Source organism: Bufo bufo, chromosome 3, assembly GCF_905171765.1.
Source record: "Bufo bufo chromosome 3, aBufBuf1.1, whole genome shotgun sequence".
Classification (NCBI taxonomy): Eukaryota; Metazoa; Chordata; class Amphibia; order Anura; family Bufonidae; genus Bufo; species Bufo bufo.
In genome coordinates, this window is record NC_053391.1 from 534,614,474 (window position 1) to 534,902,831 (window position 288,358).

Consider the following 288,358-nt stretch of genomic DNA (forward strand, 5'->3'; position numbering starts at 1 on the left):
CAAAAGGGGGTCGTATTAGTATGGTGTTCCTAATAATTCTTTAGGTGAGTGTATATATATATATATATATATATTATATAGGAAAAGGATTGCGTGGCAGCCTGGTCTGGTATAGATTGTGACTAGCCAAAGGATTAGGGTTTACACAAGAGGAGGGAGTTGCGAAGCGCGGGGGGGGGGGGGGGGGGGGGCATACAAAAATTTCTAGCTATGCCCCTGATCACAGGGCTGGCTGGATGCATAGCATTGTGGGTGATCTGTCGTTCTCAGAGTTCTTTGCTCCATGTCCTAACATGTGAAGCAGCCATTTTAGGGAAAAATGTGATTCGTTACCACAAAGTGTCAGGAAATTCGGATTCGGTGCAAATCAAATTTTTCCTCAAATTCAGATTGAATTCCACTTTGTCAACTTCAATTGGCTCATCTCTAGTCAGTGGTCTTTTATTGTCTATATAAAATTGTGGAAAGGAGGCAATTTAAATGTATTAAATTATTAAAAAAATATGAAAAATATGGCATAAAACATTGTTCTATTCTATAAATTATGGAGTTATAGGGCATACAGTATTGCAATAAAGTGCAGTAATAAGATTTAAAAGTATTAATGAAATCTTCTATAAATTATTATACAGTTGCAAGAAAAATTATGTTTACCCTTTTGAATGATATGGATTTCTGCACAAATTGGTCATAAAATGTGATTTGATCTTCATCTAAGTCACAAAAATAGACAATCACAGTCTGCTTAAACTAATAACACACAAATAATTAAATGTTACCATGTTTTTATTGAATACACCATGTAAACATTCACAGTGCATGTGGAAAAAGTATGTGAACTAATGACATCTCCAAGAGCTAATCGAAGTGAAGTGTCAGCCAACTGGAGTCCAATCAATGAGATGAGATTGGAGGTGTTGGTTACAGCTGTCCTTCCCTATAAAAAACACACACCAGTTCTGGGTTTGCTTTTCACAAGAAGCATTGCCTGATGTGAATGATGCCTCGCACAAAAGAGCTCTCAGAAGATCTACGATTAAGAATTGTTGACTTGCATAATGCTGTAAAGGGTTATAAAAGTATCTCCAAAAGCCTTGCTGTTCATCAGTCCACGGTAAGACAAATTGTCTATAAATGGAGAAAGTTCAAAACTGCTGCTACTCTCCCTAGGATTGGCCATCCTGTAAAGAAGAATGCAAGAGCACAGCGCAGACTGCTCAATGAGGTAAAGAAGAATTCTAGAGTGTCAGCTAAAGACTTACAAAAGTCTCTGGAATATGCTAACATCCCTGTTAGAAAATCCACGATACGTAAAACACTAAACAAGAATGGATTTCATGGGAGGATAGCACAGAGGAAGCCACTGCTGTCCAAAAAAAACATTGCTGCACGTTTACAGTTTGCACAAGAGCACCTGGATGTTCCACAGCAGTACTGGCAAAATATTCTGTGGACAGATGAAACCAAAGTTAAATTGTTTGGAAGAAACACACAACACTGTGTGGAGAAAAAAAGACATAGCACACCAACATCAAAACCTCATCCCAACTGTGAAGTATGGTGGTGGGGGCATCATGATTTGTGGCTGCTTTGCTGCGTCAGGGCCTGGACGGATTGCTATCATCGAAGGAAAAATGAATTCCCAAGTTTATCAAGACATTTGTCCACCAGCTGAAGCTCAACAGAAGATGGGTGTTGCAACAGGACAACGACCCAGTAAGAGTCCTGACCTCAACCCGATTGAGATGCTGTGGCATGACCTCAAGAAAGCGATTCACACCAGACATCCCAAGAATATTGCTGAACTGAAACAGTTATGTAAAGAGGAATGGTCAAGAATTACTCCTGACCATTGTGCACGTCTGCTCTGCAACTACAGGAAACGTTTGGTTGAAGTTATTGCTGCCAAAGGAGGTTCAACCAGTTATTAAATCCAAGGGTTCACATACTTTTTCCACCTGCACTGTGAATGTTTACATGGTGTGTTCAATAAAAAACATGGTAACATTTAATTATTTGTGTGTTATTAGTTTAAGCAGACTGTGGTTGTCTATTGTTGTGACAATTTGTGCAGAAATCAATATCATTCCAAAGGGTTCACATACTTTTTCTTGCAACTGTAGGTATGTGAGCATACTATCCAAGCAAAATTATGCTACTTTCCTATCTGTTAGTAAATGAAGAAACAAGATGTTACATATTACAATTCATATTAGCCTTGAGATGTGCGTCAGGTCTGACTAGTGTGAATTGTTGACTGACTTTTTTTATGTAAGTATGATGAGAACATTATCTATGGAAAAGCTATCGGATACATGATCATCCACAGACCATTTCCCAGTGCAGGTTCCTGAAGGCCTATTTACAAGAACCAACTAAACAGGCAATTACCGAGTACAAACCATTTGTTCTCAATAATTGAGAGCAATTGTTACTGTGATCACTCGTTCCCATGAAATTCATTGTTTCAGGGCAGCAAATTCCTGTTTATACAAAACAATATGCTGCCCAAAAACAATGATTTAGAAGGTGTCTGCATCAGTGATAATTTCACCCAATGAACAAGCATTTGCCCGATCTTAAGGTGACTGGCGGTACCTTTACATGGGCCAATTATCGAAAATAAGCATTCCTACAAACGTTTATTCCCGATTATCATCCCGTATAAAGGGACCTATTTATGCATAGGATAAAGGAAATTAGCATATGCCACCAATGTCAGATACCTCTGAGACCTGCACCTATCTTTAGAATGGGGTCCCCAAAGTGAACGAGGACAAATCGCGGGAGCACAGCTACCCTCCATGCACTTCTATGGGAGTGCTGAAAAGAGCCGAGAGCCGGTTTGGCTATTTCCAGAACTCCCATAGAGGTGAACGGAGAGGTGAATGTGCTTGCGCAGTGTGTTCTCCGCTTCTATGGGAGTTCCAGAGTGCACTCAATCAGCATGGTGCACTCTCCTTCTTTTTTGGGGATCCGTTCTAGATACAGGTGCGGGTCCCAGAGGTGAGACCCGTACCTATCGTACACTGGTGGCAAAATGTTTGAGATTAAATGTTCCTCTTATATCTATCCAATATGAGATTATACACTTGACCTACAGGACTATAATAAAACCAGTGGATTTTAACAAAAAGTGACTATGCTTTCTTTTAAACTTTGCTTTTAATAGATGTTTTATGTAAGCCTCTGTCATTAGAATGATTGGCTCCATTTTACTATGGTCATTTATAAGGTATACCCATCTGAAGCAAACCACAATTTCCAAAATACCAGTAAACTTAAGTATCCAGTCAGATAAAATAGAAACATAAAGTGTTAAAAAAAATAAAGGGATGAGCCGTAAAAATGGCACGGCTGTTCTAGCGGATGTCTAACGTCTCAGTGTGATTTGGTTGAAACGTTGGACAACTTATGCTTTTTACAACCCAGAAGGAAACATGCTTTTGTATAGGAAATCCATTGACTTGTATATTTTGTCAAATCAGCATATTAAGCATTAAAACATACTGTGACTTATTCCATTAACTATCATTGCCTACTGAAATAAGTATGTAGAGGCAAGAAGTGAATTTGATTTTACTGTGGAATTTCAGCTACGGTATTAAGCAAAGCTTCACCCTCCTGCCGAAAAGGAACACTGCGGAACACATAGACAACACATTTAGGTACATAAATTGTCCAAAATATGTAGAGCAATGCAGCATTTGTGCGCAGTAGGTTGTTTGCAGTACCCTTCGTACCATGAAAATGAGATACAATTAACAATGCAATGCAGCCAGTAGACAACTGACAATGAACCGCTGTCACAAGACATTTCCTGGACGAATGAAAAGACATGAGATTCTCAACCACAGACCCACAAGTACATGTTCTGACTTTTAATTAGTACAAAGAAATGGTTTGACATAGAATTATGATAATGCCAGTATTAAACCTGTCGGCGGGTTTATATGGTCATTATAACACCAGCTTGTTCAATTTAACTCCAAATTCGCATTCATATTTCCCAGCTTTGGAGGGAGATCTCTTATACATGGTACATAATCTACACAGGGGATAGTAATGTTTGATCCGCTCAGCATGTGTCTGTGCATATCATATGTATAAAAATCTTGTATTTTTATTTTTATTTTATAAAGATGTATTAAAAAGACAAAGGAACGTGCACTTATTAAAATTATATCTTTTAGAAATGTCTCTGGACACAAGAATATGATTTCACATATATTTTCATAGATAAATCCTAGTATTAGTCTACTGCGTCTTTATGGCACACATTTGCTAAGTGTGGCTTTTCCATACGACTGCTCATAATGCGCAATGGAGCCTAACAGCATATGCATTTCTGAGTCGCCTGATGGAAGCTGCGCTGCTTAGTAAACATGACATCGGGGCTTATTTAACTGGGGCGTTGGTGGAGATCTTGAATGAAACAGCAATGCAATAATTTTTAGAGTAATTTAATGTTTGCCCTTTTAAATAGCGATGTGTCAAGTCTCCATCAAAGACACCTCAAATGGGTTGTTCCAGATTAGAAACAAAGATTCTATGTTTTTTTTTTTCCCAAGGAGCAGGACCACTTGTGTCTAGTATTGCATTGCAGCATTCACTTCAGTTGGGCTGAGATGCAATACCTGTTGCAGCCTGTGGACAAAGGCGGCACTGTTGCTCTGGATCATAAGCAAAGGATCAGTTTTTTTTCCCCCTAGAAACAGCACCACTTCTGTGAAATGGTTGTGTCTAATATTGCAGTCAAGCTTTTATCAATGGAGCTGATCTGCAAGACTATGGACAAAGGTGATGCGGTTTCTTTAAAAAAAAAAAAAAAACTAAAAACCTTTTTTACTAATCTAATACAACTCATTTAGTAAACAAGTCATTAGATGTTTTCAGTTGTGTGTGAACGTGTTTTAATGAAGATCTATATTTATCCGTTGCTTTTAAAATTCTAAAATGGTGCTATTGATACGATCCAAAATCGGTGCCAGTATGGGAAGAAAAAAAGTTTCTAAGGCTTTATATGTTTTGTGTTTTTAGTTTTTTTTGTTTGTTTTTTGGTTTCCTCATATGGGAAATGTAAACTTTTGCAATGGCATGGTTGAAGAACATGTTTGCTTCTTGCTCACCTTGCTCTGACCGTCCACTTGAACACATTTTGAACAGATTATGTACTACTGCAGTTTTAAGACCATACATGTAACAAGAGACTTAGCTCTGAGGCGCTGCTTCCCATACTCCACGGGGGGAAGAGGAAACAGGAAAACAAAAACTCATAGAGTTCGACAGCTACCGAGGCAACACTTGCCATTTACAATATAAGCCCAAATATTTTTTTCTTTCCTTTTTTTTTTTTTTTTGCAACACAACTATATATTAATTTAATAAAATACACAATATAGCTCTTATACACTCAACGATTTGGCTCATATGCACTAAAATTGCAAATAAATCATAAAAATATGCCATTTTGATGTAAACACATTTAAATCTTCTTACAGTTGCACATTTAATGGTGATGTGATATTTGCTTTAATGGATAGGACGTTTACTTTCCTGAGCAAATTTTAGTGTCCACAAATTAATTTAAAAAAAATAAAAAAATTTAAGGATGTCGCTATTTGGACATTTTACCTTTCAATGGTCTTTTGTAAGAACCACATTATTCGAGGTCGAAAAACATAATTCTCTCTCTCTATCAATATTCAGGTGTGAATATACTGTAGGTTTTTGTTGGACACTAAAATTCTTATTTTCAACACTTTCATTTGACATAAAGTGAATTAGCTTATGCTAGTGCAGGACACAAGAAATCGACTATATAATGTTTATATATTACTATGTGTGGCATGGAAATGAACTACATGACACGGACTTGTTGTACTGAAATGTTTTGGAATGTCGCTCATTTATATAGAAATGTTTACCACAAATGGGTGTCGATGTTTGGTGCCGCTAGGACTACAGCAAAATTAGTTAGGACTTTAATTAGAAGCTAGTGATGCTTGTCAAAATCCACACAGAAATTAGTCAACCCTGTTAATCAATGGGTTTTTTTTTTCCTCAGCAAATGAAAAGTCACATCAACTACATTAGGAAGTTGCTCAACTTCACAAGTAGTTCCGAGTTCTGTTCCCTTATACAACAGATTGTCAATATTCACTACAACACATTTTCCTTGATTGCGCCCAATAGAATTTTTTGTCAAAATAAAGCCAGTGTAATCTTAATAACAAAAAAACAGTACAAGAGTTTGGGGGCACTTTTAAAATGTTCACTTAGAGCCACAGAGCAGCATCCATCTCCCATCTCCCCTGCAAATGTGCTGTTCCAAGGGAAAACTGTATTTACTCGACAAAGGCAACCATGATAGCCTCTCCGTCTTTCTCATTTTCTTACAGCCACTGGTTCACTTCCTCGACAGTCTTGCAAAAGCTTATCAATTTCCCTCACAACTTCCTCAGCATCTACAGATTCTCGGCCCAAATCACGATTTGAATGCTCCAGATGATCTAAGACAGCGTCCATTTCACTTGAGTCTCGGCTCACTCTGGAGTGTACATCGGCAAACACATGGGCCATGGGGTCTGATGCAATATACTGAGGGTCCTTTGTCTGTTTATTAGGTGATATGTACTGACTATCAGAAGACAGGTACTGATTGGTTGTTTCTGCCAAGACTCCTGATTTTATTTCACAGCCATTCAATGGTCCCTTAGTTGAGGCACAAGGCTCAATGCATGTCTTGGTAGGGCTGCTAGATGCAGAAGGAACCTCTTGCAGAAGAGGACTCAGGGCACGCTTGGCTTTTAAATATGGTTTTACATTGGCAATGAGAATGGTGTGCTCTCTTTTGTCTTTTCCAAATGTACAAAAGGTCTTTTTCCCAGTGGGGTTTACAGTTTCATAAGTCTCAGTCTCAACGTGAGCTTCAACAGTTGGAACAAAGAGATTTGTGCGATAATCTGCATTTTCCACCTGGTTTGCTGTGGGAAATTGTGGCATCCAACACCTGTCAGAATGACCGAGTACTCTGCATTCATCTGTACAATTAACACACTCCTCTTGCTCTGAAAAAGAGAAAAGAAAAAGGTGACTTTAACAGACCAAACAACATTCAAACATTGGGGCAAGAATAAGGCACAGTGCACAGCGTATCTTTTTTCTCCTAATCACTTCCAATGACTATTTGAACCATACTAGAATATAGGCTCCTAATCGCACACTTTTTCTGAGTTTTTATAAAACCGTCACAATTTCTTTTTTTTATTACCACAAATAAAACAATTTTGGACCATTATATGACTTTTATGCTGCATATGTTAGTAATTGTCTCTCTCTAATTCTCAGTTGTCCCTGGGCTAGTGGGAGATAACTAGTTTCTATGATGCCTTCTGTAGTCCGCACATGGGGAAAACTCCATCTTACTCACGCAAAACTCTCACTCAGAAGCAGCACCACCACCTTATAAGAAAGCATAAAGAAGTACTGGAGTATTGATGTGAGAGAGAAATCTCACCATTAGTGCGTATTCACAGGGCTTTATTTAAAATCATCCACATTGTGCCTGCCACAAACGATGATTTTAACACAGCAGTGAGGTCTGTATATTTTTGTGGAAGTCCGACCTGCAAATCGTCTGAGACAATTGCCTTCAATAGTTGCCAGGTCCACGTTCTGTGAGACATGGAGCAATATAGGACAAGTTCTGAGTTTCATGGCAGAGACCCTTGAGCTGTGAATAGCACAAATTACTTCTCTGAGCCTGTGTGATCTCCATGTAAGCCAGTTGTACACATGGACAACACACAGACGCAATTTGTGTAAATACGCTGTTATCTGCAGCAGTCTCTCTTGGTGTTTCTCCCTGCTTCTCTTTCACTTGGTACCTCTTCATCATCCCTCTAGCTTCTCTATATAGTGTTCTATGAACAGCATGTCTATGAGCAGAGTCTCTCTGCAGCATTTCCCTCGCCCCCCTTTGTCTCCATAGACTTCTATGGGCAGCATGTAATCTGATCCATCAGTGAGCTTAGGGTCTGTCTTGGAAGACCAAGACAGATTTAGTCGATTATTTGAGTGAGTGGTCATTTTAGATGGGGGGGGGGGGGGGGGGGGGGCATTTTTCTCTAGTAAGTTTTGTTACAAAGCTTGTACAGGAGTTTGTCCTGGCTTTCTTGATGAATGGATGAAAAATTGCAAAAAAGCCATACAAAGAGAATGCTGCATTTTCAACAAACCATAAACAAACCATAAAGGCCCCAAAATGCTACAAAAGGCCAAAAACTTAAAACACGGACGTTACTACAGATTTTAAAATACTTTCTGGAACCAGTATTTTTGAACAAAAGGAATTTACAAAAATGCCACCAAAAGTTCATGAAATCTTTTGCAATTCTTGCTTCCTATTCTAGTCTTGAAGAGAATACTCTATATATGGTATATCGTTGCTAATATGCCTACGAATGACACAAGGCTAAATCTATCAGGTCTGTGAGGTTGTAATTAGCTCAGCATCATACTGCAGCAGATACAAAAATTGTCACCTGAAACCAACCTGAGGTTTCCACATACCACCTCCTCACCAGAAGTGATGACAATCTGAGGGGTGAAGATAGTGTTAGAGGGCTGAAGGTGCATACTGTAGGTAGAATAATATGTACTGTTCAAGGAGGCTATCCCCATGTTAGTTTTGCTGAGGAGCCGCAATGCATTCCCTTGTTCAGTACATTTGTGTTACATACACTGTAGTTTGAAGAATAAAAGCTTTGATTCCAGACTAAACCTGATGAGCAAAGGTGATCATTAGTGTTGAGCAAATAGAAGTCCACAAATTCCACGAGTTTCAGGGAAAATTCAATTTGCAGCAAAGCAGAATTTCCTCATGATTCGTGGTAGCGAATCATACTTACCTCATCCATTTGCTCGCAACGGGCCAACTGCCATCTTGAATGAAAGTCTCGCATGAAATCCCATGCGCGGTGACGTATAACATACCATGCCATGACGTCATCACGGGCCGCTCGAGATTTTGCTCTAGATCTTCAATCAAGATGGCGGCAGCCGACTCTTCACGAATAAATGGATAAGGCAAGTATGATTTAATTTTTATTTATTTTGTGCTATTACTGTCAGATGATGCGATCAGCTTTGAATGCAGCATCTGAGGGGTTCAATGATGGGAAGCAGCGCTATCACCGCTCCCTGTCATTGCACCCATTACTTACAAAGAAGTGATGAAACAGCCAAATCGAATTTTTGAATACGGTACTTTGCTCATCTCTAGTGATGATTTTATAATCCATGCTGCTATATTATGATCTCCTCTATGTGCTGCATACATTATAAAAAGCGGTCACTATGATATGTTTTTCATTATCTGCTGTTTGGGTAGACTTAGTTTTATATTATGTTCTGTATATAATGAATTAATATAAACAAAGATATTTTTTATGTAGAACTGAACTGAATGATGAATAGCTCATGGCTTCGGCTTTATTCTCTGTAAGAATGGTGCTGAATGCTATCCTCTAATGCATTAAAGTAAAAATAAATGAACAGTATGCTATGGTCTGTGTTCTTCAGCTAGAAGTGAATAATTGATACGCTTTGCTGTACTACAGTCCTCCTTGTTAACATTTTTTACATTTGAAATTACATTGAACACAATATGCCATCACCATTTATGTTCCACAGTGAAATAAACAGCTGCAGTTAGCTTTTGTTAATGTACTTAGGGAACATCTTAAATTCACTTCATTATATATAAGAAGCAATCATTCTAACCCAAGCGTGACAATATCCCCACTTTCACTTCCACTCATTTTATAACACGCGAGATTAGTGAAAGGGTCCAAAAAAAAAAACACCCACTGTCATATTATAAATGACAACCACAAATGTTTTGAAAAAGTCTTTAAAGATACCAGTGAAAAATTCAAAGTGGAAAGTAAAGTGGTTTCCTATGGCAACTAATGAGTCCTAAGGAAAAATGAGAGCTGGTATCTCACTGACGGCTATGAGCAATTGCTTCACCTCCTGTATTATTCCATATTCAGATTACCATAATGAAGCTGCATATTAGTTTTCATAATAAAGGGGTTTCTGAGGTTTTGATATTGATGGCCTATCCTCAGGAAAGGTCATCAACAATTGATTGGTGGAGGCCCAATTTCTGGCACCCCACCGATCAAGTGTTTGAAGAGACTGCAACACTGCAGCCTCCTCACAGCTTACCAAGTACAGCACTGTACATTGTATAGTGGCTGTATTTGGTACTGCAGCTCAGGCCCATTCATTTGAAAGGAACCGAGATGCCTTGGCCATGTGACTGATAAATGTAATGTCACTGGCCTTGGATGGGGCAGCAGCACTTACTGGAATGCTTTGGCCTCTTCAAACAGTTAATCGGTGGGGGTGCGGGGAATAAAAAATGATCAGATATTGATGACCTACCTAAGGACAACTCCTTTAAGGTCACAGGACTCCAACTCCTCACGGGTCAAGTAACCATAGATTACCACAGAACAGGAGTCCAGTATTAAGACCCATTATGTATATCCGAATGTTGCTTACATTTTGATAAATCTCCTCAATTAATATGTATTTCACAGGTATTTAAAGATCTGCCAGAAATAGTGATGTATTAGAAATACTCATTGGTTCTCATGTCCTTGGGCCTTGTTGGACACAGTACCCAACTGGATTTCAGCTTTATTTTCTAAACTTAATAGGAAAAGAAGTTAACTAGGATTATTTGCCATGGGCAGCCACATTTTCTGTAAGACAGTTTAGATACATGAGACCTATTATATCCTCATTTAAAACATGTGTCCAGATCTATGTACTGAAAGGCAGAACACCTAAATCATTACAATAGTCTCTTACCTTACACAGAGCTATTATCTAATTTGGCCAGTGGAGTTTACATTTTCTAGCAAGGCAATATTTCTTATAAACATGCCTTATGCTAGGTTCACACAGACTATCTTTTATGGCTTTTTTTAAGCATTAACATAGAGGCTGGAAAATAGCCCAGCTAATAAGCTTTACAGCATCATAATACCATGAAAAGCTGATGCAACTCTAGCAGGCAATGATGATAACCTTATACTTATCAACAGGGGCAGATTGGCCATAGACCTTGCAGGGAAATTTCCTGGTGGGCCGATGCCTAGGGGTCATCTGGGCCCTCCTCAGGACCAGCCGGTGGAAGTTTCCGGGGATATATTTTGTGCTGCTGGCAGCAGTATTTTGTGATGGATTGTGGTATTTAGCTCTGTTTGGGTGGTATAATGTGCTACAATATGGTATTGCTGGCCCTGCCTTCCATCAATTTGGACCCGACTACAAAACAGGGCCACTTTTAGTATTTTTTCCAAGACCACTTTATGTTCTCAGTCCGCCCCTGCTTATCAATACAATAGTGGTACCAACATGCAGATCACACCCTCATGCATTTTTATAGAGAATTTTTCAATAGGACATACATCAGAAGGTACAATTGAAAGAATGGCACTCTGAACTTAAAAGTAGGGCTCTATGCTAACTTTGGGGCACATTTATTAAAACTGGCGTTTTAGATACCGGTCTTAATAAAGCCCCTTAGCAGGCAGAGGATCCACCAAAGTTATGTAGAGGCACAGGCCTCTCTATAACTGTGGCGCATCCAGCGCCAGTTCTAATTGTAAGACAGATTCCGAGATGTCTTACATTTAGAACATTTTCTACGCCTTAAACAGGAGTAGAAAATGGTAAATGACACAGGCCTCCCAGCCTGTCCCCTTCCCCGCACATGCTACGCCCACAAATTTAGACCTGGGATGAGCATGGAAAAGTTGCAGATAAATTGCACCTCCATCTGCGAGAGAGAATCTCTGTGTAATGCACCTGTTTAACCTGCACTAGACATTATATATCGTACTGTAGGTCTGATCTGCCCTTTATTATTAAAGGGCATTTAAAATATTCCTTCAATGATTTTCAGTGACTATGAGCTTGTACTTACTAATGCTAATATGTTTAAATGGCTGAGCTGTACTATAATACCTATCTTACTGTAAGTAAATAGAAAACTAGTGTGCATTTTTGTGCTTAATGCTTTGGTAATTATGTGGGACATTGTGGAATCCTACTTTGGACTCCTGTTTTTATTGGGGATAGGATACAAGGGCGGTACATATGTACCCTACGTACCCACATAGTGTCAGATATGGAGAGTGGTGGCAATTGGTGGGTCGATTGTCTCATTTTAGATATTGGATAACCAGCGCCACCCCCAGAGACATTAAGGTCACATTAGAAGTGTGACTTGATGTCAAATGACTCCATTGACATAGTGGTTCTTTGGACAGACTGATCTCTTTGCCCTGAGAGATACATATATATGGGATAGTATATTGACAGATAGTGGTGGGCCCCATGCTTTTTATACTTAGGGGCTACCACTGTTGTCATTACCAGCTTTTCTTCCACACTCACTATGTGGTATAGCAAGGTTGGTTCTATTCCCATCTATATGTAAATTAATCACATAATATATTCTTTAATTTGCGATTCCACGCTCCACATTTTTTGCCCTAGTTGTAACTTTAGCTTTTTATTGTTGGTATGGTCCAATAGGATGGGGCATCTACATGAGATAGGAATACATAGGGACTTGCAATTACATTTTCTGACAGATCCGATCATGTGACTAGATTGGATCCTGGGTTATTTACCAGGTACTCACCAGGATTTGTATTACACGAGTTCTGGTCACGTGATTTGAAACATGTCGATCCATGTATGCGACCTAACTCCCTGGGACGCTTCTATTGATGACGTCCCGAGGAGGAAGTGACGTGTGTGTTCCAACGATGCATTCCAAATGGGCGGAAGTTGGAAACACGCGTCGCACATGCGCAGTCGTGCATAGTCCACGCCGAGATCCTCATGTCTGCTGAGGTAATCACTACTGCCTTATGTTGTAATATGTTTTTAATAATCACGTGTTTTTTCATCTGAGCACAAATTATGAATTATCTCCACCTGTGTATTAATTATATTTTTATGCATTTTATGTATTTATTACACATGTATTTTGAATATCAGATGAATTTTTATAAATGATGTTAACATTGATATACACTTATGGACACTATGCTATATTTGAAAGTTATACTATTTATGTTTTTATTTAATTACACTAATTATGCTGTAAATTGTTCACCTTATATATATGCTGCTATACCCACTATGTTTGTCACTGCTTGAGGAAGGTTCCAGCGTGTGGACCGAAATGTTGCGCTGGTGAATTAAAGTCACATTTATTTTTACTTTTTCTGGAGTGCCGTGGATTACTTATTTATATATATATATATATATATATATATATACACACACACAGTATATATATCATAAAATAATAGACATATTTTACTGCAATTCATAATAAGAATATTTATGTGAATGTTCTCTGTTCATTTATTGTTGGATTTGGTTGAGATTTTTAATTTAGATTGAGGAGAAAAAAAAATCCATGTACAGTGATGAGTTACATGAAATGTATTCTATTTTAATGCTCATTTGTCTGTTACTTGATATGGAACATCACTGTAGTATAGTAACTCCACGGGAACGCTAAACTATGAAAAAGTATAATGGGATTTATGCATAACAAACATGCAGGTTATCACTAGGTCACAGATGGCAGCAAAACGTGAAAATGAAAATGACACGTTAAGCATTACTGAATCATATTATAGCCTCTCCCTACTTTGTTATTCTATCACAAATAACAGAACACACTCTAAATTTATAGAGGGCATATTTCATTAGTATGGAGCCGTACAGCGTCACTGGGGAATGCCTCACGCCTGACCTTATCATGCATATGCTGTCACCTTTTAACCACTAATTCACACATCCTCTGATATAAGTAAAAGAAGCAGAAAAAGACCCTGAAATTTCTATAAAAAAATGTAAGCATATCTGTCATTTTAGATAACTTTTCACAATAAGCTGTCATGAGTGTATATTGGGGGAAAAGCAACATGTCTGGCCATTATATGACTGAATATTCAACCTTTATCACCAGTTTCCCCTCTGCATGCTCTATGTCTATTTGTCAGTTATCCTTGAGCTCAGCTCCAGAGTGAGTGGAGACTAGCTGCTATGATGTCTCCTATAAATTGAACTTGGAGAGAAGAGGAGATCCTGCTCCCCCATATCCCTCACAGACACAGAAACAATAGCAGCATGGTGGTCATTATACAACAGTAATGTCAGCAGTGTTGCCGTGAATTCAACAGTGGAGTGAGGAAGTAAAACACCTACTGAAACCAGCAGCATCTGTGTGTATGTATCTCTCTCTCTCACTGCAGCTCTTTCCTCCTCGTTCTCCTTCCATCCTTCCCCCTTACCACTATTGATTTTACTATGGATTTAAGAAAACTTTGTGTCAATTGAAATAAGATAATGCTAATTAACCCCTTAACGCAAAATGCCGTGGGAGAAGCTGTGCCAGAAAGCATTCCGCCATACATGCACGGCGGGGTGATCGGGCAGGTGAAGGAGCTGAGCCTGCCCGATCACTGCAGGGGTCCGGCAGTTCCTGGTAGCCGGGCCCCTGCTGTATCCGCCGACATCGCTGTTTACATCTATGCCGCGGTCAGCGCTGAACGCAAAATAGAAGTGGTTTGCGGTGAAGGAGCGCATTGGATCCCTGCGCAGCTGTGGCGGGGACCTGTTGAATGACAAGGCAGCCTGATGCCGTGCAGAGGCTGCCCAATGCCTTGCACGGCATTGGGACCTGCCTTCTTCGGGTGCCTAGAAGATCCAGCCTCAGGCTGCGTCTCCTAGGCAACCTGCTAGTGTATTTCACTGTGTAATCCACTAACAGGCAATGTATTACAATACAGATGTATTGGAATGCATTGCAGAGGGGATCAGACCACCAAAAGTTGAATTCCCAGAGTGGGAGAGCAATAAAGTAAAAAAAAATAAAAGTGTTTAAAAAAATAAATATATAATCAATTTAGAAAAAGAAAGAAATGCCCCTTTTCCCCTGATTTTATAATAAAAAATAGAAAAAACACACATATTAGGTATCGCCGCCTCCGAAACTACTAGGTTTACAAATATATCACATGATCCACCCCGTCTGATAGATACCATAAAAAATAAAAATAAACTGTGTAAAAAAAAGGCATTTTATCACCTTACATCACTAAAAGTGCAACACCAAGCGATCAAAAAGGCGTATGGCCCTGAAAATAGTACCAATCTAACCGTCACCTCATCCTGCAAAAAATGAGCCCCTACATAGGACAATCGCCCCAAAAAAAAAAAAAAAAACTATGTCTCTCAGACTATGGAGACACTAAAACATGATTTTTGTTGTTGTTTTAAAAATGCTTTTATTGTGTTAAATGCACAAAAATGTAATAAAAAAAAGTACACATATTAGGTATGCCTGCATCCGTAACAACCTGCTCTCTAAAAATACCACATAACCTAATCCCTTAGGTGAATACCGTAAAAAAAAAAAGTGTCAAAAAAGCCATTTTTTTGTCACCTTACATCACAAAAAGTGTAATAGCAAGCGATCAAAAAGTCATGTCCCCCAAAATTGTACCAATAAAACCATCATCTCATCCCGCAAAAATGATACCCTACCTAAGACAATCGCCCAAAAAAATAAAAAAAACTCTCATACTGGCTCTCATACTTTAGAGACACTAAAACATTATTTGTTTTTAGGTCAGGTCCCACTTCTGGGACCTGCTCCTATCTAGCGAAAAGGTCCCCCGAACTGAAGAAGTGCACTCCTCACATGCACGGTTTGTGCTCCATTCAGTGCACTTGGCTATGGCAAGCATGGCCCCCTTGCTTTTCACCACTATGGAACTCTCATTGCGTTGCACACACGCAGCTGCTCTATGTTCACTATGGAGGGGTCCCATTCTGGAGATAGGAGCAGGTCCCTATCTGACACTGAGGATTTATACTAGCAATATGCCATCAATGTCCCAGAATGAATGGATACCCTTTTTGCATAACTTTAGCCTTTAAAATCTATGGGCACATCAATGTATACATATGTCTGGCTATGGTATGGCTATGTGGAATTGCTAAAATACGCATTCACGCCAGCAATTTCCTCCTGCTATCGGACGGTACAGTTCTGTGACAAACACTGTATTTATTATCTATCGTATTCAAGTACTGGCTAAAATTCTCATTTACTTGTAATGTATAGGGTTTTTTGTCAGACAAATACATAGGCAAACAAACATTTGAATAAAAGATAGTCGTCAGTAAAAGCCAGACAAGAGCTTTATGGCCCCGAATCATTTTGCACAAATGGAAATTAAGTTTTAAAAGCTGCTGCAGAAAATAGAGTAAAAAAAGCAACATAACAATCTAGACACAACACGCCTGTCTTCTAGACATCTCGTATATGCATTGCCACTGGATGCATATTTCCATGTACTTTTATTACATCTTTGTTTTCAGTTATGATATCTTATACACTGGTGGAACATTCAGATGTCCTCAAACTCATCCCTACTAGGTTTTACATGTTTTCATTAGATTTCATGCAAATAGTGGTATATGTATTACAAATCTGTAGCAATTCTATGTGCCACTTTATTAGGCGTCCCATACAGTTTTAGGTGAGACTGCATGTATTGCAAGATGCCAATTTTTTTTCGGAAGCACAAAGAGGTACAGTACTTGTATTGGTAATACTGATCTATTATACAGTCTTATGCATGAGCCTATTTCAGCGAAAATTCGATGCGCTGCAAAATTAATTTTCTTAAGCTTCCTGGTAGCAAATCAATTTTCCCTGAATGGCGGTAAAAAATGTTTTAAAAAAAATTATACTTACCTTATCCATTTGATCGCGACAATCTGGCCACCGCCATCTTGATTGAAGATCTCACATGAAATCCCGTGCGCAGTGACATATGATGTCACCACAGGCCGCGTGAAATTTCACGCTAGATCTTCAATCAAGATGGCGGCAGTCGGCTCGTGCCAATCAAATGGATTAGATAAGAATGATTTCTTCTTTTTTACACTGTGTTATTACTGTCAGAATCAGATGCCACAATCAGCTATGAACGCAACATCTGAGAGGTTCAATGACGGTGGGCACCGTTCCCTGTCTTTGCTCCCACTACTTACAAAGAGATGCACTTTGTGACGAAGTAAGGCCTCTTTCACACTTGCGTTGTTGGGATCCGGCATGCACTTCCGTTGCCGGAGGTGCCTGCCGGATCCGTAACAACGCAAGTGTACTGAAAGCATTTGAAGACGGAACCGTCTTCCAAATGCGTTCAGTGTTACTATGGCACCCAGGACGCTATTAAAGTCCTGGTTGCCATAGTAGGAGCGGGGAGCGGTATACTTACAGTCCGTGCGGCTCCCGGGGCGCTCCAGAATGACGTCAGAGCGCCCCATGCGCATGGATGACGTGATCCATGTGATCACGTGATCCATGCGCTTGGGGCGCCCTGACGTCACTCTGGAGCGCCCGGGGAGCCGCACGGACGGTAAGTACACTGCTCCCCTGCTCCCCGCTACACTTACCATGGCTGTCAGGACTTTAACGTCCCGGCAGCCATGGTAACCATTCAGAAAAAGCTAAACGTCGGGTCCGGCAATGCGCCGAAACGACGTTTAGCTTAAGGCCGGATCCGGATCAATGCCTTTCAATGGGCATTGATCCCGGATCCGGCCTTGCGGCAAGTCTTCAGGATTTTTGGCCGGAGCAAAAAGCGCAGCATGCTGCGGTATTTTCTCCGGCCAAAAAACGTTCCGTACCGGAACTGAAGACATCCTGATGCATCCTGAACGGATTACTCTCCATTCAGAATGCATTAGGATAATCCTGATCAGTATTCTTCCGGCATAGAGTCCCGACGACGGAACTCTATGCCGGAAGACAATAACGCAAGTGTGAAAGAGCCCTAATTCGTCGAAGCAGCCAGATCGAATTTTACAATACTTTGCTCATCACTACATGAGCCCATCTTCCTAAACATGTTAAAAGATCTTTTTGATATCAGAAAACCTAGAAATATAAAGTCGGAGACTTGTTCAGGTATATTTTTTATATTTTATCTAGTCATTTATGAGTAACTGACAAGAGTAGCAGACACCAGTCACACAGCTTTTCAGAGACTCTAAAACTACCCTGCTAAACAATTACATTCACGCACCACCATTTCTTTTTCTACTTTGTGTGTTCTGACATTGTAAGAATTTAAAAGGGTTTTCCAGAACTTTTATATTGATGGCCTATCCTCCGGACAGGCCAGCAATATCTGATCTGACACAGCAGATACATTGTTCCCTACATTGTGTAGTGGACGGGGCTAGTTTCTGCAATCCTGCTCCCATTGAAGTAAATGTGAGAAGCTCTGCAGTAACCAGTTTGGTTCACTGCACAATGGACAGATCTGTGTAGTTCTGGTACCGACTGGAGCTACAGCAGAACAGCTGATCGGCGGGTGTCAATCAGATATTGATGGCTTATCCTTAGGATAGGCCATCAATGTAAAAATACTGGAAAACCTGTTTAAGGTATCTAAGGGTGAACAGCATATTAGACCCTTTCCAGCGCAATTGTGTCAGCACATTGAAAAAGAAGTCAATTTAATGATAAATGCAACATTTGTTTGAAGCAACACGTAATTACTAAAACAAAGCAATATATTATTATTATTATTTACTAGACATTAAGCCTGTTACAATAATGGGCGCTAAAACAGTGGTGCATAAACATTAGTAGTAATAGTCTATATTAACTGGCAAGGGAACTTGACCACACTGACTGCTGGCACTGACTGGTGGCTGTGGCTGAGACTGCTGGCACTGACTGGTGGCTGTGGCTGGTGGCCGAGACTGCTGGTTGTGGCTGAGACTGCTGGCTGTGGCTTGTGGCTGAGACTGCTGGCACTGAGTGCTGGCTGTGGCTGAGACTGAAGCTGGTGGCTGAGACTGCTGGCCCTGACTGGTGGCGGTGGCTGAGACTGCTGGCTGCGGCTAAGACTGCTGGCACTGACTGGTGGCTGTGGTTGAGACTGCTGGCTGCGGCTTGTGGCTGAGACTGCTGGCACTGAATGCTGGCTGTGGCTGAGACTGCCGGCACTGACTGGTGGCTGACACTGGTGGCTGTGGCTGGTGGCACTGACTGATGGTTGATATGGCTGGCACTGACTGGTGGCTGACACTGCTGGCTGTACGACTGGCATTGACTGCTGGTGCTGAGACTGCTGGTAGTGACTGGTGGGTCAGACTGCTGACAGGGGCTCCTCTCTATATGGCTGATAGCGCTGTGACTGATGAACAGAAATGGCGGCTGGGACTGACCAGTGATGAGCGGCAGGGGCAATATTCGAATTTGCGATATTTCATGAATATTTGGGTGAATATTCCTCATATATTCGAGAATTCGTGATATCCAGTCATTATTTTCTTGACTGCAAAAATCGGCAATCATAAAATTTGTGATAAAAAATAATTTGTGATACGAAAATTTGTGATCAACACTACTCCTAAAATTAAAGATATTGCAGCCTTCTCATTGGCCCACAAGCAAAAAGCAGTAAGGGATCATGGGCACTGATGAAAAAAAAATCTAGAATATTTGCAATTACGAAGATATATCACTATATTCTACACTATTTCCAGCAAGTGTGAACAGCACAGCAGTATACTCTGGTGGCGGGTGCCAGCGGCTGATGAAGCGATCAAAGACTTCAAAATAACAATAATCCAAGAGAATCCACGGCACTTCCTTGCGTAAAACGTGTAATTTATTCACCAAACAGCACTATATTCTAGATATTCGTAAATTCTCGAAGTGGCAATATTCGCAATAAAAATTTGCATCAGCACTAGGACTGACGAACGGAAATGGCGGCTGGGACTGACTAACAGAAATGGTGGCTCTCCGACCTGCTTGCCGGCGCGCAGGTAGCATGTGGAGCGCCATGTCCTGATTGTTCGGCTCGCTGGTGTGAGCGGTGCGGGGAGCGTGTTATTATTAGGGTTATTCCTGCAGTATAGAAATCTTTTGCTAGAGGTAGTTGTGCATTGTGTGTGTGTGTAAATATATATATATATATATATATATATTACTCTTTTAATGAGGCAAGGTAACAAAAAAAATGGCTGTTCTGGCACAGTTTTTATTATTTGTTTTTTTACATACAGCCCCTCCATACAGCGGTCCCTACGGACCACAGCACCGATGTCGGACGTTTCAAGCAGAGTGTTAGCTGGACATTACAGCTAACACTCTACCCCGCTGCCGCTCTGCCATCTTGAAAGGGGGGGGGGGATGCTCCGCACTCTGTATCTCCTTCATGGCCGCTGTGGTAGGAGCAGGGAAACTTGTGTGTAGCGCTGTGTCCGTATGGAGCGATGTGTCCTGATTGGACTCCGCGCATGCCCAGAGCAAAACTGGTGACACACACACGGACACCGTGCACTCACACAGGGATTTTATTATTACAGACTCCACGGTGCTGTACATCAAGAGGGGGTCGCAAATATACTTTAAAAAAAAAATACAAAAAACTAGAAACTATTAACAAACTGGTACTGAGGGAGAGAGGACCTGCAAGAGCTTACAATATACAGTACATGGCTGTAATAGATAGTTCCTATTAGAATGAATATATATGTACATGGTCTCTCAGCTGATGGAAGATACAACCCTCTGCATGCTGAGTGGTATTTTTGACAGTCGGAGATCCGCGTCTTTGTTTTGCTAACCTCTTAGGGCACGTTCAAATGTCGGTGTGTACCCAGTGGATGTGCAGCAGATCCACAGCAGACTGGCACAGAGTTTAACCCCAATGTCATTCAATGGGGCGAACCCTTGGCTAAAATAAGTGGGATGCCTTTAGCAGCATGGATTCATTTTTCTGCTATGAGCTGGATTACGTATTTGTCTGCATGGGATGTGGATTATCAGATTTGTTGTTAATATTGGAGCAGGATCTTCACCTAAAATCTGAACATGTGGGAAAGCCTCCTTATAGGTTTTATCATGGGAAAAATATTAAATAAACGACTATAGGATACGATAAACTATTGTAACCTGAGCATATGTCTTCTCCATCTATGTGTAAATGTCTTTTCACAAGTGTCTGCCTAGCATAAAAATAACCTGCAAGAGATGAGAGTCTCCGGCTTAATACAGAGATATAAGCGATTGTACAAAGCGCCCATCGTCACTGTAGAGTATATTAACAGCCCATAATGTAAAGCCACAGATGGTATTTATAGTGAAAGTAGAAAGTTTGAAAATAATATCTTTTATGTATTCTAGCATCGTACAGAAGCTTAATTGGGTTTTGATGACAGGATGTGTAGCTTTCTCGCTAAACAGTTTTTTTCTCCATTTTGCCCTAGATCTCCTTACAGATTGTAAGCAACATAGTGATTTCACTTAAAATACAGTAGGATGCAATTCTCAGAAGCTAAAATTGCAGCAACAATTGGTTTAGCCAGATGGCATCACTGATAGAACCATTATATTATTCCGCAGCTCACAGACTGGAGAAGTCACAATTTTCTAAACAAATTACTGTACTGTACATGTACAGAATCTCCTTCCACTTACAAGTTAAGTAAGTTTATTTGTACTTTGAACGCATGCATCTCTGTCACGGCAGATGTGGAGGATTTACGACTTTCACAAATAATACTCATCGTCTGCTTTATGTCAGCTATCCTAAAATCAATGGGAGGAAAATAAAGCATGGATGCATAAAGATACAAATGAGTAAAACGGTAACAAAATGAGACATGCAGGATGGCAAATTGTAACTTATTTACTCACCTTACTTTCCTTATGGCAGCTCATGGCTAATGTACAATTACAATTATGGGCCAGATTTATTATTGTATGAGCTCCATTTTTGTGTAAATGCATTGAATAATATGTGGTCCCGAGTCCACTAGTTAGCAAAGTGTCTGAAAATAATGTCAAGATGAATCGGATGTACAATACACTGGGGGAAGAGGCTGCCAAAGCATTCTTGTGATGTGTCAGTATAAGGAGTCACACAAACGTATGTATTTTGTGGTCCGCAAAACACAGATCCATCAAAAAATACGGATGACGTTTGTGTGATGTCCGTGTTCCACCCGTTGCGGACCTACTGGAACAATGCCTATTCTTTTCCACAAAATGTACAAGAATAGGACATGTTCTATATTTTTTGCGGGGTTGCGGAACGGACGGGCAGATGCAGAAGAAAATGAATGGGTCCGCATTCGATATATATCTATAGATAGACAGGGAAGTAGATAGATAGATACACAATGTCACAGCTTATCTAATCATTGGTTGTGAAATAACCTCTGCACGCCTAGAAAACGTTCCAATAGAATGAGACCCCTCCAGTCTATTGTGGCCCATAGTGTCTGATGTAAAGCATATCTGTGAATGTTGTTAAGAGCAGCTCAGGCAAGATGGCAGCCCCCATAACTAGGCATAGGAAACAAAATACAAAGTCTGCAATCAGAAATAGAGGAGAAGGATATGTGTTGCTATCTGGTTTCATCTGGCAGAAAAAAAATATAGGTGAATCAGTCCCTTCCAAAAACGTCCCCGAATTTATGCTAACAATTATCACACTACTTTACTAAATTTGGAGCATTAGTCATTTCTTTCTCTAGACACTATTTGAAGACTACTGAAGCAGTGGTAAAGAGTGTGTAGAATACATCATGAATTTAAATGCATGCCTTGTATAATAATTTACAGCATAATTTTTTACACATTTTCCTTTGTAAATCTCCTCCTTTAGGTAAAAATAAATAAATAAATAAAAAGAATAGATAACTACAATATTGAATCTATGTAATAGTATCAGTTAGGGCAAAGGTTGGCAACCTTCGGCACTCCAGTTGCATTCACTTCTATGAGAGTTTCTAGGACAGTTGAGCAAGGGTGCATGCTGGGAGTTGTAGTTTTACAACAGCTGCCGTGCTGGAGGTTGCTGACCCAAGTTAGGTTATGTTCAAGTGTGTTGTATTGCACACGTAATTGGGCGCAGATGAAGTGCCTGAATTAAATCTGCATCCCATGGATTTTCCGCAACCAGATGAAATCTTCTACAGAAATAACTGGTTTATCACTTATTTTAGGAAGAAAACACAGATTAACCCCTCTGAATGACAAAAGGGTTACATTCTTGTACAAATCTGCAGCACATCCACAGCATATCTCCAACACAAACCTGAGGATACAACCTCTAATTCCTGTTGCCGAATTATATGTCAGATTTTAATCCATCACCTGAACGTACCCTTAAAGGGAACCTGTCACCGTGAAAAAGGAATGTAAGCTACCGGCACCTTGTGATAGGGTAGGAATTGCTGAGCAGATTGATATGTAGTTTTAAGGGAATAGATTCAGTAAAATTAGTATTTTATTCATTTAAATTCCTGCTCATTCTGGGCTTTGAAGTCAAGGAGGCGGTCCTATCAGTGATTGACAACCTTCCCATTATGACTGTGTATAAGGAGAGAGCTGTCAATCACTGATAGGACCGTCTCCTATCTGCCTGCACCATGTTCAACGTCACATCCCCTTTAAGACCTCATGCACATGGCTGTATCTGATTTTTGGTTAGCACAAAAAAACAGGACATTGAAAAACCTCTTCTGTGTGCATTCGTCTTTTTCTCACCCCCATAGGACCTGTGCTGAGATCTGTTGAACAGGCACACAGATCTCTCCAATAAGAATAAATGGATCAGAGATCGATTTGTTAAAAAAATTAAAATGAAAAATAACCCACCGAACAATAATACGGTTTGTGCATGAGCCCTAAGGGGGTCGCATGACATTAAAAGGGTTTAATACTGTCACTCTTGTCTATGAATTGTGTCCAGTACTACATTTCTCTCCTATCTACTTCATTAGGGCTGAGCAGCTATACCAGATACAGGCCACAGACAAGAGTGGGGCGATTTCTGGTGGGGAAAAAAAAAATGGAAAGTCAGAATAATCACCCATGTAAGAATAGTTAGTGCAGGAAAAAAGACAGAACAGGCTTTCTGAAAGCACAAAAAGAATCTACAGTGAACCGGCACACATTCGTACATAGATACATTATTGGATCATCATCGACTGGTGGTTTTCAGGAGTACAGCTATCCAGTTGGAGAAATCGAAGACGCACAGTTTGGCTAAGAGCAGAAACAACAAATATAAAATCGCCTTTTAACAGTACAAGAAAGGGAAGGGGTTATGAGAAACGTGAATCAATGGAGACATGTCTCCACTCTGGGTGCAGGCAGAGATAAGGTAATAGCAGGATGCACACTATTAGATTTTATGACATCTGCAAAGTACAATCTATTGGCAACAAACGCATACAGTAGATTTATAATGACAAAGAAGTTTGTAATTTACAGTTTCCCATTAGCTATTGGTAGACAGAGCTTCTAATTGCTTTGTGCCATTTCATGCAACATGAAAAACTACTTTAATTCGGTGTTAATAAAACTGACATACAATTGAAGACGTAGTTATTTTATCAAATTAAACATCTCATAAAACCAGAATATAAATAGCAAATAAAAGAAAAGCAGCAATATGGCTTATTGTTAGGAAATGATAATGTCATTGTTGCACTTAAAATACTGTTTTATTGCACGAAGCTAGAAGTCAGCCCTTTACTCATTATAATCACAGAAATTACAAATATGGTACAGGAGTGTGGAGTCTAAATGTTTATCGCTGCACTCAATCTGCTCGGATGATGAGTTTTATGGACTTACAACTTCTGAATGAACTTCAGACTAACATGCTTCATGAGTTGAAGGGGACCACATTCATTCGAATGGAAGATTCACATTCCCACATTTTCAGCTACAGTTCGTGCAAAAACACGGTGTCCAGGACCGGAAATAGGTGGGGCTTGAGTAAGCTCTGCCCCTCCAGTTTGGGGTGTTCCCAGGACTCTAATTTACCTAATGCTGTGTTGGCAAGTAAGAATTCAGCACATCTCAATCCTTAGACCAGGAATCTGAAACCTTTGGCACTCCAGCTGTTGGGAAACTACAACTCCCAACATGCTCCTTTAACTTCTTTGGGAGTTCATAGAACAGCGAAGCAAGTGTGCATGATGGCAGATGTAGTTTCACAACACCTGGAGTGCCGGAGGTTGCTGACCCCTGCCTTAGACTCAATCATGAGCCTGGGCCCACCTAACGATTCACTGACCCCCTGGCGGGTGGTGAGCTGAACTCTAGGTGGGAGGTGGAAAATGGAAAATCACCGCAGAGAAAATATGATCATTAAAAACCAGTGAATTGCTCCAGAAATGCAAAAAAAAATGCTTTCCGGGAGATTTACACAGATTATAGCCACAGCATAGCAACCAATCATAGCACAGCTTTCATTTCTTACAGTGCTTTTGAAAAATGAAAGCTGCGCTGTGATTGGTTGCTATGAGAAACAAAGGCGGATTCTCCTTTAGACAGTTGTATAAATCTGTCACATACTTCTCGACAAACATTACTCCCCTTATCACTTAAAGGAATATTCTAGGCAAAATTGATAAGCATGGTTATGGATGGTATGCATGAGGACACTTTTTATTAGGGTACAGCCAAATAGGGCAGGCATGGCCGCAATGCAGGTTAAATCCATACGGTCTTGCAGGCTGCGGCTGTTTGTCAGTAATTGTTAAAAATTGGCAGTAGCTTACGTATGGTTAATGGCCACACGGTTTTGCCCATGAACAGTAAGCAAGCAACTGCCAGTCAATTTTCAACAATTAATATCACTGAGTTGCGGTCTGCTTGGCAGCATAATTCTGCTCCATCTCCTACGTATGGCAGCAACCCTGCCTAGCCACACCCTTTGCTATACCCCGCCCCTGAGGACCTGCACTCCCAGGTTTATATGGATTATTAAATGCTTTTTTAAGGCTAAATGAAGGGACACGGTACATGCCATGTGGAATTATTTCCACCCTTTGACTTTGAATATGCATTAGAATTTTGCAGAACTGTTTTACATTCTAATGCAGGTCAAAGCACTAGAAACATGTTGGTTAGTCACCACTGGCAAGAGGAAAAGCAAGCTATTTCTTTCGAGGCCAAATCAATATGCTAACCTTCACATTAATGTATAATTTTGAATTGCAACAAATAAATTTGCCAAAATGATAGACAGCCATCTGAAGTCAAGGTTATTATGTACAACCTTTTTCACAGCAGCATGAATTCAAGCAGCCGGTAACACTACACTGAAAAATTATTTGGCAGATGGGGCTGGATAATGGACAAGGCTTTCTGTCATAATGAGCACACTTATGGCTAAATGCATTACAAATAAAATTAGACGGATATATCTAATTTATCAACCGAACATGACAAAATTTAAATCAAACATTTATGGTGGAGCAGATGTCTATTACAAAAGACCTCTGTGTAATTATTTTAGAACGTAAGACCTACAATGATATACATTTTATAACAATATGCTATTATGTTATGTGTATGTATATACCTATTATATGACATATTGTACATTGTACTTATAAAGAATGTAAAATTATACAATAGTCCTTGAGATTCTACTTCTAGTCATTAATGCATGTCATGTTTTTATTCTGTATTTCTTTTGATTACTATGTGGCTAATCTATATTTCATGTTAAGTTGTCTATACTTTAAAGGAGTAAGAAAATAATTGAATCAAAAACATTTAATTATAAACTACAAAGCAGCAAATAATTATATAAAAATAATGATGTGAAAACATTTAAATAATTGAAAATAATTGCATAAAAATCAATTTGGTGGAGCATATTTATTTTACATTTCATATCTGTTGTGAGCTCGTAATTATCCACACAATAATCTTTATTATTCTAAATCAAAATTTTCCATTGGCTTTTCCCTAAATAATATTTGTATAACATTCTGATATTAAATCTTGATGATTAGACAGAAATGATTGATGATACATAGACACTGCTTATCTCTTGCTGTGGAACCATCTTTAGCGGACAGCCTTCACAGAATGTCTCTTTCCTTGTTTCGACTGACTGAAATAAAGGCCCAGATTTACAAATCCTAAAGGTGGCCAAGCATAGAAGGGTGTCTAGACCTGCACCAGATTTATCACAGAGGCTCAGGCAGGATGGAGTATCTTATGCACGTTTTCTCTGACTCTATACCAAGTACTAGTTGGCTTACTTTGAGACAGATTTTTACGTCATAATGCACTCTTTTCCAGTGAAATCTCACCCCTTCTTGCTAAACCCCACCACTTATTCAGCATGTCGTAAAAAAAATGTAGGAACCCTAGATTACCAAAATGTGCCAATTTGCCACCAATTTGCCAAAGTGTTCCCTTTATTTTAAACATAGAGGCTCTTCAGCAGCAACCATGTGAATAAGGCCTCCGGTACATGACCATATCCTTTTTGCGGTTTGCAAATGTCCGCAAAATACAGGTGCAGTCCGTGTGTATTCATCAATTTTTGTGGGACCCACTGTAAAAAAAATGTTGTCCTATGTTCTATTATTTGTGGCCTGGCTGCACAGTTGTGGATAGCACATGGATGACATCTGTGTGTTGTCCATTTTTTTATATATTTTTTTGCAGACCCATTGAAATAAATGGGTCCATGTGTGATCCACCAAAAATACTGAACTGTGTATACCAGGGATCAGCAACCTTCGGCACGCCAGCTGTTCTGAAACTACAACTCCCAGAATCCTCCTTTCACTTCTATGGGAGTTACAAGTGCAGCTGAACAAGTGTGCATGCTGGGAGATGTAGTTTCAAAGCAGCTGGAGTGCAGAAGGTTGCTGATCTCTGGTGTATACCATAGCACAGAAGTGCAGCTGTTGGAGATCGTCATTTAGTAATACTCCTATATAACAAAAAAAAAAGACATTTCATCTTAATCAATGAATGATAAGACAGGCATCCCCCTTACGCTTCAAGCACCTGATGAATTGCATTTATGTCAGTCAGAGAACTCCAAATTGACTTCTAATATTTTTGATAAAGCAGTACTACAGGTACATTCTCTTTTATATGCTCTGCTCCTGTGTACCTGCACTGCCTTGTTGGCGGATTATTCTTGTTTGCATGATTTTAAACTATACAGTGATCTGGTCATATTAAGCATTCCAGGATGATACTGGGATTACAGGGATAGTAAGACTGAAATTAGAGAAGGCATACATAAAACCCATTCCAAATAAAAAATAAAGGGTCAGTTAAATACATTGATAATTCATTGTCATAAACTATAATAGTGATAATAGAAAACAAATCTAATCTGGGTTCTGGAAGTCTAGTTGAACCATTGTGCTGGTATCTCTTTAGTTCACACACTGTATGGTAGAGTATGGTTACACTTATAATTACTATATATAATTACTATTTTCAGAATATACAAGGTAATTACTATTTATAGTTTGAGCACCTAATGACTATTTATAATTATACAGTATATGTGGAACTACAGTGCAAACTAGAGGAAGCAAACACCATGTAATACAGCTACAACCACATGTAAACACGAGGCAACAGCCACTCACTAAACCTGCAAGTTAGCAAGACTTGGCAACATTCAGTATAACTCCCAATATGTGGCCTTACAGAAACACAGAATACATATCCGATTTCAGTTCTCTTCTAGCTGTGTTGTTTTCTGGCTCTTTGTTCATCAGATTAATAATTTTTAGATACAGCAGATTGAAGTCTGTCGTCTCTAATGTCAATAGGACCTGTCACCAATTCAAAAAAGTGAGCTATGTATATATTCTAGATTGCACACTTTTACTTATAAATATGCTCCTGTCCATCTAAATGACTTCTCTTTGCTAGGGGGTGTTTCTCCACACTGTGACGACCTCCATCACACAGCCTCCTGAAGCAGTGTGATCTCATGAAAAGTGGGATTTCTTGTGACACCGCTCTGTACCATAGCTTTCGACGGGGCAGCCTCTCAATCAGAATGGAGTGAGATGCCGCAGCGGAGAAGAGCCCAACCACTGCAGAGAAGACTCTTCTCTGTGACGGTGTCTCACTATAGTCTGAGTACTATGCTGTCCTGGCAGAAGCTATGGTATAGAGTGATCTCGCGAGAAGTCATGAGATCATGCTGCATCGGAAGGCTGTGTGATGGAAAATGTCACAGTGGAAAGAAGCCTCCGCTAGCAAACAAGAAAAGTAACCAACTAAACCTCTGTGACTAGTCAACTCAGAGTTACATGTATAGTGTCAAACATCTCAAGGGACATTACTGCAAAATGAAGGGGGGGGGACATATTCATGAGTATGCCATTCTCAGAGAAGCATCTAGAATATTTAAATATCTCCCTTTTTTGAATAGGTGACAAGTCCTCTTTAAAACAATGGCTAATCAAAACTGCCAAAATCAGCTTTTTCAGATGACTTATCTCAGGTGTACTGTTTAGGCAGAAAAACAAGCAAGCACATAATTCTGTAATGTGCTCTTCAGAGGCAACAACTTCAACTGGAGGTACAGATGAGAAACATCCATCGCATGAAATGGACATATTTCATCCATGGAGTGATATAGTGTTGTAAATCCATAATGCTTATTGCAGCCAAGATTGGGGCGCAATTTTCACTCTAAGGGCAACCAGCCAATACTAGTAACAAGGGATGAATGACCAGACCATCCAAAATTGAGCAGATGGCTAACCGGAGACAAAATGATTTGGAGCTTTACACACCATAAAAGATGTTCTGTCAAACACCACCTTGCTCACATTGCAACACAACTAAACATGACTGTACAGAAAACAAGCAGAATTCAAATGTGAATGCAGCACTGGGTGTGAACGGGGGAGAAGACTTGAATTAACATGGACCTGTCACATTGAAAATGCAGTGCAATCTGCAGGCTGCACGTTATAGAGCAGGAGAAGCTGAGCAGATTGGCATATCATTTTAAGGAAAGAAAAAAAAAGATTAAATTTAACTTTTATTCATTTAAATGTACTCTCATTTTGATCTTAGGGGTCATGAGGGTGGTCTTTCCGGTGATGACGGTGCATACAAAGACAGCTGTCTATCACTGTGTAGTACCATCCACATGACTCCTAAGCCTAGAATGGACTGAGGTTTAAAGAGGACCTTTCACCGATTATTACACTATGAACTAACTATACAGACATGTAGAGCGGCGCCCGGGGATCTCACTGCACTTACTATTATCCCGGGGCGCCGCTCCGTTCTCCCGCTATGCCCTCCGGTATCTCCGTTCCCTAAGTTATGGTAGGCGGAGTCTGCCCTTGTTCTGCTCTAGCGCTGGCCAATCGCATTGCAGAGCTCACAGCCTGGGAGAAAATAACCTCCCAGGCTGTGAGCTCTGCGCTGCGATTGGCCAGCGCTAGAGCAGAACAAGGGCAGACTCCGCCTACCATAACTTAGGGACTGGAATCTCCGCCTACTATAACTTAGTGAGCGGAGATACCGAAAGGCATAACGGGAGAACGGAGCGGCGCCCGGGGATAATAGTAAGTGCAGTGAGATCCCCGGGCGCCGCTCTCCATGTCTGTATAGTTAGTTCAAAGGGTAATAATCGGTGAAAGGTCCTCTTTAAATGAATAAATGACAATTTATACTGAATCTTTTCCCATAGAATTGGATCCCCTGCGCTGACGGGGATGATGAGGCAAATCCTCCGGCAGTCATTTGCGCCAAAAAACTGGCGAACATGAAGATAAATTTGCAGCTAGCCAAACACCTACCACCTCGCCCCCTTTTTGGAAAAGTGGTGAGGGTGGCGTAAAAACACCACTTGCAAAAATATTTTGTCGCAATGGCGTCTAAAAAGTTGTTACACCAGAAACCAGGCGCGGGGAGATGATGACTATCCTCCCCTTACGTCAATCTGCCCGGCTCTCTCATCGCCACAACAGGCCGCCTGCAGATTGGACTGCATTTTCATGGTGACATGTTTCCTTGATAAGTATTAGCAATGATACTTGGCATTAATTGTAGGTCAGACTATTCAATACCTAGAAGTGAAAGTCTGTTCTGGGATGTCTAGCGCCTGGAAAGGGAGAACGTAATGTTCCACGGCAATATAACTTCTCAGTGGAAATAAGTAAAATTGTTGAGACACTTGAAATGATATTGGCTCCTCTGCTCTGACATTTACCGCAAGACAAGTGAGGTGTCATTTGTGATTCTTAGCATCAGCATATTGGGACTGCGCAATCTGCCCTTTGACTCCAATCAATATGCATCAATGGCGAGTTCACCTGACATCAGTTCCTTACCTTCCCGAGTCGCTATGTGTATACCCCTCCATGATAAAGAGACTGTAGAAATGTATATAGCAAGGCGCTGGGTTTCTGCTCCCAACATGAAAGTGCGTCTCTAATATAAATGAGACTGATGGCTTTTCTGCCTGGTTGTAAACATGAGGGTTTATGTGACATTCTGATGGGAACAGTAAACTAAAGCAGCGCTCCTGATTGCAGGTACGGTACCTATTTAATTACTATTGATCTGAGATAAATAATCGGGAGTCAGTAAATACTTCTCTGCACTTGTGTGCAGTTATTACATGGAGACAACTGGAATCCGCACAGTATTGGATTGTCTATTTATTGCCTTTAATTCCGTTTGTCAACACTTTAAATTGCTTGCATTAGCATACTGATTGGCAATAAAACAAAATGAACCTCTGCATGTTAAGACCTTATATATAGGACGCACTTCATGTTTACTTGCCTTTGTCATAAACAACACACCTATAAAACCTTTTCCTGCACAAAAATCACTGTAAATCAATTTCTGCTCCAAAAGTCTATACTGAGCCTAGTCAGACAAAGTTCCTCATTACACTGACCTGGCAGCAGTACAGGTTCAAGGTTAGACTAAGTGATTTTTTACTTATTTTACTGCTATGTCATCTTTTTTAATGTAATAAAATCTCGAGGGTATAAAAGGGCAGTAGCATCACTTTATCTTGGTTAGTTTATATTCCATACTCCCACAAAGTGGGGTGGGGTGGGGTGGTATCAATGACTGACATTAGAACCTTAGGCATATAATGAATACATAAAAACTGAAAAAGTTGCTGCATATATTGAGAGCTAGAATTTCAATAAATGATTCATTTCAAATGTCTGGTTCTATCTGCACAGTACTTTACTTTACCGAGCAGCAGTTTAAGTCTCAGAGCTGTTATTCCCTCCGTAAGAGACGGTTGTCGGCTACAGAGAGTTTTTTGAAATCACTGAAAATGTATACAGGTAGAGACAGACACTTCACTGTATGGTAATCCTGCATACATTACAACCATTGCCTCCCCTTCCCATTCCGTTTGTAGCTACAAGAATTGAATGCAAGGAAAGATATATAGACCCTAGGACAGGGGCAACACAAAATTATCAATGTCATTGGAAGACTACAGCGAAGATGACAGGATACAGTAGTTCCACATTTTATATATAAAAAATATATAGGGGCAGATTTACTAATGCAGTAGACAAGAGAAGTGCCACATTTATCACAATGGGAGATGCTGGATGATAAATCTGGCACACATTTAAGTTAGTCTAGGTTTAGAGCACCTATTAGTTCACTTACTATACACCAGAATTGTGCACCAAAATTTTGATGCATTTTTTATGCGCATTTTCAACCACACCTATTTATGGTGGGCCACACCTCCTTTCCAATAAGCCACGCCTTTTGGCATATGCTTTGAAAAAAAGACTCTAAAAGTCCCCAAACCACTTAAAGGAAATGTGTTACAAAAAATGTTATCTAGCAGTTAAAATCAGAGAGTAACACATCTCCTGTTTTTATTTTCTGATTGTAGATTTTTTAAATTCTATTGTTGAACATGATTATGGGGGCGGCCATCTTGCCTGACATGTTCTTAACAGCATTTAGAAAGCATGGGCCATAGAGGAGGAGACCCCACTGACTTCTATGGAAGAGTTTTCTGAGGTCATTGTACAAGGAAAGAACAGATAAGTTTTGACCATCACCTACTGTGAATGGTGAATCCTGTCTTATCTATACACAGAGATTATATCATTACAGGCAGGATTAGAATGAGTTAACTGCAGAAATGCAACCTGAACAAACCAAGTAGTGGCGCCAATTATTAGACACAGTGGCCATGCAAAAACGGCAGAATTGTTGGATTTAGTTTAAATATAAAAAATGACATGGAAAATGTAAAATGTCATAAAAAAATGATAAAAAAATATGTTAAACATAAAAAAGTGATTTAAAGAGCAGGTCATTTTCTGATACATTCCCTTTAATAAATGTTGTGGAAAGCCTGCATGGCTGTTTTCGGTTCAGATTGAGCTAGAATTCGGGAGTGTTTTGATGCTCCAGAATAGAAGAAATCACTGGAAATTTAGCTTTAGGGCTGATCCTTGTCTTTAGAGGGTTGCTGCTGTAATCTTTTATTTTGCAATTATTTCCTAAATCACTTCTTAACTGTGATACTTGATTCCCTCTATTCAAAGTACTGTATCCAATTTGAACAAAGGGATGAGAAGGAGCAGTCTTCATTCGCAGAATGATTTTGCTTTTCTTTGCCGCTCGGCAGGAAGATAGATCCAAGACAGTTAATTTGTTGTTTCAGAGGGAAAATGTGAAACATAAAAAGATTCACTCCCCAAAGCTTTACATTTTCTAACACCAAGGGAACCAGATGTATTTGTAAAACTAATGCCTTGGGTATGTTTCCAGAGTTACTACTGAATAAATATCTGCCTCTGTTAAACACCCGTAATTGTTCTGGTGCGGAGTCAATTCTCAGTGGTTTGTATATTAACAACATATGATAAAACGAATGTCAGAAAATTTGATGAAATTTTACTTATGCATAAACATAATATTATTATGTAACTTCTTTTATTGTTACAGCATTTCAAAACCATCAAAGCATCGGCACAAAGAAGTGACATAAACAATGGGGGTCATTTACTATACTGAAAAACGACTAAATTAGGTGTATTTCATGTGCACCGCTGCGCTACTATCTTCGCCCCGCTCACACCAGGTCTAAAACTGTTGGTGTGATGTGGGCCGGGAAGGAGGAAAATATTGATTCCTTAGGCCTTCCATACATAGGTGTGAATGTCTAAAGTTCATACACACTCATTTTATCTATCTAATATCTATGTATCTATCTATTAAGTATCTATCTATTATCTATACAGTTTATATCTATTTATCTATCTAGTACAGGGGTCAGGAACCTTCGGCACTCCAGCTGTTGTGAAACTACAATTCCCAGCATGCTCCATTCATTTCTGTGAGAGTTCTGAGAAGAGCAGAGGAAGTATGCATGCTGGGAGTTGTAGTTTCACAACAGCTGGAGTGCCGGAGGTTGCCTACCCCTGATCTAGTACCTATCTATTAAGGTTAAACTTCACTTCTTGATTTAATCTGGTGCTGCTGTGATTTTGTATGGAGGCTATCTATCTATCTACACAAAGTCATCTTGAATTTCCCAAATTTTGATTTGGATAAATCTCTCATAATCTCTCATAACTTTCACCATTTAAAAAAAGTCAGAAGACAGAGAAGAAGGCATCTGCCACCAAAAAGGTATAATCTGTGGACGATTTAATTTAAACCTAAAAACAGTGCCGAGTGTTTTTAAACAGGCAGTTTGTTACCAGCAGCTGCCATGCATTTACTCGTAGCCATATATGTCACGTTGCCATTACTAAAGCTGTCTTGAAGTTGAAGAGCTTGAAAAGGGCCGATACAGTCCTAGGAGACCACACAACGTCATACACAACTTTTAAAGGGCAATTAAAGCCCTTTTGATTTGGGTTGAATTTATTGAATTAATCTGCAAACTGATTTATTAGAATTGGACCAGAAAAAAAATCATATCTATCCTCTCAGGCTACCAGCCTTTGTCATCTCTAGAAGCATGTCACAAATACTATTTAGTAGGTGTGGAACATTATGGGGGAGATTTATCAAACTGGCGTAGAGGAAAACTGGCTTAGTTGCCCATAGCTCTAAAAAACGAGCTCTGAAAAATTCAAAGTGGAATCTGGTTGCTATGGGCAATTAAGCCTATTTTCATTCACATCAATTTGACAAATGACCCCCTATATGTTTCTATGATCCTTTTTGACCACTGAGCAGTTCCCAGGAAGATGATGCTATAAGACTCTTTATAAGGCCTCTTTCACACGACCGTTTGTCCAGGGTGGCCGTATCGCGGCCCATATATGGCGGGTCATCAATACACAGGGCACCGGCCGTGTGCACTCCGCATCACGGATGCGGACCAATTCACTTGGGGTCCCCAAATCTGGAAATGCGGTGCGGAACGGAACCACTACAAAGTGCTTCTGTGGGGTTTCGTTCCGCAAAAAAGATAGAACTTGTTCTATCTTTTTGCGGAACGGAGGGATCGCAGAACCCATTCAAGTGAATGGGGTCGCGATCCGCATGCAGATGGCCCATGGTCGGTGCCAGTGCATTGCGGACTGCAATTTGCGGTTCACAGCACGGCCGCGTGGGACACACATTTGTGCGAAAGAGGCCTAAGAAGACAATATTCTACAGGGGTCAAGGAGGAGAGATATGAAGTACCCAACTGGCACTTCTGTAAGATGGAAATCAGTTTCCATGCACTGACTTTCAGCCGAATTAAAGATAAGTCTGTCTTTCTATCTGGTAGCCAATCTGAATAACTAGTATAAGCTGCACTATAAAGCATAAGTTAGGGACATGACAGACTCAGTTAGCAGTCATTGATAATAACCGTTTGCTTTTTAGCTCTTTTCTAGCACTGTTGAAAATACATAGCAGGTAACAGTTATGTTGCTATGAGCACAACTGATCTCTACATATGCATCCTTGACTAGTTTCCCCATTTAGCAATAACAGATGTGTTATGTGCCATATACTATGCAGAACATTGTATATGATGTGTAATATATATATATATATATATATATATATATATATATATATACACACACACACACACACACACACACAATAGAAAAAGTAAGGCAGCACCAACCTATAAACAATACTGCGGGTGCAAGCTCAAAAGGGCAAACTTACCCAAAAATCCAGTCCAAAAAATAAAGTAGCACTCCAGGATAATGTGGAAAATAGTGGTTTATTCACCCATTGGTGACGCAACGTTTCGGCTCCAACATGAAGCCTTTCTCAAGCTTGAGAAAGGCTTCATGTTGGAGCCGAAACGTTGCGTCACCAATGGGTGAATAAACCACTATTTTCCACATTATCCTGGAGTGCTGCTCTATTTTTTGGACTATATATATATATATTCATATTTTTATATTTGTTCATTAATAGTCCTCTTAAAATTGTTGGCTATAGCAAATATCCCACATACTTAGTGATTCCCACAAGGTTAAGATTTTGGAGCCTGAAGGCTCCTTAGTTGGACTCAGTCAAAATATAAGCAGAATATTAGCAGCTGTAAGTTCAGTATTTGAGATGATACACTTTCAGAAAGAAATACTGTATGGGCATGTGTGTATTTTAAGTGTGTATGTATGTTGTCTTCTATAGACACCCTGCATGATTATTACTTTATAGTAATATATTCAGTTGAAGAAGGGATGGGTGTCTGTTAGATAGCTGCTTTAGTCATTTACAACATGACCGTTTTTTTATGTTATGTTAACTCCTAGCAGCCTCATCCTCATGCTCTTGGGAGAAAATCGATATCAAGGGATCCCAGGTAACACTGTCATTAACTCCATGTTATACCGCTCTACACATACAAATCAATACTGCTACATAGCAGCACTACCAAGTATTGATTACTGAAAATGTATGCAAAATGTGGAGTATTTTTCCAGCAATGCAGGCAGTAACTGCATAGTATGAGGAGATACATTATCTTTACGACTTTATGTCTACTTTACATCTTGTTTATGGAAAGTATGGCGTATGATATACAACAATGTTTATGACAAAAGCAGTATTAAAGTGGAACATAACGGAGCCTACTGATACCGCAAAATGACTTAGTTTATGACCTTTAAATGCCAACACACAGTCATGTTTATGTTCATTTATGTTGATACAATTTCTTTTTTAAGCTTTTGGCACTTAACGGCGGCATTTTCTATTTTCATGTGTTTAGTCATAACGGAACATTGATATATGTGAAAGAACAGAAAGAGCGGCGGTACATGAAATGTTCAGGCTTTACGACCTAGTTTAGACAAGTTGAAATTAAAAGTGAAAAAGAGGGTAAACATCCTGATGTAATATCACTGCACATTAACACATGATGGACCCATACACATGTGGATTATTATATGGCAATAGCTGGTTGCAATGACATATTACAGTCGTTAGGTGCTGTATTTTGTTCATGGAGCAGTTAGGATGATCATCCCAATGAAATGGAAATTAAAATGATTAGTATTAATCTACAAAACGAAAACACATGCTGCTAAAGAAATATGCATAATTCCCCATCAACAGATGAGGGGCCCATTATCAATGAACCCTACTGTGATGCAAAACATGCTTTATGTATTCCAAGTAACGGTACTTTCTAATTATAACACTGATCCTTATTGTTTTCAATGTTTTTTCCTGTGCAAGATGATCAAGGCCAAGTGCATGACATTTCATACTATTAGGAGACTCACACAATAGAGTTCCCTTATTTATTCATGTCACTAGTCATCTCAAGTGTGTAGCCTGTATTTCATTATTACCTACTGCCAATGCACTTTCATTTACTGTATGACAAACAGTGAAAAATTAAGGCTCGTGGTTTGCAATAAAAGCCAACAAAAAAGCAGCCAGCTGCCTACTAGATTCGCTATGTTCATGCACACGCAATGGAACCATAATTTGTACTTACATCAGTTTCACCAAGGTCTCGTGCATAGGAGAATTCCATGTGCTCAGAAGCGTACGGTGGTAAATGGAGTACATTAGAATCAGAATTCAGTAAGCAATGCTTTCATAATACAGCATACAATGGTATCCAGGATCCAAGAGCCAAAAGAATTCTATGCATGTCTACGTGTAAAACCAGGGACTCGTAGAGGTAGAGTATGAGACCATACCAGAGTATGCATGTATTGAGTAGCAGAATAAGAGCATGTGCATAATGGCCTAACGGCCTGGATTTTGATACTGTATACTGCAGCAGAAAATGTGGCAGTTTCTGCTGCTGTTGTTCACTTCAGATTCTGTGTCTGTGTCAGCACAGTAGGCAGGAACACACAGACAGTGAGCTCTAACTGGAACCCAGACTGCTTTTCCTGCCTAATTGCAGTGCAAGCCCGCAACTGGTCAACGTTACATACTCTGCTAGGTGCAGGACTGACACACATCCAGAAGTAACGACACAAAGACAAAGTCGTACAGGAATGTGTTGTAACTGGGTGGAAAATGCAGTATCAAAACAGATGGCAAGAGTGTAGTCAGAATAGCGAAGCCAGAACCAGATGGGAAACACAGTACCAAATCACGAGACAGAGAGTGGTCAAGGGCAAGCCAAGGTCAATCCGATAGGCAATCCAAATGTACACAGAACAGAACTGGGAGCACAGCTAGGGAGTGAAAACCTATCACTGGCAATGTTATCTGGCCAGGAAGGGGTTTAAATAGAGCACCGAGTCCCAGGATCAGAACCTGAGAGGTCATGACTTGGCACTCCATTTGTCAGAACACTAGAATACAGGAATAGAGCAGCTGAGCAATCAGCCCACTGCTAGTCTCCTCCAGCACGAGCGCGCTGTGGGGAGTAACAGAGCATTGCATCCTGTTGCGAAGGATACTTTTGCGTCACCAGGGGGCGTGGCTTCACAGCCCGTCTTTCAGTCTGGTTATGTAATTTTTATCTCCAAATTTATCTCTACCAAACTAGCATTGAGAGGACTCCTAAGCTCACACACATAATGGAGAGGAGTCCTCTCAATGCATTTTACTGCTGGCTTGTTGGAGCACAGCGTCAGAATTAAAAAAAGGAAGAAGATAAATATTCCATAACTGGACTCAGCGTCACTTACATTATACACCACATACTGAAGCTGACAGATTCGCTTTAAGTGGTGGCTGTCTACACAGACAGAAGGGAAACGTCCATTTTTGGTGCAGTCCCAGGATTTAATGGTAGAGCCGCAAACTTCTGCGCTGTCTCCCATTGGAAACAATGGGAGGCAGAACACACACGGCCGCAGGCAGAATTTTGGTGTGGTGCCCACACCAAAATTCTGGGGGCAAAATCTGCCATATGCATTATTGTTATTTCATCAAGATAGGATAAACATATAAAGATGTTTTCTGGCTAAAAGCCAAGAGAAACTACTGTTCTATGGCTATATACAGAATTGTCCACCCTTACCTTTCCACAATTTTCTTAAAAGATTCTAATATCTCATGATATAAATCTCAAGCAGACACCAGCAGCATAAAATACACCTAACAGAGTAACACATTTATTTTCTCAAAGCTATTCATCTTGTGCCACTCATGTCAGGATATCTGAAGCCAGGAGGAAAAGTAAAGAAGGAAACACCTTAATGTAACCAACTGGAAACACATACTGTAACAATGTCCTCTCTGTTCTCTGTAGTATATAGATGTCATTTCATAATTATTATCTAAATTCCGCACACATATTTAGCAGTTTTGTACAGAGTAAATATTCACAACTGTTCTAGGGGCCTCACAGTTCAAGTTTCCCACGTACACACTTTCCACCTTTTAGATATCGAAGACTGATCCTTTGAATAGGTCATCAATAGCAGATTGGTGGAGGCCCCAACACCATCACCGATTAGCCATGTCTGGCAGCTGTTGGCACTGGAAACATAAAAGCGTATGGAGCCATCAGCAGACGGCTCCAACCACTGTGCCGGCTTACAACATCTCAGCTTGGGATGAGATCTGAGCTGCCGCACACCACCTACACAGTAGACATAGCCTTCTGCTTTCATCTCCCCCCAGTTATGTTTTCTTTGCAGACAGTTGCTGAAAACAGCTGAACGGTGGGTGTGCTACAGTGTTGGACCCCGCTGCTCTGATATTGATGACCCAGGTCATCAATATCTAAAAAGCGGAGAAGCCCTTTGAGGGTATTGTTGGATTGACTAGATGTCAGATGCATTTCAAAGACTGTGTTGCTAAGAAACATGAATAAATAAAATCAGGTAAAACATGACAGAGGATAAAAGGAAAAGTGACTAAGGCAGTAAATTTTGTGAGCACTAAGTGCATCTTGTCAATATGATAAGAAATTATGCAAAGCAAACACATGAATTCTCTCATTGAAAATCAGATAAAGTGGAGATTGCCAGTAATATATTATGCATTCAAATTGATTTGAATGTGTACATATAAGTGGCTGGGGGTGTAGCGTCTAACATGTTATCAGGAACATCAAACTGTTACTCTGCTGTACCATTACTGTAACACACTCCTGCCCAAAGAGGCCAAGATACTGGGGACTTGTGAACATAATTTTTCTGTCAAACAAAGTAACAGGAGGGAAGGGATGCAAATGAGCTAATAACAAGCTCGGCCTCTAATGCCACCAGATGTAAGGCAGCTATCCTATAAGTCAATGTTCAGTTCTTAAAATAAGCCTTCAGACATGACTTGGATATTAAATAAGCCAGTACCTCATCTGCAGACAGCTGTTTCGGGGTGATTGCCCCTCAGTGCAGAGCAGAGAGTACTGGCTTAACTGGGTGAGAGGCCTGTGTCCGGGTCAAGGGGGAACTAACTCTTCTTAAGGAGAGAGCACCTTAATCAGTGGAGACTTATAGGCCAAAAATGCTCCTCTGGAATTCTGGGAGGGAAGGGATGCAAATGAGCTCTTAACAAGCTCTGCCTCTAATGCCACCAGATGTAAGGCAGCTATCCTATAAGTCAATGTTCAGCTCTTAAAATAAGCCTTGAGACATGACTTGTATATTAAATAAGCCAGCACCTCATCTGCAGACAGCTGTTTCAGGGTGATTGCCCCTTATCAGTGCAGAGCAGAGAGTACTGGCTTAACTGGGTGAGAGACTTGTGTCCAGGTACAGAGGAGAGAGTACACTGATGAGGGGCAATCACCCCAAAACAGTTGTCTGACAGATGAGGTGCTGGCTTTTTTAATATCCAAGTCATGTCTCAAGGCTTATTTTAAGAGCTGAACATTGACTTATAGGATAGCTGCCTTACATCTGGTGGCATTAGAGGCAGAGCTTGTTAAGAGCTCATTTGCATCCCTTCCCTCCCAGAATTCCAGAGGAGCATGTATGGCCTAGAAGTCTCCTCACACTGATTAAGGTGCTCTCTCCCTAAGGAGAGTTAGTTCCCCCCTGACTCAAACAAAGTAACGTAATTATATCCACATATTACAGCACGGTAGATTTATTTTTATCTTATTTATCTGTTAATTTATTATTTTATTAGGGTAGAAACATCAGAAATCAAATGTTTAAGAATAAAAACAACAGCTGTGCATTGTTTTTTGTTTTGCCTATTTGATATATTGACACCAGATTTTTCTAACCATGATGTTATAATATATATATATATATATATATATATATATATATATATATACAAAGGAAAAATGGCGGCACTGGCTAAAAATAAGTGAAAAATAGGGTGCACGATCCTAGGGAATAGACTTCTCACCTCACAAATAGAATCCAGAAAAAGGATGGCACTCCAGTAAGATGAAAAAAAAAATGATGATACCAGCACCGGATGGTTGAATAAAGGTATCATCATTTTTTTTCATCTTACTGGAGTGCCGTCCTTTTTCTGGATTATATATATATATATATATATATATATACACTGTTACTATTTAGAGAAGTACCATACCATTCTTGAGATATTCACAAAACAAAATCACCTATGACGCCATCACATGACCGTATTAGCCAATAGACGCTCACAGGTCTTCATTCATTTCCTGACATACACACAGTCACATGACCCTTAGGTCTCTTTCACACGGGCGTTGCGGGAAAATGTGCGGGTGCGTCACGGGAACACCCGAGATTTTTCCGCGCGAGTGCAAAACATTGTAATGCGTTTGCATGTTTGGTACCCAAACCCAAACTTCTTCACAGAAGTTCAGGCTTGGGATCGGTGTTCTGTAGATTGTATTATTTTCCCTTATAACATGGTTATAAGGGAAAATAATAGCATTCTGAATGCAGAATGCATAGTACAATAGCGCTGGAGGGGTTTAAAAAAAATAAATAAATAATAATTTAACTCATCTTAATCCACTTGACCGCGGAGCCCGGCTTCTCCTTCTGTCTCCTTTCTTCAGGACCTGGGTAAAGGACCTGTGGTGACGTCACTCCTGTCATCACATGATACATCACAGGATCCATTACATGATCCATCACCATGGTAAAAGATCATGTGATGGATCATGTGATGACCGGAGTGACGTCACCACAGGTCCTTTACCCAGGTCCTGAAGAAAGGAGACAGAAGGAGAAGCCGGGCTCCGTGGTCAAGTGGATTAAGGTGAGTTAAATTATTATTATTTTTTTTTTAACCCCTCCAGCCCTATTGTACTATGCATTCTGTATTCAGAATGCTATTATTTTCCTTTAGAACAATGTTATAAGGGGAAATAATAATGATCGGGTCTCCATCCCGATCGTCTCCTAGCAACTGTGCGTGAAAATCGCACCGCATCCGCACTTGCTTGCGGATGCTTGCGATTTTCACGCAACCCCATTCACTTCTATGAAAAACGCAGAATATAGAGCATGCTGCGATTTTCACGCAACGCACAAGTGATGCGTGAAAATCACCGCTCATGTGCACAGCCCCATAGAAATGAATGGGTCGGTATTTAGTGCGGGTGCAATGCGTTCAACTCACGCATCGCATCCGCGCGGAATACTCTCCCGTGGGAAAGGGGCCTTATTGGCCAAAAGAAGCTTGCAGGTTCTTCAGTTTTCGCCTCACTGACATTCTCACACAGTTTAACACCAGGTTTCCAGAACAACTCATTTTCCTTATTGTAAAGCCTCATTCCCACGTCAGTGTTCAACGGACAGCACACATCCCCATTCATTTTAATGTGTATTCACACATCAGTGTTTTAGCACTGTCCGTGGGCCCGTGTTTTTAGCACGGATGCATGCTCTATTTTGTCCGTGTTCACAGATCCATCACGCCCATTATAGTCTATGGGTCCGTGAAAACCATGGATGCTATTCGTGTTGCATCTGTGTTTCACGGATCATTAGGAAGAGATGCTTTGAAAATTATTTTTCAGAAGTGCAGTTTCAGTGAAACACGGATGGCACATGGACAGCAAAAAACTGACCCAGCACTGATCCTTCACAGACAGCTTCATGGATGCATTACTGACCACCTTCTCACAGATTTGAGCACGGACGTGTTAATAAGGCTTTATAGGGACACTGTGAATGTCACTTTTAAGCGGAAGCTTGGAGCCACTGTGGATGTCACTGTTACAGGGGCTCTGTTGATGTTGATGTTATGGGGCTGCTGTGGCTGTCACGAATATGGGTGGAAGTAACTGTAAAGGAAGGCACTGTAGATGTCACTGTTATGGAGCCACTGTGGATGTCACTGTTACAGGGGCTCTGTTGATGTTGATGTTATGGGGCTGCTGTGGCTGTCACGAATATGGGTGGAAGTAACTGTAAAGGAAGGCACTGTAGATGTCACTGTTATGGAGCAGCTGTGGTTGTCACTGTTATGGGGGCTCTGTTGATGTTGATGTTATGGGGCCGCTGTGGCTGTCACTAATATGGGGCCGTTGTGGAAGTAACTGTAAAGGGAGGCACTGTAGATGTCACTGTTATGGAGCAGCTGTGGTTGTCACTGTTATGGGGGCTCTGTTGATGTTGATGTTATGGGGCCGCTGTGGCTGTCACTAATATGGGGCCGTTGTGGAAGTAACTGTAAAGGGAGGCACTGTAGATGTCACTGTTATCAGGGGCACTATGGATATCTATTAACCACACACAAACATGGATAACTCTTTTCTGTGCTTCTAGGGTGAAATTTGGTGGTACACATTGTGGTTCCTTATTGCTCACTGCTCCCATAGCTAACATCTTGATTGGACGCCGGTTTAGAGCTGGTTTATACTACCTCTTACACCCTGTGTGAAGCATGGATGCTCATTCTATGGTAACATTGCAGAGTGCCAAGGTCAGATGGAGCCATACTTTCCTTCTTATCACCCAATGGGAACTAGGATGTTGCTAACCTGAGTTGAGGCCCCCTCTTCTCTGTAGAAGCAAAATCAGCACAAGGTGGACCACAGCAGTACTCCTTTAATGATAGGTGCATGCCCCCTTAGGCCCTTCTGCTACAGGTTCTCAATAACAAATCTGGAATAGACAGCAATCATAGGACATTCCATGCTTATGAATTCTTTATTATATCCACCCAGAATGCTGCTTTAGGCCTCGTTCACATTTCCGTTTTTCACTGACGTGTGCTGTCCGCATTTTCTGCAGACAGCACACGTACCCATTGATTGTTGACCATGTTCACATTTCAGTATTTTTTTACTGACTGTGGGTCAGTTAAACAATTACGGGGACATGCGCTACTTTGATCTGTGATGCGGACCAAGCACACCCATTGAAGTCTATGGGTATTTGAAAATCACTGACACACATCCGTGTTGTGTCCGTGTTGCATCCGTTTTTCACTGAAGACTAATAGGAGATTCTTTAAAAATTCAATTTCAGCTGAGTAACATCAGTGAATTACGGATGACACACGGATGGTAAAAACAGACACACAGACGAACCACAGATCCTTCACAGACATCTTCACGGATGAAATACACACTCTTTTTTTGAAGAAGTGACACTTACACAGAAATGTGAATGAGGCCTTACTTGTTGGCAGTGGAGATAATAAACAATTCCTCTCTCCTTTTAGACTTATCCTCCTCTCCATACACGAGATCCTATGGTAGGCACATAGTATGCCTCTTTGAGATGTATGCCCTTATGTATATAGTTGTGTAGGTACGTAAGTATTGCCACTAGTAGAATCTAGCTGTACCACAAAAATGTTATGAATATAGCATATTAAGAACTGTATTATTATATAATTTTCTAAATGGACTCTGCCTTTTATATGCTTTTTTATGTTTTATAGATGATTTAAAAAACATGGTAAATAACAAAAGCAAATGATAATGATAGTTCATATTATTTAAAGTTTTTCTTAAGATGTGCTGCCCATAATTATTCATACCCCTGGCAATTGTTTACTTAAAGTTACTTTTATTCAACCAGCAAGTAATTTTTTGACGGGAAATTACATAGGTGTCTCCCAAAAGATAATAAGACAATGCACAAGAGGCATTATTGTGGGAAAAAAAAAAACATTTCTCAGCTTTTATTTACATTTGAGCAAAAAATGTTCCGCACTGTGGAAAATCTCAGAGGACGTGGTCGGAAGCTAAAAGTGACACCTGTGCTGGCCAGGAGGATAGTTAGAGAGGTGAAAAAGAATCCAAGGATCACTACCAAGGCCATCCAGGTGAATCTGGGCTCTGCTGGTGGCAATGTCTCAAGGCAGACAATCCAACGGACACTGCACACTGCTGGGTTCCACGGATGTAGACCAAGGAGGATGCCACTTCTCCGGATAAGGCACACAAAAGCTCGCTTGGCCTTTGCAAAAGCTCATCTGGACAAAGAAGAAGACTTCTGGTCTTCTGTGTTATGGTCAGATGAAACAAAAATTGAATTGTTTGGTCACAATGATGTTTCCTTCATTTGGCGTAAAAAAGGAGAAGCCTTCAACCCAAAGAACACCATCCCCACAGTCAAACATGGTGGTGGAAACCTAATGCTTTAGGGGTGTTTTTCAGCCAATGGACCAGGGAACCTAATCACAGTAAACAGCACAATGAAAAAAGAGCAATACATGAGGATTCTCAGCTACAACATCAGGCAGTCTGCAGAGAAACTTGGCCTTGGGCACCAGTGGACATTTCAGCATGACAATGACCCAAAACACACAGCAAAAGTGGTGAAGAAATGGTTAGCAGATAACAACAACATTAAAGTTTTGGAGTGGCCCAGTCAGAGTCCAGTCTTGAATCCAATTGAGAATCTGTGGAGGGAGCTAAAGATCAGGGTGATGGCAAGAAGACCCTCCAACCTGAAAGATTTGGAGCTCATTGCTAAAGATGAATGGGCAAAAATACCGGTGGAGACATGCAAAAAGCTGGTCTGCAATTATAGGAAGCGTTTGATTGCTGTAATAGCCAATAAAGGCTTTTCTATTGATTATTGAGAAGGGTATGAATAATTTTGGACTGGACACTTTTTGCTCAAATGCAAATAAAAGCTGAGAAATGTTTTTTTTCCACAATAATGCCTCTTGTACATCGTCTTATTATCTTTTGGGAGACACCTATGTCATTTCCCGTCAAAAAATTACTTGCTGGTTGAATAAAAGTAACCTTGTCAAAATATGCCAGGGGTATGAATAATTATGGGCAGCACTGTAGCATTTTGATTTGAGCAAAAAGGAATGTCCGATACAAAATCCTAATAATTATGTCAGACTGCAGTACACAAACTGTGATTACAGCATTAGCAAAATTATGAATGTTAATTTTTGAAACCAACTTCATATTAATCAGATGGTTGACAGCAAAACTCCTTTGACATCTAATGCATTTGGACTGTATATCGTACAGCTGTATTCAGGCAACGGAGCAGACTGGTTTACATTGAATTCAAATAAATTCAGAGGCAGCTGGGTGCTTACATCTTCTTCCAGCGATTCCAGCTATTTAATGCACCTGCGCACCTTCAGGGAATGTTTCAGTACCCAGCTGACTCACTGGATAGAATACTAAGACTAATATTAACAGCATGGTGCGAGGAAAGTATTGGCAGCCAGTAGAATACCCCGTGGGTGAAAAAGAAACCAAAGGGAAATTGGACAGAAAACTATAAAAAGAGAATTCACTGAAGCAGAATAACAAAGGCACAATGGAATTATGTTTGGAAAAGTCATTAAAATGCCCTGTAAAACAGTGGCTTATTAAACCATTAGGAGTCTTTTCAGGGAGAATAACCTTTAATTTATTTTAAAACAAACCATGAAAAAGTAAGCACGAGCAATGTTCATTCAGTACATTGTGAAATATTTTACTATGGCTCCATAAATGCTCCTAACTTTACAAAACCTTAAAGGGATTTTCCATGAATAATTTGCAAGCCTGCCTCCATAAACAGAAGATTCATACTTACCTGCTCCCTGTCCATGTTCAGGTCCCTGCGTGGTGTTTACATCCACGGCAGCACGGGCATGATCACTTGCCCCACTGCAGCCAATATCTGGCTTCAGCCAAGAGTTCTAAGCTGGACTGTAAAGTCAAGAGTACACAGGCAAGATCGGTACATGGCAGGAACCCAAATGGGAATACAGACTGGATAACGTAGGTACTCCAATCACCTTTGCTTGTCACAGGGAAACCTAAGCTCAGGCACCCTCTGAGCCCTCAGTCATTGGCTGGGGAAGGATTTTCAGATGTGCACACTGGTCCTTTAAGAGACCACCAGAGGCCACGCATGTGCCCTAAGGGAATAGAGATTAGAGCAATGGAGGCAGCTGCTTACAGAGGATGCCGGGGAACATGGTGAGTACCAGGGCAGCAGCAGCCACAGACTGCTGACCTAATATCATGCCTCTAGATCAATGGAGAGTTGGAGACTAAAATATAAGAGATCCAGTGTTTTTAATTATATATCTATACTCTATCGGGGTCATTTAGCAAACTGGTGTATAGTAGAACTGACTTAGTTGCTCATAGCAACCAATCTGATTCAACCTTTGGAAAATGAAAGGAAGATTCTGATTGGTTGCTACGGGTAATTAAGCCGGTTCTACTTTACAACAGTTTGATAAATGACCCCATATGTGTCTGCCCCCCCCCCCCTACCCAGGCTAATATATGTTTGTATCAAATTATCTACCTATACTTGCTTTACAGCAGTGTTCCTCAACTCCAGTCCTCAGGGCCCACCTGCCGCTCATGTTTTCAGGATTTCCTTAGTATTCAGAAGGTGATATAATACGTGTCAATGCATCAGGACTTAGCATTCTGTGGGATATTCTCAAATCATGACAGGTAGGTGGGCCCTGAGGAATGGAGTTTAGACTACACTGCTTTAGACTACAGAATGCATTAAGCAGGGCTACAGAATGCAGGAGTATTGCTCAAAATGTGGGCATCCCAGTTCACTTTCTATTACAAGGTAAGAAAGATTTGAAACCAAAGCAAAACACGCAGGGACATGTATCACTCAATGAATACCACACACCAGTAGGAAGAAAAAGTTGCAAAGTTAGGTGCAGGCCTCTCACACACAATTTTGAGACTTTTTGGTGGTGCTCATCCCTGTCTGCCAGTATTCCACAAAATGGGCAGAGCGGGGTGTGGCTGTGGGCATTGCAGGCCCAGAACATTTATTATAATCTAGGCCAGGAAACTGTCATAGTTTACACCCAAAACCTACACCAGCTCCTTTGGTGATGTACATTTCAGTCCTGGCAAAGGGATCTGAACAGATGTGGCAAATCTGATGCCAATTGGGAACAGATTAAGAGTGGTGTATAAAATGCCAGTTTTAACACATGTCCCTCATGGATTTTTGGAGGAAAGGAGGGTACTGGACTTTAAAATGCCCTAAACACAAGTAAGTACAAAACAGATAAATCAACTAACAAATGAGCAAAGCAGTAAAGCAATGCATTCAATTAATTTGTTCTTAACATTTCCCTTCCACTATTCAACATGGAACATGTGTTTTTTGCAACAATTTATAAATGAGGAGTCTGTAGGTAAAGTATTATTCAAGTTAAAAGTTGTTTTTAATAATAGTTCATCAGGTATAAAGTAACAAATTACAGTAATATCAGAATTATGTATTTCAAGCTGTTTACATTTACCATAAAAAAAAAAGAAGTAATAAACAGAAATGAGTCCAAAATATTTTAAATCATTTAAACAATTACAGGAGAAGAAAACCGGGAGTATAAATGGATATGAATATTCACGTAGGTATTAACAGCAAATAGATCGTCAAAATTAAATATGAAGCAAACCAAAAATCCCTTAGTGTAATGTGTTCCTTTACTTTTATCTAAATCTAAACTGAAGAACGGGTGCCAGAAGTAAATTAAACAAATGAGATTTAGATTATTCCTAGATTGTCTACTGAATGGTAAGAGATGGTAGCTTATAAATATACTGTAGCACTACTGGATGAAAAATGCATATGGAGGACGCTCAGAAGTCATGGAATCAAGGGCAGCTGCTTCATTTCATTCTACATTACAGACTAGATAGTTGTTGGAAATAAAAGAATCATAAGCACAAAAAAAAAAGTGACCCATCTCTATTTGCAATAGCATTAAACTAGCAGAAAAGATACAGTAAAATATTCATGAGTTAATCTTATTCATGAAATTGACTCTCACATCCTTCTTTACTTAGTCTCCCCACAATGATAAAGAGTGTTTGACCTTATAGCATCTGCAGGAGACCATATGTAAGATCCTGGAGTTACGGAATTTAAGACTAGTTTTTAATGCATTGTAAATGTGAACATATTTTAAATTGGAACAAAAAATAAATAAATATATATATATTTATTCGACTAAATAGAATGAAGTGAGTGACATAAAAAATTACATAAACCAGCAAACCTCAAAGCCATTATTACTGTACTGATCTTGACCAGTAATGGTACCTTACACGATGGATGTTATATGAAAGTAGATATCAATGGACATTTAATCAACCAGTTAAAAAAAAAATCAGCCTATAGTGGGTTTTGGGCTCCATATCACAGATCTGTACAACAACTCTTGTACAATGTATGGCAAACAACTCTGTAGAGTATCAGCGTGCAATCTTCATGTAGCTGCCTCTTCCAATAGATTTTACAGCCCCAAGTATATCACTATTAGGAGCCAGCTAATGAAGTCACAAGGCCACTGTACAGAGGGCATAACCATGTACCGTAAGCTGTGGATAACACTGCCAGGTGGTAGGGTCTGAAATAATAAAGTTATTCCTATCGTAGACATAAGCCTCATTCACACGTCAGTAATTTCCATCAGTGATTGTGAGCCAAAACCGGGATTGGAGCCTCCACAGACATATGGTATAAGAGAGAGATCTGCAGCTGTTCTGTGTTTAGAGCCGCACGTGGTTTTGGCTCAAAATCACTGATGGAAATCACTGACCAAACACTGACGTGTGAATGAGGCTATCGGAGGATATTCTATAAATGTCTGATAGATGTGGGTCCCAACACTGGCACTGTGCATGTGAGCGCCTTTCTCCATTCCCTGCTCGGCTATTTTCAGGTAAATGGAGAATGTCACATGTGCTGCCATCTCTTCATTTACTCTTTGCCTGGATGCGGTGGCGATCAGCTGCTTCTCCACTTACTCTTTGCCTGCATGTGGTAGCGAGAGGCTGCTCCATTCACTTTACAGCTGCATGCAGTGACCAGCAGCTGCCTCACCAGGCAGGATGAAGGTTGGAGGACCCCATGTTTTTGAGTCAGGTGAGGCCTAGAGGTTGGACCCACATCTATTAGTCATTCATGGTTTGAGATGAGTATATGCCTTTTAACCAATTCCCGACACAGTATGTACTATTATGTCATGGAAGCCACTGCGTTCCCGCAATTTGACATAATAGTACGTCATGGTGATCGGGCGGGCACGGGAGCGGTGAGCCCTAGCCGGGCCCCTGCTGTATCCACCGGCATCGCTGTAAAAGCCGATGCCGGCATATTAACCCCTTCTATGCCGCAGTCGGTGCTGACCGTGACAAAGAAGGGGTTTGTGTCGGGTGAGGGAGTGCATAGAGTCACCGCGCTGCTGTGGCAGGGACTCAATGCGTCAGAAGGCAGCCCGATGCCATGCAGAAGCTTCCCAATGCCTTTCACGGCATCGGGACCTGCCTTCTACGGGTGCCAAGGAGATCCAGCCTCAGGCCGAGTCTCCTAGGAAACCTGTGGGTGTATGACTCAGTGTCATACACTAACAGGCAATGCATTACAATACAGATGTATTGTAATGCATTGCAGAGGGGATCAGACCCCCAAAAGATAACATCAGAAATAAAGTAAAGAAAAAAAAAAGTAAAAAAATGTGTTTTTAATAAAATTAATAACGTTTTCAAGTAAAAAAATAAAACAAAATAATAAATACCACACATATTAGGTATTGTAATGACCGGCTCTATAAATATATATCACATGATCCACCCTGTCCGATAAACATCCTTAAAAAAAATAGAAAAACGGTGTAAAAAAAAATACATTTTTGTCACCTTACATCACAAAAATTGCAACAGCAAGCAATCAAAAAGGTGTATGCCCCCAAAAATAGTACCAATCAAACCGTCACCTCATTCCGCAAAAAATTATACCCTACCTAAGACAATCGGTAAAAATATAAAAGCTATCACTCTCAGACAATAGAGACACTAAAATATGATTATTTTTTTGCTTCAAAACTGTGAAATAAAGATGCTAAAGTGAAATAAATAAAAAAAGTATACATATTAGGTAACGCCACATCCGTAACAACCAGCTCTATAAAAATATCACATGACCTAACCCCTCAGGTTAACACCGGAAAAAAATAAAAATAAAAACTGTGTAAAAAAATAAAGCAATTTTTGTCACCTTACATCACAAAAATTGCAATACCAAGCGATCAAAAAGGCATATACTCCCCAAAATATTACCAATCAAACCGTCACCTCATCCCGCAAAAATCTGAGACCTTACATAAGAAACGGTCAAAAAATAAAAAAAATTTAAACGGCTCTCGGACTATGGATACACTAAAATAAAATTAATTCGGTTTCAAAAAATCTATTATTGTGTAAAACTTAAATAAATAAGAAAAAGTAGACATATTAGGTATTTCCACATCCATAACGATCTGCTCTATAAAAAAGTTACATGACCTAATCCCTCAGGTAAACACTGTAAAAATAAATAAATAAATAAAAGCTGCGCCAAAACAACCAATTTTTTGGTCACCTTGCCCCATATAGTGTAATAATGAATGATCAAAAAATCATGGGTACCCAAAAATGGTACCAATAAAAACGTCAACTCTTCCTGCAAAAAACGAGCCCCTGCACAAGACTAAAAATAAAAAAAATACGGCGTTCAGAACATGGAGATACAAAAAAACAAATTTTTGTTTTCAAAAATGCTCTATTATGTAAAACTGAAACAAACATCATATAAAGTAGACATATTTGATATAATTGCGTCCGTAACAACCTGCTCTATAAAAATAGTGCATGAACTAACCTGTCAGATGAAAGTTGTTAAAAATAAAAAATTTAAACGGTGCCAAAACATCCATATTTTGGTTACCTTGCCCCACAAAAATTTTTTACGTTATATAGAGCAATTCAAAATCATATATACCCCAAAATAGTACCAATAAAACTGGCATCTTATCATGTAGTCTCCAAAATGTGTTCACTTTTTTGAGTTTCTACTGTAGGGGTGCATCAGGGGGGCTTCAAATGGGACATGGCATCTAAAATCCAGTTCAGCTAAATCTGCCTTCCAAAAACCATATGGCGTTCCTTTCCTACTGCGCCCTGCCGTGTGGCCATACAGTAGTTTATGACCACATGTGGGGCGTTTCTGTAAACCGTAGAATAAATATTGAGTTTTGTTTTGCTGTTAAACCTTGCTTTGCTACTGGAAAGAAAATTAAAATTTAAAATCTGCCAAAAAAGTGAAATTCTGAAATTTTATCTCCATCTTCCATAAATTCTTGTGGAACACCTAAATGGTTAACAAAGTTAGTAAAATCAGTTTTGAATACCTTGAGGGGTGTAGTTTCTAAAATGGGGTAATTTTTGGGTGGTTTCTATTATGTAAGCCCCACAAAGTGACTTCAGTCCTGAACTGGTCCTTAAAAAGTGGGTTTTGCTTCCAAACTTCTAAGCCTTCTAACGTCCCCAAAATATAAAATGTCCTTTTCAAAATGATCCAAACATGAAGTAGACTAATGGGAAATGTAAAGTAATAACTATTATATGAGGTATCACTATCTATTATAAAAGTAGAGAAATTGAAATTTGAAAATTTGGGAATTTTTTTAAGTTTTTGGTAAATTTGGGATATTTTCACAAATAAAGGTGAAATATATTGACTCAAATTTATGACTATTATGAAGTACAATGTGTCATGAGAAAACAATCTCAGAATGGCTTGGATAAGTAAAAGTGTTCCAAAGCTATTATCACATAAAGTGAAAAAATGGCCTGGACAGAAGGACGAAAAATGGCCCGGGGTAGAAGGGGTTAACAAACATATATTTTATCCCTTATTATTTGCCCCCTTAAAATAAATAAAAAAATCCAGACATCTCCTTTAACCCCTAAAGGACCCATGACGTACCGGTACGGCATGGTTCCCGAGTCCTTAAGGACCCATGACGTACCGTTACGTCATGTGTATTTCCGATCACCGCCGCCCAGCGGTGATCGGAACCCGATGCCTGCTCAAATCATTGAGCAGGCATCTTGGCTAAATGCGCAGGGGGGTCCCGTGACCCCCCCGTGTCGGCAATCGCCGCAAACCGCAGGTCAATTCAGACCTGCGGTTTGCGGCTTTACCTGCGGTTTGCGGCGGCGATCGGCGGTGCCATCGGGTCCCCATGCTGCTCTAGGGGGGACCCGATGGCATGGAAGGCAGAGCGATGCCTAAGGAAGGCATTGCGCTGCCTTCCGGTGGCGAGCCTGTGATCTCACAGGCCGGAAGCTGTATGAGTAATACACACAGTATTATTTATACAGCCAATGCATTCCAATACAAAAGTATTGGAATGCATTGTAAAGGACTAGACCTCCAAAAGTTCAAGTCCCAAAGTGGGACAAAAAATAAAGTGAAAAAAAAAGTTAAAAAAATAAAGTTTTCCCCCCCAAAAATTAAAAGTTTCAAGTAAAAATAAACAAAAATGTAATTTTCCCCAAATAAAGTAAAAAGAAATTGGTAAAAAATAGGGAGAAAAAAAAAGTATACATATTAGGTATCGCCGCGTCCGTATCGACCGGCTCTATAAATATATCACATGACCTAACACCTCAGATGAACACCATAAAAAATAAAAACTGTGCTAAATAAACCATTTTTTTGTCACCTTACATCACAAAAAGTACAACAGCAAGCGATCAAAAAGGCGTTTGCCCACCAAAATAGTACCAATCTAACCGTCACCTCATCCCGCAAAAAATAAGCCCCTACCTGAGACAATCGCCACCAAAATAAAAAAAACTATGGCTCAGAAAATGGAGACACTAAAACATAATTTTTTTTTGTTTTAAAAAAGCTGTTATTGTGTAAAACTTTAAAAAAAAGCATACAAATTTGGTATCGCCGCGTTTGTATCGACCGGCTCTATAATAATATCACATGATCTAACCACTCAGATGAACACCGTAAAAAAAAAAAAAAAACTGTGCTAAATAAACAATTTTTTGTCACCTTACATCACAAAAAGTGTAATAGCAAGCGATCAAAAAGTCACACGCACCCCAAAATAGTGCCAATAAAACCGTCATCTCATCCCACAAAAATCATACCCTACCCAAGGTAATCGCCCAAAAACTGAAAAAAAATATGGCTCTCAGACTATGGAAACACTAAAACATGATTTTCTTTGCTTCAAAAAAGAAATCATTGTGTAAAACTTACATAAATAAAAAAATTTTTATACATATTAGGTATCGCCGCATCCGTGACAACCTGGTCTATAAAAATATCACATGATCTAACCTGTCAGATGAATGTTGTAAATAACAAAAAATAAAAACTGTGCCAAAACAGCTATTTCTTGTTATCTTGCCTCACAAAAAATGTAATATAGAGCAACCAAAAATCATATGTACCCTAAACTAGTACCAACAATACTGCCACCCTATCCCGTAGTTTCTAAAATGGGGTCACTTTTTTGGAGTTTGTACTCTAGGGGTGCATCAAGGGGGCTTCAAATGGGACATGGTGTAAAAAAAAACTGTCCAGCAAAATCAGCCTTCCAAAAACCGTATGGCATTCCTTTCCTTCTGCGTACAGCTTTTTACGACCACATATGGAGTGTTTCTGTAAACTACAGAATCAGGGCCATAAATATTGAGTTTTGTTTGGCTGTTAACCCTTGCTTTGTTACTGGGAAAAATGGATTAAGATGGAAAATCTGACAAAAAAGTGCAATTTTGAAATTGTATCTCTATTTTCCATTAATTCTTGTGGAACACCTAAAGGGTTAACAACGTTTTTAAAATCAGTTTTGAATACCTTGAGGGGTGTAGTTTCTTAGATGGGGTCACTTTTGTGGAGTTTCTACTCTAGGGGTGCATCAAGGGGGGATTCAAATGGGACATGGTGTAAAAAAAAAACAGTCCAGCAAAACCTGCCTTCCAAAAACCGTATGGCATTCCTTTCCTTCTGCGCCCTGCCGTGTGCCCATACAGCGGTTTACGACCACATATGGGGTGTTTCTGTAAACTACAGAATCAGGGCTATAAATATTGAGTTTGGTTTGGCTGTTAACCCTTGCTTTGTAACTGGAAAAAAAATATTTAAATGGGAAATCTGCCAAAAAAGTGAAATTTTGAAATTGTATCTCTATTTTCCATTAATTCTTGTGGAATACCTAAAGGGTTAACAAAGTTTGTAAAATCAGTTTTGAATACCTTGAGGGGTGTCGTTTATAGAATGGGGTAATTTTTGGGTGGTTTCTATTCTGTAAGCCTCGCAAAGTGACTTCAGACATGAACTGGTCCCTAAAAATTGGGTTTTTGAAAATTTCTGAAAAATGTCAGGATTTCCTTCTAAACTTCTAAGCCTTGTAACATTCCCAAAAACTAAAATATCATTCCCAAAATGATCCAAATATGAAGTAGACATATGGGGAATGTAAAGTAATAACTATTTTTGGAGGTATTACTATGTATTATAGAAGTAGAGAAATTGAAACTTTGGTATTTTTTTTATAAATAAAATAGATTTTTTTACTTCATTTTACCAGTGTCATGAAGTACAATATGTGACGAAAAAACAATCTCAGAATGGCCTGGATAAGTCAAAGCGTTTTAAAGTTATCAGCACTTAAAGTGACACTGGTCAAATTTGCAAAAAATGGCCAAGTCCTTAAGGTGAAATAGGGCTGAGTCCTTAAGGGGTTAAAGCTACAGTATACATCACATACCAGATGCTCTACAGGAATTAAATCAATACCAGCAGCAGAGTAAAAGCAGCTGTAGATATGAAAAGGTTATAACGATTTAAATTAAAGCCAACATAGTGAAGAAAAGTAATTGCTAATTCACAAAAATAATAATATTCACATGTCAAATTTTTGTTAAAATTAGGACTTTTGCTTTCAGTGCAGTCATTGGTGTAATCTATTGGAGGACATAACCGACAGACATATGCTACTTTATGGCATAAGGACAACCATATTTTATTTTCTCATAGCGGGTACAACTATCCACTCAAACATAGGTGGAGATGAGCAGATTGATGTATGGTATAGTGTTGTGGGAAAAGATTCAATATAACTAGTATTTCATTCATTTAAATTCCTGCTCAGTCACTGATAGGACCGCCTCCTTGACTTCAAAGCCCAGAATGAGCAGGAATTAAAATGAATAAATTAAACCTTTAACTGAATCTTTTCACATAAAACTATATAGCAATCTTCTCAGCTCCTTCTGCTCCATAACAGAACGCCTTCAGCTCTAACATCATTTTCAACATAACAGGTTTCCTTTAAAGGGGTTGTCTCACTTCAGTAAATGGCATTTATCATGTAGAGAAAGTTAATATACCGCACTTACTAATGTATTGGGATAGTCCATATTGCCTCCTTTGCTGGCTGGATTCATTTTTCCATCACATTTTACACTACTTGTATCCACGGGTTATGACCACCCTGCAATCCAGCAATGGTGGCTGTGTTTGCACACTATAGAAAAAAGGCCACCTTGTATCTGCACTGCAGCAGAGGCCGTAACCCCTAGAAATGAGCAATGTAGATGGAAAGGTGAATCAAGCCAGCAAAGGAAGCAATATGGACAATCACAATATATTAGCAAGTGCCTTGTTTTAACTATGTCTACATGATAAATGCCATTTGCTAAGTGAGACAACCCCTTTAAGTCAACTGACAATCATGAATATTGTATGCAAGCCAATAAATATTGTCTACCTTTAGTAATTTCTAGCTAGCATATAAATTTCAGTGAAAACATGAATTGCAACCAAAATAAAGTAGTTTGCCTTTTAAAAGCCTGGTAATACAATAGGTTTGACAGTATTATTTATTATTTTCTACCAAGAAAGAAGCACTTCTGCATTATTTTTTTTTTTTTAAGTAATGATAACCTTCCAAGTAATTGTGTCTCTGTGCTTTCTCTTTTCTACAAAGGAACTGTATGAAAGAGTAGCTTATCAGCTGAAAGTATATCACCTACTCACAGAATGCAAACAAGCATTGTCAGTTTAATATAGACCATTTTTCTGCTACAAGAGTTGAAACTGCTGAATAACTTTTATAAAAAAAAATGGAGATAAGTCACAGGGAACTTTTGAATATTGTGCAGAAAAGTATTAGTGCAATAAATCCTGAACTATAAGAAAGTTTAAAGGCTATGTACACCTTTGGGGGCAATTTTTTTTTAATGATTGCATTGTACTTCTTTTGAGCTACAAAAATCATTTCTTCAATTGGTCTTTATTAAAAATCTGAAATCCTTTTTTGTGTACAGAACTGAGATGCTCTACTAGCTGCCTGTGGATTTTCTGTCTTTTCCGTCTTCTGGGGAGCATACAGACTCTTTATCTCTGACATTATAAACACCCATTAAAGCTCAATCCTTATTTTTAACGAAAAATGAGTAGAATGAAAGCATAAACAAATATTGCCTCCAAAGGTGTACATAGCCTTTAAGGGGTGAGCTCACCATGCCACTCTTTAATTACCCATGTGACCCATGCACACATTTATATCACGACTCTGTATCCCATTGTATAATCTATGTACAGAAGTGTTTTTCTCCAGAGAGATGTAGCATTTGTACATTGCCATATAGATGTGCGCTGGGCTGTGTGAATAAACCCTAACTGCCCTAACATACTGCATATATTGTAGCAAAGTTATCAGGTGACTTATGCAGACCTACTGTATTTTAAAACAAGATATCATGGATTTTGTGTATAACTTTATAGTTATATTCGTCAATGGAGTTAAGAGCTGCAATTACATGCAGTGATCACCTCCACTGTATGAGGCCAAGGGATGGCTACTGCCATCACTCATCCTCATACACATTCATTGTTTCTGGGCAACAGATCACTGTTCAAACAGCATAAACTGATGCCCAGTTTAACACACCACATAAACGACTATTTCACCTGATGAATGTTTTTTTTGTACATGGACCAGTTATTGGGAACAGAGCGTTCGTAGTGTTGTTCCTGATAATCAGCCTGACAATTGTGCAGTGTGAATCCAGCATTAGTTTCTATGGCTTGAGTAAGTAGATATGTTCATAAGTAAAGAACAGTGCTCCATCTCCATAATCTCCGCCCTCATTTCCATCTACCACCCTACTTGTGCTCTCTGTTCTGTTAGTGACTTAAGACTAAAAATCTCAATAATTTCTACCTCTAACTCCAGTCTTCAAGAGTTTTCTTGAGCAGCACCTACTCTCTGGAATGCTCTTCTCCGGAATATCAGGTCAATTCCCAACTTCTCAACCTTCGAAGGTGCCTTAAAACACATATTTTCAGGTAGGCTTGTCAAGCTTCCTAAACTGACTGTTCCCCTAGTGAACCCTGTCCCTCTTCCCCAACTCCTCAGGCCTGAACTCCATCTTCCAACAGTCCAGCACCCAAAGCAGATCGTCCTACACCACTGCTTTCAGTACAATAATGGCTTGACTATATATCACAATAAACTACCTTTTGTGTCACCCCCATGGGCCCTCACTCCTAGTGTTTCAGTTGTATATTAGCCAGTTACATTGTGATGTTTTTTTTTTTGTACATGAACCCTCTGAATTTGCAAAGTGCTGTGGAATATGGTGGTGCTATATAAATAAAGACTATTATTATTATTATTAAGAAGAAGAAGAAGAAGAAGAATGGAAGTAGTGATTTCATACTAAAGGGGTTTTCCAGGAGTAAAATAAACATGGTCTATCCTCAAGATGTCAATATCTGATTGGTGGTGGTTGGACACCCAGCACCTTAACCAATCAGCTGTTTGAAGAGGCTGTGATGCTCCCAGGGGCAGACTGGGAACTTAAAGTGGCCAGATTTGGTAGGCAGGGCCAGCCAGATTGTACTGTAGCACACAATACTACCTCAACAAAACCAAATATCACAGTCCAGAATAAAATACTGCCACCCTAGCTGCAGTATTCAACTGTATCACCATCCTGAGGAGGCAATACAGTTGAATACAGAAGCGCACTTTTAGCTGCTGGCCTGTTGCATAAGTATCAGATGCACCTAGAATTAATGAATGATGACTGCATCAGATTGCTATGTATTGGGAGGAGGGCTTGGCAGCCCCCTAGGAATTGACCCACGGGGAAATAGGGTCTATGGCCAGTCCACCCCTGAACACACCAGTGAGCACTTCAGCCTACTCGCGGCATACCAAACCCAGCACCATACATTGTATAGTAGCTGTGTTTGGTATGGCATCCCAGGCCCATTTAATTGAGCTGCACATAGGCCATGTGACTGCTAAGATTATTTCACTTAGGGCTCATGCACACAAATGTATTTTCTTTCCGCAAAAACAACAGAAGGTACTCCGTGTGTATTCCGTTTCAGTATTTCCGTTCTGCAAAAAAGTAGTTTATGTCCTATTATTGTCCGCAAATCACGGTTCGAGGCCACATTCAAGTCTGCAAAAAAATACGGAACGCACAAGGAACACATTCGTATGTCATCCGTATTTCGCGGATCCATACTTTAGAAATGATCTGCCCAGCCCATATTGCTGGTGATTAATAAGTTACCGTTTCCGTTTCCAATCCGCAAAAAACGGATCGCATAAGGAAACTATACGGATATGTTTTGTGGGATAACAGAACAGAAGAGGACTTGAATCAGAGAAAAAAAAAACTCTCAGATACGGAACAATGGATCCGTGGAAAACGGACCGCAAAACAACAACGGTCATGTGCATGAGCCCTTATAGTCTCTTATTTCTACATGTTGCCATTTAAGTCCATCATCAGATAGTCAATGGTATGACCACTGGTACCTAGCAGGACAGGTCATCATCATAAAGCAATTCATATCTATTGAATCATTTATGGGGAAGATGCTAATTATTAAAATTATTAAACAGTTAATGTGATTCTATAGAGTCAAAATTTGACTAGAATTTTGCAAAGAGAGGGAGAGAGAAAAAGATACTATCATGCACAGCTTTTCAGGGAGATTAAAGCACTTTTGATTCAGGTCAAATTGATCCAAGTCCGCATCAAATCGGATGTCTGATTCAGTGGAATAAGACTTGAATTAGATTTCCAGAAATTTGATCATGAGTCTCATGACCAGTTCAGGATTTAAGGTGTGCTACTTGAAGACTATACTATCAGTCTTTGAAGCAAAAGACTAGGCTTGGATTTTGCTTCCCCTATGTTGACAGACATGCATGCACCTCTAAGCGTACTTGCAATGCTCTGTTAAATTACATGTTGATTACCATGGCAGCAACATTTGTAATGGGCTTAATCACAATCTAAATGGATTGCTCATGTGAGATAGAACATAAAATGCTATTTAATTTGTTACTCTATATCTCAAGGTAACAACGCTTTGAAACACATTGCCTTTCTTTTCTCTGTCTAGGGGCATTATAAAGACATCAAGAAAACAATCTACTGACCTATATTTAAACACACATTAAGGCTATTTTCACATTAGCGGTGTTTGAATCCGACGTTCAATTCCGTCACCGGAACTGCCGGCCGGATCCGGAAAAACGCGTGAAAACGGATTACATTTGAATCCTGATCAGGATTTTGATCACAATGAAAAAATGCATTAGAAAAAACGGATCTGCCAATTATGGACTTTAACTTTTTTTTCACATTTTTCGGGTTTAACATGCAAAACCCGGATCCGGTTTGACGGAACACACGGCGCCGAATCCGGCGCTAATGCAAGTCAATGGGAAAAAGGCCGGATCCGGCGTTCAGTCAAAGTGTTCCGGATTTTTGGTCGAAAAATACATGCTACGGTTTTCTGAAAAGCCTGATCAGTCAAAAAGACTGAACTGAACACATCCTGATGCATCCTGAACGAATTACTCTCCATTCAGAATGCATGGGGATAAAACTGATCAGTTCTTTTCCGGATTTGAGCCCCTAGGACGGAACTCAGCGCCGGAAAAGAAAAACGCTAGTGTGAAAGTAGCCTAAGACAGTAGAAATATTTCTAGTTTCAGAATATTTTCACAATGTTGGTAGTCACTTGCAAAATTAGTTCTAAGTCTTAAGTGAAACTTCTGTCTTCAAAGCTTTTATAATAAAATTTCTAAAGCAGCCAGACAAATGTACCTAAAGCTGCAGCTACAAATAAAAAGCTATAAATACATATTATTTTATACTGTAGGTTTAGAACGGAAGGTCTTTGGAACTAATGTTAGAAAACCTATAGAAAAACAGCAATTTATATGCTCAGCTTTTATGTAGTAATTGCAGGTAATATGGCTTACAGAATGTCAGTTTGTGTTTTTGAACAAGTGACTGTTCACTTTGAATAATCCGTTTAGCAATCGCTGAAATCTGTGGGAAAGTATCAATTCCCGTACAGCACCACCAAAGGAGAAATAAAGCATCAGGATATATTCACATTCTGTTGGGGAGATTTATCAAGACTGGCATTCCCATACACCAGTCTTGGTACCCCTCCACTGGAGTAGGATGTGCCTATTAAGAGGAATGCCTCTTAATAAATTAGTTGCATCTCTGGTATTCAGTGTGCTAGAAACTGAAACATATGCCAAGCAGGGGCTGGCGTAGACTTGAGCTATAACTTATACCAGTTTCTCGCATAAGTTACAGCAATCCGGTGGGCTGTGATAATTCTTGCCCCTCAGCTATGCTCTACCTTTTGCTTGCCAATTCAGAAAAAGTGTTGAGAAGATTAAAAAGTTGGAAATGTGGAGTACACAAATTTTTTTGACTTTTTTAATGCTGCAACAGTGGCATAAAAGCTTTTTATAAATATTACCCTGTGATTTCTGGCAATTTAGTTGGTGTTTTACCAGTGTTTTATTTTTCTTTCAAAAACACTGTGGCCGGAAGCTACTTTAAAGTCTATATAAATTAGGAAGTTTACATAAATAGTGTTTTTGTTTTTGGCCTTTTTGTGACATTTAGGGATGATCAAATCGAATTTGGATGAAACATAAAACTTCGTTCTATCACTGTACGGTGCAGGAGCTCCGTACAGTATTAGAATGTATTGACTCAGATGAGCCGAAGTTATTGCTTTGCGAAGTCTGGTGAGACTTCGCGTAATAACTTCCTAAATTCATTTGTACTGTAAAAAAACATTTCCTGAACTCGGGCTCGGTTCCAAGTGGTACCTTGGAACCAAACCCGAGTTTGTGAAATGTTTTTTTACAGTAGAAATTAATTTATGAAGTTATTATGTGAAGTCTCGCAAGACTTCGTGAAGCAATAACTTTGGCTCATCTGAGTCAAATGAATACATTTTTATGCAAATCGACTTTGGATGTTTCATCTGAAGTCGATTCGCTCATCCCTGGTGACATTTTCAAAGTTTGGGCTTTTTTCAAAAAGCAGCATGCTCTGGATATGGTGCATTTTCTGGCCTTTTCTTCCAGTTGGCTTCTCCACACAAGATTTGAAAAATAAGAAATTTTGGAGGAAGGGGAGGGGGGCTGGAGGATAATAAACAATGCAAACAAAGTCGGAAATAAGAAAAAATATGACTCCTACAGTGTCATAAACAAATTTTCAGTCCAACTGAAGCACTTTTGATTATGGTAGAATCAATTCAGACCTGAATTTAACCCACATTTGATTCTGAGCAATTTGTTCTTCTTTGCGGCCTCTTTCATACAGTCAATGTTTGGTCAGTGATTTGCATCAGTTATTGTGAGCCAAAATCAGGTGTGGGTCAAAAACATAGAACAGGTACAATTCTTTCCATTATACCTTATCTCTGTGTAGCCTCCACTCCTGGTTTTGGCTCACAGTCAGTGATGGAAATCGTTGATCAAACACTGACTATTGTGAGACAGTGACAGGTCTCACTCAGGTTAGAGGCAAGGAAGGGGTGGATAGTGTGGTCCACACCCCTGTTCCACCACAGGTGAGAGAAGCTGGAGGTAATCAGCCTGGCATAAGGCACCTCCCAGAGTGTCAGAAAGGGGGTAGTGTGTTACCTGTGGACAGAGGCCTGGAGGCTCGGTCTGTGTGGTCTCAGCTGGGCAAGGCTGAGGGACCACAAGGCTGGGAGATAGCCTGGAGTTGGGGGACGCAGCGACGCCTGGGAGGGTCGCAGGGCCATAGTCAGGCAGACTACTGAGCCCCAATCCCCCACAAGAAATACTGAACTGGAGACAGTGGGCGTACTGTGCTCTGTACAGCCAGGAGGCTGTGGGACATTGGCTGACAAAGCCGCATGAGTTCACAGGGTGTGAACTGGGACCTAGGTGAGTCAGGATATCATATGTTTAGTTAGAGCCCAGCCGGGCAGGTGTTTATTTTGTACCATTTATGTTTGGATTGCTGAGGAGCCAAATAAAGTGATGTTTGGACCAGAAACTTGGTGTCTGGCAACGATATTTGTGTGAATCACCCCCGGAGAAGAGCTAAACCCCTACACTATGTAAAGTCAGTCTAACAGGGAATGATTTATATCTATTAACCATTATCTTAGAATTTACTGATATGGTACTTAACATTAGTTTTGCAAACCAAAGTTACATATTTTATGACTGTATATAGAAATAAAATAATTGCCTAATAAAATTATAAAGAAAGAAAGAAAGAAAAACATCGCTGCAAGCAGCGTTTTGGTGTCCACCTCCAGAGCGGAATGGAGGCGGATCGGAGGCAAACTGATGCATTCTGAGCAGATCCTATTCCATTCAGAATGCATTAGGGCAAAACTGATCCGTTTTGGACCGCTTTTGAGAGCCCTGAACGAATCTCACAAACGGAAACCAAAACGCCAGTGTGAAAGTAGCCTAACTCCTTTTGTTTTCTATAAATTTCTCATGAGGTATGATCTATATAGCTTAGCAGAGGCTTATTTACTACTCTTTTTTTAAATGCCTCTTTTCAATGTTTTCTTAGGCTGTGTTCATATCTCGTTTTTGTCTCACGTTTAACATATACACATGACATATACATTAAACTGATGCCTCAGGCGGATGTCATACATAGAGATGGCCTTGCGGTTCGTACGGCGGTCGTTTCGCAGCGAACTTTGCGTGTTCGCGATTCACCGAACCTGCGAACATATGGAGAAATTTGCGCCCGCCATATTCTTTTACATTATGAAGAACTTTGACCCATGACACATCCATCAGGTGGTACAGGACAGCCAATTGAGACATTTCAGCACATGGACATACCCCCTACCTTATAAATAAACCTGATCTGGCCGCCATTTTACATTCAGTGTTTTGCCAGTGTAGGGAGAGATTGCTGTGTGGAGCAGGGACAGACTGTTAGGGACACCAAACCCTAGCTAATAGGGCCACAAAAGTCATTTTAAGGACTAGTATAGGTGTGCTATCGATAGGTGTGATACACAGAGGGGTGTGATATACTTATACTTTTATAATCAGTCAAAAACACATAGATCTATATAGTGATCACCTGGAAGTCAGGGGCCTAGGGGCTTACTAGGGCCATTTTTATATAGGGTAAGGTTCCAGACGGGGTCGCTCTCATCAGGCCGGGTGGTCTGTGGTTAGGCTATCAGGGCCAGAATAGCACCCCCCTGTACGGCAATATCAGGGACAGTTATTTGCCCACCCTGTCCTTCAATACCACATCATCATCTATCCCAGGGATAGATGGTTTTTGCTTTCCCTCTGGGATTCATGGATGTGCACTGGAACCCCCCCGGATTGTGGTAGGACATATGGTTTCTGATTTGGTGCCGCCGAGCATTTGACATTGCCTACCACATCTATGCTTTTTGCTTAAAGGGGTTCTGCACTTTGTTTTAACTGATGATCTATCCTCTGGATAGATCATCAGCATCTTATCGGCGGGGGTCCGACATCCGGGATCCCCGCCGATCAGCTGTTTGAGAAGGCAGCGGCGCTTCAGCAGTGCCACGGCCTTCTCGCTGTTTACCGCTGGCCCAGTGACGTCACGACTAGTATCAACTAGCGTGGGCGGGGCTAAGCTCTGATCACTTGAATGGAGTTTAGCCCCACCCAGGCTAATTGATACTAGTCGTGACGTCACTGGGCCAGCGGTAAACAGTGAGAAGGCCGAGCTGCTGCCTTCTCAAACAGCTGATCGGCAGGGGTCCTGGGTGTCGGACCCCCGCCGATCAGATGCTGATGATCTATCCAGAGGATAAATCATCAGTTAAAACAAAGTGCAGAACCCCTTTAACTTTATTAATTTAATTTATTTTCATTTTGAGGGATATCTTTTCCATTTACATGCCCGCAAAATGGGTCCGCATCCGTTCAGAAAATTTTGCGGAACGGGTGCAGACCCATTCATGTTCAATGGGGCCGGAATGTGCTGTCCGCATCCACATTTGCGGATCCGCACTTCCGCATCTGTGCTTTCGTTTCCGCAAAAAAATAGAACATGTCCTATTCTTGTCCGCAATTGCAGACAAGATTAGGCATTTTCTATTATAGTGCCGGCGATGTGCGGTCCACAAATTTCGGAAAGCATATTGCCGGTGTCCGTGTTTTGCGGATCCGCAAAACACTTACGGACTTGTGAATGGACACTCATAGTAAAATTAGTAAAGGTTACGTTTTATCTTCATGCATATTCTAATGGATTGCCTTCCTTGTACAATGTTATAATATACTTTCTATGTTAGAAAGTATATTAGAGTGCATTTGTATTGTGCGGAAGTTGTGTGTGGTTCTGCTGCGATACTGCAGGTATTTAGAGGGACAAGCGTTATTGGAACAAATAATTTCTACTGGTGTGATATACCAGTCGCCCCCCCAAAAAACTGATTGAAGCGGGGTGTTATATACCAATATACTTTCTTTATAGTGCATTTGGGTACTGTGTAGTGCATTTGCGCATGCGCGTACTCGAAAATTGTATTGCCAATATTTTGCATTGAAAAAAATAATAAATGGAGATCACAAATTCGAATAATACATCTGGTATGTCACTGTCCATGTTGTGGGACTATTTGTGCACTTCTAGTAATTATTTATTGGCTGCAAATATGAGCTGAAGGTTTTTCAGGTTCGCCTGCCATTTAAATGAATGGGACCCGCCACAAACTTGGGGTTCGCGAAAATTTGATCGCGTTCGCAAACCGTCCCGGCAGATGTTCGTCCATAACTAATCATAGAGTGGTGTCTATTACGAGAGTTCGAGTTCCTTGGTAAAAAAAAAAAAAATATTATATATATATATATATGTGTTTATTGGTGGACTCTGCAGAATGGAAAACCATAGTGCTTCTACATCCAAATTTTGCCCCAACGTATAAATGTTGAAAAAATAAAAATGTCATGTGAGCAGTCCCAGTAAAAGTTGCAATATACAGCATACATTAGAAGTGAAATATTAACTGCAGTCGTCAGCTTCTTATAATTCCAACTATCTCCCATGATCTTGACTACCACCCAAAACATAATAAGAAAAAATATTGGGCTTTTTTATATACAAAGTTAATGAAATGTTATTACACAGTCTGAACCACCTTGAATAAATGCTGGCTTGAAATAACTGAAAAATTAACGGGGACAAGGAAGCCAGAATATAAATTCTGTCTTCTAGCTCCAACCAGTGGATCACACTTACTCCCTGTACGAGGTGTATATTGAAGCCATATGTCATAATGATTGGTAATCACAAAAAAACATACGATGCCAGATTTAAGTTGTTTATAATTATGAAAAATAGTGCAACGTTCCTCTTTCATTTTCACATGAGTGCAGTCTAAAATTATTTTATAAGCATGAGAGTGTTCTACATTCTATGACTTAGTAGTAACAAGAAAATTATAAAAAGCACTTCTAAAATCCTTCAGATCATGTTTTTTATGAAAAAAGTATCTTAAGAATTTCTTCTTTGCATTAGTCACTTTTCATAATACCAAAGAAACAACCCTAAACATAAATAATTGTGTCATGAAATTGTGCTCACTGTTAAAATAAAAATGCTATAGTCATCAGTAGAACTTTTCATCTGACTGAATCCAACAGATATAAGGGTCCAAAGTCCACAGAATCCCTACAGATACACATACAGACCAATATACTGTACACTGTTCCCTTTAAACAATTCACTCTGGAAATGTGTGAAAAATAATCCATGTCCTACAGACTAACAGAGGAGTTCTTGGACTCAATGACCTCATTAGAATGTTGTTTGAAAGGTAATCTGTCACCATGAAATTCACTGCCCCAATGCCTTGTAGGGTTAGATCAGAAGAAAGATGGTTGATTCAGTCATTTAGTGATCTGTTGCTTCATTCTGGGGAAAAAGTACTTTTCATCCATATGAGCATTTAAGTGCACTGAAGGCAGACCCAATACTTTGTGTGCACCCTTGCTTCCTCTGCCAGACCCTTCCATTCCTTCTTGATTGACTGGACCAAAGTCGTGCATAGTTATCTCACCTGGCCCTGTCAATCAAGAAGAGGTAGAAGCAAAGACAGGAAGCAGGAGCAGGGGTTCACAGAATAGCTTCGACCCACCCTCGGGGAACTTAACTGTCGTACATTTGGTTAATTTGCTTAATGTAAGTGCTCGTCACACAGCTACAGGCCATGTCTATGTGAACAGTCCATTCAGCAACCATTGTTCACTTTCCTTTATTACAGGAGAAAAATGCTAATTTGTTAATTCAGGCTCCTGTCATTCAGCCTTGCAGGGGATGGTCCAGGCACGTTTCATACAGAAACACAGCTGATCACACAAGTGAGGGTTGCAAATAGTAGTTTGTGCACCCCTGGCACTGCTCATAAGCACTCTGCATGCAATTATATAAGGTGCCTCATAGAGATCGGTGATTCTAAGCAAATCAAATTCATACCATGAAAAAATTCAAATTCCATGCAAATCCAAATTTTTGGTGATGCAATTCAGGGGAATTTTGAGGAGAGAGAGACATATGTAAAAAATAAAATTAATAAAAAAATGTAAATAGTGAGAAATGAGTCCTAGGAGACCTCAGAATATCATGCACAAATTTTCAGGCCAATTGGAGCACTTTCAATTCAGGTACAATAATTTCAGACCTCAACTGAATTTTGAGAGATTCACTGATATCTAGTGGCTCAGTAATATGGTGAACACAGTGGATACAGTAGATCTCATTAATGTCAATGAATCGTCTTTAGTGCTTAAAGGGCTTCTGTCACCCCCCAAACAGCAATTTTCAGTATTGGACTTAATATAATTGCTAATGTACGCAGAGTCCATATATACCCCTCTTACCTCTGGCTGTGCTTTAAATTCTTTAAAAGTAGTACTTTTGTGATATGCAAATTCCTTCACTACCAGCAAGTTGGGCGGACTTGCTGGTAGCCGCCGCATCCTCGTTCTAAAAAAACGCACCCTCCTCCACCTGATTGACAGGGCCAGCGGAAGGAGGAGAGCGCTCGCTGGCCCTGTCAATCAAGTGGAGGAGAGGCGTTTTTTTTAGACCGAAGATGCGGCGGCTACCAGCAAGTCCGCCCAACTTGCTGGTAGTGAAGGAATTTGCATATCACAAAAGTACTATTTTTAAAGCACAGCCAGAGGTAAGAGGGGTATATATGGACTCTGCGTACATTAGCAATTATATTAAGTCCAATACTGAAAATTGCTGTTTGGGCGGTGACAGAAGCCCTTTAATATTTTAAGTACCTGAGTTTTTACAAAAAGTTTAAATAATAGCTGTGCTTCTTTGTACAACCATAACTGTGAAGGAATAGTTATTTTTCAGGCTTCCCTAAGGTGTTTTTCAGGCATATTATTCCCTGTTTCAGCTGCACGGCTAGATGCATAACTTTTACAAGCAGTGGGCGTCTCCTTTCTGTGAAATCTGCCAGTACTGTACTGCTGTGACATCCTTTCTCTTACTTCTCACTACGTTTGTTTTCACCTCAGGAGCTCACAGAACAGATAATGTGGGGGATATCACACTTACAGAAAGGCAGGACACTCCTATGATCTTCAAAACAGAGTAGAAGCAGTTCTTTTATCAGGCCGAGGATCTCAGCTAGCTCTAGCATGTCCTCATCTCCTCTCTGCCCTCTTCAATGACTCTGTTACTAAGGACAGACCTTGCCTGACAAGAGGCAATGGACTGCAAATTAGGTGGTAGTGAGACCTCTTTTGGACATAACTTTACAGCTTTTTTCTGGAAGATGTAGGAATATATATTTTTTTTATGAAGTAATTTAGAAATGTACTAATTACATCATTCTCTAGTAAATAAAATAAAATTGTGCAAAAAGTACAGTGACTCTAAGGCCCCTTTCACACGGGCGAGATTTCCGCGCGGGTGCAATGCGTGAGGTGAACGCATTGCACCCGCACTGAATCCGGACCCATTCATTTCTATGGGGCTGTGCACATGAGCGGTGATTTTCACGCATCACTTGTGCGTTGTGTGAAAATCGCAGCATGCTCCTCTTTGTGCGTTTTTCACGTCACGCAGGCCCCATAGAAATGAATGGGGTTGCATGCAAATCGCAAGCATCCGCAAGCAAGTGCGGATGCGGTGCGATTTTCACGCACGGTTGCTAGGTGACAATCAGGATGGGGACCCGATCATTATTATTTTCCCTTATAACATGGTTATAATACAGAATACATAGTACAATAGGGCTGGAGGGGTTAAAAAAATAATAATAATATTTTAACTCACCTTAATCCACTTGTTCGCGCAGCCGGCATCTCTTCTGTCTTTTTTTGTGAGGAATAGGACATTTGATGACGTCACTACGCTCATCACATGGTCCGTTACATGATCCATCACCATGGTGATGAAGCATGTGACGGACCATGTGATGAGCGTAGTGACGTCATCAAAGGTCCTATTCCTCACAAAAGAAGACAGAAGAGATGCCGGCTGCGCGAACAAGTGGATTAAGGTGAGTTAAAAAAATTTTTATTTTCACTGACAAGGTGTCGGAACAGAAGAAAAGATCTGGATAGCGCACAGAGTGCTGTCCACATCTTTTGGGACCCCATAGAAGTGATGGGTCCGCATCTAATACGCAAAATTACGGATCAGATGCGGAAAGCAACATACGGCCATCTGAATGAGATTTAAAGCAGATAGAACCTAAAAAATATCTTGCCCACAAAATGCCTGTCTTCAATGTGAGCACACTGACCACATTGAAAGAATAAAGGTGTCAATTATCAGCCATGGACAGAATAAAATTATTAGACAGAATTATTTTAAATTCTGAATATGGAGACAAAACTGACCCAGGTACAATATTTGATTGGTTTTAAGCGTAGAAAACTGGCAAAATGTGAATGTACACTTTTCTTTTCTGCAGAACATCAATCTTTTAAAAGAAAGAAAGGCAGGAGGTAATCATTTATGTTTGATCATGCAATAATCATTTGTGCCTCTTTGCATAAGATTCCATCTTTCATGTCTTTTTTCATGTATAAAATAGCTCGGAAGCTGCTCTTCTCTCCATGATGCAACATCAAGCAAGGCATTAAATCAATCTCCACATGTCAAACAGGAAAACACAGAAATAGTGTTTCTAGTCCAATGCATTTTGATAAGAACAAGAAAAAAAAATATTATAAAAAATACTAAGAAAACAGGGAAATTCAAGTCCAACCATGTCATTTCCAGCAGTGCTCCCAGCCGAATAACTGATTTCAATTTCAATGTATTTGTAATATAAATAAGTAATAAATGTGGTCATTTTGATTTCTACAATAGGTGTGGACAGCAATCACATATACGTTTTATTTTTTCGAGGGTTTCAATATTTGTCTATTCTGTAAATCATGCATGCTGTTCTGAGTAATAATAATAAACTGCTGTTATCTGTCCAGAATGCTTCAATCATTATGTGGAGCTATAGGACAGGAAAAATATATGAATACTGTTTACTGTACATAATGTAGCCATAGCTATAATAATGCCATTAAAATCATCCAACTCAATTCCATTGCTGAGTTTTTATTGTAGAACTATTTATAACTCTCAAAACGAGTATTTCATTTTTGCAGAGCTATCTACACAAACATACAGTATCTTTGTGGTTTTTGGTCAGGTTGTATGGACATAGCATTACCCTATCCTGGGCCGTGCACAATGCCACACACTGGGGGATATTTATCAAACTGGTGTAAAGTAGAACTGGTCTAGTTGCCCATAGCAACCAGAGTCCACCTTTCTTTTTCCAAAGGAGCTGTGAAAAATGAAAGGTGGAATCAGATTGGTTGCTATGGGCAACTAAACCAGTTCTACTTTACACCAGTTTAAGAAATATCCACCAGTGTATGCCACCATATGTTATCTTCATAGACAGGGCACACATCCATCAGTTGTGGGCTTGTGGCCAGTCACAACTGATGTATGTATAGTGCACTATAGCGAACAGGTCTGGTATCTATAGACTGACCGCACCTGACAGAAAAACATAGCATGCAGCATTTTTCTGTCCAGTTCAATATGACAGCCAGCATCACAACTAATACATATGTAGGATGGATATGAACAATCCGACAGAAAACTATGGGATCAGTTCTAGCTTCAGTTTCCCTGCGGCGTTTTCTGTACCACGCTGAAGGGAAACTGAGCTGGATTGCCAAATATAAATGATGGGGGCTTTAAAGGGGTTGGTCAACCTTGGGAGTTTTTTGGCAAACCCCACTCCTGGCCATACCTGCAACTGGAAACATACTTATCTGGTCCCCGCTGCTGGGTTTGCTCTTTAATCTTCTACTTTAGAGAGCGTAAAAGAAAGAAGAAAGCGCATGTACATAAAAACAACGCGTTTCGGGGACAAATAGTTCCCCTTTATCAGGTTAAACAATGATATTGTATACAAAAGGTGGATATTTATAGATGAAAAAGAAAAAAAAACCGCCAAAAAATGCACCTATAGACCGCCTTCAATGGGAGGGTCTTGTCACTAGGTGTCATTCTAAAGGCAGAGTGCACACAAGTCATCATAAAAGGAATCAATGTTCCATATTAGATAAAGTATTCAATAAAACATATAACATAGATTTTTGTGTAAAAACGAGCATTTAATATTGTGTTTCATATTAAAAATATGTATATTGGGTCCTGGGGTCATGTGACCGCTATCAAAGTGGTCACGTGATGTGCATATTCATGAGGGGGGCGGGGATGAACTGGCCTCTGTGTTAGATCTAGAAATGCATCCGGGGGGACATGCAGAGCCCGGAGAAGGGTCACGTGATCGGAAGCAGCGCGGTCACGTGACCCATCTCCATAGTGAACAGGATGCTACTAAGATATGACTCTTACTAGCAAACTAACTGAGCATGAGAATCCCACAGACCATAATAGTTCTAGCCCCCAAGGGGGTTAAAAATTGAAAATAAAAAAGCTAAATATTAAAAAAATTAAAATCACCCCCTTTCCCAATTTTGCATAAAATGTTTTAACACAACAGGTATCTCTGCATCTGAAAATGTCTAGACTATGTGGTTTATGCTGTAATGGAAAATATAAACATGCCATTCCCCATTTTTTGGTCAAAGTGTTGTACATACCACAAAAATGGTCACTTGGAAATATAAATAAAAATATAAAAAAGTTATGGATGTTCGAAAACGGCGATGCTAAGAAACATTAGATTTTTTCAAATGTTTTTATTTTTTTTTAAAGCAGTAAAACAAAATAAAAAATTATACAAATTTTGTATTGTTGTAATCATATTGACCCACGGAATAAGGATGCCATTTTTAGCACACAGTCAATACTGTAGCATTAAAAAAAAAAAAAAATCTTGTCAGAATTATGTTTTTTTTTATTTAATCCCACAAATATTTTTTTTTCCCCTTGTTCCAATATAAGACATGGTAAATTAAAAGGTTTTTTTTTTAAAAAAATACAGCTTATCCTGCACAAAATATGCCCTCATATGGCTATATGAAAGGAAAAAAAAAAAAAAGTTATGGCTATTGGAATGTGAGGAGGAAAAAACGAAAATGAAAATAGGCCAACTAAGGGCAGCTTAAAATAGTGACATCCCATTAGCAAACAAATGGGTCATTTTCTTTAAAGCCATGGCTCTCTACACCCACCTACTGCTGATTGCAGCAGGAAAGACACTGTCAATCAGCGATAAAGGGGTGGGGAGAACCTGGAACTGAGCGTGTACCGAAGCTGCTAGGACTGGCCAGTTAGGACAGTATGCAACTTGGGACATTCCCTTTAATGGGGGAAATGAAAGTGAGTTCAATGATAATAATTCGATAATTGCAATCTGTATGCTGAGTGTCTTTCCAAGTGAACAGAAAAACATTGCACACTCATTTTTTGTGTCTGGCTATGGATGCCAGACAGGGGAACAAACGGCAAGCTTTTCCACCAGTTGGGTCCAGCTCATTAACAAAAACCAGGCCAGAAGCAACGGATGTGTGATAGTGTATGAGAACGCACCCTAACAACTACTTTAGATCTAGCTAAAGGTCCATCACAGTATATATTACTTGACACCTAATTTAAATAGTAAATGTAGTAGCGTCACTACTTCGATGTCTACAAATCAGAACTAAATAGACATTAACAATGCCATTGAGGGGTTATTTTTGCTATATTATTACATATAGATTTTTACAGTAGAATTTTTATGTGATGGCAAAACAGAATTGCATAAAAACCTAAAATAAAACGACACCGTTACATTTCATTACATTTCAAGCTAGGGAATGTAATAAGTATAGGGGTCCAAGACAATCCATCTTCTGTCTGTTTGCTCTTTACAATTGCGTGTATTTTTAATCAACCTAAGAAGTCTAAAATTCTGAAGGTTTAGAACACTATATCTGTAATTTATATCTGTTCAACTGGAAAGAAGCAGAACATTTGTGATCATTTGGAGGAACGAGGGTGGAAAAGAAAACAGCTTTCCCTGACGTTCCCAAACATGGTCTAGCATTATACTTACCAAGGAAGATATTTTAAAAAAAATCTGTTCCTTTCAATGATTCACTTTCTGAACATAAAAAGAGCATTAAAGTATACTCGTAAAAGATTTTCATTTAGTATGGATGGAAGGGATTTCATGATTTACTTACTATTTAAAAGTGAATCCTAAAGAAAACAGACTTTTACTAAAATAAAAACATTTATCTCAGTCTGAGGACCACATAAAAGGGTTGCTTTTTTTTTTAATATACTCCTATAGATGAAAAAAGGACAGTCCCCCGTGTGCTACAAAGACCAGCTTTACCACTGAAGGCGCAAGCAAATCTGTGTTTTAAAGTTTTAAACGGAATTCCCATTCATTGGATGCTGTGCAATGTTCTACTGTAGTGAGGGCTTACCCCAGATACTTCCCCTTGGAGATACCCATATCATCTGATTTGCCCATACCCAAAAACCCTAATTATCTGAAATACTGCAGATCTCTACTTGAAAGTATGTGAATTATGCTCTTCTAGGATGAAATATGTGTCATTATATGGTATCTCCCTAATAATAGAGCCATTTTAATTAACAGACTGGGTATGTAAACTGGTCAACTATAGACTCTATAGGAGATTACCAGCAAGTCTAATGGTATCAGAAGATATCAATGCAAAAACATGCATTTGACTACCCATTAGTTTATCTGTAGCCAATGATAATTTATGATGAATGGTAAACTTAAGCATTGCAACATTTATTGAATAAAGTTTCTCTCAGTCACTAGCTGTATATGTTAATATAAAAAATATTTTAAAAAATATGCTAATATGGAAACATATAATGAATTGTCATCTGAGAGCTGAATGAAGAAACCTTGAAAAGGATATTTCCAATGATAGTGGGAATTGATTCTCAATTTTATTAAACAAAAATGTATGATGAATATCCCATTAATAGAATAATATAGGTGAGAAATATTTGTTAATCTATAGGTATAATCTATGCCTCGCTATTGTGTTTTATCTACCAATAAAGAAAATCAAAGCTAATTCACAATTGGTGCTCTAACCTTTCTATTGAGACCAAAGTGCTTTCTTTAGCACTTTATGAGCTTTAGAACATCGTCAATCAGATGCTTTGAAGCCAGATGCATAGTGAAATTCTAGGTCCCAAATAAGTAGGGTTATTATTTGTATTTTAACCTATATTTTCTTAAAGATTATTGCCCATAATACATTTTCACCATATGTGTATTCAGAGATTATATCAAACTGTGTCGTGGATAAAAGAATTGTTGAAGCAACTTAAACATTATAGGAAATATATACTTTAAAGCCACGTAAACATAATAGGAAACAGATACTCATATGAAGACAGACAGCTTGGTTCACAAGGTCTTCCTACACAATTACATGTATTAAAGAAGTTGTAAATAGAGGCGTTTCTCTGGCAATTATACAACAAATGTACAGTACATGAAGAAGAAATGCTCTAGTTTTTGCGCAAAACCCTCTGTGGGAGAAACTAAGAAACCTTGAAATAGAAATATACAGCTTAAGGGTGGGTTCACATCACACTGATGTATACGTTAGAAAAAAAGAGGATATAAAAACGCAGCACTATGTTCTTGTATCCTGCAGAGTCCGTAAAAAAAAAGAAAAAAAAGTAATAGTTTTTTTTACAATGGAACTCTATAGTAAACAGATGCCACTGTATGGCATCAGTCTGAGGTATCCATTTAATATATATGTTTTTTGTATATGTGTACATTAAACGGATGGGAAAAAAGTGATGTGACCCCCAGCCTAATATTGTATTTTAATAAACACGGCGCTTGGCAAACAGAAATGAAATATACCTACTTTAAACAGTAAATACACATTTTTTACACATAACTTTGTAAATAAACATAATTAAACTTTATTAAAACCTACTGTAAAATATTACCTGCGGCCCTCCAGCTGTTGCAAAACTACAACTGCCAGCATGTCCTAATAGCTATAGTCTGTCCAGGCATGCTGGGAGTTGTAGTTTTGCAACAGCTGGAGGGCCGCAGGTTGAGCATCCCTGCTGTACAGGCTCGAGCATTGCTCCTCCTGCCTGTACTAGAGCTGTTCTGTTAAAGACTGGCATAGATGGGCTTTGTCAGGCTTTAGCAGAGAAGGTACATGCAGGAGAAGCAATGTACTATGCGAGCTCCTGCCTGGCGCTCTCGCTCCACTCTGCACTGATAATAGCCGACATGCATACCACATCGGTACAATCTAGTAGCAAAGCTACTAGGGGAGAGGCTCATATAGCACAACGCTTTTCCTGCTTGTGCCCGCTCTGCTAAAGACCGACATCACCCATCTATACCAGGCTTTAGCAGAGCAGAGCTGGTACTGGAAGGAGTAGCAATGCTTAGGCCTGTACAACATTCAGTACGGCCATATGGGAATCCATACTCCTATAAACAGCTCCATACAAGAGTATGGATTCTAAAGCGAAAAGTTAAAAAAATTAAAATAAAATAACTAAAAATACTACTACTACTACTACTACTAATAATAATAATAATATTTATTATTAATAATAATAATTAAATATTAGAAAAAATAATAATTTTATCACATTTACAAAAGGTTTTAATAAAGTTTATTTACAAGTTTAGGTACAGTTTAATTATCTTAGAAACTGCAATCGAAGACTCTGTAATCTGTAATTTGAAATTGACAAACTCAGTAAAAGATAATTAAATCTTTGTGGTACTTTCTTATTTCCATCCTTTCAATTGTCAGATTAGTGTAATATCTCATCGACAAAACGTCTCTTGTGGTTATCATTTTGGACCACGTGGAAAATTAAAAATGAACACCATTTTATATGGTGGAAAGCTTTGAGTATGGCATAGGAGGTTTCAAAACTATATTGACATCAACCAATAGGAGATATTGATGGAGAGTACAGAATGTTGTATAATTAGCTTATAATCTTTAGCAATTAGAAGTTGAGAAATATAAAAAAAATATATATGTATACATATAAGAACATGCAAAAATAGGCTTGGCTAGAATAGATAAAAAAATATATATTTGTAAATGTTCACTGCTAAGACCATGTGTAATATGTAATCAAGCAAGTCAAGTAATCGGATGTAGGCAAAAATCTTCTCATTGCATTGCAGCTGTTTTGTAAAAGGCTTGTCCTGTCATAACACACCCTTTTTCAAAATGAAGCTAGTCAATGTTCTGAAAGACAGCCATACATTTACAGATGTGTCCACCAATACTTTAGCTTGAATTACATTTCTCTTCAAATAAATTCAATACAATATGATGGCATGCTAGCAAAACACTAAGCAGGCTGCAATTCACAACACAATGACTGGGCGGCCACACACAGACTTACATAGGACAGGCGTCTCCTGACACAGTATTACAAAATAATTTTTCTTTTTAAGTTGCAAACATGAAAACATATGGCGATGTCCGCCGGCACCATATTCTTTTGCATTGTGCTGACTTTTGACACATGACACATCCATCAGGTGGTACAGGACAGCCAATTGAGACGTTTCAGCACATGGACATACCCCCTACCTTATAAATAAACCTGATTTGGGCGCCATTTTACATTCAGTCTTTTGCCAGTGTAGGGAGAGGTTGCTGTGTGGAGCAGGGACAGGCTGTAAGAAACACCAAACGCTAGCTAATAGGGCCACAAAAGTCCTTTTAAGGACTGGTATAGGTGTGCTATCGATAGGTGTGACTTACTGAGGGGTTCGATATACTTATAATATACTTTCTAACATAGAAAGTATATTATAGTGCATTTGTATTGTGCAGCATTTGTGTGCGGTTCTGCTGCAATACTGCAGGTATATAGAGGGACAAACACTATTGGAATAACTAATTGCAACTGGTGTGATATACCAGTTGCTCCCCGAAAAAACTGATTGAGGCAGGAGTGTTATATACCTATAATATACTTTCTATATAGTACGGTGAATGCATAATATTTGGGGCCTGTAATCTAACTGGCCAACAGTAAAATTGTTATACGGTGAACGCCTAATGTACCTCCAGCCACATAATCACTTGTTCTTTTCTGTACGGTGAATGCTTAATTTTGGGGGTCTGTAGTCCACTGGCCTGTAGTAAAATTGATATCCAATGACCGTCTAATATACCTCCAGCCACATAATCATTTGATGTTTTCTGTCCGGTGAATGAATCATTTTTGGGGCCTGTAATCCACTGGCCTGCAGTAAAATTGATATCCAATGACCATCTAATATACCTTTGTCATGGTCTTACCTGCTTGCTGCTCTCCTTCGTTTGACATGTGCTGGCAGCCATCTTGGGTTCTGGGTTTCTTGTAGCCTTCCACCCTGCGGCTCCTCCTTCCCCTGGGAGGAGCTGGATGCCTAGCTCATATATATAGGAGGTCTGTGGCTTCAGTTCCTTGCTTGGTCCTCCTGTGTTCACATGCTTCTAGACTGCTGCTGCTTCTGGTTCCTGATCCTGGCTTCGTCTGACTACCCTGCTGGTTCCTGATCCTGGCTTCGTCTGACTACCCTGCTGGTTCCTGATCCTGGCTTCGTCTGACTACCCTTCTGGTTCCTGACCTCTGGCTTCGCAAAGACTCTGCTCGGTTTCACCATCCGTTTGGACTTTTGCTTTACAGCTTTATTTTCAATAAAGCCTTCTTATTTTCACTTATCTCTTGTTGTACGTCTGGTTCATGGTTCCGTGACATTAGGACCAAGCCATGAATTCTGACGGTACAGGGCCATCCTCGCTACCCACGCTGGTTGCCAGACTTGATCAGCAGGATCACCTGTTGGGTCGGTTCGCTGTGGCGTTGCAAACCCTGCTTGAACGCACGGCTCATTTCGCTCCCGTTGCCGAAGGGTCGGTTGTCGCTCCTGGGCTCGCTCCTACTGCCGCTCCGGTTGTTGCGCCAGAGTCTACCCCGACACCTGTTGTTGCGCCTGCGGTGTTTCGGGGTATGACCGGTTCTGCCCCTCTTCCACAGCGCTTTGGGGGAGAGCCAACTCAGTGCCGAGGTTTCCTTAACCAGGTGGGCATTTATTTTGAGTTGCTGCCACATGCCTTTCCTACTGAGAGATCAAAGGTGGGCTTCTTGATCTCGCTGCTCTCGGACAAGGCCTTGGCCTGGGCCAGCCCTTTATGGGAGAACAACAATCCGGTGGTTGCCGAGTTTTCCGGTTTTGTTGCTTCTCTTCGGAAGGTATTCAATGTGCCGGCTCGTGCTGCCTCTGCTGCGAAGCTCCTTATGTCCATCAGACAGGGTTCACGATCCGTAGCTGAATACGCCATTGAGTTTCGTACCCTGGCAGCAGAGGTGGGCTGGAATAATGAGGCTCTGGTCGCTGCTTTCTCTCATGGTCTCTCGGATGCCTTGAAGGATGAGGTTGCAGCTAAGGACCTACCAGTTGAGCTCGAGTCTCTTATTTCTTTCCTGATTTTGATTGACACCAGACTCAGGGAGAGACCTTCCTTTAAGGAGAACCTGCGGAGGTCTTCTAACAGATTGGTGCCTACGTTTGCTGTCCCACCCGTGCCTCCCTCTCCTCCCACGCCTCCTGGGGATGACTTGTCTGGGGGTGAACCCATGCAGCTGGGGTTTGCTCGCCTGTCCGAGGGGGAGAGGGCACTCCGGAGACGCGAGGGCCGATGCATGTACTGTGGTCTCGGTGGGCATTTTCGGTTGGCATGTCCGAACCGTCCGGGGAACGCTCGTACCCTGAGATCCTGTCGGGGGCAGATCTTGGGTGGAGTCTCCTCGTCCCCGGTTTCCCGTGTTGACAAACCACTGATCACTGTTGTCCTCTCCTGGGTCGGGGGCTCGGTGACGACCCAGGCGTTGGTGGACTCTGGTGCTGGTGGTTTGTTCATTGATAGTGTGTTCGCTGCCGCCAATTCCATTCCTCTGCAGGCTCGAGGTTCCCCACTGGCTCTTGAGGCGATAGACGGCAGACCCCTTCTGCCGCCACACGTGACTCATGAGACCCTTCCAGTGGGGATAGCCATTGGTGCCGTTCACAGAGAGTCGGTCTGCCTCCAGGTTATTTCGTCTCCACACTACTCGGTGGTCTTGGGGTACCCCTGGCTCCAGAAGCATAATCCGACTTTCGATTGGAGATCGGTCGAGATCCTCTCGTGGTCACCGCAGTGTGGGGCTAGTTGCATCCATGGGTCTGTCAAGTTGCTGTGTACTTCCTCGGACTCTCTGTTGCCTCCTGAATACGAGGAGTACCGGGATGTATTCGATAAGGTGCGCGCGGTTGCCCTACCTCCGCACCGCCCATACGATTGTGCCATAGAGTTACAATCTGGTGCCGTTCCTCCTCGTGGCAAAGTCTATCCACTGTCGGTAGCGGAGAATGAGGCCATGGAGGAGTACGTGAGGGAGGCGCTTTCACGCGGACACATTCGCAAGTCTTCGTCCCCGGCAGGGGCTGGATTTTTCTTTGTGAAAAAGAAGGGCGGTGAGTTGAGGCCTTGCATCGATTACAGGGGTCTCAATCGCATCACGATCAAGAACGCTTACCCGATACCCTTGATTTCCGAGCTGTTCGATCGCCTTAAAGGGGCCACGGTCTTTACCAAACTCGACCTGAGGGCGGCATATAACCTGGTAAGGATCAAGGCGGGCGATGAGTGGAAGACCGCGTTTAACACCAGGACCGGTCATTACGAATCCTTGGTTATGCCCTTTGGGTTGTGCAATGCGCCCGCAGTCTTTCAGGAATTTATCAACGATGTTTTCCGTGACCTGTTGCAGCAGTGTGTGGTAGTCTATTTGGATGACATCTTGGTATATTCTGAATCCATGGAGGCCCACATTCTGGATGTCAGACGAGTGTTGCAACGGTTACGAGAGAACAAGCTGTTCGGTAAGCTTGAGAAATGCGAATTTCACCGATCCCAGGTAACCTTCTTAGGTTACATCATTTCCGCTGAGGGGTTCTCCATGGATCCTGAGAAGGTTTCGGCTGTCTTACAGTGGCCCCAGCCCAGTGGTCTTCGTTCCCTGCAGCGCTTTTTGGGCTTCGCCAATTATTATCGGAAGTTCATCAGGGACTTTTCCATGCTGGCCAAGCCTCTCACGGATCTGACCAGGAAGGGCAGTAATTCCCAGGTCTGGCCGCTCGAGGCCATCCGAGCTTTTGAGGCCCTAAAGTCCGCCTTTGTGTCGGCTCCGATTCTGTCGCATCCCAACCCTGGGTTGCCCTTTGTCCTCGAGGTGGACGCGTCTGAGACGGGAGTAGGCGCCCTTCTGTCTCAGCGTAGAACACCAGAGGGTCCTCTGCTTCCTTGTGGGTTTTACTCCCGGAAACTGTCTTCCGCGGAGTGCAACTATCAGATTGGTGACAGGGAGTTATTGGCCATCGTGCAGGCCCTTAAAGAATGGAGGCACTTGCTCGAGGGTTCGGTGGTTCCGGTTCTCATCCTGACGGACCACAAGAATCTGACCTACCTTTCTGAGGCCAAGAGATTGACACCACGTCAGGCCAGATGGGCTCTGTTCTTGTCACGTTTTAATTACGTGGTCTCCTACCTACCCGGTTCCAAGAACATCAGGGCGGATGCCTTATCACGGCAGTACTCCGAGCTGTCCAGGGAGGAGTCGATTCCGACTTCGGTCATACCTCCGAATCAGATCCTGGCCGCCATTCGCACCAGCCTGACCTCTCCCCTGGGTGAGCAGATTTTGGCGGCTCAATCTGGTGCTCCCTCTGGGAGACCCAACGGCAGATGTTTTGTGCCTGAGGAGTTGCGCACTCGGTTGTTGCGAACCTACCATAACTCCAAGACCGCGGGGCATCCTGGAAAGAATCAGCTGTCCTGGGCTGTTTCACGTCTGTTCTGGTGGCCTTCCCTACGTTCCGACATCGCCGCATATGTAGCGGCATGCTCCGTTTGTGCCCAGAGTAAGTCCCCTCGGCACCTTCCGTTGGGCATTCTGCAACCCATAGCCACCGGGGAGCGCCCATGGTCACACCTGGGGATGGATTTCATTGTGGACCTCCCTGCATCCCGAGGCCATACGGTCATTCTCATGATTGTGGATCGGTTTTCCAAAATGTGCCACTGTGTTCCTCTCAAGAAGTTACCCTCTGCACAAGAGTTGGCCACGATTTTTGCCAGGGAGGTCTTCCGGTTGCACGGTTTGCCTAAGGAGATTGTGTCGGATCGGGGGAGTCAGTTTGTGTCCAGGTTCTGGCGCGCCTTTTGCTCCCAGTTGGGGATTCATCTCTCCTTCTCCTCGGCCTACCACCCTCAGTCCAATGGGGCCGCAGAACGATCCAATCAGGCCTTGGAGCAATTCCTTCGTTGCTATGTCTCCGATCACCAAGACAATTGGGTTGACCTCCTGCCTTGGGCTGAGTTTGCCAGGAACACGGCGGTGAACTCTTCCTCTGGGACGTCTCCCTTCATGGCCAATTATGGGTTCCAACCTGCCGTGTTACCGGAGGTATTCTCTCCCCAGGATATTCCCGCTGTGGAGGATCACCTTTCCGTCCTACGTGCTTCTTGGGTACAGATCCAGAAGTCCCTTGAGGTCTCTGCGCAGCGCCAGAGACTCCAGGCTGATCGCAGACGAGCGCCTGCTCCTTCCTACCAGGTCGGAGACCGTGTATGGTTGTCCACCCGCAACCTCAACCTTCGAGTGCCCACTCCCAAGCTGGCGCCTCGCTTTGTTGGTCCCTTCCGAGTGCTTCGCAGGGTAAACCCGGTAGCCTATGCCCTTGCGCTTCCTCCTGGCATGCGGATCTCCAACGTGTTTCATGTCTCCCTGTTGAAGCCACTGGTGTGTAATCGTTTCACTTCCTCGGTTCCTCGGCCTCGTCCGGTCCAAGTGGGCAATCGTGAGGAATATGAGGTGAGCAATATCCTGGACTCACGCCTGGTCCGCGGTCGGTTGCAGTTTTTGGTCCATTGGCGTGGTTATGGTCCAGAGGAGCGTTCCTGGGTTCCCTCCGCAGATGTCCATGCTCCTGCCTTGCTCCGAGCCTTCCACGCACGCTTCCCTCAGAAACCGTTTTGTGCTCCGCGGAGGAGGGGCCCTTGAGGGGGAGGTACTGTCATGGTCTTACCTGCTTGCTGCTCTCCTTCGTTTGACATGTGCTGGCAGCCATCTTGGGTTCTGGGTTTCTTGTAGCCTTCCACCCTGCGGCTCCTCCTTCCCCTGGGAGGAGCTGGATGCCTAGCTCATATATATAGGAGGTCTGTGGCTTCAGTTCCTTGCTTGGTCCTCCTGTGTTCACATGCTTCTAGACTGCTGCTGCTTCTGGTTCCTGATCCTGGCTTCGTCTGACTACCCTGCTGGTTCCTGATCCTGGCTTCGTCTGACTACCCTGCTGGTTCCTGATCCTGGCTTCGTCTGACTACCCTTCTGGTTCCTGACCTCTGGCTTCGCAAAGACTCTGCTCGGTTTCACCATCCGTTTGGACTTTTGCTTTACAGCTTTATTTTCAATAAAGCCTTCTTATTTTCACTTATCTCTTGTTGTACGTCTGGTTCATGGTTCCGTGACAACCTTCAGCCACATAATCACTTGATGTTTTCTGTCCATTGAATGCCTAATGTTTGGGGCCTGTACTCCCGTGGCCTAAAATAAAACATTTCTAGGCTCCAGCAGGGCACATTTTTGAGAGTTTCCCTTTAAGATGAATAAAAATGGCCCCTGATTAAAATACTTTTTTTTGTGGGAATTTTTGCCATTGATCCCCCTCTAGTATGTCACTGTCCATGTCGTGGGAAGATTTGTGCACTTCTAGTAAGTATTTTGTGGCTGCAAATATGACCTGAAGGTTTTTCAGGTTCGCCTGAAATTAAAGTGAATGGGGCCCGCCGCAAACTTGTGGTTCGCAAACATTTGATCACGTTTGCGAATCGTCCCGGCCGATGTTCGTCCATCACTAATGAGCAACTTAAAAACAAAAACATGATTATGTGATACTGTATCACAAGATGGCTGTCCTATGTAAGTCTATGTGTGAGCACCCAGTTGTGAATTGCAGCCTATGCAGTAATACATGGATTAGCAAGACCTTTTCTATAATGTCTTTATACTGTCATATTATCCACTTTGCCTTAGTGAAACAACCCCTTTAACTACAATAGTAGCAGGAAATATGTTGAATATTCTGACCATTTTGTAATTAAACGGATACAATGGTTGCATGTATTTTATGTCATGACAACTATAATTTACTGACACCTGGAAACAACGGAAATGCTGTTTGTTGTTGTTTCATTTGTTATGCATACTATAAAATATTATCTCATATCTATTTTATAATAGTGCCGCCTGCAAAGAAACCACCAGTTCATGTCATCAATCTCATAGGGAGATCAGTAACTAACAAGTCCAGACGTGGCTAACTACAATAATTGATTCCCTTAAGCATAGTACATTAATTGTAAGACAATTAAAATTAACACATCAGACGTGTGAAGTTGGAATCAAACGACTGCAAAGTCTCCGAGAAAACGGTAGTATCCGCCAGTGCTCTTTTTTCCAGACTGAGACATCTGTTGTTATTTCTTCCTTATCACAATTATTAGCAGCTAAACATTTCTTCACACTGTTGTCACACAGTAGTTCTTTCTTTACTCATTGGGTTTATGGGATTTTTTTTTAGCAGTACTTTTTTTTGATGGATAAAGACACCTCTACAAAATGTTGATATATAAATAAAGATCACTCTAACTTCATGTTGACTATATCTCTTTCTTCTGGGAATATGGTCGTCTAGCAAAGTATGAAAATTTTCTTTTTTTTTGTAAAATACATTTTCTGCCGGCAAAATAAATTAATACACTAAGGAACCATATAGACTTACTAAATTGGTGCTTGGCAAAACAAATGACACACGCAATACAAGGACTAGCAGTGTTTCTTATTTATAATAATTATTATGCTATAAGGAGTTTGCGGTCCCAATTTATTAAAGGCCTTTGGAGGTGTGTCTCATTAAAAAGTATGTAGTACACTTAAACAAAAAACCGTACAATGTGATGACCAATTCATATCAATGGGATCTACTAAAGCATTCCATGGAATCTCCATAATGAAGGCTTTTTTTTTCCTTTAGCCCAATTGTTGAGCAGTTTCCTAGCAACAAGCACTGTACCCAGACAGTGACTACTTTGGACCTCCTCACTCCTTTGCAGACCAGCCCAGTCATACACTAGTCTGCAGAAGCAACTGCAATGTATATTGCTAAAGTTCTCCAATTCACTTTTGATATCAAATAGGACTGTTTAAAAAAACTCTAGATGGATTAGGCAGACAGATTTGTATTCCACTATAGAAAATCTGCTTGTACAACGTATGTATCTTAAAGGGGTTCTACACATTTTTCTTACTGATGATCTATCTTTTGATAGATCATCAGCATCGGATCCTCACGGATCAACAGTTTGAAAATCCAGCATTGCTCGCACTAGCACTTCAGCCTTCCTGCTGTTTCCCACAGGCCAGTGATATCAGGACTATTATGACTTGCCAGGAGACGGCTCAGTCCTGTTCACTTCAATGGGGCAAGCCAAAACCTGGGATCCCCACCCATCAGATGCTGATGATCTATACAAAGGATAGATCATCAGTAATAAAAAGCCTCTTTGAGTGAGCATGATGCAGCTCTGCATATATGAGTAATAATAAATGACATAATTGCCAACATAAATGAGACACTGAGCTGTCCTGGGGAAAGAAGACATAAGGGAGCCTTACGCTTGAATCATATTTTTGCACTGGGCCTATTAAGCTCTTAATTGCAACAGTTATTTGGATGAAGAAACATTTTAGAGAAGTTGCAAAGAGATGCAGGTCCTCCCATAAACTATGATTAATACAACAGTAATATTAGCCATTTATACACTGCGTGCAGAATTATTAGGCAAATGAGTATTTTGACCACATAATCCTCTTTATGCATGTTGTCTTACTCCAAGCTGTATAGGCTCGAAAGCCTACTACCAATTAAGCATATTAGGTGATGTGCATCTCTGTAATGAGAAGGGGTGTGGTCTAATGACATCAACACCCTATATTAGGTGTGCATAATTATTAGGCAACTTCCTTTCCTTTGGCAAAATGGGTCAAAAGAAGGACTTGACAGGCTCAGAAAAGTCAAAAATAGTGAGATATCTTGCAGAGGGATGCAGCACTCTTAAAATTGCAAAGCTTCTGAAGCGTGATCATCGAACAATCAAGCGTTTCATTCAAAATAGTCAACAGGGTCGCAAGAAGCGTGTGGAAAAACCAAGGCGCAAAATAACTGCCCATGAACTGAGAAAAGTCAAGCGTGCAGCTGCCAAGATGCCACTTGCCACCAGTTTGGCCATATTTCAGAGCTGCAACATCACTGGAGTGCCCAAAAGCACAAGGTGTGCAATACTCAGAGACATGGCCAAGGTAAGAAAGGCTGAAAGACGACCACCACTGAACAAGACACACAAGCTGAAACATCAAGACTGGGCCAAGAAATATCTCAAGACTGATTTTTCTAAGGTTTTATGGACTGATGAAATGAGAGTGAGTCTTGATGGGCCAGATGGATGGGCCCGTGGCTGGATTGGTAAAGGGCAGAGAGCTCCAGTCCGACTCAGACGCCAGCAAGGTGGAGGTGGAGTACTGGTTTGGGCTGGTATCATCAAAGATGAGCTTGTGGGGCCTTTTCGGGTTGAGGATGGAGTCAAGCTCTACTCCCAGTCCTACTGCCAGTTTCTGGAAGACACCTTCTTCAAGCAGTGGTACAGGAAGAAGTCTGCATTCTTCAAGAAAAACATGATTTTCATGCAGGACAATGCTCCATCACACGCGTCCAAGTACTCCACAGCGTGGCTGGCAAGAAAGGGTATAAAATAAGAAAATCTAATGACATGGCCTCCTTGTTCACCTGATCTGAACCCCATTGAGAACCTGTGGTCCATCATCAAATGTGAGATTTACAAGAAGGGAAAACAGTACACCTCTCTGAACAATGTCTGGGAGGCTGTGGTTGCTGCTGCACGCAATGTTGATGGTGAACAGATCAAAACACTGACAGAATCCATGGATGGCAGGCTTTTGAGTGTCCTTGCAAAGAAAGGTGGCTATATTGGTCACTGATTTGTTTTTGTTTTGTTTTTGAATGTCAGAAATGTATATTTGTGAATGTTGAGATGTTATATTGGTTTCACTGGTAAAAATAAATAATTGAAATGGGTATATATTTGTTTTTTGTTAAGTTGCCTAATAATTATGCACAGTAATAGTCACCTGCACACACAGATATCCCCCTAAAATAGCTAAAACTAAAAACAAACTAAAAACTACTTCCAAAAATCATTAGCTTTGATATTAATGAGTTTTTTGGGTTCATTGAGAACATGGTTGTTGTTCAATAATAAAATTAATCCTCAAAAATAAAACTTGCCTAATAATTGTGCACTCCCTGTACAGTATGTCATCTACGTTTTGGCTCTACAAAGCACAGTGTTTTAGCAGCTTTCTTTTTTCTATATGCCTAGAGGATGACAGACAACGGTAAAGCTGGACATATACATTACATGAATGTTGGATATACCTGCCAATTTAGGTGGGACCAGCCAAAATGTAATGTTCATGGGTAGTCCATATTTTTCCCAAATGCTGATGGGCAATATTGTAGACAATCCTTGTGTTCTAAAGGTAGACAGAGGTGTCTGGCAGTGGTTTATTCCCTGCGACATGAGAGGAATAGGCTGACGGCTATACAAGCTAAGGGTAGGGCCATGAGTGGCATACATGCTGTGTACTGTACTTCACAAATCCCATCCACACACTGCAACCATTTTCCATAACAAAATCCACACATAACTCTACCTGCAGTGAAGATTTTAGGTCTGCAGCATATTCATTTAAGCTGCAGGTTTCTGCAAGAGATTACATTCTTTGCAATGCCGAGGGTGAAATCCGCTGCAAACCCACAGCATTTCTGCAAGGATTTTTGCAAAGACTCTGCATCATTTGGTGCGGATTTTGCAGCTGCTGAATAACGGTAGATCTGCTTCAGCTTTCCCTTTGTAGGAAATCCGCTCCACACCTGATACGTGAGGCTGTACCCTCAGTGTCACCCTTAGTGTCACCTGATATCCTTAGGAATTTCTAAGGACAGAAATAGGTCCATCTAGGCGGCTCATTTTAAAGCACATATATAGAAAAAGGGTGTATTTTTATAAGATTTTGAAATGGGATAATCTCTTCAATTTGCCATAATGTGCTTTAAATAAGTGTCTTTCATGGACATCTGTCAGCAGATGTGAACCTATGAAACTGGCTGACCTGTTGCATGGTTTCTTGGCAGCTGAAGGCATCTGTGTTGGTCTCATTTTCATATGTGCCTGCATAGCTAAGAATAATGAAGTTTTGATATATGCAAATGAGACTCTAGGAGCAATGGGGGGTTGCTGTTACACCTGGAGGCTCTGCTCTCTCTGCAACTGCCGCAGTTTCTCCACTTACAAGGCCAGACAGTGTAAATATTACTATTACAGCCATGGCAGAGAGAGCAGAGCCTTTAGGTGTAAAGGCAACGCCCCTGTTGCTCCTAGTGGCTCATTTCCATATATTATGCAGATATATGTAGAGATATATATGGTGACCGCCAGAACATGTATAGTCCTAGTGCATTTGGAGGTGTGGCTGCCTCCATTTTGGTTGTGCACAAACCATTTTTTCCGCAGTGTTTCAGTTAGTGGAATATATAGCTGAAGGCTGCTCTCCTTGAATTCAGTATGCATGCGGATCTTGCTCTTCCTAAAGTAACATGAGGGCAATTGGTTGGCACAGAGAAAGGTATCATATAGAGTAGGTTCCCATCCAGAACAAGGTCACCATAATTTTGATCAAAATATATATATTTTTTTCGATCAGGCTCCATATCAGACTTCAAATCAGACCGCCATATAAGACCTAAAATAAGACCCCAATATCAGATCTCAAATAAGACCGCCATATCAGATCATCTTAACAGACCCCCATGTCAGATCCTTAGATCAGATGCCCATATCAGATCCTTTTATCAGACCCCCATATCAAACCTAAAGATGAGTCCCCCATCAGACTTCCACATTAAACCACACATATCAGTGCTCAGGTCAGACCCCACCAAATCACACTCCTTGGTCTTCTCTGAGCCCACGCTACACTGTGCTCTGACAGCGTGTAGCTTCATTTCCTAGTGTGCGCACTACATCCTGACACGGTACGCAGTCAGGCCACTACAGCGCGGGCCCAGAAAATATCAGGGAGTGGTGAGTACATCACTCACTGTTCCTGTGACTCTTGCATATAAGTGAGCACTTCCATAATGGAAGAGCTCACTGGTATTCGCTTTATAAGACACACTGACCTTCTCCCCCCCCCCCACACGCACTTTTTAAAGTGCATCTTACAAATAAAAAAAATATGGTACTTACTACTTTGAATGATTTATCACAGTTATAAGTGTAGGAAAAATAACTGCCGTAATATACCATAAAACAATCAATTTTAAGCACTGAGCTACTCTTGACGATCGAACGCATATTCATCAGCTGTCAATACAACAAGTCCCATATGCTGCTATATGCCCAGAGCAGAAGATCAATCACTACAATTTCAGCAGTGCTCATGCAACTAAGGATTATCTGTTTAGCTAGGCCTTTGGAATGAGGCCTCACTTTGGAGACAGCTTAACTATTATAATGTCCTTATAACCTTCTCACATTGTATTCCCAAATGCAACGTTGTTATTGGCAGCAGGCCTTCAACGGGTGGGAGTGGTTCAGATGCTAAGTCAATCAGCTCACCGAGAGGAGCCACTGTAAGAAACGTACGGAGGATGTTTAATATGATGAATAGCGTTACTTTTAAAAAACAGACGAGAATGAAACTGCTTGCTCCTAGACCGTCAGGGGTATATCAACCACAATGCTTTATCTCCACAATAATATTCAGTATGCTATTGCCATAAATATTTACTTACACCAAAACATATTTATTGATGAAAAAGATAACTCTCTGCAAGGATAAGATAATAAAATCTAGGATTCCACCTAGGAAGGTTATGATGGACGATTTTTACAACTGACACAGATCTGGGTGTTGTTAGCACTGCAGCTTTTGATGTATGTCGGGAAAATTGGTTGTCTTGAAAGTAATCCCGCCAGCTTGTAAATTACTGCATGGATACTGAGCCAAAATGACAGTATATTCAATTCAAAAGCTGGTTATTCATCACAAGCTGGTATGAATCCGGTATTGTGACATATGGGAAGACTATGTCTGACATGTATAGGCAGGATCCTTGAACAACTAGCATTCTGCGTGTAATGCTGAGAATGATCCCTAGTGAATTATGCTTTAAATAACCTTGTCTATGTAGCATCTAAACATCTCAAGGTTCAAGGTTTCCTTCTGGGAATAATTTAAAGTTAAACAGATTTTTCCTCTGGGATTACACATGCTTTTAATTTAAATCTCTCCTGACATTTGACCAATTATTTATTATGTTGATCTGAAGAGGGACGTAAAATTAGACCATATTTTCATGCCTCTTAATTCAATACAAAAATGTCAGGTAAAGGGTGTTTCAAGACATTTAACCGGTTGGCTGCACCGAGAAGCAATGACAAGTGTTCATTATCAGTGTATGAAATTGCAACAGGATTGTCTAAGCAAATGACAAATTCTAGCAATGCCCCTCCAGAAAAAACCCAAAAAACAAACAATAAAACATTCACCTCTTGCTCCTGCACCGCCGTCTGAGCTGTCTGTTCACATACTGCAGGTTTATGACACTTGAACACCGCAGCCACTATAGTCTCTGCCATACTGACCGACACAGTGATTGGCTGTAATCTTTTCTTTTATTTTACAGCATTCGGGAGCATTACTACAATTTTTTAATTTTCAAGGGAAAAACCCCTTTAATATATAGGAACATAAATGTGTAATGAAGGCAAAAATATTGAACTATGCTCTCCTTAAACAATATGCCCCCTAGTATCAATAAGTCACTAGAACATATACATCTCTAAATGTTCTCTTTTATCACTTGATTTCAATTTGTTCCTGGAAAAGCTGGCTAACGGGTATCGTTGCTGTTTTAGCTTGCACAGCATTAAAACTAAGTTTGGCGCAAATCGACTTCGGATCTAGGATCCAAAGCTCGATTCACTCAACCCTAATTGTAATAATAGTCTATGGTGTCATGACAAGATAGTCCCAAAAATCCATCCAATCTAACCTTAAAGGGCTTCTGTCACCCCGCAAAAGTCATTTATTTTTTTTGGGATAGTTACATTCCTTATAGCGCGATATAGGAGAATATAATAGTCTTACTTACTTTCATGCGGCCGTTTCTTTAGAAAACGAAGTTTTATAATATGTAAATGCGGTCTCTACCAGCAAGTAGGGCGTCTACTTGCTGGTAGCAGCTGCAGAAAACCGCCCCCTCGCCGTGTTGATTGACAGGGCCAGCCGTGATCTCCTCCTCCGGCCGGCCCTGTCAGTAGTTCAAAAACCGCGCGCCTCTGTTCAATCGGCGCAGGCGCTCTGAGAGGAGGAGGCTCGTCTCCTCAGAACTCCCTCAGTGCGCCTGCGCCGATGACATCACCGAAAGAGAAGACGTCATCGGCGCAGGCGCACTGAGGGAGTTCTGAGGAGACTAGCCTCCTCATCTCAGAGCGCCTGCGCCGATTGAACAGAGGCGCGCGATTTTTGAACTACTGACAGGGCCGGCCGGAGGAGGAGATCACGGCTGGCCCTGTCAATCAACACGGCGAGGGGGCGGTTTTCTGCTGCGGCTACCAGTAAGTAGACGCCCTACTTGCTGGTAGAGACCGCATTTACATATTATAAAACTTCGTTTTCTAAAGAAACGGCCGCATGAAAGTAAGTAATACCATTATATTCTCCTATATCGCGCTATAAGGAATGTAACTATCCAACAAAAAAAAAAAATGACTTTTGCGGGGTGACAGAAGCCCTTTAAGGAGAAAATTGAAGTTAACTGTAAACCAGTCCACCATAGTCTAAACGACTTTTAAAAAACATATATACAACTCGCAATCACCCGCTATGCTCATATAGATGCTGCAGGGATACTGCCTTGCTCTCTGCTTCCTGCTTAGGCCTAGTTCACACGAACGTATGGCTTTTATAGTTTTTTGCGGTCTGTTTTTCACGGATCCGTTGTTCCGTTTTTGAATTCCGTTGTGTTTCCGTTTCTGTTCCGTTTTTCCGTAAGGCATATACAGTATACAGTAATTACATAGAAAAAATTGGGCTGGGCATAACATTTTCAATAGATGGTTCAGCAAAAACGGAACAGATACGGAAGACATACGGATGCATTTCCGTATGTGTTCCGTTTTTTTTTGCGGACCTATTGACTTTCATGGAGCCACGGAACGTGATTTGTGGCCAAATATAGGACATGTTCTATCTTTCAACGGGAAAATGGAAATACGGAAACGGAATGCATACAGAACACATTCCGTTTTTTTTTGTGGAACCATTGAAATTAAAGGTTCCGTATACGGACCGTATACGGAACACAAAAAAACGGCCCGTACACCCGCAAATAAAACGTTCGTGTGAACTAGGCCTTAGTCTCAGCATGCAGGAAATGTCTGGTCAGCCAAAAACAGCAGTGACCCTCCCAAGTCAGTGACTGGCTAAGTGGGCAGTTTCCATGTGTCGAGAGGAAGCAGGAATCAGAAAGCAGTAATGAACCTAGTCAGCGCTAATGTTGGGTATGTTTTGTTATTTATTATTTTTTTTATTTGTACACCAATGTTTAAAGGTAATTCTTGATCACTGGACAACCCCTTTAAGTGATACATCTGCCGGCTTATACATTAATACACTTTTCTGCACATCCATAATGAACTATGGAGAAATCCAATTTTGGAGTGCAGGAAGGCTCAGTGACAATCCTATGGGAACTGTAATGGTGGCTAAAGGGGTCTGGATGTCTTTACAGAAGTAAATAATATTACCAGTTACAGTATGTTATCTATAGCAGTGTATAGCACTATAGCATCAAACACGTCCAAGACTAAGGCCTCATGCACATGACCGTTGTTCGGATCCGCATCCGAGCCGCAGTTTTTGTGGCTCGGGTGCGGACACATTCACTTCAACGGGGTTGCAAAAGATGCGGACAGCACTCCGTGTGCTCCGTTCCGTGGCCCCGCAAAAAAAATAGAACATGTCCTATTCTTGTCCGTTTTGCGGACAAGAAAAGGCATTTCTACAATGGGCTGCCCGTTCTGTTTTGCAAATTACGGAAGGCACACGGATGGCTTACGTTTTTTTGCAGATCCGCGGTTTGCGGACCGCAAAAAACGGCACGGTCGTGTGCATGAGGCCTAAGGGGGATATTTATCATGAAGCAAATATTTGAAGTCAGTTTTGCTTGGGTCTGTGTCGGTGTACTTTATGCCACATTTATCAAATGTCTCAAGTTGTTTGATAAATGCTTCTTATTCTTAAACCTAACACTTGTCTAGAACTTCTACTGCAGTTTTCCTATTCCCCCTTCCTACCGGAGATTGTGGCTTTTAAAAAAAGTCTCAGTGATAAATCTGTAGTGAAACTCATTAATATAGCTAACCAGGCCCACTTTCACACTCACATATCAAAACTGGAGTGAGTGGTGTAAAAATGCAAAAAGTGACAAATGTTTTGCACAAGTGAGTCCAAAAACTTGCAAAAACCCCCTTTTATGACATATTGAAGGCTGAATTCTGAAGTGAAGGTACTAACATTATACATTGTACTGCACATTAAAAACACAGCATGAGAATTAGTCCACCCTTCATGGTGTCTACCCCTGGGGCACATGGGGCACATGAACCACACGTTGAGTACCTAGGATCTAGTTTATTTGAGATGGGTCATTGATTCAGGGATTTATTCTCACTGCAGAATTTAGACTTAGATCAGGACAATTGGCTCCTACCTCATAGTTTGACATAACACTACATGATAAGAGGTTCAACTAGGTCTTATGGCTTCTTCAACATCACTATGCTATATTCTGTATGCCTGCTTTTTCAGGAACACGTATATAGAATGATGTGGCAGAGTTGTAATGGTTACTCAACTGTTACCATGATAACCCCAATAGACCCAAATAAAGGACAATATATCATGGCATATACTACACCACAAAACCAGCTCTGCAGAACCTGTAGCTATGGAATTAAACTTTAAAGAACCTACAGAGGACACCTCAAGGACTTACTATTATCGTGCTGCATACATCAACATAGTGGAACCCTTACAATATTTACAAGATGGCCGCAGATAATAATTTTGAAATCTAAGGGTCATATCAAAATAGAAGCATTTTAGCTCAATATTTTAGCTTTCATAGTCAAAAAAATGATAGTTAAGAAATGTCAAAATGATTTCCATATTTACAAAACAGTAATTGTATTGAAGATTGAGTCCACATCTTACTTGATGTGAGACATCTATTATCCCCTATGCTTAAATGTCTCTGTCCTGACAATATATTGACTTTAGGCTTATAGCTGTTATTTGATTCTGCAGCAAATGCTGCTTAAAATAGTGAGCCCCCTGCCGAATACACAATTCTCATTCGGTTTACATGGGAGTCACAAGCTGATGCGACTCTGTACCAGCAGCTGTCTAATGTTTCAGCTTGCTATTAAAACGCTTGTTGTACCAGACAAAGTGGCCCTACGGTTGAACGCACACACAAATTAGTCTTTACCCAGCCTTCCATAACATGTTCACTTGTGACAGTCAGGTTCTATAGATTCTAAAGGATGATCTTTAAATCTTCTTAAATTATCAGATAGTTTGTGTGCTTTAGATTGATGAGGTTAATTCATTTGGTTTCTGAAGTATTAGTGTTGGTCGGACTATGGAGCTCATGAGTGATGGAACGCTCTTTAAAATGTGGAAAATTCAACATACAAAGTGCCTACTCCAAACATAGATTTTTTTTCTTTTTTTTTTTAAAGGAAGCTTGCTATTAGGAGAGAATGTGTGAATGGAGAAGAGTTAGAATAAATAAAATAACCTAAAAGATGTGTTTTTAGGAAGCGCCTAAAACTGTAGAGGTTGTGAGTTCAACTAATTGCTTGGGGTAGGGCCTGCTAGAGAACTGGCGCAGCTTGGGAGAAGACTTGGAGACGGGTGTGAGTGGTACGGACCATGGGGGATGTTAGGTACAAGTCACTAGCTCAATAGAGAGCACAAGTAGGGTGGTAGACAAGACATGAGAAAGGATGTAGGGAGTAACGGCACTGTGGAGAACTTTGTGGGTGGGAATGAGCAATATAAATTGAATCCTATACTGTCTGGGCAAATCTCACACATAATGCCATTATGAGTCATTTAAAACAACTAATTGACAGGTTTTCCATTTGTATATACAGTGGGGGAAATAATTATTTGACCCCTCACTGATTTTGTAAGTTTGTCCAATGACAAAGAAATGAAAAGTCTCAGAACAGTATCATTTCAATGGTAGGTTTATTGTAACAGTGGCAGATAGCACATCAAAAGGAAAATCGAAAAAATAACTTTAAATAAAAGATAGCAACTGATTTGCATTTCATTGAGTGAAATAAGTATTTGAACCCCTACCAACCATTAAGAGTTCTGGCTCCCACAGAGTGGTTAGACACTTCTACTCAATTAGTCACCCTCATTAAGGACACCTGTCTTAACTAGTCACCTGTATAAAAGACACCTGTCCACAGAATCAATCAATCAAGCAGACTCCAAACTCTCCAACATGGGAAAGACCAAAGAGCTGTCCAAGTATGTCAGAGACAAAATTGTAGACCTGCACAAGGCTGGAATGGGCTACAAAACCATTAGCAAGAAGCTGGGAGAGAAGGTGACAACTGTTGGTGCGATTGTTCGAAAATGGAAGGAGCACAAAATGACCATCAATCGACCTCGCTCTGGGGCTCCACGCAAGATCTCACCTCGTGGGGTGTCAATGGTTCTGAGAAAGGTGAAAAAGCATCCTAGAACTACACGGGAGGAGTTAGTTAATGACCTCAAATTAGCAGGGACCAAAGTCACCAAGAAAACCATTGGAAACACATTACACCGCAATGGATTAAAATCCTGCAGGGCTCGCAAGGTCCCCCTGCTCAGGAAGGCACATGTGCAGGCCCGTCTGAAGTTTGCCAATGAACACCTGAATGATTCAGAGAGTGACTGGGAGAAGGTGCTGTGGTCTGATGAGACCAAAATAGAGCTCTTTGGCATTAACTCAACTCGCTGTGTTTGGAGGAAGAAAAATGCTGCCTATGACCCCCAAAACACCGTCCCCACCGTCAAGCATGGGGGTGGAAACATTTTGCTTTGGGGGTGTTTTTCTGCTAAGGGCACAGGACAACTTATTCGCATAAACGGGAAAATGGACGGAGCCATGTATCGTGAAATCCTGAGCGACAACCTCCTTCCCTCTGCCAGGAAACTGAAAATGGGTCGTGGATGGGTGTTCCAGCACGACAATGACCCAAAACATACAGCAAAGGCAACAAAGGAGTGGCTCAAGAAGAAGCACATTAAGGTCATGGAGTGGCCTAGTCAGTCTCCGGACCTTAATCCAATCGAAAACCTATGGAGGGAGCTCAAGCTCAGAGTTGCACAGAGACAGCCTCGAAACCTTAGGGATTTAGAGATGATCTGCAAAGAGGAGTGGACCAACATTCCTCCTAAAATGTGCGCAAACTTGGTCATCAATTACAAGAAACGTTTGACCTCTGTGCTTGCAAACAAGGGTTTTTCCACCAAGTATTAAGTCTTTTTTTGTTAGAGGGTTCAAATACTTATTTCACTCAATGAAATGCAAATCAGTTGCTATCTTTTATTTAAAGTTATTTTTTCGATTTTCCTTTTGATGTGCTATCTGCCACTGTTACAATAAACCTACCATTGAAATGATACTGTTCTGAGACTTTTCATTTCTTTGTCATTGGACAAACTTACAAAATCAGTGAGGGGTCAAATAATTATTTCCCCCACTGTATAGCTCACTGCTTATTTCAACCCTGGAGCTTTTATTGGGTACAAATATACATAAAAATCTACAAATTAGTAATATAAAAGCCATGTGTCCTTATATTTTTTCCTCAAATTATGTTAAAGGGTTTCTACCACTTTGTTTTCACATAATTAGCTGTCAGACACTAGCGATCCGCTAGTGTCTGCTCTACCAGACCATCCTAATATAATTGCTTTTGGGGCAGCCGTTTCGCTGAAAAAAAAATAAATTCTTGATATGCTAATGAGCCTCTAGGTGCTATGGAGGCGTCATTAGCACCTAGAGACTCGGTCTACCTTCACAAAATGCCGCCGCCCAGCGCGTCCCTCCAGCCCGCCCATCTCCTCCAGAATGCGATCCTCCCTGTGAGCGTATGTATTCGGCGCATGCGCAGTGAATGTCTGACCGCTTTCCTGCTCAGACATCTCAACTGCGCCTGCGCGATGACGTCATAGTGCTCCAAGGAACAGGCGCAGTTGAGATGTCTGAGCAGGGAAGCGGCCAGACATTCACTGCACATGCGCCGAATACATACGCTCACAGGGAGGATCGCATTCCGGAGGAGATAGGTGGGCTGGAGGGACGCGCTGGGCGGCGGCATTTTGTGAAGGTAGACCGAGCCTCTAGGTGCTAATGACGCCGCCATAGCACCTAGAGGCTCATTAGCATATCAATAAAAGTTCTTTTTTTTAGCGAAACGGCTGCCCCAAAAGCAATTATATTAGGATGGTTCGGCAGAGCAGACACTAGCGGATCGCTAGTGTCTGACAGCTAATTATGTGAAAACGAAGTGGTAGAAACCCTTTAAGGACGCAAATTGGTTACAATATAGCAAAATTATAGCAAAACCCTTGACAGGCTGCAATTGATATCACAGCCAGCATGACCAACTGCACATAGATTACAGCAGAAACAACTTCCAACAGAGTACCGTAAAATAAATTTTTTCCCATGTGGAGCATCTTGCGACACACTTCATTGGATATGTCAAGACAAGAGGAAAGGTAAGGAATCACACGTCCGTAACTTTAATTTCATGAAGTTTTTTTTTTTCCTTGTTGGTTTTCTGGTGACAGGTTTCCTTTAAATTGAGGGCATTTATTTGGTTCCACGAAACTAAGCTATATGATTATTAACGGGATGATAGGGGACAAGAAGATCTCATAATTGAGTAGTTTTGATTGGCAGCGATAAAACACAGACCATTAAAATGGGTACCATTTGTAGAAGTTCTTTTTAGAAGTATAACTAACCAACCATGGACTCCCATAAATGTTATGCAGGAGCCAAGTTCTCATGATCTTATGCTTTTTTGTTGCTAAAATAACAATTGAAAAATGTAATATCGCCCGTAACTTCTTTATAAGAAACAGACAGGACTGATCCCAGGTCTATATTATATTTCATGTAGGCAGCAGAGTTACATTTTTTTTATCATGATGTACAGTAGGTTTACCTGCAGCCCTATGGAAAAATTGCAGGTAAAATTCTGTGATATCAAAGGACATCTATGCATCTTAAAATTTTGCAAATAAAATTTGGAGACTTGTGTGCAATATGTTGTCCCGAGTGCAACTATCACAGTTTTGACAAGGGAAGGCGGATTCTGTATTGTCCATTTTCTTATACTATCGGTTAAAAAGAAATTTATCGATTAATGGAATAGATAAATCAATGGAGACTTGTATTGATTCACTTCTATCAGTGTGCTCCCTAGTCACAATATAACTTATATATAACACTAACTAATCTGTGGCTATGGATGATACAAGCAATGATCGACGGGGGTTAGTTTCAGGTTACTTAACACTCATCAGGTTAAAATACCCAGAGGCTTAATATTATGATGCAAATACTTCCATACGCATTTATTATAGGGGATGCATACTATTGTTCCATCCAGTATTATAGATGGGACCTTTAGCTACAGCTCAGGCCAAGTCCACACTACGGCTATTCTAAGCAGAAATCAACATCAAATCTGCACCCCATTGATTGCAATATATTTATGGATTTTTTCATGTGAATTTGACATCCGCATGATGAAGTAACATCACTTTGTTATGCCGTTTCTGCTGTGGCAAGTTAATTGCATGCAGATTAGCCCCATTAGAGGGCGTGGACCCGCAGCAGAAATCCAAAGGTCACTCTCACTGTCCATCATCTGCACATAGCATTAATAGGATATACCAGTATCCTTCACATTGCTGCTGAAATACTAAATGACAGTGGCCTCAGATTTTTCTGTATCTTCATTTTTTGTAGATTAGGAGGCTAAGAGCCATAGTAGACAATACCTGAAGATTGAAGTTTATGAACTATTTGGATCCGTCAAAATTTTTTTTAGGGCATTTTGAATCTTTTTTCAGGGATAATACACAACGATTATGTTTTACTAGGTATGAGTTGTGGGTGTAGTTAAACATACATTTTCCTCCTTTTATCATTCTTTTCTTTGATATACTGTATTGTATGTAGGAATTTCAGTTAGAATGGCATCACATTAAAGAGGTTGTCCAGAATTTTGAAATTGACAGACTACCCTCAGGCTAGCCCATCAATATCAGATTGGCAGGGGTCCGACACCCTGCACCCCACTGATCAACTGTTCCCTGGTATCTCAGGTGCCAGCACTATACGGCTCGGTGCATTATGTAGTGAATGGAGGTAAATAGGAGCTGTGCTGCAGGACCACTTCTGTCCAATACACGATGGATGGAGCTGATGCTCTGATATTGATGGGCTATTTTGAACATAGGCCATCAATATCAAAATCCTAGACAACCCCTTTAAGGCAGTGATAAAAGAATTTCTATAATCTTCCTTCCCTATATTCTTTGTATAGTCTATATAATAGTTGTAGATACTGTAGTATTACTAGTATGCTACCACCGTTATCAATGTATGTATAACAAATATGGAAAACATACCCATTATCCAATACAACAGAAAATGCCTTAATCTCTGAGATAACATTTCTAAAATAGTGCATAGATTTTAACAATAATCTAAAATCCTGATATTATCCTGTTTCAAAGGGATAACCATAGCTCTTTAATGCCCCCCATCTTTCATCCTATAAGGAACAGTCAATGGTCAGATTGACAGAAAAAAAAGCCGCATGTTAACCTATCACTGTTTAATTAGGCCGTACGCTATTAGTTTTGTGAATTAGGCTTCCACTGTGACATTTGCTAAGTTCACTATTATTCAGTGCGATGTAAATAGACCTACAATTTGATAATGGCTCACATAGCTTTAGGCACAGATTGAAAGCATTAAAGGATAATGTAAGACTTATTAGATTAGCCTATGCCATGATCATTTTGTGTCCTAGAAATTATTATTAGTGATAGAATTTAGTTTTGACTGACTATGCAGGGTTGTGTTAGACTATGACCTCTTTTTCAATAAAGCGCTCAGATGTAGCAGAGCTGGGTCTGCAATTTGGCACAACAGATGGCATTATTATACTGTTCTAGCTGTAGTTTTCCATAGTGCTGCAGGTGAACTGACTACAATATCGTAACTCAGCTACAATGTAAATCATGCAAAGCTGTGATAGGTAATATGATGAGCTGATTTTCATAAATCAACAACCTGGGAGGCTTTCCAAAAATATGGCATAATATCAGATAACGCGCATTCTCCACATCATGAAAAGACTGAACTTCAGTTTTAATTTTAGAAATCCATTAATGTCCACCTATCCTTTAAATAAACATCACTTTGATTTTCCCTTATTCTTTCATTTCCCATAGTTCCCATTTTCACATATCACGTAAATGTAATATATCTATAACAGGCTGTAGCATAACATATAACATAACATATCTATTTTATTTTTTTCTCCCCGTCCCGCTCCCTCTTCCTAAGGGTGGTGGGTGGGTATTTGGGATAAAACAAAAAAAGTCACTATAATATTTATTAATTTGTAATATGGACTTTTTTTATTGTTGAATTGTTGTGTTCTGTGTATAAATGTATACGTTTTTACAAAATCGAAATAAAAAGAATTAAATAAAAAAAAACATAACATATCTATAACAGCACTGTAGGATTGTAAAAAAAGAAAGACTTGCTTATGGCTTCATCTACAACATGTGCTAACTCAGGTTCTCATTAAATATAGTGTTAATTGGAAACTGTCAACAAGCAGCCATTTACAGACTTGTACGGTTGTGTTCACATCTATTTCAGTGGCTCCACTAGAAACCTCTGTCACATATTCCATCATGTTTGATGGCAATAAATATCTGTACACTCAGTGCTGTTTTCCCCCTGAAGATGAGTGACACCTTGGATCCCATTTTAACTCAATGGGGTCTGTCGGAAGCTGTTTGGACAGAATTCACAACGCAGATGTCAACAAAGGCTACTTTATGTTTTTCTATGTGTCTGGGTTTAGTAGTTTGCATGCAACGTGGTCGTACTGCCGTAACCGAACGGTGGTTCTGATTTATTTATGATCCCCCTTGATACCCACTGTAGACCTGATCTTAAACACATGCAAGTATGAGGAATTGTTAGACTAGAGGTTCACAAAGCCAGTCTGCACAGTTTCTGAAGATACTGTAAATAAGTCATAGTAAAAATGAAAGTTAAGCCGTGTTAACATTTTCTAGCGGGGCATCGCTTGCTTTCTGATGGTTTATGGGTAACTACTAAGGTGGAGCTTCTGTTTAAATGCTTAAAGGGTTTCTGTCACCCCACTAAAGTGATTTTTTTTTTTTGGGCTAGTTAAATTAGTTATATAGCGATATCTGAAAATATAATAGTGTTCCTTACTTTGATCCAGCAGTTTAGTCAAAAAACGAAGTTTTATCATATGCAAATTCGGTCTCTACCAGCAAGTAGGGCGGCTACTTGCTGGTAGCTGCTGCAGAAATCCGCCCCCTCCTCTTGTTGATTGACAGGGCCAGCCGGGATCTCCTCCTCCGGCCAGCCCTGTCGGCATTTCAAAAATCGCGCGCCCGTGTTGAATCTGCGCAGGCGCTCTGAGATGAGGAGGCTCGTCTCCTCAGAACTCCCTCAGTGCGCCTGCGCCGATGACGTCTTCTATTTCGATGATGTCATCGGCGCAGGCGCACTGAGGGAGCTCTGAGGAGACGAGCCTCCTCATCTCAGAGCGCCTGCGCAGATTCAACACAGGCGCGCGATTTTTGAAATGCCGACAGGGCTGGCCGGAGGAGGAGATCCCGGCTGGCCCTGTCAATCAACAAGAGGAGGGGGCGGATTTCTGCAGCAGCTACCAGCAAGTAGCCGCCCTACTTGCTGGTAGAGACCGAATTTGCATATGATAAAACTTTGTTTTTTGACTAAACTGCTGGATCAAAGTAAGGAACACTATTATATTTTCAGATATCGCTATATAACTAATTTAACTAGCCCAAAAGAAAAAATCACTTTAGTGGGGTGACAGAAGCCCTTTAAAAGTATCAGACTTGCCCAGTCTAGAATGTGCCTTGATACATTCTCATGTCCTGGTTATACGGCATCATATAATTGAGTAATATAAACCTCCCTACAACATACAGGGATTTCGAAGCCATTATTGATCAGTTGACACAATATCGATGTGTCGCCAGACATATAACCACTTCCCCAGAAATGCAAAATCATGACTGAGTGAGTTAGGAAACACAGTGAGAAGATGATCATCAACCTCTATCAGACTCAGGTCATCCTGTAAAAACACTGTTATGTTGGACTAGCGCTTACATTGATCTGATCTATCAGCCACGACTTATAGGATCTGGTTTGTGTGAGCTGAAGAGTCTTTAAAGGTCTTTTTAAATGGGCTGACTGAGAGGCAATTATTGGGAACAAACAGCTTTCCCTGATAATTGCCTGACTGTTCAGCAGAGATGACAGGTGCATTTACATGCAGCAATCATCCCCTCTGTGTGGCACTGAGCAACTGCAAACATATATTCCCATATAGATTCACAGTCTGCCGGCAGCAGATCGGCTGCTGAAAAACAATAATTTTATGTGCTGCATAAAAGAAGCAGGTGATTAGCATCAGATTTAAAAGGGGCAATTATCGGGATGAGCATTGGTACAAACAGTCATCCCCAATAATTGGATTGTGTGAAAGGGTCTTTATTTTACCATAGTTTTATTTGTAATTTTTTTCTTCAGGTTCCATCTGTTCTTAAGACTAGCTTCACATAACTTCTTCCGACATAGACACTGTATCTGGCATAGCCAGAAAAGGATGGAGCACTACCAGGCCCCATTGCCTATAATGGGACTCGGAGGGGGCCCGGCCTGTTTCCGGCATTAGTGCCGGGATTTAGCCGGACAAATACTGCTGCAAGCAGCATTTGGGTGTCAGAATGGCCAGAGATCAACTGATGAATAAATCCATATACCGACAAAAATCAACATTTAGTTTTGACCACTGGATCATTTCCAGAATTGCGCTTTATAGGAAGCTGCAGACTGCGGTCATCAAACCTCTCTGTTCTACATACAGCAAAAGAATATAACATCTAAATCTCTACTCGCACTTTTCTTGCGGCTGCAGACACAAAATTGCATGTGTTGTATAAATGTATTAAAAGCCCTCTCATTGAATTGATAAAATGGATCATGTCACTAGGTCTCCAGATATATTAGAGCCCATATGGCTTGTTTCACGGGAGGATGTGATATTGAACAATACATAATGTGCTGGGATAGATCACACGTTTCACTGTAATGTAATAAGGTGCTATTTGCAAATTTATAGTGATTTGCTTTAACAGCAAAAGCGAAAATCAAATTTGCATCTTTACTCTTCCTACACAAATACTTATTTTGTCACTGGATAAGAGACGAGTATTCCGACATAGACATTGTATCTGGCATAGCCAGAAAAGGATGAGGCACCACCAGGCCCCACTGCCTATAATGGGACTGTTTCCGGCATTAGTGCCGGGATTTAGCCGGACAAATACAGCTGCAAGCAGCATTTTTATGTCTGGCCGAATCCCGGCACTAATGCCAGAAACAGGTCGGATCTCCACCGAGTCCCATTATAGTCAATGGGCTCCGGCAGGATCAGTTATGCTGGATACATCGTCTTCCGGCAGGCTGTTCCTCTACCAGAACAAGCCTGCTGGAAGAATTTATGACTAGAGTGAAACCGGCTTAAGACAATATATCATTTACATTTACCATATTTCATGACATCTTTTGTGATCTAACTACCACCAAAGACCCTATACACAAATATACTAGGTCACACAAATATTATTGCCAACACAATAATTCTCTTTATACACAGAAAGATTTTGATCATAAGTCCACAAGGATGGGGTTACTCCCTAACATCGCCACGTGAATCAAATCAGTTGGACGCAGGTTGAACTGTATTTTGCCTGTAGGGCTGAAGACTATAATACATTTCCTGATCCATTTTCCCACGTAGAGGGACTGATACATAGAACACATTCATAAATTTAAACTTCATTTGCTATTTATATGATTTCCTAAAATGTAATTCATTCTAGACGCAGCGTGTGACAAGGTAACACACAAGTCCTGTTTATCGGTTCCTTGTAATGTAGTCAGAATACCATCCAGGAGACTGGCGACATGAGGTGAGATAATGCCAATATGTGGTCATTTTCCAATAGCAAAAACTGCTTACAATGCTCCGGAAATCAATGCAGGGGTCAGAATGGCCAGAGATCAACTGATGAATAAATCCATATACCGACAAAAATTAACATTCCAGATAGGAAGCTGCAGACTGTGGTCATCAAACCTCTCTGTTCTACATACAACAAAAGAATATAACATCTAAATCTCTACTTGCCGACACAAAATTGCGTGTGTTGTATAAATGTATTAAAAGCCCTCTCATTGAATTGATAACTAGGTCTCCAGATATATTAGTGCCCATATGGCTTGTGATATTGAACAATACATAATGTGCTGAGATAGATCACACCATTCACTGTAATTTAATAAGGTGCTATTTGCAAATTTTTGCAAATTTATAGTGATTTGCTTTAACAGCAAAAGCGAAAATCTCATTTGCATCTTTACTCGTCCTACACAAATACTTATTTTGTCACTGGATAAGAGACGAGTATGCACAAATTCACAATTCGAAGGAAAAATTCTAATTAGCTACATACAGTCATCATTTCCATGTTCTCATTAATTTCCCATTGATATTTCTACATTAAATGATTTACACCTCCCTTATATCACCCTCTGAATCCTAAGCATTGATTCGTTCGACAACATTGCAAGCATAAAAGCTCACTTTTTGTTCAGTACTCAAGAGTAATTTTCCTTACTACTGGATGTTCCTTATCTGACCTGCCATCTTACAAGATATGTTGTTTAAGGGGTCCTACAGTGATGAAAAACAAGACTCTAAGTTAAAATGTTGTCCCCCAAAAGTTATCATAGGGGCATTAGCTACTGGACTGGATGTTCCACTTTGCTTGAACATTTCATATGATGAAAAAGAAAAGAGAATAAAGGCATAAAGTATATCAATTCACAAAGGGGTTCGTAAACATTACCATTTATAATCTTAAATGGGTTATCCCATGATTAACGTAATAAAAAATAAAAATAATGCATCATATTATATATGAAAGCCTCCAAAACAAAGCTATAACCAGCCCTGTACCTCGAATGGATCCAGAGATTTCCCCATTTCTCCATTTTTTTCTGCTAGATTCATTTTTCAAGCTAGCAGCTCAGGGGGGTGTCCTTTCTCAGAGGTTGTGTTCAGTCTACTACATCTGGAGCCAGTTGAAGGATGTGTGTTCACCTCAGTGAGGTGGTGGATAGAGAAATTAGAAAGAGAGCAAATAGCAGTTGGCACTATGCAGACAGATAGGAGCAGTGGCTATACTAAATGTGTAATCTCATGCAATTACAAAACCAGCAGGTGCCAGTTTGAAAACTGTGGAATATTTTTCAAGGGACAGCCCATTTAAGCAGGGGCTACATGGCAATCTTGGCCCAATACCTGTCGTGAGACTAACGATTACTGTGTAGCAGTGCAGCAGTTGAACTTAACAGGGGTTGCAGCGCAATGTACAAGTTGTGGAGCAGGGAGACAGGGAAAGGAAAATGCAGCGGCACTACTTGCAAAACACCTATACCTTCGTGCGTCCGTATCAAATCCAGGGGAGGCAGCCGTGATGTGGGACCCAGCAGGAGGTGGTGCTCAGCGTGATAAAGCGGTAACTAGATAGAAGTTGAGAAAGAGACGCGGCACTCACCGGACTTCTGAATGCTGGTGGCTGTTTATTACAGGTGCGACATCATGCGCAGGCAGGGGGGGCAGGATGGCCACAGTGTGCGTCGGCGGCGACGGCCGTTTCGCGCTGGGATAGCGCTTCTTCTGGCCGGATATCCCCCTGCCTGCGCATGATGTCGCACCTGTAATAAACAGCCACCAGCATTCAGAAGTCCGGTGAGTGCCGCGTCTCTTTCTCAACTTCTATCTAGCAATGTACAAGTTGCCACAACCCAATAATTCCAAAAAAAACAGCAATGCTGAGGTTCTGAGGTACAAAGGTTGCAATTGCACTCATTCCCTCGCACCTGAAGGTATCCCAAAGCCCCTGTGTAAGAGGATTGCAGTGCATGGAATTAGAGAGTTGGGTCTGGTACACATTTTGCATCAGTTTCCAGGAGATTCAAGCTGTATATCAGTCTACATGCTAAATTACTCATGTTTTCTATAGGTTCTGTCATTTTTGCCTCATAAGCTATCATTTTCTAAGCCCTAGAAAAACTTCTGCAAGCCAGTGTAGCATAACTAGGTAGAGTGCCTTTGGAAAGTCTTCAGACCCATTCCCTTTTTTCACATTTTGTTATGTCATCAAATTTTTCCTCATCATTCTGCACTCAATACCTCATAATGACAAAATGAAAAGCGAATTTACTGAAAATGAAACACTGAAATCTTGCATTGACATAAGAATTCAGAACCTCTATTCAGTACTTAGTCGACACACCTTTGGCAGGGATCACAACCTCCAGTCTTCTTGGGTATTCCACAAGTATTACATACCTGGATTTGAGGATTTCAGCCATTTTTCTCTGCAAATCCTCTAAAAGCTCTGTCAGGTTGGATGGGCAGTGTACAGCTATTTTTTGGGTATCTCCAGAGATATTCGATTGGGTTCAAGTCACACTTTGGGTTGGGCAACTGAAGGATATTCAAAGAATTGTCCCTAAGCCACTCCTGTGTTGTCTTGGTTGTATGCTTAGGGTAGTTGTCTTGTTGGAAGGTGAACCTTTGGCCCATTCTGAGGTCCAGAGCAAACTGGATCAGGTTTTCATGAAGAATATCTCAAATTTGCTTTATTAAGCTTTCCCTCAACTCTGACCAGTCGCCCTGTCCCAGCTGCTGAAAAACACCTCCACAACATGATGATGCCACCACCATGCTTCACTGTAGGGATGTATTGGGCAGTGCTTGGTTTCCTCCAAACATGACATTTAGAATTGAGGCCAAACAGTTCAATCTTGGTTCCATTATACCAAAGAATCTTGTGTCTGACAGTCTTTTTTTTTGGAGCTCAGCCAGAGTGACTACTGCATTCTTAGTCACCTCTCTTACCAACCCCCTCCTCCCCAAAAAAATAAAATAAAATACTTAGTTTGGAGGGGCAGCCAGCTCTAGGAAGAGTACTGGTCATTTCAAACCCTTTCCATTTAAGAATTATAGAGGTCACTGTGCTCTTTTAGTGCAGCAGAAAAGAAATGGGAGCCCCACAGAGCGAAATTTCAAGTATTTAATTTCTGAATTGTAGTTTTTCCTTTTTAATACATTTGCAAACATTTCTAAAATTCTGTATTCACTTTCTCATTACGGAGGATTGAGAATAGATTGATGGGGGGGAAACAAGGAGCACAAGGCGGCACCCATCAAAATGTGCAAAAAAGTGAAAGGGTCTGAAGAATTTCTGAATGCAATTAATGCTATATCCAATTCTGAATGTAATTAATGCTATATCCAATTCTGAATGTAATTAATGCTATATCCAAAAGTTACTGCACATATTAAACATCTACAATATAAAAAGTTTATGGAGCATGTTGGTCAGCAGTAGAACACTTTACTGGAGAAATTAAATGTATTTTAAATCCACTTTTATGCTTGGTAGTAGCAATAAAGCTGCTTCAAACTGCTCATGGCATTACTTTTTAATACATGCCCATATTCAGAGCAACTGTATACAAGAAAAAACATATACTTATGTCTTTTTCAGTTTTAGGGTTGCCATGAAAACCAAACAATTCCCAGAGCTGTGCACTAAAGTTCTTTTGTTACAGGGGTAAGTGGTTTCAGCCACTGCATTCTGTAAGGATTTTGTCAACACTACATATACATTTATTTTAATAACAATATTCTTTATTAAGAATAAATGCCAGAAAATGTGTGTGATGAAGCTACTGTATTCGGAATCACAAACTGGATTCATTTACAAACAGCTTTTTTAACGTTTAAAGTGTTTTTGTTGGCATTTTTTATTTCTTTACATTTTGTACATGCTTTTTTTTTTACATTAAGCCACAAAAAATGATACCTAGAGTATGTTGCTTTGGGGGAAAAAATGCCACTGAACCAAAAAAGCTACAAAGCCCAACACTCTATGTAAGCAACCTCCGGCACTCCAGCTGTTCAGAAATTACAACTCCCAGAATGCTTCATTCACTTTTGTGGGAGTTAGAAGAGCAGCCAAGCATGTTTGCATTCTGGGAGTTGTAGTTTCACGGCAGCTGGAGTGCCGAAGGTTGCTGATCCCTGCTTTAGACATTATAGTAGAATCTGTACAAATAGAAATATCAAAAATACAGAGCACAAAACCACATAAAAATGCTGTTTCTGAAACCAGCCTAAGACTAGAAACATGCATGCAGTTTTTGATGCAGGTTTATTTATTTAGATCAGTTTGATCAGTGAGTCCAAAAGGAACAAAAAGTACAGTACAAAACATACATTTGGGGTCCATTCACATGTCCGTTGTTTCTTTCCTGATCTGTTCCGTTTTTTGCGGAACAGATCTGGACCAGATCTGGACCCATTCATTTTCAATGGGTCCTGAAAAAAAACGGACAGCTCAATGTCAGATTTTTTTTCAGGACCCATTGAAAATGAATGGGTCCAGATCTGGTCCAGATCTGTTCCGCAAAAAATGGAACAGATCAGGAAAGAAACAACGGACGTGTGAATGGACCCTTATATGGTCTTTATGCATTTGGCTCAAGAAACTGCATCAAAAGCTTCACCAAAATTGTAAATGTTTCTTTATTACCAAGGTTCATCTTTATTTTAATTTTCTTTTATGGCAGCATGTATTAACCCTGTCAAAAATAGGCTCACTGGAAATACAGAAGTAACAGGACTGGCTTTATTATATGAGAAAATATTATACAACTCACAGATATAGAGATTTTATACCGAATTTTAGTTATGAAACTAAAATTTTCCCTAAAATGTGCCCTTCTGCATATTAATGGTCCACTCCAAAACATTTTTATGCAAACTCTAAGTTATAAATACATGATCTACTATTCTGACAAGGAGGTAAGGCCTAGTATGCAACATTTAGTGCCAAAATTGTGCCACAATTCTGTTGTGTAATTCTCTCTCAAACTAAATCAATCGTTAGTATAACGTTTATAGCTTTGCACCAAATTTAGCATCCAGCATGAGGGACTGTGATACATCTGATACATGTCTTGATAGGCCTGTCTTACACCATCTATACAGGATTAACAAATCTTTCCCAATGCCTGCATGGCCTCTATTAGCTATAGTCTACTGATTTATTACCAGGGAGCCTTAGGCTGGGTTCACACGGGCGTTGCGGGTGACGTGCAGGAAAAGATGCGGGTGCGTTGTGGGAAAATGCACGATTTTTCCCCGCGAGTGCAAAGCGTTTTAATGTGTTTTGCACGCACGTGAGAAAAATCAGCATGTTTGGTACCCAGACCTGGGTTTCTTCACAGAAGTTCGGGTTTGGGTTGGGTGTTCTGTAGATTTTATTATTTTCCCTTATAACATGGTTATAAGGGAAAATAATAGCATTCTTAATACAGAATGCTTAGTAAAATGTCCATTGAGGGGTTAAAAATAATAAACAAATTTAACTCACCCCATCCACTTGGTCGCGTAGCGGATTTCCTCTTCTTTCTTCAGGACCCGGCAAAAGGACCTTTGATGACGTCACTGCGCTCATCACATGATCCAACACATGGTCCATCACCATGGTGATGGACCATGTGATGGATCATGTGATGAGCGCAGTGATGTCACCAAAGGTCCTTTTCCTCCCAGGTCATCAAAGAAGAAGAAAGAAGAGAAGCCAGGCTGCGCGAACGAGTGGATGAGGTGAGTTTAATTTTAATTTTTTTTTTTTAACCCCTCTATCCCTATTTTACTAAGCATTCTGTATTAGGAATGCTATTATTTTCCCTTATAACCATGTTATAAGGGAAAATAATAAAGATTGGGTCCCCATCCCGATCGTCACCTAGCAACCATGCGTGAAAATTTGCTTGCGGATACTTGCGATTTTCACGCACCCCTATTCACTTCTATGGGGCCTGTGTTGCGTGAAAAATGCACACTATAGAGCATGCTGTGATTTTCAAGCAACGCACAAGTGATGCGTGAAAATCACCGCTCATGTGCACAGCCCCATAGAAATGAATGAATGAATGGGTCCGGATTTAGTGCGGGTGCAATGCGTTCACCTCACGCATTGCACCCGCGCGGAAAACTCGCCAGTGTGTAAGAGGCCTTAAAAGGTAATGATGACTTATCATCAGGCACCCCTGCTGATCAGCTGTATCAGGGCTGATGAGCGATGCGGGCTCCTGGCAGCTTCCAAGGACAGCGTGGCACATTGTATAGTGGCACTGCTTGGAATTGCAGCTCTGCCCATTGATTTGAATAGGGCTGAGCTGCAACTAGGCCACATGACTGATGTACAGTGATGTCACTGGCCTAGGAATAGACTGCAACACTACACCAGGATCCGGAGGCTTCCTGCAAGAATAACACCGCTGCATCACACCAAATGTGTTATTAAAACATGTTAACTATTTAGTGTTATCCTTTTAGTCCATTTTTTTTCCCATTTCAAGAGTCATTTTAAGTGGAAGCAAAAATGTTCATGTAACTGCTAATAGTAAAAGCATAACAGACAGTACAACTGACTTCACTGCAAAATAAAGAACTTCAAAAGCAAAGACTACGTAGTATAATCAATATCCCAGTAATTCAGCAAAGCATACGCACACATCTGATTCTGACCACAAGATTTTCTCTTAAGACAAGCAGCCTATTTTCCTCTATGTACAAGCCACCTACATGCTGAAATCTATTCATTAATGTTTAGATTAATGATATTAGTTTGTGTCAGTGGAACCTTTCATCAACTAGCACCTAATGTAAAATTAACTACATGTTAATTTTCCTCCAGGCCTATTTACTTTCACTGTTATTCCATAATTGTTGTTCTTTTCCTTTTAATCTTTTCAGACGCATTATGTAGCACTCATCAGTCAAAAGCTAACTGCATGAACAAGCCACTTAGCTTTGTTCTTCTTTAATACTCCTAATAATAATAATAAGGGCCTTTTTGGCAAGTATTGTACATGGGCACTGTGCTAACTCTATGGCTGTCCTCTTATCATAGAAACCTTTCAATGTAAAAACCAAGTATGTAGCTTACTTGGAGTATTAGACGCAGTACTGGAGGCCATATCTCCAGAAGGATATAGATACTCTAGAGAGAGTTCAGAGAAGAGCTACTAAACTGGTACATGGATTGCAGGATAAAACTTACCAGGAAAGGTTAAAGGACCTTAACATGTATAGCTTGGAAGAAAGAAGAGACAGAGGGGATATGATAGAAACTTTTAAATACATAAAGGGAATCAACTCGGTAAAGGAAGAGAGCATATTTAAAAGAAGAAAAACTACCACAAGAGGACATAGTTTTAAATTAGAGGGGAAAAGGTTTAAAAGTAATATCAGGAAGTATTACTTTACTGAGAGAGTAGTGGATGCATGGAATAGCCTTCCTGCAGAAGTGGTAGCTGCAAATACAGTGAAGGAGTTTAAGCATGCATGGGATAGGCATAAGGCCATCCTTCATATAAGATAGGGCCAGGGGCTATCCATAGTATTCAGTATATTGGGCAGACTAGATGGGCCAAATGGTTCTTATCTGCCGACACATTCTATGTTTCTATGTTTCTATTCTATAAACCGGGAGCCGGCCATGATGGTTCTAAGAAAAGGCCAACAGAAGGCATCGGAAGAAACCATAATTATAGGACAATGTAAAATGTGAGTTTCCAACTTTGACATCATATTCTCTTGCTCTGATTTTCAGCTGCCATGTACGCAGCGCCTGGCAATGTCCTTCCCCACTTCGATGACTTTAATGTGTTTAGTTAGAGAACTGTATAATTATCAATTTCTTGGTACATCTAATCCGACAGAAAAACAGCTGTGCCATATTCCACTGCAGAGGTGCTCAACCTTTAGTATCCTGTGAGCTACATTAAATTTTGAGCGATGGTCAGTAGCCACATTTACAGTATCACAAAATGGAGGCGAGTCATTGAACAAGAAATTGCAAAGATTTGCAGAACATACTCATATTATATCAACCGACTCAGTACTGTCTGAAAGTCAGGATATGTCTGCAATATTGTCAGGGTGGATTTCTTACATCTATGGTGAGCCACTTGGCTTGATGTTGTGAGACGTATGTGCCAATATTTGGGGACCACAGGATCCACTGGATGCTATATTAAGCGTGCATTTTCCCTTAGAAGCATTTATACTAATAACATCTTACTAATGCAGTGCTGTATGGAGGTACCACGAGGAACACTGGGTACCCCTGGCTACGTGGCACAGAGCTACAGGGATTTTCAGCTTTACAAAGGTCTCTGTCTGCAGTGATGGCCAGTTCACATTGTTCGCCAGCGAACACATGCGGGCTGCCATCTTTTTTCACAAGTCCGGCGAGGCACAGGTAAGCCCTTGCCTGTGCGCGAGCCGATCTGAAAACAAGTGCGGTCAGCGGGAGCAGGCAGTTCCGAGAACAGCCACCGGGGGCTTTCATCGTGCTGTTCTCGGAACTGCTTGCTCCCGAGAACTGCAGGTGCTCCAGAGAACTGCTTGCTCCTGCTTGGTGACAGCATTTATTTTCAGACCGGCTCGCGGCACAGGTAAGGGCTTACCTGTGCCTCGTCGGACTTGTGAAAAAATATGGCTGCCCGCATATGTTCACAGGCGAACAATGCGAACTGGCCATCACTGTCTGTCTGCTGCACCAAGCACAGGATTGTTTAAGTTGCCACTGTGCCCTGTTGATATCCAGTATAATGGTGAGGAAATTTGGTTTTCTGGACACTTTTCTACACAATTATTGGATTTCTCTTGCTCATAATGGAAAGTTATTCCAATAATAGAAGTACTGTGCTGCATATTAGAGAAATTCTGACACAAAGTCCTATTAATCAGACTCTGTGGTCCCTGGATTATCAGATAGTTTGGACCATTGGACACAATTTTGGGGTTTCTTTTTTTCTGTTTCCCTTTTCTGATCTAGTAAAATTTTCTGCTATTTTTCTGCCTCTGCAAATTGGCACATTAGACGTGAATCAGTAAAGCAAGCACAGGAAAACATTTCTGTTTCATAAATACTCGTTTTACATTTCCAATAGTATACTGACTAAATAAGCCATAAAAGTCAGACTACTGAAACTGTCATGATCCCTTGAATGATGTTGCCTGGTCCCCATACTTGGTGGATGCATCCTCCAGGAAAGTCGATGAGATACGTAGAGCTCACACAGCAGTTCCTATATACCTCACTGTCTTTCCTAGAGTCATCACACAGGTGCGGTCACTACACCGCCAGAATTTGGAACCACGACCCTATGTTCTTGGAAAGGTGTGGTACCAGGGCCTACACCCCTCACCCATCTGACATCTGAAAATATAAAACTGATCTCTAAAAAGTCTTTGGCGGATTTATAAATCTAAATGATTTTAATTTAACAGACCTAGTACAATTGTCATGCTGCTAACATTTCAGATATGACCCGAACGTTCATGAAGTAAAGAAGAAATCTGTCTCAATTTTATGGAAAGAAGTAAAACATGATTGCTATATCCACTAAATGAATTTGCCATTATGATAAAGTTGGAGCACATTTTGTGAATTTTATAATTAGCCGTGCTGTCATGGCTGGTTTATGGTACTATATTAGAAATGGATGAAATCAGAATGAATGTAATCATATTAAATAGAAGGAATAGTTCTACTTAAAGAGGACTTGTCACCTTGTCCAACCCCTAAAGTGATACATATAATACGTAGCAGAAGTGAATTGATTTTTTTGGCTTATCTTATAGCTTTAATGTGCACTTATTTTGACCTAAATCACATTGCATTGATTCAGGGGAACCACAGCTGACTGTGAACTACAGGATGAGTACTATATAATGTATGTTAGGACCCGGCATAGCATTACAGCAGGAGGGGGGATATTGTGTACATGCAGGACTATAGAAACTGGTTCTTACCATTGCAGACTGTCTTACACAGCGACTTGGCATTACAGCGCTCCAGAGTTTTACAGCAGGGATCTGAAAGTGTAAAACACATAGCTATGAAGTGACAATTATAGCACAATTATGTGTCTGTAATATACCGACAGGAGAATAGATAAATATATATTCAACTAAAGTAATAGAAATGTTTTAACACTTTGACTTGTATAAATGTCTGGCAAACATCCTTTGATCAAACATTAGCGGGTTATGAAAAGTGTTGCATTATCACATATTCTGGATTGCTGGATATTTTCTTTAACCCCTTGAGGACTGGACGGTTTTCCATTATTGCAGTTTTTGTTTTATTTACTGCCTGCTTTCCAGGCATAACTTTTTCATATTCCCATTTACATAGCCGTATGAGGGATTGTTTTTTTTTTTATGGGACAAGTCGTACTTTCTTATGGCACCATTTAATATTGGATACTACGTAGTGGGAAGCTGGAAAAAAAAAAATCAAATGCGGTAAAAAAACACAATATCACCATAGTTTTATGGGTTTCTTTTTAACGGTGTTCCCTTGGTGATAAAACTGATCTGTTCCCTTCGTTTTATGGGTTAGATTGCAGCTATACCACCTTGACATAGTTTTTCTTGTGTTTTAATACTTCAAACTGAATTTTTTTTTCTTTACATCACCATATTCTGGCCGCCATAACTTTTTAGTGTTATATCTATGAAGCTCATTTTGTAGTTTTTATTGATATCATTTTGGAGGGTGAATGACTTTTTGATCATTTTTATTCTTTTTAGACTAGGCAGAAGTAGGATACATGACAGAAGTAACCTATTAGGGAATTCCTCTATATAGCAACAGTGTGGCAAATATTGCAGCATTACTGCTACTCGTACCACAAAATTGTGAGTGAATCTTAAAGGGATTCTATCACCAAGTTTTGGGTTATAGAGCTGCGGACATGCACGGCTAGATCGCCGCTAGCATGTCCGCAATATATCTGTCCTATAGGGCTGTGTGCTTTTAATTTCTTTAAAAAAGGATTTTATAGATATGTAAATGAGTCTTGTATGTGTCCAAGGGGCTGTACTAACCTTACTGGAGCCCAGCCGTGCCCAGCCACACCCGCCTGTGAAGGAGCCCAGCACCGCCTATGTCCTCCGAATATCCTCCTTTCATCAACTATAGAGTGCCGGTATAGTGTTCTTTCCCTGTGCTGGCATCAGCCTCAGGGAAAGAACTGCGCATGCGCGATCTCGCGCATCACGAGATCACGGCAATCTATAGTTGATGAAAGGAGGAGATTCGGAGGACATAGGCGGTGCTGGGCTCCTTCACAGGCGGGCGTGGCTGGGCACGGCTAGGCTCCAGGAAGGTTCGTACAGCCCGTTGGACACATACAAGACTCATTTACATATCTATAAAATCCTTTTTTAAAGAACTTAAAACCACACAGCCCTATAGGACAGATATATTGCGGACATGCTAGCGGCAATCTAGCCGTGCATGTCCGCAGCTCTATAGCCCAAAACTTGGTGACAGAATCCCTTTAATAGCATCCCAAAAAGTCTAATAATCGTGGCGTTTTTGTGGGTTGTTGTGCAAGTCATGGTAATCCTGCAATAATGCCACACCTCGCGGGTATGCTGTATGGATGTGTTGGCCCAACTAGAAACAAAGCGTTAGCAGATATTGTGTTAACAAGAGTTCATGCAAATATCATGCCAAGGATACAAACTGTGATTTTATGTGCTAAGAGAAAAAGAAGCAATGTCCAGCATCATTATCATCACTGGTAAGAGATTCCTTGCAGCACAAAGACAGGGTATAGTCATGTGTGACAATGTGCACAGGAAAATACATTGTTATAAATATAATATGCACAACCAATGAATATCAAAAGAGTTCAATGTTGATATGTTCATACAGGAATGCTGTCGAAACAGAGTTTAATACATAATCACTACAGTAATAAATACATAAAGTAATAGATATAAAATATTAAAACAGACAGAGGCAATGCAGTTTATAAGTGATCCTTTCATTTCATGAAAAAAGCTCTATGGACCTCAGTGTTTGCAAGGAACAATTGGCTGGTATGGTGACTTCAGGTCCTGTAGAAAAACAGGGTGGATATTGTCTGGAGGAATGTCTAAGGCCTCTTTCACACGGGCGTTGTGGGAAAAGGTGCCGGTGCGTTGCAGGAACATGCGCAATTTTTCCGCGCGAGTGCAAAACATTGTAATGCGTTTTGCACTCGCGTGAGAAAAATGGGATCAGTGTTCTGTAGATTGTATTATTTTCCCTTATAACATGGTTATAAGGGAAAATAATAGCATTCTGAATACGGAATGCATAGTACAATAGCGCTGGAGGGGTTAAAAAAATAAATAATAATAATTTAACTCACTTTAATCCACTTGATCACGCAGCCCGGCTTCTCTTCTGTCTTCTTCTTTGCTGTGTGCAGGAAAAGGACCTGTGGTGACGTCACTCCGGTCATCACATGGTCCGTCACATGATCTTTTACCATTGTGATGGATCATGTGATGACCGGAGTGATGTCACCACAAGTCCTTTTCCTGCACACAGCAAAGAAGAAGACAGAAGAGAAGCCGGGCTCCGCGATCAAGTGGATTAAGGTGAGTTAAATTATTATTATTATTTTTTTAACCCCTCCAGCGCTATTGTACTATGCATTCTGTATTCAGAATGCTATTATTTCCCATTATAACCATGTTATAAGGGAAAATATTAATGATCGGGTCTCCATACCGATCGTCTCCGAGCAACCATGCGTGAAAATCGCACCGTATCCGCACTTGCTTGCGGATGCTTGCAATTTTCACGCAACCCCATTCATTTCTATGGGGCCTGCGTTACGTGAAAAACGCACAAAGAGGAGCATGCTGCAATTTTCACGCAACGCACGAGTGATGCGTGAAAATCACCGCTCGTGTGCACAGCCCCATAGAAATGAATGGGTCAGGATTCAGTTCGGGTGCAATGCGTTCACATCACGCATTGCACCCGCGCGGAATACTCGCCCGTGTGAAAGGGGCCTTACGAGAGACTTTGTTTCAGGATCACTATTATTAGATGAAAATATTAATTAGCATTAATAATTAGTTCCAAATCACACAAAGTGGTACCTAAAACTCTATAGCAGAGATCAGCAACCTTCAGCACCCCAGTTGCTGTGAAACTACAGCTCCCAGCATGCACTCGTACTTGGCTGTTCTTGTAACTCCCATAGAAGTGAAAAGAGGATTCTGTGTGTCTTCTGCTACAAAGCTTTACATCACTTCCAATTGATTTTAACCCCTTCCCGACATGTGACGTAGTAACAGTACGTCACATGTCGGGTCGTCGAAGATGGTGCCGGCTCCTTAACGAAAAAACCTCTGGGGCTCAAAGGGTTAATAGTGGAAATAAAAGTGATGTCTTAAAACCACACAGTATATGTAGGCAAATGCAAGCAGTGGTGATTAGTAGTCAGTGACTAATTGTAAAAAAGTTGTCATAAATTAGACAGATCGTCTAGCAGCGCAGGAGATTTCAAAGAATGGCGTAAAACACTGGATAAATCTCCCCCATAGACTTTCTATCAGCCTGCACACTACTCGGCTCAGCCTGGTTATGCACTTCAGCCCTGTTATTTCAGAGATCAGATGGGTCTTGGCACCTACACTTCCATTGATCAAAGCATATGACATGTCGCTATGGCATGCCAGTTTTATGAAACAATATACTTTCCGATATTTAAGGCTAAATTTTAAGTTATACTGAAAAGTATAACATTTTTTTAAGACTAGCAGTCTCATCAAGTGTGCATAGTATATGAGATATCTTAATTTAATCTTTTTTCCATAACAGTTACAGATGAGTCCTTATTCTGTTACTGCAAATTGCATTCCCGTCCAGATCACCTCTTCCTATTTATTAAGAATGAAAGACTGGGCAAAGAGGATGTTTCACAATCCATTTTCTGGATATTTTAGGCATGGTGCACAAGAATAAAACCCATTCAAGCACAATCATTCTATTTCATAAATGTATACGTACACAACATAAAATGCATTTTCTCCAGTACAGCCGACTTATCCTAAAAACAAAAACCTTGATAAAAGTTAGGCAAAAATAGCAATCAAATGAAGCAAGTACAGATTAGATAGAAGGGATGATTATTTCACTTGTTTGAGCTTCATCTGAAACTAATAATGATTTTGTAACAAGCTCAAAGGAACACACTGTTATTTTCCCCATTACCCCAACCCGTTCTCTCCAAGGTGTACGATGTAGCAGGGTTAACACACATTCCTTATGAGACATGTTATCTAAATGAAATGCGTTAAGCAATTGCTTATCAATGGCTTTTGTTTCAAGATAACGCGATGAGTTAAGAAATTTGAGTTTAGAGTGTGTGTGTTACCCCTGCTACATCTGTATAAAAACACTCAAAAAGTGTCCACATTGTTTCATGGTAAGGTAGCGTAAAATATATACAGGAATATTTCTTACGAAAAAAAAAAAAGCTGTGGCATATAGCTATGAATTGACCCTGACCAGTTCCAGCAGTGGCATAGGGCATAGATAAAATCTGAATGGCCACTTAGCACTTAAGCCACTTGAGCAAGCTATTGTCGGGAGGGAAGCGTTCCTTTACGGCAATCACCTACTCGCTGGCGGAGGAGACCTCTGCTATTACATGCAGCAATATCCTCTGCAGCATGTGGAGGAGGGATCGCTATGCAATCGCTCGTCCCCATGCTGTCAAGTGGTTTGCCGGTGGCAGATGCTAATTAGCACAATCTGCTACCAGAATGAACGATCATCGGGCAATCGGCAGCAGTAGTGCACTGCAAGATGATCGCTAACAAGCGTTCATTTGAACACTCGCTAGCGATCATCTGCCGAAAAATCAGCAGGTGTTAAACAGCCTAAGGCCTCCTGCACACGAAAATATGTGTTCTGTGCATTGGGGACCGCAATTTGCAGTCCCCAATGCACGGAGAACATTCGTGCGGCCCCCGGGACTGATCCAGACCCATTCAACTTAAATGGGTCTGCGATCCGCCCGTTCCGCAAAAAGATAGAGCAAGAGATCTCTCCCATCATCTATTTATCCCCAGGACTGTGAATGTGATAAAGGGACATCATCTGCGCCTCGGGGAAAGAAGGTTTGTACACAAACATAGAAGAGGATTCTTTACGGTAAGAGCAGTGAGACTATGGGACTCTCTGCCTGAGGAGGTGGTAATGGTGAGTACAATAAAGGAATTCAAGAGAGGCCTGGATGTATTTCTGGAGTGTAATAATATTACAGGCTATAGCTACTAGAGAGGGGTCGTTGATCCAGGGAGTTATTCTGATTGCCTGAATAGAGTCGCTTAAGTGGGGAAAATTGGCTTCTACCTCACAGTTTTTTGTTTTGCCTTCCCCTGGATCAACTTGCAGGATAACAGGCCGAACTGGATGGACAAATGTCTTTTTTGGGCCTTATATACTAAGTTCTATCTTTTTGCGGAACAGAAGTACGGAACGGAACCCCACATAAGCACTCCGTAGTGCTTCCGTAGGGTTCCACTCCATGCTTACGTTCCACATTTCCGGATTTGAAGTGAATTGAATTTCCACAAAAAATGAATATGTTCATTGTTCACCCCTGATTTTGTAAAGCTCAACCCTTTCAGTTTACCATAAGTCATCAAAATTCCAGTATAAAAAAAAAATAAAAAATCATATTAGTACATAGCATATTGGTTTTAATGCTGCATGCACGAAGCTGCTGCGTAGCCCTAGTCTTAATACGTTCATTATGCAATTATTAGTAATTACATAAAGCAAGAGATTGAGATTATACTGTTGTAAATTTTCATCACTGTAATCCACCCCACTCCTAAAAGCCTTCTACTCCATTCAAAGGGTAAAAATAAAATAAAAAGTGAAGCATAGTTGCATAAAGTCTACCCTGCCATTTTGCATATAATGCTCCTATACAGACTAATGTTCCTTCTTGACTATAGACACATCTTATGTGTTGTCTGATCCTCCTCCATGTCCCCTCACCTTCCGCTGGCCTCCTTTTCTACTGTCTATAGGTTGGCAGGAACACACGTCAGAGAGATTGGAGTATAACATAGCATTGCAGGATAAGAATGCTCTCCTCTAACATCTGATATTGAGAGAGTTTTGAGGACCCCATAATCATTAGATGGTCACACTCAATAGATGGTATATTATAACTCTTTAACCCTTTCCTGTTACTTCATATGCATGTACATCATAATGGTGGACCAGGGAGCTGAGTCTGCTCCATTCGTGGCAGGTGTTGGCTGTACCACTACATACAGACCCGCACAGAGAAGGTTCTGTACGGTAATCATACTGCCTTGTGCAAGAATGTAACATGTAAATTACACAGTTAATGTACTGACTCAGATGAGGCTCTTTCAAAATGGCCGCCATTAACAAAAGACTTCATGCGCCCCTGTGAGTAGTGGTGCATGCATAAATGTATTTCAGAATGAATCAGAACCCGTGTTTGGATTCTTTACGCCACTACCCATAGTAATGGCGCTTGGACAAGACTAAACCATCTTGAAAGAGTCACATCAGAGGTAATACATTTTAATTCATCTACGGAGATAGGGATAATAATGAATATAAGTGATGTAGATGAACAAATCAGATTCGTTCCCATCAGGACGAACCAGATTCGCTCACCACTATTTTGAATCAAAGTATATTAGACTTTATTGATGATAAGGGGTTTGAGCCCCAAGTATAACCTCCTCTGATGGGCCCAAGAAACCCCAGTCTGACCCTGTGAACTGACAAGTAAAAAAGTAATGACCCTTGAAGGGCGAGGAGGAAAAAGCGAAAGCCAAATTTTTTTAATTGTTTTCTATAAAAAGGGGTTAATTTCCAGATTATGTTTCATCAAACAGGAAGCTCGAAGGCTACGTGCAGCCAATTATTATTAATTACACAACCTGATAACTTATATTTGTGGCTCGTCTGAAACATTTGTTGCAGTAAATTTCTCTGCCGGATAATGTTTTACAAAATGCAAATCGCTTAATTCCCTGTAAGACAGTGAACCATAAGCGTGACACTCGCTTCCACAGAGATTCTGCATAAATTCTTAATCCAAGTCATCAATATCTTGCATGAGGTGTTATCTTGTCATGCTATGCAGTTCGAGGAGCTGATACATCAAGCACAACTAAGTTTAACTATAATTGATGACTCATCAGCGCTGAGCATCTCATCGTGAGATTTCTTGTCACATCAGGAAAACGACACAATTTCCCCATAAAATCTATCACTCCTTACACATAGAGGCAGCTGTAAATTGGAAAATCATTTTTTTTTTCCTTTCGTCTTTTTGTCTAGAGCAGCATTCCTGACGGAAAGGGCATTCCGTTTTAACGTAACCTTTCATATCTAAATATTTGAAAATTTTCAAAACAAAAATGCTACATTGTAAAAGTTTCAAATGAAGGCACAGCTAACCCCATGACCCGCCTGATAATGGCAGGCAATTCCATATAAGATTTCTACGCTGTCCTTTCTCTCGTGACCTTTACTCCAGTGAGAAACCTCATTTAATTCTATCTATTGAGTGAACATGAAAACAGTTTATGTAGCATTCGCACAATCCCACTGGAAATAAGTTTGAAAGAATAGAGCTTGGTTCATCCTTTTTTTGTAAGTGTTACTCATTTTATTGGCTGAACAGAGGCAGCCAATAATTGGGAGCACTGGGGTATCATTTAAAAGGTTTAGTATAAGTCAATCTAATTTTTAACACAGCTTTTATTGACTGTTCTTTGTTTAGGCTGAGAAATCCAGTAAGGTGCACTTGTTTAGCATCAGAAGGTTTTTGTTCTTTAATGTGCTAATAAAAGCAGAGGAAAGACTGCTATTCAATAAGTCAAGGTGCATTTGTGCCGGCGACGTTATCCGAAGCAAACACTGGCTGTGTCAGATACTACTTTTAAATGGTAATGAAAGAGAGGGCACTAAGGTCGTTTCCTTGAGATGCAGGATATCATCTGAAGTGAGGCACACAAGATGGCTAGGCCTCTGGGATTTGCAAAAAGCGCTTTGTTTACGTACCTGTCATTCGCTTGCATTGTTCTCAGATAAATTGGTCTAATAAGATCCAAGCTTCATTAAAATTCTGCCATAAAGTTCAAATTCCCGCTAAGTAAACTGACAATAATGAATAGAATGATCAACTATTATGAAACTGTTCTTATGTAACGCAAAAAATATGAAAACATTTTCTCTTCTAAAGTTGTATTAAGTCAGCAGGTCCCCTATTATTTGCTATTAATATTATGCCCTATGTACAAATACATTAAAATAGGGTTCCTCAGAAGTGGAACAAGTGCTCGGTATATTGTTCTAGACATACAGGACATGATATGGAGTGCTACATACGTATAAAACGTGAGGTGGGTTCTAATGACTTACATTTAAAGGGGTTTGCCAGGCTTTTACTAAAATCCCTCTGTCTTGTAACCTGTGGAAGAAAGATCCTTTCAGCAGTACTGCGCCGTCCACTATGCCCAGGGGCGGACTGGGAACTTAAAGGGGTTGTCTCACTTCAGCAAACAGCATTTATTATGTAGAGAAAGTTAATACAAGCCACTTACTAATGTATTGTTATTATCCATATTGCCTCCTTTGCTGGCTGGATTCATTTTTCCATCACATTATACACTGCTCGTTTCCATGGTTACGACCACCCTGCAATCCATCAGTGGTGACTGGGCTTGCACACTATAGGAAAAAGTACCCGCCTATGTGCGCTACCACGGTCCCGGCCACCAGAGAGGTCAGTGCTTTTTCCTATAGTGTGCAAGCACGGCCACCGCTGATGGATTGCAGGGTGGTCGTAACCATGGAAATGAGCAGTGTATAATGTGATGGAAAAATGAATCCAGTCATCCAAGGAAGCAATATGGACAATCACAATAGCGGCTTATAGTAACTTTCTCTACATCAGGGATGCTCAACCTGCAGCCCTCCAGCTGTTGTAAAACTACAACTCCCACAATGCCCTGTTGTAGACTGATAGCTGTAGACTGTCCTGGCATGCTGGGAGTTGTAGTTTTGCAACAGCTGTAGGGCCGCAGGTTGAGCATCCCTGATCTACATGATAAGTGCCACTTGCTGAAGTGAGACAACCCCTTTAAAGTGGCCCTGGGAAAAAAAAAACTAAAAAATAGTCCCATGTTGTAGGCAGGTCTAAACTGAAAGAAGGTGGGGCAAGAGAAGTAGGCGGGGCCAGCAATACAACAGTGCAGCACAAAAAACACTGCTGTAACAGTATTACAGTCCGGAGGGCTTGAATTCAGGAGGGCACCTGCGGCTGCCCGCCAGATGCATAAGTAGCTGATACTACTAACATTAATTAATGCTAAGAGCATCAGATCATTATGTACCCAGCCAGTGGATCGGATTTTTAGTAAAAGCCCGGAGAACCACTTAAAATAAGCTTTTTACTATAGGGACATAATGGTTTTTCAGCTCCTCATCATTTTCAAGAACTCTGCTTGTCTTTGTACTGATATATTCTTGTTTACATGAAGTGCTGATCACATAGTGAATAGTGATGAGCGTCAGGGGCTATATTTGAATTCGTGAAATTTCACTAATATTTTGTAGAATATTCGTCATTTATTTGCGAATTTCGCGAATTTGAGATTATTTTATTGAATGCGATAAATCAGCAATGTAAAAATCGCGTAATGCGAATTCGTAACGTGGAATACAGGCGTGGGTCACTTTGGCTACATTTTTCAAGCTGCTAGAAGTTTCATGAGTTTCTCCTGAGACTGGAGAAAATGGTTGGCACGGCAGAACATTACAATAGCTTTATATGCAGATAGAGTCAAGTGCTCCAATATATTCGCGATTGCGCTAATCGGCAGTGATTAGAATATTTTTTCGTTCACATTTTAGCAGGTCTGACTACAGATTACTGATTGGTGCACTAAGTATTGTTGTGAACTTGACATTGCTTCCTTCTCATTGACCCACAAGCAAGAAGCAGAGAGAAATCATGTGTTCAGACTGAAAAAAAATGCTGAATATTCGATATAACGAATACTGTATATAGCACTATATTTTAAATATTCGCGAATTTTCGAAATGGCGATATTCGCTAAAAAAATTGCTATTCAAATATTCGTGCTCAACACTAATAGTGAAATGATTTCTGCTGCTGACGGTTGTTGCTTACAACTAGAGATGAGCGAAGTTTTCAAAAAACAGATTTGGACGCTTCATCGAATTTCTTTAAGAAATGTCCTTCGTTCTGAATTAATTTGTCACGAAGCACGTTAAACTCGCTATATCCCGGTGTGCAGGGAGAGTGTATATCAGTGTACATCACTGTCCATTGCAGCAACATGCATAGCTAGTCCTTTCTGGTAGTGAAACAGTTACTGTGACACCACAATAACAGTAGTATTAGACAGGTTATTCACTCCAATTAGAGAATCAAGGCCTAATAATATTGCTTATCCATTAAACCAGGTGGACACTGTTCACACAAGGATTGATGCAAACTGTGTTGTCTCCTATGGATCCCTTCAGCTTCTGCAGTCTCCCGATGCTCTCCCTAAAGTGTGTAAAACTCTCCCTACACTGTCCCTACACTGTCCCTACACTGTCCCTATCCAATATTCCACAATTAAAAGCTTTTAGCAAATCTGTCCCTAACACTTGTCATGTCTCTCCCTATGCTCACCTCACAGTGAAATGGCGGAGACAGCCTAGGATAAGGCTTTTAAAGGGCTGTGACATCACAGGGGCTGGCTAGCTGCTTATTGGCTGTCTGTGCGGCATTATCGGTGAACTTGCATTCCCGGGCTTCTTACTTTCACTTTGTAACACATGTAGCCGCCATTTTAAGAAAAAAATAAAGATTAGTTAACTCGAAGCGCAAGGAAATTCAGATTTGTTGCAAATCTAATTTTTCCAAAATTTCTGATCGAATTCCACTTTGGATGCTTCGATTCACTCAACACTACTGACAACAGTAAGTCCAAACTGACACACTGTAACAAACAAGCTACGTCGATGAGAGATCAGGAAGTATTTTCATTACCATTTGCCACTTCCATCACGTACTGAAACCTTTCTTAGGGCCCATGCCCAATAGTGTATTATGGTTTTCTTTGGCCATATGCAGGAGGCTTCTGGTCTATTTGGTAAAGAACCATATTAGTGCTTCCCTAGAGGTACATCAGGCCTCTCCTATACTTCGATATGCCCCCAATTTCATAAAGATGCATATTGAGCTTTTTAGTTTTTTATGATGGATCTCGTATGTAACTGACAGAAATAAATCTGTGTAATGATCCATTTAACTCCTTAGGTACGGAGGCATTCACTACTACAGCAGTTCTCAAATTGTGAGGTGCGCCTCAGCTCCTAAAGAAATCATACAGGTGCTGACACCTGTGGTAGTAAGGATTTCTGTACACCCATGTGACATATTTAGCAGCCATATGGCAGTACCACACTGGTCACCTTATCTGCAATCCATGCATGCCCCTGTCCTTACATGGAGGACAAGCTGTGTGGATCACAATCTTCCACAGAGGATCCAGAACTGTAAGTTCACAGCCAGTCACTCCGGTGCTTAGTGAGATGTCCATGTACTGCCAGCTATACTTATTATGCTCTAGTCATACATGGTGGCAGCACTGTGTAATGGCTTCAGAGCTGTGGACAGGCAGGTAGTGTGCATTGTTACCATGTATACCTGGTCTATGTAACGCCATTCTCATTATACCATCTGTAATGTGATTCAAGAGGCCCTTGTCTACTAGAAGTAATGTTTAAAGGGAGAATGGCTTCTTAGGCTACTTTCAAACTCGCATTTGGTGCGGCTCTGTCATGGATCTGCACAAACGCTTCCGTTCAGATCATACAACCGTATGCATTTCGTTCAGAACGGATCCGTTTGTATTATCTGTAACATAGCCAAAACTGATCAGTCTTGAACACCATTGAAAGTCAATAGGGGACGGATCCGTTTTCTATCGTGCCATATTGTGTCAGTTTGCCTCCGCATCTGCAAGCAGCGTTTTAGTGTCCGCCTCCAGAGCGAAATGGAGGTGGAACGGACACAAACTCTATAAAGTTATCCATTCAGAATGCATTAGGGCAAAACTGATCTGTTTTGGACCGCTTGTGAGAGCCGTGAAACGGATCTCACAAACAGAAACCAAAACGCCAGTGTGAATGTAGCCTTACATAGAGTATAACACCTGAAGGAGCATGTAAAGCGGTGGATGAAGGTTGTGCTGTTTTCTACTAGGAGCAAAATGGCCTCCATACACTGCCATACAGGCTCTGTGTCTGTGTGCATGAGCCTTTATTCTTCTGCTCTTTTTGGGTCCAGGAATGGCGCATAAATATTGCCCTATATTAACGTAGGGTAATGCTGAGGAACTGTATATTTGGCATTTACCACTACCGAGCCACTTTTCATGTTAAATCCCAGGCCGATTTTTGCAAATCTGACATGCGTCACAGTATGTGCTAATAATTTCGGAACGCTTTTACTTATCCAAGCCGTTCTTAGATTGTGTTCTCGTGACACATTGTACTTCATGACAGTGGTAAATTTGAATCGATATATTTCACCTTTATTTATAAAAGAATCCAAAATTTTCCAAAAATTTGAAAAAAATTACAATTTTCTACATTTGAAATTTCTCTACTTTCAAGACTGATAGAATACCTCATAAAATAGTAATCAATGAACATTCTCCATATGTATGCTTTATTTTGGCATCATTTTGTTTTCTTTAGGACGTTAGAAGGCTTAGAATTTTAGAAGAAATTTTTTAAATTTTCAACAAAAGTTTCAAAACCATTTTTTTAAGCACCAATTCAGTTATAAAGTGATTTTGAGGGGCTTTTGTAATGGAATGAACTCATTAATGACCCCATTTTAGAAAGTACACCCCTCAAATTATTCAAAACTGATTTGAGTTAAAAACGTTACAAACTTTGTTAAAGGAAACCTGTCATCAACTTTATGCAGCAAAAAATAGTGACAGAAATGCCAATTTCAGCACTGTGTTACTCATGAGCTAAAAGTAAGTGGTTGCCGAGAACCAGCATCATAACCATTGCAACACAGGCCTTGAAAAGACTCAAATCTACTTGAGAAGAGTCATGGTTATTTCTAATCTCCTGCACTGACTGGCAGTTCTCTCCTAGAGAGAAAGGGAGAAAACTAGGTAGAAGCCTGTCAGTCATCAGCAGGTGGGCGGGAAGAGCAGGAATTTATGAGTAACCAGGACTCTTCTCAGGTGGCCGGGACTCTTTTCCAGGCCCAGTCTGCAATGATTGTGATGTTGGTTCTCGGCAACAACTTACTTTTAAATGACAGACCACTGAAATCAACTCAAATGTCTATACTTTATGCTGCCATTAGTATGGACAGCATAAAGCTTATGGCAGGTTCCTTTTAACCCTTGAGGTGTTTCACAAGAATTAAAGGAAAATGGAGGTGAAATTTCAAATGTAAATTTTTTTGGTCAATTTTTTTATGTTAATCAATTTTTTCTTGCAACACAGCAAGGGTTAACAGCAAAATAAACCTCAATATACATTACTATAATTCTGCAGTTTACAGAAATACCCCATATGTGGTGGTAAACTGCTCTATGGGCACTTGGCCGTGGTCAGAAGGAAAGGAGCTCCATATGGATTTTGGAGGCAGATTTTGCTAGAATGGTTTTTAGGAACCATTTTCTGTTTGAAGAGATCATGACGTACCTTTTAAGTGGAAACCCTCAAAAAATGACCCCATTTTGGAAACTACACCCCTTATTAATAGAATATATTAAGGGGGTACTAAGCACTTTGACCCCCAAGCGTTTTACGGAATTTGGAAACACTGTAATATTTTTATAGAGCAGGTTGTTACAAACGCGGCGATACCCAATGTGTGTATTTTTCTGTTAAGTTTTACACAGTGAAAGCCTTATTGAACAGAATAAAATCTTGTTTTTGTGTTGCCATTTTCTGAGAGCCATATATATATATTTTTTTTTTGGCCAATTATCTTAGCTGGGGGCTCATTTTTTGCGGTGTCAGATGACGGTTTGATTGGTACCATTTTGCGGTACATAAGACAAATCTCTTGGTGCTACACTTTTTGTGAGGCAAGGTGACTTTTTTTTACACTATTCACCTCAGGGGGCATCTCATATGATATTTTTATAGAGCATGTTGTTACGGACACGGCAATACCCAATGTGTGTCTTATTTTTATTTTTGTTAAGTTTTACATAGTGAAAGCCTTTTTGAACAGAATAAAATCTTGTTTTTTGTGTTGCCATTTTCTGAGAGTCATATTTTTTTAATCTTTTGGGCGATTGCCTTAGTTAGGGGCCCGTTTTTTGCGGGATGAGATGACGCTTTGATTGGTACTAATTTGGGAAACATAAGCTTTTTTTATCACTTGGTATTACACTTTTTGTAAGGCAAAGTCACCAGAAATAGGCTGTTTTGGCACCGTTTCTTTTTGGTTTTTTTTATGGCGTTCACCTGATATTTTTATAGATACGGATACGGTAATACCTAATATGTATACTTTTCTTTTTTTCCCTATTTTTTACAATTGTTTTTAAATTAATTTTGTGAAAAGGATGCTTTTTTTTAACTTCAAACTTAATTTTTTATTATGTAAAACTTTCTTTTCTTACTTTTTTTTTTACTTTTTTTTGTCCCTCTCTTTGACTTCAAGTTTTGGAGGTCTAATCCCCTGTAGAATGCATTACAATACATCTGTATTGTAATGCATTTGCTGTAAGTGTATTACACTGAGACCCTTCACAGACATTGTGCGTGCTGCGGTCAGCGCTGACCACAGCACATCTAGGGTTAAGGCGCCGGCATCAGTGAAAAATGCTGGCACATACAGCAGGGGTCCAGCAATCAGTGACTGCCGGACCCCTGCAGCTGATCGGGCGGTTGCAGCTATTGCACCAACCTGGTGCGCTGATCGGTAGTACTACTGTGCTGGTATTTTAAACACAGTAGGCAGCGCTGGTACTGTACGGGTTAATTTGTAGTAGTAACATATTCCTCAATTTTCTAAATAGTTTAGCACAGAACTGTCAAACCCAAGGACATTTTAACAGCCTTACTTCTTACTTATTTCTTTTCAATGGAGACTATTATACATACAACATAAATATACCATGATATACCTGAAGTTACATGAAACAAAATATGTTATTCAAATGTCATGTGAAATGTAGTAAATCTTCACATAATATAGTGCAAAAGAATATCATATGAAGCAAAGAAAGTGATTTTGTTTGCTTAAGAAATACAGCGTATAGTATATATAATAGCATAAAATCTCCATCATTGTATGCTGCAGATAGACTAAATATAGTAATAAACACATATAATATATTGTGGAATAAATGTTTTTTCCACCTTATTCTTGAATGGATTTGTTATAAGCATTTATATTACTTGTGTTGTTTGTACATAAAACATGACATCAATTCAAATAATGAGTCTGAATTGCTCTTTCTTATAGTCTATTGTTTCTATGTTTGTCCTTGAATCGAAGACTAAAAGGTGAGCCAAGGAGGATGACAGCTAGAGTCCGCCAGAAAAATTACTGTTTCTTACAAGAAAAGAGCCAGTGGCTCAGTTTTATTTGGCATACCATTTAACTGATATGATCCTGTCTCTGCAGAGGCGGAAATCCTGGTAATGTAAAAACGATGGGTTGTGAACCAAGTGTAGAATGATGGGGGCATTTAATGCATTCTGAAGTGGCCAAATGTACTAAAAATTGTCCTAAACTCCCTGTAATGAGGCTATCAGATGCTTTTAAAATGTTTAATTTCCCACTGAGTGGCACTACACATGATTATGGTCAAACAGCACTCTTTCCGCTATGCTGTAGGAAAATCATGATTAAGTGGTTTATTTATTTTCAGTGGCATGGTAAAAGCTATAATGTTCTCCGTTCCATTCCGATGAGGACATTCTTTGGAGCTTTCATTTGCGTAGTATAGAATAAGCTGCTACCTAATTTAAAAAAAGGATAGCTAAAGTGTGAAATGTCTTCTATAAAAAGGCCACCACGTATTCATACAGATCAATGTCCAATTATAAACAGAGAACTACTATGGTAAAAGGTCAGAAAATAATAATCTTTCTGGCATTTATTACGTGCAAAGCTAGCTTGCGTGCAAGGTCAAAATATCCAATAGAAATTAAGCATCCCACACAAAGCAACTCTACGGCTTTCAAGCAAATGGAAAATTTAAAAAGGACAGAGCCACTAATGTTGTACATGAAGAACTGATTTTTAAATCCAAAAATAGAAAGTTGAGGCAGCACTCCACAGGTTTTCAAAGAGGTGATGTGTAATTTATTGCAGGTGCACAAATACAAGATGCAACATATATGATATATCTCACTTGGAGTCGTGCCCCCTCGAGTTTTTGTATTTCATCTTTAAATGTCTTCTCCAATTCTCGGGACCTAATAATTGTTCTAATTTATGACTAAAGGCGGTATAGTACGCATCCCTATTATGCATGTGGATATGGATGTAAAATCAAAGAATGCTATGGATAAGAAGCCAAGTTTCCTGTTTTAATGACATTGGTCATATATTATAAATGAGCACTTCTGGGGATTGATGCTCACTACTCTCCAGATCATTATCAATGGGAGCCCATTAGGAAGTGCAGATTTTAAACAAGCCAGGTCATATGTACAAAACTGCTAAATATTATATCTATATAAGTCCACATTACCAGAGATGTTGCATTAATACACTAATCATTTACATTGGCTACAAGTCCTATAAGAAATGTAAGTTTCCCATCAAATTCCCATCAAGGGATTCAAAGGGAATATACAGTATGTTCAAAAAATTACCTACTGATTTAATCAAGTTTTTATGTTATGTTCTGCTCATATCACATTTACATCTCAAGGTTTAACATATAGGCCGGGATGTGTTCATTAAATGGATCCATCTCACAGATGTCATACAGTGAAATCTGTTACCATTTGGGTCCCTTCATAAAAAAGAATATGTTTAATATATATATTATTTTTTTTACTTGATAAGGTTTTAAACTTGGGTAAAAAACACTGGATCCAATATTCACAGCTGGGGTTAGTCACAGCTTTCCTCCTCCCCTCCCTGCACAATGACTTCAGCACAGATCACAGAGCATATCTAGAACACACTTCCTTAGAAGTCAATGAGTCATCTCCAGACACCAGTTTACTATGGCCCATGTGGCTACTGCAAAGCATATTTCTGAACTGCTATCCGTGGCTTTCCTCCTCCCCTCCCTGCACAATGACTTCAGCATAGATCACAGAGCATATCTAGAACACACTTCCTTAGAAGTCGATGAGTCATCTCCAGACACCAGTTTACTATGGCCCATGTGGCTACTGCAAAGCATATCGCTGAACTGCTATCCGTGGCTTTCTTCCTCCCCTCCCTGCACAATGACTTCAGCATAGATCACAGAGCATATCTAGAACACACTTCCTTAGAAGTCGATGAGTCATCTCCAGACACCAGTTTACTATGGTCCATGTGGCTACTGCAAAGCATATCTCTGAACTGCTATCCATGGCGCAGAGTGGCAGCCCAGGGAAGATTGGTGCCACCATAATCTCTTTTGCATGCATTAGTGTTAATAAATGAAGCCATTAGCATCCTGGTTTTGCATAGTTACCTAAAATCCAAAAACATTTCAATAGATAAACTTGTCTATGTCAAATGACTCAGTTTCTATCTTCTTAACTAAAGATAGTTTGAAAATCTGCAGCATGCCCAGAAATGTTTCTGCTCCATGTAGATGGGGTATTATACTGTAATTTAGTTGCAGAGTTCTGCGTTGGAAATAAGCCATGCATAACTGAATATATATATATATATATATATATATATATATATATATAAAGGATGTATGTATGTGTGTATGTTCCACGATCCCTCAAAAACACAACCATCGATTTCAACAAAACCTGGTATACACATCCCTTGCTACTTGGAAAGAAATATTGTGGGGGTCACAGCTCTCTCTCCCAAAAAAATGCAAATATGGCACATCACATGACCTACATTAGCCAATAGAAGCCTGCAGGTCTTTCTCTTCATATCCCAACTGCCATACACACGGTCACATGTCCCTTATCAGCCAATAGTAGCTTGCAGGACCATGCCCCCAATCCAGTTAGGCCACGCCCCCTCCCACTCCGCAGCCAACAGGGATTGAAAGAATTAATTTAAATTTTAACTTCTGTCAGCTGCAGAGGTGGGAGTGACGGTGACTTTCTCCCTGTATCACACACTCAGACAGCACAGTACTGTTGTCTTAGAGTGAACTGTTCAAAAGGACATGCCCCCGATCCGGTTAGGCCACGCCCCCCCACTCAGCCGACAGGGATTGAAAAAAATTAAGTTAAAAATCAACTTCTAGGTCCTGCTAAGCCACGACCCTGATACGGTTAGGCCACACCTCCTCCCACTCCTCAGCCAACAGGGATTGAAAAAATGAAGTTAAAAATCAACTTCTGTCAGCTGCAAAGGTGAGATGGAGGGTGACTTTCTCCCTGCAGCTCACACTCAAACAGCACAGTACTGCTGTCTTAGAGTGAACTGTTCAAAAGGACACGCCCCTGATCCGGTTAGGCCATGCCCTCTCCCACTCAGCCGACAGGGATTGAAAAAATGATGTTAAAAATCAACTTCTAGGTCCAGCTATGCCACGCCCCTAACCCAGTTAGGCCACGCCCCTCCCACTCAGCCGACAGAGATTGAAAAAAATGAAATTAAAATTCAACTTCTGTCAGCTGCAGAGGTGGGGGGGACAGTTACTTTCTTCCTGCAGCTCACACTCAGACAGCACAGTGCTGCTGTCTTAGAGTGATCTGTTCAAAAGGACATCTCTGTGTCCATCTAGGCCCTACACCAGACGGAGGACAGGGAGTCTGAAAGCTGGACTGTCCGGCCTAAAACTGGACCTCTGACCACCCTAGGGGCAGGCTGCTGTGGATTTTACAGTTAAGGGGATGGTCCGCTATGGACGTCAGTGTTAAGAGGCAGATTGCTGTAAAGGCCACTGTTAAGGAGGCGGGCCCCTGTGGAGGTCACTGTCAATGGGGTGGTGTGCTGTGAAACTCCCTGTTAAAGGGAAAGGCTGCTGTAAAGGTTAGGGCGTGGGCTGCGGTGGAGGTCCCATTTTAAGGGATGGGGCACTGTGTGGGGGTCAGTGTTAAGGGATGGGGGCTGTGGAGATCACTGTTAAGGGGGCAGGGTGCTGTAGATGTCACTGCTATGGTGTTGATATATTTTAACGACACACAGAAACTTTAAATTAAATTGATGCAATATACCCGTGCGAAGCCGGGTCCTTCTGCTGGTGTAGCCATAAAGAAACACTATACATAGAACTAAATGATAAAAATAAACAATAGATAAAGTTTCCCTCACTGTCAGTTTGCAGAATTTTCTTCAGGATCCTGACATCTTGTAGAAATCTTTTCAGAGATCACATAAGTTAACCTCTTGCTAATCATTCCCCTCTTCGGCTGGTGGCTGGTCAAGAGGGTGGGACTTAGCAAAGGAGGTGGGGTATAATGATCCTGTTATCCTACTACAGGGACACGAGAGAGAAAAAAAGAGGGGGTTAGTCACCTGGCTCTCACAATGAAGGTCAGGAAACCTAACTCGCAGGGCGCCAAAGTGTGGATCCGACAATGAGAAAAATGATTTTAATTTTTAATAATTCCTTTATTTAAGAATTCAGGGTGGGGTGAGGAGGGCCTCCTCCTCACCCCACCCTGAATTCTTAAATAAAGGAATTGACAAGAAGTTCCAGCCTAAGGACTGCCGTTTCTTCCTGATATTCTAGAAGCGAACCAGGTGCAGGAGGAAGGGTTTGGGGGTGTCTTGAGTTTATCCCCCTTCTCTCCTCCTGGGTGAAGTGAGTACAAATCTTGTTTTACTTTACAGATGTGGTTTTATATGACATTGGCTTAAAATCTACTGTACAATCTATTTCCAGCTCGTCAGACATAGTGACTCTGGTAAAATATACTTCTAAGATATTTTAAATATTTTAAATATTATAATCATTCAAATATTATAATTATTTAAGGAAAGAGTGGCGCCCCTCTGTGAGTTAAAAACCTTTTTTTATTTCTCTCCAATCCTACTACAGACAAGAGAGGGGAGGCTCCTTCTCCAGCTAGTTGTCCTACATCCAGACACAGGGCAGTGAGAAGAGGGAGGGAAGACATGACCGAGTTACTGAGGCACATAGAGGGTTTCTTTATATTTTGTCCGGTTTTATTTGTAATATGAGACAAAATAAGACCAAGGGAAGAAAGAAAGTGTTGGACAATTTTTTGTGCATTTTCTGTGTTTATTGTCTTATTGCCTCAGTATCCATAGTTTTATATTAAAAATAAATGTACAAGGAGAGCTTCTTTAGATAATTCCCTAGGATCAGTCCAGAGGTTTACATGTGTAAAGGTCACTATATAAACTATTACACACAAGGCAACTTCTTCATTGCATTTTGTGTTTAGTCTTGGTTACCACTGACTACCTGACAAACTATTGCTTACAATAAAGCACCTGGATCTGATATTTTGATGACTTACGGTATGAACATTTAGGCAACATCACTCAGCATCTTTATATAATACAAACTTTACTATTTCTATAGATAACAATTATCCCTTTGATGACCGCCGCCATACATGTACGGAGGAAGTTGTCTATTTAAATATGGCGCCCACTCACGAGCACAACGGGTACCATGGCCACAAAATTTCTCCTGTATCAAACAGAGTTCTGGGGCCAATGTCTGCAACTGGCAATAACGGCGATCACAGACATTATCCTTTCAGATGCCATGGTCAATTTGTGATCATGGTATCTGAAGCCTGAAAATCTGGAAGCGCTGCACTTCCTGGCCAGGAAAGGCTACCCCAGACGACAATCAGGGGAGCTGTGTGTCACACTGAAGAAATAAATCAGAGCTGTAGTTCCAATGAAGGCTTGCAGGAGGCAGGGCACCATAGGATAACAGAAAATGCACTTCAATGTAAGCTAAAAGCGATCTGAGGATTGCATATTCTAGCCTCCTAGGTGTGCTAAGAAAGTAAAAGAAATATATATTTTTTTTAAATAAAAAATATAAAATCACCTCCCCTTTCCCCAGTATTTAAAAATAAAAAATATAAACATCATAAGCATCATAGCATCCCAAAATGCCTAAACTAATAAAATATAAATGTATTTATTCCCTACCTTGAACTCTGTAACAAAAAAAAATCAAAATGGCTGATTCAAAATTTTTTCATCACTTCACTTCCCACATAAAATGGAATAAAAAGTGGTATAAATAAAAACTACAGATCATCACACAAAAATTCTCTCCCACAATTTTTTTTCAGTATTAAAACATAAGAAAATATATCACTGTAATCATACTGACTAATAGAGTGAAGGGCACAGGTCAGTTTTACCGCATAGGGAACAACATTAAAAAAAAAAAACTGTAGTGGAATTGCATTTCTTTTTTTTTTCTTTTCCACCTTATTTGGATTTTTTTTTCAGCATTCTACTACATTGTATGCAATATTAAATTGTACCATTAAAAATTACAACTTGTCTCACCAAAAATAAGCACCCTACGACTATGTGAAACGAAAAACAAAAATGTTATGGCTTCAGAAATGCAAGGAGAAAACAATAAAATAAAAAATCCTCTGGGGCTCAAGGAGTTAAATACTGTGCATTATTAACCAGTATAGAAGAAATAGCAATGCTTGTTATTTTCTTGCAGAAGAAAGGGATGCAGCTCATACAGAGAACAAGGCTGGAGTACGTAATATACTTGAGCTTGCAGGGTGTTCTGGCTTTATTGTGTTACTATCAAATGCAAAAGGCGAATGTGTCAGAATAAGAAACATGTATAAGTATAATAACTCCGGGTCTATATATATCTACAAACCGTCCTTAGGTTACTGAATACTCTTGAGTAATAATCATGCCCAAACGTTTTCATGAGTATTGATTTTGTTACATTTAAATGTTTTTCAATACATGACCTGCACTAGGGGACTACATTTCATATTTGAAGATATTGAGCAATGTTCACTGCTGAAGAAATGAGATGTATACTATTTATAAAACATGAAAGGCTAAAGCAAACAGCAAAAAGATACGAGACAGGAGGCATACTATGTGAAGACTAGGAAGGAGCCTCACAGGAAAGCCCCATGAAGAAATAAAGACACGTCCATCCTTTCCTTTCCTCGTGGCTTAATATATCCTGAGCTCTGTCGTGTGAGATGACCAACTTTTTACAAAATAAAAAAAACATGATTTCGCGATACAGTGTCACAAGATGACCATCTTATATGCGTTTATTTGTGGCCACCCAGTGGTTGAATTATTTCAGCTCGTCAGGGATTAGTGTATTGTGATATTGTATTCAATTTGTTTCATGAGGAAGTGAAGTTCCTAAAGGGTCACTGGGTTTTGGTAAAACATTTGATATGTCATAGAGATGTTTTCTGCTGTAAAAGAACACGGAAATCGAAGCCAGCCAGGGCCTGGAGTAGATATCAGTCAAGGTGCACAGACTGCCGGATGCTATATAGCGGTCGGCTGCCGGTCTATGATAAATCTGGTCTTACTGTGTTTATTCTGTGTGCATTATCATTATGTGTACATGTACAGTATGGTGGGGCCTGGTGACTGTATGTATACTGCTTGAAAAAGGTTCCATGGAGTGAACCGAAATGTTGTGCCTTATTGGTGAATAAAGCACATGTACCTTTAGTGCCGCGGTACTCGTATTTTTTATGGATGTTTAGGCGGTAGGACCACTGCCTCAGCCGCTGGCACTCCACCTTGTATGTTTGGTTGGTGGTGCTGCCCAGGAGTGTTTGTTTTATATATATACAGTCTTGTGAAAAAATTAGGACACCCTTTGAAAGCATGTGGTTTTTTGTAACATTTTTAATAAATGGTTATTTCATCTCCGTTTCAACAATACAGAGAGATTAAAGTAATCCGACTAAACAAAGAAAACTGAAGAAAAGTCTTTTCAAGATCTTCTGTAAATGTCATTCTACAAAAATGCCTATTCTAACTGAGGAAAAAGATAGGACACCCTTGCCCCTAATAGCGAGTGTTACCTCCTTTGGCTGAAATAACTGCAGTGAGACGGTTCTTGTAGCCATCTACCAGTCTTCGACATCGGTCTGAGGAAATTTTACCCCACTCCTCAATGCAGAACTTTTTCAGCTGTGAGATGTTTGAGGGGTTTCTTGCACGTACAGCCCTTTTCAAGTCACCCCACAGCATCTCAATGGGATTCAAATCTGGACTTTGACTTGGCCATTCCAGGACTCTCCATTTCTTCTTTTTCAGCCAATCTTTGGTTGATTTACTAGTATGTTTTGGGTCATTGTCATGTTGCATGGTCCAGTTCCGCTTCAGCTTTAATTTTCTAACTGATGGTCTCACATGCTCTTCAAGCACCTTCTGATACACAGTAGAATTCATCGTGGATTCTATGATGGTGAGCTGACCAGGTCCTGCTGCAGCAAAGCAGCCCCAAACCATGACACTTCCACCTCCATGCTTCACAGTTGGTATGAGGTTCTTTTCTTGGAATGCTGTGTTTGGTTTACGCCAAACATGTCCTCTGCTGTTGTGTCCAAATAATTCAATTTTGGACTCATCTGTCCAAAGAACATTATTCCAGAAGTCCTGGTCTTTGTCAACTTTATCGCTGGCAAATGTCAGTCTGGCCTCGATGTTTCTCTTGGAAAGCAAAGGTTTCCTCCTTGCACACCTCCCATGCAAGTTAAACTTGTACAGTCTCTTTCTGATTGTAGAGGCATGTACTTCTACATCAACAGTAGCCAGAGCCTGCTGTAGTTCTCGAGATGACACTTTAGGGTTTTTGGATACCTCTTTTAGCATCTTGCGGTCTGCTCTTGGGGTGAACTTGCTGGGGCGACCAGTCCTGGGCATGTTGGCAGTTGTTTTGAAAGCCCTCCACTTGTAGACTATCTTCCGGACAGTGGAATGGCTGATTTCAAAATCTTTTGAGATCTTTTTAAATCCCTTCCCAGACTCATAGGCTGCTACAATCTTTTTTCTGAAGTCCTCTGACAGCTCTTTTGCTCTCACCATGGTGCTCACTCTCACTTCAACAGTCAGGAGCACACCAAACTAAATGTCTGAGGTTTAAATAGGGCAAGCCTCATTCAACATGCAGAGTAACGATCTACTAATTATGTGCACCTGGTGTGATATACCTGTGTGAGATCTGAGCCAATTTAAGAGGGAATACATGTGAGGGTGTCCTATCTTTTTCCTCAGTTAGAATAGGCATTTTTGTAGAATGACATTTACAGAAGATCTTGAAAAGACTTTTCTTCAGTTTTCTTTGTTTAGTTGGATTACTTTAATCTCTCTGTATTGTTGAAACGGAGATGAAATAACCATTTATTAAAAATGTTACAAAAAACCACATGCTTTCAAAGGGTGTCCTAATTTTTTCACATGACTGTATATATATATATATATATATATATATATATATATATATATATATATATATATATATATATAGATCCAGAAAAAAGAGCGGCACTCCGGTAGGTAAAAGCAAGTGAACCCTTTATTCACCCAGGTGAATAAAGGGTTCACTTGCTTTTACCTACCGGAGTGCCGCTCTTTTTTCTGGATCCATTTATTGGGGTTATAAGTCTATTCCCCTTGGGACGTGCACCCGTACCTCTCCCTTTGAGCCAGTGCCGCCATTTTTCTTCATATATATATATATATATATATATATATATATATATACTGTATATTAGACTGGTTAATGACCTTACTTCAGTAGATGCTACTCTGAAATAAGATATGTCACAAGATATATATATATACACATATATATATATATATTTCTCAACTTCTTAATTCAGAAAAATAAAGTGACGAGGTTAATCAGTGTGTATGTGGTGCAGATGAAACATGACACAGTCTGCTATTTAACCCCTTACTTGGCATGATAATGGAGCGGTTACTCACCCTGCTCCAGTGGCTGGCATTTAGCTGAAGTGGTTTTCATCTTAAGGGCTTCTCTTACAGACATGTCACAGCAGGAACCTTTGTTAGTGTCTTGATCACTGTCAGCTTGATCACTGTCTCCATGACCACTGTCCCTTAGGCTTGCTCTTTCTGGGTCTTTGAAGGTTGAACTACTGATTTATTATAAAGAAATAAGTAAATGTAAGTGTCTGCCAATGAGAACTATGCCCCAAAAGGTGCGTTATTGAGCATCACATTCTATTACCTTTGAACAAACTGCTGTCTGCTTCCCAGGTAATTGGACTCTGCAGGAAAATTGTCTGTCTGTGAAGAGAATAGAACAGAACTATATAAGTATATGTACACATTGTGGACAAACATTTACATTTATAAAAGGAGAAAATAATATTTTATGAGTCTACATTTTAATTAAATTTTGAGTACTGTGAAAAACAAAATTAATCAATCCTGGGCATTAGCTCTTAAAATAAGCATTAACACTTTCCCGCAGTTATATATAGAGTAGCGCTGTCTACGATTATGTATTTTTTATTAGCTAGATATGATGATGGAATACTTGAGTAAATAGATAGTGATTGCTGCACAAAAAAAGGAAATCATTTATTACTGTTCATTATAAGCACCGCATTGCTTATTTATGCATTTGCATATTACCGATTCTATCTCACACCCAAAAAACTCATACTCATGTAAACTCATATATGACACATAGCCTAAAATTACAGATTCAGGCTTTTTGGTCCTCATCAGTATAACATGGTGAAGCCATAGCGGATCTGTAGAGCAGGGCTTGGGGTGTAGAAGCCAGGACAAACAGCAAGACTATAGTGTGGTAGGATGAAAGGGACCAACATTCTTCTGGTTCCAAGCCTAGAGACCAGGTAGCCAATGCAACTAGAAATGCACTGCTGGTGCCTACGGGTTTTTGGCTCGTTTCTGTAGATGTCAATGACATTTCTTAAATCATCCTGTCTGCTTAAACTGTCATCTCCAAAACGTACAGTGTAAGTGATGCCGCGTCCGGTTATGTTACTTTTATCTTCATACTCATTAAGACGTTTTGCTCCGAAAAACTTTAGTAAAGAGCATTGAGAGGACTCCTGTGCTCACCCACATAATGGAAAGGACTCAAAGAGGAGTCCTATCAATACATTTTACTGCTGGTTTGTTGGAGCACAGCGTCAGAATGAAGATAAAAATGACATAATCAGACTCAGCATTACTTACACTACGCTAGTTTGGAGGGGGTGTTTCAGGGCTAACAGATTCCCCTTCAATAGGTTGTCCTACGGTAGCTCTAGATATTGATGACTTATCCTTGGGATAGGTCAATAATCACAGATCAGCGGGGGTCTGACACTGCTATTAGCAGCTGCCTGAGATGAGACAATGAACAGACCCAGCAGCGGGCAGCTCCATCCATTTAAGGCTACATTCACACTGGCGTTTTGGCTTTCCGTCTGTGAGTTCCGTTCAGGGCTCTCACAAACGGTCCAAAACGGATCAGTTTTGCCCTAATGCATTCTGAATGGAAAAGGATCCGCTCAGAATGCATCAGTTTGCCTCCGTTCCACCTCCATTCCGCTCTGGAGACTGCAGCGTTTTGGTGTCCATCTGATGAAACTGAGCCAAACGGATCCGTTCTGACACACAATGTAAGTCAATGGGGACGGATTTGTTTTCACTGACACAATAGAAAACGGATCCGTCTTCCATTGACTTTCAATGGTGTTCAAGACGGATCCGTCTTGGCTATGTTAAAGATAATACAAACTGATCCGTTCTGAACGGATGCAGACGGCTGTATTATCTGAACGGATCCGTCCATGACAAAACGCTAGTGTCAAAAGTGGCCTAAGTGCATGGGAGCTGAGCTGCAGGAACCCAGCATACCCAATACACACGGGGCTGACTGCTTCTGGGTTCCATTCATTTCTGTTTTCGGTGGCTGCTGAGAACAGCTGATCAGTGGGGGGGGGGGGGCGCTGATTGATGGAACCCCACTGTCTCATATTGATGATCTATTCTAAGGATAGGTCATCTATATCTAAGGCCCGGACAACCCCTTTAAACCTACAGTAATGTTTCCATCACTGACTACCCTGAAACCTTATTGGTCATCGCATTCATTTTAATTTATTTCAAATCTGCAGCTGAAAGCACTATTCAAACTATGCACCATGGCACCTGAAGCTGTTACACTGGCTTTACAAGAGCGTATCGTGGACATGTGCTTCTATTATGGCTCCAAGTACTGTCCAGCTACGAAGGTAATGACCCAGTCAAAAAGCATTGATAGCCTGGGTCATTGGTCTGTGGTTTGTAGGGGATTTGAAACTATAATGCAGGCTCACAGATACGCCTGTATCATGTCGTCTTGTCTGGCAGAGATGCTCTGGCCCCCTCAGACACCAAGGTACATCAGTCATTACGTCTACATATTATGAGCCTTGTCAGAAAATGAAGGGGGGAGGATCAAATAGAAAGGAAATGAAAAGATATGCTTTAGACGGAAAACCTTGAGGACATTTTTTTTTCATGTGAACAATAGCAAGCTCTGCATGTATGGATAATTTAATCTTCATAATTAAAGTCTCATCCATATTAACACCGCTGCATGCAAACAATAATATTAATGATCACACTTGCCAAATGCAAAAGAAAAAAATATGTCCTTTAATGGTTCGGTTAAGTATTTTTAGCACAGCAAGCTCGCAAACCAAAGATCTAATGTTGTTTACTAGACTGGAATTATATGGGCTTCTGCCAATTACAGTCTGAATTATCTTTGTATAAGTCATGGAAGCTTCAAGTGGCATAAACAATGGAATAAGATGATGGGAACGAGGCAAAGGCGTCGACAGTGAGCATGAAGAAGGCTGCGTCCCTTGCAGCTGTCAGACTGATAAAGCCTTGACTGCTCTACATATCATATCACGTAGCGCTGCACCAGCAATCGCATTGTAATGTGTGCGTGCAAGAAACACTTAGGCACTGAGAAAACGCTTCATTAATGAAGCAGAAAGCCTGAGGTAACGGGTAATGTTGCACAGCGAGTGTTTACATAAATGGCTAATCTTAAAAATTACCCTCTTTTCTGGGAGTTAATTTTCGTTAATCTTGCTGGTGGCCTTGTGTCATTAAATAGATTTTCAGTAATGAAGATCTAATGATTTCATTTATAAGACTGTACAAGACGCTAGAAGGTTAGGTGTAGTGACATCCTTCATCTCAGATTGCTTTGTGCTGTTATTTTCACCTTTTCCTAAATGATTTCTTAAATGTTCTACTTCAAAACATTGTCTGTTTCTTGCTGTCATTCAATGAAACCGTTAAATTGCATAATAGTGAGGGTATCAAAAGCCTAATGAATCGGTCACCAGAATGGAGGTCCTGAACTCCTTATATAAAAGAAGTGGGAGTTGAGCATACCCACCATGATCATTCACATGAGTGGGAGTTCAGCTGCAGTACTCTTGTATGGCCACGGCAAAATGAGCAACGCTTCCAGATCCGTCCACTGCTGATCATTGGGGATGCCTGCAGGGTTGTCAACTGTCCAGAATTTTCTGGACAGTCTGTAAAAATAGGCCACTTTTTTCTCGTGTTTGTGAAAAAAAAATATATTATGTGTCCATGATTTTTTTTTAGGCTGGTGGTATTTGCTAAGGAGCATTTAAACTAGGAAAGGGGGGCAAAAGAGTGATAATCCAGCAGTCCGACTGCCCCCCGGAACAATGCCAGAAGATGCCAGTAGCACAAAGGTTAAGAAATGACAAGCTCAGAGTCTTGTCTACAAATGCTCGCAGTTTAGGGAATAAGATCAATGAACTTGAGGCTATAATGGCATCTGAGAATATAGATGTAGTGGCTGTTACTGAGACGTGGTTCAAGGGGAGTAATGTTTGGGCTATATCAATACCAGGGTTCTCTCTATACAGGAAAGACAGAGAAGGCAAGAAGGGGGGAGGGGTGGCCCTGTATGTGAAAGATAACATAAAATCAAATTTGATACAAGTTAGCGAGAACAATTTAGAGTCAATTTGGGTTACCTTGCAGCTTGATAATCATAAGGCAACTCGTGTAGGTGTGATATATAGACCACCTAGCCAAGTCAAAGAATTAGATGATCTACTAGTTGAGGAAATAGCTAAAATGACATTGAAGGGGAAGTTATCATTATGGGAGACTTCAATCTTCCAGATGTAAACTGGAAAACCAAAATAGCTAGTTCTGCCAGGAGTACAGATATTCTAAATTCCCTACTGGGATTATCTCTACAGCAAGTAGTTGAGGAGCCAACCCGGAAGGAGGCCATTTTAGATTTAGTATTCACAAATGGGAATTTGGTATATGATATTACTGTAGGGGAAAGCTTGGGATCTAGTGATCATCAGTCAGTGTGGTTTACTATAAGTACAGTGACTGAGTCACACCACACAAAACAAAAGTTTTTGATTTTAGAAAAACTTACTTTTCTAAAATTAGATTAGTGGTATACGAGTCACTATCAGATTGGAACAGTTTCATTGGAGTCCAGGAGAAATGGGACTACTTAAAAGTGGCACTATTGAAGGCAACAGAAAATTGCATTAGGCTTGTCAGTAAAAGCAAAAAAAGGAAGAGACCACTGTGGTACTCAGCAGAAGTGGCCAAAATCATTAAAAACAAAAAGATTGCATTTAGGAATTATAAAAAAAAACTAAACGAGGATGGTAGGCAAATTTATAAGATTAGGCAGAGAGAGGCCAAACAAATTATAAGAGCTTCTAAAGCACAGGCAGAAGAGAAATTAGCTCAATCAGGGAAAAAAGGCGATAAGGCATTCTTCAGATACATAAATGAAAAAAGGAAACTAAAACAAGGAATTACCAAATTAAAAACAAAAAAAGGAAGGTATATGGAAGAAGATAAAGAATTGGCTGACTGCTCAATGAATACTTCTGTTCAGTTTTTACAAAGGAAAATGAAGGAAAAGGACCTCAGTTAGGAAAGAAGACTAATGAATCTTTTGATGCATGTGTCTTTACAGAGGAAGAGGTTCTAAGTCAGCTGTCTAAAATTAATACAAATAAGTCACAGGGGCCTGATGGGATACACCCAAAGCTATTAAAAGAGCTCAGCGGTGAACTAGCAAAACCATTAACAGATTTATTTAACCAATCACTGGCAACAGGAGTCGTCCCAGAAGATTGGAAATTAGCAAATGTTGTGACCATTCACAAAAAAGGTAGTAGGGAGAAATCGGGCAACTATAGGCCAGTAAGCCTGACATCAATAGTGGGGAAATTAATGGAAACCATACTTAAGGAGGGGATTGTGGAACATCTAAAATCCCATGGATTGAAAGACGAAAAATAGCATGGGTTTACTTCAGGGAGATCATGTCAAACTAATCTTATAGATTTTTTTGATTGGGTGACTAAAATAATAGATGGAGGAGGTGCAGTAGACATTGCTTATCTGGACTTTAGTTAGGCTTTTGATACTGTCCCACATAGAAGGCTTATCAATAAATTGCAGTCATTGGGCTTGGACTCCCATATTGTTGAATGGATTAGGCAGTGGCTGAGGGACAGGCAACAGAGGGTTGTAGTCAATGGAGTATATTCAGACCAAGGTCTTGTTACCAGTGGGGTACCTCAGAGATCTGTTCTGGGACCCATATTGTTTAATATCTTTATCAGCGAAATTGCAAAAGACCTCGATGGTAAGGTGTGTCTTTTTGCGGATGACACAAAGATTTGTAACAGGGTTGATGTTCCTGGAGGGATACACCAAATGGAAAAAGATTTAGGAAAACTAGAGGAATGGTCAAAAATCTGGCAACTAAAATTTAATGTTGATAAGTGCAAGATAATGCACCTGGGGCGTAAAAACCCAAGAGCAGAATATAAAATCAATGATACATTCCTAACCTCAGTATCTGAGGAAAGGGATTTAGGGGTCATTATTTCAGAAGAATTAAAGGTAGGCAGACAATGTCATAGAGGAAATGCTAGCAGGATGCTTGGGTGTATAGGGAGAGGCATTACCAGTAGAAAGAGGGAGGTGCTCATGCCGCTCTACAGAGCACTAGTGAGACCTCATTTGGAGTATTGTGCGCAGTACTGGAGACCATATCTCCAGAAGGATATTGATACTTTGGAGAGAGTTCAGAGAAGAGCTACTAAACTGGTACATGGATTGCAGGATAAAACTTACCAGGAAAGATTAAAGGACCTTAACATGTATAGCTTGGAAGAAAGACGAGACAGAGGGGATATGATAGAAACTTTTAAATGCATAAAGGGAATCAACAAGGTAAAAGAGGAGAGAATATTTAAAAGAAGAAAAACTGCTACAAGAGGACATAGTTTTAAATTAGAGGGGCAAAGGTTTAAAAGTAATATCAGGAAGTATTACTTTACTGAGAGAGTAGTAGATGCATGGAATAGCCTTACTGCAGAAGTGGTAGCTGCAAATACAGTGAAGGAGTTTAAGCATGCATGGGATAGGCATAAGGCCATCCTTCATATAAGATAGGGCCGGGGGCTATCCATAGTATTCAGTATATTGGGCAGACTAGATGGGCCAAATGGTTCTTATCTGCCGACACATTTTATGTTTCTATGTTTCTATGGTACTTGACTAGATTATTTTGGTGGTAATTATCATTTTACTGCCCACTGTAAATGCTAGTAATGGGTTCTTTTCAGTATATTGAGCTATATACCTCTACTAATTATAATCTTTATCATTCATTATGATTTTCCAATTTTTCCATACAAAAAATGTGATTTTGGGATAAGTTGTCCAGAAAAAAGAAAAATTCTGGTTGGCAACCTTGGATGCCTGGTCTCAGAGCCCCAATGATCTGATATTGATGACCTATCCAGAGGATAGGTCATCAATACCTAAAGGGTGGAAAATCCATTTGAACTATAGTAAAAAAAAAAAAAAAAGGAAAATAAGACAATCAGAGCTCTCTGTAATACTCTAGAAAACCTCTACATTCACAGCAGCAGATGTGTTGCTGAAATCCATGCACGTTCTACAGAAACAAAACCATCCATGCTGCAGAAAAAACTCCAGTCATGCAATGAATACGCCACATGTGGTCACATTCTTAGTAGAAATAAAAGTTTGAGTTTATCACTCTAGCACAGCTTAGATACAAATACCGGCACATGTTTAACTGCTCTTCAAGAATTTTTTTTACTTTACTGTATAAAATTGAACAAAGTGACAAAATCCCATCAAGCAGCTTAGTCACAACAGTTTTCAAGCACTTAGTGTATTCCTATTGATCTTTCAAGCAATTTTTAAAGTCAAACAGCAAAATAACCTATGATGGAAAATTAAGTGAAAAAATAAATAAAATGTATTTGTTAGAAATGTGACTTTTCATATTCTAAATTAAAATGATAATGTAAACACACATAGTTGAAGCAGCAATTATTTGTCATTTCCAGTACCTGCTTCTCTGTACAGTGATAGTTCAGCAATGGAAAATGTTAGGTAATGCACCATTGTCAATACACTGTGAAATAAATGAAGTCACTTTACTAAACGTCAGCAATTAGCCTTGGCCTAAAAGAGGGGAGTAATTAAAACATAACGGACATGACCTGGAATCCAGAACACATGTGTAACTGGACCACTCAGGACTAGTGTTGAGCGAACTTCTGTTTTAAGTTTGGCCTTTAAAGTTCGGCTTCCGGTTAGCGGAGAATCCCGATATGGATTCCGAATTCCGTTGTGGTTCGTGGTAGCGGAATCAATAATGGCCGATTATTGATTCCGCTACCACGGACCACAGCGGAATTCGGAATCCATATCGGGATTCTCCGCTAACCGGAAGCCGAACTTTAGACGCCGAACTTAAAACAGAAGTTCGCTCAACACTACTCAGGACATTGACTGCATGGTGACAAGTACCTCAGACTAATCTATTGGGCATTGTTTGCATGTCCAACCACCATATCACCCACACATATAACACATATATTTCTTGTTATTTTCTAGTTTATTTACCAGGGGTCCAGGTTAGAGGCTGTTGCGACTTTGGCCGTTATTTGCTGTAGCACCGTACATAAGACATTGCAGCTGATAAGGTGTATAATTGTGTGCTGCACTATCTATCTATCTATCTATCTATCTATCTATCTATCTATCTAGTATATATCCATCTAGTATCTATATATCTATCTATCTTGTATAGATCTATCTATCCATCTAGAATCTATCTATCTCATATATATCTATCCATCTCTCTCTCTATCTTTTTATCTTTATTACCTATTGTCTTATGGTAAAGCAGTTTTTGAGAATAACTATTAAAAGTTATGTTTTAATTACTCCCCTCTTTCTGGCAGGCAGTGACTGCCTATTGACAGGTGAGGGTGAGTCTACATTAGCCTAGTGGGTTCTAGCTCATTTTCCTCCATATTTGGATACTAGCCTTGGCCTAACAACCCACCAAAACATGCTGAATTGTATATTTCCCATAATATTAACAAATATAATTAATAAGTATTTAGTGCAAATAAATATTATGGAAACTGATAACGGTTGTGCTTAATGCCTATTGACATTACAGGCCAATCTGGTGCTTTCTCCTTCTGGCACTTGTAATGTTCACTCAGATATGATTATTTTTTATATCACAAGCCAAGCCTGTTGTATTAACATGCCGCCCACGGAAAATAAAAAAAAGAACAACACAAAACTAACCAACTAGCAGTACTGTGAGCACTGTATTTTTATTGATTAAGCTAGAGTATAGGATATTCTTCATATGGATAGATCAATAATAATAATACATGTTAAGGGTATTGCTTCAAAATATACAAAGATCACTCTTTTTCTGACCCTGGAGAGCCCACCAATCATGAGAACAGCTTATGAGCCCTTTGTTCCTTCTCAGTGCTTGGCAGTAGTGAAGAGGATTGGAGTGATGGTCAAGCATGCTCTCTGTTGCTCCATTCAATGCCTCTGACACTGATGGTAATGTGTGAAAATTAAATGATCACTGCTCGTCTTGCAGCTGGACCTCCCACCATAATCTGCAGAAGAATCTGGCAGAAATTGTCCATTTCTCCTGCTGCACCCCTAGATGGAAAATTAAATGGGTCAATGGTTATATTTCCTCTGGTCTCACCCATAGTGGCGAGTCTTCCAAGAATTTTTATACTCTTACTGGGTGCTCCCAGTATACTTCTATAGTGGGAACTTTGGGATAATGTGCCGTACACTGGGCACGTGATAATAGTCTGTTTCAACCCACAATGCTTGCTGGATAATCCCTTTATATGATCACTTGTTATATTGGTACTGACAAGATAAAGGCAAATAATTCAATTCCTCCACTTAATCTGCGTTATTATTAAGATATTTCTAGAAATAAAAAAAAAACAATAGAATATGGACAACAAACTATTGGTTTTAAGTATTTACAACGGATCATAATTCCCAAGTATATATAAATGGTATTTATGGATGATGAGAACTGAATATATGGGTATATACCGAACACAATCTCAGTCAACTTGATGAGGGCAATTGATCAACTAGCGTTCACGCTGCAATCTAAATGAATTGCAGGTATAAGCTTTTTAGAATCATATGACTTCATTTGCATTAATCAAGCTCAGGGTGCAGTTTCCAGCGATTTACAAATTTAGATTAGATCAATTTCTATCACCATCTGCATATTTTATGTAAGTTTGTAAGGAAAGTATATTGAAGGGAGCATATTGCTTGTTGATAGTATTGTACATATATATATTTGATCCCTGAAAACAGTTGAGGAATGTGTATCTAGAGTTGTACATAGCAAAAAGAACAGACTACAACCTCCCAACAACATGAAATGCAGATGAAGATCACATGCTCAGGTGCCGTCGCTGCTGTGGCGAGGAACCAATGGGTGACAAGGCAGCCCGATGCCATGGACAGGTTGCCCAATCTCCACGGTTACCGAGGAGATCCAGTTCCAGGCTGGGTCTCCTAGAAAACCTGATAGAGTATTACTCAGTTTAATACACTAACAGGCAATGCATTACAATACAGATGTATTGTAATGCATTGCAAAGGGGATCAGACCCTCAAAAGTTGAAGTCCCAGAGTGGGACAGAAATAAAGTATAAAAAAAGTTTAAAAAAAAGTGTTTTTAACAAAAAAATTAAGTTTCAAAGAAAAAAAGAAAGAAAAAAAAACGCCCCATTCCCAGGGCTCCAGATGGCGACCAAAATGGTAGCCAATGCGACTTAGAATTTACAAATGGCGACAAGACTTTTTAGTTTTGTCGCCATTTGCGACTAGAACCGCCGCCGCAGCTCTGTCGTTGAATACAGCAGCGGGGCACAGGAGATGATAGTTCTCTGCCCGCCGCCGATGTTCTTCTCAACAGCGCAGTGGAGAAGGAGTCTCTCCCTCCCCTCTGTGCTGCTGCCGCCGCCTCCGCCAGTAAGAAGAGATTGGAGGAGGATTGGAGGGCCTGTGGCCACTGCGCCACCAATGAAGATAACTGACCTGTTAATACAAATACAGGAGGCGGGTGCCGGAATCAAATAGCCGGCACCCGACCTCTATGACAGGGAGCTGCGATCAGCGGCAGTTAACCCTTCAGGTGCGGTACCTGAGGGGTTAACTGCAGCGGATCACAGCTCCCTGTCATAGAGGTCGGGTGCCGGCTATTTGATTCCGGCACCCACCTCCTGTATTTGTGTTAACAGGTCAGTTATCTTCATTGGTGGCGCAGTGCGCCCTCCCCCCCCCCCCCCTGAGTATAATAAACATTGGTGGCGCAGTGCGCTCCCCCAACACCCCAGTATAATAAACATTGGTGGCGCAGTGCGCCCCCAACACCCAAGTATAATAAACATTGGTGGCGCAGTGGGAAGTGCCAATGAGGGTTAAAAAAATAAATAAAAACTAACTCACCTCCTCCAATTGATCGCGTAGCTGCCAGTCTCCTGTTCTTTCTTCAGGACCTGTGGTGACGTCACTGAGCTCATCACATGGTCCATTACCATGGTGATGGATCATGTGATGTACCATGTGATGAGCTCAGTGATGTCACCACAGGTCCTTTGACAGGTCCCGAAGAAAGAACAGGAGACCGACTGCTACGCGATCAATTGGAGGAGGTGAGTTAATATTTTTTAACCCTCATTGGCACTGCCCACTGCGCCACCAATGTTTATAATATTGGGGGAGGCGCACTGCGCCACCAATGTTTATGATACTGGGGTGTTGGGGGGGCGCACTGTGCCACCAATGTTTATTATACTGGGGTGTTGGGGGGGGTGCACTGCGACACCAATGTTTATTATACTGGGGTGTTGGGGGGCGCACTGCGCCACCAATGTTTATTATACTGGGGTGTTGGGGGTGCGCACTGCGCCACCAATGTTTATTATACTGGGGTGTTGGGGGTGCGCACTGCGCCACCAATGTTTATTTACTGGGGTGTTGCGGGGGGGCGCACTGCGCCACAAATGTTTATTATACTGGGGTGTTGGAGGGGGCGCACTGCGCCAACAATGTTTATTATACTGGGGTGTTGGGGGGGCGCACTGCGCCACCAATGTTTATTATACTAGGGTGTTGGGGGGGGCGGACTGCGCCACCAATGTTTATTATACTGGGGTGTTGGGGGGGGCGCACTGCGCCACCAATGTTTATTATACTGGGGTGTTGAGGGGGGCGCTCTGCGCCACCAATGTTTATTATACTGGGGTGTTGGGGGGGGCGCACTACGCTACCAATGTTTATTATACTGGGGTGTATATAATGTTTATTATATTGACCTTCTATTAAACATTCTGTATTAAAGAATGCTATTATTTTCCCTTATAACCATGTTATAAGGGAAAGTAATACAGTGAATAGACTTTTATCCTAGCAACCATGCGTGAAAATCGCACCGCATCCGCACTTGCTTGCGGATGCTTGCGATTTTCACGCATTGCACCCGCGCAGAAATCTCGCCCATGTGAAAGGGGCCTAAGTGTGAATAGGACAAGGGTTCCAGCCCCTAAGGGGGCTAATAGTAAGTAAAAAAAACAAAAAAAAACACAAACACTAAGGCTACTTTCACACTTGCGGCAGTGTGATCCGGCAAGCAGTTCCGTCGTTAGAACTGCCTGCCGGATCCGCCGATCTGGAAGTGACTAAAAGCATTTGTGAGACGCAACTGGATGCGGATCCATCTCACAAATACATTGCAAGAACGAATCCATCTCTCCCCTTGTCATGCGGACAGACGGATCCATCTTGTATCTTTTTTCACATTTTTACCGGTCTGTGCATGCGCAGACCGGAAGGACGGATCCTGCATTTCAGTATTTTGAATGACGGATCTGGCACTAATACATTCCTATGGGGAAAAATGCCGGAACTGGCATTCAGGCAAATCTTCTGTTTTTTTTACCGGAGATAAAACCGTAGCATGCTACGGTTTTATCTTTTGCCTGATCAGTCAAAATGACATCCTGATGCATCCTGAACGGATTACTCTCCATTCAGAATGCATGGGGATATGCCTGATCAATTCTTTTCTGGTATAGAGTCCCTAGGACAGAACTCTATGCCGGAAATAAAAAAACGCTAGTGTGAAAGTACCCTAAAATATTAAGTTTAAATCCCCCCTTTCCCAATTTTACATATAAAATATATAAACAATAAATAAATGAACATATTACATAGCGCTGCGTCTGAAAAGTCCAAACTATTAAATTATTAAAAAATATCTCCTATGCGTTGAGCATTCGCCAATTTTTAGTCACCTTGTCACCCTAAAAAATAGGATAGGACTGTTCTAAAATGGGCAGAACATTTCATAAAATGCGAAATACACGCAGCTTTTTTTGGTGTTTTTTTTTTGTGCGGTATTGAGTATTGCAATACTTTTTTATGGTGCCGAAAGCTAATCAAAATTTTGGTATCGGAACAACCCTACGCCGATCTGATCGGCGTAGCGTTGTCACAATACCAAAATTTTGATTCGATTTCGATTTGTCGACTAAAAATTGAATTTGGCTCCTAAATTTTTCAGTTCAGGAGCCAATGGCTACTAGGTATTTTTTTTAGTCTGGAGCACTGCCCATTCCCCTGAGTTTATAATAAAAAAAAAAGGAAAAAACAAACACATATTAGGTATCACCACATCCGTAACGAATGGCTCTATAAATATATCACATAATCCACCCCGTCCGGTGAACACCATAAAAAAATAAAAAATAAAATTGTTACCTTACATCACAAAAAGTGCAACACCAAGCGATCAAAAAGGCATATGTTCCACAAAATAGTACCAATAAAACCGTCACCTCATCCCACAAAAAATGAGCCCAACATAAGAAAACCCCTAAAAAAATTTAAAAAACTATAGCTCTCAGAACATGGAGACATTAAAAGATCCTTTTTTCAATTATGCTATTATTGTGTTAAAGTGAAATAAAAAATAAAGTACATATATTAGGCATGGCCGCGTCCGAAGCAACCTGTTCTATAAAAATATCACATGACCTAACTCCTCAGGTGAAAAAAAAAAAAAACTGTGCCAAAAAAGACATTTTTTGTCAACTAACATTACATAAAGTGCAACACCAAGCGATTAAATAGGCATATACCTTTCCAAAATAGTATCAATCAAACCGTCACCTCATCCCGCAAAAAATGAGACCCTACCTAAGACAATCGGTCAAAAAAATATGACTGTCAGACTAAAATGAAAACTGTGCCAAAACAACCAATTTTTAGTCAGCTTGCCCCATAAAGTGTAATAATGAATGATCAAAAAATCATATGTACCCAAAAATGGTACCAATAAAAAAAGTCAAAAAGGCTACTTTCACACTAGCGTTCGGAGCGGGTCCGTCTGATGTTTCATCAGACGGATCCGCTCCTATAATGCAGACGTTTGCATCCGTTCAGAACGGATCCGTCTGCATTATAACTTAGAAAAATTTCTAAGTGTGAAAGTAGCCTGAGCGGATCCGTTCAGACTTTACATTGAAAGTCAATGGGGGACGGATCCGCTTGAAGATTGAGCCATATAGTGTCATCTTCAAGCGGATCCGTCCCCATTGACTTCCATTATAAGTCTGGACGGATCCGCTCGCCTCCGCACGGCCAGGCGGACACCCGAACGCTGCAGGCAGCGTTCAGGTGTCCGCTCACTGAGCGGAGCGGAGGCTGAGCGCTGGCAGGCAGATGCATTCTCAGTGGATCCGCCTCCACTGAGAATGCATTAGGGCCAGACGACTGCGTTCAGGGCCGCTCGTGAGCCCCTTCAAACGGAGCTCACGAGCGGACACCTGAACGCAGGTGTGAAAGTAGCCAAACTCAACTCCTGCAAAAAACGAGCCCCTGCACAAGACGATCGGCAGAAAAAAAAAAAAGGAGTTCAGAAAAAGGAGACACAAAAGTATATATTTTTTCAAAAATGCTTTATTATGTAAAACTGAAACAAACTAACAAAGAAAGGGGGTTGTTGCCCTCCTACGCCCTCCTCCACGTCTCCTGATGTACTGGTCTGTCTCCTGGTAGCGCCTCCATGCTCTGGACACTACGCTGACAGACACAGCAAACCTTCTTGCCACAGCTCGCATTGATGTGCCATCCTGGATAAGCTGCACTATCTGAGCCACTTGTGTGGGTTGTAGACTCCGTCTCATGCTACCACTAGAGTGAAAGCACCGCCAGCATTCAAAAGTGACCAAAACATCAGCCAGGAAGCATAGGAACTGAGAAGTGATCTGTGATCACCACCTGCAGAACCGCTCCTTTATTGGGGGTGTCTTGCTAATTGCCTATAATTTCCACCTGTTGTCTATCCCATTTGCACAACAGCATGTGAAATTGATTGTCACTCAGTGTTGCTTCCTAAGTGGACAGTTTGATTTCACAGAAGTGTGATTGACTTGGAGTTACATTGTGTTGTTTAAGTGTTCCCTTTATTTTTTTGAGCAGTGTATATTGAGTTTAGATTGGCTGTTAACCCTCGATGTGTTAAAGAAAAACATGGATTAAGATGGAAACTCTGCCCAAAAAGTAAAATTTTGAAATTTCATCTCCATTTTCCTTTTATTCTTCCTTCCTTCCACTATGTAAGCCCCACAAAGTGACTTCAGACCTGAACTGTTCCTTAAAAAGTGGGTTTTGGAAATTTTCTTAAAAATTTAAGAAATGCTTCTAAAATTCTAAGCCTTCTAACATCTTAAAAAAATAAAATGACATTTACAAAATGATGCCAACATAAAGTAGACATGTGGGGAATGTTAAGTAATAAATATTTTATGAGGTATCACTTTCTGTTTTAAAAGCAGAGAAAATTGCGATTTTTTTCAAAATATTTGGTAAATTTGGTATTTTTTCATAAATAAAAGGTGAAATATATTGATTTAAATTTAGGACTATCATTAAGTACAATGTGTCTAAAGAAAACAGTCTCAGAATGGCTTGAATAAATCAAAGTGTTCCAAAGCTATTACCACATAAAGTGACACGTCAGATTTGTAAAAAATGGCCTGGACAGAAGAGCGAAAACTGGCAGAAGGGATTAACATGTGCTTGTGTGTGTGGGGGTTTTGTTTTTTCTTTGGCATGTAAGAAACACCACAAATTTTCTGTGTTTTTTCCAAGCGCTGTTTAGGTGGCATTTTTTGATCCATACATGTTTTTAAAGTCTTTTTTAATGTACAGTATTTTTCTAGTCCTAGGGAAGCCTTTGGGAACATCAGTTACTCAGAAAAAATGCACCAAAGAGAAGAAAAAACAAAAATGCACTGTTTTCAGTGTTGCTAACATCTGATTGCAGTGTTTTGTGAGCCAGAAACCCGCAAGAAGTAATGACAGTAAAGGAGCATGTGTGAAATCAGCCATAAAACGTTTTTTCTATTTTTTTTTCTAGTAACAATGTATTGTCTATTGTGCTGCAGTTAATCAGTAGTCGGGTGAATGAATCTGAGCTGTAATGTCAGACAGAGTCCACAGGCAGGAGTGGCACTGTTTCTGGAAAAAGAGAACTAAAATTATTTTCCACATATAAAATGTGCATTAAATGCAAATATATTGTGCCTGCTATTAAGAAGTCTATATGCTGACACCAAGAGTTTTTTTCATTTTTTTTTTTCAGCTAATGTTGCAATTCAAGATAAGCATCAGGTGACTCTGCAAAAACGGACATAAAGCATTACACAGATAATTGCCAGTGGAATATATTTGCATCATTCTCTTTTGATCAGACCTCATTTCACTGATATACTGCCAATAAAATGCATTACGAGCCATTTCAAAGAGCCACCCTGTTCCAGTTTTCTTGTCAAGTTAATACATTGGATCATATTAACAGTAATTCCTTGTCAATAATGTAGATCAAAATCCTGTTAATGGAGTTATGCTGCCAATACAGTGCTCCCTTTACTGATTACCCTCACAATGTGACAAAAATGGAATCGGATTACACAGTCTCATTATGCTTGAGTGCATAAATATTTCAGGAATTTAGCGACAACATGGTAAAAACGATTGTCAGAATCAATTATTTCACGGATGTTCTCTACAAGAGAAATGAGCCTTCCACCAGTATGGTGGTGTGAAAGCACACTCACTTATCACTTAACAAAGCCAATTTACAATGTCACTTCACCCATGTGCCAACAGTGGCAAAACACAAGGGATGTGTGCAAAGTATTCCACCAGAACGTTTGTGACAAACAACATATGAGCGGTATTGTAAAGTGTATATTTCAGGGAACTGCCTGTATAATAAGACCCTAGTAGTCTACTGCTCTAACGACTTCATACAAGTCATTTTTTTGCTTTCATTAGCATTATGGCCTCTTTCACACGAACGTATGGCTTTTTCAGTGTTATGCGGTCCGTTTTTCACTGATCCGTTGTTCCGTTTTTTTTTTTCCCGTTGCGTTTCCGTTTTTCCGTTCCGTTTTTTACATATGGCATATACAGTATACAGTAATTACATAGAAAAAATTGGGCTGGGCATAACATCTTCAATAGATGGTTCCGCAAAAATGGAACGGATACGGAAAACATACGGATGCATTTCCGCATGTGTTCTGTTTTTTTTGCGGACCCATTGACTTGAACGGAGCCACGGAACGTGATTTGCAGGCAAATCTTTCAACGGAACGGAAATACGGAAACGGAATGCATATGGAGTACATTCCGCTTTTATTGCGGAACCATTGAAAGGAATGGTTCCGTATACGTTACGCAAAAAACGGCCCGTAAACGGAAAAAAAAAAACGGTCGTGTAAGAGAGGCCTATAACTAAGCTTGAGCAAATTGACCTACGATCATAGAGCCGATAGAGTCAATTCATTCAACTACCTACATTTTAATGGTGTATCCATACAGCATTAAAATGTATTGGCTCCGTGGAGACAAAGGGGCGCAATTATTAAATACCAGTGTTAATAAAGGCCCTGTGCTGGCGGCGGATCTGCCAAAGTTATTAAGAGGCGCAGGCCTCTCCATAACTTTTCGCATCCAGCGCCGGTCCTAATTGTAAGATAGCTTCCTTGCTGTCTTACATTTAGACCTTTTTCTATGCCTAAAACAGGGGTAGAAAATTGTTAATCAGACGGGCCTACTGGTCCCTCCCCTCCCCCACCCACAATTTTAGACCTTGCGTGAGCGGGGAAAAGTCGCAGATAGCGCCGCAACTCACGTTGCGCCACCATCTGCACCTGAAATACGACAAATTTTGGCGTATTTCAGCTTAATAAGTAACCCCAAAGTTCTTCTCACCCTAGGTTGCACGAGACTTCGTTAATTCTTACTGTATGCATAACTGCATAACTGCAGTTCAGATTGCTATTTAAATTTTTTTTTTTTTTTTCAGTTTTCAATTTTTTTTTACCATTTTAAATTGTTTTTCAATATGCAGATATGCATACAGTAGGAAATAACTGAAGTCTCCTGTGACTTCAGACTAGAAGAACTTTGACTCCATGGAGCCAATACATTTCAATGCTGTACGGAAACAGCAATAAAATCAAAGTATTTGAACGAATCGACTTCGGATTTATTATCCAAAGGACGATTTGCTCAAGCCTAATTATAACTGCAAATTTAAGCAACAGTCTTTATTAGAAATTGCCTACCATTTTTGTTTCAGCCCGTGTGTCTTTTACACGGGCTGATGATCGCCTGAACAATCGTTCGTATGAATGTTTACTCCCATCCACTGCCCAGTGTAAATATACACAGCACTGAAAGACAAGCAATTTGACGCTCGTTTGTCATTGATTACATTTTTAATGGGAACCTAACAATTACTGTTTGTCGGTAGCACATCCTATTGTGTAAATAAGGGAATGTGGTGCCAAGAATAATGTTAACTGTATCAGAGGATGAGGGGAAATTAACAACGCAACAAATGATTTGTTTGTTACAAAAATAAACAAGACAATCCACTTTATTATTGTCTGTGCTCTTACGTGCAAGTAATCTGACAGATAAAAGGACCTTAACCCCTTAAAGACTCGGCCTAATTAAATTTTTTCCTCCCCACATTCCAATAGCCATAACTATTTTATTTTTCCATTCACATAGCCATATGAGGGCTTATTTTATGTGGGACAAGATACATTTTTTAATGCCACCATTTCATTGTATTAATCTTGTATTGGAAAACAGGGGAAAAAAATATTTGTGGGGGAAAATTTATAAAAAAACAAAACAAAACTGAATTCTGCAAAAGTTTTTGGGGTTTTGACATCACAGCATTCAATGTGCACTAACAATGACCTGATGTCCTTATTCTATGGTTTCATTTGATTGTGGTGATACCAAACTTTTTTTATTTTTTTTATTAATAAAAAATAAAAAAACGTTGAAAAAAAAATTCTGCATCGTCATATTCTGACACCCATAACTTTTTAATATTTTAGTCTACTGAGCTGTATGAGGGCTTGTTTTAATAGTATGTACGACTTTTGAATCACTGTTATTCAATTTTTTTGGGGGGACAAGATGACCAAAAAAATAGCGAATCAGCATTTACCACACAGAACATTAAAAAAAATATTTTAATAGTTCAGACATTTTCGGATGTGGCAATACATAATTTTTATATTAATGTTTAGATATTTTTATATGTAAAACGTTTATATTTTTTAGGGGTTTTTTTCAAACTTTTTTTTTTTTATAACTATTTGCCCCCTTAGTGGGCTAGTACATGGGATTTTCTGACCCACAAAAAGAAGATCATGTCATGGCACAGTGAATGCTGTAAAAAAAATCCAAAGATATGGTTTTCCTATACAAGATATGGTAAAGTAAGTGGTGCCTTTTTAAACAATTCAATTTTTCCCCAAAAAATAAAATTTCAAATGTTATGGCTTTTGGAAGGCAGAGAGATACACAATAAAAATACAAAAGAAAAAGCCTGCTGTTAAGGGGTTAATATATTATGAAGCTGTACTTTTTTCACAAATATGGCGTGTTATTATATAACTTTTTGGCTGCTTTCACAGGAGCGAGTTGTACACTCTGCACCCGGAGTGTGAATATAACACAGCACCCGTCCTGAACTTCTAGCACTGCCGGGGTCACATAGCATTATATTGATTTATGATGCTATGTAACCCTTACAGTTCTGGAATGTATTAGATAACAGTGACAGAATGCTGTCACTGTTATCTAATACATTCCAGAAAAGTAAGGGTTACATAGCATCATAAATCAATATAATGCTATGTGACCCCGGCAGTGCTAGAAGTTCAGGACGGGTGCGGTGTTATATTCACACTCCGAGTGCAGAGTGTACAACTCGCTCCTGTGAAAGAAGCCTTTATCAAATTAGAATTTAACAATCTTACAATAAATGATAACTAAAGTCAATAAATTGATTTGTGATTTATATGTTCATTTAGCAATCAAGGGCACTGAAACGTAAAGACATTTGCAATGCCTTAGTGCACCTTTTATCTCTACCCCCCTCCCCCCCTCTGCTGACAATACCTTAAGACTAACAACTAGAGATCATGTTTACAAGATTTAGCCAACTGGAATAATGTAATCCCTGATTATGTGTGGTTTATTAAATTACAGGCTGAAAAGAGAGCAATTAAGTCAACTGGAATGATAATATTCATTTTATGATGTTCACATTTCATAACAAAATGTTGTTCACATTGTATATTTTGTTATAGTTTTTATATAGCAGTAAATTATATTTTTTTTCTACACTTGCACTTTTTGTATATTAAACACAAACGAGTATCTGTTCTATATTAATTATATTAAATTAGATATACAAAAACATACATTCAACCTACACTGACATGGAGGTCTATCATAGAGCTCCGATGCAGCTCTTGCCAACAGTCTTCCTTTCCAGTCCTTCAATGATTGAAATAAAATACGAAAAAGAAAATTTTAATTGTTCTTTTGGTGGCTAAAGACAGAATTCAATATTTCCTTTGAGTGGGGGAAACCAACCACAAACTAAACATTATAAAACCATAGTCGCAATATTTCACGAATTTTGCCTAATATTCGCCATAAATTTGCAAATTCTAGAGTTCGTGATCTCCAGTCATTATTTTCTTGATTGTGGAAAATGGCAAAGTAATATGTGCGTATTGTGCGCGCAATACAGGCGTGGGTCACCTTTGCTACATTTTTCAAGCTGCTAGAAGTTTCCTGAGACTGGAGAAAATGCACAGTACAGTACGGTAATTCCTATCACACTACCTAACACCCTGCACTGGAAACTATCAGCTACACTATATCACTATCTAACCTACACTGATTATCTCCCACTAACTATCTGTATTATATATATGAGCTAACTATCTAATGCAATTGAATAAGGATCCAGATGACTCAGCAAAGCACAGAGCACAGCAATGACACTGCTGTCTCTCTCAGAACTGCAAAAAACAGCAGAAAATGGCTGCTGGGGAGTTTTCTATATAGTAAGGGGTAGGCAACTTTCCTATTGGCTGCTAGGGATGTTGCTAAGCTCAGACAAAGGTATTGCAGCCTTCACATTGGCCCACAAGCAAGAAGCAGGTGGGTACTGATGAAAAAAAATCTAGAATATTTGCGATTAAGAAGATATAGCACTATATTCTAGATCTTCGCAAATTCTCGAAGTGGCGATATTCGCGATAAAAAATGGTGATATTATATTATAATATTCATGATCAAGACTAGCAAGCAGGCCACAGCCTGCATGAAGGGACAAAACAACCCCAGCGGGCTAGTCCACACCATCAGGATAAAGAAATCCAGAACAGGTGTTCACTTAAAGTGATGGTACAGGAGATATATATTTTTGGTTTTTAAATATGCGCCCAGTCTGGAATGCCTGTGGAAAAATCCATACTCATTGGCTCCCCAACAATGATGTGCTGCTTGGTAAAATGTCACCCCTGAGGTAAGTCACTGGCTGCAGTGACGCACATGACCTCATTCATGCAGAAGTTGACAAACAAGGACCGAAAGACCAGTGACGAGGGGCAGGGAAGCCACAAGTCACAGGGAACAGGATAGTATGGTTATACGGGGCAATAATTGCTTGAACAATCTATCATACAAATGATCATTCACAATCATTGCCCGGTGTAAACAGGCCCATCAATCCAACGATGAATGATACTTTGCCCATTTGTTGCCTCCCATTGTTTTTTCTCTCTAAACCTAACGATATGTCTACAAGTTTGTCAAACTAGTTCTTAATGTTGCCTCATCACTGCTACAAGTCTCTTTTCTCTGTGCTGATCTGCGATCTTTATCTGCCTTTTATCTATACTACATTAATTAAAAATGGATACTTCTCTTTCAAAATTCCTTCCCATGTTGGTGCAGTCTTGCCTACAACTCCCAGAATATTGCTGTCTGTAGGGGGAGAGTGTAAATGAGGGGGGCTGTTTCCTCCATAATGTTGTTTCCACCTACTGATCCTCCTCCTGGCAGTCTGTATTCTCATCAAAACACCTGTATGATTAAATTATTATGTTTCATTTCCTAATATAAAGGGGTTACAGAATGGCTAACATAGATCTAAGTGGTAAGTGTAACATATGTGACTTGATCTGGTCACATGACCATGGGATGTGCAAAGGTCCTTTCAGATAAGTGATTCTAAGCATTGTATGCTGGCATGGAGGGGGAGGAGGAGGAGGAGGTAGGCTGTAGTGGGAGGAATGAAGAGCTGCTGAGCGGAGAAGATAAAGCGTATGCCGTTCGTTTTTCAGTCTCTGCTTGTAGTTTTCATCTGCACAGGAAGGGCAGAAACACATACGTATAAGGACAGAATGGTTAGTCCTAAGTCATATGATGCAGTAACTGAAATTGTGAATTTCTGTATAAACTAAGCATCTAAAAATGTAACTTTATTAGTGAAGGAGATTAAATATCTATTTGAAATGCCAATCTGCAAAAAAAACCAAAAAAACAATGTCTGTAAAGCAGACATGAAAATCATTAATAGTCAGTTGTAATGCCACACATATCCAATGTAGTTATATGAGAGGAGGAAACAATGGCCCGAGCTATTGAATGTACAAAAAAAGAATGACTGTTGTAACATATTTACAAAGGTTTCGTCAAACAACAATTTATTTGCCTGTGTAAATGAAACCCCAGAAATATCTGAAAATGTATTAGCTTATGATTATTACATAACATTAACAAAATGAAAAAAAATATATATATAAATAAAACACACAGGAGCTGTTATGCAATCGGCATTCATAAATTTCACTTCAGGAGTGAATACATAGAAGTAGCATTGTAGAATTATAAAGCCTACAGTGCATGTACTATATGTAGGAAATAATAAGGTCCATAACAGCTATTACCTAGAATATAATAAAAAATAAAAAGAGCACTTTTTATTTGAGGGATTTTTCAAAGCAGAAATTCTATAAAGAAATGTTCCAACTGTTGAACTTTCTAATCATAATTATTTGTTTTTAATATAACTAGCCATGGGTGGTTAGCATTTACATTTTATCATGAGAACTCTACTGAAGAATTCCTCTCGCTGAGCTGGTTGAAGTTGAAGTGCAAAAACATTATATTTAGACTGAAAGATTAAAGGATTTTCATTAAAACCTTTTTCCCAGGTTAAAGCCCATGATTAATATAATGGTTTATACCATTCAACTATGTTATAGTTTGCACAAAAGGCATGATAAATGCGTGGTATAAAATAATATACATGCACTATGTACAAACCTGGGTCTGCTTGCAAATTTGATCACGCCAAAGCTTTCACTACATGGCCCAGCACGTCTCAGTATTACCTATAATCATATATGGCTGTGACCCTCTGCTGTACAAGCAACATGCTCAGGGAGCTCGGGTATGGTCCTTTTACTTTGTGACTATATCTGTTTCAGCACTACTTAGAGGGAAAAATTACCCCGTGGCACAGGTGTGCTACAATGCCAAAGACATGCAAAGAGACTGGTAGGATGTTTAGAAGATGATTTCTCAAGGCAGCAGGCACAAGTGAAATATATATATTTAAACCATGACTGATCTTTATTTCAAACATATGAACAGTGCATTCAGGTGTTGTTCTGACCAGAGTATCACATTTCTATATTTTCAGCTGCATATGTCTGAGCTTTCCAAATGGTAGATGTTGGAGGCTGAGCAGATGTCAAATGGAAGAGGGGGGGGACTAAAACATATGGGGGGTCATTTACGAATCTGAAATACACCTAAATTAGGTGTATTTCAGGTGCAGATGGCGGTTAGTTGCGCCACCATCTGCGACTTCTCCCCGCTCACACCAGAACACCCATCTCATTCATCATTTTCTATGCCTGTTTTAGGAAGCTGTCTTACATGTAGAACTGGCACTGGATGCACCAAAGTTATGTAGAGGCTTGTGCCTCTTCATAACTTCAGCGGATCCTCCTCCAGCTATGGGTCTTTTTTAAGACCAGCATCTAAAACACCGGTCTTAATAAAAAAAAATTCCCATGGTCCATATAGTTCTGTAGTGCCAGTTTTCAGTTGCAAGACATCACTGGAGCTTGGAATGATATGTAGACTGGTTAACAGTTTTACCACGCTAGACCATCAAGGATTGGACCTTTATCCTCCTCACTACCCCAGGCCATCAAGGACAAGAATTGTAACCTATCCACTACACTAGATAGGGTAGAATGATAGAATGATTAAACCCTTCATTACCCTAGCACAACAGGGACACCCTACTCCAGTGGTGGCGAACTCATTAGAGGCCGAGTGCCCAAACTGCAACCTAAAACCCACTTATTAATCGCAAAGTGCCAACACTGCAATTTACCCTGAATACCAATATAGTATATCTTCCATGTACATTATCATTTAGCTATAATAGCCTGTCTGCATTCACTGCGCTGCCTGTGCTGTTCATAGTGCGCCCTGCGCTGATGAATGGCAGGAAAAGTCTAAGGCATATTGGTACGCCTTAGACTTTTCTAGGGTGTGAGTGTCCACAGAGAGGGCTCTGAGTGCCGCCTCTGGCACTTGTGCCATAGGTTTGCCATCACTGCCCTACTCCCTTATATAGTGGGTATATAGGGGACTTAGTAATTTTGGTAAATAGCAAAATCAGTGGGCAAGTCAATTTCATTTGGATAAGATGGATGTTTTATGTATAAATTGACTAACTCTTAAAATTATCAAAATTTAATATAAATCTGCATTAAAGGGGTTGTCTCATCTTATGAAGTGATATGTATGTTGAGTAATACCCTAATAGAAGTAACTTACCAATATACTCTTTCTGACCATAATGCCTCCTATTCTCACTTCCCCCAATTTTCCTTGTCATTATAAACTGCTCTTCTCTAGGGAATACAGCCACTGCAGCAATGCCTTAGCGGTGGCCGCGCTTGCAATGTGAAAAGAGACAAAGCCAACTTTTCTGTTGGCCGGCATAGCGGGAACAAGCGCTAGTCTCCCACATTGACTCAAGTTCCCAGCCATCTTGTATTGGTAACCTCCTATGTGGTATGGAGCTGCCACAGTGCTGCGCACCCCGGCTATCCTTCTGCTGAGCAGACTGAGGCTGCTATTGAATGATTAACAGCCTCAGGAGCGTGGACATACAGGCCAGGGGAGGGAATTACAGCATCCCTAGAGCACCCAAAGTCCAGACCTGCCGTGCTGAACACAGAAGGTGAGGCAACCCCTTCAAGGATTCATTACAGAGATTAGGTATGATGCAAGTTGTTTTGTACATTACTTTCTAACTTTACCTCTAGTTTTTTTTTATATTTTTTTTTTATAATTTCTTTTTATTCTTGCACGGTTGTTTCCTTCATTCCTATCACAGGCAGATCAGCAAAGAATTTACCGTATAAGGTTCCATAAAATTCAAGCTATTTAATCTTCACCATGATCATCAAAGCACAATTGTCTTTATGATCTCCAAATCTGCATATCAAATTACTCCAAAGTTATGCAAAACTGTAGAGATGGTATAACTTTTACAGGCATTAGGATTATCTGAATAGACTGGTATCCAGTATCCACATTCAGCTATGCCCCATTAAAGCCTATCATTCATAGAATTAATTTACTAGCGGTGAAGAAATGAGGATAATTAAGTACTTTAGAACTGTTCTTATGTATAAAGATATGGATTTCAAACAGGTTGCTGTGCAGTTCATTAAAGGCCCATCTAACACATTTAAATCCCATAAGAAATCATAATGCTTAAAGTTGTTACCGACTTAGATAATCTGTTTTGTCATTATTTAAAAAAAAATCCACTTATGATACATTTAATTCAATGCTATTGAATAATGCTTAGAGCAAGACTATTCAGAAGTGGTTGCTAAAAATATTTCATGGTAAGACATTGATCAGACCAGAATTTCAATAAAAATGTTTACTCAGAATTAAAAATAAGGCAAAAAAGTAATCCAAATGTAATACACAACATTTTATACAGAAAAGGCCAATTCCGAGACGGCCCAAGGAAAACGTTAACATGTGTAACTTCAAAAGAAAAATAGAAAGAAAAATATTTAAAATAATGTACAAAAAGCAATATGTGAAAAAATGTTTGAAGGCTTGAAATTGATTTTATTGCACAAAGCTGTGAAAGACTATAAAGGCTGCATTTAGCTGATAAACACAGTAAACAGGACTGTCTTTTAAATTTTCTCTGCAATGCTTTCTCCCGTTTAATTAAAAAAAAAAGTCATTAAGACATGATAGTAATGATAAATATTTGTAATGCAAAATTGCCATTCATTTTGTTGCTCCTATTATGTGTTTTAGCTTTATTCAGACTGGTTATTAAACATTGTTTTCGTTCACAACCAATTTCCCAATTTAAAGGGGTATTCCCATCTTGGACATTAGGGGCTTTATCTCTGGGATCCGCACTTATACTTAGAATGGAGCCTGCAAAGTGCCAGAGGGCTGGTGGCCGCACTTGCTCAGTGCACTTTCCCATTCATTTCAATGGAAATTCCAAAAATAGCCAAGCCCGTTGCTTGGCTTTTTTCGGCAGTCCTACAGAAATGAATGAGGGTGGCTGCACATGCTCGGTGTGCCCATTTGGCACTTTGAGGGCTCCGCTCTAAGTATAGGTGTGGGTCCCACCTGTGACATTCATGATCCTGGCAATATGTCCCCAATGTCCAAGATGGGAATACCCTTTTAAAGCCGATGTGGACAATAAATTACTAATAAAGGGTCTGTGTGAGACTACAAAAAATGTTGGCTTTCTTCTAACATTTCTTCCTTTCTCCTTTCCATAGGTTGTGCCTGGTATTGCAACTATTTATGGCCTTAGAGTGAGCATACACATTAGTCTAAATTTGATCAAAACCTGACCTCAACCAAAATGATCGCCAGGTGACATTTAAAAATTTGTTTTAGCTTACTAATGACAGACCATCATCTACTGTATGTTTAGAATTTTTGCCCAACAGTCACTTATCCCTGAACGACCATTTGTCCTTCACCCAGTGTTAATGAAGATGTATGGTTTGACTAAGGTTTGTATGTCTGCGCTGGAATAACATTTGTTCACCAGATGATCATTTATTCAAATGTTTGTTCAATCATTAACCATCTTCTATGTAATATGTATGGCAACTTTAGGCTCTATTCACACAAAGGCACACTAGATTAAAGGGAGAATCTACACAGTCGCAATGCAGTTGCATTTTAATGTTAGCAGCTGCAACTCTTGGTTTTACTGAACAGAACTTAGATCAGCAGAAAGTTCTATGGTAATCTAAGTTTACTTCCACAGAATCATAGGACATCTCAGTATTGTAGTAGTAATACAAATGCTAATGTACTTTGCATTATTTTATTATTATTATTATTATTAGCCTTCTACTGTTTTTTTAAAAATTAAAAAAGAAATTAAAAACATGTATTTTTCACAAAAAAGGTTCTCTCATCAAAAGGGGAAAAGAAAGCGAAAAGCTGAAAAATGGAATCTGATTGGTGGTTATCATGAGCATTTACTCCACTTTTCTTTTGCACAAGTTTTGATAAATGTCCACCACTGGAAAAAGTAAAAAGTGCCTAAGGGTAGGCTCAAATCTCTATTTTGTACTCGGGTAGTCTGATCTGGCATAAAATGCAGCAGTATTTCTCTGGCAGAGAACCAGCATTTTTCCCAGAAACCTGCTGGATCCTACTATAGTAAATGGGGATCTGGCGGAGCCCAGCAGTGTCCGGCTATGCCAGATAGTGTTAACTCCAATAGTCTGATAGTCCTCTGCTGGAACAGACTAATGGAGTACAAAACAGAGATGTGAACAAACCCTATATTCCAATAAAACTCCTGTGTGAACAAAGCAGTTGTTAATTGTAAGACTTTGTGGCTCTCGTTAGCATGTTTCACGGTAATAAGGTTTATGACTGATATTTTTCTAGGATGAAAACAGGAAAAATTGCTCTAGTGCAATTCTTTACAATGTGGTTTACACTGTACTAATATTGCAATTACAGCAATCTGATTGGAAACATTCTAGGTAGGTCAAAATAATAATCTTATTTAAAGAGCATCTGTCAGCAGATTCGTACCTATGACACTGGCTGACCTGGTGCATGTGTGCTTGGCAGCTGAAGACATCTGAGTTGGTCCCATGTTCATATGTGCACGCATTGCTGAGCAAAATGAATGTTTTAATATATGGAAATGAGCCTTTAGGAGCAACAAAGGCATTACCCTTACTCCTAGAGGCTCTGCTCTCTCTTCAACTGCCATACCCCCTCAACTTTGATTGACATGGCCAAGGAGAGTAAACATGATCACCTAGACCTGTGATAGTACAGAGGGCATTTAAGTTGGAGAGGGCAGAGCATTTAGGTGTAACGGCAACACCCCCCGTTGCTCCTAGAGGCTCATTTTCATATATTAAAACATAATTTTTCTCAGCAATGCGGGCACATATAAACATGGGACCAACACAGAGTCCTTCAGCTGTAAAGCGCACATGTAAAAGGTCAGCCAGTTTCATAGGTACAAATCTGACACATAACATTAATGTATCCAATCATTACTGTTAGAGATGAGCGAATCAAAGCTGACAAAGTGAAATTCGATCCGAATTTCAGGAAAACTTTGATTCACAAAGAATGCAAATTTCCTCGTGCTTCGTGGTAACGAATCACAATTTTCCTAAAATGGCTGCTACACGTGTGAGGACTAAGGACATAGGGCAAGGAACTCTGGGAAGTCCTGCATGCAGACAATCGGCAGCCAGCCAGCCCTGTGATGTCACAGCCCTATAAATACGGCAGTCATTTTAGATTCTGCCATTTTTTTGCGTTCAGAGTGCAGGGACAGACGTGTGAAGGCACTAGAGACAGCTATTGGAAAAACCTCTATGTTTAACAAAAAAACTGAAAAAAGGATTTATAAGTGCAGGGAAAGGATAGGGAGAAATCATTTCACAGCATCTTAGTGCAGGGAGAGACGTCAGAAGGCACTAGGGACATTGATAGGAAAGTGATTTACAAGTGCAGGGAACGATTATTTAGGGATCCAAATAGTCATTAGACAGATCTGTCATTCCAGCTCTTTGTTATTGGGCTGCAAGTGCTATGTTGGAAAGCCTTTAGTGGTTTATATCTCAGTATCTTATTCAGTACAACAAGAAAAATATATATACGCATTTCCCTTCTGCAGTTATTTCTGTTGAAAGTGTATAGGGGCGTATTACAGTACAACAAGAAAAATATATACACACTGCACTGTTGCAGTTATTTCTGGTCAAAGCATATAGGGGCGTATTATAGTGAAAAAAAGAAAAAATATATACACACACTGCACTGTTGCAGTTATTTCTGGTGAAAGCGTATACGGGCGTATTTCAGTAAAACAAGAAAAATATATGCGCCCTACACTGTTGCAGTTATTTCTGGTGAAAGCGTATAGGGGCGTATTACAGTAAAAAAAAGACAAATATATTCTCAGTGCATTTCTGCAGTTAATTCTGGTGAATGCGTATAGGGGCGTATTCAGTAAAAAAACACAAATATATACGCACTGCACTGTTGCAGTTTTTTCTGGTGAAAGCATATAGGGGCGTACTTCAGTAAAATAAGAAAAATATATATGCACTGCACTATTTAATTGTTTTCTGGTTAAAGCGTATAGTGGCCTATTTCATTCCAACAAGAAATATATATTCTCAGGTCACTTCTGCAGTTATTTCTGGTGAAAGCGTATAGGGGCGAATTTCATTAAAAAAAGAAAAAAATATATACGCACTGCACTGTTGCAGTTATTTCTGTTAAAAGCGTATAGGGGCGTATTTCAGTAAAATAAGAAAAATATATAAGCACTGCACTGTTGCAGTAATTTCTTTAGAAAGCGTAAAGGGGCGGATTTCAGTTAAAAAAGACAAATATATACGCACTAAACTGTTGCAGTTATTTCTAGTGAAAGCATATAGGGGTGTATTTCAGTAAAATAAGAAAAATATATACGCACTGCACTATTTAATTGTTTTCTGGTTAAAGAGTATAGTGGCCTATTTCATTCTAACAAGAAATATATATTCTCAGGTCTCTTCTGCAGTTATTTCTGTTGAAAGCGTATAGGGGCGTATTACAGTAAAAAAAGATAAATATATATGCATTTCACTTGTACACTTATTTGTGGCAAAAGCGTTCAGTGGCATATTTCAGTACAAAAAGAAAAATATATTCTCAGTTCACGTCGGCGATTATATGTGTTGAAAGCATGGCTGGGAGTCAGCAGAGTGGCAGCAGTGGGAGGTCGGGAGCCAAACGTGCCTGGTGTAGAGCACCTGATTCACAGCAGCCTATCTGCCTGGGAAGTAGTGGTGCAGGGGTTCACAAAAGTAGTGGTTGTAGCAGTCGGTCAGTGCAAAACAAACAGAAAAAGACAAAGACATTCTCAGTTCACTTCGGCGGCGGTTAGATGTGGTGAAAGTGTTTAGTAGCCTATTTCAGTACAAACAGAAAAATACATTCTCAGTTCACGTTGGCGGTTATATGTGTTGAAAGCATGGCTGGGATTCAGCAGGGTGGCAGCAGTGGGAGGTTGGGAGCCAAACGTGCTCGCAGCAGCCTACCTACCTGCGAAGTAGCAGGGGTTCATGGAAGTAGCGACGGTAGCAGTCAGTCAGTGCGGCGGTTATATGTGGTAAAATCTTTATTGAAGTATTTCAGTCGAAAAACTAAATTAATTCAGCAGTCAGTGATGTGGCTATATGCGATTAAATCTCTATGTTGTCTCCAAGATAAATCTGCAGTGTGTGGGCCCCATGTGGCTTCTACACACTTTCAAAATAATCCTTTAGCGGAGCGAATAGTTGCCAGATAACCGGGACCCTACATGACCTCCCCAGGAGCTGTGGTTCATTACTGAGATGTCCGTATAGTGCGGGGGGAATCCGAAGACTCTTTCTATCTCTGTGTTCCGTTATATGTGGTAAAATCTTTATTGAATTATTTTGGTGGAAAAAGAAATTTTATTCAGCGTTGCAGTTATATGTGGTAAAATGTTTTGTGACTTATTTGGGTGAAAAAAAAATTGTATTCAGTGTTCAGCGCTGCAGTTGTATGTGGTAAAATCAATTTTGAATTATTTCGGTGGACAAAAAATCTTGAATTTAGCATTAAGCGCAGTACTTATGTGCGTTAAAATATTTTTAAAATTATTTTGGTGGACAAAAAAATCTTGTATTCAGCATTAAGCGCTGCACTTATATGCGGTAAAATCTTTTTTTGAATTATTTTGGTGGACAAAAAAATCTTGGATTCTGCATTTAGCGCTGCACTTATACAAATTTCCACCTCCTCCATTAACTTCCTCATCTCTTCATTAGCATCGGACACACTAACTTTACACCCCCCCGATAGATATATATATATATATATATATATGATACCACAATACATTTGATATGACATTTAGCAAGAGTTTAAAGTGTCCACATATAGCACATAGTGGGACACTGCATCAAGATGAATCAGGCGTGGATCAGCCAGGATTTCCACACACCAATGCCTGATGCATCAGACTAGATCCTCCATGGTGCCATACCAACAATTTGACAAAAGAGACTGGTTTCTTCTGGCTACCTGCCTCAGCTACTTTTCTGATGCTGTTATCCGCCTGATGCCACACATCTGATGCCAAGTGCTCCTTCTTTCACCCACCATCTTCAACGGGTACTGGTATTGCCACCCACCTCCACAGTATGTCACCTTGCCACTCTGTGGCATCCTGATGCTGTTGCCACCTCCAGACTCTGTCATTGTGCCGCTCTGTGGTCTCCTCATGCTGCTGTCACCTCCAGACCCTGCCATTGGGCCACTCTGTAGTCTCCTCATGCTGCTTTCACCTCACCACTATGTCATAGGTCCACTCTGTGGACTTCTCATGCTGTTACCACCCTCCCCACTTCATGACTGGTCCACTATTTTGGCTTTCGGCCTGGCTGACCTCATCAGTCATTTGACACTTCTTCTGATCTGTCAGAAGGAAGGAAAAACGCTGATCAGCTGTTTAAGAAGTCACCGGCGCTCCTGTAAGCGCCGCTGCCTTCTCAGAGCTTACCAAGCACAGAGCAGGACATTGTATAGCGGCTGTGCTTGGTATCGCATCTCAGCCCCATTCACTTCTATGGGGCTGAGCTGCTCCTAGGCCATGTAACTGATAAATGTGTCGTCACTGGCCTAGAAAAGGCTGTGAAAAAGGCAGCGGTGCTCACCGGAGCGCTGTTGCCTACTCAGACAGATGATCGACAGGGGTCCTAGGAGTTGGAAACCCACCGATCAGATACTGATGACCTATCCAGAAGATAGGTCATCAGTATTAAAATCTCGAAAATCCCCTTTAAATATTTGTCAAAAATGTTGACAACATTCCATAGTATTTATATGAAAACAATCTACAAGGTTAGAATTAATAGGAAATCAATTGTTTTATTTCAAAAACACAAATAACATTGCATTGTATTGGGCTCATAAAGAAAGTCTGGATAGTGGCTAAAATGACTACCATTTATTATCTGCTTGTAATCAGAAAATGGCTTCTGCCCCTGCTGTGTGCCAGAAACTGAAGTCTACAGGCTGGCATACACTTAGTCTATAACTTCCGCCACTTTCTGTCGAAAGTTCTATTAAATGCTGCCCTTTCCCCAGCGTTTCAGAAAAGTGCAGATAAGAAAACTGAGACCTGTATGTATAATATTCTGTCCTAGGGCTGCATAATCTGATGACAGATCTGTTTTAACCACTTCTAGCTTCATGACATACTATGGCCTCTTTCAGTCAGTTTCGTCTGCAATTGCGTTCAGTTGTTTCCGCGCGAGTGCAATGCGTTTTGATGCGTTTTTAAGCGCGTGATAAAAAACTGAAGGTTTACAAACATCTGTTAGCAACCATGCGATTTTCACTGAAGCCCCATTCACTGTAATTAATGCGCATGCGTCGATGGACCGCCTCCTTTGTTTTGTTTTCGCGTCGTTAGCCGGCGCATGCGCAATAATTAGTGTGATGCCGTACAAGGAACGGACTGAGTGTGCAGGTGCGGGATCTCGGCGAAACAACAAGTTAGTAGATAGGCGGTCAGAGGGAAAGGATGGGCGGGCGGAGGGAAGGAAGGGGCGGGGGGAAGCGAAGAAAAGGCTGAGCTAGCAGGGCATCTACGAGCGTAACGCCGCCCCTGGGCACTTGTGAGCCCTCATTTGCATATGCTACAGAGATGTTTTTTGGCGGTTTTAGTCCAGGATTGATGCTAAAGGTAACGTTTTTATTAACTGTAAGCATGCTTGAAAGCTATGGGAAGGGTTACAAACGTGAAATGCTGATGACAGACTCCCTTTTAAAGGATGTTGATTCAAGCCAGAAAACCCATTTAAGGGGTTAAACAGCATTTCATTATTTACCAATATATATTGTGAATGCAACGTATTGTACTCCTCAACACGGTGCACGCTGTTACAACAGTTTGTACTTTATGTAGCTCACTACTGCTGTACGCTCCCTGGAAATCACAGGCTATTCTATTCAAGCCATTTAAAAAAGGAAATCTGCTATTCTGTTATTTATACCATAAAAGTTAATAGCATATATTAATCAGACTTGTGAAGAAAATAAAACAGATTTTCGATGTTCGCCACGCCCCGGGTATGGAGTTCAGTACTGCCTCCTTGCACTGGAATACAGATTTCATTGGACTCCAGGTATTTATCACCAGTTTTTTGTTGTGAAAAAGTTGCAAACTGTGACTTTTTGCACAAGTAGAGTTTCTCCATCGCCTTCGCCACTTTCCCAGAAATAGGGTGTGGCAAAAGAAGGGAGGAAGCAGGGCCAACAACTCTACCATATTCATCTTCGCCAGCATTCTGACGTAGAAGATCGAACGATTTCAGTTCTGGCATACGGACTGCTCAGGGCAGGACCTAATTTATGATGAGGCATATGCCCCGTCACAGCCTCCGGCAGTGTGGGGGGTTATCATAGACCGGTCTATGATGAATCAGAGCCCATGTGTATTACTCCCCCACACACACACAATTAGAAACATTCATTGGTTCAGTAGATAACTCATGCAAACCATTTCTAGTTGCCAGCAAATCTGAGGACGATGTCAAACTCCAATAAATTCCATAGAAATGTGTTTTGGCCTGTCATGAAAAAAAAGAAATAAATATGACAATATAAAATCTCAAAAAATATGCTCCTGTGGTGCAGGAGCTAAATTGAATTACATTTCAATAATTTATCTAAATAATACTTTCCATAACTGTGACAATGTATGCAGCCACTATAACAAGCAGGCATAATGGAAACCACTTCATATCTGCTTTACTCAGAATGAAGAGACTGTAGAGTCCATTTATAATATACTTTCAAAACCTTCACATCTAAGAAGGAAACAATAAGAGATGTAGTAGGAGATAGGATTTATTAGATACTGTCATCAAGGGACAAAAGCACATATGAGGAGCAGTTTTATTAAAATGCTGCAAGACACTTACTCGGTTTTATGGCCTGTTATATCCAGATATAACCTCTCACTGAATATTGCAGGAAGTATTTTAAAAAAAATTTTTTAAATTGCGATTTTTTTTTTGAAAGTTTAGCACTAGTGTTGGTCGAGCACCAAAGTGCTCGGGTGCTCGAGTAGAACACCTCGGGATGCTCGGGTGCTCTACCAAGCACGATGGGAGTCAATGGGAGAACCCGAGCATTAAACCAGGCACCCCCTGCTCTCAAGAGGGGAGGGTGTCTGGTTCGTAGGAAAATTTCAGAAATTGATGGAAACACCACTGAAATGGTTCAGGAACAGCATGGGGAGGATGTCTGGATGCATCTTTGACTCCCAGGTCGCTGCTGGGAACGATGTTGTCCGAGTAGTACGACACTTTTACAGACTGACAATAATACGCACCAAACCGAAGATAAAATCGATTTTAGAGGACAAACTGTCAGGAAACATTCTTTCCTGTATATTTACTTGTATATAAAGTGCAAGTGCTACCAAAAATTTGAAGGAAGAGGTACTCCAATACAACCTGTATATCACATAAAGGAGGGCCTCATTCACATTGTGGTACAATTGTTCAGGTAGTGGGACTCCTACACTCATAAAGCCTATGCACTAAAGGAAAGGGCTGCCAAAAATTACAAGGAACCGGCACTCCAATACACCCTTTATTACACATAAAGGAGGGCATCATACACATCCTTGAAAAATTATGATTGATGGCCTGCTGGTGACCCTCTAAAACATTAGGGGTGAGAATCTGCTGCTGAGCTGATCATCTAAAATTTTTTGTTGGTGATGGCCTGGTGCCGAGCTGACCATCTAAAAAATATTGTGGGCGAGGGCCTGCTGCCAAGCTGACCATCTAAAACATTATGGGAAAGGCCTGCTGCTGAGCTGACCATCTAAAACATCTTGTGGGGGAGGGCCTGCTGCGAGCTGACCATCTAAAGAAATTTGTGGGCGAGGGCCTGCTGCCGAGCTGACCATCTAAAAAATTTTGCGGGTGAGGGCCTGCTGCCGAGCTGACCATCTTAAAAATTTTGTGGGTGAGGGCCTGCTGCAGAGCTGACCCTCTAAAACATTATGGTTGAGGGCCTGCTGGTGACCCTCTAATACATTATGGGTGAGGGCATGCTGCTGAGCTGACCCTCTAAAGCATGTTGATATGATGTAGGAGGAGAATGAGAAAAGGGAGATTGAACCATATACCCTTTTTAGTGGTGGAAGGGGTGCATGGGAATACAGTGTATTCAATACACCATAAAAGCCACATTTAGAGTGCCTTTATGTTCAGCCGCTTTCCTCTGGTGGAGTAGAGAAGTTAGGGGCAATACAGGCCTTGTTCATTTTTATAAGAGTCAACCGGTCAGCATTTTCAGTTGACAGGCAGATGCGCTTATCAGTTATTATGCCCCCAGCAGCACTAAATACACGCTCTGACAAAACGCTGGCGGCGGGCCAGCACCTCTAAGGCGTAGAGAGCCAGTTCGTGGCACGTGTCCAGCTTGGACACCCAATAGTTGTAAGGCACACAGGGATCACTGAGGACGCTGCCACGGTCTGCTACGTACTCCTTCACCATCTTCCAAAAGTTTTCCCTTCTTGTGACACTAGGCCACGCATCAGGTTGAGGGTGCTGGCGGGGTGTCATAAAACTGTCCCAGGCTTTGGAGAGTGTTGCCCTGCCTCCGTTGGAACTGCTGTGTGGTCCCCTCGTCTCCCCTCATCGGTCGGCCAATGAACTACGTACTCTGCAGCCAGCGTTGTCAGCTGGAAATTTTTGAAGCAATTTTTCCACAAGGACCTTCTGGTATTGCACCATTTTGCTCATCTTCTCCACCACAGGAATGAGAGATGAGAAGTTCTCTTAGTAGCGGGGGTCGAGAAGGGTGAACAAAAAGTAATCGGTGTTGGCCAAAATGCGTACAAAGCGAGGGTCACGGGAAAGGCAGCCTAACACAAAGTCAGCCATGTGTGCCAGAGTCCCAACAGACAAGACTTTGCTGTCCTCATCAGGAGGATGACTCTTAATTTCCTCATCCTCTTCCTCCTCTTCTACCCATCCACGCTGAATAGATGGAATAAAACTTCCATGGGTACTACCCTCTGTAGCGGAGGCATATGTCTCCTGCTCCTCCTCCTCATCCAATTCACGCTGAAAAAACGAACTGAGGGTGGTCTGTCTATCACTCCGTGTACTGTCTTCCCCCATTTCCACCTCTTCCACATGCAAAGCGTCGTCCTTAATTGTGAGCAGCGAGCGTTTGAGTAGACACAGAAGTGGGATGGTTACGCTGATAATAGCGTTATCGCCGCTCACCATCTGTGTTGATTCCTCAAAGTTGCGTAAAACCTCACAGAGGTAAGACATCAATGCCCACTCCTCGCTTGTTAAGAGCGGAAGCTGACTGAAAAGGTGACGACCATGTTGCAGCTGGTATTCCACTACTGCCCTCTGCTGCTCACAAAGCCTGGCTAACATGTGGAACGTCGAGTTCCAGCGCGTGCTCGTGTTGCACAACAGTCGGTGAACTGGCAATTGCAAGCGCTGCTGCAGCGTTGCCAGACTGGCGGAAGCTTTTGATTACTTGCGAAAATGGGCACACATGCGGCGCACCTTCGCCAGTAGCTCAGGCAAATTGGTGTAGGTTTTAAGAAACCGCTGAACCACTAGGTTTAACACGTGCGCTAGGCATGGTATGTGTTTGAGCTTGCAGTGCTCCAAAGCCGCCACCAAGTTACGGCCATTATCAGACACAACCAAGCTGGTTGAAGGTTGAATGACGAGAGCCACAGCTCAGTCTGATCTCTTATCCCCTGCCACAGCTCTGCGGCAGTGTGCTGTTTGTCACCTAAGCAGATCAGTTTAAGCACGGCCTGTTGCCGCTTCCCCACTGCAGTGCTTCCCCACTGCAGTGCTACACTGCTTCCAGCTACTGACTGATGGCTGACTGGTGCTGCAAGATGTTAATTCAAAGGTGGAAGTGAAGAAGGAGGCGGAGGAGGAGAAGGGGGGGTTGCAGCCACTAATGTAGGTGGCGGCGTAAACTCTGATGGAAGTAGGGCTCGCAATCCTCGGCGTCGGTAGCATCTGTGCCATCCCAGGGTACGACTCTCTCCCAGCCTCCACAACGTTCACCCAGTGTGCCGTCAGGGAAATGTAATGCCCCTGGCCAAAACCACTTGTCCATGTGTCAGTCGTTAAGTGGACCTTCCCAATAACTGCGTTGGTCATGGCACGGGTGATGTTACAGGACACATGCTGGTGTAAGGCTGGGACTGCACACCATGAAAAATATTGGCGGCTGGGGAAAGAGTACCGCGGGACAGCCACCGCCATCAGGCTGCGGAAAGCCTTAGTGTCCACAAGCCTAAATGGCAACATTTCCAGGGCCAGCACTTTGGAAAGGTGCTCATTTAGTGCTATGGTCTGTGGGTGGGTGGCTGGGTATTTGCGCTTTCGTTCAAAGGCCTGGGGTATAGACATCTGCACATTGCGCTGGGACACAGAAGTGGATGTGCTAGCTGATGGTGCTTGTGAAGGTCCAGGTGCATGGCAGGAGGCATCCGGGCCTGCATCTTGGACAGGGGATTGGCCAGCACATAAAACACAGGGGAAGAGGAGGCAGTGATGTGACCCGCAGATACTGGTTGTGGACCCAGGCGTTTGGCCCACCTATTAGGGTGCTTTGATGCAATGTGGCGGATCATGCTGGTGGTGGTGAAGTTGCTAGTGTTCACGCTCATTTTGGTACGGCACAGGTTGCAAATGACAATTCTTTCATCGTCCGCACTTTCCTCAAAAAAGCACCAGACTGCGGAACACCTATCCCTTGGCAAGGGAAATTGCCGCAAGGGGGTGCTCCGGGGAACAGTTGCGGGCCTGTTTGGTGTGGCCCACCTTCTCCCTTTTGCCACCCCACTGCCTCTTCCAGCATGTTGCGGTGCTGCTGATCCCTACACCTCTGTACTGCTGTCCACGCTCAGCTTGCCACCTTCACAGGTTGGATCAGTGACTTCATCGTCCAGCAACTCCTCTTCCTCTTTCTGGTCACCCTCCTGACTTGTTGACATAACAACAACCTCAGTTAATGACAACTGTGTCTCATCCTCATCATGAACCTCTCGAGACACTAATTGCCGTTCCCCACCGTCATCTTCTTCTGACTGTGGATGCTCCAGAGTTTGGGAATCAGGGCACATCTCCTTATGTCCCTCTTCAAGCGGGCTTGGCGAGAGGTCCAAATTAAGGAATGGCGATGAAAACACTAAGACTCTCCATGGTGGGTGGAAGGAGTATCAGGGTGAGGATTCTGCGCCAAGGGCCACGGCCTCTGCAAGCACCATCAGCAGCACGGCCACTTCTCTGTCCCTTACTGCTCGCCTTGCGCATATTAAATGATATACTGTATATGCTTGCAAGTATGTCACACGTACAGTAGTGCAGGTTTTGTAAGTGTATGCGCAAATAAAGTACACAGATATTTTTAGGATGCACACACGTTAAACAGGAGGTATAGCACAAGTAAAGTCGCTGTCACCACCGCCTAAAAAAAATTACACTGAATGAATGTCACTGATATTTAGGATGCACAAACGTTATACAGGAGGTATATAGCGCAAGTAATGTCGCTGTCACCAGCGGCTAATAAAAAATTACACTTAATTAATGTCACTGATATTTAGGATGGGCAAACATTATACAGGAGATGTAGCGCAGGTAATGTCGCTGCCACCAGCAGTAAAAAAAAATAGACTGAATGTCACTGATATTTCGGATATGCAAACGTTATACAGGAGATGAAGCGCAGGTAATGTAACTGTCCGCAGCGAACACCGTCTACAGAAAAAGTACACTGGATGTCACAGATATTTTTAGGCTGCGCACACGTTACACAGGAGATGCAGTGCAGGTAATGTCGCTGTCACCAGCGGCGAAAAAAATTACACTGAATGTCACTGATATTTCGGATGCGCTAACGTTATACAGGAGATGTAGCGCAGGTAATGTAATTGTCCGCAGCGGACACTGTCTACGGAAAAAGTAATTAGCAATTTAGTGCAGGTTGTACCAAAAATATATATTGCTGCCACACACAATTTTCCTTAAAAGGACTTTTGGATCTATAACAAGTATAAAAACGAAAATATTCCTATTTCACTCCCTTCACTATTCTCTCCCTTCTGCTCTCCAGCTCTCCCTGACTAAGACTGAGCCGAACACGTGTCATCGGGTGCTATATAGCACCCGATGACGCGTTCCGGCAAGCCAATCACTGTAATGCCAGTGAATGGCAGTAGTCCCCTGCACGTTTATTGGCTGCGAAGAAGGCAAAAAACGTGCAGGAAGGAGACTCGAGCATCGCACTCGAGCACACACGGTATTCGGCCGAACACCGCGTGTAAAATTAGTGTTCGGCCGAGCATGCTCGCCCAACACTATTTAACACCTTAAAAGCACTGCGAAAGGCAGTGTGCTGCTGAAACATTACTGCAAATGTTGGATACAAAAAAATTATTGTCAGTGTATAGAGATGGGAATCTTTCTGTTTTAGAGAAACAGAAAAATGGAAAAATACAGATTTTTTATGGGCATCAGTACACCTTCAGGGGAAAGATTTTATGTTTTCTTTTATTTTGGGCTAAAAAATTTTTTTTTCAATTGATCTTTATTTAAAATATTGAGCCGTTCTATCACAAAGGGGTTTTCAAGCTGTGTGACTGGTCCTTTTTACTTTCACTGGTCCTTTTTACTTTCATCTAATAACCTTAATCTCTAAATTACTAAGAGGTCATAAACACTTGTTTAAGCCACATTATCAGTAAAATAAGAACTGAGCTATAATAAGTATTTAAAATGTCACAGACAAAGAGCCATCAGGTGAGCTGGCTGACAGAAGAGAGAAAATTCCGATTCTGCTACTAGAGAAGCTCAGCCCTATACAGAGAAAATGGATCAAAATTTTTAGACCAGTTAAAAAAAAAAAAAGATTTTATGCTCAAAACAAGTTTAATGCAATAATAATAAAAAAATAAGTTGCCCCCAAAAGGTCTACATAGCCTTTAAAGTTATTTTTGACAGGAAGAAAATGACAACAGACAAGACTTTTTTCTTATGTCAAAAATAAGTAAAACCTGATGGAACTGACACAAACTAAGCACAACTGATGCTCAAAATAACTTATGGGTATTTAAACAGAATATATAGTTGTTTTTTACAGTGGACGTTAATAGCAAGTTTGTATTGTATAAGCATACAAATGCAATTATCTTGTACAAATGTTTGGTAGCAAAAATTTTGGGATCTTGAATTCAACACATTGCACAACACATTGCTTTTTATAGGGGTGATGTCAAAAAAAATTTGTACTGCTGCACAGATCTGTATAAATTTGGTGTCAATTTAACAATGCAGTTATACCACAGGATTAGAACACATTCACGATGACACCTTATACTATATGTATAGATGTATATGACCTCTGAAAGCCGAATACCCAACCTGCTTCTGTATGATTGCAGGATCAGAGGTTGTAAACATGTGACCATCGACTGTACTTTTATGGTTCATGGTCATTATTAAGTATTTAGTGGGGGCTGGCATAATAATGATAAATAGAATGCACATTTTCTGCTCCATTTAAACAAAAAAAGGTGTTGGCACTATCACAGACACATATAAACTCACATGACCTTCAATATAATCATTAAATGTGTGTCTTCTATGTTCTACTAATGTACACTTTGCAGTACATATAAAACATCTATAAATCTAGACAGAGATCAAAACGTAATTATAGTACAAATATCTACTAGAAGGAGGATAGTTGAACTTGGGTTTCCTGTTAAAAAGGTTTCCTTAAGAGAGCCACACCTACAAAAATAGCAAATTAAGTCTCCGACATGCTCTTGATACTACATGCCTCATTAAATTTTATTACTGGTTCTACTTACAGATGGAGAAGACACTCCAAGTTCAAATCTGTGTGTAATATAAATTGGCAGCAGTTATTTACGTGTTTCTTTCTTAGATTGTGAACTTTTAGTTTCACAGAATCCTAATTAGGGGAATCTATAACTAATATGCAAAAAATTTAATTAGAAACAAATTTCTGACCAGAGCATATACTATGACTGCAAAGAAAGATAAGAATATTTTTTAAATGAAACATTTAACATTTCCAAATTATAGAATTGTGAAAGGGGTTGACTTCTTAAAACCTTCATTTCCATGCTCTGTTAGGGCAGATCAGGGCCCTTCTTCTACTGACCCCCTCTATGATCCAGAATGACCAGCTGCTCTGTATGAGTGGCTCGCATTCGGGACAAATTTAGCTGTCTTTGTATAAGAAGGATGGCTATTCATTGGATTGGCCATCATGTAATGCAATATTTCCCCTACAACATCTGGACTTGGCTTTCCCTGGAAAAATCAGCTGTTTGCCGGTTGCCAAGAGCAGAACCCAGGTTGATCAGCTTATCACCCCAGGGGCCACATTCTTAAAGGAGTTGGCTCTGATGAGATAACCCTGAATTTGCAACTGCATGTTGCTACTATTATTGTGCTGCCATAACAGTACCAGCAAATAATTTATACGTGAGTGTTTTAACCTCTTAAGGACCCTGCCATATTTCATCTTAAGGACGAGGCCATTATTTGCAAATCTGACATGTGTCACTTTATGTGATAACTTTAAAATGCTTTTACTTATCCAGGCCATTCTGAGATTGTTTTCTCGTCACATATTGTAATTCATGACAGTGTGAAAATTGAGTCAAAAAATGTCATTAATATTTCTGTAAAATTACCAAATTGACCAAAAAATTAAAAAAAATTAGCAAATTAGCAAATTTCACATTTCTCTACTTTTACAATAAATAGTAATACCTCCAAAATGGTTATTACTTTACATTCCCCTTATGTCTACTTCATGTTTGGATCATTTTATGAATACCATTTTATTTTTTGGGGGACGTTAAGAGGCTTAGAAGTTTAGAAGCAAATCTTGAAATTTTTCAGAAAATTTCCAAAACCTACTTTTTAAAGACCAGTTCAGGTCTAAAGTCACTTTGTAAAGTTTATATAATAGAAACCACCCAAAAATGACCCCATTTTAGAAACTACACCCCTCAAGGTATTCAAAACTGATTTTACAAACTTTGTTAACCCTTTAGGTTTTGCACAACAATTAATGGAAAATAGAGATGAAATTTCAGAATTTACCTTTTTGGCAGATTTTCCATTTTAACAGCCAAATAAAACTCAATATTTATTGCCCTGATTCTGTAGTTTACAGAAACATCCCATATGTGGTCGTAAACGTCTGTATGGGCACACGGCAGGGCGCAGAAGGAAAGGAACGCCATATGGTTTTTGGAAGGCAGATTTTGCTGGACTGTTTTTTTTAAAACCATGTCCCATTTGAAGCCCCCTTGATGCACCCCTAGAGTAGAAACTCCAAAAAAGTGACCCCATTTTGGAAACTACGTGATACGGTGGCAATTTTGTTGGTACTATTTTAGCGTACATATGATTTTTGGTTGCTCTATATTACACTTTTTGTGAGGCAAGGTAACAAAAAATAGCTGTTTTGTGACCGTTTTTATTTTTTGTTAGTTACAACGTTCATCTGACAGGTTAGATCATGTGGTATTTTTATAGAGCAGGTTGTTATGGATGCGACAATACCAAATATGACAAATTTTTTTGGTCGTTTTTTGTTTCAGTTTTACATAAAGCATTTTTGAATTTTTATTTTTTTTGTGTCGACACATTCTGAAAGCCGTATTTTTTTTTTTTTTGGGCGACTGTCTTATGTACGGTCTAATTTTTTTCGGTATGAGATGACGGTTTGATTGGTACTATTGTGTGGTGCGTATAATCGCTTGGCATTACACTTTTTGTGATGTAAGGTGACAAAAAATGGCTTTTTTAACACACTTTTTATTTTTTTATTTTTTACGGTGTTCACCTGAGGGGTTAGGTGATGTGATATTTTTATACAGCAGATTCTTAGGGACTTGGCAATACCTAATATGTCTACTTTTTTTTATTTATTTAAGTTTTACACAATAATATCATTTTTGAAACAAAAAAATAATGATTTTATTGTCTCCATAGTCTGAGAGCCAATTTTTGGGGCGATTATCTTAGGTAGGGAATCATTTTTTCAGGATGAGATGACGGTTTGATTGGCACTATTTTGGGGTGCATATGACTTTTTGATCGCTTGTTATTAAACTTTTTGTGATGTAAGGTGACAAAAAATGGCTTTTTTAACACTGTTTTCATTTTTTACGGTGTTCACCTGAGGGGTTAGGTCATGTGATATTTTATACAGCAGGTTGATACGGACGCAGCATTACCTAATCTGTATACTTTTTTTATTTACTTAAGTTTTACACAATAACAGCATTTTTTAAACAAAAAAAATGATGTTTTAGTGTCTCCATATTATGAGAGCCATAGTTTTTTTTTAATTCTTTGGGCGATTGTCTTAGGTAGGGGCTAATTTTTGGCGGGATGAGGTGACGGTTAGATTGGTACTATTTTGGGGGTCATACGCCTTTTTGATCGCTTGGTGTTGCACTTTTAGTGATATTTTATGTTTTTGATCGCTTGTTTTACACTTTTTGAGATGTGAGGTGACAATAAATGGCTTTTGACACAGTTTTAATTTTTTTATTTTTTTATGATGTTCACCTGAGGAATTAGGTCATGTGATATTTTTATAGAGCAGGTCATTACGGATGTGGCAATACCTAATATGTATACTTTTTTTATTTATTTAAGTTTTACACAATAATATTTTTGAAACAAAAAAAATCATGTTTTAAGCCTCATGCACACGTCCGTGTAACATGGACCGTGAGATACCGGCCTGGATTCCTGCTGAGCGCAGGAGCGCACGGCATCATTGGTTGCTATGATGCTGTGCGCTTCGTGCTGCCGCTTCTGTACAGACTTCACCAATGCCGGCGCATGCAGCAGGGGTCTGGCTATCAGTGACTGCCGGACCCCTGTAGTGATCGGGCGGGCGCATCTTCTTAAGTCCACGAACATCTGCACCATACATGTACAGTGCAGGTCCTTAAGGGGTTAATACAGTATTATTGTCTTATTAATCTGGGGATAAGCATAACATACATGCCATGTTCCTTTCAGTTTTAGTTTATGACATGTATTTTTGCGTAATTTTACTTTCAATTACTAAATCTAAAGCATATTAGGGCTGCAGCTATCGAATATTTTTGTAATCGAGTATTCTACCGATTAATCCAACAATTAATCAAGTACACTAATAACAAAAAGCTAATTAAAAGAATGTTTTTCTTTATAAAAAGTCACTAGGCCCATCATGCATCAGGCTCCCCACCCCATGCCATTAGGCTCCCCCCAATGCCATCAGATTCCCCCCATTCCATCAAGTTGCCCCCCCAATGTCATCAGCTTCCCCCTCAGTGCCATCAGCTGCCCCTTCAGTGCCATCAGCTGCCCCCTCAGCTGCCCCTTCAGTGCCATCAGCTGCCCCCTCAGTTCCATCAGCTGCCCCCCAGTGTCATCTACCCATCCTAGCCATGTCCCCAGTGCCAGTGAAATAAAATACTTATCTCTCCTGTAGGGGCGCCGCCAACACTCCACAGCTCGTCCATCTTTTTCTCCACGCGCTGCACTTTCAACCTACGTGCACAATGTCCTGACGATGTGTCCTGGCGGGTGACTACGGAGCGGTGAGTAATAGCAAGAGCTTCACTCACGCTCCATGGTCACATGACACAAACGAATCCTTGATGCAAAAAACTTGCATCGAGGATTTTTTGTGTTGAGTTACTCGATTCAATCAAGTAACCGTTTCAGCCCTAAAGCATATTGTTAATTGGATTTTTTAAATCTTTGTAATTAGCCCTTTCATCCTCAGTGGTACATCATAATGGCTGAGGTAATGTAATGAGGCTCCCACTGCCTTCCGAATGGAGCTCTAGCAGTGAAATTGCTGGGCTCCGATCAGTTACCATGGCAGCCTGAAAGCTTTTGAAGCTTCCCAGGCCTGCATGGTAAGCTCCCTGCAAATCTAAAAATATTAATAAAAAAAATATTAAATCATTAAAAGTTTAAATCACCCCCTTTCCCAATTTTACATATAAAAATATATAAACAGTAAATAAAAAATAAAAATCACTGCATCCAAAAATGGCTAAACTCTTAAAAAAGTATATATATACAGTACAGACCAAAAGTTTGGACACACCTTCTCATTCAAAGCATTTTCTTTATTTTCATGACTATGAAAATTGTACAGGGTGGGCTATTTATATGGATACACCTTAATAAAATGGGAATGGTTGGTGATATTAACTTCCTGTTTGTGGCACATTAGTATATGTGAGGGGGGGAACTTTTGAAGATGGGTGGTGACCATGGCGGCCATTTTGAAGTCAGCCATTTTGAATCCAACTTTTGTTTTTTCAATAGGAAGAGGGTCATGTGACACATCAAACTTATTGGGAATTTCACAAGAAAAACAATGGTGTGCTTGGTTTTAACGTAACTTTATTCTTTCATGAGTTATTTACAAGTTTCTGACCACTTATAAAATGTGTTCAATGTGCTGCCCATTGTGTTGGATTGTCAATTCAACCCTCTTCTCCCACTCTTCACACACTGATAGCAACACCGCAGGAGAAATGCTAGCACAGGCTTCCAGTATCCGTAGTTTCAGGTGCTGCACATCTCGTATCTTCACAGCATAGACAATTGCCTTCAGATGACCCCAAAGATAAAAGTCTAAGGGGGTCAGATTGGGAGACCTTGGGGGGCCATTCAACTGGCCCACGACGACCAATCCACTTTCCAGGAAACTGTTCATCTAGGAATGCTCGGACCTGACACCCATAATGTGGTGGTGGGTGCACCATCTTGCTGGAAAAACTCAGGGAACGTGCCAGCTTCAGTGCATAAAGAGGGAAACACATCATCATGTAGCAATTTTGCATATCCAGTGACCCCCTTAGACTTTTATCTTTGGGGTCATCTGAAGGCAATTGTCTATACTGTGAAGATACGAGATGTGCAGCACCTGAAACTACGTGCTAAGCATCTCTGGGAACTCCTTCAAGACTGTTGGAAGACCATTTCAGTTGACTACCTCTTGAAGCTCATCAAGAGAATGCCAAGAGTGTGCAAAGCAGTAATCAAAGCAAAAGGTGGCTACTTTGAAGAACCTAGAATATGACATATTTTCAGTTGTTTCACACTTGTTTGTTATGTATATAATTCCACATGTGTTAATTCATAGTTTTGATGCCTTCATAGTCATGAAAATAAAGAAAACTCTTTGAATGAGAAGGTGTGTCCAAACTTTTGGTCTGTACTGATATATATATATATATATATATATATATAGTACAGACCAAAAGTTTGGACACACCTTCTCATTCAAAGAGTTTTCTTTCTTTTCATGACTATGAAGGCATCAAAACAATGAATTAACACATGTGGAATTATATACATAACAAACAAGTGTGAAACAACTGAAAATATGTCATATTCTAGGTTCTTCAAAGTAGCCACCTTTTGCTTTTGATTACTGCTTTGCACACTCTTGGCATTCTCTTGATGAGCTTCAAGAGGTAGTCCCCTGAAATGGTCTTCCAAAAGTCTTGAAGGAGTTCCCAGAGATGATTAGCACTTGTTGGCCTTTTTGCCTTCACTCTGCGGTCCAGCTCAACCCAAACCATCTTGATTGGGTTCAGGTCCGGTGACTGTGGAGGCCAGGTCATCTGGCGCAGCACCCCATCACTCTCCTTCATGGTCAAATAGCCCTTACTTTCAAAGTTTTCCCAATTTTTCGGCTGACTGACTGACCTTCATTTCTTAAAGTAATGATGGCCACTCGTTTTTCTTTACTTAGCTGCTTTTTTCTTGCCATAATACAAATTCTAACAGTCTATTCAGTAGGACTATCAGCTGTGTATCCACCTGACTTCTCCTCAACGCAACTGATGGTCCCAACCCTATTTATAAGGCAAGAAATCCCACTTATTAAACCTGACAGGGTACACCTGTGAAGTGAAAACCATTTCAGGGGACTACCTCTTGAAGCTCATCAAGAGAATGCCAAGAGTGTGCAAAGCAGTAATCAAAGCAAAAGGTGGCTACTTTGAAGAACCTAGAATATGACATATTTTCAGTTGTTTCACACTTGTTTGTTATGTATATAATTTCACATGTGTTAATTCATAGTTTTGATGCCTTTATAGTCATGAAAATAAAGAAAACTCTTTGAATGAGAAGGTGTGTCCAAACTTTTGGTCTGTACTGTAGATTGTAGTTTAATCAGTAGTCACAGGATCAATGTACCATGGTAAATTAAACTCTAGACCTAATAAACTATATATATTAAAAAAAATGGGGCTTTCATAAAAAATGTATAAAGAGGAAACAATGTAAGTAAAAACATCTACTAGAATTGTTTTCCATCTAGTGTATTTGTACTTTTAACCTAAAAGTTTAAGGTTTCTGGCTCAAATTTTATGAAGAATTGCCCATAATTCAATAAAACTATTTTAACTAATGGGAGCTATAAAAGACTTTCCACAAGACGCCATGAGGCATAAGGAAAGTGCTATTACAATGCAGACTGCTGAACAGGTTGTGTACGGTGTAAGGCACAGGACTGTATTGTTTGTCTGCATTGTATTGTTTGTGATCTATAGAAAACTGTTTGCAGAAATCGTCAAGCTGAAGAAAAAGTGTAGGGCAGCCCCTAGAAGTGGATGTTGAACTCTGAGAGCGTATTTCGTTTTCGGCACATTATTTTCATTTTCCCTGTCCACGCCAATGGTAATCACCTAATATAATCCGTTCACCTAATACATCCTAAAGAGTATGAAGGAGCAATAGTCTGGGGGTCTGACACTACCCAGTAAGTCCACAATAAATCATAATGCTATACTTTTATAGCATTTACAGTATGTTGGTTTTGCACATGTAACTTTATGTGCAGCTTTGGTTGACACTATGTGGAGATACAAAAGAAAAATATTTTACTATTGCAACGCTGACTTGAAGATCAATACATGTAGCATAAAATATATGCCAGCTGTGGGCTGTCGAGGTTTTCACAGAGTGTTAACACACTGGGAGGGATTTATCATAAGGGGAATAATTGAAGTCAGTTTTGACTGCATTGACTGCAAAAATGGCAGAAAATAAGAAAAAAGTCACAAATCTTTGCACAAAAACTGCATGTGGCAAAATATGCAACTGTGCAGAAAGCTGCCATGAAGGGCTTGAGAAATTACCTCCCATTAACACATCTTATCAGACAGATCCCAAACACAGTGGGAACATGCATATGGTGAAATAAGGTGATTTGTTAATATGGTGGCTCAGTGGTTAGCACTTCTGCCTTGCAGCACTGGGGGCTTAGGTTTGAATATGACCATGGGCAACATCTGCATTGAATTTGTATGTTCTCCCTGTTTTTCTGTGGGTGTCCTCCAGGTACTCTGGTTATCTTCCACACTCCAAAAGACATACTGATAGGGAACCTAGATTGTGAAAATCTCTGAGGAAGGCGAGTAATGATAATCATTGGAAAGCGCTGAGGAATATGTTGGTACTATACATGAGTAAAATAAATATGGGATCTGTGTAATATGGAACAGACCTATTTTCTCACTGTAGCTGTGTCACATACTGACACATAAATGCAAGGAGTTAACCTATAGCCAGGCATACTGACACATACAACCAAGGTACTGCCCTACTGTCAGGCATAAGGACAAATACAACCAAAGTGCTGCCCTATAGTCAGGCATACTGACACATATATCCAAGGTGTTGCTCAATGGTCAATCATACTGACACATACAATCATGGTGTTGCCCTATAATCAGGCATACTGACATATAAGACCAAGTTATTGACCTATAGGAATGCATACTGACAAATACAAATCAAGGTGTTGCCCTATAGCCAGGCTTACTGACACATAAGACCAAGGTGCTGCCCTATAGTCAAGCATAATGACACAAAAGACCCCAGTGTTAATCTACAGTATAGCCAAGCATACTGCAATGACACATAAGGACATGGTCACAGCATGGAAATCATTGTGTTCCATAGTTTCTAAAGGCCCAGGGAACCTTGATGTACTGAGAACTGAGAGCATAATAGAAAGGAGAGATTTAAAATAAATAAATAAATCAAACCTCTCCCATTGTTATTTAATTAAAAATTAAGAATTCCAGATAACCTTTTTAATTTTGAGTCCTGATATTGACTTTCACTGTAACAAGGAAAAGAGCGCCCGTCACTGCTTAGAAAGCAACAGATCTGTATTTAGCTTCACACATAGCAGTTGTTAACAGCTCTAATTTTATTTACAATCACAAATTCTAAAATTTTATTTCAAAGATTCTAAGATTCAAATGAATGTTTATCCAGTAAAAATGTGTATTTTTTGCGCAATAAGAATAGGAAATTCTTATTGTCAGGTCGAATTATATTCAGTTGTCAATTTTAAAATTTCAGTAAGCCTGTTAATAAGTGTGAATAATTTAGCATATCTGGATATCTGTTTACCTAGGAAACAGATTTCTGGATACTTTGTTATAGTCCTTAATTTTATTACTGAGCAGAACAGTTACCAGATACAAGGAATTCATTTCAGTCATGTCATCAGGATTTTTCTGTTTTGCTTTGTTGGGTCTCGATATGTTACCAAATTGGGAGCAATGCTTTTAGGCTACGTCTACACGACGACATTTGTCGCGCGTCAATGAGTCACGCGACAGATAGGGCGCAACATTTGTCGCGCAACATTTTGTTGCACCAATGTTGCGCGACAATTTTTAGAATGGCAGTCTATGGTGTCGCACTGCAACATGCGATATGCTGCGACTGCGACGCAACAGTCGCAGAAAAATCCATCTCGAATCGACACCACAGACTGCCATTATAAAAATTGACGCGCGACATTAGTACGACAAATGTCGTCGTGTAGACGTAGCCGAAATGTTAGGATGAAACCTGTTGCACAGCCAAAAGAAAATGCATTCCATATGGGATCATGTGCCTGGTGTGGGAGGCAACTTTGAAAGAGGAGTCTTTGGCTCTTCTTTAAGGGGAATTCACAAGACATCAAAATCCCAAACACACAACCCACCAATCCACATGATAAAATACGTATATGAAAATTTACAGCAATTTGTTGATCACAGATTACACCTTTTAAAAGTCTCAAGATAAAACAGCTAGAGTAATGGGCCTGAGGGGGCAGTCCATTACACAAAAAAACGGAATCTCTGACCCTTCACTAAGTATAACACAGTGGGGGACATTTACTTAGCACGTTGCACCAGAATTATGGCATAAAATGCACCAAAAAGATTGATGTTTTCTCCAGAATTTTCACTATAAAGAATGCATCACGCCAGAAATGAGTTAGAAATGTCAAAGTGGGCGGGGCTATCAAGTTGGCGCATATTACGCCTCATATATCATCCTCTTATCGGCAGAACTGGCTCAAATTGTTGCGGATAATTAATGCAGCTAAAGTGGTGGTCTTTTGTGTAAAAAAAAAAAAACGCATTTATGGCAGAAAGATGTGACTTTTGTCAAAATGTTGTATTTATGAAAAGAAAACTAACTCGTCATGGCAACAAGTCATAGGTAAGTATTAAAACAGGACAAAATTATTTTTATCTAATATAAATGAGCTAAACAACAGGGTTTTGTCATCCCAAAAAAAATAATAATAAAGTCAGTGGCTGAGACAAAAGTCGCAATTTACCAGTGGAAATGTTGCAAATATGCTTCAAAACTCGTAAATATGGTCTGGCAGGGGCGGATGAAATGGCACATTTCTGTTTACAAATCAATCAAAAATAGGCGAATAATCAAGTTTATATTTTAAAAATCATATTTTTTAAGTGACGTGCACTTTTTAATATAATAAGGTGATTTGTACTGTTAGTATTCTTCAGTGCAAATTATGGCATTATTGATAAATGTCCCCCAGTGTATCAATGATGCCCAGATTGTTCCTGGCCAATTTAACCCCCCTAAAACACAGAAGATTTTGAGCCTTACACTCAGTTCACACCTGAGCGTTTTACAGCGCGTTCCTACGCGCTGTAAAACGCACAACAAGGAGAAACCAATGCTCCCCTATGGGAATGGTTCTCATCTGGGCGTTTTACAGCGCGTACGATCGCGCTGTAAAACGCCCGACGCTCAAACAAGTACTTGAGCGTTTTTTGGGCGTTTGTCGCGCTTTCCCGTACATAGGCTTTCGGGAACGCGCGACACTGTGTGTTCGCTTGTCTCTGTATGCGCGCTTGTAAACGCCCGTACAATCGCGCATACAGAGCGCCCCTTCCAGAACGCTCAGGTGTGAAACCAGGGTTAAATGGCTTCTGTCACCCCCCAACTCCCAATATTCAGTTTTTGACTTATTATATTTGTTAATGTAAGCAGATTCCATATATGCCCCTCTTACCTCGGGCTGTGCAGTAATTACAGTAAAAAACATACTTTTATTATATGTAAATTTCTTCACTACCAGCAAGTTGGGCGGACTTGCTGGTAGCCGCCGCATCCTCTATTTGAAAGAACGCCCCCTCCTCCACTTGATTGACAGGGCCAGCGAGCTCTCTCCTCCTCTCGCTGGCCCTGCCTGCAGCCTTAAATCTCGCGCCTGCGCCGTACCGGTCGTCATTCGGCGCAGGCACTCTGAGAGAACGACGGCCGCTCCTTCCTCAGTGTGCCTGCGCCGATGACGTCAGCCCTACACCCGGAAGAGAAGACCTCTCTTCCGGGTGTAGGGCTGACCTCATCAGCGCAGGCGCACTAAGGAAGGAGCGGCCGTCCTTCTCTCAGAGCACCTGCGCCAAATGACGATCGGTACGGTGCAGGCGCGGGATTTGAGGGTGCAGGCAGGGCCAGCGAGAGGAGGAGAGCGCTCGCTGGCCCTGTCAATCAAGTGGAGGAGGGGGCGTTTTTTCAAACAGAGGATGCTGGTAGTGAAGAAATTTACATATAATAAAAGTACGTTTTTTACTGTAATTACTGCACAGCCCGAGGTAAGAGGGGCATATATGGAATCTGCTTGCATTAACAAATATAATAAGTCAAAAACTGATTATTGGGAGTTGGGGGGTGACAGAAGCCCTTTAAGGGGATTAAAGATAGAATAAAGACCCCCCTGCGCTCCTATTGAATAGATATATGTGAATCTACCTGTATGGGGAGATCCTGCTGCTTAATGTCTTTAAGGGAGCTATTGTTCTCCCTAGTGCAGTGTATGTGGAATAGATATATCACCCGTAGGCGATATAGGACATGAGCGCTGGCACACAATCAAATTCAACTAGTCCCAAAGAGTTGGCACTAAGTTTGGTGTTGTCGAGATTTAAGTGTATACTGTAATGAGTCAGGATATGTGATCAGTGACTGAAAGTAAGCGGGCGGTGTATGATCACTGGGAGTGGAGCGGTAAGTGAAAGGTAAATGCTGGTATGCACACTATCCTTGGTACCTTGTTTGAAGTTCCTTATGTCGATGTTCTGCTGTGTTGATCCTTCTTGGTTCGTCTTGGTCTTTCTGTAGGGATGCTGGTATCCTTCAGAGTTGCGGCGTTCTTCTTGCTCTCCTCTCAGCAGCAGCGCGGCCCCGGCCGGAAGCACGCGCGTCGCGAGGGAGCTTGGTCCGTTACCCGGGAAACCACTGGCGGTGACGTCACCTGGTGCGAGTATGGTGGCCTCCGTAGGACAAGAGACTGTAACCTACGCGTTTCAGAGCCAAACGGGCTCCTTCGTTTGGCTCTGAAACGCGTAGGTTACAGTCTCTTGTCCTACGGAGGCCACCATACTCGCACCAGGTGACGTCACCGCCAGTGGTTTCCCGGGTAACGGACCAAGCTCCCTCGCGACGCGCGTGCTTCCGGCCGGGGCCGCGCTGCTGCTGAGAGGAGAGCAAGAAGAACGCCGCAACTCTGAAGGATACCAGCATCCCTACAGAAAGACCAAGACGAACCAAGAAGGATCAACACAGCAGAACATCGACATAAGGAACTTCAAACAAGGTACCAAGGATAGTGTGCATACCAGCATTTACCTTTCACTTACCCCTTTAAGGGGATTGTCTAGGGGTTAATGAAAAACTTTTCATTGATGCCTGCAACCTGCCGCAGTTATGGAAAGAATCGTACCGACCTGCTCCACGCCACTTCCGTTCTGCGCAATTGCAGACAAGAATAGGCATTTCTATCATAGGGCTGGTCGTGTACGTTCCGCAAAATGCGGACCGCACACGGCCGGTATCCATGTCTTGCGGATCCGCAATTTGCGGACCACAAAACACATACAGTCATGTGAATGTACCCTTATAGAAATTGAAATTGTTTTCTAAAAAAAACATGAGTGATGTTTTTTCTTTATGTATATGAGATGTTGCTGCCTTTTTCCTGTTTTTTCTAATTTTAGAAGGGAAATTGCAAAGCAAAATCGATTTCATATACATTGATATATTACACGTGCTTGTGAATGATTCAAAAGAACACCGACATAAAATAAGACAAAATAAGAGAAAAAAAATATGTATTAGCAATGGATCCATCTCTTTCATGTGGTGCAGGCACCATGCAAGAGAAACCAATTGAAAGGGATACAATCAGACATATTTTAAGGAGTCAAAATGGGTAAAACTCATTATAAAAATGCCTCATTTTTAGAATTGCTGTATTTGCATATTTACTGTATTTCATTACTACAAATGAGTACTACTGCAGCTTTGTCTGCATGTGCTCATAATGGTTCAACATCCTACGTCATCCTAACACCATAATCAATCATTAAAGGGATTGTCTGAGTTGTTGAAGAGGGATATGTTATAAAATAATAAAAGACTCTACTGTATACTCACCAGTGTTGCTACTTTGGTCCTGTTTAGTTGCTTGCAGTGATAATGCAGGCGTATACTCCATGTGGCCACTGTAGGCAATCACAGTGACTGGCTGCAGCGGTCACATACGGTATAGGACTATGTCACTGCTGCAACTAAGTAAACAAAGACTGGAAGTGGGGGTTACAGCGACAGTAATTGAAAGGCAGGCGGATTTAACTGGGGAGTATATGTTTTTATCATTTTATAACATCTCCCCAACTTGGGCAAATTTTTCAAGAACTTGAAACCCCTTTAAACTGTTATAAAGTGATGACATATTGCTTTGATACACAATCACTTTATGAGCAGTGTGAGTCTGGGAATGTTACAATCACAGCACTAATTTAGCTCTGTGACCCCCTCACAGTCTTTCCTTGCCCAGTGTTGCCCTGGCCACCAAATGTGCAGGGGAACTGAAGTACAGATCCATTCAAGTGGATGGCGCCATACTGCAGTTCTCTGCATAGCTGGGTGGCTAGCCACAGAGATGTTGGAAATCATGGTATATTGATAGACAATGCATATTGAAACCTTTCAAGCGCAATGAATGAGCTTTGTTTGCTGAAAATGCAATACCCTTTTAACACATACCACTAAGACCCTTGTCACATACCCCATTGTGCTCACTAATTATAAGCTAGAATGCTTTAGCAACTAATACATAAGACTTTGTTCAAATCTGCGTTTGAGGCTCTGTCACACGCAGCTAAATTTTTTCTAGAAAAATTATAGACAATATGACGCAACCTTATGAGTCAATGGGACCTGTTTGGCACCACTGGTGTCCATTATGTAACGGATTCATCACAACTGAAATTCCGTTTTTTGCTCCTATGATGCAAAAAAAATGGAATTCTGTGATGCAGGTTTGAACATAGCCTTACTCTTGTGTTAACTGATAAGGCAGGAGTAGAGAGAGAGGAGAGGCCCCTATACAGGACCAGTGAATTGGCCTCTTGATCTCAAACCTCTAATTATACAGAACCTCATAATGTCTCACTAACAACCCACAAATACTTAAGAATTCAATACATTAGTGCAGTTCCTTCCATAAAAATCAAATAGGTATCAGAAGGCAGCATTTAAAGGTGAAGGTAGGCCCCTACCCTTTTGGACCTTTATGCAGCTGCACAGGTTGCACATATGGTACATCTGCCCCTGATGATAATGTAATGCTGGAGATTGAAATGGATTTTCTATATTTCATTGTACTGTATTAGTTTATGCCTTCTTCCATGTGCATTGGTTTTCATTCTGTCTCCTGCCATTTGGATTGTTTCAGCCCCATATATATATTATTTAACAAGGAGAGTTGAGTTGCTCTTTTTTATTTACCATCAATAAGGTTTCTATAGATCAAGTCATAGCCCAAAACAACAATCTACTACATTAAATGGGTTCTGTCTAAATCAAATACATCAATGAGGACTTTAATGTTTGTTTCATTAATATACACAAGCAAATACCTTCCTAAGAGACCTCAAACTTTTAGAAATCATAGGAAAAGACAATGGATGTCATGATTGTGTACAAAGGTAGAGAAACGGACTAACAGATACGTAAATACTATCAACATAGATCACAAAACCAATATGAAATGGGACTTGCATGACAGCACTAAAGTCAAAAGAAAATGAAGACAGTATTTGAGGTATGTAGACTAGATGGGCCAAATGGTTCTTATCTGCCGACACATTCTATGTTTCCATATTCATCCATCCACTTATTAAATATTAAAATGAATGACTGTTCCTACCTTCTTTAATGGTATCCAGGTAGATGTTTTCTCAGCTGATGATCTGACTTGTCCTATCTCGTTGTGACTGTGACATTCAACAGTTCCTTCAGACTCAGTCTGTTTACTGGAAGTAGGAGTAAGGTACATCACTCCTGAATGAGAAGAACTGAGAGGAAGTCTGGACTGACTATCAAAGTACATTGGAGATGTAACTAATAATGGACAGCTGACCACATTCATTGCATTTTTCTCTTCCACTTCACTTTGCACCAACATAATATCATTTTTGTTGATTTTCTTCTTTTTCATTTTGCCTAGCTTTGGTTGAGCGTTATATGGAGTTCTGCCATTATATGGGCCAACTTCTTTATTCTCCTTCTTACACTTAACAACTATTGTGACCATTGCAGCAAAAAGAATTATGGATATTGCACTTAGAGCAACCAATACAGGCAAATAGATGTCCCAGTCCCGTTGTTCTCCTATAACATTACCCTCCTCTTCATAGCAGCCTATACAGTCTGAATTTGCCTTAATGATAAGTTTTGCTACAGTTGAAAGTGAAGGTTTTCCATTATCAGTGACTTTAATGATCAATTCTACAACTGAAGCAATATCTTCCCAATGTGGATTGAGCAGCCTGATCTCTCCGGTCACTGAATCTATTTCAAAGAGGTGTTCTTTACTTTCTTGAATGATTTCATAAGTTACTCTTCCACTTTCTCCAAAATCAATATCCATAGCTCTTACAGTGCTTATAATGTATCCCATTCCCACATTCCGGGGCACATAGATTTCTGCAGTATCATTCTGTAGGCTTGGCAAAACAATGACTGGCGCATTGTTATTAACATCTAGTACGGACACTCTCACAGTGGCATTGCTTTCTAAATGTGGCGATCCTAAATCTTTTGCGATCACTTTGAACTCAAAAAATTTGGTCAACTCATAATAAAAAGTTCTCAATGCATAAATAGCACCATTTCGAGGGTTGATAGAGACATATGTAGAGATGGAAACACTGTCAATATATGACGGGAAGATGGAATAGGATACGGTGCCATTTTGCCCCAAATCTGGATCTTGTGCAAGAACTGAACCAAGGTATTCTCCTGGGATATTGTTTGCAGATACTTGTAGCGCATACATACTTTTAGAAAAAGATGGTGGATTGTCATTTTCATCCAAGATTTTCACAGAGAATGAATTGGTAGAATCAAGAGAAGGGTTGCCTTTATCCCTAGCAATGATAGTTATGTTGTATTCATCTTGAATTTCACGATCTAGAGGTCTACTTGTGACTACTGTGAAAAAATTGTCGTAATTATCTTCTAGCTTGAACGGCACATTTCCCAAAACCCAACACTGGAATTGTCCATTTTTTCCTGAGTCTTTGTCTGTAACCCGAACTAAAGCAATAACGGTACCAGGGGGTGAGGCCTCACTAATTGCTCCCTGTCTAACTGACACAAAGCTAATTGATGGGAAATTGTCATTGACATCAGTGACAAGAACAGTCACTTTGCAATGCACAGGTATTGGATTGGGGCCTTCATCTTCTGCCTGAACATCAATTTCAAGCATCTCAATTTCCTCATAATCTATGTTACCTTTGACTTGTATGATACCAGTTTTAGAATCAATTGAAAATAGCTCCCACACTTGATCAGATGCATAACCACTGAATGAATAGAGAACATCAGCATTGGTGCCCTCATCTGCATCTGTAGCATTGAGGTCAATTATCACTTTGCCAATAGGCGAGTTTTCAGCTATCTCAACAGTGTAAGATTTTACTTCAAAGACGGGACTATTGTCATTGGCATCAATTACTTTAATGTTAATTTGCAGATTTGCCGATCTCGGAGGGATACCTCCATCAAAGGCAGTTAAAATGAGTGTATGATGTGACTGTTCTTCTCTATCTAGTGCTTTCTGAATAACTAATTCTGGAACTTTTGTACCATCACCCCTGGATTTTATATCCAAAGAAAATAAACCATTATCGCCTCTCATCTTATATGTCTTCAAGCCATTATTGCCCAGATCAGGATCTTGTGCAGTAGTCAATGGAAATCTAGTTCCTGGGGATGCATTTTCTGAAATATCAATATCGATCTGGTCTGATGGAAACTTAGGTGAATTATCATTAATGTCAAGGATCTCCACCTTGATCATACACACATCTCTGTCATTGACAAAGACTTCTAGGGAAAGAATACATTTAGGACTGTTTTTGCACAGAGTCTCTCGGTCAATGCGCTGCTTAGTGTACAGTAGTCCACTGTTTGGATCAACATCCAGCAGGTTAGGAGCGGAGTTCTGCAGCACTCTGAAATTATTTTTTTTACCCCTATCATGCAGTTCCAGTTGTGCATCATTAATGTTGCCAATGGCATTTCTGGAGCCCCCTTCTTCTGAAATGGAGTAATTTAAAGTCTTCAATGCTTCAACAGAAACCCAATAGAAAAAGTAAAAAATTACAAAGCGGTACATCCCAATGAGTGTCTGTTTATCAGTTTACTAATTGTTTTGTCAGTACAGTCTGAGCTGAGTTAAAAACTAATCCAGAAGATAAGCCCCCAGCCAGTTGACACATGAGGGCAGTTATGACAGTATTAGGTGATTGATTTCAATTTCCAAGAAAATCAAGTTTTCCTATCTTGGAAGGTTTAGAGCAGATGATAGCTATCTCTACTAAAGAAGATTAGACAGACTACAATCTACACATTTCTGATGCACCATCAGAACCAAGGGAGAAAAATTGTTCCTCTGATAGCAAAAGCGTTGGCCACAATCACCTTGCAAACAGCATTCAGAATGCAAAAAGATTTAAAGGCAGTTTCAAAGAATCCAAAAAAGGCAATAATATGGAATGATTTTTCAGAACAGTTTCTTTGCTTTCAGTGTAACGTCAGTTGCTTGCCAGATGTCCTTTTTTTTAAAAAAAAAACTGTCAATTTCTATTTTACTTCACATTATCTCTATTTGCAAGCAGAATTTCATGAATATTAAATAACATTCAGATTTGTAGACTACCTGGAAAAAATCCAAAATGCAAGGGGCCCGTCAAAGTTGATTATCAATTGCAAAGTATAACAATCACAGCTTGCTTTCAGTCATTTCACACTTGGGCTTTTTATTATTATTTTTTTTTTTTTGTTCAGCAAGGCCAGTAGCTACATCAGCTTACAACTGACAATTGTATTCAGCTAAATTCCAGAGTTCATTCTGCAGGCTGGAACAAATCAACAGGCAAACCATGGCTGGATGCTCAGATTATAAAACGGCACCAAGATGAAAAATCACTGTTGTATAGACAACGGTTACAGCATTCATAGCTAGATTTCCCTTAGGGCTCCCTATTTTATTCTTCTGTTGATCACTTCTGTCTTCTCCTTGGTCTTCAAAACATTATTTGTTGAGCTAAAATCTCGATGAAAACTATTGTCCAAAAATTGGGTAATTTTCTGCAAGATTATTGTGAATGATGAACCTAAGCAATCAATAGCTGCAAATCCTCAATGGACTCCACGTTAAAGCAAGAACCACAGTGACTACTGCTTGGTTTGGACAAGGAAGGGTAAAGAGCTGGTGATTAACCTTTCATTGAGAAGCAAAAAACAATAGATGCTATCGTGGTAAGTTAGAAAGTGGAGTCACCATTCACAAAAAAACGCACTGAATTGTATTAAATATTCTGGATTTTGCCTTCATGAGAATGAGCTCAAAGTTGTACACATCTCAGCTGTGAGGCATTTTGGTAAATGTTTACAAGTACATACGTAAATATATATAGGTTTGAGGATAAAAAGGGTTGAAATGGTTCTACTTACTCCAGTGTCCTTGTAGGAGAGATGCAGAGAATATACAAAACCCAGTTATCCAACCAGTCCCGAGAATGATTGTTCTCTTCGGCTGCTATGCATATAAATGCCACTGATTTTGTGAGGGAAGAAAACAGATCAGGTTCGGAGCAGGAGAAGCACAGATAATTCATTCCAAAGGCAGAGATATGTGTTGATTTGTTTCCCCATCTGCTATTTTGTTCCCTAAGTCCTAGACGAAACGCTGTTGTTTCTGCAATCTGCAGCAGCTAGTGCTGGTACTTCAGTCGCTCATTCAAAGCATTCAGAAGACTCTCCGCTACGATACATTAGAAATGTTGGAACGGAAAACACCAAAAAGCAAGCAACATACTGCAATTTGGTAAAATTCAACAGTTTAGAGGTGTCTTAAATCCTGTGATCCTCCATTTGCCATACGCCAACCTTCACTCTCAGTTCTTCTCTTTGACTGACTTAATTTCTTGTCTCTCTCCTTCTTTCTCTACCTCTCGTCCTTTTTTTCCCATTTTTTTTAAAGAAAGCCTAAGAATAAAGATCAGCTCATTACTGCCACCTACTGGCTTTTCATTGTACTGCTTAATATTTCATCAGTCAGCTACACAGTGATATACTTGGTAGTGGAGCTTATATTGCCATAAGGTATTGGGTTTTCACAAGCGTGTAGTGTCTAGTACATTTCAGCTCTTATATTTACTATCTGAAAAGCGCTCGGGAAGAAGTTTGTTCTGTGCCAGGACCTGACAAACCGACGACGATTACCATAAGATATCATGCATGACAATCCAGCTCAATAGGGGTTTATAAGAGGCGCAGAAATAATATTTCTATATGCATAATATATTCCTATCTATAGATTAGATAGAGATAGATATGAGAGAGAGAGAGATAGATAAATACATATGAGATATAGATAGATAGATAGATAGATAGATAGATACATATGAGATACTATAGATAGATACATACATACGAGATACTATAGATAGATAGATAGATAGATAGATAGATAGATAGATAGATATGAGATACGATAGATAGATATGAGATACGATAGATAGATAGATAGATAGATAGATAGATAGATAGATAGATAGATAGATAGATAGATAGATAGATAGATAGATATGAGATACCATAGATAGATAGATAGATAGATAGATAGATAGATAGATAGATAGATAGATAGATAGATATGAGATACTATAGATACACATGAGATACTATAGATAGATATGAGATACTATAGATAGATAGATACATATGAGATACTATAGATAGATAGATAGATAGATAGATATGAGATATTATAGATAGATAGATAGATAGATAGATAGATAGATAGATAGATAGATAGATATGAGATACTATAGATAGATATGAGATATGATAGATAGATAGATAGATAGATAGATAGATAGATAGATAGATAGATATGAGATACTATAGATAGATAGATATGAGATACTATAGATAGATATGAGATATTATAGATAGATATGAGATACTATAGATAGATATGAGATATTATAGATAGATATGAGATACTATAGATAGATATGAGATACTATAGATAGATATGAGATATTATAGATAGATATGAGATATTATAGATAGATATGAGATATTATAGATACATATGAGATACTATAGATAGATATGAGATACTATAGATAGAACACTGGAAAACAACAGATTGTATCACATTCGGTAATCATTAGCCTTCATTCAATTACTCATGACCATTATTCAATTATGAAAGAGTATTCTTAGATATTTGATATTAGATATAGTGTTACATTTTTTTTCTTATCCCCCTTTGGCTTCAGCCACCTCTTAAATCTTAATCTGTCTTTCATGAAAACCAATTGCATATGTGCCCTTAGCAGGGTTAGATCAATTTCAATTCCAAGGTGCATTAACTGTTTAACCTTTTGCGAGCCGGCGTGGGCTATGATGCAGTGCAGATATATACCCTACAAGCTGCGGCTGACAGTAAGTTCCAGATAGGTTTGCAGTGAAATCTGGTCGGATGCTAGAAGGATTAGGATTCAGGGGTTATAAGAGCAAGCAATTAATTTCCCTCTTAAAGCTTAATGTGCCGTGACCAAATCTCCCTCATTCGAAGCAGTCTTATTGATGCAGTGATTGTTCTAAACTGCAGCCTCCTTGTGTTATACCACAGGTTGCTGAAGAATAAGATAGGCTGAAGGGTATAGGCAGAGGCAAACACTGCATTCATGAGAAGGAAATCCATGACAATTCATTAGCTGTGCTGCCAGTGATGGAGGACTCTACAAGCTTAGACACTGGTTAAGTAAGAGCTAGTCCTGCTTATCAGACCAGAAACTATTGAGACGATGAGATGATCAGGAGACACCCAATATCCTCCCCTAATATATAAGGCAATATCTGAATTATAGCTCCTAATAATATCTGGCCGTCTGAATAAGAGTCATATAGTCAATTTTGCCTAAACATTTCAACATTAATGATATTAATAATAAAACTAATCCCGATCATCACATATTGAGGTCCAGACAATGAGACGCCATAGCCCACACATACACTGATGACAACTTAGGTTGTATATTTAACATTCACAACTGCTAATGATGGGAGAAACCCTACCAACTCCCTGGAATGCCAGGATTTCTAGATACCAGCCCCCATTGCTATTCCTGCTGGATAATTACAGCTGTGACTGGGCTCATTTCTATTCTAGTTCTGGCAGATTTGCGACTTGCAAATACATGGGGAGAGGTGGGATAACCTGATCCTTCATATTTTTTACATACTTGACAAGTGTCTGTTATAATAATGTCAATGCATGAATATAAATGATGTTAGAAAGACACGGTTCTTCTATTGAAGCCTATCATTAGAAAATGGAAGTGGCTGCCAACCGTGTTAGAAAGTGGTGGAAAACATGATAAACGCTGGATTTGCTGTGTTCAGTGTTGCACTGTGCAGAATACAGCATCTTGGTCACGTGTATAAGCGAGCAATTAATAAAAAGGAGTTAATAGTAATCTTCATTGGAGAGATGTAACTCTAAAGGACAGCAACCTGCCGTCTGATATCATATGTTCTCTACTGCTCAATATATAAAGAATCAGTATATAAATAAATCTATTGTGTGTAGCCCCAAAAGATGCCATAGTGGGCTCACTGGATAGATACATTCCGAAATACTGGGCTGACTGAGGGTCTGTTTCCTATTCACTAAACTTATTCCGAAATACTGGGCTGACAGAGGGTCTGTTTCCTATTCACTAAACTTATTCCGAAATACTGGGCTGACAGAGGGTCTGTTTCCTATTCACTAAACTTATTCCAAAATACTGGGCTGACAGAGGGTCTGTTTCCTATTCACTAAACTTATTCCGTAATACTGGGCTGACAGAGGGTCTGTTTCCTATTCACTAAACTTATTCCAAAATACTGGGCTGACAGAGGGTCTGTTTCCTATTCACTAAACTTATTCCGAAATACTGGGCTGACAGAGGGTCTGTTTCCTATTCACTAAACTTATTCCGAAATACTGGGCTGACAGAGGGTCTGTTTCCTATTCACTAAACTTATTCCGAAATACTGGGCTGACAGAGGGTCTGTTTCCTATTCACTAAACTTATTCCGAAATACTGGGCTGACAGAGGGTCTGTTTCCTATTCACTAAACTTATTCCAAAATACTGGGCTGACAGAGGGTCTGTTTCCTATTCACTAAACTTATTCCGAAATACTGGGCTGACAGAGGGTCTGTTTCCTATTCACTAAACTTATTCCGAAATACTGGGCTGACAGAGGGTCTGTTTCCTATTCACTAAACTTATTCCGAAATACTGAGCTGACAGAGGGTCTGTTTCCTATTCACTAAACTTATTCCGAAATACTGGGCTGACAGAGGGTCTGTTTCCTATTCACTAAACTTATTCCGAAATACTGGGCTGACAGAGGGTCTGTTTCCTATTCACTAAACTTATTCCAAAATACTGGGCTGACAGAGGGTCTGTTTCCTATTCACTAAACTTATTCCGAAATACTGGGCTGACAGAGGGTCTGTTTCCTATTCACTAAACTTATTCCGAAATACTGGGCTGACAGAGGGTCTGTTTCCTATTCACTAAACTTATTCCGAAATACTGGGCTGACAGAGGGTCTGTTTCCTATTCACTAAACTTATTCCGAAATACTGGGCTGACAGAGGGTGTTTCCTATTCACTAAACTTATTCCGAAATACTGAGCTGATAGATCATCAATCAGCTAAGATTTCTCACCATATATAAAGATAGCATACACCCCAAATTTCCAATTATCAGATGCATGGTATTATCCTGTACATCACTGCGTCACTAGGTGTGTATTATGTTCAAGGATGGAGACAAGCTGACAATGATAGGATTGGGATTTCATTCAATCAGGTGTCTGCTTTCACTGTCCTCATTTTCTATACACTATAGAAAGTATTGCATACATATATACTGTACGCTCACACATTACATCTACTTTTAAAACTCTTGTACTGTCGCTGTTTAAATGACATTGTACATACAAATCTAGAAGCCACTTTATATTTAAAAGGGTTATTAATCGTTATGATGTGTTGTTTTTTTTTTTTACAGACCCCACAGCGTTACCCGCTGGCTCTGCAGGTCGCGGGTCTCCCGCATCAACATCTTGTTTGTCACAGGGCAAGTGACCGTTGCATCCAAACACTTGCAATACCGGTGACATGTGCCGTCTCAAACTGGATGTTGATGTGGGGAGACCTGGGACCTACAGAGCCAGCAGGGCATAAATGGAGCCGGAACGCACTGGGATCAAGTAAGTACCACTGTGGGTCCAGCCTTGCTCTGGGGTCTGTGAAAAACATCATAAAGATGAACAATCTCTTTAAAGGGGTTTTCTGAGATTTTTATACTGATGACCTGATCGGGGGGAGTCTAACACCCAGGAGCCACACCGATCAGCTGTTTTAGAAGGCATCGGCGCCCACAGTAGTACTTCGGCCTTCTCTCATCTTTTCCTAGGCCAGTGACGACACATTCATTGGTCACGTGACCTAGGCGCATCTCAGCCACATAGAAGTGCATGGGCTATACCAAGCACAGCCGCTATACTATGTACAGCTCTGTGCTCAGTGAGCAGGAAGAAGGTTGACGTGCTCACAAGAGCGCAGGTGCCTTCTCAAACAGCTGATCGGCGGGGGTCCAGGGTGTCGGACCACCACCGATCAGTAACTGATGACCTATCCTGTGGATAGGTCACCAGCATTAAAATCTCGGAAAACCCTTTTGAGTGTATAGAGAATGGTGGAATATATTATAACGCATAACAGGCACTAGGAAGCTAAGAAGCTTTGCATTCAAGTGATAGAGGACATGAAGGATAATATTTAGAGTTCTCCATGACAGAGACAATTCTGGATCTCATTAGCTGATGTGTCATCCTCACCAATTCCTGTTCCAGAATTGTAAATTCTTCACTTTTACATTACTAATTCACCTATTGATATTACAAAAGGAGAACCCCTCCCCAAAGTTGACTACAATTTTAAAACTGTTTATTCATATATCTTGAGGACTTCCATCCCTTTCTGAGGGTGGGTAACAGCTCATCAAGCACCTATATCTCCCAGAATACATTGCAATTAGCTCTTGTTAAACCCTTCCACCCCTGCATTGAAAAAAATTGCTTAACTATAGCCCCAGAGATGCATATCTCCACTGTCCAGAGAGGGATATATATATCTATACATGTTTATAAATTTAGAAGCAAGGATACATAAATGAAAGGTGTCTGGGGCACTTCACCTGCCTCACTATGAGATCACTATGAGTAGGAACGGAAGCTACTGAGCATGTCAGTCCACCACTGAATGCGGAAGAAGGTGCACCAGAATTTTGGCCATCAAGGGGTGCTACAAGAATGGAAAATGTAATGTATATATAAAATAATAAAAATGTTTTATTGCATGTATACTGCAACAATACTAAATTTAAGATGCATTACTCATTGCATAGTAATAACCTCTTTATTATACTGTATATATGCATTGTTTTACGTCTATATGCATGTATGTAAAATGTAACTCAATTTTAAAGATTTCTAGGAAATATAATGGGAACTGAGCTAAAATTGCTTCTGCAAAGATTTCACAAAATGCAAGACTATAACCAACATACAGGTGAAACTCGAAAAATTTGAATATTGTGCAAAAGTTCATTTATTTCAGTAATGCAACTTGAAAATTTGAATATTGTGAAAAGGTTCGATATTCTAGGCTCAAAGTGTCACATTCTAGTCAGCTAATTAATCCATACCCCCTGAGCAAAGGGTACCTGAGATTGTGACTTTGGGGTTTTTATAAGCTGTAAGCCATAATCATCCAAATTATAACAAATAAAGGCTTGAAATATCTCGCTTTGCATGTAATAAGTCTCATATATTAGTTTTACCTTTTAAGTTTCATTACTGAAATAAATGAACTTTGCACGATATTCTAATTTTTCGAGTTTCACCTGTATACTGTATAATCTCACTGACTTGTTCCTTACCAGAATTGTGGAGGAGCATGTTGTAGGGCTTTAGTGGCGCTGGGTTAGGGAGTAACAGTTACATACATTCCCTGCCAGCTCTGAAATTTTATGGACAGGTTTACTAATCCAAATGAACCAGAGTTCTGGATCAAATTGAGGCAAAATTTGGGCACACAGTCTGTGATCAAGAGGTTCAGAGCCATTTTTTTGGTCACAAAAATGTCTAACCTGTAGCAAGAGGTCCCAAGATGCGCCAAAGCTATCTCATGGCTTGTGCAACTCTGATAAATTTCATGCACCTTCTGACTGTTTCATATGTTTATGCTGTCTAAAGTTCAAACAGGACATTACCCATATGTGTCTATTCCTGCAGGATGTGAAGAGGATGTGAAGCAGAGTAGATGAATACCCTGAACAACACTGTTTACACCTACAGTATGAGGAACCTCGTCATCAAAGTCATGAATCACCATTACAGTCGTAGCTCTTCAGATTAGGATCAATAACACTAATAAATCACAAGGCCGATAACATGAATTAAATTAATAAGAGAGTAGGAGCATAACGTATAACCAGTGCCTTCACCATCAGCAACACAAACTAGAGCTGTCTATTGGGCTAAAAGCTTTTCCAATAGTTTTTCAGGTCTTCTACACAAGCGTGTTCACAGTATGTAATTACTCCTTTCTCCTCAAACCATGCAAAGAATGCAGCTGGAGACGTGGGGGGACAACTGCATTACGAAAACATGGCAATATATGTGCAGAGTGGGAGATATGCATGAAGATAGACATATAGGATGAAAACAGCAATAATTTTGAACATTTTATATTTGAGGGCTGATATGAGGTTAAGCTTTGCATGTTCTCTATACACCTTCCAACTGCAGTACACAGATAAACTATGAATACAAATAGCAGCTTCCATGGTAGACTACAGCAGAGCAATTGACATGAAATCAGTTCTTCGTCAAACCCGTCCACAGGTCAGTGATACTCAAGATGTATAGAGAACTGTATATTATAGAAAGAGAGGGATGTGTAGTAGAGTAGGTATCAGTGATCAGAGAACCTGCAAGGCTCTGCCTATGCATCCATCTCCATTACTTCTCTCTCCACACAATACGTGAGAACTGTACTTCAGCCATTTGTATGTTTACTATAAAGCACTGCTAATTTAAGGTGTAATTAAGTAACTACAAGAGCTTATATGGATAAATACGCTTAAATATTCTTAGCTAAGGTGTAGGGCATAATTGTAAAACAAGAGCAAAGCTAAAAGCATAAATGTAAGTATGAGGACAACTGATAACATTTAGCTGTGTGCATTGGTGGTGGCCATACCTGAATTAAGGACATCCGATTAGACGTTGTCTCAGTTGTGTTGCTCACTGGTCCAGTAAAACTGTTGTGGCAGCCAACATGGCCTTGAGGAACAGTCAGATTATTAGATGTAGGCTTGAGGTACATCACTTCTGAACGAGGAGAACTTAAAGGGAGTCTGGTCTGGTAATCAAAGTACATTGGTGATGTGGCAAGTGAAGGGCTGCTGACAACGTTCATGACATTCATTGCATTTCTTTCCTCTACTTCACTCTGAACTAACATAATGTCGTTCTTGTTTATTTTTTTCTTTTTACTCTTCCCCAGTTGGGGGTGGCTGTACTCTGCAATCCTGCAATTATAGGTTCTGATTTCCTTATTTTCTCTTTTACACTTAACTGCAATAGTGATCATGGCAGCCAACAATATAATAGAAATTGTGCTTAATGTGACAATAAGAGGCAAAGACATATCCCACTGGTGTTGTTTCCCATTGACCCTAGGTTCCCCCTCTGGTAGAGATCCAGAAGAAGATTTAATAATGAGTTTTGCAACAGCTGAAAGTGCTGGTTTTCCATTATCAGTCACCTTGATTACAAGCTCTACAACTGGTGACACTTCTTCCCAATATGGATTCAGGGTTTTAATCTCTCCAGTCACAGGATCAATCTCAAAAAGGTGCTCTTCATTGCCGTAGGCAATTTCATAGGTCAGTCGACCACTTTCTCCAAAATCGTTGTCCACGGCTCGGACTGTGCTCACTACGTACCCCACACCTACATTTCTGGGAACATGAATTTCTGCAGTGTCATTTTGTAGAATTGGAAGGGAAATGACTGGTGCATTGTCATTGACATCCAGTACAGTCACTCTCACAGTAACATTGCTCTCCAGATGGGGGGAGCCCGAATCTTTCGCAAGGAGCTTGAATTCAAAGTATTTTGTTTGCTCATAATTAAAAGATCGAAGGGCGTAAACGGCACCATTAGTGGGATTGACTGACACAAAGGTGAAAACTGGTACATCTCCAACATAGGATGGCAGTATTGAATATGACACTGTTCCATTATGTCCAAGATCTGGATCATGTGCTACCACAGAACCTAAGTACTCCCCAGGAATATTATTCTCAGAGACCTGCAACACATGCAGCCCTTTGTTAAAATTGGGAGCGTTATCATTTTCATCTAAAATCTTAACAGTAAAGGACTTTGTTGAGTTTAAAGGAGGATTCCCATTATCTCTGGCAATTATGGTAACATTATATTCATCCTGTGTCTCACGGTCAAGAGGTCTATCTGTTACAACAGAGTAAAAATTGTCCGAATTTTCTTCCAGCTTGAAAGGCACATTGCCCAGAACCCGACACTGCAACTGTCCGTTTTTGCCAGAGTCCTTATCGGTCACCCTCACTAAAGCGATAACAGTGCCAGGGGGTGCCGCCTCACTGATTGCTCCCTGACGGACTGATATAAAGCCAATCGATGGAGCGTTGTCATTCTTATCAATAACTTTTACTGTAACTTTACAATGAGCAGGAATTGGGTTTGGGCCTTGGTCACGTGCTTGCACATCAATTTCAATGAGATTATTCTCCTCATAGTCAAGGTTACCCTTTACTTGAATAACACCTGTATTGGGATCAATAGAGAAAAGTTCCCGGACTCTGTCTGGTGCATAGCCACTGAAAGAGTATACAACGTCACCATTGGAGCCTTCATCTGCATCTGTTGCATTGAGATCTATCACAACCCTTCCCAGTGGTGAGTTTTCTGGGATTTCCACCATATACGAAGGTGCCTCAAAAACCGGACTGTTGTCATTAGAATCTATGACTTTGACATTTATTTGGACTGTAGCAGATCTTGGAGGGTTGCCACCATCCAAAGCAGTCAAAATGAGGTTATGATGGCTTTGTTCTTCTCTGTCCAACGGTTTGTCTATAACCAGCTCAGGGAACTTTGTCCCATCCCCTCTGGATTTCACATCTAAGGAAAACAATCCGTTACGGTTGATGACATATGTCTTTAAGCCATAGTCTCCAGAATCTGGATCATGGGCACTGGTGAGAGGAAATCTTGTCCCAGGGAAGGCATTTTCTGAAATATCAATATCAATCTGCTCGGATGGAAAAATGGGTGAATTGTCATTAATATCTGTGATATCCACTTTGATCATGTATAGATCTTTGTCATTCGCAAAGACCTCCAAGGACACTTGACATTTTAAATTTCTTCGGCACAAAGTCTCCCGATCAATCCGTTGTTTGGTGAACACCAGCCCGCTGTCCTGTTCTACATCTATTAAGTCTGACGCAGAATTCTCCAGTACTCTGAAGTTGGATTTCTTGCCCCTCTCTAAAATACCCAGTTTTATGTCATTGCTTAGGTTGCCCACAATGGTTCCAGCAATTGCCTCCTCCGGTACAGAAAAATTTAAGTTTTTTATAGTCAGGGCAGGAGCCCACAAAAAGAATAGCAATAAAACTGAAAGGTACATCCCCAAAAGTGTATGTGAAGGGTCTTCTCGGTTTCACTCTCCTCTTCTCAGTTCCTTGAACCTGTTGATTTAAAAACACCTGCAGTTAGATAAGCAGCAAATGGACCATGGCAGAGGAGGCTGGCAGGGTTAAATCAGTGGTTGTTTTTGTGCTGGAAAGACAATTCTTCACCATCCCGCCTGAGCTATTTGTCTCGTCAAATATTAATTGGAAAGGACAATTTATATAGCCCAATGGAGGACAGCCTCATAGTAATAAATGCCCATCTTCTTAACGTTCTCATGCAGTTATCATTACAGCCCATTTCAGATCTCGATTAAAATACACTAATGCCCATCTTGCTTGCAATAAACATGATTGGTTGGAGATGGTATCCCAGCCCTTAGACTAGGATGGCACAAACTGGACCCTGCAATGAAACTCTGTGGTGTGCAGAGACATCAGAAGATTCAATCGGGGACACAATGCGTGCATCCAGCGTCGAGCAATTACTATAGCTATAAGAAAGAAAACCACAATCACGACATCAAGGCTTCACATATCATAATCACCTATCCAAGCCATTCTCTAGCCAGCAGAAAATCATGGCACTGCATTGGCTGACACAATAGTATTCACTTCATGTTCAGATCAAATCAACAGGCAAAGCATGGCTGGATGCACAAATGGAAAACGGGGGAAAAAAACACCACTTTATAGGAACAGGCAGATGATAAAGAAATAGATCCACCATAGAGAAGCCGACAGATCTAGAACAGATGCAGATCAATCATCCATGACCAACCCTTGAAATGAGATGCTGGTGTCACAGGCACAGCAATTACATAGGTGGGCGCATTGATATTCTGATCACTCCCCCCCCCCCCCCCCCCCCCTCTATCCTCCTTTAATCAATTAATCAGTTCTATACTGTGCCCACACCTATGGCACCCAGGTACCCAACGCCTGGCCCTTCACACATGAAGGACACATCCAGAATGCAGATGTTTAATAACTGCAGATCCAGAAAAAAGGAGAGATATTAGTGATGATTGAGTGAAAAAAGCCTGATAGGCTGCATTCATCCCCCAGCTCCAGAGCACTCACCTCTCATGGGCTGTGCAACCCTGCTGCCTCTCTCCACAGCCAAGTGCAATGGATCTCCTCACCATGGATAGTTCCAAGTCACTTCCAAAGTGGACAGCTCATGTCTCCTCTTCTGACCAGCAGCAGCAGCAGCAGAGATGATGGGAGTCTTTGGCTTCTTCTAGGCAGGCTCATTGCAGCTGGGAGCACAGATGCTTCCTCCAGTCAGTCCTATAGAAATACAATGCATAGAAATCCATTGCAGTCCGCACAGCTCAACAGTTGTGGCTGTAACCCTTCCTGTCCCGCGCCGAGTCACATCCAAGCGCAGCTCCGAGCACCTCTTTACTGACTGACTCTATTCACCTCACGCTGCTGCTTAAACATTGACACTGTTCTCCTGCCAGCCAATGGGCGCCCGCCGCCTTGACCCGCCCACCCCGGCAGTCCACCAATGGCAGGGCAAGGGACGGTTATGCTTTGTGTCATTGATTAGATCAGTTAGGGCTGAGACAGTAACAGTAGGAGAAGGCTGCTGCTTGTTCAGTGCTGCAGTTCATCTCCGCTGCGCGCCTGACGGGGGGAAGTCATGGTGTAATACAGCAGTGTAAAGTGAGCTCCTCCAGGACTTCTGAAAGAAGTCAAAGGCTTTGGTGTCAATAGCAACCAATCACAGCGCAGCTTTCATTTGTCAGGAGTAGAATTGGACATTCGTTGCTATGGGCAACAGAGATAGTTTTCCTTTTAAACCACTTCATAATCCCCCCCCCCAAAAAAAAAAAATCTTTATGGACTTTCAAAGTGGCAGAGAAGGTCATAGGGGGTCATTTATTTATTAAACGTGTGTAAAATACAACTGCCTTAGTTGCCCATAGCAACCAGTCAGATTCCATCTTTCATTTTTCACAGCTCTTTTGGAAAATGAAAGGTGCAATCTGATTGGTTGCCAGGGGCGTAGCTATAAGGGAAGCGGCTGCTTTGGGGCCCTGACCCAGAAGGGCCCCATCCAGGAGGAGGAGGACTAAAGGATTTGGTCAGGGCCCCCTCAAGAGAATTACACAATGAAATGATATACAGTGACAGTATAGACAGTGTATATAACGGATGGACCAGCTGCTGGGCCTGGTCTGAGAGCGATCTTTACTAGCCGCAGGAATGAGGGCAGCATGAAAGAAAGGGGTCGCTAAAAAATTACTGGGGGATGGAGGCCTATTCAAAAATTTGCTGTGAGGCCCAGTCAATTCCAGCTACGCCACTGTTGGTTGCTATGGGCAACTAAGCCAGTTCTACTCTACACCAGTTTGATAAATGAGCCCTAACAATAGAACTATACAGGCACAGCTCAATAAATTAGAATATCATTGAAAAGTTCATTTATACCAGTAATTACACACAGAATGATCTATTTCAAGAGTTTATTTCTATTAATGTTGATGGTTACGGCTAATGAGAGCCCAACAGTCAGTATCTCCGAAAATTAGAATATTGTGAAAAAGATCAATATTGTAGACTCATGGTGTCACACTATAACCAGCAAATTAACACAAAACACCTGCAAAGATTTCAACCAATCGGATTTCATCTTTCATTTTTCATAGCTCTTTTAGTAAATGAGTGGTGGAATCTGATTGGTTGCTATAGGCAACTAAGCCAGTTCTACTTTACACCAGTTTGATAAATGACCCCAATAGAGTCTCCCATCGCACACAGACACCATCCTTGCCAACCTAAGGTCCTCTGACATCAAGCATACCGCACCTGTCATGTTACTCCTGTTAATTCCATTTAGATTGTAAGCTCTTATGAGCAGAAATCTCTTTCCTTTGCCTCATAGTTCATTTATTTTGAATTATGCACGCACACCTAAGCTCTTACCCTCTCTCTTTCACTGCGTGCAGAATTATTAGGCAAATAAGTATTTTGACCACATCATCCTCTTTATGCATGTTGTCTTACTCCAAGCTGTATAGGCTCGAAAGCCTACTACCAATTAAGCATATTAGGTGATGTGCATCTCTGTAATGAGAAGGGGTGTGGTCTAATGACATCAACACCCTATATCAGGTGTGCATAATTATTAGGCAACTTCCTTTCCTTTGGCAAAATGGGTCAAAAGAAGGACTTGACAGGCTCAGAAAAGTCAAAAATAGTGAGATATCTTGCAGAGGGATGCAGGGCCGGTTCTAGGTGAAATGGGGCCCTGGGGCGAAAAACAATAAGGGGCCCCCCCCCCATGACACTTGATGACTTTTACAGAAGAAACTGTATATTTTGGGGCACAGTGGAGGCTATATGTGTATAACATAAACATATTTCACATGAACACTTACAGTTACTTGACCCTTGGGGATCTCGGACGCCACTTCCACACTTTGGCCGGGGGCTCGGCGGAGCTGATGTTGTGCTTTATCCTAATGAGAAAGATTTCATAATAAGGATTTGGAGAAGGGGCAGAGGGATAGCAGAGCAGGGAGAGGATGGAGCTGCTACTAGGGGGTCATACCATGGGGGAGTAATAAAGCCCATCATAATGCCCCCCCAGTAGAAATATCTCTCCTTATAATGTGCAAAAAATACCCCCTTGTAATGCCCCTAGTTGAGCTAATGTCCCCAAAGTGCTCCCATAATGTGCCAATGTAAAATACCCCTATATAGTGACTCCAGTAAATGCCCCCATAGTGCTCCTCTCCCCCCTAGTGCCCCCCATAATGTACGAGTATAAAATGCCCGATATATAGTGCACCAGTAGATGCCCTCAGTGTCCCTCATAATTTGTAAGCATAAAATACCCCTTCTCAGTGCCCCCGTAGATGACCCCATAGTAGTCCTCTCCCCCCTTCCCCATAGTACCCACCACAATGTGTCTCAGTATAAAATGCCCCTATACAGAACCCCCATATAAAATAACCGTTCTTTGTGGCCTCAGTAGATGCCCCTATAGTGTCACCAATAATGTGCCAGTAAGAAGTGCCCCCATAGATGTCCCCCAATCATGTGCCAGTAGCCTGAGCCCCCATCAACATGTGCCGGTAGCCATAGGCCCCCCCCCCTATCATGTGCCAGTAGCCATAGGGCCCCCCTATCATGTGCCAGTAGCCTGAGCCCCCCATCAACATGTGCCAGTAGCCATAGGCGGCCCCCCCTATCATGTGCCAGTAGCCATAGGGCCCCCCCTATCATGTGCCACTAGCCATAGGCCCCCCCTATCATGTGCCAGTAGCCATAGGGCCCCCCCCCTATCATGTGCCACTAGCCATAGGGCCCCCCCTATCATGTGCCACTAGCCATAGGGCCCCCCCTATCATGTGCCACTAGCCATAGCCCCCCCCCTATCATTTGCCAGTAGTCATAGGCGGCCCCCCCATCATGTGCCACTAGCCATAGGCGGCCCCCCCTATCATGTGCCAGTAGCCATAGGGCCCCCCCTATCATTTGCCTGTAGCCATAGGGCCCCTCCCTATCATTTGCCAGTAGTCATAGGCGGCCCCCCATCATGTGCCACTAGCCATAGCCATAGCCAGCCGCCCCCCCAGTATTGTACAGAAAGAAAAAAAAAGAAAAAAAACACTTATACTTACCTCCTTGGCAGCGATGCGATGCAGGCCTCTTCCGGCCTGTGTCCCGCGCTGTGTACGGCTCAGGGGTCAGGCGGCGCGATGACGTCATCGCACCACCTGCGCCGGCCTCTGATAGGCTGCCGGTCTAGTGCCTGCAGCCTATCAGAGGAAGGGAAAGGGACACACCTCTCCCTCCCCTGCCGCACAGCCATCTGTATCGCTGTCCTGAGGACTGCGATACAGATGACTGGAGATGAGCGCTTTCACAATGGAAGCGCTCATCTCCTACTGACTGTCCTGCCTGTCTAAAGTTAGTTGCGGGCCGGCGCGAGGGGGCCCCTAAGGACTCGGGGGCCCAGGGGCAATTGCCCCCCTTGCCTCTATGGAAGCGCCGGCCCTGGAGGGATGCAGCACTCTTAAAATTGCAAAGCTTCTGAAGCGTGATCATCGAACAATCAAGCGTTTCATTCAAAATAGTCAACAGGGTCGCAAGAAGCGTGTGGAAAAACCAAGGCGCAAAATAACTGCCCATGAACTGAGAAAAGTCAAGCGTGCAGCTGCCAAGATGCCACTTGCCACCAGTTTGGCCATATTTCAGAGCTGCAACATCACTGGAGTGCCCAAAAGCACAAGGTGTGCAATACTCAGAGACATGGCCAAGGTAAGAAAGGCTGAAAGACGACCACCACTGAACAAGACACACAAGCTGAAACGTCAAGACTGGGCCAAGAAATATCTCAAGACTGATTTTTCTAAGGTTTTATGGACTGATGAAATGAGAGTGAGCCTTGATGGGCCAGATGGATGGGCCCGTGGCTGGATTGGTAAAGGGCAGAGAGCTCCAGTCCGACTCAGACGCCAGCAAGGTGGAGGTGGAGTACTGGTTTGGGCTGGTATCATCAAAGATGAGTTTGTGGGGCCTTTTCGGGTTGAGGATGGAGTCAAGCTCAACTCCCAGTCCTACTGCCAGTTTCTGGAAGACACCTTCTTCAAGCAGTGGTACAGGAAGAAGTCTGCATCCTTCAAGAAAAACATGATTTTCATGCAGGACAATGCTCCATCACACGCGTCCAAGTACTCCACAGCGTGGCTGGCAAGAAAGGGTATAAAAGAAGAAAATCTAATGACATGGCCTCCTTGTTCACCTGATCTGAACCCCATTGAGAACCTGTGGTCCATCATCAAATGTGAGATTTACAAGGAGGGAAAACAGTACACCTCTCTGAACAGTGTCTGGGAGGCTGTGGTTGCTGCTGCACGCAATGTTGATGGTGAACAGATCAAAACACTGACAGAATCCATGGATGGCAGGCTTTTGAGTGTCCTTGCAAAGAAAGGTGGCTATATTGGTCACTGATTTGTTTTTGTTTTGTTTTTGAATGTCAGAAATGTATATTTGTGAATGTTGAGATGTTATATTGGTTTCACTGGTAACAATAAATAATTGAAATGGGTATATATTTGTTTTTTGTTAAGTTGCCTAATAATTATGCACAGTAATAGTCACCTGCACACACAGATATCCCCCTAAAATAGCTAAAACTAAAAACAAACTAAAAACTACTTCCAAAAATATTCAGCTTTGATATTAATGAGTTTTTTGGGTTCATTGAGAACATGGTTGTTGTTCAATAATAAAATTTATCCTCAAAAATACAACTTGCCTAATAATTCTGCACTCCCTGTATATAGTTCTTCCTTCCTAGTCACAGCTTTTTCATCTTATGCCCCGTTCACATATGCATTGTGATGTCCATGTACCTTTCCATCATAAGAACCAACCTCTGATGGCCCGTAGACCTATGGTGCCCGTAGCCCCTATTGACCAATAATGGGACCGTCCGTTTCCTATTGTCCTATCTAAAGATGCCACCAATCATCTGGTGAATGAGCAAATGCTCATTCATCGGGTATAGCCATCACCTAAATCATTATTTGTGGGGCAGCAGCTCCCTGTATAGTGGATTACTGCCTGTAAATGCAGCTTTCACCTCGTGTAACAAGGAGGCAATTATCAGGAATGAATGATTCATTCCCGATAACTTCCTGCTAGGCCCCTTTCACACGAGCGAGTATTCTGCGCGGGTGCATTGCGTGACGTGAACCTGACCCATTCATTTCAATGGGTCTGTGTACATGAGCGATGTTTTTCACACATCACTTCTGCGTTGCGTAAAAATCGCAGCATGTTCTATATTCTGCGTTTTTTCACGTAACACAGGCCCCATAGAAATGAATGGGGCTGAGTGAAAAACGCATTACATCCGGATGCACTGCATTGCTTTGCGTTTTAAACGCAAGTAACTTAGCAACAGTGAAGGGATTTAATCCAGGAAGTTCAGTTCTCAGCGTGTAGCGGCAGGCACTGCATGGGGAAGAAGAGTAGGAGGACCTCGTCTGGCCCTTGCCGAGCTAAATTGAGAATGTGAAAGGCCCCAAAAGCAATGGATGTAGAGAAAATTATTATCCTGATCGAAGAGAGGCCATGTCTTTGGAACAGCAGCTCGGGGGCATACCTGGACCGGTCCAAGAAGGAGGATGCATGGCAAGATTTTTTTTCGACTGTTTAGGAGAATAGTCAAGGCCAGAGCTGGGTAAGTAAAGTGGACAATCTATACATGTGTGATCCTTGCTTTCCTCCCTAGCATAGCACATGGCATACATTATCCTCCCTAGCATAGCACATGGCATCGTTATCCTCTCTAGCATAGCACATGGCATACGTTATCCTCCCTAGCTTAGCACATGCCATACATTATCCTCCCTAGCTTAGCACATGGCATACGTTATTCTCCCTAGCTTAGCACATGGCATACATTATCCTCCCTAGCTTAGCACATGGCATACATTATCCTCCCTAGCTTAGCACATGGCATACTTTATCCTCCCTAGCTTAGCACATGGCATACATTATCCTCCCTAGCTTAGCACATGGCATACGTTATCCTCCCTAGCTTAGCACATGGCATACATTATCCTCCCTAGCATAGCACATGGCATACATTATCCTCCCTAGCTTAGCACATGGCATACATTATCCTCCCTAGCTTAGCACATGGCATACATTATCCTCCCTAGCATAGTACATGGCATACATTATCCTCCCTATCTTAGCACATGGCATACATTATCCTCCCTAGCATAGCACATGACATACATTATCCTCCCTAGCATAGCACATGGCATACATTATCCTCCCTAGCATAGCACATGACATACATTATCCTCCCTAGCATAGCACATGGCATATGTTATCCTCCTTAGCTTAGCATATGGCATACATTATCCTCCCTAGCATAGCACATGGCATATGTTATCCTCCTTAGCTTAGCATATGGCATACATTATCCTCCCTAGCATAGCACATGGCATACATTATCCTCCCTAGCATAGCACATGGCATACATTATCCTCCCTAGCATAGCACATGGCATACGTTATCCTCCCTAGCATTGCTCATGGCATACATTATCCTCCCTAGCTTAGCACATGGCATACGTTATCCTCCCTAGCTTAGCATATGGCATACATTATCCTCCCTAGCATAGCACATGGCATACATTATCCTCCCTAGCTTAGCACATGGCATACGTTATCCTCCCTAGCTTAGCACATGGCATACATTATCCTCCCTAGCTTAGCACATGGCATACATTATCCTCCCTAGCATAGTACATGGCATACATTATCCTCCCTAGCATAGCACATGACATACATTATCCTCCCTAGCATGGCACATGGCATACATTATCCTCCCTAGCATAGCACATGACATACATTATCCTCCCTAGCATAGCACATGGCATACATTATCCTCTCTAGCATAGCACAACTCATACGTTATCCTCCCTAGCTTAGCACATGGCATACATTATCCTCCCTAGCATAGTACATGACATACATTATCCTCCCTAGCATAGCACATGGCATACATTATCCTCCCTAGCATAGCACATGGCATCGTTATCCTCTCTAGCATAGCACATGGCATACATTATCCTCCCTAGCTTAGCACATGGCATACGTTATCCTCCCTAGCATAGCACATTGCATACGTTATCCTCCCTAGCATAGCACATGGCATACATTATCCTCCCTAGCATAGCACATGACATACATTATCCTCCCTAGCATAGCACATGGCATATATTATCCTCCCTAGCATAGCACATGACATACATTATCCTCCCTAGCATAGCACATGGCATACGTTATCCTCCCTAGCTTAGCATATGGCATACATTATCCTCCCTAGCATAGCACATGGCATACATTATCCTCCCTAGCATAGCACATGGCATACATTATCCTCCCTAGCATAGCACATGGCATACATTATCCTCCCTAGCATTGCTCATGGCATACATTATCCTGCCTAGCTTAGCACATGGCATACGTTATCCTCCCTAGCATAGCACATGGCATACGTTATCCTCCCTAGCTTAGCATATGGCATACGTTATCCTCCCTAGCTTAGCACATGGCATACGTTATCCTCCCTAGCATAGCACATGGCATACATTATCCTCCCTAGCATTGCTCATGGCATACATTATCCTGCCTAGCTTAGCACATGGCATACGTTATCCTCCCTAGCATAGCACATGGCATACGTTATCCTCCCTAGCTTAGCATATGGCATACGTTATCCTCCCTAGCTTAGCACATGGCATACGTTATCCTCCCTAGCATAGCACATGGCATACATCATCCTTTATAAGATTGTATTGTTTGGTAAATGTTTGTTTGTTGTATTTTTATTACAAGTTGATAGTTGAAGTAAAGAGTCGCTAGAGGAGCTGTCCGGACCAGTTCCGGAAAGAAATCCAGCTTCAAGGCCGCAGTGGGTCCGGAAAAGGCCATATCGTTTCAAGGATCAACTTATGTTCCTGCGCCCGTCATAAGCAATGACTACTACACCTTTAACAATACACACTGTATGTTTACTATGTGGGTAATGTAATTTGTACCAATGTGCAAATTAGAAATGTCATAGTTGACGATAGCAACCAATCCAATTCCTCTTTGTATTTGCATAAGTAGTTCGAAAATATTACAAGTGGAATAGGATTATTTACAAAGGCCAGCTATGCCTCTTCAAATTTCCTCAATGTCGCTACATGACCACATATGTAATAAAGTTTAAACCTGACCTGTCACCACTCCTGACATGGCTTTTTAAATAGCTTTATGTATTCCCCATGTAATAACAATTCAGGGGTATCTATTCTTATGACTCTTTATGTAGTGGCGTTCCTTTATTATTCCTGCTAGAAGTTATAATTGAATTGATGTTAGACTTCAATAAGGGTACAGAGGGGTGTTAACAAGTTTTGGGGGGGGGGGGGGGGTACCTGCACTCACTCATTCTATCTAATCAGTGCAGCCATGTTTAGGTGTGCAGATACACCCCCCCCCCCCCCCCCCAACTTGTTAACTACCCCTCTGGATCCTTTAAAACAGAAAGCTAATATCAATTTATTCATAACTTCCATTTTAGAATTAATAAAAGAATGGCACAACATTGAGCCATAACAATAGATGCTCCAGAAATTTTATTACATGGGGAATACACAAAGTAACTAAAGTACACGTCAGGAGTGTTGATCGGTCATGTTTAAACTAGTATTATGTTAAAAATTTATTTTGCTAATGATAGTAAGATAATTTAAAAAAAATTAGGACATATTGGTGTGTTCATACATTAATGTACATGTTATGTTTGTTTTAACTGATAGATCATCAGTTAAAACAAACTGCAGAACCCCTTTAAATTTTTCAGAACGGAGGACAACCTTGAGGAGGAGGCTGAACAGAGTGGTCCGCAGCAGTCCAGTACTTGCGATGAGGAGCCTCCTGCCTCTCAAGCTACGCAAGAGAATGCTGAAGGGCCCAGCACTTCGTCCGCCTCTGAGCCCCTGCTGTGGAATATTTGTCTTGAGCCTGGCAGGAGGATCATTTGGATTTGTTTGCGCGAAGTCTGGCACCGTTTTTAAGGAGCCTGCCTTCAGAACGAGTATTGAGAACCCAAGCGGCTCTCGGTATCGTTCTGGAGGCAGCCACTCCACCTAATGACCCCACAGACATATTTCTTGCCCATTGGCGGTCCCATGGCCACATGTCTGGAGCCCACCAAATTCCCTAGGCTTCACAGGTGCCCAAACAATTTCCTATAATTAGGGAACAACCTTGCCCATATGGGCAACCATATCGCCAGCAGGGCCGGTGCAACCATATAGGCGAACTAGGCGTTCGCCTAGGGCGCCGGCCTGCTGGGGGCGCCCTGGTGGGCTCCCCCTGACTGGGGTTGCAGCCCTGGGCGAGCGGCTCTTGAGCCGCCCCCAGCGCCATTACAGGGGGGCCAGGAGGTGGAGGTCCTTCTTAAATATGGCAGAGCAGGCATCTGCTTACCCTGATGGCAGGTGCCTGCTCTGCCAGTAAATTACCGGAGGAGGGAGGGAGTTCTAGCAGCTCCCCACTCCTCCATCGCGCGCCCTCTGTGATGCCGGAATATGACATCATTCCGGCCCCGGCATACTAAACGGCGCGCTGGAGGACTGAGGAGCTGCACCACACTGGACCCCAGGGAGGTGAGTGTTTAAGTGTTTGACTGAGTGAGTGTCTGCCTGTGTATTTATTTCAGTGAGTGAGTGTATGTATGTCTGTCTTTCTGTCAGTAAATGTATGTGTGTCTGTCATTGAGTGTCTGTGTGTGTATGTCAGTGAGTGAGTGTATGTCAGTGAGTGTGGATGTCTGTCGGTCAGTAAGTGTCTGTGTGTGTATGTCAGTGAGTGAGTGTATGTCAGTCGGTCAACGTCTGTGTGTTTGTCAGTGAGTATGTGTATGTTTGTCTGTCAGTGAGTTTCTGTGTGTGTGTGTGTTTCAGTGGGTATGTCTGTCAGTGGGTATATCTGTCAGTGAGTGAGTGTGTGTCTGTCTGTCAGTGAGTGTATGTGTGTCTGTCAGTGAGTGTATGTGTACGTCATTCAGTGAGTGTCTGAGTGCGTGTCTGTCTGTCAGTGTGTGTGTGTCTGTCTGTCAGTGTGTGTGTGTGTGTCTGTCAGTGAGTGAGTGTATGTCAGTGAGTGTGGATGTCTGTCGGTCAGTAAGTGTCTGTGTGTGTATGTCAGTGAGTGAGTGTATGTCAGTCGGTCAACGTCTGTGTGTTTGTCAGTGAGTATGTGTATGTTTGTCTGTCAGTGAGTTTCTGTGTGTGTGTGTGTTTCAGTGGGTATGTCTGTCAGTGGGTATATCTGTCAGTGAGTGAGTGTGTGTCTGTCTGTCAGTGAGTGTATGTGTGTCTGTCAGTGAGTGTATGTGTACGTCATTCAGTGAGTGTCTGAGTGCGTGTCTGTCTGTCAGTGTGTGTGTGTCTGTCTGTCAGTGTGTGTGTGTGTGTCTGTCAGTGAGTGAGTGACATGAGGTGGCGGCAAAATGGATCTTAGCCTAGGGCGGCAAAAATCTTTGCACCGGCCCTGATGGCCAGCCTGGGTCCTCCTCCTCCTCACAAGCTGGCCCCTCTCTGCAATCTTTCCACCCTTCCCAACCGTCCTACCAGGGGCCCCAGTTTCAGCCTCCACCATTTTCCCCAAGCCGTTTCTTAAATTTGTAAATGTTCCTTTTCATTATTTTTTTGTTATTTCTTAAAAAAATTAAATAAAAATAACTCTGTGGCAAAATAAACATTTTATTGTTTGATGTCTTTTTTATACACATTAAATAATTATATTTATGTAGCACACATATAACACAATAATAATTGTACACGTTTCCTAATAATGAATATAAACTAAATAAATACACGTAACTACCCTATATAAAAATGTTTTGTAAATCATTTGCACGCATAAATATTACTTTATTTAAAAACCATATAAAACAATTGAAAGACTTTATTGTACATGTTGGATTTTATTATACATATCTTCAAATAAAAATGTTACAAAATGTTATGTCCATATGCACATGATAGTCTAGACAATAGAGATGGAGTTTAGTGACATGACACGTCATGATAGTTTTAGTAATTTCTAATGAGGCCAACTACTATTTTATTAATTATTATGGTGATACTGGCATACATTTAATAGTGCTTACATTTAAGCGTTATAGTAATGAGGTATTGTAACATATTTCGCATACCATGTTTAAAACAAAAAATAAATTCCGTAAATTAACACAAACCAGCCTCAAAACCCATTTCCCTAAAAAAAAAAAAGGACATTTCCTTAAAAATAATGTTTGCTGGTAGTTTTCATATCTCTTTGCAGTAAAAGGTGAATCAAGAGAATGGTTCAGTTTTTTTACGAGTGTTAAAAACGCATGCAATCCGCATGTCACCCACATGGAAAAAACGCAATCACGCAATGCAATCGCATACAAAACTGACAGCACTCGCAAGCAAAATTGCGCGATTTTCCCGGAACACTCGTGTGAAAGAGGCCTATGTTAGCCCATGTAAAGAGGCATTCAGCCAAAGTCATTTGTGTAATGATCATTAACATATTAAAGAGGTTATCCGAGACTAACAAATGCCCCCCCACCCCCATATGCCAGGCCCCTCACACTGAATATACTTAACTGGCTCCCTGCGCCGCTCCTGGTCCCCGCACCGCCCCTGCTGATTCTCCCTGTGCGCGGATGAAAACATCCGGTGTCGGGGGGAGCAGCCAATGGCAGAAGGTGACGAGGGGAGCCACCCTAGCGTCACCCACAATGCTAGGGTACTCGTACCTGTCACCACCTGCCAATGGCTGCTCCCCCATGACACAGAATGTTTTCATCCGTGCACGGGGAGAAGCAGCTGCGGCAGTGCGGGGATCAGGAGTGGCGCGGGGAGCTAGGTAAGTAGATTCAGTGTGAAGGGCCGGGCATATGGGGAAGCATTTGTTAGTGTCGGATAACCCCTTTAAGGCTTTATGCACACAACCATATCCGTGTCTTACCATATTTCTCCTCTTTCCCATCAATAGAAATGGCTACTCTGGGTACTCTGTTCGCAATATGGGCAATAATAGGACATATTCTGTAACTTGCGGACTGCATGTCCCCATAGAAATGAATTGGTCAGTGTGCAACCTTCAAAAAATGTGGAAGGCGTACAGATCTCAAATAAGCTTATGTGCATGAAGCCAAACTAGTTTTACTTACAAGTACATCAAAATAAATTAGTTCATCGAAAAGTTAATTTATTTCAGTAATTCAATTCAAAAAGTGAAACTCGTATATTATATAGATTAGTCACTAGTGATGAGCGGCAGGGTCCATATTCGAATTTGCAATATTTCTCGAATATTTTGTAGAATATTCGTAGAATATTCGCGAATATTCGACAAAAACTAATATATAGCAATATATTGAATATAGAGCTATATATTAGGTTTTTTTTAATATGCGTAATATTATAAAACAAGAATATATAGCAATATAGCAAATATTCGAAAAAAAAAGAATATAGACCAATTTAGCTAATATAGTGCTATAATCGTTTTTTTTAATAGTCGTAATTTTTTTCATATCTGAACTTCAGATGAGAAAAAAATTACAACTATTAGACAAAGAAGATTATAGCACTATATTATCTAAATTGTTCTACATTTGTTTTTTGAATATTCGCTATATTGCTATATATTGCTAATAATCTGAAAAACTAATATAGCACTATATTAGCTATATTGCTCTATATACTCGTTTTTTGTTTGATCAGCATGGATATGACACATGATCACTTGTTTCACAGTAACTTATATTGCAAATATATATATATATATATATAGAGAGAGAGAGAGAGAGTATACACTCACACAGGGTTTTTACAAGTTATCTTTATGAAATCATTATCTGATCAGTAGGGGTTTGACACATTGCACCCCAGCCGATCAGCTGTTCTGCAGTAGCTCTAAAGCTAGAATTTGGCGCTGAAACTACACAGCTCCATCTATTGTATAGAAGAGAAAGCTGGTTACTACTGCAGCACTGCTCTCGTTCAAGTGAATGGGAGCAGCGATGCAGAAACCAGCTCCATCCACTACCCAATAGACTGAGCAGTGAAAGTTCCTGTGAAACAAGTGATCATGTGTCAGATCCATGCTGATCAAACAATGATTGCCTATCCTGAGGATGGACTATCACTTGTAATAAGCTGAACAACACCATTAATAATAAAACAACTTGCCTATCGCTGTCCCTCTCAATGTTACTGTGAGGTGGAAGGCAAGACACCTTGAACTGTTTGCCATTTTCCTCAAACCTTTCCTGAACAATTTGCACAATGGGGCAGGACACATTATCCTACTGTAAGAGGCTACTGTCATAGGGGTATACTGCTACCATAAAGGGAGTATATGGTCTACAAGTATGGTATATGTCACAGTAACAGCCAAATGAATGCCAGAACCCAAGGTTTCCTAGCAGAACATACCCCACCAGAGCATTCCACTGCCTCTGCTGGATTGCCTACTTCCTTTAGTGCAATGTGGTGGTTTCCATATCATAATGTAAAAGAAAATGTGATTCATCAGTCCAGACCACCATCTTCCATTGTTCCGTGGTCCATTTCTGGTGCCCACATGCCTATTGCAGGAGCTTTGAGATATGGGCAGGGGTCAGCATGGGCACTCTGAAATGAGACAGTCCCATAGTCAGCAAGCTGTAATGCACTGTATGTTCTGACACATTTCACAGTCTGCATTCATTTTTCCTGCAATTTGCGCTACAGTACCTCTTTTGTGGGATAAACCAGATGGATTAGCTGACACTCTTCACACACATCAATGAGCTTTCTGTGGCCTTGACCCTATTACTCGTTCATTGGTTGTGCTTTCTGAGACCACTTATGGAAGGTACTAAGCACTGCATTAGGAGAAGATACTACAAGACCTGATGTTTTGGAAATGGTCTGACCCACTTCTCTAGCCTTCACAATTTTGCCCTTGTCAACATCACCCGCATCCTTATGCTTGTCTATTTCCTGTCAATCACTTTAACTGTCGGTGGCTTTAATGTTACAGTTGTTAAGATGACATTACCAGAAGCATATGTACATAAGGATGTCCTGGGAGCAATAATATATATATGTTTATGTCCCAAATGACACACTCTTCTGAACATAACTGAGGTGGGAAACAATTTCCACTACATAGGTTTACTAAAAGATGGATAGGGCCTGGAGCTTGACTGGGGAACATATGGGCAGGTTTCCTGATCCACAGTATATCTCATGTGAAAGAACAGAGAGGCTGGGTCTATCAATGGAGACCTGATCCATGGATATGTGAAGTCTGAGACATTGCTCTCTGCTGTGCCTACCAGTGCCTGGTAGAAAGGAGTCTGCTATAAACCAAAGTTTTAGGCTAGTTTTACCCTAGAATTAGCTCTACGGCTGTTCCTGCAGAATATTTGCTGGGTAGCCATCGGATCTCCGTCGTATCCCATTATAGTCAATGGGGTCGGCGGGCATTTTGGTAATATCCTGCTCCAGAGAATCTATCTATCGTGTGCCAGTGGCTGTAGATGCAATCCAGTATCCAATGATGAAAACAAACCCTATCTTACTGGGTCAAAAGTAATAAATGTTGGGCAACCCTCTCAACAGAATATACTGTATAACAACAAAATGGGTGACCTTGTTAAAGCTTAACTTTTAATCAACACTAGATATAAAATAATAGCCCATGAGTACAATAATAGACAAGAATATGTGCTGCACGAATGTGCCTAAATTACCAGTGCTCAGTAAAAGAGGAACAGTCTTACCACAGTCTTTCAAAGTGGTGCCACCACTGGGGTCTCCATGATTCCAGTGTTGGATCTCTGACCCTTATGTTATCCTACTTTACCTGGGCTTATACATGTCAGAGGTGCACCACGATCACCCTATTGAGGGTGACCCCAGTGGATAAATAAAACTCACCTATCTGGGTATCCTTACCAATTACCCTATGCAGCCTAGTGACTGCCCAGCTTCGTCAATAGAGGTGGGGGGAGACCCCAGTATTGGACATGTTTGTTCCTACGCGTTTCACTGGCCGTCGCCAGATCATCAGGAGACCATCAATCCAGGCTGAGTCTAAGTAGTAAGAGCATCAGACGTATAGTGCAGGATTTGGAAGCCGGCTCCAGACATAGGTTTGCCTGGTGACACTAGCAGAAGTTAGAGGTGCGTATGGCATACACATTCTTGTCTATTATTGTACTTATGGGCTATTATTTTATATCTAGTGTTGATTAAAAGTTAAGCTTTAACAAGGTCCCCCATTTTGTAGTTATGCAATCCAGTATCCAAATAAATAAACCAAAAATTCCTCTGCACTCCCAGATGGAGTTCAAGAGTAGTGTTCTTTAATAACCAATGTGACATTTCAGTCCCCTTACTGGGAGAAAAGTTCCAGTAAGAGGACTGAAATGTCACATTGGTAATTAAAGAACACTCATTTTGAACTTCAACTGGGAGTGCCATGGAATTTTTTGTTTATCCATCTGTCTATGTGAACAAAAGTTTGACCCTCTTAGTGCCCCTTTCACAGTTGTAGGCCCAGCAAGTCAAGCATTATTCACCCACAGAGATGCAACTTTTAGAACCGTTTTCAAACTTTTCCTATAACAGTGCTGCATGCGTGAAGAAAAAATATTTGTTTTTCACTTGGACTTTTGGAGTGCTTCCAATTCTTAGTTTATTACATGGAACCTGAAGTAAGGGTACCTGTGGCCTGCACCCTCCTACAGTGATGCCTGAAAGTTTGTGAACCCTTCAGAATTTTCTATATTCTTGCATAAATTTTACTTAAAACTTTCAAGCACCACTGTACTGTACATTCCTGAGCTATTGCACTGGTATTGTGCTGCTATTTTGTGGTCTATCTATCTATCTACAGGGAGTGCAGAATTATTAGGCAAATGAGTATTTTGACCACATCATCCTCTTTATGCATGTTGTCTTACTCCAAGCTGTATAGGCTCGAAAGCCTACTACCAATTAAGCATATTAGGTGATGTGCATCTCTGTAATGAGAAGGGGTGTGGTCTAATGACTTTAACACCCTATATCAGGTGTGCATAATTATTAGGCAACTTCCTTTCCTTTGGCAAAATGGGTCAAAAGAAGGACTTGACAGGCTCAGAAAAGTCAAAAATAGTGAGATATCTTGCAGAGGGATGCAGCACTCTTAAAATTGCAAAGCTTCTGAAGCGTGATCATCGAACAATCAAGCATTTCATTCAAAATAGTCAACAGGGTCGCAAGAAGCGTGTGGAAAAACCAAGGCGCAAAATAACTGCCCATGAACTGAGAAAAGTCAAGCGTGCAGCTGCCAAGATGCCACTTGCCACCAGTTTGGCCATATTTCAGAGCTGCAACATCACTGGAGTGCCCAAAAGCACAAGGTGTGCAATACTCAGAGACATGGCCAAGGTAAGAAAGGCTGAAAGACGACCACAAGCTGAAACGTCAAGACTGGGCCAAGAAATATCTCAAGACTGATTTTTCTAAGGTTTTATGGACTGATGAAATGAGAGTGAGTCTTGATGGGCCAGATGGATGGGCCCGTGGCTGGATTGGTAAAGGGCAGAGAGCTCCAGTCTGACTGAGACGCCAGCAAGGTGGAGGTGGAGTACTGGTTTGGGCTGGTATCATCAAAGATGAGCTTGTGGGGCCTTTTCGGGTTGAGGATGGAGTCAAGCTCAACTCCCAGTCCTACTGCCAGTTTCTTGAAGACACCTTCTTCAAGCAGTGGTACAGGAAGAAGTCTGCATTCTTCAAGAAAAACATGATTTTCATGCAGGACAATGCTCCATCACACGCGTCCAAGTACTCCACAGCGTGGCTGGCAAGAAAGGGTATAAAAGAAGAAAATCTAATGACATGGCCTCCTTGTTCACCTGATCTGAACCCCATTGAGAACCTGTGGTCCATCATCAAATGTGAGATTTACAAGGAGGGAAAACAGTACACCTCTCTGAACAGTGTCTGGGAGGCTGTGGTTGCTGCTGCACGCAATGTTGATGGTGAACAGATCAAAACACTGACAGAATCCATGGATGGCAGGCTTTTGAGTGTCCTTGCAAAGAAAGGTGGCTATATTGGTCACTGATTTGTTTTTGTTTTGTTTTTGAATGTCAGAAATGTATATTTGTGAATGTTGAGATGTTATATTGGTTTCACTGGTAAAAATAAATAATTGAAATGGGTATATATTTGTTTTTTGTTAAGTTGCCTAATAATTATGCACAGTAATAGTCACCTGCACACACAGATATCTCCCTAAAATAGCTAAGACTAAAAACAAACTAAAAACTACTTCCAAAAATATTCAGCTTTGATATTAATGAGATTTTTGGGTTCATTGAGAACATGGTTGTTGTTCAATAATAAAATTAATCCTCAAAAATACAACTTGCCTAATAATTCTGCACTCCCTGTATCTATCTATCTATCTATCTATCTATCTATCTATCTATCTATCTATCTATCTATCCATCCATCTATCTTCTTTCTGTCTTTCTATAATAGCCAGTTCATTTTGTGCCTCCACACAGTAGTTATTCCTCCTTACTGTCCCCACATAATAGAATGCTCCCTTAGTGCCTTCACAAAGTAATTATGCCTTCTTAGTACCCCACACAGTAGTTATGCCCCCTTTGTGCCCCCACAGAGTATTTAATTCCACATACTAAACCCCCACAGTATTTGTTCCCACTTACTACCCCTACAGTAGAATGATCCAAAAGTTCTCCCTTCACAGTAGTGATGTTCCCTTAGTGATCTTGTACAGTAGTTATGCCTGAACATTGACATACAGGATAGCTAACTTACACCTGGTTGCATTAGTTGTAGAGCTTGCTATAACAGAAGTCATGCCCCCTTTGTGACCCCCTGAAAGTAGTTATGCCTCTTTTGTGCCCCCACATAGTAATTATTCCCCCTTTGTGTCCCCACACAGCAGTTATGCTCTCTTAGTGCCCCCTACACAATAGTTATACCTTCTTAGTGCCCACACACAATATTTATTCCCCCTTAGTGCCTCCGCACAGTAGTTTTGCCCCTTTAGTGATCCATACAGTAGAATTTTTCTTTAGTCCCCCCAGTTGTGCTCCCATAGTGCCCCACATAGTAGTTATGCCCACTTAGTGTCCCCACACAATAGAATGCCCCTTTTGTGCTTCTACACAGTAGAATACCCCCATAGAGCCACACACAGTAGTTATGTTCCCTTAGTGCCCTCAGACAGTGGTTTTGCCCCCATAGTGCCCCCACACAGTAGAATGACCATTTAGTTTTCCAACACAGTAGTTACACCATCCCTTACAATAATTCTGCCCCCTTAGTGCTCCCTTGCAATAATGCTGACCCTATCAGTGTTCCCCTTACAATAATTGCACTCTTTACCATAGTGAATCACTTGTAGTGACAACTGTAGTGATAAAACCCTAGTAATAAAATAAAAAAGTAATTCTCACCTAGCCACTTTCCCCTGATGAATGGAGCACATCATGCCCTCCCCAGTAGTAGGCACGATGAGGTGACATTATTGTGCCTGCTACTGCGGAGAGCACAGAGCGGAGAATGGTGGAGCAGGGTGCTGGTCAGACATGGATGTTGGACAAGAGGGCTTGGCTTGCAGTCTCTACTCTAGACAATACAAAGGAGTTTGATTCTCACTGTTTCATGTGTTGCATTATTTGAAAAAAGAAGTTACACATTTACTGTATGAATTGTAATACATAACACATTGAAGCCAGGGGAACCCTAGCTATTGGGGGTACAGCAGGGGCGTAGCCATAGGGGGTGCAGAGGTAGCAGTTGCTACTGGGCCCTGGAGCCTGAAGGGGCCCAAAGACCCTTGTGCCACATAAAAAGACACTGGCATTATAAGAAGTGCATGCTGGTCAAGTTACCCCTCTGGCTGGGGGGAAGGGGTTAGGCCAATAATTTGGCATGGCGGGGGTGGGGGTTAGGTTTTTGCTGCATGCAGCACGAAGGCTATATGCTTCCCTGCCCCTGGCCACAAAGCACTGAGGGACGGGGGCCCAAGCTGAACTCTAGCACCAGGGCCCATGAGCCCATAGCTACGCCCCTGGGGTACAGATATATCAATGATGCCTGAGGAGGTGCTGCCCCTTCATTCTCAATAGGTGGGAGTCCAAAAAGCGATGGCATATTCTTATGATATGCTATCACTTTCGGCAATGGAAAACCCCTGTAAGCATGTCAATAATAATTACAGCTAAACAAAGCAAATACAGCGTAGAGTAAAACTTCTGGAGGGTGAGAGAGATCTATCTGTATGAGCTTACAATCTATAATAATCCCGGGTGAATACCACTGGTATTTGTAGTAAAGAATGCAGTATTTATTACAATGAGATATCATTTGCATCATGTGAAAAATAATATCTGATAATGTATAACACATATAGGCTAAATGTTTAGAAAATCTAGAACTACAATAATTATTTAAAAATCCTTTCATAACTTGATAAGTCATAAATGGTAAAGTTTTGTGGATTTGTGGATTTTTATCTCCTGCACATATCAGTGATTTGTATTGGAAGAAGGCAATGTTCTGTAGACCTCTAGAGGCCATAGAAAACAATTCAACAGAAGGCAACCAGCTCTTACAATAAAGGAATCGCTGCAAAAGAGAACCGTAGCATGTAAGCTATATTGTCTATTAATATCAATTCACCGATTATTCAGCATTGCACAGTATATAACACAATAAAGTGCATACAAGAAAGACATGTAAAGAAATAATTTGTGATCTTACAAGTTATATTACATAGGCTTCTCTCTCTTTCTCCATACAGCCTTGTGCATACTATGGGATATCAATGTAATCCTGCTATACTCTCTTTCAAAAGAAAAGCATTTATGTTAAACATCATATTTAGCAAGTTCTCCACCACATTTCCTGACACAAGGTATGGCTTTCAAGCTGCACTGTGCATGACTGATACAAAAACGTTTCTGCCAAAATGCCACACTGAAAATTGGTGGTGAACTACAACCTAATATAAGGCCTCTTTTACACTGGCGTGTGCGCCCCATTGCCGTATTGCGGACCGCATTTGCGGATCCGCAATACACGGGTGCCGTTCCGTGGGCATTCCGCATCACGGATGCGGACCCATTCACTTGAATGGGTCCGCAAATCCGGAGAAACGGAATGGTGCGGAACAGAACCACGGAACGGAACCCTACAGAGTGCGTCCGTGGGGTTTCGTCCCGTACTTCCATTCCGCAATAAGATAGAACATGTCCTATCTTTTTGCGGAACGGCCGGATCGCGGACCCATTCAAGTGAATGGGTCCGCGATCCGCTGCAGCTGCCCCACGGACTGTGCTCGTGTATTGCGGCCCGCATTTTGCGGCCCGCAATACGGCAACGGGCCGCACACGCCAGTGTGAAAGAGGCCTAATGCAGTGGCTACTCCTCGTCCTCATTTGGCAAACACACTATTTCCCCAAGACACTGTAATAAAATGCACGCATGCGTCTTGAAATACAGTATGGGCGTACTTATGTGGTTTACAATTAAAGACCAAATACATTTCAAACAGTTCATCTTTACTCTACTCAGCTGCAAACACATTGGCACAATAAGGGTCCATTCACACGTTCGCAAAATGGGTCCGCATCAATTCCGCAATTTTGCAGAACAGGTGCGGACCCATTCATTTTCAATGGGGCCAGAATGTGGTGTCCGCATCTGCATTTGCGGATCCGCACTTCCGTTCCGCAAAAAAAATAGAACATGTCCTATTCTTGTCCGCAATTGCGGACAAAAAAAAAGCATTTTCTATGAGAGTGCTGGAGATGTGCAGTCCGCAAAATGCAGAACGCACATTGCCGGTGTCCATGTTTTGCAGATCCGCAATTTGCATTTTTGTTACTGTCATTTTGAAAGGCTCTGTAGTCTTTGCAGTGTCAATGTGCACTGGGTGGCACAGTTCTTCTCAGTACAGTCCATCACAGTTCCTGGTGTCTCAAAGGTTCTGTCTCTTTGTGACCACACCCTGAAACTGAGGCGTTAGGTCTCCTACAGATTCCTCCTCAGTCACATTCAGTTGGCAGTCTCGCTAAGGAGCAATCAGATGACTTCTCTCCTCTCCACACTCCACATTCACTTCGATTGTAGGACATCTGTCACTCCAGGGCTCTGCCTATCTCAAGGCTGCAGATAACCACCCACTGCAATCTAGCTCAGGACTGTTCTACCAGGCCAAATCTCAGGCCTACTGTTTTAGGGCAACCAGCTTCCACTGTAGCTATTCACCAGCCTAATAGACAGAAATCTGATCGACTGAAAGCTAACCACATGAGATGATGTACTGCAGCTCACATGGCACACATTTTGGTTACCTTCCTAAGTGGCACCAACCAGGTCCCATAACCCTGAGTCAATTGTTAGCCAACTGTCCACTCTATGAACCATGCTCAAGAGCTTGCTTGGCAAAGCAATCATACAGCTCCCACTATCCAGAAGGCCACCTCTCATTCAGCTCTGTATTTGCTCACATGCATGACCTCCAGTCCATCACTCGTCCATCATGTCATGTACACAGGCTCTTCAGTCTGACAGCTTACATGGTACCTAAACCTCCACCTTTTAAAGGGGTTGTCCCACGAAAAATATTCAACAGTTTTCAAACCAGCACCTGGATCTGAATACTTTTGTAATTGCATGTAATTGAAAAGTTTATATAGCCACTGAGTTATTCAATAAAATGTATCTGTATAGCGCCACCTGCTGTTTGTTCTTCTTATTTCTTTGTCTAGGTCACTGAGATAGCCGCACATGCTCAGTTTCATACTTCTGAGCTGTGATAGGGAGAACATGGACACTCCCCCTTAGGCCTCTTGCACAAAACCGTATGGCTTTTTCAGTATTTTTTGTCCGTGTGCATTGCGTTTTTTTTTGCGGAACTGAATAGCTGGCCCCTGATAGAACAGTACTATCCTTGTCCGTTATGCGGACGATAATAGGACATGTTCTATCTTTGAACGGAAATACGGAAACGGAAGGCATACGGAATACCTTCCGTTTTTTTTGCGGATCCATTGAAATGAATGGTTCTGTATACGGTCCGTATACGGGACGCAAAAAAACCTGAATGTAAACGGAAAAAAAAAAACCTTCATGTGCAAGAGGCCTAAAGCTTCAGCAGAAAAGACAATCCTCTTGAGCTGTCAGCATGGTGCAGTGTATCGGCTTGGCCATGCTATGCCTCCAGCCAGCACTAGGGTCTTCTTGAGCCTAGCCAGTCTAACACATCTCCTTTGCAACTCTTGCACAGTTATTAAAAGGCAAAAGCACCTTAATAATTGTCACGCCTGTGAGCCAGAACTGAAATCTACTCTTACACAAAATATTGCAATGTTTTGACACCAATGGTCTGACGTACAGAAGATAATAAATGTCCCTCGTAGTCCAGTTGTATATCTTTAATAGGCATACTCCTGATTGTCTATAAAAAGCATTAACAGCAAATTGAATCTAGATTTAATGAAACAAGATCAGTTCTAGGTATTTGTAAATTGATGCCATGAATTCATGTTGCCACTTCATCTGATTGGAATGTCAGGATATTCGAAGAAAAAAGAGCGTGTACTATAAAAAATGTTTGCACACAGCTTCAGTAGGTCCCATTAACTATTTGTGGCATGGGCATGTAAGAGGTGTGGATTAAATGTATGGGCATGTAAGAGGTGTGGATTAAATACTCTCATGTGCAGACAATGGACTGCTATGTATTCTATTCAAAGATGTCTACACCTGTAGAATAGAACATGTACATCCTTACACAATTTATGTCAAATTTTGCCCTTGGCATTAATTAGCAGAAAACAGTAAAGTCTCTAGTTCAATCAGAACTACAGAGCAAAGGGAGCCCATGTGACTGCTATGGGGCCTTCAGTTCAGCTAGGAGGGCTCCCTTTCCTCAAAAGCACAGAAATATGAGCAAATTAACCTCTGAATTAAATGGTACAGTAATGTGTAGAAATGTCTGTATTTACGGTACTTTACTTTAATTTGATACAAAATTATATAGATTTCTTTACTATGAGATTCCATAAGACTTTGTCAGAAGAAAGTGTGCCATTCTCCATCAGATGGATTTGGTGTATATTATTGATTTATTTATTAGTTTAGAATTCATGGATTTCTTTGTATATATAATTTTTTTTTTCTAGTATCTATATATGAACTGTACAGCTTTTAGGCTTTTAATTTTTTCAGTCGTCCTGTTTTCATTGGTGGAGTGGGGAGTTGAGTGGGGACACCTGTGCGCAGGGTGTCCTTGCGCAACTTGCTCTTCTCCCCTTTTAAATGATTAAAACAGGTGTGCGTAGTTAGTAATATCTCACTTTGTCACTGCATGTTTGCACTTGTTGCACCTGCACTTTCGCACAAATTACACTTTATTATGTCTGTCTTTTTTGCACTTATTTTTTTAATCATGTTTTTTATTATACTGTATATAGATAATTATATTTTGTATTATATTTATATAGTTAATACTTTTGAGGATTATATAGTTTATGAATTCCGGATTTGATATTTGATATTGTCTTTGTAATATATAAATTTGTTTACATCTGTGGGTATTTATGATTTATTTATTTGCTTATTGTATACTAATATGATGCACTGTATACATATCTGAGGTTGAGCTGCTAGTGTCCTCACAGGTATGATGCATGTGCTTGTGCCTATTTGGTTTTCCAATTGGAGATTTTCCTATTTGTCCGTATCCTTTATTTTTTTGTTTTTATTATATATATATTTTTGGGGCTCCGGATTTCCCTTGAGAGTTTGGGCATGGTCACATGACCCTACGTTCATGTGATTATCAGTGTTGCTCTTCACTCTCGCGAAATTAGTGATCACATGTCCACGATTGCGGTCATGTGATCGGCTGCATCATGGTTCTTGTCTTGATGGATTTGGGATAACTTCTTCCCTGACGAAGCCGTTGGCAAAACGCGTTGGGTAAGTGGGGGACCTCCATGCAGACATTGGGTGTTTGATGTATGTTGTTTTATATCCACTACTGTGTGCTTTGTGATACCGGGTTTTATGTGCGGCCTATTGTGAAGTCTCTGTATACTTTAGGTATGTGGATGCCTAGGCAGATTCCACTTGGATTAGATGTCACTGTAGTATACATACATATTTTTTCTCTGGTATGTTAACTTTCTCTGGTCTGCATGTCAGTTAGTCCCCTACTAGTTTGATTGTTTTTAACCTGTTTTCTCTCTTACAATCATGTGGATTCCTCTGATTTTAATGCGACTATGTTTTAATTGAATTAATAATGGAAATTAAATTTTCCCTTTATTGTAGGTTTAGTGTATACCAGGGCCAGAGTTGGGTGTGGGGTAAATGGGCAATTCCCCAGGGCCCCCATTGTCTAAGGGGCCCCCTGCTTCAGTGCTGCTGTTCAGCTGAACTACCGAGGAAGCAAACGGGCAGACAGCTGAACAGTTGCACTTTACAATGCAGTATAAGGTCCCCTCCCCCACATATAAGAGAAATCATTACCCTAGTGCTGACGGGACCTGTGATAATGTCAGAAGCAGGAGGCGGAGCTCAGCAGAGAAGAGGGAATGAAGGACCTGCGATGACCTCACCATCATGTGACCAGAACAGGAGGCTGAGCTCAGCAGTGCAGTAAAGTACTGAAGAAGAAGACCAGCCATGCATGTGAAGAAGTATGTATTCAATGTGCCAGGGAAATGTTGGGAGTTGTAGTCCTCTCCTCTTATACCTCCTGTTATGTAATATCAGAGTACATTACAAGAGGAGGTATGAGGAGAGGACTACAACTCCCAGCATGTCCAGCTTGTTATGTAATATCAGAGTACATTACAAGAGGAGGTATAAGAGGAGAGGACTACAACTCTCAGCATGTCCAGGCCATTATTATACACTGCGTGCAGAATTATTAGGCAAATGAGTATTTTGACCACATCATCCTCTTTATGCATGTTGTCTTACTCCAAGCTGTATAGGCTCGAAAGCCTACTACCAATTAAGCATACTAGGTGATGTGCATCTCTGTAATGAGAAGGGGTGTGGTCTAATGACATCAACACCCTATATTAGGTGTGCATAATTATTAGGCAACTTCCTTTCCTTTGGCAAAATGGGTCAAAAGAAGGACTTGACAGGCTCAGAAAAGTCAAAAATAGTGAGATATCTTGCAGAGGGATGCAGCACTCTTAAAATTGCAAAGCTTCTGAAGCGTGATGATCGAACAATCAATAGTTTCATTCAAAATAGTCAACAGGGTTGCAAGAAGCGTGTGGAAAAACCAAGGCGCAAAATAACTGCCCATGAACTGAGAAAAGTCATGCGTGCAGCTTCCAAGGTGTGCAATACTCAGAGACATGGCCAAGGTAAGAAAGGCTGAAAGACGACCACCACTGAACAAGACACACAAGCTGAAACGTCAAGACTGGGCCAAGAAATATCTCAAGATTGATTTTTCTAAGGTTTTATGGACTGATGAAAGGAGAGTGAGTCTTGATGGGCCAGATGGATGGGCCCGTGGCTGAATTGGTAAAGGGCAGAGAGCTCCAGTCCGACTCAGACGCCAGCAAGGTGGAGGTGGAGTACTGGTTTGGGCTGGTATCATCAAAGATGAGCTTGTGGGGCCTTTTCGGGTTGAGGATGGAGTCAAGCTCAACTCCCAGTCCTACTGCCAGTTTCTGGAAGACACCTTCTTCAAGCAGTGGTACAGAAAGAAGTCTGCATCCTTCAAGAAAAACATGATTTCCATGCAGGACAATGCTCCATCACACGCGTCCAAGTACTCCACAGCGTGGCTGGCAAGAAAGGGTATAAAAGAAGAAAATCTAATGACATGGCCTCCTTGTTCACCTGATCTGAACCCCATTGAGAACCTGTGGTCCATCATCAAATGTGAGATTTACAAGGAGGGAAAACAGTACACCTCTCTGAACAGTGTCTGGGAGGCTGTGGTTGCTGCTGCACGCAATGTTGATGGTGAACAGATCAAAACACTGACAGAATCCATGGATGGCAGGCTTTTGAGTGTCCTTGCAAAGAAAGGTGGCTATATTGGTCACTGATTTGTTTTTGTTTTGTTTTTGAATGTCAGAAATGTATATTTGTGAATGTTGAGATGTTATATTGGTTTCACTGGTAAAAATAAATAATTGAAATGGGTATATATTTGTTTTTTGTTAAGTTGCCTAATAATTATGCACAGTAATAGTCACCTGCACACACAGATATCCCCCTAAAATAGCTAAAACTAAAAACAAACTAAAAACTACTTCCAAAAATATTCAGCTTTGATATTAATGAGTTTTTTGGGTTCATTGAGAACATGGTTGTTGTTCAATAATAAAATTAATCCTCAAAAATACAACTTGCCTAATAATTCTGCACTCCCTGTATAATATCAGGGTACATTACAATACCCTGGATATGCTGGGAGTTGTATACCTCCTCTTATAATGTACTCTGATATTACATAATAACTGCTTGGACATGCTGGGAGTTGTAGTCCCATCCTCAAATATGTCCCCCTGTAATGTGCTCTGATATTAAATAATAATGGGCCTAGAAATGCTGGGTCCTCTCCTGTTATACCTCCTGCGGTAATGTGCTCTGAATTAGGGCCGGGACGATGGATAGGGGAGGGTAGTCATCCACCTAGAGTGCCAATTTGCTAGCCATAAAGGGGGGCGCACTCATGGAGGTCCAACTTCACAAGCCTCAGGCCGCTAGGCCTTAAGCCTGTGAGGCATTAGAACAGAGCAAGAAGCCGCAATGACATCACTTCAACCTCCTGCTCTGGGTCTCATATGATGACGTCATCATGTGAGACCTGGTGCAGGAGCGGTGATGTCATTGGGACGACATGCATCATGATGCAGCAACACAAACAATAAAACTGTGGTCTGCATTGCAGACAGCGGCGGAGGAATAAGAGGGAGTTGTTTTTTTTTTGTTTTTTTTTATACTAAATGTCCACACTGCTGGGGGCACCAAGGAAGTGGGAAGGAGATCATTATATATACCTGGCACTACTGGGAAGGAATGGCAGAGCATTAAATACATACTGGCACTATGGGGGGAAGCATTATATATTGGAACTAGTGGGGGGCACTACAGGGGGACATTAGAGCCACTGGGAGCTGGTTATATTATTACTACTAGAGTACTGTAGGGGCGTTATTATTATTTGACGCAATATGGAGGGCATTGCTACTAATGAGGGCTATCTTGGGAAGTATTATCACTATTGTGGACACTATTACTAATGAGGGCAGTCTGGGTGTATAGTATAGTGTAGTGTTTGTGTACATGGGGGGGCACAACAGGCACAGTATTGGGGGTAGCTTCAATAGGTTCTCCAGATTTTTTCATATTGATGAAATATCATTATTATTAGATCAGCGGGGGTCTGACACCCGACACTCCCTACAATCAGCTGTTTGAGGAGGTGGCGTGCGCTGTGCGCACGTGTCGTCTCCCTTCTCTCTTCCTGTCTGCTGCTGTATGTCTATGGGACAGCAGCAGTGAACAGCATGCACCGTCTCCTCAAACAGCTGTTTTTAGCACATTATTACAAGATGTGGGGCCCCTCTCGATTTTGCCCAGGGCCACATTTTGTCTAAAACCGTCCCTGGTGTATACATATTATATACTAAAATTATCCAACACAAAATAGGGAATTAATTATAATAAGTTGCATATTTAAAGAATGAGCTATAGTTTGAATAAAAATGACTTAAAAAAATAAATAAAAATTGTACAGTTTCCCCCAAGTAAAACTAAAAAATATATTGAAAGGCCCTGAGTCATGTAATAAAAAACTGCAAGTTATTTTGGTAGTCCAACAAATAAAAAAGTTACAAGTGTTTGAACCACAAATTACAAAAAAGTGCTGGGTTGTTAAGGCCTTTTCAGGCCTGGTCATTAAAGGGTTAACCAATAAGTGCTTTCCTCGCTAGTAAGTCCTCATGCACATGACCGTACCGTGTTTTGTGGTTTGCAAAACACAGATACCAGCCATGTGTATTCTGCATTTTGCGGAATGGAGCAACGGATGCGGATAGTACACAGAGTGCTGTCCACATCTTATGCAGCCCCATTGAAGTGAATGGGTCCGCATCCAAGCCGCAAGAAATGCGGATCTGATGCGGACCAAAACAATGGCCGTGTGCATAAGCCCTCAAGTAAAGTACTTACTGGTTATGGCAGGGCGCCTACAGTGTATCTGGGGGTGCAGGAGGCTGTAAGAACCAGTGAGCGCAGTCAAGGAAAGCGCTCATTTGTGAATAGGAGGTAGGAAGGTAACCACTTAAAGTCGCCGCTTAAAGGGGTCACCAGTTTAAGTTCGCCACTTAACCCCTTAGGGACCCATGACGTATCGGTACGGCATGGTTCCCGAGTCCTCAAGGACCTATGACGTACCGGTACGTCATGGGTTTAAACCGCGATTGCGGCGCGGTGGGGGTTAATCAGGACAGGATGCCCGCTGAAATCATTCAGGGGGCATCCTGTCACAACGCCGGGGGGGGGGGGGGGGTCATGTGACTCCCCCTGTATCGGCGATCGCCACAAACCGCAGGTCAATTCAGACCTGCGGTTTGCGGCTTTACCTGCGGTTGCGGCGGCGATCGGGCGGTGCCATCGGGTCCCCATGCGGCTGTAGGGGGGGACCCGATGGCATGGAAGGCATTAGAGCCACTGGGAGCTGGTTATATTATTACTACTAGAGTACTGTAGGGGCGTTATTATTATTTGACGCAATATGGAGGGCATTGCTACTAATGAGGGCTATCTTGGGAAGTATTATCACTATTGTGGACACTATTACTAATGAGGGCAGTCTGGGTGTATAGTATAGTGTAGTGTTTGTGTACATGGGGGGGCACAACAGGCACAGTATTGGGGGTAGCTTCAATAGGTTCTCCAGATTTTTTCATATTGATGAAATATCATTATTATTAGATCAGCGGGGGTCTGACACCCGACACTCCCTACAATCAGCTGTTTGAGGAGGTGGCGTGCGCTGTGCGCACGTGTCGTCTCCCTTCTCTCTTCCTGTCTGCTGCTGTATGTCTATGGGACAGCAGCAGTGAACAGCATGCACCGTCTCCTCAAACAGCTGTTTTTAGCACATTATTACAAGATGTGGGGCCCCTCTCGATTTTGCCCAGGGCCACATTTTGTCTAAAACCGTCCCTGGTGTATACATATTATATACTAAAATTATCCAACACAAAATAGGGAATTAATTATAATAAGTTGCATATTTAAAGAATGAGCTATAGTTTGAATAAAAATGACTTAAAAAAATAAATAAAAATTGTACAGTTTCCCCCAAGTAAAACTAAAAAATATATTGAAAGGCCCTGAGTCATGTAATAAAAAACTGCAAGTTATTTTGGTAGTCCAACAAATAAAAAAGTTACAAAAAAGTGCTGGGTTGTTAAGGCCTTTTCAGGCCTGGTCATTAAAGGGTTAACCAATAAGTAAGTACTTACTGGTTATGGCAGGGCGCCTACAGTGTATCTGGGGGTGCAGGAGGCTGTAAGAACCAGTGAGCGCAGTCAAGGAAAGCGCTCATTTGTGAATAGGAGGTAGGAAGGTAACCACTTAAAGTCGCCGCTTAAAGGGGTCACCAGTTTAAGTTCGCCACTTAACCCCTTAGGGACCCATGACGTATCGGTACGGCATGGTTCCCGAGTCCTCAAGGACCTATGACGTACCGGTACGTCATGGGTTTAAACCGCGATTGCGGCGCAGTGGGGGTTAATCAGGACAGGATGCCCGCTGAAATCATTCAGGGGGCATCCTGTCACAACGCCGGGGGGGGGGGGTCATGTGACTCCCCCTGTATCGGCGATCGCCACAAACCGCAGGTCAATTCAGACCTGCGGTTTGCGGCTTTACCTGCGGTTGCGGGGGCGATCGGGCGGTGCCATCGGGTCCCCATGCGGCTGTAGGGGGGGACCCGATGGCATGGAAGGCAGCGCAATGTCTAAGGAAGGCATCTGTCACGGATGGTGTACAGGAAACAAGACAATACAATATAAACAATGACTCACTGGATCCACAACTAAGGAACAAAAGGGAGACCCCTGCATGAGACCTGCCGCTCTCCCTTATTGCTCAGCCTATGCGACCACCCCAAAGGTGGATGGGCGCATATCCACGTACCTCAACTATCTTACACCTGAAGACCCTACAATAGTGAGGGGATACGACCACCGGCTCCCTACACAGACACGGAGGGAGTCAGGGTCACCTGGATCCAGAAAACAGAAAATCATAAATACATAAACAGCACTTATCTAGCAGACGACTGGGGACTGTGGACTGAGAACTAGGAACAGCATGCACACACACTCCAGGAAGTTGTATAAGCCGCACACTACTGCATTCTGGGGAGGAACTTAAAGGGCAGCAATCAGTCCTACTGCATGACAGCTGAGATAGACTAACGAGATGAGGAACTCAACCAAAACAAAGAAATTCAAGGAGGAGGATCTGAAAGTCTCCTGTCAGAGCTTCTCAACTGTCTGGTTGTGACAGCATCGCGCTGCCTTCCGGTGAAGAGCCTGTGAGATCCAGCCCCCTGGATAAAAACTGTGCTAAATAAACCATTTTTTGTCACCTTACATCACAAAAAGCGTATTAGCAAGCGATCAAAAAGTCAAACGCACCCCAAAATAGTGCCAATAAAACCGTCATCTCATCCCGCAAAAATCATACCCTACCCAAAGTAATCGCCCAAAAACTAAAAAAATTATGGCTCTCAGACTATGGAAACACTAAAACATGATTTTTTTTTGCTTCAAAAATGAAATCATTGTGTAAAACTTACATAGATAAAAAAAGTATACATATTAGGTATCGCCGCGTCCGTGACAACCTGGTCTATAAAAATACCACATGATCTAACCTGTCAGATGAATGTTGTAAATAACAAAAAATAAAAACGGTGCCAAAAATATAGAGCAACCAAAATTCATATGTACCCTAAACTAATACCAACAAAACTTCCGCCCTATCCCGTAGTTTCTAAAATGGGGTCACTTTTTTGGAGTTTCTACTCTAGGAGTGCATCAGGGGGGCTTCAAAACCATATGGCATTCCTTTCCTTCTGCTCCCTGCCGTGTGCCCGTACAGCAGTTTACGACCACATATGGGGTGTTTCTGTAAAGTACAGAATCAGGGCCATAAATATTGAGTTTTGTTTGGCTGTTAACCCTTGCTTTGTTACTGGAAAAAAATTATTAAAAAATTGAAAATTTGCCCAAAAATTTTAATTCTGAAATTTCATCTCCATTTGCCAATAACTCTTGTGGAACACCTAAAGGGTTAACGTCGTTTGTAAAATCAGTTTTGAATACCTTGAGGGGTGTAGTTTCTTAGATGGCATCACTTTTATGGAGTTTCTACTCTAGGGTTGCATCAAGGGGGCTTCAAATGGGACATGGTGTAAAGAAAAACAGTCCAGCAAAACCTGCCTTCCAAAAACCGTATGGCATTCCTTTCCTTCTGCGCCCTGCCGTGTGCCTGTACAGCGGTTTATGACCACATATGGGGTGTTTCTGTAAACTACAGAATCAGGGCCATAAATTTTGAGTTTGGTTTGGCTGTTAACCCTTGCTTTGTAACTGGAAAAAAAATATTAAAATGGAAAATCTGCCAAAAAAGTGAAATTTTGAAATTGTATCTCTATTTTCCATTAATTCTTGTGGAACACCTAAAGGGTTAACAAAGTTTGTAAAATCGGTTTTGAATACCTTGAGCGGTGTAGTTTATAGAATGGGGTCATTTTTGGGTGGTTTCTATTACAGTCTTGTGAAAAAATTAGGACACCCTTTGAAAGCATGTGGTTTTTTGTAACATTTTTAATAAATGGTTATTTCATCTCCGTTTCAACAATACAGAGAGATTAAAGTAATCCGACTAAACAAAGAAAACTGAAGAAAAGTCTTTTCAAGATCTTCTGTAAATGTCATTCTACAAAAATGCCTATTCTAACTGAGGAAAAAGATAGGACACCCTTGCCCCTAATAGCGAGTGTTACCTCCTTTGGCTGAAATAACTACAGTGAGACGGTTCTTGTAGCCATCTACCAGTCTTCGACATCGGTCTGAGGAAATTTTACCCCACTCCTCAATGCAGAACTTTTTCAGCTGTGAGATGTTTGAGGGGTTTCTTGCACGTACAGCCCTTTTCAAGTCACCCCACAGCATCTCAATGGGATTCAAATCTGGACTTTGACTTGGCCATTCCAGGACTCTCCATTTCTTCTTTTTCAGCCAATCTTTGGTTGATTTACTAGTATGTTTTGGGTCATTGTCATGTTGCATGGTCCAGTTCCGCTTCAGCTTTAATTTTCTAACTGATGGTCTCACATGTTCTTCAAGCACCTTCTGATACACAGTAGAATTCATCGTGGATTCTATGATGGTGAGCTGACCAGGTCCTGCTGCAGCAAAGCAGCCCCAAACCATGACACTTCCACCTCCATGCTTCACAGTTGGTATGAGGTTCTTTTCTTGGAATGCTGTGTTTGGTTTACGCCAAACATGTCCTCTGCTGTTGTGTCCAAATAATTCAATTTTGGACTCATCTGTCCAAAGAACATTATTCCAGAAGTCCTGGTCTTTGTCAACTTTATCGCTGGCAAATGTCAGTCTGGCCTCGATGTTTCTCTTGGAAAGCAAAGGTTTCCTCCTTGCACACCTCCCATGCAAGTTAAACTTGTACAGTCTCTTTCTGATTGTAGAGGCATGTACTTCTACATCAACAGTAGCCAGAGCCTGCTGTAGTTCTCGAGATGACACTTTAGGGTTTTTGGATACCTCTTTTAGCATCTTGCGGTCTGCTCTTGGGGTGAACTTGCTGGGGCGACCAGTCCTGGGCATGTTGGCAGTTGTTTTGAAAGCCCTCCACTTGTAGACTATCTTCCGGACAGTGGAATGGCTGATTTCAAAATCTTTTGAGATCTTTTTAAATCCCTTCCCAGACTCATAGGCTGCTACAATCTTTTTTCTGAAGTCCTCTGACAGCTCTTTTGCTCTCACCATGGTGCTCACTCTCACTTCAACAGTCAGGAGCACACCAAACTAAATGTCTGAGGTTTAAATAGGGCAAGCCTCATTCAACATGCAGAGTAACGATCTACTAATTATGTGCACCTGGTGTGATATACCTGTGTGAGATCTGAGCCAATTTAAGAGGGAATACATGTGAGGGTGTCCTATCTTTTTCCTCAGTTAGAATAGGCATTTTTGTAGAATGACATTTACAGAAGATCTTGAAAAGACTTTTCTTCAGTTTTCTTTGTTTAGTTGGATTACTTTAATCTCTCTGTATTGTTGAAACGGAGATGAAATAACCATTTATTAAAAATGTTACAAAAAACCACATTCTTTCAAAGGGTGTCCTAATTTTTTCACATGACTGTATGTAAGCCTCGCAAAGTGACTTCAGACCTGAACTGGTCCCTAAAAATTGGGTTTTTGAAAATTTATGAAAAATTTCAAGATTTGCTTCTAAACTTCTAAGCCTTGTAACATCCCCAAAAATAAAATATCATTCCCAAAATGATCCAAACATGAAGTAGACATATGGGGAATGTAAAGTAATACCTATTTTTGGAGGTATTACTATATATTATAGAAGTAGAGAAATTGAAACTTGGAAATTTGCAATTTTTTAAAAAAAAAAGGTAAATTTTTTATTTTTTTATAAATAAAAATGAATTTTTTTAACTTCATTTTACCAGTGTCATGAAGTACAATATGTGATGAAAAAACTATTTCAGAATGGCCTGGATAAGTCAAAGCGTTTTAAAGTTATCAGCACTTAAAATGACACTGGTCAGATTTGCAAAAAAGTCCTTACAGGGGTTAAAGGGGTTTCCCAGTAAAAAATATTTTTAACAAGTTCCTGTACCATTTCCGTTCAAAGGAAGGTGTCTCACTTGGCTGTGATTCAAAGGACTTGATCAGGATACGATACGACAGCTTTTAGGTGATGCCAAACAACGAGGTTCCACAGGAGGATAATCTCGGTCACAAAACCACCCCTTTGTAGATATAAAGGTGCAGGCACATAGTGAAGGTCCACCAATGTTTCCAATGGTAATAGCTTTTATTATACTCACAAAGGTATAAGATCAATAGGCATAAAACAGAATAAAATCTCAGTGGTTATAACACCTTCCTTTGAACTGTTTGTTGAATGTGAATAAGCCCTCTTCACACGGTAGTCTGCGACGCCAAAAAAGAAGAAAACACAGTGGTGAACTCTATCTTTTTTATTTTTCTGTTGTGTTATTTGTTATTTTATTTTATTGAAGAAGTTCCTGTACCATGGTCCCTTAAACAGAAGATTCATACCTTACTGCTCCATGGTGCTCTCGCTTTCTCTATCTTCCGATCCCAGAGCACCCCTCCAGCAAAGGATTGACTTCAGCGGTGAACCGCTGCAGCCAGTCATTGGCTGAAGGTGTGCAAGTGACTATGCCCATAGCCAGCCGGATGTAAACAGCGTCGGGACCGAAAGATGGAGACAGCAGAAGTGGCAGGGAGCAGGAAAGTATGAATCTTCTGTTTCAGGGCCATGCTGCAGGAACATGTTAAAAATCATTAAACTGCACCAGGGGCGGACATTCCACCTGTGCAGCCGGTTCAGCTGCACAGGGGCCCGGTGCGGAAGGTGGGCCCTTTATAACCGGTGGCAAGGCAGCAGAAGTGATGATGAGGAAGCGCCCATCTCTATATTTCATCTGTATCACTGTCCTCAGGACAGCAATACAGATGGATGCTGCGGCAAGGCAGGGGAGAGGCGTTTCCCTTACCTGTTCCTCTGATAGGCTGCAGGCACTGGGCCTGCAGCCTATCAGAGGCCGATGCAGGCGGCGCGATGACGTTATGTGCAAGACACAGACCGGAAGAGGCCTGCACCACTTCACGAGAGTGTGAGAGGTAAGTTTGTGAGCTTATTATTTTTATTAACACTATGCTGTTGCCCAGAATGGGGAAGGGGGAGAGGAGCGCTATGGGGGCATCTACTAGGGAACATTATACTGGAATACATGGGGGAAGAGGAGCACTATGGGAGCATCTACTAGGGGGCATTATACTGGAACACATGGGGGAAGAGTAGCACTATGGGGGCATTTACTATGGGGCATTATACTGGCACACATGGGGGGAGAGGGTTACTATGGGGGCATCTACGAGAGGGCATTATACTGGCACACATGAAGGGAGAGGAGCACTATGGGTGTGTCTACTAGGGGGCATTATACTGGCACACATGGGGAAGAGGAGCACTATGGGGGCATTATACTGGCACACATGGGGGGAGAGGAGCACTATGGGGGCATCTACTAGGAGGCATTATACTGGCACACATGGAGGAGAGGAGCACTATAGGGGCATCTACTAGGGGGCATTATACTGGCACACATGGGGAGAGAGGAGCACTATGGGGAATCTCCTAGGTGTCATTATACTGGCACACAAGGGGAGAGAGGATCACTATGGGGCATCTACTAGGTGGCATTATACTGGCACACATGAAGAGAGAGGAGCACTATGGGGGCATCTACTAGAGGGCATTATACTGGCACACATGGGGGGAGAGGAGAACTATTGGGGCATCTACTAGAGGGCATTATACTGGTACACATGGGGAAAGAGGAGCACTATGGGAGCATCTACTAGGGGGAATTATACTGGCACACATGGGGGGAGAGGAGCACTATGGGGGCATCTATTATGGGGAATTATACTGGCACACATGTGGGGGAGAGGAGCACAATGGAGGCATCTACTAGGGGCATTATTTACTGGCACAGATGGGGGAGCGCTATGGGGCAACTACTAGGGGGTATTATTTTCTGGCACACATGGGGAGAGAGGAGCACTATGGAGGCATCTACTAGGGGCATTATTTACTGGCACACATAGGGGTGAGATCAGCACTATGGAGGCATCTACTAGAGGGTGTTATTTACTGGCACAGATGGGGGAGCACTATGGGGGCATCTACTAGGGGGCATTATTCACTGGCACACATGGGGAGATGAGCACTATGGGGGCACAAACTGGGAGCCCTATATGATAGAATTATACTGGCAATATGGGGAAGAGGAGCCATATGAGGGCATCTACTGGGGGCCCTATATATTGGCATTATATACCTGCACAAACTATTTGTGCAATATGGGGTGGGGATGAGTACTATAGTGGCATTGTATACTGGCATACATTATGGGGGCACTATGGGGAAGGGGGAGAGGAGCATTATCGGGGCATCTACTAGGGGCACTCTATAGGGGCATTTTATACTGGCACATTATGTCAGGCACCATGGGATAGGGGAGGAGCACTATAGGACTATGGGGGCACTATATAGATGTATTTTATACTGGTGCAAATTATGAGACACTTCAGGGACCTTAGCTCAACTGGGGCACTAAGAGGGTTTTTTTTGGGCACACAAAAGGAGGAATTGGCACACATTATGAGGGCACTATAGGGGCATTGGCTCTACTGGGGGCACTAAGCGGAGTTTTTTATTTTTACTGCCACACAGCAGGGCATCTTCTTGTATCATTATTTTTGAAGGACATTATGTTTACACTATTAGTGTCGGGGACACTGCTTCCTGGGTGCAGTTATTTTTTAGGGCACTGTGTGCCAATAATCATTGAAGGGGCACTATCTGATACTAGTATTTTCAGGGCGTTTATCTGTTTCTGCAGTATAGTATTGGGGAGCACAGCGGGCACAGTATTAGAGGTGGCAGGATGGTATGTTCAGTAAGTTGGAAGATGTTGGAAAAGTAGGAAACTAAGATGTCTGTCTGTCAAACTCTGCAGAGAGAAGAGATGGCTGAAAGAAATCATCATGGTGGTCTGGTCTGAAAGGAGAAGATGAGGAAAGAGAAGGTCTACATCTAAGGAGACGTCACTGGATATACAAGGTATGTGGTGCTGTATTAGGCTACTTTCACATCCATTAGTGATTCCGGCAGGCTGTTCCAGCAGAGAACAACCTGCTGGGACTCACTGTATCCGGCACTGTTGAATGCAGACAGAATGCCCGTCGGCCCCATTAACCCTAATGGGGTATGGCAGAGATCAGTCCACAATCTGGCAAAAATGCAGAGAATCAGCGGGACATAAACTGCTGCATGCTGTAGTTTGTGTCTGGATGGATCGTAGTGCCGCAGGTGTGAAAATAGCCTTACCCTGTATGTTTTGTATTGCTGTATGTAATGTTAGGAGGGAATAGGTTAGGTTGAGAATTTGGCAATGGGGGGTGGAGGGTCCCAGGCACATTCTTTGCGCAGGGGCCCTTTGCTGTCTGTGTCCGCCCCTGCACTGCACGATATTCAGGACTATTCCTGGGAACAAATGTTCATAGGAACGCTCATATCTTATATCTGGCCTGTATAATTGTGCCGCTGATCAGCCGATAAACTAGGAATCACTAGTTTGTCGGCTGATTTACATATTTTATCAGGATCAAAGATGTACGATAATCGTCAGCACATCTCCCTGTGTAATCAGGGATAGGCTACCAAAAACGGAATGGACTGTGATAGTGATCATTCTCTCCATTTACTTTGCATCGGCCTGTGTAATAGGCTGATGCAAACAAGCGCTGATTAACTTTTTTTTTTTGCAGCCCCTTGAAATAGAGAAATGTGACAATGCAGCCCCCAGACTAAAAAAGGTTGTGCACCCCTGATAGACCTATGTAAAGCCGGGTAATTATATATACTTCCAGCAGCATAATGCACCATGTCACAAAGCTCGAATCATTTCAAATTGGTTTCTTGAACATGACAATGAGTTCACTGTACTAAAATGGCCCCCACAGTCACCGGATCTCAACCCAATAGAGCATCTTTGGGATGTGGTGGAACGGGAGTTTCGTGCCCTGGATGTGCATCCCTCAAATATCCATCAACTGCAAGATGCTATCCTATCAATATGGGCCAACATTTCTAAAGAATGCTATCAGCACCTTGTTGAATCAATGCCACGTAGAATTAAGGCAGTTCTGAAGGCAAAAGGGGGTCCAACACCGTATTAGTATAGTGTTCCTAATAATTCTTTAGGTGAGTGTATATATATGTATATTGTGGGGATTCGCTCTGGTAAACAGGATAAGCGGATGCAATATAGAGGCACCAACCAGTTTGTAAACCAAAAGTTCAGTGTTTATTCACACATTAGAAAGTTCACAGAACAAAAAAAACACTTTCAAACAAAAAAGTCACCTTGCAGGATTGGTGTCAGTTCACACCATGAGGCCTGTTCTGCCAACAAGAGTCCATCAGCAGGCTTTAGTCAGTTTGTTTCCCCTCACATGGATCTCAGCCCTCCACCCCGGCACAAGCCTCAGATCCCAATAAAGAGATCCCCTCTGCATGAACCCAGCTGTCTTTTAAAGGCAGCTAGGTGTTAACAAAAACCCGGACCGACACCTCCGATGCAGTACTGTATTTGACCTTACCTGACTGCTAATTAGTCCAGCAGCACACACTAGGAGGAAAATACCTGCCTCCACATACAATTCCCTTTACTGTGTCACATACCTACCCCCCTTTGTTCAACCTTGAGGATGTGAACACATGCATAAACAGTGTACCCGGGACAGTTCCTCTGCGTTTCCCTGCAACCGGCCTGCTCTGTGCTCCACCGTGAACTCATAGTTCTGCAGTGACCAGAGCCATCTGCTGACCCGGGACTTCCTCTCTTTGTCCAGGTGGTGACAGGCCACGGCCAACCCCATATCGCTCCTCCAAAGATGGCTTGTCGCCGAACCACGGGCACATGGTAAGGCTTTAACCAGACTTTTGCCTGGGGTTCCCTGACAATATCACGGTGGGTTACGGAAAGGCATTCAGGGAGGTCAGAGAACACATCCGTGTTCCGACTAACGAACTCCCTGGCCCCCTGAGTCTGTTTAGCGGAAAAGCCTGTCAGTAATCTTTTCTGTAATATAGAAGAAATCCCAGCAGTTGTCGTGTCTTGATAGTATGATGTTTTTTATTGCATCAAATCAAATTGATGTGTCCTACACCCAGGACGCGTTTCGGCAAGCATGCCTTCATCAACAGGTGAAAATAAACTCAGACAATACAGGTATATATAAGGAAATAATGTGCCGCCTCTCATGACGTCTTGCCCATAAGGGCGGAACTAATTAATTAAACACATCATGTGATTAACTGAGAAGTATATAGAAGGACAAAAGAAACAAATGAACCAAAATAACCTAAGCAAATATATATCCAAATACCATATTATCAGGTGTGGGATCCCTCAATGGACCGTAGATTAGAGATGTCCTGAATAGTTCGCCGGCGAATAGTTCCCAGCAAACATAGCTTGTTCGCGTTCGCCGCGGCGGGCGAACATATGCAATGTTCCGTCCGCCCCCTATACATCATCATTGAGTAAACTTTGACCCTGTACCTCACAGTCAGCAGACACATTCCAGCCAATCAGCAGCAGACCCTCCCTCCCAGACCCTCCCACCTCCTGGACAGCATCCATTTTAGATTCATTCGGAAGCTGCATTCTCAGTGAGAGGAGGGACAGTGCTGCTGCTGCTGATTCAATAGGGAAAGCGTTAGCTAGGGCAGTGTTCTGTGTCTACAGACTCATCTGCTGTAAGGACAGCATCCTGACAGCACCCCAAAAAGCCCTTTTCAGGGCTGGTACATCAGTCTGCTTTTTATTTTTTATTTTATATACACTCACCTAAATAATTATTAGGAACACCATACTAATACAGTGTTGGACCCCCTTTTGCCTTCAGAACTGCCTTAATTCTACATGGCATTGATTCAACAAGGTGCTGATAGCATTCTTTAGAAATGTTGGCCCATATTGATAAGATAGCATCTTGCAGTTGATGGAGATTTGAGGGATGCACATCCAGGGCACGAAGCTCCCGTTCCACCACATCCCAAAGATGCTCTATTGGGTTGAGATCTGGTGACTGTGGGGGCCATTTTAGTACAGTGAACTCATTGTCATGTTCAAGAAACCAATTTGAAATGATTCGAGCTTTGTGACATGGTGCATTATCCTGCTGGAAGTAGCCATCAGAGGATGGATACATGTTCTCATTCTGTTTACACCAAATTCGGACTTTACCATTTGAATGTCTCAACAGAAATCGAGACTCATCAGACCAGGCAACATTTTTCCAGTCTTCAACAGTCCAATTTTGGTGAGCTTGTGCAAATTGTAGCCTCTTTTTCCTATTTGTAGTGGAGATGAGTGGTACCCGGTGGGGTCTTTTGCTGTTGTAGCCCATCTGCCTCAAGGTTGTGCGTGTTGTGGCTTCACAAATGCTTTGCTGCAAACCTCGGTTGTAACGAGTGGTTATTTCAGTCAACGTTGCTTTTCTATCAGCTTGAATCAGTCAGCCCAGTCTCCTCTGACTTCTAGCATCCACAAGGCATTTTTGCCCGCAGGACTGCCGCATACTGGATGTTTTTCCCTTTTCACACCATTCTTTGTAAACCCTAGAAATGGTTGTGCGTGAAAATCCCAGTAACCGAGCAGATTGTGAAATACTCAGACCGGCCCGTCTGGCACCAACAACCATGCCACGCTCAAAATTGCTTAAATCACCTTTCTTTCCCATTCTGACATTCAGTTTGGAGTTCAGGAGATTGTCTTGACCAGGACCACACCCCTAAATGCATTGAAGCAACTGCCATGTGATTGGTTGACTAACTAGATAATTGCATTAATGAGAAATAGAACAGGTGTTCCTAATAATTCTTTAGGTGAGTGTATATATATATTGCAGTTGCTTGCCCGTGTGTGAGAGGCTGCAGGCTCAGTCACAGACAGTACTGTGTGCACACCATTCATACAGGGTGTGACAGAAAATACCTCGCAGATAAAAAAAAAATCTATTTAATCTTTTTCTGTGATCTAATCCCATTTGCAAGCCCGTGTGTGTCAGGCCCACACAGACTGTATTGGGGCCACTGGCTAGTGGCTAGGCCTCCACTCATACCGTTACAGGGTGTCACTCACTCAAATACCTTTCAGATAAAAAAAATTCTATTAATTTTTTTCTGTGATATAATCACATTTGCAAGCCCGTGTGTGTCAGGCCCACACAGACTGTATTGTGGCCACTGGCTAGTGGCTAGGCCTCCACTCATACCGTTACAGGGTGTCACTCACTCACAAATACCTCGCAGATAAAATAAATAATTATATTTAATATTTTTCTGTGATATAATCACATTTGCAAGCTCGTGTGTGTCAGGCCCATACAGACTGTATTGTGGCCCCTGCTAGTGGCTAGGCCTCCACTCATACCGTTACAGGGTGTCACTCACTCACAAATAACTCTCAGATAAAAAAAAATTCTATTTAATCTTTTTCTGTGATATAATCACAGTTTTAAGCCAGTGAGTGTCAGGCCCACACAGACTGTACTGTGCCCACTGGCTAGTGGCTAGGCCTCCACTTATACCGTTACAGGGTGTCACTCACTCAAATACCTTGCAGATAAAATAAATTCTATTTAATATTTTACTGTGATATAATCACATTTGCAAGCCCGTGTGTGTCAGGCCCACACAGACTGTATTGTGGCCACTGGCTAGTGGCTAGGCCTCCACTCATACCGTTACAGGGTGTCACTCACTCACAAATACCTCACAGATAAAAAAAAAATTATATTTAATCTTTTTCTGCGATATAATCACAGTTGCAAGCCAGTGTGTGTCAGTGCCCACTGCCCACCACTTATATAGGGTGGCACAGTACCTTGCACGCATAGTAACACTTATCTAATAAAAAATTACAGGCAGAGGCAGGCCACCCCGCAGGGGCCGTCGTGGTCGTGGTTCTGTGATTTCCACTGGCCCTGGAATAATGCCCAGTGTTCAGAGGTCACGTACCCTGAACCCAAAAAATTCGGAGAAAATAGTTGACTGGCTTACACAGGACACCCAATATTCAACAACTTCCGCTAAGAACCTTGACGCACCATCCTCCTCCAGCGCAGCTTTGGTCACCTGCTCTTAATTTACCACTCTCCCGCCCACCGCCACCACCACCACTACCACCACAGCCACCACAGCCGCTTCACTTGATCCCTCAGAGGAGTTATTTACACATCAGTTGGATGAAATTAGTGATGCGCAACCATTATTGCCAGAGGATGGAGATAACAGGGATATGTCTCAGTCAGGCAGCATTACACACATGGACGTACAGTGTGATGATGATGATGTTGTACCCGCTGCTGCTTCCTTTGCTGAGGTGTCAGATACAAGTGAAGTGGTTGCTGATGACGATGTGTCCGTGGATTCCACGTGGGTGCCTGCTCGAAGAGAAGAAGAAGAGGGGGAAAGTTCAGAAGGGGAGACAGAGAGAAGGAGGAGATGAGTTGGAAGCAGGGGGAGGTCGTCGCAAGGAGCTAGTGGCACAGTCAGACAGCATGTATCGGCACCCGGGGTCAGCCATACAGCACACCAATCAACGCATGCTGTTGCCACCACCAGAATGCCGTCATTGCAAAGCTCAGCAGTGTGGCATTTTTTTTGTGTGTCTGCCTCTGACAACAGCGATGCCATTTGCAACCTGTGGCAAAAGAAACTGAGTCGTGGGAAATCCAACACCCACCTAGGTACAACTGCTTTGCGAAGGCACATGATCGCGCATCACAAACGCCTATGGGATCAACACATGATGACGAGTAGAAGCAGCACACAAGCTCAAAGCCACCATCCTCCTCCTGGTCCAGCATCTTCAGCCACATCAACCACTGTTGTCCTCCTTGCCCCCTCTCAACCACCCGCCGCTCTGCCTCGTACCTTCAGCAGTTCCATCTCATCTGCCCACAGTCAGGTGTCTGTAAAGGAAATGTTTGAGCGTAGGAAGCCAATGTCACAGAGTCACCCCCTTGCCCTGGCTTGACGGAACTCTTTGCCCGCCAGCTTTTACCATACCAGCTGGTGGAGTCTGAGGCCTTCAAAAAATTTGTCGCTATTGGGACACCACAGTGGAAGGTACCCGGACAAATTAAAAAAAAAAAAAAAGGCAATCCCAAACGTCTACTCAGTGATTGAAAAGGAAGTCATGGCATCTCTGGCATACAGTGTTGGGGCAAGGGTCCATCTGACCACTGATACCTGGTCTGCAAAGCACGGTCAGGGCAGGTATTTCACCTACACTGGGCATTGGGTCAATCTGCTGACGGCTGCCAAGCATGGAATGCGTGGCTCTGCAGCGGAGTTGGTGACACCGCCACGACTTGCAGGAAGGCCTACTGCCACCTCCTCTACTCCTCCTACTCCATCCTCTTCGATAACCTCCTCGGCTAAGTCCTCTTATGCTGCGGCATCTGGCTGCACATCAACTGAATCCCCCCAGCTCCCCAGGTGCTATTCCACATCCCGGATACAACAGTGTCACGCTGTCTTGGGGTTGACTTGCCTGAAAGCAGAGAGCCACACCAGACCAGCACTCCTGTCCGCCCTGAACGCACAGGTGGATCAGTGGCTGACCCCGCACCAACTGGAGATCGGCAAAGTGGTGTGTGACAATGGAAGCAATTTGTTGGCGGCATTGAATTTGGGCAAGTTGTCACATGTGCCGTGCATGGCACATGTGTTGAATCTCATCGTACAACCCTTTGTGTCTAAGTACCCAGGCTTACAGGACGTCCTCAAGCAGGCCAGGAAGGTGTGTGGCCATTTCAGGCGTTTCTACACGGCCAAGGCACACTTTTCAGACATTCAGCGCCGAAACAACATGCCAGTGAGGCGATTGATTTGCGACAGCCCGACACGTTGGAATTCAACACTCCTAATGTTCGACCGCCTACTCCAACAAGAAAAAGCCGTCAACGAGTATTTGTATGACTGGGGTGGTAGGACAGCCTCTGCGGAGCTGGGAATTTTTTTGCCACGTTACTGGACGCTCATGCGCAATGCCTGTAGGCTCATGCGTCCTTTATAGGAGGTGACAAACCTAGTCAGTCGCACCGAAGGCACCATCAGCGACCTCATCCCATTTGTTTTCTTCCTGGAGCATGCCCTGCGAAGAGTGCTGGATCAGGCTGTAGATGAGCGTGAAGAGGAAGAGTTGTGGTCACCATCACCACCAGAAACAGCCTTGTCATCATTGCTTGCCGGACCTGCGGCAACGCTGCAAGAGGAGTATGAGGAAGAGGAGTCAGAGGAGGAATGTGGCTTTGAGGAGGAGGAAGACCAACCACAGCAGGCATCCCAGGGAGCTCGTTGTTGTCACCTATATGGGACCCGTGGTGTTGTACGTGGTTGGGGTTAAGAACAGACCGTCAATGACATCAGTGAGGACGAGGAACGGGAAATGAGTAGCTCGGCATCCAACCTTGTGCAAATGGGGTCTTTCATGCTGTCATGTCTGTTGAGGGACCCTCGTATAAAAAGGATGAAGGAGAACGACCTATACTGGGTGGCCACGCTACTAGACCCCCGGTATAAGCAGAAAGTGGCAGAAATGTTACCAAATTACCGAAAGTCAGAAAGGATTCAGCAGTTCAAAACAAAACGAAAAAATATGCTTTACACAGCTTATAAGGGGGCTATCACAGCAGAACGGGAATCTAACAGGGGAAGAGGTGAAAGTAATCCTCCTCCTACCACAACCACGGCAGCAAGGACAGGACGCTTTACAGATGTGTTGTTGATGGAGGACATGCAGAGCTTTTTCAGTCCTACACATCGCCACAGCCCTTCGGGATCCAGCCTTAGAGAACGACTCGACCAACAGGTAGCAGACTACCTCGCCTTAACTGCAGATATCGACACTCTGAGGAGCGATGAACCCCTTGACTACTGGGTGTGCAGGCTTGACCTGTGGCCTGAGCTATCCCAGTTTGCGATAGAACTTCTGGCCTGCCCCGCTTCAAGTGTCCTGTCAGAAAGGACCTTCAGTGCAGCAGGAGGCATTGTCACTGACAAAAGAAGTCGCCTAGGTCAAAAAAGTGTTGATTACCTCACCTTCATTAAGATGAATGAGGCATGGATCCCGAAGGGACTGACAGTGGGGGATACGTTTGACTAACAAAAGGCCTGATGACATGCCTTGGCCTCAAAATGGTCCCCACGCTGCTGTATTTAATGTCTGCATACCGGATGACTTTCGTGAATTCTCCGCCACCAACTAGGGTTCAAGCCGCAATGTTTTAGTCACCTTTCTGCCTTGAAAACATCAATTTTTCCGGCCGCTGCTACAACAGCGGCTGCAACAATAACATTATTTTTCAGGCATGTGTACATGCCTAATTTTTCTGGCTTCTGGTGCTGCACTGTGGCTGCAAAAACAAAACAAAAAAAAAAGGCACATACAAGTGTCAATTCCCCTTCGTGATCGTTACTTTGTTGTGGTGAAGGGGCTTGCGTATCACAATGAAGCGATCATCACCTCTATGAGTGTGTTGGCAATGTTGCCACACCCCAGATGATAAGGCCGTTGCTTCATTATGATCAGACCAAAAGCGATCGGCTGGATAATTTTTCATAGCAAAAACATAATTTTTTTTTTTTTTTTTTAAGTTGATTGGGTGGGTTTTTAATACATAAAATAAAAAAAATCATAATAAAGTCTCTTAATAGTTTATTAGAAATAATTCAGACAATTTAAAAAATCCCCATGAATTCCAATACAAAGCAAGTACAAAGCTCAGAACTAAATTATTGCAGGATGTCGTAATGGTTCGTTAATTCGACAATGGTTAATCAATTCGACACACGTCCCCGGATAGGGATTAAACTGATAGGAATAGTACTAGTTAGGACACCACTCATATAGGGTGTCACAGCACATTGCTCCGTGCACGTGCAGTGCCCCAACTTGGGAGTAAGAGGACCGACCAAGCTGCTTTTTCCATCTCCCGGTCCTAAAATCAATTCAGTTTTGTGTATCAGAGTTTGGTCTGTCACTGTGAAGGCAGTCGAAGGTACCCGGCCTAAATTTTTTTTCACAAAAGGCAATCCCTGATATGGGACGTACCACTCATATCGGGTGTGACAGTAAATTGCACGGCGCAGACACAGTGACCGTGGCGTGGATTCAAACAAAGGGGAGGGAGCCAGCGTTTTTTTAACCATCTCCCCATTCGAAAAATCTATTTAATAAATGGACCCCAGATTGGGGACGTAACAGGGATTAAACTGTTGAGAATAGTACTACAGAAAATACCACTCATATCGGGTGTGACAGTAAATTGCACGGCGCAGACGCAGTGACCGTGGCGTGGATTCAAACAAAGGGGAGGGAGCCAGCGTTTTTTTAACCATCTCCCCATTCGAAAAATCTATTTAATAAATGGACCCCAGATTGGGGACGTAACAGGGATTAAACTGTTGAGAATAGTACTACAGAAAATACCACTCATATCGGGTGTGACAGTAAATTGCACGGCGCAGACGCAGTGACCGTGGCGTGGATTCAAACAAAGGGGAGGGAGCCAGCGTTTTTTTAACCATCTCCCCGTTGAAAAAATCAATTTAATGGATCCCAGATTGGGGACCATACAGGGCTTAAACTGATGAGAATACTACTACAGAAAATACCACTCACGGGTGTGACGGTAAATTGCACGGCGCAGACCTAGTGACCGTGGCGTGGATTCAAACAAAGGGGAGGGAGCCAGTGTTTTTTTAACTATCTCCCCGTTCGAAAAATCTATTTAATAAATGGACCCCAGATTGGGGACGTAACAGGGTTTAAACTGATGAGAAGAGAGAACTACAGAAAATACGACTCATATCGGGTGTGACAGTAAATTGCACGGCGCAGACGCAGTGACCGTGGCGTGGATTCAAACAAAGGGGAGGGAGCCAGCGTTTTTTTAACCATCTCCCCGTTCGAAAAATCAATTTAATAAATGGATCCCAGATTGGGGACCATACAGGGATTAAACTAATGAGAATAGTAATACAGAAAATACCACTCACGGGTGTGACAGTAAATTGCACGGCGCAGACGCAGTGACCGTGGCGTGGATTCAAACAAAGGGGAGGGAGCCCGCGTTTTTTTAACCATCTCCCCGTTCGAAAAATCTATTCAATTCACCTTTCGGGGACCCTTGGTGTTGTACGTGGCTGGGTGGAGGAAGAAACCTTCAATGACATCAACGGGACATGGCTAGCTTGGTATCCAACCTTGTGCAAATGGGAAGTTTGCTGTTGGGCAAATGGACCGTTTGCGGTTGTTTGCGGTGCATTAAAAGGGGAGTTTGGTCTGTCAATGTCTGTGAAGCGGGCGTAACCCTTACACTAACTGATCGATACAACATCATACCTGATCGTATACACACACTGGATGTTTTAAACCACGTTGTTCAAAAGAAATTGGATTGTTAGGTGATTTATGCCCTTTATGGATTAAAATCCAACTCTGCGTCAACTATGTAATTTTCCATGGGAGTTTTGCCATGGATCGCCCTCCGGCATGCCACAGTCCAGGTGTTAGTCCCCTTGAAACAACTTTTCCATCACTACTGTGGCTAGAAAGAGTCCCTGTGGGTTTTAAAATTCGCCTGTCTATTGAAGTCTATGGCGGTTTGCCCGGTTCGCCCGTTCGCGAACATTTGCAGAAATTTGCGTTCGCCGTTCGTGAACGGAAAATTTTATGTTCGCGACATCTCTACCGTAGATGTCTGAAAAAAATATAAATATAATGTGATCATAAATCTTGTGAATAAATCACATCTCAAATATGCATGATCTCATAATCCCTATTTAGGCCCCTTGAATACAAAGTGTCCAACGTATGAATCCAGTAAGCCTCTCGACGTCGTAATAGCCTCTTAATGTCTCCACCTAGGTGGAGACATTAAGAGGCTATTACGACGTCGAGAGGCTTACTGGATTTATACGTTGGACACTTTGTATCCAAGGGGCCTAAATAGGGATTATGAGATCATGCATATTTGAGATGTGATTTATTCACAAGATTTATGATCACATTATATTTATATTTTTTTCAGACATCTACGGTCCATTGAGGGATCCCACACCTGATAATATGGTATTTGGATATATATTTGCTCAGGTTACTTTGGTTCATTTGTTTCTTTTGTCCTTCTATATACTGCTCAGTTAATCACATGATGTGTTTAATTAATTAGTTCCGCCCTTATGGGCAAGACGTCATGAGAGGTGGCACATTATTTCCGTATATATATACCTGTATTGTCTGAGTTTATTTTCACCTGTTGATGAAGGCATGCTTGCCGAAACGCGTCCTGGGTGTAGGACACATCGATTTGATTTGATGCAATAAAATACATCATACTATCAAGACACGACGACTGCTGGGATTTCTTCTATATTACTAGTGGAGATTGCTCCTATCCCGTGCAGCGTGCATTGGGTGAGTGCTGGCTGATTCAATTTTTAGTAATCTTTTCTGTGGCAGCCACTTCCCCTGTAGCAGAGGGACCGGAATCTCTTCCCCTAGATAAACCGGCCGCGGTACAGGTCTCCCTAACCTTCCAAGGTTTTAGTAAATTGACACGGTAGACCTGCCTTGGCTTTTGCCGACCTGCCTGGTGTACCTTGTAATTTGTGTCTCCAACTTTCTCTGATGTTTTGTAGGGCCCCTGCCACCTAGCGAGGAACTTACTGTCAACAGGAGGCTCAAAAACCAAAACCGTATCTCCCCGGCTACAGTTACGGACCCCAGATGCTCGAATATAGGCCCGATTCTGGGCTGGCTGAGCTATCTTTCTATGCTCCCTACCTATCCTATTCAGTGGGATTGTCTCCCCCTCACCCACCGGACCTACCATGGGCCCCTCCGCCTTGGGTTTCTGGTGTTCTAACACCTCAACTTTCCTTATCTTCCGGGGATCAGTATGTACAACGGTCGGCCACAGGGCTGGGAACAACGGAAAGTCTCTTCCTAGTATCACTTTATAGTGCATGCTGGTGGGTACGGCCACCTCATGGATCCGCCTGCCAGCACACATGCTTAGGGACACCAGAGCAGTGGGGTACTCTTTTAAATCTCCATGTATGCTGAGTAATCCGACTTTCCAGCCCGTAAACTCGGTGGGTTTGGACCAGGGAAGCTCTCACAAGGGTCACCTGACTCCCTGAGTCCAGCAGAGCAACCACAGGTGTGACTCCCACCTCCACCTGACACAAAGGTTTATTATTGAGAGTTTCTGGAGTGTCTGACGCACTGACCCTTCTGGCATACCATGACTGTCGATACCCAAAGTTTACGTCACATTTTAACGTGTGCGGACTACTGGGTTGCCACCCTGCTGAATCCACGGTACAAAAGACAATGTGCCCACCTTACTTCCTGCACTGGAGCGTGATAGGAAGATGCGCGAGTACAAGCACACGTTGGTAGACGCGCTACTGAGAGCATTCCCAAATGTCACAGGGGAACAAGTGGAAGCCCAAGGCGAAGGCAGAGGAGGAGCAAAAGGTCGCCAACGCAGCTGTGTCACGGCCAGCTCCTCTGAGGGCAGGGTTAGCATGGCAGAGATGTGAAAAAGATTTGTCACCACGCCACAGCTAACTGCACCACCACCTGATACGGAACGTGTTAGCAGGAGGCAACATTTCACTAACATGGTGGAACAGTACCTGTGCACACCCCTCCACGTACTGACTGATGGTTCGGCCCCATTCAACTTCTGGGTCTCCAAATTGTCCACGTGGCCAGAGCTAGCCTTTTATGCCTTGGAGGTGCTGGCCTGCCCGGTGGCCAGCGTTTTGTCTGAACGTGTATTCAGCACGGCAGGGGGCGTCATTACAGACAAACGCAGCCGCCTGTCTACAGCCAATGTGGACAAGCTGACGTTCATAAAAATGAACCAGGCATGGATCCCACAGGACCTCTCCATCCCTTGTGCAGATTAGACATTAACTACCTCCCCTTAACCATATATTATTGTACTCCAGGGCACTTCCTCATTCAATCCTATTTTTATTTTCATTTTACCATTATATTGTGGGGCAACCCAAAGTTGAATGAACCTCTCCTCTGTCTGGGTGCCGGGGCCTAAAAATATCTGACAGTGGCCTGTTCCAGTGGTGGGTGACATGAAGCCTGATTCTCTGCTATGACATGAAGACTGATTCTCTGCTGACATGAAGCCAGATTCTCTGCTATGGGACCTCTCTCCTCTGCCTGGGTGCCTGGGCCTAAATATGTGACAATCGACTGTTCCAGTGGTGGGTGACGTGAAGCCTGATTCTCTGCTATGACATGAAGACTGATTCTCTGCTGACATGAAGCCTGAATCTCTGTTATGGGACCTCTCTCCTCTGTCTGGGTGCCGGGGCCTAAAAATATCTGACAGTGGCCTGTTCCAGTGGTGGGTGACATGAAGCCTGATTCTCTGCTATGACATGAAGACTGATTCTCTGCTGAAATGAAGCCTTAATCTCTGTTATGGGACCTCTCTCCTCTGTCTGGGTGCCGGGGCCTAAAAATATCTGACAGTGGCCTGTTCCAGTGGTGGGTGACATGAAGCCTGATTCTCTGCTATGGCATGAAGACTGATTCTCTGCTGACATGAAGCCTGAATCTCTGTTATGGGACCTCTCTCCTCTGTCTGGGTGCCGGGGCCTAAAAATATCTGACAGTGGCCTGTTCCAGTGGTGGGTAACATGAAGCCTGATTCTCTGCTATGACATGAAGACTGATTCTCTGCTGACATGAAGCCAGATTCTATGTTATGGGACCTCTCTCCTCTGTCTGGGTGACGGGGCCTAAATTATATGACAATGGACTGTTCCAATGTTGGGTGACGTGAAGCATGATTCTCTGCTATGACATGAAGACTGATTCTCTGCTGACTTGAAGCCTGAATCTCTGCTATGGGACCTCTCTCCTCTGCCTGGGTCTAAATATCTGACAATGGACTGTTCCAGTGGTGGGTGACGTGAAGGCTGATTCTCTGCTATGACATGAAGCCTGATTCTCTGCTATGACATGAAGACTGATTCTCTGCTGACATGAAGCCAGATTCTATGCTATGGGACCTCTCTCCAATTGATATTGGTTAATTTTTATTTATTTTATTTTTATTTTAATTCATTTCCCTATCCACATTTGTTTGCAGGGGATTTAACTACATTTTGCTGCCTTTTGCAGCCCTCTAGCCCTTTCCTGGGCTGTTTTACAGCCTTTTTAGTGCCGAAAAGTTTGGGTCCCCATTGACTTCAATGGGGTTCGGGACGAAGTTCGGGTCGGGTTCGGATCCCGAACCCGAACATTTCCGGGAAGTTCGGCCGAACTTCTCGAACCCGAACATCCAGGTGTTCGCTCAACTCTAGTTCCTGGGTCTTCATGGCAGTGTTTGGTTAGTGATGCCTCTTGCTTAGGTGTTGGACATCATTTCACTAATTATGTGACTTCTGAAGGTAATTGGTTGCATCAGAGATTTTTATGGGCTTCCTAACACATGGCACATGCCAATTTTTTGTTTTCTATTTCTAAACAATAGTTTTATTTATATATTTTTCTCATTTCACTTCACCAACTTAGACTATTGTTTTCTGATTCATCACATAAAATTCAGAGTAACAAAACATTGAATTTAAGGCTGTAATGTAACAAAATACAAAAAAAGTCAAGGGGTTGAATACTTTTGCAAGGCATTGTACTGTATATACAGTATATATAACCAAGATACTGGTTACTATGAACGGTTATTAAGAACGCTGCTGTCAATAATACAGCTATATAAGGTAAGGTCAAATAAAAGAATGAGAATATTTATGCTCAATCCTGCCTATTAATTTCTGAAAAGAAATAATAAATTGACCTTCAATTATACAATATTCACAAGTTCAGCAAGTTTCATTTATTATCTTTCTTGACAATACCTGGGGGACAAAAGCAATGACATACTCCAGCATCCGTGTCCAATGGAGCATAAATGCTAGGGGTCCAGAAACCAGGTTAAATTGTGTGCATTACTCTATGCATTAAAATAAACTTATATAGCATAAACTATAAAAAGAATAGTTCAAGTGCTCTTCACAATAGATACTGCAAGTTCGTACAAGTGAGTCCAATTCCCAGCATTGTACATATACGGCTCAAGTAGGGGTTTTAAATATGTTTCAAACAGCAGAGGCCCGTGGCTAATGTCTGTGACCAGCAATAATGGCAATCACAAGCATTTAACCCTTTAGATGTCTCTAAATGCTGAGAAGCGCATGCTTCTGGGTCAAGAACAGCTCCCCCATGTGATGTATCGGGTCTCTGTAAAGAGCTATAGTTCCTAAAGAATCCTGCAAGTGGCAGGCCTCCAAAGGATAACCGCAAATGAAGCTTAGACTTTAAGAAATATAAACAAAAAATATTAAAATTAAAACATTTAAATCACCCCATTTTCCACAGGATTAAAATAAAAATAAACAATAAAACACATAATGATCATGGGCATTGCCACGTCCCAAAATGCCTGAACTATCAAAATATTTATCCCTTATGGCAATGGCAAAAAAATATCAAAATGGCCAATTCATTATTTTTTATCACTTCACTTTACTTCACTGCAAAAAATTTAATAAAATGTGATCAAAAAGTAATACAGACTCCATAATAGTATAAATGAAAACTACAGATCATCCCACAAAAAAAATTGTCCCCACACAGCTGCATAGACATAACTATAAAAAAGTTATGGAGGTCAGAATATGGAGATGAAAATATATATTAATTTTTCTAAGTTTTTATTTTTTTTTCAGTATTAAAACACAAAAAAAACTATATAATTATGGTATTGTTGCAATCATACTTACCCAGAGAATTGAATTTGTTTCTCCATTTCCCACTATATAATATCCAATATCAAACAGTGCCATTACAAAGAACAACTTATCCCGCATAACACAAGCACTCATATTGCATTTTTAACAGAATTTTTTTTTTAAAGTTATGGCTCCGAGGAGACAGGGAAGAAAAAAAAAATGAAAACTGAAATAACAAAAATTATCCGGCACTCAAGGGGTTAAAATTTTATTTTATTATCATGACTTGCAGTACTTACATAAAAATCATCCCCCACATTGATAGGCCTCATGCACACGACCGTTTTTGTGGTCCACATTTTTTGCGGCTCGGGTGCGGACCCATTCACTTCAATGGGGCCGCAAAAGATGCGGACAGCACTCCGTGTGCTGTCTGCATCCGTTGCTCCGTTCCGTGGCCCCGCAAAAAAAATAGAACTTGTCCTATTCTTGTCCGCTTTGCGGACAAGAATAGGCATGTCTACAATGGGCCGCCCGTTCCGTAAATTGCGGAAGGCACACGGACGGCTTCCGTTTTTTGCGGACCACAAAAAAACGGAACGGTCGTGTGCATGAGACAATATACTGATGTAAAAATATCTGGTTTGCTGCCTAGTACTCTGGTATTTGTGTTTCCATATTCCCCAAATCTTCCACTGTCATTAACGATCACAAAAACTTTTATGAACAGTTACAGTTTGTAGCTTGTCTGTAGGCCAACAGCAGCACATGCTGCGAATATGGTGTATATGTCGACAAGGGAGAGCCAGGTCTAAAAAAGTGGGCACGGTGTGGGCAAGAAAGGGGACAGGCCGGCAGACCCGTCTCATTTACCATTTTCTACGCCTGTTTTAGGCATAAAAAATGGTCTAAATGTAAGACAGCAAGGAAGCTGTTTTACATTTAGAAGCGGTGGTAGATCCGCTGTAGTTATGTAGAGGCCGGCATGTATAGATGGCAGGACGTTCCATTCCGCATTACGCTGTGTGCATGAGCCCTTATACTGAATCTTTTCCCACAAAACTAAATATCAGTCTGCTCACCTCCTCCTGCTCTATAACATGCTGCACCCACACAGGATTGCGTTTGGAAAAGGAAAAAGGAAAATGCGATTCGCTGCAAAGCCGAATATCCTCGTACTTCGTGGTAAAAAATTGATTTTCTCTGAAAGATGCTAAGAAAAAAATATAAAAAAATCAGTTACCTCATCAATTTAGGCGTGAAGAGCCTACCGCCGCCATCTTGTTTGAAGAACCTGCGCAAAATCCTGTGTGCGGTGACGCATTTCACTCTGGATCTACAATCAAGATGGCGGCAGCCGGCTCTTCGCTATCAAATGGATGAAGGTATGTATGATTTTATAATTTTTTTTATTTTCCACTGTATTATTGTCAAATGTAGCGATCAGCTATAAAGTGGCATCTGAGGGGTACAATAATGGGGACCAGTGCAATCGCCGCTCCCTGTCATTGCTCCCACTATTAACAATTCTTTTTGTAAAATTTGGCAAAGCAGCCAAATAGAATTTTCCAATTCTTTGCTCATCACCAATTATGACCTCAGCTCTTTATAGGCTTCGGATTCAAGTGGGCAGCACTACTTACTGGTTGACAGCCAACTCTATGCTTAGTCATGCAGAGAAAGCTGTCAGTCCCTAGAACGTATTGCCCACAACTCCTTGGCGTAGAAAAAGCTGAAGTTTTAATATATAAATTGCAAGTTTTACAGACTTTTCCCTCCATAAAACGATATATAAACTACTCAGCTCCTCTTGCTTTATAACCTAGTGCTTGCATAGTGCACTACATTTTCATGGTGACTGGTTCCCTTTAATAGCCTCATCAAATGTACCCAGGCTAATGAATACTGGCTAAAAGTATTTGATTTATCAAAAATCCTATTAAAATCAATGACATTTGGGATGTAAATACTACCTTATGTCTCACTCCAATTCCTCATAGATTGTAAGTTCTTGCGAGCAGGGCCCTGTCTCCTAGTGTTTCAGTTGTATATTAGTCAGTTACATTTGTTTTGTATATGAACCCTATAAAAATTGTAAAGCGCTGCGGAATGTGGTGGCGCTATATAAATAAATATTATTATTATTATAAGTGTTTCTTCCCTTTTTTTTCAACAAAAAAGTAACAACTGAAAATGAAAAGGAGCCTTCAAAATGCACTGTACAGTTCCATGACGTCATTCATTTCTGACCAATATTTCAAGTTTAATAATGCACTGATTCTAAACATATGTCAAAAACCTTTGAAGGGCAGGTGACCACAAGAAATGAAGTCGAGTTTAGAATATCTCTCCGAGACATCAGTTTGTTACGCCTGACCTCAGTCATCACAGGCTTTCTATGTGCTCAAGCACAACTTCTCCATTTACCATTTAAGTCGCTATCACTGTTGTCCAGACAACCACAGAAATCCTTGGGTTAAAGCAACCAGAATACAAAATCATTCTAGGGAACAACTATCTGCTGTTCAGAATTTTACTCTTTTTAGTTGCCATTTTGCTAGTAAATGCATGCAGTAGAAGCATTGCAGTATATGACATATTTATTTTGAACCCTGCTGTTTTAAGATAGCATTTTTGATGTATGAAGGCACTTAGGATTGTGTGTGCTACAATGAAAGTAGAATTTTATCTGATGTATTTGCAAGTATAACTATGTTGATAGAGAAGAGAACGCTTTAAAATAATATTTGAAATGAATCAGTTGTCACAACATTCAGGTTTTTTTTTCTATATCACAGCAATGTGTTCCAAGTGTGAAGATGGTGCTAAATATATATCTTATATCAAATACAAACACAGGTTTACATAAACAAAAGGAGGAAAAGTGACAGGAAGGAACAGGAAGTTTTGCACGGTGCCGGTAAAGCTAGAAACCAAATTTATAACTGTTCAAACTGGAACATCCTGCTGGGGTTTCCTGCCCTCTGATCAAAGGTATGCAAAAAAAAATACAAAAATCACCCCATTTGTACTGAATGAAGATTTATTCTTTAACTTGAAATAACATCCTCCTGTCCCTGGTAATTCCCTTGCAACAATCTTTCATAAACAATGAGCTATTCTGTCTTTGTCATAAAAGACATATTTTTGACATTCTAATGCACACATATTATATCATTATTAAATTTACAATAGTTTTATATGACACAAAAGAACATATCACAATAGAAGAAGAATATCTTCAGAACATTCTGTATAGAAAAATGTCTTCAAATCACATAATGAATGTGTTATGTGGAAGTTCTAAAGAAAGCTTCTTCCTCCAGATCTAATGGATCTTCCCTAGGGACCAAAGGCATATACGTTAATCAGTATAAGGTTGTGATTTAAGACAAGCAAAATATTAAAAATGTTCCTCACTTATTCTCAAAAAGTCACCCCTATGTGTCACAAATCTAAGAATATATACATACATTAACAAAAAAATAATGTACCCGGATGCAAATCTAAGCATGCCGTTAGTCTCAGGCAGATAGGTAAATGATTACAGGTGTAGTATGGTTAGACACTGGGTCTTGCCACAATAAGGCAAAAAAAATAAGAGCTCTCAGAGCCTGCTTTTGAGTTGTGCCTCTGATTACTAGAAGTGTCTTGAAGACATTTTGCCCAGTTGACATACTTTGGACTAAGAGAAGCAAGATGGTTGTTTTGATAAATTGTTTCAATTTAAACACCATTTTTGGTGGTCGCGGGGGCAAATAATCACATTATAAGTTTGAAACATCTGTCTTAACAGTAAAGAAAGGCCTTTTTTGATCCTGCATAATTATAAATAAATGAATAACACAGTAGATAGAAAATCAGTTTCCCACCTTTCCTGCATCATTATATTGGTGGTGTGGAGGGAGGGAATAATCATATTAACATAAGGGGTCATTTATGAAACAGAAATACATCTACAGGGTGGGCCATTTATATGGATACACCTTAATAAAATGGGAATGGTTGATGATATTAACTTACTGTTTGTGGCACATTAGTATATGTGAGGGGGGAAACTTTTCAAGATGGGTGGTGACCATGGCAGCCATTTTGAATTCGGCCATTTTGAATCCAACTTTTGTTTTTTCAATAGGAAGAGGGTCATGTGACACATCAAACTTATTGGGAATTTCACAAGAAAAACAATGGTGTGCTTGGTTTTAATGTAACTTTATTCTTTCATGAGTTATTTACAAGTTTATGACCACTTATAAAATGTGTTCAATGTGCTGCCCATTGTTTTGGATTGTCAATGCAACCCTCTTCTCCCACTCTTCACACACTGATAGCAACACCGCAGGAGAAATGCTAGCACAGGCTTCCAGTATCCGTAGTTTCAGGTGCTGCACATCTCGTATCTTCACAGCATAGACAATTGCCTTCAGATGACCCCAAAGATAAAAGTCTAAGGGGGTCAGATCGGGAGACCTTGGGGGCCATTCAACTGGCCCACAACGACCAATCCACTTTCCAGGAAACTGTTCATCTAGGAATGCTCGGACCTGACACCCATAATGTGGTGGTACACCATCTTGCTGGAAAAACTCAGGGAAGGTGCCAGCTTCAGTGCATAAAGAGGGAAACACATCATCATGTAGCAATTTCGCATATCCAGTGGCCTTGAGGTTTCCATTGATGAGGAATGGCCCCACTATCTTTGTACCCCATATACCACACCATACCATCAATTTTTTTGTTCCAACAGTCTTGGAGGGATCTATCCAATGTGGGTTAGTGTCAGACCAATAGCGGTGGTTTTGTTTGTTAACTTCACCATTCACATAAAAGTTTGCCTCATCACTGAACAAAATCTTCTGCGTAAACTGAGGGTCCTGTTCCAATTTTTGTTTTGCCCATTCTGCAAATTCAGTGCGCCGATCTGGGTCATCCTCGTTGAGATGCTGCAGTAGCTGGAGTTTGTAAGGGTGCCATTTGTGAGTAGCTAATATCCGCCGAAGGGATGTTCGACTAATGCCACTCTCCAGTGACATGCGGCGAGTGCTACGCTGTGGGCTCTTGCTGAATGAAGCTAGGACAGCCACTGATGTTTCTTCATTAGAGACAGATTTCATGTGTCCACATTTTGGCAAATCCAACACTGAACCAGTTTCACGAAACTTAGCAAGCAGTTTGCTAACTGTAGCATGGGAGATGGGTCGTCTCGTAGGGTGTCTTGCATTGAAATCTGCTGCAATGATCCGGTTACTACGTTCACCAGACATCAAGACAATTTCTATCCGCTCCTCACGTGTTAACCTCGGCGACATGTCAATGGCTGTAAACAAAGAGAAACTTGTAAATAACTCATGAAAGAATAACGTTACGTTAAAATCAAGCACACCATTGTTTTTCGTGTGAAATTCCCAATAAGTTTGATGTGTCACATGACCCTCTTCCTATTGAAAAAACAAAAGTTGGATTCAAAATGGCCGACTTCAAAATGGCCGCCATGGTCACCACCCATCTTGAAAAGTTTCCCCACTCACATATACTAATGTGCCACAAACAGGAAGTTAATATCACCAACCATTCCCATTTTATTAAGGTGTATCCATATAAATGGCCCACCCTGTACATTAGGCATATTTCTGGTAAAGATTGTGGCACAAAGGTCTGTGACTTCTCCCCGCTTACGCCAGGTCTAAAAAAGTGGGCGTGAGATGGGCAGGGAAGGGGACGGGCCGGATCATTCATTATTGTCTATGCCTGTTTTAGGTCTAGAAAATGGTCTAAATGTCTAAAATATTAGACCAGCGCTGGATGCGCCGAAGTTATGTAGCACCTCCAGAAGCTATAGGGGTTATTAAAACTGGCGTCTAAAACGCCAGTCTTAATAAATGACCCCCATAGTTTGTAAGGCTGAAAGAATACATATGTCCATCTAGTTCAGCCTGTTATCCAGTTATCTTTGTGAAAAAAAAACCTTGTGTGATAGAAGCCAATTTTCCTTATTTTAGGGGGAAAAAAATCCTTCCCTCCCAATTAGGCAATCAGAATAATCTCCAGGCAGTTCATTTATTAATTTTATTTATTTTTTATGCTTGGAAAAATATCCGAATATATGTGTCTTACAGTACAGAGGGTGGAGGTTTTTCAATTTTCTGAGGGAATACATGAACTACTAGTCTGAAATCCTTGTCGGTGCATCTCCAGACAGTTTTTTTTTTTTTTTTTAAGTTTGGGAACATAGCATATTAGTTTGTCTTACACAATGCAAACAGTAATGGACAGTTATATCTCTAAGTGAAGATGTGAGCTACTAGTCCAAAATCCATGTAAGGGCATCTTCAGACAGTTCATTTTTTGGGGTTTATGAGAATAGCTATACACGTGTATCCTACAATAGAAATGGTAGCAGTTTAAATCTCTGAATAAAAAAGGTGAACTACTAGTCTGAAATCCATGTCAAGCCATCTCCAGACAGTTAAAATTTATGTATTTTTTGTTTTGGTTAGGGAAAACAGCATATATGTTTGTCTTACAATACAGAGGGTTGTGGTTTACATCTCTAAGTAATAATGTAAAAAACTAAGCCAAAATCAGTGTCAGTGCATCTCTAGACACTTTGGGGGAAATTTGTCAAACTGGCGTAAAGTAGAACTGGCTTATTTGCTCATAGCAACCAATCACATTCCACCTTTCATTTTCCAATGGAGCTGTGAAAAATGAAAGGTGGAATATGATTGGATGCTAGGGCCAACTAAGCCATTTCTACTTTACACCAGTTTAATAAATCTCCCCTTTATTTTTATGGGATATTTGGGAAAATAGCAATATTTGTGTGTCAAAGTGCAATGGTTAATATTTCTAAGTGATAACTTGAAATACTAGTCCAAAATCCTTGTCAATATATCTCCAGACAGTTCATTTTTTGTGTGGTTTGAGAAAATATCAATATATTTGTGTGTTACAATACAAAGGGTAGTGGTCTATATCTCTGATTAATAACATAAAATACTAATCCGAAATCCATGTAGGTGCATCTCCAAACAGTTCAATTTTTTTAAATTTTTTGTTTGGGTTTGGGAAAATAGCATACATGTGCGTATTACAATACAATGGGTAGCAGTTTATATCTCTGAGTAATAATGTGAAATAATAGTACAAAATTCATGTTGGTGCATCTCCAGAAAGTTCAAGTGTTGGTGTGGGGCAGAAGGGGGGGGGGTGAATCTCATAGTAGGTTGACAACTTGTGTTGTACACTACAGAAAGCTTTTTTTTCTAAATATGCATATTTGAACATACAGAAGATATATCTGTTAGTGGCGCTGATACTGCATTATTTCCAAAGTTAATTGTCATTAGCAGTGTCTCCAGTCTGTTTGTGGAAAGGGAAGGAAATCTTATTGCACCTCCCTGTCTTTAAGTTCCAGAAAAAAGATTTGCAAACCGCTCCATTCTTTGTGTTACGGTGTACATTTAAGCCCAAAAACATCAGGAATATGAAAGTTTTACAAATGAAAGGCCCAGAGCCAGAATGTGGGTAGTACCAGTGCCAGATATTCATCCAGAAGCATTAGTAGGCTGCAGTTGTCCCAGGCTTTGGAAAGGAGCAACATTATCATTGAGGAGAAAGAGGATTAGATTGTGGACTGGATGTCTCATTAGTCCTCTCAGTCACAACAGAATGATGTGGAGGTGACTTCTGACACTGTACCGTGGAGCAGGGATCAGAGTGTTCCTCCTGCTCCTCCTCTTTCGAGCCCCCAGAGAAGGCATTCAGTAGAGTCATCTTTGTTTTTACTGCCACTTCCTAGTGGGTGGGGCTCCTTCCTTTTTCCTAAGAAGTGGCAAGAAAACGAACACCATATCCTACAGCAGATAGGCAAGATAATCTTCCCGTTGACAACTTGTGTGAGAGGAGTTTCTACTGCTCTGAGGAGGAGGTTCAGTAGGAGGCTGGAGACCCTATACATACTTGTGTTGGTGGTGATAGTAAAGGCACCCATAGCCACAGCATTGGCAGTGGGGGCAGCGACAGTGGCATTTGGTGGCATTAGGGGAGAAAACAGAGTAGGAGGAGGAGGCAACAAAAAACGTCCAGCAATCCTTGGTGATGGTAGGACATGTGCCAAACCGCTTTCCGCCTCAGGGCTAGTCATCACTACATTTACCCAGTGTACAGTAAGGGAGATATAACGTCCCTGCCCATTCTTTCTGGTCCACGTATTGGTGGTTATGTGGACCTTGCCACTGATGGCGTTGCACAGCGCACACCTGATTTTGTCCGCCACTTGTTAATGCAGGGCAGGGATGGCCCACCTGGAAAAGTAGCGGCAGTTGGGAACCACATACTGTGGGAGAGCTACCCATAAGCTACCCATAAGCTTTTTAAAAGGGTCCTCCTCCACCAGGCGGAATTTAAGCATTTCAAAAGCCAGGAATTTTTAAATGCTGGCCATTAGGGCCAGCGCTCACAGGTGGGTAGGAGGGTACTTTCTCTCCAGTGTTTGGGGGATGGAAAACTGAACACCTCCATGGAACAATGTGGAGATGCTCTGTGACACTGCTGGTGGTGGTAGTGCTGTCACATCCTATCTTTGCCGGGAACCAAGTGGCCCTGTCGCTCCAGAGGGGGAGGAAGAGGCCGAGACTACAGCATAAGAGGGAGCAGGTGGAGCCTCAGATCTTTCGTGGTTTTTTAGGTGTCTACTCCACTGCAGCTCGTGATTTGCATTTAGATGCCTGGTATTGCAGGTTGTTCTCAGGTTTAGAACATTTATGCTTTGCTTCAGGCTCTGACTGCACAGTGTGCAAACCCCTTGTGTCTTGTCATCAGTACATTGTCTGAAGACCTGCCACTCCTGACTTCGGTGTGCTCAGTCCCTTGGTGCAGTGGGCAGTAGCAGGCATACTGGCTAGGGGCTAGCCGCTGTGGTTTTGCACCCTGCTCCCTCTTTTGCTGTGCGACTGGCACTTTGTGAATCTCACCTCTTCCTCTGAAGAGCACATGTCAATTGGATTACCTTGATTCCATGTGAGGTCTAGGACCTCATCATCTTCCACCCACTCCTCACCCCTACCCTCCTTGCCGGTCTGCACATTGCAGAAAGCCACAGCAGTTGACAATTGTGTTTTGTCATCATCAGAGACGTGCTGCGGTGGTCCTCCCACGTCCTCATCCTCAAACATAAGTGGTTGGGCATCAGTGCACTCAAGCTCTTCCACTTCTGGGGCAGGGCTAGGTCATCAAAAAGCATAAGTGACTTCTGCAAGACTTGGGGCTCAGACTGCTTAGTTGATGTGCAAGGGGGTGAGGTGAAAGACAAATGCCCATGGGCCGCCAGTGCCAATTCTGCGCTTTCAGCAGTAGACCGGGTAGAAGAAAATGTTCAGGAACTGGAGGCACTGTCAGCCATCCAATTGAATACCGCCTCTATTTCTTCAGGCCTCATCATTTGTACAGCGGTATTCGGGCCTACAAAATGATACAGAACATCCTGTGGCTTGCATGCACCAGAGGAAGGTGTTTCATTTGGGCGTGTAGCTAGCACAGATAGATAATATCCTCTCCCTGCAGCAGGAGCTCCACCACCACCAACACAAGCAGCACCACAACCACGGCCACGTCCCTTATTTGATGCTCTCTTCATTTTTTGGGAGCACCCACAAAATTGACAGCCAAATTAACTATTGTGTTTCAGTGTCACAGATGAAAAGGAGATGTTTTGCACCCCAAAAATGGGTTTATGTTACCAACAGAATTAACAGACAGATTAAAAGGGTTGTCCGAGTTATCAAAAAAATATATATATTTAGCACTGTAAATCTAATGGGCAGCAATATATAACTGAGCTAAGCAAGTTTTAGGTAAAAAAAAAAAATATATTTCCTAATTTCCCTGGTTTTCTTCTGGCTCTTTGTTTACTTGCAATAACAACAATCTCTGCCCCTCCCCCTGCTCTGCAAAGGGAGTGGATACAACTGCTGCCCTAAGTGACATGTCTGCCTGCTGGGAGACTCAGCAGCATGTTGTATGTAGGACTACAAGTCCCAGCTGTACAATGACACACACATGATCTTCCCCCTACCTGTTCTTGTGCAGAACTCCTCTAGTCTGTGAGCCACTATGCCTGCAGCGACTCAGTAAAGCCTTCAGCCTTGAGTCTGTGCAGCTGAAGGGGTTAAGAATCCAGGGAGAGAGCAGAAGTGAAGGGGGGCGTGGCCAGCACAGTGATTTCTTGTGTACAGACTCATATCTGCTCTTTCAGGCTCCTGCATGAATCATCATCAGAGCAGGGAGAGAAGCTGACATCACTGACATCACAGGTCATGTGACCCTCAGTGAAATCTGAGAAACTAACTTGAGATAAAGTAAGTGAATTATAAAGTCCTTTCATTTGCCTAGTATGAAACATACAAAGAACAAAAAAATAACTCGGACAACCCCTTTAAGTATTGTATTTCTGTGTCACTGGAAAAAGAGGTGTATGACACCCACAAAAAAATGACTAAAGGTTACCTACAGAATTAACAGTCAGATTAAATATTGTATTTCTGTGTGACTGGTGCAAAGGAGGTGTATTGCACCCACAAAAATGTTCTATAGGTCACTCATAAACTTCACATACGGAAGAAAAGCCTAACAGTGTCCCTCACTGCAGCTGCGTCCTGTCCCTGCACTAATTAGAGCAGAATGGCGGCGCAACACGTGACTTTATACAAGCTGGATCACGTGATGCGCCGGCCAATCACATCCATGCCAATACTAGGCATGACTGTAATGGCTTCCAATTGCCCACAGCTTAAAAGCTTGTTTTTGGGCTGTGTTGCAGCCTTTCAACAACTTTATTCTTTATCCAAACACCAGACACGAACATGGACTCCCACAGCAAAGTCCGTGTTTGGGTTCGAGTGCTCAAACCCCGCAATGTTCGGTACAACCCTAAACTTCCAGTTTGGGTTCGCTCATCCCTAGTAACTAACTATCTAGCTAACAGTACTAGGTCACCAAAGTCCATTCAAAAAGTGCATGAAAAATCACATTGTTGCTCCAATCAAAAGAAGTCCATACAATGGGCAAACACACTTTAACGCTGCAAACTTTAAATCAGGAGTGCACAGCCTGCGGGCCACATGCATCCCCTAGAGCAGGGGTAGGCAACCTCCGGCACTCCAGCTGTTGAGAAACTACAACTCCCAGCATGCAAACTTGTTCTGCTCTTCTTAGAACTCACATCGAAATGAATGGAGCATGCTGGGAATTGTAGTTTCACAACAGCTGGAGTGCCGAAGGTTGCTGATCCCTGCCCTAGAGCCATGGTTTACAGCCCCTGTCCTGTTGGGAAGAAACACAGCTGATCGTGCGATCAGCTGTGTTTCTGCCCGGAGCACCGCACAATTGCAGGATTACAGCCCCTGCTTCCGCACTGTAGTAGGAGCAGTGTATCAGCGCTTCTGCCTTTTCCTCACACAGGTGAGAGACTCGCTGTGCAGTTTAGACCCTGTGATCACGTGATCGCCGGGTGTCAGGGGCAGAGGATGCAGAGCCTCATTAGCTCTGCCCTGTACAACGTCTCGCCAAGAGGCTGATATTTCCTGTAACTGGGGCTCCTTTGGATGCTTCAGTTACAGTGGAAATAGTGCAACAACAAAAAAAGTGTGTGTCCCCAAAGTTCTTTTATGGACCTTTTGGGGACAAATTATGTGGCAAATATATATATTAAAAGTAAAAATTAAATTTGAAAACACAATAAAATAATACAAATAAAAGGGAAAAAAGTGGAAAAAAAAAAAAAAGTCTCCCACAGAGGTAATTTAAAGACCTCTCAGGGGACATACAGTGCTGCAAAAAAAGAGAAAAAGAAAAGAAAATGTTAGCAAAAAGATGTAAAATAAATAAATAAATAAATAAAATACAAGTAAAAGAAAACTATAAAAATGAAAAAGTGCAAAATAAAATTGTTCACTGTCATATTATGTGGCAAAAATATATTTTAAAAATAAATAATAAAGCAATGATAAAAAAATAAAAACATACAAAATAAATAAAATACAAATAAAAGGAAAAAAGCAAAATGTGTAAAAAAAAAAAGTCAGTGTCCCCCAAATGTCTTTTTGTAGCAGAAATATATATAAAAAAAATAAGTTAAAAAAAGAAATAAATTGTAAAATACATAAAAGAAAAAAATGCCCACACCAACCAAAACCATTACAATTATCACCCCATTTATGTGAAACTATACATATTGTATAATAAAATGATCCAACACATATAGGGAACTAATTATAATCATTTGCATATTTAAATTATTAGCTATAGTTTCAATAAAAATGAATTAAAAAAAAATTTGTACAGTTTCCCCCTAATAAAACAAAAAAATATATATTAAAAAGCCCTGTGCTATGTAATAAAAAGCTGCAAAAGTTTTTTGGTAGTCCAAAAAATAAAAAAAAGTGTTTGAACCATGTGTGCTAAACTATAAAAAAGTGACTGGTCATTAAGGCCTTTTCAGGCCTGGTCATTAGGCTGGGTTCACACTTGAGCGTTTTACAGCGCGTTCAAACGCGCTGTAAAACGCTCAACACATGAAAACCAATGCTTTCCTATGGCCCTGGTTCTCACTTGAGCGTTTTACAGCGCGTTTGAACGCGCTGAAAAACGCCCTACGCTCAAACAAGTTCTTGAGCTTCTTTGGGGCGTTTTGACGCGCGTTTGTGGCCATAGGACACTGCAGTTAATCACGCAAACGCGCGTCAAACGCGCGTTTACTATTGCAAAAAAACGCGCATATCAAATACGCTCAGGTCTGAACCCAGCCTTAAGGCTGGGTTCACACTTGAGCATTTTAGGCTGGGTTCAGACCTGAGCGTATTTGATATGCGCGTTTAACGCGCGTTTTTGTCGCGCGTTTTTATGCGCGTTTTTTGCAATAGTAAACGCGTTTGTGTGATTGACTGCAGTGTCCTATGGCCACAAACGCGCTTCAAAACGCCCCAAAGAAGCTCAAGAACTTGTTTGAGCGTAGGGCGTTTTTCAGCGCATTCAAACGCGCTGTAAAACGCTCAAGTGAGAACCAGGGCCATAGGAAAGCATTGGTTTTCATGTGTTGAGCGTTTTACAGCGCGTTTGAACGCGCTGTAAAACGCTCAAGTGTGAACCCAGCCTAATGACCAGGCCTGAAAAGGCCTTAATGACCAGTCACTTTTTTTATAGTTTAGCACACATGGTTCAAACACTTTTTTTTATTTTTTGGACTACCAAATAACTTTTGCAGCTTTTTATTACATAACACAGGGCTTTTTAATATATATTTTTTTGTTTTATTAGGGGGAAACTGTAGGGAAGCATTGGTTTTCATGTGTTGAGCGTTTTACAGCGCGTTTGAACGCGCTGTAAAACGCTCAAGTGTGAACCCAGCCTTACAGCGCGTTCAAACGCGCTGTAAGGCTGGGTTCACACTTGAGCGTTTTACAGCGCGTTCAAACGCGCTGTAAAACGCTCAACACATGAAAACCAATGCTTCCCTATGGCCCTGGTTCTCACTTGAGCGTTTTACAGCGCTGAAAAACGCGCTGTAAAACGCCCTACGCTCAAACAAGTACTTGAGCTTCTTTGGGGCGTTTTGACGCGCGTTTGTGGCCATAGGACATTGCAGTCAATCACACAAACGCGCGTCAAACGAGCGTTTACTATTGCAAAAAACGCGCGTCAAAAACGCGCGTCAAAAATGCGCGTTAAACGCGCATATCAAAGACGCTCAGGTCTGAACCCAGCCTAAGGCTCAGTTCAGACCTGAGCGTTCTGAAAGGAGCGCTCTGTATGCGCGATTGTACGGGCGTTTACAATTGCGCATACAGAGACAAGTGTACACACAGTGTCGCGCGTTCCCGAAAGTCTATGTACGGGAACGCGCGACAAGCGCCCAAAAAAAACGCTCATGTACTTGTTTGAGCGTCGGGCGTTTTACAGCGCGATCGTACGCGCTGTAAAACGCCCAGGTGAGATCCATTCCCATAGGGAAGCATTGGTTTCTCCTTGTTGAGCGTTTTACAGCGCGTAGGAACGCGCTGTAAAACGCTCAGGTCTGAACTGAGCCTAAAACGCTCAACACATGAAAACCAATGCTTTCCTATGGCCCTGGTTCTCACTTGAGCGTTTTACAGCGCGTTTGAACGCGCTGAAAAACGCCCTACGCTCAAACAAGTTCTTGAGCTTCTTTGGGGCGTTTTGACGCGCGTTTGTGGCCATAGGACACTGCAGTCAATCACACAAACGCGCGTCAAACGCGCGTTTAGGCTCAATTCACACCTGAGCGTTCTGAAAGGAGCGCTCTGTATGCGCGATTGTACGGACGTTTACAAGCGCGCATACAGAGACAAGTGTGCACACAGTGTCGCGCGTTCCCGAAAGTCTATGTATGGGAACGCGCGACAAGCGCCCAAAAAAACGCTCCTGTACTTGTGTGAGCGTCGGGCGTTTTACAGCGCGATCGTACGCGCTGTAAAACGCCCAGGTGAGAACCATTCCCATAGGGAAGCATTGGTTTCTCCTTGTTGAGCGTTTTACAGCGCGTAGGAACGCGCTGTAAAACGCTCAGGTGTGAATTGAGCCTAAAACGCTCAACACATGAAAACCAATGCTTTCCTATGGCCCTGGTTCTCACTTGAGCGTTTTACAGCGCGTTTGAACGCGCTGAAAAACGCCCTACGCTCAAACAAGTTCTTGAGCTTCTTTGGGGCGTTTTGACGCGCGTTTGTGGCCATAGGACACTGCAGTCAATCACACAAACGCGCGTCAAACGCGCGTTTACTATTGCAAAAAACCGCGCGTTAAACGCGCATATACAATGCGCTCAGGTCTGAACCCAGCCTTAGGCTGGGTTCAGACCTGAGCGTGTTTGATATGCGCGTTTAACGCGCGTTTTTATGCACGTTTTTATGCACGTTTTTTGCAATAGTAAACGCGCGTTTGTGTGATTGACTGCAGTGTCCTATGGCCACAAACGCGCGTCAAAACGCCCCAAAGAAGCTCAAGAACTTGTTTGAGCGTAGGGCGTTTTTCAGCGCGACAAGCGCCCAAAAAAACGCTCCTGTACTTGTTTGAGCGTCGGGCGTTTTACAGCGCGATCGTACGCGCTGTAAAACGCCCAGGTGAGAACCATTCCCATAGGGAAGCATTGGTTTCTCCTTGTTGAGCGTTTTACAGCGCGTAGGAACGCGCTGTAAAACGCTCAGGTCTGAACTGAGCCTTAGGCTGGGTTCACACTTGAGCGTTTTACAGCTCGTTCAAACGCGCTGTAAAACGCTCAACACATGAAAACCAATGCTTCCCTATGGCCCTGGTTCTCACTTGAGCGTTTTACAGCGCTGAAAAACGCGCTGTAAAACGCCCTACGCTCAAACAAGTACTTGAGCTTCTTTGGGGCGTTTTGACGCGCGTTTGTGGCCATAGGACATTGCAGTCAATCACACAAACGCGCGTCAAACGCGCGTTTACTATTGCAAAAAACGCTCGTCAAAAACGCGCGTCAAAAACGCGCGTTAAACGCGCATATCAAAGACGCTCAGGTCTGAACCCAGCCTTAAGGATTAACCAATAAGTGCTTTCCCAGCTAGTAAGGAGCAACTTTTGCGGCCCTGTTGAAGTGAATGGGTCTGCATCCAAGCCACAAAAAAAAAAAAAAGTGTCTTAGATGCGGCCTAAAACAGTGGCCGTGTGCGTGGCAGGTAACTCCTCTTCACAGGCTGGTGACCAACAAATAACTCCTCCCCGGTCTCTTAGTCGGCAATAAAGCTGCTGCCCCGCTGTAATGCAAGCAGGTGTGGACATACTGCACCACTGACTGGCTGTACTCTGAAGGGGCGTAACTAAGCAACTACCTGGTCTTCACTAGAGCCTCTGATGGTAAGGATAAGCTTTAGCCGTTTGGGTAGTTGCCAGGTGCCACTCCAGTGCAGTCTCCGAGTCAGTGGCAGCTGAGCAGTGGGTCAGAGTACCCGGTACAAGCACCGAGGGGATATGCATGGCCAGGAGGATCCGGGTCTGGACAGGCATCGATCAAGAAAGGTCAAGAAAGGTCAGAAAGCAAGGTCAGAGGTCAGAGGCAGGCGGCAAACAAGCAAAGTCCATAAACAAGATCCAAGGTCAGAGGCAAGACTTGAATGACCCACTCCTCAATTGAATTCTTGTACTACTAGGCAGGGACGTGCACAGACATTTTGAAGGGCAGGGGCTTAAAAAAAAAAAAGGGCACTTGACAAAAATCGAAAAAGTGTTTGTACCACAAAGCTTAGTTGCTTTCTAAAAGTCTTTCCTTGTTCTCCATAAATGTATAGATACAGTAATAATGCATATTCCTTTATTTTTTGTCAATTCTTTTTATTTATTTTTTTGTATATGCAAAAAGAAAAAGGTACATACAGATATGAAATCACAATGTGCAGTCCAATACAATTGAGGCGACTCAGAGTATGCAAATATCACGGTCCAAGCAAAGTAACAATATTATCAGGATCTGCTGATCTAACTTATCACGCCAAGAGAATCTTGTGTCCCAAATCTTGGCCAGGTTCTCTGGGTGTCGGATAACCCCCTGACCAAGGTCCACCGAACTGCTCGTCGGGGTTGGTGCCATACTGGAGGGAGCACAGTATGGGTAATGGTCTGTAATTTAGTTCTATGTGTTTTAGCACTTTATATGCGATTCATATATGGAATGATCTGCTGTTGCCCACTGTGTTTTCCGTCCATGTTGAGTTCGCCTTTTCCCTGTACTACTTATTTTTCAATTTATTTTATGTATTGTTCTTGGTAAATAAAGGATTTATTTATGTGAGTGGTCTGGTACTTGTTTTTTATTTTTTTTTGTGTAAGGTGTGTCAGATAACAAACTGATGACCATTAATAGTGGTCATAAGAAGTCCCAATGGTAAAAGCCACCTCATAGATAGTCTTCTTGCACTGAGTTCCCTCAGCGCACCGGTGTTCTTGTAAGATCTGCTGCCCATACAGATGACGTGCTCTCGTCAATTCCAGTCTGTCCGTCACACCTGTAATGGAGGTGTGTCTCCATGCTAGCTTACTCATCCGCTGTGAGGAGAGGGTTTGGCAGTGGGTGTGGTCACAGACAAGTTGGCACATTTTCACATGCAGTGAGCGGCTGGCACACGCAGGTGCCTGATTCAAATGGTCTCAAAACGTGCTTCAGCCACAGACATCGCTCAGGTGTATGAGCAGCTGTACTGTATGTAAGCCACAGACATAGCTTAGGTGTATGCGCAGCTATATAGGAAAGACTGTATGGGGCTACAAAGGGGATCGCATACACAACTGTATTGTCAGGGATTGCACTGCCTGTATGGGACTAAAGGGGATGCGCAGGGCCAGCTCATGATAACGGGGATAGCACTGGCTGTTAAAATGGGCTGCCCCTGCACGTCCCCTTTAGCCCCATACAGCCAGTGCTATCTCCGTTATGATGAGATGCCTGCATGGTTAAAACCAGGTACCAAACAACAAGATACAACACATTACCCAGATGTTGAAAGTTTTACACCTGAGAGCACGGTAGCGATCCTTCAAGCAACAAATGAATTACAGAAGAGGTCGTACAGCAGGAGAATTATAGGTAAGCAATTAGAAAAAGGCACGTGAGAAAATAAAAGAACATGCAAAGTCAGAGCATGGTGTGATGGAACACATACAAAAAGATAGCTTTACAATCAGCTTTTGACGTATCTGATGCTTTAGGCAAGGCAAAAAGGGAGAGAGAGAAGCAACAAAACAGAGAACTCTTGACCCGATTAATTGATATAACCCTATATCTTGCACGGCAGGGGAAGGCTTTTAGGGGTGATGACGAGTCTGACACAAGTAGAAACCAGGGCAACTTCCTTGAACTTGTAAAAATGTTTAGCCAGTACGATAGCGTACTTAAGCTCCATTTGGAAAATTTAAAATGCCAGAAAATAGGTAAAAATAGGTGTCAGGTTTCACTCCTCTCAAATAGGACACAAAATGATCTTATCAAAGCACTGGCCACATTCACAAAACGAGAGATTAGGAAAGAAATAGAGGAGGCCACTATATATTCAGTTCTTATAGATGAAACTACTGACGTATCTCACTGTGAGCAGGTGTCTATTGTGGTGCGTTATGTGTACCAAATGGAAATCAAAGAGCGCTTCCTCCAGGTCTGTAATGTGGCAAAAACTACAGGTGAGGAGATGGAGAAAACTGTTCTTGACTTGCTAAAGAACAACAATCTACAGATAGAAAACATGCATGGTCAAGGCTATGACGGTGCTGCCAATATGAGTGGTCAATACAAAGGTCTGCAGTCTAGAATATTGCAACACAACAACAAGGCTCTATATGTTCACTGCCAAGCCCACTGCCTAAATTTGGTCCTAGTTGAAGCTGCCAAATCAAGCATCCACTTCATTACCTTTTTCAACCTGGTACAGAAGCTTTATGTGTTTCATGGGCCTGGGACCTGGGTTTGCACTGCAGGCAGCCTGGCAGCACATATCATACCCCCCCCCCCCGGTACATTTTTCCCGCCACTACCAGCCTCCATGATGGCAGTGGCAGGCAGCACAAGTAGCCAAAAAGCAGGGGTGCTGGCCTGCTGGGCCATAAAGGCATGATTGTAAACTGAAGCATGGGTGTGCTGGGCAGTGGGTGGGTTTTGCAGGCAGGTAGAGCATCTCCTCTCCTATACACCCTCCCCCCTCCCTGTTTTTTCCCGCCAGCCGCCACTAATGGCCTACCTCCATGACAGTGAGTGTGGCAGGCTCAGTCAGCAGGCCAGGCAGCAGCACAGTAGCCAGAGCACAGAGCGGGGGGCGATCACAGACAGACACATCACACTCACACACTCACACAGACAGTGACTCAGACCGACAGACAAGACAACAACCCAGTCACTCAGCACAAGCAAGCACACACAGGAGGAATTAAACTGAGTGAGCAGGGCAGGGCCGCAGGGCAGTGGTATGTCATCAATCATTTTCTTTTTCTTCACTCACCCACACTTGAATCCGGATTCCTGACGGGAGGGGCGGGCGGTGAGGCTCTGAGGCGGCTTGTCAGCAGGGGCAGGACGGGCGGGAGCACACACAGCCAGGCAGCTCTTCTTCTCTGCTCAGAAGACTGCCTGTGCGCGCCGCCCGTACCACGTGACTTGCCGGCGGGTCTGGTCTTGATAATTAACAAAGATTAATGCGCAGCGCACGTGACAGTGAGTGCCAGCATCTGCGCATTATGAAAAAAAAAAAAAGTTCCAATAAAATAAAATTTCTGTAAGAGCGGAGGGCATTTAAGGGGCCGGTGATGAAAAGGGCAGGGGCTCAAGCCCCCTTTCATCCCTATGTGTGCACGTCCCTGCTACTAGGTGTTATGGGCATGGACCACCATGTAGATTGTTACCTCAGGTTCAAACGAGTAGGGGTCAGAGAAACATCGGGCAGCAGAGTGGAACCTATGGAGTGGTGCAGTGGACACTCCCAGTCATCCAGGTGCCTGCTTTTCCAGCACTGCCTGGATCTCGGCGACTACCTCCTGGACTTCAGGCTCATCGCTCCACATCATGGAGCCCCAGTTAGGTCGCTGCTGGTGCGCCTTCTTGCTCAGTCCAGTCTGGCTAGTTCCGGCTGGTAAGGTGGGCAGTGTCTTCCTTTCCTGCACTTGAGCTGGGCAGTCCTTCTTTTCCCGTGCTGGCAGCGAGAAGATGACATAAGCCAATCAAGGCCAAGCGTATCCCTGATGGAACAGTTTCGCCGGGCATAAAAGCAATAAAGTAATTTGTAGGGGGTCTGCAGACAGTGATCAGGAACATAAGTAAACATTCTGTTTGTGATACCACTTGCAGAGCGCAGCAAGCCCATCCCCAGAGGCTCTACTAGTTCCAAGGTTAGAATGCTAAGTGGTGGTATGACTATGAAAGTTGTCACGATGTTCCTACCTGGATCTGGTGCTTCAAGGTCTGGGATCTTATAGGGGCCTCTTTCATCAGTGGCTACATGCTGCGCTTCTGATCAAACTGTGATAGACTCGGAGTCTCAGTTGCAACTCGTACAACCCCTGGGCTAGGGCTGACTTGACTCTGGCTGCAGATTGCCTGATGTGCTCCTTGTCGACCTTCTAGGCTAGAATGGCACTGCACTACTACTCTAGCCTCTGGCTAGGACCAAAAACTCTCCAACTAACCCTGAACAGGCAAGACACGTCTCCCCTTGGAAGAACCAGGGAAGCCCACTCCTCCAAGGAGGGGGAGAGTTCAATTCTACCTATTGCTCACTGCAAGACACACTGCAATTTTCTGGTAAAGTGCATGGAATACAATACAAATAGTTAAATAGCACCTTCTGAACAGACAAGGAAACAAAAGGCATAGTGGTGTCACACATTGGTTAGGCATTGGAGACAGAAGCAGGTTGTGAAGTGTATCCAAGCTGTTCTCTATATAATGCACAGCACAGTGTGAAGTGTATCCGAGCTGTTCTCTATATAATGCATAGCTCAGTGTGACGGTATCCTAGCTGGTCTCTAAATAAAGCACAGCTTAGTGTGACGGTATCCTAGCTGGTCTCTATATAATGCACAGCACAGTGTGAAGTGTATCTGAGCAGTTCTCTACATAATGTACAGTGTAAAGGCCTAGTTCACATGAACGTTTTTTTTGCGGGTGTACGGGCCGTTTTTTGTGTTCCGTATACGGTCCGTATACGGAACCATTCATTTCAATGGTTCCGCAAAAAAAACGGAATGTTTTCCGTATGCATTCCGTTTCCGTATTTCCGTTTTTCCGTTCCGTTGAAAGATAGAGCTTGTCCTATATTTGGCCGTAAATCACGGGTCGTGGCTCCATTCAAGTCAATGGGTCCGCAAAAAAAACAGAACACATACGGAAATGCATCCGTATGTCTTCCGTTTCCGTTCCGTTTTTTCTGAACCATCTATTGAAAATGTTATGGCCAGCCCAATTTTTTCTATGTAATTACTGTATACTGTATATGCCATATAGAAAAACGGAACGGAAAAACGGAAAGGAAACGGAAACACAACGGAACTCAAAAACGGAACAACGGATCCGTGAAAAACGGACCGCAAAAAACAATAAAAGCCATACGGTCGTGTGAACTAGGCCTAAGTATAAGGCCTCTTTCACACTACAGTATGTCGATTTCAGTGTTTGCGTTCCGTTTTTCACTGATCCGTTGTTCCGTTTTTTTGTTTCCGTTGTGTTTCCATTTCCGTTCCGTTTTTCCGTTCCGTTTTTCCGTATGGCATATACAGTATACAGTAATTACATAGAAAAAATTGGGTTGGGCATAACATTTTCAATAGATGGTTCAGAAAAAACGGAACGGATACGGAAGACATACAGATGCATTTCCGTATGTGTTCCTTTTTTTTGCGGACCCATTAACTTGAATGGAGCCACGGAACGTGATTTGCGGCCTAATATAGGACACGTTCTATCTTTCAACGGAACGGAAAAACGGAAATACGGAAACGGAATGCATACCGAACACATTCCGTTTTTTTTGCGGAACCATTGAAATGAATGGTTCCGTATACGGACCGTATACGGAACGCAAAAAACGGCCCGCAAAACGGAAAAAAAAAACGGTAGTGTGAAAGAGGCCTAAAGCTGTAGCCTGCTCTCCCTGCATTCATTGGAAGCCATCTGGCACCAGGAGAGGTATAGAGTGGGCTCAGCATGCATGTTCGTACCTGCATTCTCTGGATTTAATGGAGGCCATTATGGCACAAAAAATGGTAAAAGGCATAATGGACCCAGCATGCATATGGATCCTGCATTCCCTGAATTTTATGGTGGCCAGTGTACAACAGGTAGTATTTAGTGTTAGGTTCCTGTCTTCTACAGATTTGCCTTGACGCCAGCAGACGGGCCCAAATAATTTAGTAAAAAATATATTTGTCAAGAATCTCAAATTTACAAAAGCATAGCATTAGCACCAGAATATTTTCTATAACTTTGGCATTATTGTGTGTAATTTGTGTTTGCAGAGTGCTGTTCCATTGTGTTTTTTTCTCTACATAATGTACAGCACACCGTGAAGTGTATCTGAGCTGTTCTCTGTATGATGCAAAATTCAGTGTGATGTGTACCCGAGCTGTTCTCTATATAATGCACAGCGTGAAGTGTATCTAAGCTGTTCTATGTTTAATGCATGGTGCAGTTTGAGGGGTATGTGCTAGTGTTAGTAATGGAGGTATCTGTCTGACACTTCCATTGCTATAGTAAGTAAGAAGTCCAGGAATGCGATATGACCATAATACCATTCAACCAGCCAATCAGCAGATAGCCTTACCCTCTGATGTCACAGCCCTATAAAAGCCTAATCTGGAATGGTTGTCGCCATTTCACTGTGAACTGACAGTTTTTTAGCAGGTTTTTAATTGTAGAATATTGGATAGGGAAAGTGCAGGCTCAGTGTTATCGCCCTGTGCATCTTGTTCACCTGCTGCACCATTCATTCTTAATCTGTTCTGTTATACGACGACTTACTGTGCACCAGACTCATTGTCAACAGGCAATCTAATATATAGATGTGTTTATCTAGTTCATCTGCTATGTCATTCATACTTCTGTTCTTCTGTTATAAATAGATTTACTTTGCATCAGACTTAGTCTCAACAGGTGGTCTAATATATAGGCACATTTATCTAATTTATCTGCTGCACCATTTATACTTAAAGTATAACTTTAATCTGTTCTGTTATACATAGACTTACTTTGCATCAGACTCATGGGAACATTAAGACCAGCGTTTTAGACACCGGTCTTAATAAAGCCCTAAACTGGCAGTGGATCCGCGGAAGTTATGAAGAGGCACAGGCTGCTCCATAACTTCGGTGCATCCAGCGCCAGTTCTAAATGTAAAACAGGCATAGAAACTGGTGCCCATCTCCTTCCCCACCCACGCCCATAATTTTAGACCTGGCGTGAGTGGGGTGAAGTCACAAATAATAATTTAGGCATATTTAAGCATATTAAATGATTCCCTCAGTCTTAACAGGCGGTCTAATATATAAGCACATTTATCTAGAACACTTGCTGTGCCATTAATACTTAATCTGTTTTGTTATAGATGGACACATTGATTAATAAATAAGCTTTTCTATTAGGCCCTGACTCATAAATTGAATTGATACTCCTGTCTCATTCGACTGTTTGTGATGTGTCCACATTGATATTAACCGCTTCTGTTAGCCAAACATTTACTGTAATTTAATGTTACAGAGAAGTCTTATGCGGGCAGTGCAAATAAATAGATTTTTCGCACAGCAGAGTTGCCCATACGTCA

At 41.3% G+C, this 288,358-nt stretch overlaps 1 protein-coding gene across 4 annotated transcripts; it reads right to left on the minus strand.

Moving 5' to 3' along the window:
* Positions 1-3,667: 3,667 nt before the first annotated feature.
* Positions 3,668-212,017, minus strand: PCDH17 (protocadherin 17). Of its 4 annotated transcripts, none has more exons than XM_040425385.1 (6): positions 211,771-212,017; positions 208,144-210,682; positions 140,489-140,547; positions 140,224-140,396; positions 115,064-115,126; positions 3,669-7,070 (listed from the first exon to the last, which is right to left on the minus strand). In XM_040425385.1, the coding sequence occupies exons 2-6, from the start codon at positions 210,619-210,621 to the stop codon at positions 6,388-6,390; spliced, it is 3,456 nt and encodes a 1,151-aa protein (XP_040281319.1). In that variant the 5' UTR covers positions 210,622-210,682; positions 211,771-212,017; the 3' UTR covers positions 3,669-6,387. The 4 variants fall into 4 exon arrangements, with proteins under 4 accessions (XP_040281318.1, XP_040281319.1, XP_040281320.1 ...); XM_040425386.1 differs by having other exon boundaries at positions 140,224-140,393; positions 211,709-212,017; XM_040425383.1 differs by having other exon boundaries at positions 211,709-212,017.
* Positions 212,018-288,358: the final 76,341 nt, after the last annotated feature.

Excerpts from the sequence above, each read along its gene's own strand:
- PCDH17 (XM_040425384.1), bottom strand. The coding sequence starts at position 198,909 with ATGTACCGCTTTGTAATTTTTTACTTTTTCTATTGGGTTTCTGTTGAA. Across the intron at positions 140,548-196,431 it reads CCTGGATACCATTAAAGAAG|ACAGACAATTTTCCTGCAGA; the intron begins GTAGGAACAGTC and ends TTCTCTTCACAG. Across the intron at positions 7,071-115,063 it reads GTGTAAGACAGTCTGCAATG|AGCAAGAGGAGTGTGTTAAT; the intron begins GTAAGAACCAGT and ends TCTCTTTTTCAG.